This window comes from Mercenaria mercenaria, chromosome 12 (genome assembly GCF_021730395.1).
Source record: "Mercenaria mercenaria strain notata chromosome 12, MADL_Memer_1, whole genome shotgun sequence".
In the NCBI taxonomy this organism is placed as follows: domain Eukaryota; kingdom Metazoa; phylum Mollusca; class Bivalvia; order Venerida; family Veneridae; genus Mercenaria; species Mercenaria mercenaria.
In genome coordinates, this window is record NC_069372.1 from 19,034,658 (window position 1) to 19,323,015 (window position 288,358).

Below are 288,358 nucleotides of genomic sequence, written 5' to 3' on the forward strand. Positions count from 1 at the left end.
GATTTTCTATTCTTAGTTCTGGCAGCCCCTATGTACAACCAAGCGGAATCGTTTGAACAACTTTGATAGAGGACCACTCAAGAAACATCCAGGCCAAGTTTAAAAAAATCATTCAGTGGTTTTAAAGGAGACGTCGTTCAAACACAATTGTTGACGTAGGACCAACGACGTGACGGACGAACGGACAGACAAGCGGACGGAATGAGGGCATTCCTATTGTCCCCTCCACTGTTCCACAGTTAGGGGATTATTAAATGTCCGTAATATACAGGAATGGTTGATTCTTTGTTACTTGGGTTAATATCTTTGGTAAATCACGACAAAATAACCTCACAATCATACTAATTTTATTCAATGTTTTACTAACAACGATAATGAAACAAACTATATCATAACTAAATGCATACAAAGGGTAAGCATTCAATAACAGAATTTATATGAACATTTATGCATACGTTTATAAATGTTCTTGATAAAGGTAAGTTTGAATAATTGCTGCCATTGTCTCCGAAGTTAAAGATGAAATAACCAATAAGTACAAGTAACTGACTTTGTTCTAAGTATAATGCATTTTCTAACACTTTGAAGATGTAAAACTTCAATAAAATGTGAAAATGTCTTTAAAATAAGTTTACAGTGTTTTGTAATTCATTTCTACTTTATGAAATATGTTGAAAGCTTCACAAGAACTGGAAATGTGCTGCACTAAAAACGACGAGCTATTTTTTTCTATCAAATGTGTCAAAAATGCTTACTTTTATGTGTAGAAGTATATTCCTATAAATATATTTTATAGTTATTTAGAAGCTTAATCTATAAATCCAGTACTTTACTATCTTTTTATAATATATACAATTATCGGCAAAAAAAGAATCTAAATGTATTTTTGAACAATGAGTTTTTAATATAAATCTTCCGGTTCAATCTACCAAACATTTCATCTCAAAACTGATGCAAAAAAAAACAATGTTTGTTAAGAATCAACAGTAGAAATCGACATAACCATAGATTTTATCATTAGCAGTTATGACAATATGTTCAAAAAGCATTTGGCAAATTTTATCTTATATTTACCAATTTGTTTGACAGCTTATATCTCATGAATTGTCAGACATAAAAACTAATTGTCCCCCCATACCAATTGTCTCTATACATTTTTACCATTTGCGTAAAAGTAATTTAAACAATGCAACCTTAACTCGATTGTAGAAGAAAAGTAAAAGAAACTATTTTATATCTTTTAAATATATCACGTACGTAATGGTATATATGTTTCCTATTTGTTGTCTTTTGGTTAGCTCAGATGTTCTGCATAAATTTAATTTTAGTAAGATGTAGATAAAACCAATGTCTAAGTATCACACTTTTTACAGCCTATGCGACATTATTAGAACCAAAGAATATGTCGCAGTCAAAAATTACCCTGGCTTATTGGTCCTGCTAATATAAGTTCGAGACTCGGATCAAGGAACAACGGAACTGGATATATACAAATATGCGCCTACATAATATTTTATTTATCAACGAGAAAAACTGTGGCCTTCGGCATCAATATTTCATTCCAAATGCAAATACAAAGAAATAACAAAACCGATGAATTGCAAAATGTAGATAAATGATTAAACATAAAACAATCTTCTCAATTGCCTGAAAATACACAAATATGCGCCTATATGATATTTTATTTGTCAGCGACAAACATTGTGGCCTTCGCCATCAATGTTTCATTCCAAGTGCGCATGCATTGAGCAAATTAACCGGGAAATCTAAAATTAGAAGAGAGGCCCATCCATAGTTATCATTGTCCGGAATTATGAATAGGTGATATGGGTATACACTGGACTATTGACTACTGGATACAACAACTAGTTTTCGGAAGGCGATTACAGACTAACTACAGTAAGACGACTTCGGAGGACAATACGAGACATATACATACAAAAAACAGAAACTATGGGCAGTGTGTACTTGATCCTGCAAAAAACACGGGCAACAGTGGTTGCCCTCATGAGACAAATGTCAAGGTAGCAGCGGAATGCAAAACGAGTGAAATAGTCTGTAATGAGAAGAATGTGCTCATACCCATCGTAAGACATTTCAACGGATAAATAGTCCATACAAGCAAGTTTAAAGGGGAAAAGTGGATTTCAGAGAAAGAAGAGGAGTGGTCTTCACTACTGGAGTCTTACGACGCACACATCTTGGGTACTCGCGGACTCGCGTCTGTACAAACTGGTCTTATCTTGGCCAGAAAAACCTGGACTTCGTCAAAGATAATGTAGATGAATTTAATGTAAAAGATGTTGATGGACAGCCAGGAGCATTCTGTTATTACCATGATGTTGGTCTCATAAGGAACACCACTGATGCTCGTGATTTTTGGAGCCATGAAGGAAGCTGCTGATAGTGGCATTGAGATCCCACACAGCACAAAACGTTTCCCTGGATATGACGCTGAGAATGGTGAATTTAGTGCAGAGGTTTACAGATACCACATCTTCGGTAAACATTTGGCAGAGTACATGAGGAAACTCAATGAGAAGTGAAAACTTGACAAGAAATAGTTCTCACGCTTCATCAAGAATGGACTCAGTGCTGACAATCTGGAAGGAACGAACAAAAAATGTCTTGCTGCGATCCGTGCTGATCCTGAGCCGAAGGTTAAACCACCAAAGGAGGTGAAGGTCCAGAGAAGGAACCGCGCCAAGATCGTGAAGATCGTGTCAAACAAAAGAAGACTGCCTTTTTAAAGAAGCTAGACAGATAATGAAACTCAATGAGGAGGATTAAAACTTGTACAAGAAACAGTTCTCACGCTTCATCAAGAATGGACTCAGTGCTGACAATTAGGAAGAAACGTACAAGAAATGTCGTGCTGCAATTCGTGATGATCCTGAGCCGAAGGCCAAACCACCAAAGGAGGTGAACGTCAAGAGAAGGAACCGCGCCAAAAATGACAAAGGCCAAACCTGAAGATCGTGTCAAAAAAGATGGCTGCCTTTTTGAAGAAGCTTAAGACAGATGATGAATAATGGACTTGTTTCTAATTATGCGCCGATATTAATCATATTAAAGAACGCTGAAGAGAAAAACAAATTGCCGCAGTCCAAAATTCCAAACATACCCTGGCTTATTTGTTAGGTTTGGTCCTGCTGATATGAGCTCGAGACTCGTGTCAAGGGATATGGGTCTGCAAATACACAAAAACTGTGGTCTTTGCCATCAATATTTCATTCTAAGTGCGCATGAGTCTTTTATTTGTATTTATTCATTTATTTATTTGTTTGGTTGTTTGTTTGTTTGTTTGTTTATTTATTTATTTATTTATTTATTTATTTATTTATTTATTTATTTATTTATTTATTTATTTATTTATTTATTTATTAGTTTTCTTCTCTTATTATTTTATTTATCTAAGAAACATTCCAGAATAAATAAGAAAAATAGCTTAACGATTTTTTTCATAGAACATAACTCTTATCACCCTCCATTTCCTATCTTTTCAACTTTCTTACTATATTCTTTCAATATTGTTTAAAAAAAACCCTTATGCAGACAGTTATACGTAGATTTACATTTTAGAAATATATACAGACTGCTTAACTGATATATTGTATTATTGAAATGACATAATGAACTGCAAGTTTGTGAAATAATGTGTAATTATATGTATATATGTATGTTGTTGTGGAATTAAAATCAATATAAAAACAAGGAGCTGCGTTCAATAAACGCTTGATGCACCCGGTTGCATCCTTGTCGATACAAAGCAACCTAAGTCCAAAACGAGGTCAAGGTCAAACTGAGGTCAGGTGATGTTTGGAGATGAGGAATGGTCACAGGTTACATCTGTATTAGTATCAATTCATTCTTGTAAGCGGTATTGATGCTAGACGAAACGGTCCCATTTGGTTAACCAAGAGATGGCCAATATAAAGCAACCTAAGTCCAAAATAAGGTCAAGCTCAAGGTCAAACTGAGATCAGGTGATGTCTGAAGATGAGGAATGGTCATAGGTTACATCTGCATTAGTATCAAGTCATTCTAGTAAGGAGTATTGATGCTAGACGAAACGGTCCCATTTGGTTAACCTCGTACGGACGGACGGACGAACGGATGGACGGACAGGACGATCACTATATGCTTCCCGCATCAGTAGATGCCGGGGGCATAAAAAAGAAATAAAAACTACGGGCAGTGTATACTTGACCCTGCGAAAATCACGGGCAACAGTTGTGGTCCTCATGATACCAACGAGGACTACCATTGGTGCCCGTGTTATCTGAACCATGAATGGAGCTGCTGATGGTGGTATTGAATTCCCACAAAGTACAAAACGTTTCCCTGGATAAGACGCTGAGATTGGTAAATTAAGTGTATCACTCAAAGCACAAAACGTTTCCCTGGATAAGACGCTGAGATTGGTAAATAAAGTGCAGAGGTTCACATGGACCACTTCTTCTTGTACAAGAAAGACTTCTCACGCGTCATCAAGAATGGATTCAGTGCTGACAATTTTGAAGAAATGTACAAGAAAGGTCATGCTGCAATCCTTGCCGTTTCTTTTCCAAAGGCCAACCTCCAAAGGAGGTCAAGGTAAAGAGATGGATCCGAAAGATGACAGAGGCCCAACGTGAAGATCGTGTCAAAGAAAAAAAGGCTGTCTTTATAAAGAAGCTAGACAGATGATGAAACTCAATGAGGAGGATGAAAACTTGTAAAAGAAATAATTCTCACGCTACATCAAGAATGGACTCAGTGCTGACAATTTGGAATAAACGCACAAGAAATGTCGTGCTGCAATTCGTGCTAATCCTGAGTCGAAGGCCAAACCACCAAAGGAGGTGAACGTCTAAAGAAGGAACCGCGCCAAGATGACAAATGCCCAACGTGAAGATCGTGTCAAAAAAAAGATGGCTGCCTTTATGAAGAAGCTTAAGACAGATAATGAGTAATAGACTTGTTTCTAATTATGCGCCGATATTAATCATATTAAAGAACCCTGAAGAGAAAAACAAATTGCCGCAGTCCAAAATTCCAAACTTACCCTGGCTTATTGGTTAGGTTTGGTCCTGCTGATATGAGCTCGAGACTCGGGTCAAGGGATATGGGTCTGCAAATACACAAAAACTGTGGTCTTTGCCATCAATATTTCATTCTAAGTGCGCATGAGTTGAGCTTACACATTTTCTTTTACTTGTATTTATTTATTTATTTGTTTGTTTGTTTGTTTGTTTGTTTGTTTATTTAATTGTTTTTATTCATTTATTTGTTTGTTTGTTTGTTTATTTATTTATTAGTTTTCTTCTCTTCTTTTATTATTATCTAAGAAACACTCCAGAATAAATAAGAAAAATAGCTTAACGATTTTTTTCATAGAACATAACTCTTATCACCCTCCATTTCCTATCTTTTCAACTTTCTTACTATATTCTTTCAATTTTGTTTAAAAAAAACAACAAACCCTTATGCAGACAGTTATACGAAGATTTACATTTTAGAAATATATACAGACTGCTTAATTGATATATTGTATTATTGAAATGACATAATGAACTGCAAGTTTGTGAAATAATGTGTAATTATATGTATATATGTATGTTTTTTTGTGGAATTAAAATCAATATAAAAACAAGGAGCTGCGTTCAATAAACGCTTGATGCACCCGGTTGCATCCTTGTCGATACAAAGCAACCTAAGTCCAAAACGAGGTCAAGGTCAAACTGAGGTCAGGTGATGTTTGGAGATGAGGAATGGTCACAGGTTACATCTGTATTAGTATCAATTCATTCTTGTAAGCGGTATTTATCCTAGACGAAACGGTCCCATTTGGTTAACCAAGAGATGACCCATATAAAGTACCCATAGTCCAAAATGAGGTCAAGCTCAAGGTCAAACCGATGTCAGGTGATGTATAAAGATGAGGAATGGTCACAGGTTACATCTGTATTAGTATCAATTCATTCTTGTAAGGAGTATTGATGCTAGACGAAACGGTCCCATTTGGTTAACCAAGAGATGGCCAATATAAAGCAACCTAAGTCCAAAATAAGGTCAAGCTCAAGGTCAAACTGAGATCAGGTGATGTCTGAAGATGAGGAATGGTCATAGGTTACATCTGCATTAGTATTAAGTCATTCTAGTAAGGAGTATTGATGCTAGACGAAACGGTCCCATTTGGTTAACCTCGTACGGACGGACGGACGAACGGACAGGACGATCACTATATGCCTCCCGCATCAGTAGATGCCGGGGGCATAAAAAAGAAATAAAAACTACGGGCAGTGTATATTTGACCCTGCGAAAAACACGGGCAACAGTGGTGGTCCTCATGATACCAACGTCAAGGTAGCAACGAAATGCACAGCGAGTGAAATGTTCTGTAATGACAAGAATGTGCTCTCATTCTCACCTTAAGATATTTTAAGGGACAGTAAGTCCATACAGACAAGTCCAATAGGACTACCATTGGTGCCCGTGTTATCTGAGCCATGAAGGGAGCTGCTGATGGTGACATTGATATCCCACAAAGCACAAAACGTTTTTCTGAATAAGACGCTGAGATTGGTAAATTAAGTGTATCACACAAAGCACAAAACGTTTCCCTGGATAAGACGCTGAGATTGGTAAATAAAGTGCAGAGGTTCACATGGACCACTTCTTCTTGTACAAGAAAGACTTCTCACGCGTCATCAAGAATGGATTCAGTGCTGACAATTTTGAAGAAATGTACAAGAAAGGTCATGCTGCAATCCTTGCCGATCCTTTTCCAAAGGCCAACCTCCAAAGGAGGTGAGGGTCAAGAGATGGATCCGAAAGATGACAGAGGCCCAACGTGAAGATCGTGTCAAAGAAAAAAAGGCTGCCTTTATAAAGAAGCTAGACAGATAATGAAACTCAATGAGGAGGATGAAAACCTGTAAAAAAGTAGTTCTCACGCTACATCAAGAATGGACTCAGTGCTGACAATTTGGAATAAACGCACAAGAAATGTCGTGCTGCAATTCGTGCTGATCCTGAGCCGAAGGCCAAACCACCAAAGGAGGTGAACATCAAGAGAAGGAACCACGCCAAGATGACAAAGGCCCAACGTGAAGAACTTGTCAAAAAAGATGGCTGCCTTTACGAAGAAGCTTAAGACAGATAATGAATAATAGACTTGTTTCTAATTATGCGCCGATATTAATCATATTAAAGAACCCTGAAGAGAAAAACAAATTGCCGCAGTCCAAAATTCCAAACTTACCCTGGCTTAATGGTTAGGTTTGGTCCTGCTGATATGAGCTCGAGACTCGTGTCAAGGGGTATGGGTCTGCAAATACACAAAAACTGTGGTCTTTGCCATCAATATTTCATTCCAAGTGCGCATGAGTTGAGCTAACTAGCCGGGAAATCTAAAATAAGAAGACAGGGCCATCCATGTGGTTAATTATTTAATATTGTTAGTAAATTATGAATAAGTGATATAGATTATACTATTGGATATGGTTTATATGAGGTGTATGGGATGAAGAAGAATGCCTTAACGAGACTAACTACTACAACTAGACTTCCGGAGGACGATTACATACTAACCACAATGATAGGGGATGAAAATCCCCGAAACGATAACGTCCGTATATAGTTATTCGTTTTTGTTGTTTGCATATACTGAGGCAATTTTTTCGATGTTTTCCGGTTCCGGTTTATGTACAAAACGCAGACTGGTTGTCTGCAAGAACATCCGAGCACCCCGAATCAGTCACAGAAATTCGTAAACCGCGCCAACATGATTCTTTTTACTTCTTTTATGTAATGAAAACTGTACATGCAATTGAAAAACATTTTTAAAACAGTAAGAAAGTGTAAAGGCTGTCAAGTTTCTGCGTGGAGTGCAAACAAACAATAAAATCCTAAAGCCAGTGCCAGAACGCGGTGCATGACGTCACCGTCGCGGCTTCCCGTAAATTTTGCAAAGTATGATATTCGCTATAAGAGGTATGATGACACTAAATGTAAACTGATTAGCGCGAAGTTTTATTTATTTTGAGTGTTGAACATTTCTTCGTAAGTAGATATATAAAAGATAAATCCCCATGCTAGGCAGCGTCTTAATTCATATTACGACTACAGGGGACAATACGAGATATAAACATACAGAAAACAGTAACTGAGAAAACTCACTGTTATTAAAATTTTTGCATTACCAAAACTTGTACATCCTTTCTCTGTTTTACCAAATCCTTTTGAATCTGTTATCATAGATGTAAAGAGAACAATAGTAAACTTTTTATGGCATAATAATCCTGACAAAATAAAAAAAAATGTACTAATACAAGATTATGAAAAAGGAGGTTTAAAATTAATTGATAGAGGAAGCTTTATTTATGCCATCAATTTTGAAAGCAAGTTAATAAAAAAGACTTACATCAATGGAAAACAAAGGACAATGGAAATTGTTCTATAATAATATTTTGGATAAGTTAGGCAATTCAATTTGATTTGAATGCAATCTTAGTAAAAACGATATTGAACATATATTATAATAATAATGACATTTTTAAAGCTGTATTGATTGCATGGTTCACAATAAATAGATACTATGATAAAGAAAAGAATATTGATAGCACACATCTTATATGGAATAACTCTGACATAAAATACCAGGAAAGACATTTTTATTGGAAAAACTGGTTTGAACATGGAATAAAATACATTGAACACCTTTATGATTTCAGAACTGGTAAATATAACAAATTCATTGAGTTTAAAGATATATATGGATTAAACGATAAAGATTTCTTGAAGTATAACTCTTTAATAAGTGCTATTCCTAGAGAATATAAACTGAAGGTTGACCAAAATCTGTTAACAAATGTTTGAACTCACACACTTTTAGAAAAGATCATTAAAATCACAAGTGTAAATAAATTCTTCTATAAAAATGCTTTTTAACATAAAAACTGAGCCTATTACAGCAGAAACTAAATGGAATAACAAATTTAAAACTATCAGTCTAGGATGGAAGAAATATATAAAATACAATCCACCTAACCACAATAGATACAACACTCAGAGACTTTCAATACCGTTACCTAATGCGAATTATACCAACAAACAAATACGTCCTTATTTGCAATCTTTCAACAGCAAACCTTTGTGGTTTTTGTAATATGAATGTAGAAACTAACGAACACCTCTTTTGGGAATGTCAGTGCGTACAGAATTTTTGGACAGATTTAAGCAATTTCCTATAGACAAAGAATATTACTTATATTTTAAACTTCAATGAAGTATTTTTGGCACATAATTATTATATACAAGTAAATAATTTTATAATTATTCTAGGTAAATACTTCACTTTCAGAATGAAGCTGCGAAATGTCATTCCACAATTTGAAATATACAAACAGTATGTTAAGACGAAAACTAATGTTGAAAAAGAAATAACTTTATAAAATGGGCTAAATTTATAGAGCATACAAATCCTACCGTAATGTATTTATCAATTTTCAAGAAACTTTATACTCCTATCATAGTATGGAAACGATCAACACCTTTTCTTTTATTTGTATTTATTTATTTATTTATTTATCTATTAATTAATTAATTAATTAATTAATTTATTTATTATTTAGTTTTCTTCTCTTATTTATTTCATTAATCTAAGAAACACTCCAGAATAAATGAGAAAAATAGCTTAACGATTTTTTTCATAGAACATAACTCTATCACCCTCCATTTCCTATCTTTCAACTTCCTTACTATATTCTTTCAATTTTGTTTAAAAAACCCTTATGTAGACAGCTATACGTAGTTTTACATTTTAGAAATATATACAGACTGCTTAATTGTTGTAAGACAATATCAGCAATGCAGATCTAATTTCAAAAACGTCTAAAATTCTATTTGTATAACTCAATTTTTATTTCACTCTGTTTCATTACATCTCTTACGGCTTAATAAAGCCCAAATATCAATCTATACCTAGTCTTGTGTTGAATTTTATCCATATTAGCTTCTAATGAGCATTTGGTGGTTGTCACGGGTAACATAAATATATATATACATTAAACTGAATCACGTGTAATTACTAATAAAGATAAAAATATATGTTATATTTCAAACAGGAAGCTATTCATGCGATTTTCACACAAATTTGACCTTTGATATTTGCTTCACCCTTGCCTGTTTTAGAGTTACATCTGCACTGCACTGCTGACTTTGCCTAACATACAAGCATTAAAACAAACTAACTTCAGCGAGTAATAATGTACATACTAAACAGATAAGAACAAAAGGTAACATTTTTTTTTCCACATTTTACATGACAATGAGCTTTGACCTTCAATTTTCAGGGTTGACTTTGACTGTTTGCGATAAAATTCGCATTTCTGACTTTGGCTAATATATAGATATTGCAAAAATAAAGTGAGTGAGTTTTGATAACAAACAGACTTTTAAGATAAAAACTGAATTTCAAATATGCCAATGTTTGTGATTTCTACATAAATTTAACCTTTGACCTTGAATAATAAGTTGCATCTTCATTTTTTTCTAATGAATTTCTTATTGCTGACATTGTTTGACATATATACATTTACTGACAATCACATAGGTACTGTAATTAAACAGTGAAAACAACAACAACAACAAAAAAATCAACAACAAGAAGACGTAAACTTTATCCTACCCCCTAATATTTTTTACAGGTGAGTTTTACCTTCCCTATTACAAACATAAGTGAACAAAATATAGATGGGCAGAGTTTTTACACTTAAGAAATGAGTTTTCATGGAGGATATGAAATATTGTTTCCAAAAATGTATAATCTTCGTTTGGCCTCAAATGTTGCAATGGAAGTTCGCTACCTCTCGGACCATTTTGCATATGATGTTATCTAAACATCAAATAACTGCAATAAACAATTCTTTTTCAATATTCTGTCTAAGCTTGGCATTTTCACAGTTCTGTGAAATAAAACGGAGTAATATCTAGGTCAACAAATAAACTAAAAAGAAGTCTGTTCTACACCCCAAGCATACAAAATATCATCGGTGTAACCTTCATACATTTACTTCTTAGAGTGACGAAAAGAGTTTACATATATATGTAAATATAAAAATATACAGGCCTGTTCCAAACTTTCTCAAAATCATTTAATTTTATTTGCTTTGTCATGCACTAAATGGAATATTATATTTCCGTTTTCTACCTAAAAGAACAATAATAACAAGAGAAAGCAACAACAAAAACAGAAAAAAAACGAGAAAAGAAACCACAAGAAAACAAACAAAAACAAAACAAAACAATTTAAAAAATATGTTATAAACTGTTCGAATTAGTATATCTATAATTGATGTGATGGTTAGAATTCGGGCAAATAATATTTTCTGTCATTCAGTGACCTTCTTTAGCTGGTATGGGCATATTGCGTATAAAGTTCAAGGATATTTATCATTTCCTTTGATAAAACATGATTTATTTCAAATATAGAGCATGTTTCCACCCCGTTCTATGTTCCGCTTTCAAGGAGGAACAAGTTTAAGTTACCAAGAGCTGAGGACAGCAATGCTCGACTTTTCAACAGCTTGTCAGTCGAATTAATATGGAAGTAGAAAAACTGGCACAAGTTTGTAAAAAAGCCAAAAAGAATTAAGGAACCCAGCTCATCGCAGTAGAGAAGTGTGTGAAGCTTTTATCTATTCCCAACAGTGGGTATTGAGATACCAGCTTAGATACAAAAACTATACAAAAAATGCAAATTGGAAAAGGGGTATACTTTTGTAAACATGTAAAGTAGAGTTATAAAACCTATGCATATCCTGTCAGGTCATCACAGTCAACAAGAGTATGAAGCTTCAATCTATTTCCATGAGTGGGAAAAGTGTTAAAAGCTTACATACAAAAGCTTGACCAAAAGTTGCCAAGTCGTTAAAGGAACATAATTTTGCAAAATAAAGCAAAATAGAGTTATGAAATATATGCAATGTAATTCAGTTTATCAGAGATAATAAGCATGTGTAGTCAATCCATTGCCACAAGTAGTTGCTGAGACAACAGCTTATAAACAGAAACTTAACCAATTTTGGTCGCTGACGTCGACACACGGGTGAGTCAAAGAGCTCTAGCTATTCTTCGAATAGTCGAAATTAGACTATTTCATACATCATACTTATTACTTTGCAGCACTGCTGGTTTCATCAACAGCCAAAGATGTCACTAGCTTTTATGATAACATGGGCATGACCAATTTATGTTGATGATGCATACTAATTTTCATTTCATTCGGACTGAAAATTTAGGAGGCGTTGGGTAAGTTATATTCTGATGTAGTTGTAACATTTCGAAGACCATAACAGGGTCATTACTTCAGAATAATAATATAAAAAAGGGTCAATAACATAAACATGCGCATTGGTGATTTACACCACCATGTTTTATCTCTATTGGTTTTGAACTGTAAACTGTAAGAGGAGTTATACACTGTTATGAAGTAGTTGTATTTTTGTTTATTATTTTTCCAGTCCAACCCCCCCCCCCCCCCCCCCCAAAAAAAAAAAAACAGTAAACAACTTAGGGAAATATAATTGGTGACATGAAAGTTCTCATAATATGCACACGTTCACTTCATATTGATTGCAGAAACTGTAAATTATAGAAGGAATCGAGGTCACATTTGATGTAGATGTCAAAAAAGGCTGTAACGTTTTAAACGTTATCGGAGATAGAAGTCCCCACACAATGCTCTTGGTCATTTCATGCTGATATGTACCAAGTATTTTAAGTAGGATTTAAACCGTCGGTGAAGTTGTGTACGTAAGAAATTGTAGCAGATGGAATGACAAAACTGAAGGACGAACGGAAGGAGAGTTCAAACACTATATGTCATTTTAAGCCTCCCGGGCCTTAGAGACAGGGGACATAACAATATTAAAAACAGACCTGTATCCTTTAATTCAAACACATTTTTATCTTATAGTAGTAAAAATATCAATTGAAAGATTTCAAATTTCAAATTGAAGAAAGTATTATCAATTACAGATAATTGTCAAAATTGTCCTTCAACTTTACATACACATTTGCTTGGTTTGCATTATACAGGTACGAGGTAAGAGTCACACACCATAATTTTTTTCCCAACACTGCTTTGATTTAAATCAGAACATATACGTTTCCTTTGCATTAAAACGTCATCCCGTCGCTTTCAGATCATGAAGGCAACCCCTAATTAATGACGTTTCCGTGAAAACCTCATGGAAACTGAAATTCAGCGACTTTTCGTCCGATCGATACGCTAGAATGATCTAGCGGTTTTATTAGATCTTGCTTCTTCTAACGATCGGGAAAGGCAGAAAATAGTTTTGCTTTTTCCAGTAACGTCCTTAAATCCATCACGGTTTGTTCTGAAGTCTGAAATAAAGGACATCCAATTTTATATACAAATTGTTAAGGAATTAATATAAACATTTTGAATGACTTGAGATGAAACAATTCGTATCATATATGTTGTGTAAATGTCAGCATTGCAACTCAACACGAAACTGTGTATTCCTTTACATTAGAACTGGTTCAAAGGTTTGTTATTTTATGGCTTGTAATGACAGACATATGGGTCTAGAATTAAGGTCTTATATTTTATACATATTAAGTAATATTAAACTTAAATAATCTAATTCATTATTTTTAAATTTTCTATTTTTTTTTTTTTCAAAATTAACTTAAGTGACTTTGGTGAATCTGCATATCCTCAGAACTTTAAAAAATAAACACATAAAAACTTAAATGATTAGTTGATAATTGTGTTTTGCATTCATCTTTGTTTTATAGGAAACTTTAAACACGAACTTTCTATAAAAATTGTCATTTTATATAATATTATCAGTTTAGTATTAATTATTATGTAAGCTTTAATGCTGGGTCGAATCGTGGCTCCAACCTAAAATGTTGAATTACTGCTTTCGAAAGGTAACATGTTTAATGTAAATCTATACCTTTCATTTGATTTTTTTTTATAAAAGATGTAAAGAAAATTCGTTCAAGTTAAGAAAACAGCTATATCATTTTACTAAATTTCATGATGGTTAGACCACTTGAAGAAATAACAACAAACATGTATTGCAATTTATAAATAAGTTATTTGTTCAGTTTTACATTAGTAGCTGATTTTGTATTATACAAACAATAAATAAAAATCTGACCTAAAACATTGGTGTAAAAACAATCAAAGATTGTTTTAAAAGCAGGAATATATACTCATATCAGCGTTTATGACCAAAACCACTGCATGTCTTACTGTCAACTTTTTCCTATACTGTTTTCTTTTTTTTTTCAAACCCTGAGACTCTTTATATACAATGTTCTCTAACGTGCAGGATAAACAATGGCGTGTACTTTATTAAAATATCTAAATTTAAAAAAAAACACATGAAGCCTTATATACAATATAACACTAGCATTTAACATGCACATACATAAACACTAGAATGTTACGCACGGTCTTACAGCGGTACATGTATGTTAATTGCATTTTACCAAATCATGACATATATGTTCTCGTTTGATGTTCTATAATTTTCTTTGCTTTCAAGAACATACTGAATAATCAAATGTCAAATTATAAAAATGAAATACTATGTTTCTGTTCTTCGTAATTTCATATATTGCTACAAAAACCACATATATGATTGAATTAAAGACGATTTCTACTATTTGTTGTTGTTTTTTCAATGTCACCAGTTTTTGGTATGGAATGATTAAGCAAAGACCATACCTTACGATTTATACTGAAAAGGCATTGTGGAAGGTAGGGTGTGTAACATTTTTCAGGTCAAAAACAAATCTCTGTCTGTCTTTTATCTCCTAGCATGAACATGATGAATTCTTTGCTCTATTAACTTCATATAAATGTAAATGTAACGTACAAAATAATCACTTGCCAAAAAAAAAAAAGAGCGTTTCAAAATCTATTTTTTCTCGTAATAACCGATCAGACCTGCTTCTAACTGCATCAGACCCTCGTTTCTAGCCTAAATAGATTGTCAACTGCTCTTAATGCCTCGTGCTCTTCACTTCCACTGATTTCCAGTTTTCAGGAAGATTTTCAGGCATTTTAAATTTGTCCCTAAGGACCGAATGCTTTTTTTTACAAAAATGAACTTCCATATCACTGGCAGTTCAAGAGTGTTGATTGTTGTGAGTTTCCATTTCAGATACACGTTGACAGTAAAGGACACCCGCGAGTTGTCATGCCAAAACATGTTTGCTCTATCTACATGTTGTGGGCATGTTTCGTATGATAGCTTTTTGTTTCATGCCAGTGAAAACCTGCACATCCAGCGGGTCTATGAATGTAGCATTCATGTCTGTCAGGATGCTGTTTTCTATATCGGCAATGTTTTTTTTGCCGAACGGACACTGTTCATTAAGTGCTATTAGACTTGTGCACAGATCATTAGTTATTACAATAACTGAACCTTTTGATTTTGTTTCAGATGTAAACTCTGTCAAATATTGAAATTGTTTGGTCAGAGATATAAGCTCTCCTATAAACTGATTTTCAACCATTATATACTGTTTTGAAAACTTCGTTTTATTCTTTATTCTGCAAGATATAAAATCTTTATCCACTGGATATAAACCAATTTTTGAGACAATGTATTGGGTAAGTTCTTTCCATTTTGACTTAAGCAGGCAGTTAGTTAAACTGGCTTTCTTTGGAGTGTCAGGTAACGATTAGCAATTGCCAGTGTCATTTATTGTCCTACCTCCGTATAGTGTTTACACGATTTCTTTCAGATACATACCTTGGTTAGATAGTGAATGTCGCTAACCGTTATCGATTGGCAGGTAAACGTTTGAATACATCATCTTTGTTTAGCCTATCAGAGTCCTTGTCTCTAAGAATTTGTAAAACGAAAAATAAATTACTATTTTCCTTGATCAGCTGATGGATTGAACAGGTTGCAAGAACATGCATATCTACATTCTTTATTCTAAAATGATGAACTACAGGTGATTACTTATATTTTAAGATAAGATAACTTTTATTTTAAGTCGGCAAGACAGAGCTTTTTAACCGACTATATATAACAAAGATAAACAATTAAAACATACAGTAAGCAAGCTGTAAAACAAGAGGTAGGAATATACAAAATTACGTGTAGCAGTACATCATTGAAGTTAAACCTGTGAGAGATCTGCTGCTCTTGACAAAAAGCCTAAGAACTACTTAAGATAAGCATGAAATAAAAAACTGAAAGGCAAAACTGACGCAAAAAGCTGAATAAAAAATTGCTTAACGAGAATGTCACCTCAGATCAGATCTGAAATGAACTGAGCAGCAGCTCCTTCACAGTAGCACATAAAACATAACATGAAAATAAGATGTAATAATGACACTAGCACATAGAGAACATAAATTACATGCAAGTTTTTACATAAAAAATAATAGAAAGAAAAGTGTGCATCTAAAGCAATTAAACAAAGAAACTAGCTAAAGCAGCTAAACATGGAGAACAAGGCATAGATCTATGTCAACTACACAGGAAAACAAGGTATACTAAAGGTAGCTAAAGCATACAGAGCAAGTCAAGTATTGACAGCACAATGCACGTTAACATAACGTACAGATTCTGTTATTGTAGGCTATGTATGTGACACTTTAAAAATGCCATCTGATTGAAGTCTATGTTTATAAAAATGAAAATACAAATATATAACTTACATCAAGTGATCTGTCAGTATAAAATAATTTCTTCCTATTTGAGAACAAACGTTTTGAAAAAAGAATTCTCGTTCATGAACATCTTTCTTGCTTTGTAAGTAATGTTATTGTTTAGTTTAAACATCATCAGAATGTGGGTCAAGTCAGTGGGGCCAATCAAAATGTTGTGAGTGACAATTTGACCAGAGAGAATACATCTGAAGTCATTTGTTCTCAACTCAAATTCTGTAGGGAAGTTGTATGTTAGATTATATTGGTTCAGTTAATTGATGACATAACTTGAAAATAGCGCTAAAACGGTGTTATAGCTATGCCAGTTAACAACCAGCATCTGTCAGAGTGCATATTTGAGCCGTGCCATGGGAAAACCAACATAGTGGCTTTGCGACCAGCATGGATCCAGACCAGCCTGCGCATCCGCGCAGTCTGGTCAGGATCCATGCTGTTCGCTAACAGTTTCCCAATTCCAATAGGCTTTAAAAGCGAACAGCATGGAGCCTGACCAGACTGCGCGGATGCGCAGGCTGGTCTGGATCCATGCTGGTCGCAAACCCACTATGTTGGTTTTCCCATGGCACGGCTCATTTACATTAAAATCCAAGATAATAATCTGTGTATACGTTTATCAATTCAAAATCAGTTCATCAAAATTCTTCTTTATCTTTAGTCATTTTCTGTCCATGTAAAACAGTGACTGAGCCGTGCCATGAGAAAACCAACATAGTGGGTGTGCGACCAGCATGGATCCAGACCAGCCTGCGCATCCGCGCAGTCTGGTCAGGATCCATGCTGTTCGCTAACAGTTTCTCCAATTCCAATAGGCTTTAAAAGCGAACAGCATGGAGCCTGACCAGACTGCGCGGATGCGCAGGCTGGTCTGGATCCATGCTGGTCGCACACCCACTATGTTGGTTTTCCCATGGCACGGCTCATATCATTAAAATATTATTTAATAACACTATAGAAAATTTGAAAGTATGTAAAGATACTCGTGTACATATATTTAAATTAAGCAGTTGCTCATATCCCCTGCCTCTTTTAATTAATTGTAAAGACATATCATGAGCATTTTCTTACTTTTTTTTTGATAAAAATATCGGCAAAAAGTCTCATATGTAAATAGTTATATTACACTAATGTGTAATTAAAATAGATGTACAAACAAAATGCACCAATCATTCAAACTATCTCAGTAAATCTGCAATTTATAAACAAATTTTGCATCGCGGCGAGGTACATCTTTTTCAGTGAAATTAGAATGTGTACAGTCATTAATTCGTTCCACTGTGGCATAAATGTATGTTACTTTAGACATTTGCGAATTAAGACGAAGTGGACTTTGGACACCTATGACGACCAATATTTCATCTCAACATGGTTTAATTATATTATGTGCGGTAGTAAAAACATGTTTGTAATGGTTATAATGTCCGACTTATTATGCTACCACTTTGCTGTGGTGGATATTATTGTCTGTTACACATATCGCCAAAAGTATTTGTCTTACCGTCATTACACTTTATTGAGTAAGTGTGGTCGCACCGTGTCCGCTGTCCGCGGACGGCGGACACAGTGAAACCACAAAAAGACACCTTGAGTATTTTTGCTGAGATGTACTTAAAATTCGGGTGCGCAACTCCTTAGAGGTTATCATAACGGGCAGTAGTGCCTTAAAGCGATATTGGCATACTAGTAGAGGTATTAGCCCGAGGGCTTTAGCCCTCGGGCTAATACCGGTCTGGTATGCCAATATCGCCTTAAGGCACACTAGTCCTGTTTTATAACCTTTTTATTGCATATGTTCCACTATACTATTAAAGTGAAAACGACATTAAAATAATGTCATGTTGCACAGCGTCTTTGAACGTTTATTTAATGCGCGGGAACGTCAACGTTTTCTGACGACGCTGACGTCATTTCCTTTCAAACATTTGTTTTAAATTCATGAATTTTAGTACCGTACCGTAGTAAGATAGAAGAAGAAGCTAGCAAAATTATGTATTCATACCATGTATTCTTTTGTAAAATAAATGCAAGTTGGTATATACTTGACATTCTGCCAGTGGAAGTATAAAATCTTAATGTTTTGGACAGCCGGAAGTGTGCCTGATATGAATTTTTGGCACACCCGGAAGTGTGCCTGATATCGATATCAGGCATACCAGCTCACACGAACGCCAATATCGACCTTACGCTGCTCATATACGTTTAAATTCAGTGCAATTTTATTACTATATTTAGTAACATATGCAATAGTTATAGTTATTGTTCGAGGAGTAGGTCTACATGGTGCTTACAGAGCTGTGAAGGATTTGTAAACATAGCTAGTGTATCGAGAGAGCTTTTCAAATCTCGTTATAGGTCTATAAGCACAAAGCAGACCTATAACACAATGCAGATCCGTTTCGATAATAAATGACTCACCTACATGCTCCATTGTTCAAAATAATTTAGACTGGTTTCGGAATTGTAAAACGTTCGTTTCGTCATATGTAGTTCGAAAATAAATAGATAAAGGAAGGACCACCATGACGTCCTAAACGTTACCGGGTATGTAATATAAAAAATGCCCAATTTGTTACGCAACTGTAAATAAATTTGTCGGCAATGAGGACATGACCTTTATACTGCATAAAAAAGCCCGTGCATATCTGGTAAACATTGAGATGATTACAATCTTCTTCTGAAATCGGCAATTTGTGTCGATTCAGTTGTTAAAACAAAACATTTTATGGTATCGCCAGGATTTGATTATGATGGTGTTATTTAGCAGTTTTTTTTATATCGTCTAAGAAACAAAAAAGTTTATTTATGTTCTTAGTTCCTTATAAACATTGTTGTAAAGCAAACTTATTTATATAATTAGCTTATTTAACAAGCATTGGAAGCAACTAGTTGATGAAAATTACATTTTTAGTTATTTCATTATTCTACTATTAAATTGCTCATTTTTGTAATAATCCTAGACATGAGAATATTTGACGTTACAAAGTCTAGATAAAGTTTGGAATTGGATTTTATGGGATTGAAAACGGGGTCACGGGGCTGTATCATAGAAAATGAAATATTGTTTATACTGTAGAGGCAATATTTTCTACTGGACCTTATGAAACCGGGTCAGAATGTATGCGGACATGTGGAAATAGTGTTATCTGGGATAAATCTGTGGTGTCCGATATTTTGTTAAGACAATGATTCTGACCATGTCGGCAACGATCGGGCGATAATTGTTATCTCTGGAGTGTTCAAAGCGAAAACTGTTTACGTCGGACGACGACAACGGAGATAAACTGGGCGATCACACTATCACACCTTGATACCTCGTATCAGATGCACGACTTGTAATGCTGAAGAACTGTAGAACATTTCTAATAAAGTGTAATGATGTTAGACCATAAAGTTCCGGCCACACATTAAACCGGAATCCATCTAAAAACCGGAATACACCGGAATACACTTTCTATAACCGGAATACACCTGTATTTTTTTAATTAAAGGTATTTTTGAAGGTTTTTTGATATAATTCAATCAAATATATCATAAATAATCAACATACCAAAGGAAAATACAATACGTTCACGCAAAACGATTTTATCAGAGACTGAAATTCGGCGACCGCGCGGGAAATTACCGTAACCGAAATACACCCGTATTTCTTCAACAAATGCTTTTTTTTGAAGTGGTTTATGACTGAATTCAAAAATATATATCATAAATAATTAATTTTCAAAATGAAATTAAAATACTTCTGCGCATTACGTTTTGTACATGACTGAAAATCGGCGAAGGCACTGGAAATTTGCGTATTCGTAAATGAATTTCCATGCCCTAAAATTCTTAAATAAATCGTATTTTTAGGTTTATGATAGAATTCAATCATATCTAAAATAAATAATTAATTTACAAAAGGAAATTAAAATGCGCGTAACGTTTTATACGATGTTGCAAATTTGTTGAGCGCACGGGAAATTTGCGCACTAGTGGATGGACCACAATCGCCATAATTTTGTTAGATTTTAACTTAGGTAGGTAAATTTCTTTCAAGTTTATTTTGGTTCATATTATTTCAAAATAGTCTTTTTATGCTATAATTTTATTTGTTAAACGAAATGCGAAATATGAAGAAATAATTAAATAATTTCCAATTATAAACATGGGACATGCCCTTTCCGATCATGTTATGTCCTTTCCGATCAGCGTGGTTTATGCCACTCGTATTTTGTCTATAATTCATTTGAAAATAAAAAATTGCTATTTTATAATTCATAGTTTATTTTCTTTTTTATTTGTTAAATGAAATATGAAGAAAGAATTAAATAAGTTTCAATAATAAACATGTGACATGCCCTTTCCGATCATGTTAAGCCCTTTCCGATCCGCGCGGTTTATGTCAGGACCCGTATTTTGTTTATGATTCATTTCATACCCAACTTTTTTCTTCTTAGGCGTCTTATCAAGCCTTCCGCAGCGGGGTGCGAGAACAGCCGCCGCAGAGACTTTCCGATATCAGACAGATCTGAGATTTACATTGAAATATAGAAGGATTAAATTTTGTTTCGACCATTCTTATTTCCTGTTCTGATATTTAAATTTATCACTGTTCCTACCATAAAATTCATTTTCTTATCTTTCCACTGGTGTATTTTTTATTAATGTAACACTATTTCTTCTTGCTTCCAATTTCATTTGAAACCAACCACAGTATTTCCCTATATAACCTATATAAAATGCAAGCAAAACATATTTTTCGCTTACTTTAAAGGACATTTAATACTGTTACTCCTCTGAAACATTTTTTTATATAAAATGTCACATTTTTGCGTTTGAAATGTATAACAAAAAGAAAATGTCCGAGTTATGTTCGGTTAGCTGATTAATTTAGATTCTCGGTCTTGATTGAAGTATTCCATAGTAGAGGCAAAGATATTAAAACTATTATAGCTGGAATACCATTGTAAATCTTAAGTTTTTTGGCTGTTTTAAAAATAAATGATAAAATATTGCCTTTATCCCATTTTTCGTTACATATCGTTTATTTTATGTAAAAAAAATGGTGTCAAAATTTATTATGTATTTCGGTAAAAGTCAGTCATGTGTCATTGATACAGTCAAAAAAATGTAAATTGTCTCAACCACGTATTATTGAAATATTCGATCTTAGAATATAACAGATTTAAAATGTCAAAAATTACAGTTTATAGTTTTGTAAATTGTACATCCACGCTTCACTGTGACTGATAGAATATATCGGTTGCATTTTTGTAAAAGTGAAATTAGTGTGTGCGAAATACAAATAGTATAACGTGCAGATTCAATATAGAAATTAAACAAAATCATAATTCTAAACTGTTTTTACAGGGTTTTCGCTTCCATTACTATTTATCAGAATCGGATCAGTGCATAACAGAATAAATAGCAGCTATATCAACATACATCTGTATTAATTTTACGTACATAATTTTTATGTATTACCAGATTGCTATATGATATAATGGACTAACACATAAATTTAGAACTACTGGAAGTATATATTAAACGAACTAGAAAACTATTGCCACACATGGGGATTAAAAATTAATACCGATAAAACAAAGATAATGATTTTTGAAAAAGGCCGACATACTCATCATAATTTTACATTATGTGGAAAAATATTAGAAGTTGTTGATTCATTTAAGTATCTTGGAATACATTTTTTTAAAAACGGATCGTGGTACAGAACGCAAAAAAGAATTGCACAACACTCCGCTTACGCTTTACATAATTTATTTGTGGTATTCAATCAGGTAGAATTAATGACCAGTGACAAATGTCGTCTATTCGACAGTCTAGTTGGTTCGATTCTTAATTACAACGCAGCCATATGGGGAAACCATGATTCAAAAGATATTGAATTGATACATTGTAAATTTTTACGTAAGATCTTGGGTGTTAAAAAATCGACAAATTTGGATGGATTATTTGGAGAGATAGGAAGATTTCCTATGAAAATTTATAGAAAGCTCATAATGTTAAATTACTGGATTAGAATTCTTAAATCATCAAACCCATTGATTGTCAAAATCTATGAAATGCTGGCAAATGATGCAAATAATAATATCTCATATAATAATATGAATTGGGCAAGTCAAATTAAAACAGTTTTAGATAACATAGGTCTTTCTTATGTGTGGATCAATCAAAGAACATTAGACATTTCTTATTCGCATATAAAACAACGTGTTACTGATATCTACAAGCAGTCTTGGTACGCAAATATTAATAATTCTAGTAGATTATCGTCTTATAGCTTATTTAAGCCCAATTTCGAATTAGAAAAATATTTAGAGTGTATAAAGGAAAGAAAGTATCAAATTGCTCTTTCTCAATTTCGATTATCTTCGCATAAATTGGCGATAGAAACGGGAAGGTTAAACAGCATTGATAGACAATATCGTTTATGTTATCATTGTAATATGGGTATGGTAGAAAATGAATACCATTTCTTACTAGTTTGTCCGAAATACAGAAATCTAAGAACGCGATTTTTTAATCCTTATTATTGTAGATGGCCAAACACAACCAAATTTATCAAATTATTAACATGTGAATCTAGAAAGAAAATGGTTAATGTAGCTAAATATATATATTTTGCTTTTCAGCAACGTAATTCAAGCGATGTTAATTAATGATCGTATAATATCTAGCATGTTTATCGTAGAATTTCATTATTGTTTACCATACAAACACTAGCGTCGGTTACAATACAATTCCTCATCGTTTACTATACAATTTCTAGCGTCGTTTACCATGTAATCCTTAGAATTGTTTACCGTAATCTCTAAAATTGTTTACCATACAATCTATTATATTGTTTACAGTACAATCTCTAAAATTGTTTACAGTGCAATCTTAAGCATTGTTTACCGTACAATTTCTGGAATTGTTCACAGTGCAATCTCTAATATTGTTTACTGTACAAACTCTAGAATTGGTCACACTGCAATCTCTAGTATTTTTTTGGTTTACCGTCCAATTTATAGTATCGTTTACCGTGCAGTCATAAACATTATTTACCGTATAGTCTATTAGTGTTGTTTTGCCATACACTAGCGTTGTTAAGCAAAACTACAATTTTCAATGAGACAGCTTGTTTCACAATGTTTCTTTACAATGTGAAGTTTTGTTCTTCTATGTAAATTCATGTCTTCACTACAGGTTTATTGTATTATACACATGTTAGAGGCTATAAATGTATTTATGTCATTTAATGCCAATAAAGTTATGTTATGTTATGTTATGTTATATAAAATATTCTATTGATTCGAGCGTTTAATTGTAATTATCATACAGTCGAACAAATAGTTGTCAAAACTATTCTAAGTTTAAATGTGAACAATGGCTTGACATGATATATCTTTTAACTTGATATCTTTTTATTTAAAATAGATTTTAATATTACAGTAATTTTGATTTTAAAGTAAAATATCATATAGCATGTTGGCTGTTTGGCTAATTATATATAAGGGTGTAATGTGTTTCTGATTAATAGCAAAGTGTTTAAGTACAGTAGCTGTCAGCATGACAATATGATAAAACTTCTGTTAACACAGCAGGTATCCGCGCCTGTATAAGGGTCAGCTATAAAAAGAAAAACTTCATGATGAAAAGAAATGAAAGAAAATGAACTGGATGTTTAATTAAATCATCATATTTCTATCCTAAAAATATATCCTAAAACGTTGACTTTTTCGGAAATTATTGAATACTTTTGATCAAAGAATTGCGAGTTTACACAACTGCATGCAGTGTGTGCTATCCATACGGATATATACAACCAGATGTTCTGTTGCGCAACATATCATACTTGATTAATTAAGCAAATGCAAATGCGATAGTGGTCTGATAAACCTAAAATTTTAGTACTTAAAATTATGTGACCGGTGTCTTAAATTTTTATTCTTTCTGTACTGTTACATATTGTAAATACATGTGTTTTAATTAGTCCATTTCATAGCCTGTACTCAAAAATAAACTTTCATTTAATAAAATCGAAAGAAAGCCTTGAAGCAAAATGTTATTTTAACACTAAATGTTAAAAATCGAGTTTTAAAAGCTTTTGATGAATCAAAATTTTCTTATCCGGATACCTTTACAATTTAAATGTTTTTAATTAAAATTTCAATCACATATCACTGATGAAATGATATTTTTATCATTACAATTCATACGATCATAATTACATCACAGCAATCTTTTCATAAGGTTGGTTATTATTTGAGGTGATCATGAAAATATTTTATCCTGTAAAATTCTTGCATTAATTATACGGACTCCCATTTCGTCTTTCCTTTTCTTTTATAGATGATAATAACACTGTTTATTTGTGAAAAGTAGCCTGGGTTCCAGTCGGTTGATTTTTCATGTGTTTCTGTTCTACTATTAGAAACTAAACGGGCCAGTAACAGCAACTTTCTCATACACATAAGATAGCGCGTATGTTATGACAAAGCAAAAAATATCACCGATTGAATCTCAGGCTAGATGATAAGATACGTTATGTTACAAAACGGGGAGATAAGGGGAGAAACTCGCATATCAAATTCTTCTTATCAACGGTAAATACAGGGTACTGTCCCTTGATGAAAGAAGACTTTAGTTTGACATGAAAATCGAATATTGATATTTTTTATCTTAAATTATTTTCTTATTATTTGAAGAAACAATTAAATTTTAATAATCAACATTCCGGTATCTAGCCATAGCGACGTAAGCGTAAAACATTTCCGTAAGATCGTAAAGTTATAATCTCGTATACAGAATTAACTTTTAATAAACTTCTCTCAAATATTCATTCATATTTAATCTGATTAAACATGGTTCTACAACTTACAAAAAAATGATAAAAGTGTTTAAGAGAATACTATTTATTTTTTTTTAAAAAAACGAGTGCATTTATGTTATGGAAACTTCCCGTGCGCTCGCCGAATTCAAATCTCGTATAAAATCGTTTTGCGTTATGTATTTTATTTTCCTTTTGTAAACTTATTATTTATATTACACACGAATGATTTCTGCAATAAACCCTACAAAAATACCATTTATTAATAAAATACGGGTGTATTTCGGTTATGGAAATTTCGCCGAACTTCATTCTCGTATAAAATCATTTTGTGTAAATGTATTTTATTTTCCTTTCGTATGTTAATTATTTATGATATATATTAAAATTTAATTGTTTCTTCAAATAATAAGAAAATAATTTAAGATAAAAAAATATCAATATTCGATTTTAAATGAATCATAAACAAAATACGGGTCCGACATAAACCGCGCGGATCGGAAAGGGTTTAACATGATCGGAAAGGGCATGTCACATGTTTATTATTGAAACTTATTTAAATGTTTCTTCATATTTCATTTAACAAATAAAAAAGAAAATAAACTATGAATGATAAAATAGCAATTTTTGATTTTTAAATGAATTATAGACAAAATACGAGTGGCATAAACCACGCTGATCGGAAAGGACATAACATGATCGGAAAGGGCATGTCCCATGTTTATAATTGGAAATTATTTAATTATTTCTTCATATTTCGCATTTCGTTTAACAAATAAAATTATAGCATAAAAAGACTATTTTGAAATAATATGAGCCAAAATAAACTTGAAAGAAATTTACCTACCTAAGTTAAAATCTAACAAAAGTATGGCGATTGTGGTTCATCCACGAGTGCACAAATTTCCCGTGCGCTCAACAAATTTGCAACATCGTATAAAACGTTACGCGCATTTTAATTTCCTTTTGTAAATTAATTATTTATTTTAGATATGATTGAATTCTATCATAAACCTAAAAATACGATTTATTTAAGAATTTTAGGGCATGGAAATTCATTTACGAATACGCAAATTTCCAGTGCCTTCGCCGATTTTCAGTCATGTACAAAACGTAATGCGCTGAAGTATTTTAATTTCATTTTGAAAATTAATCATTTATGATATATATTTTTGAATTCAGTCATAAACCACTTCAAAAATAGCATTTGTTGAAGAAATACGGGTGGATTTCGGTTATGGTAATTTCCCGCGCGGTCGCCGAATTTCAGTCTCTTATAAAATCGTTTTGCGTGAACGTATTGTATTTTCCTTTGGTATGTTGATTATTTATGATATATTTGATTGAATTATATCAAAAAACCTTCAAAAATAATCCGGTTATAGAAAGTGGTTTCCGGTGTATTCCGGTTTTTAGGTGGATTCCGGTTTAATGTGTGACCCTAAAGTTCTGGTGATCTGTATAAAACAAATGTCCTTTGCTGACACAAAGCCGAACAAGTTGTTATGTGAATGAGGGGAGGGAGGAGCGGGGAGGGGGGTATTTTGAATGATATTTCATTTGCAGATACACACAAGTTATGCACAAACTATTATTTTTAAGAATCAAGGAAAATTTCTGCTCTGTAGTGATCTATAAGTTTCATGAAGATCCATCAATGGATGACATTGTTCAGTAGAAATTAATGAATTTTAAAACAATTAAAGGGCAATAACTCTGCAGTTATTGAAGAGATTCTGATGAAAGATACGCATGTATCACCGTCGTACAGTGATCCATATAAATTTTGTGTTAAATTTCATGAAGATCCATCAATAAGTTACTTATTATATGAGGTTTGGTGATTCTAGCAAAACTACTTACTGAATTAAAAGCATTTTCATTTTTTACCAAATCAAGGGAAAAACTATGCTAGTACCCGAAAATAGTTATACGACTATGTGCATTTAGGTCATATGCTGGTAAATAATTTTGCAAAGCTTGGTGATTCTAGCTGAAATACTTTTTGAATCATGAGCATTTTCAGTTTTTTTCCAAACATATCAAAGGGGAAATATCTGCTTTTACTGGGTCAAGGCGGATGATATGCGTGAGCAAAGGTCATGTGCTAATTCATAATTCTGTGAAGTTTGGTTATTCTAGCTGAAATAATTTTTAAATTATACGCGTTTTCTTTTTTTTTTTCAAACAAATAAAAGGGAAAAATCTGTTTGTACATGGTCAAGAAGGAGAATTCTACGAATGAGCAAAGGGAGGTGTGCTTATTTATAAATATTTGAGGTTTGGTATTCCAGCTTAAACACTTTTTGAATCATAAGCATTTTCAATTTCGTCCAGACGGACGCACGGGCAAACGGACATCCGGACGGACAACACCAAAACAATATCCATTCACCTTCGGCAGGGGATAGTAAAACGGACCGTATCATTATTATGGGCATGTATTTTCGTCTGCACACATAACATTATTTAAATTTTGAGATGAGCCCCTTTAAATATCGATCGTGCTAGGTGTCCACAGTCCACTTAGACTTAATTCGCAAATGTCTAGTAGGAATGAGCGCATTGTAGTAAAGGCCATTTATGGCCAAAATGCCAAATAAAGGAAAAAACTCGCAAAGAATTGATTTTTTGTGTAAGTATTATACAAGATGTATGCAACAACATATAAAAAGTATAGAAAAGTATCATGATGCAAAATGTCTACTTTTGGGGTTAAAATGTTTAAAATATTAATGAAACAGCGGATTTCTGGAATCGGCTCATAACAACAGATTTATGCATCTAACGAGATCCAACTTTGGCACTACATTAGATTACTATATTGTGCAAAATATAAACTAATCAGAAATTTAGAAGAAAACAAAATGGCGTCCTAAATCCAATATGGCCGCCATAAAAACCACATTTAAACCAGAATTGTCGTCGATTTTATGTCAAATTGTCTCATATCATTGTTTTTACATATAATAAGGTGGTTATTGTTAGTAACAGTATGCAGTTTACCTAAGATGGAAAACATACTGCCAGCAGATTCAATACGGGGCAATAGTGAAGTATACAGATAAAATTGCTGAGTCATTCGGCAGTAGAAATTGTCGTAAAGCAGCGATAACTTCCTTATAATTATTAACAAAATATATGAGTTAGTCAGTATGGGTACTTTTCTTTCTTAGTAAGATCATTTCCCATATGATAATCATGGTTTTGAGGCAAAATTACATGCAAAAGTGTTTTCAGTTAATTTTCTTTCATTAAATAGGAAAATGGCACGAAAAATACGGTAGATTCAAATGGTCCTCAGCCTTTTTCTTTCATTTTTTGGATATGTAGAGCTATTTTCCTTATATTTTGCAATTATTTTTCTAAAATGACATGAAAGATCTATACTTGACATGTAGGTAGCATTTTCACAATGAAATAATAATATGACAGAATTTGTCATGGAAACATATATCATACACTACAACCTGGGGTCTCATTTTCAGCTGATTTTGCAATTTTTGTATTTGACTGAAAACATTTTGTTTGCATCAAACATAACCTCTGCTTTTCTTTTGATTTTTATTCAGCACTGATAATATTCTGCAAGAAAATGTAAGTTACAGACATTCTAAATTGGTCCTGATGTGTGCTTCAGCCATTGGAAATACTAGTATGTCAATTGTATATAGTATAAAGACGAACAGCTATTTAGTGTGTTATAACCTTATGAACGACTTTGGTTAATAACAGTCATAGCTTGATCTCAGTATCACACATTATGTTAAATACAATCGTATAGTAAAAGAGAACCAACTATTTGCTAGATCAAGTACTCATGTATTCAATGTAAAATATGTTCGAATTTGGACCAGTCAAAAACAATTTCCATTAATAGCACCAGTCAAAGCACACCTCTGCTAGGGTATAGATAAGTAGATGAATTACAATGAAGTCATTCTGTATCCACACATCAAGGATTCAACTTATAATTTATCCCAGTACCTTGAAAAAAGAGCTGTTGCAGCTACACTGTTAAGGCAGATAAATTATATAAAAAAAGACGTTTGAGACTAAAGAAGAGTTGCAGTATTGTAACTAGGTTTTGAGCGTAAAGGCCAGAGCATAGAAATTAAACCTTTACGGGATAGACGATAGCAAATACAGGTTGATCATCGGAAATCTGAGACAGAGACGTTTGGTTTGGTAATCTTTTGAGTCAGTAAGAGAATGAGGTTCAACGTTATCGGCGAAGTACAGCCAAGGCATTCGGGTCATTTTAATGCTATATTTTATAGCATATAAGCGCTGAGCATCTAGGAGTTAGGGCAATCATACCGAGTTGCAGCTTCATGTAAGAGAACACCGGCTGAACATATATGCGAAAGGACACTCGTATGTTGTCGACTCAAAGACATTGGCTAAAAGGAACTTCAAAAAAAAAAGAGTCAAACACAGTATTCCCAGCCTATAGGCGTTTGAGCTGATTATCATTTGTTGAAGGTTGTTAGTTTGAAACATTGAGTGATTCGCCTGATCCCTTAAATCATTACAGTCATGAATCATTTAGGCGAGGTAGCCAGAGAAAAAAATCATTTATAAGGTACTGTATATGGTCTCACCAGCTCTACGTTTTAACATAGGACAGTAACCATAGCGATTGGACCCATTACATTGTTCAAGATATTAAAGGCGTAAGCATTTTCCCGTATCATATAACTCGTATCCTGATATTTACATAATTATGCTATGAGGAAGTGTTGTTATGATATAGATTTCTATGCTAATCTATGCTATTGCGAATCGTACTTTAGTAAAATGTATTCAATTAATGTTTTTGTTAAAGGTTATGATACACTTAATAACTGTTCTTTTTTATTCTTTATAAAATTCACATATTCCCAATGACTGCAGCGCACATCAGGACCTATTTTAAATGTCTGTAACTTATATTTTCTTGCAGAATATTGTTAATACTGAATAAAATGAAAAAGGAAAGCAGGGATCATGCTTGATACAGAAAAAATATTTTCAGTCAAACACACAAACTGCAAAATTAGCTAAACAATGAGATCCCTATAGTGGTAGTGTATGATCTAAGTCAACATGACGCATTCTGTAGTGTTATTATCTTATTATGAAAATGCTACCAACATGTCAAGCATAGATCTATCATTTGATTTCAGCAAATATTGCAAATAAAATAAGGAAAATAGCTCTAAAGAGCAAAAAAATGAGGACTATGTGAATCCGTCATTATGCGACTACGATTATTTGACCATTTTCCTATTAAGTGTCTGTATACCTATACAAAAACTTTTTTCTCTAAGATTGTGCCAGTTTCATTTGAAATGTACAAACAACCTAAATACAAGGTTTTAGTTTATACCAACAATTTCTAAGGTTTTATTGCAATTTCAGTAACGTGTGACAACTCGTCAAATTTTGGCAAAAATAGCTATCACAACATAATTTTCAATCAGTTATCATAACTGTAGCCTACTTTTGCCCTGTTTCGTCATTTTCTACCGTGATCTGCTACACTGTCAGGACAAATTACACATTTAAACTGTAAAATATGTTCAACTGTACCTCTAAATACTAGAAATTAACAATCGTTAGGAACCCAAAATGCAGTTTTGAGAAAAAATACTGTGCATACACACAAATACATTGAAAATGTGGTCTTTTTGTGTTTATCAATATTCAAAGCAAAATTGCAATAAATTTGTCATCTTCTATCAAATTCTAGTCAAAGTAGACCTTTCCCATCCTCATCTGGCCAGATTTCAATTTTTACCAATGTACCCTTCTTTGTTACAGCACACTAAATAGCTGTTATTTGTTATTTTATATAAATTTGTCATATTTCCAATGGCTGCAGCACACATCAGGACCTACTGTAAATGTCTGTATCTTACATTCTCTTGATGAATATTGTCAGTGCTGAATAAAAATCAGAAAAATGGGGGTCATGTTTGATGCAAGAAAAATATTTTCAGTCAAACCATTTTACGGGGCCATTTTCTTATACGGGGTCTGTATTGTCTAAATGACCCTGTGGCAGCCATTTTGGAATTGAGAAGCCATCTTGAATTTGTTTAAGACTGAAGTTTGTGTGTTTTGAAATAAAATGTGTGTATCTTCTATGATGCTGGCCATTTTTCACACAGTATGAACTTTGTGAAATACTTAAGCGGTTTTCCTGTGTAACGAGAATTTAATGGCAGCCATCTTGGATTTTGGCAGCCATCTTGGATTTTTTTTAGAATAGTCATGAGCCTAATTTTTTTGTGTTATAATTGTCTACTACCATGCAAAATTTCGCTTTCTTAATAAAAATATTAACATCATAATGGGCCGATTCCAGAAATTCACAGTTTCAATTATATTTTTAAACTTTTTACCCCAAAAAATGCATTTTGCACCATGATAACATTCTATACTTTTAGTATGCTGTTACATACATATTGTATAATGCTTTCACCAAAAATCAATTCTTTGCGAGTTTTTTCCCCTTTTTTCATAAATGGCCTTTACTATTGAGAGAGACGTGGTGATACCTGTAATTTGGGAATGTGCTATCAGCATGCACCACTGAACGCACGTGGATGATTAAATGTAAAACTTAATAAACTATGATCGTTTTAATATTTGTATTAATCAAAGGTTCAGAATTTTTATTTTATGCCAAATAATGAAATACTGTATTCTATCAGTTCAATATTTTCATATCTCATCACTCACAATGTGAAAATATGAAATCTATATTTTCGCACTGTTAAAGATATAGCTCCGCCCCCTCATACATTGTGTATCAAATTTACATTAAAGTTTGCTTAAAACAGGATGAAAATTGTAGTCGCACTTTGTTCTTTATAGTATATTTCTGGATTCAAATTATTTTACTTAATGAGAATTTTATAACGTTATGCAGCAAAAAAGAAAAAAAAAGAAATAAATAAATTAAAATGGAACTTTTTTTTTTTTGGGGGGGGGGGGGGGAGAGAGAGAGAGATTTGGAGATTTATGAATCATGCTTTCATTTGTATAAATTATTAGTCCCCTACTGGTTGAAAACCAGTTTAGGGGACTATAGGATTGCACTCTTCCGGTCAATGTCGCAAATAGCATTTAAAAGTCAATATGGCCTGAACAGGGTATGTTTTGTGTCCAGTCCAGAACTTTGTCATCCATCAAACGATTACAGTAGTAATCATCATAAATTTCCACTTTATAAACAAAAACGTATCATGCGCATCACCCTAAAACCTAGCTCAGTGGTCAAGGTCATACTCGGATTTCATTTTTTCCCGTCCTGTCCATAACTTTGCCGAGTTAAATATTAACTGGCACATATATTCCTCTGAATTAGAAGGCATGCCATATGAAAAACCCAGATCCCTAGCTCAAAGGTCAAAGTCTTTTAGGAGAAATGTCAACAGGGATTTTTTCCTGTTCGGTTTCTAACCCACTAATCCATAACGTGATTTTAATATTATTTGGCCTCCCAAATGTTCACCAAGATAAGATGATGTGTCCCGCAGAACACCCATGCCCCTATCCCAAATGTCAAAATAACACTTAGACTTTTTTTCTCCTGTCTTGTTCATAACTCTGTCACTCATTAAGGGATTTTAATATTGCTTGGCACAATTGTTCCCCATGATGAGACGACGTGTTATATGCAAAACCCGGACCCCTGGCTTAAAGCTGCTTTCCACACTCTAATTCAATTTCGTTATAGAAAAAAATAATTCTACTTGTACGTGGTCTAATAATTCTGGTTTCAATAGTGAAACATTTATAATTGTTAAATTCGGCATACTTTCAAAGATTTCAATGGTAAACTACTAAGTGTCGTCGACGACACTTAACAGTTATAAGATAACCACTTTTTGGCCAACAGTAACAGAAACAGCAGTAACACCGTTTGCAAACACTAACGTTTATTGGTCGACGGAGCTTTAAAATGTGCGGCACAGGTTCTTTTTCAGGGAATATATAATACAATTCATCATATATCATTTTACAGATATTTAAAGATATTTACTGTCTTCTACCTTATGCCTTCTATGAGAATGCCGTTAGAAGTACTTTCCCCAAGATAGAACAGTGCATGTTCAAGCATTTGAAAGACAATATAAATATCTTTAAAATGGTGTACAGTAAGTGGTGTTATATTCCATGACATAGTAATAGTCTTCATTATGTTCACTAACGGCGTTTCTCCCTTGACAGCAACATACAAAATTGATTAATACACCCTATTCGTTCTCAAAGTATGCGCGTTGCCCTACATGCATTTAAAAGAAATTAACAAAACGTTTAAATTCATGTATAATAAATTGTGTCACATTCCCTGACAGTTTGTCTTTAAGCTGTTGAATATACCCCAACGAACATTTACATTGCATATAAAGCCGTATATTAGAATATTCGCAGTTAAGTACCAAATTTCTTTACCCAGAAGCCTTACTATGCGCTAGGGCAGCCATTTTGTTACTGTTTGCCAGCTAAGTGTGCGCTCTTTTGATTATCATAGTCTACTTTCAATTTCATATTCCAAAAATAGATTTCGGTACCCCGAGGAAAATAAGCGATTACAAAGTAACAAAACGGAATTTAGATGAAATAATTGCTATTTGCATAGTCTGAAACCATAAAGAAAATATAGACAAATGATAAGATTGCTTGCGATTCTATGGAAAGTAGCTTTAAAGGTCAAGATCACAATTGGAAGTCAAAAGTCAACAGAGCTTTTTTCCTGTCCGGTTCATAACTCTGCCATCCATGAAAGAATTTTAATAATTCTTAGTACAAATGTTTCCCATGGTAAGACCACGTGTCATTTGCAAAAGGCAGACCCCTAGCTCAAAGATCAAGGTCACAATTTGAGTTCAAATGTAAATAGGGTTTTTTCCTGTCCGGTCCAGAACTCGGTCATCTATCAAACGATTACAATATTACTTGGCTTAAATGTTCCCCATGATGAGACGACGTGCTATGCGTAACACCTAGAACCTTAGCTTTTAGGTCTAGGTCAAACTTGGAGATCAAAGGTCAAAAGGATTTTTTTCCTATCCGGTCTATAACTTTGTCATGCAAAACAGGATTTAAATATCAGTTGGAACAAATATTTCCCTGCATCAGACAAAGTGGCATGCGCAAATCCTGGGTCCTTATCTGAAAGATCAAGGTCACACTTGGAAATCAAATGCCAAAAGGGCTTTTTTCCTGTCCATTCTGTACCTCAACAATCTTTAAAGGGACTTTAATATTACTTGGCACAAATGATTATCTTCATGAGAGGTAGTGTCGTATGCAAAAACCAGTTCCCTAGGTCATGTGGGCAGTACAACGAAATCCTTTTAACAACTTTGAAATGAAGCAATTGACAAAGTCTGAAATAGAATTCTACCGATTGGTTCATGAAGAAATTTGTTCTTTATTTTTATCTCCGGTATGCGTTCGAAAGAATTTGAAAATTATCCGTCAAAGAATATGTGTGTGGCCTTTTATTATCACTATCGGCGAGACATATAGCTGAACATGTTGCAACAGTTATATTTACTACGTAATTATATACAGTCTCTGGCTCGCGGATTTTGCTTTTTCCTCGTTACCACCGGCACAAATATTTCCCTTGAGTGGAAAACGATGATTTTTCACAGTGAATCAATACTGAAGACTCTGAATAATCGCGATGATTTTTAAGACTACGCGATACATTATAGAAAAAGTGTCCACTTCGACACGCGACGAAAAATCTCAGCGGGTCGCGCTGAATTGCGATGGATCACGGCGAATCACCGGCAGTCGCCGCGAAATCCAGGTAAGGTCTGCAAAGTAGCATATTTACGACACTTTACAAATGATTTGTTTTCAAAATATTTGTAACCGCGTTTAATGCATATATCTTAAAATTAAGTTTATAAAGACACATTAATTAGTGACTAATTAATGTGTCTTTATAAACTGTTACTTTTATCAAATACACTATTAAGAACTTAAATGCAATTCGATTTAAAATGATAATTTTATTTTAATCATGAAAACGCAGACTATAATAGGAATTAAAATAAAGCGACCCCGTTATTTCAAATCTAGTCTTTAGAATTCCTTTAAATTGGTTTGCTACGATTGCACAATTGCACTTGGTATGTAAAAGTATTATCTTAATTATTTTCATATAAATATAGAGAACGGTCTGCGATGTTAGTTTAGCTATAATTTAACAAATTACACATTAAGAAGTGATAGAAATTATTCAGTAGTGTATCTAGACTTAACATTTAATTGAGTCCTTTATATACAAATTTAACCAATATATTATATCAAGCTAAATTTGAACACAAATAAAATATTTACACTGGTAATACATAATGTCCATATATAGCGTAAAACATACTTCAAATGTTAAACAAAAATAATATAAGAAATATTTGCATTTCATACCACGTATATCATTTTTAAACGTGATCATATATCGGCAAAAGTTGTCAGTTAACCCCTTATCTATTGACACGCGTTAAACAACATTGAAATATATCGTAATTATACATGCTTTGCATGAAGAAAATGGGAAATAACAAGTATATAGTTACAAATTGACAGTGACATATATTAGGCCAAGACAATGTGTGTAATGTCTTAACATTTTATTGAATAACTGTTGCAATATGTACAGAATTCAGTGTATTTAGTGAAATTTATATTACAGTCTTACGAATTTGCCCGAAATATCGCTCTTTTTGAGCCAGGTAACCTCAAGGACATGCATCATTAATAGATAATTATAATTATATGCATCTCCTCTGTTGCAGAGAAAAATCAGCATGATAGTAAGCATGATCAGATAATGATATTTAGATTGCTTATGATAAGGAGAAACACATTTCTCTTATATGAGTTTGCAATAGAAAATTATTTGTTTTATATACATAAGTAAAAAGAGATAAACATTTTTCTTTTTAAAAACAGTTTTATTTTCCATTTTAGTATGATAATAAAATATTATTAACAACAGCAATAAATTGAAACAAAATTTTATCTATAGAAATGATTTATAAAGATATTTTTACTATAAAACAATTGGCTAATGCATATATAAAAAAGACTTATTCTAAAGCATGAAATACATGAATAGTTAATATGTGGTAACACATTTCTTTTAAAAATGAAAATGATAAGAATTTCTGATTAGAACTTATTTCAATTGCTAAAAGGAAGAGATGTGAACTGTGTATGACATCGATATATATACATATAAAATATTACAAATTCTAAACACCCGGACCTATATGTTGCCTTTCATAAATGTTGAACATTATTTCATGGATAAACACACTAACAGAATACAAAACTGAACAAAGGCATTTCAAATTTAAAGTGCGTAAATAATTGTTAAGTCATTCATATATATTTGATGAAATAATGTAATGATATCCGTTAAAGAAAACAGGGTATAACTATAAATGCTGTTGTTTGTATGTCTTTATGTATGATTTATACATAAAATATTGCTATATCCTGAAAACCGCTAAATAAGTTTCGCGAAGCGTATTGCAATATTTTCTAATTATTCTCCAGTTAAAGGATTTAAAATGATGTACTTTATTTAGGATGAATATTTACAAACTCAATACAGTGTGTGCATTTTAAATAATTTACAAATTGAAAAATTAAGATGACTATGATAAAAATATATCTTGTCACCGTTGCAATAATTTTAAAATAATCTTTCAATCACAAAATTATTTATATATAAAAAAGTTTTGACGGGGATTTTTTATATATAAAATCTAATCTTTTTCATTTCGCTGATTGTGGTTATTGATACATACACAGAATGAAAGGCAGCCTGTACAAATAATGTGATAACATAAGATAAGAATAATTAGTATAGTTGCAGTGGTGCTGACTTTTTAATCAAGCTAATTGCTAGCAATCGTATGCCCTCAGTAAGAACCTAATTAACACCTTGGTGTGAGAAAGAAAGAGATTTTGTAATATTTTTGCTTTTCCTGGGCTTGTTCCATAGACTGATTACATTTTGTTTCTACAGTGTAAGATGGTTATTCATCTATGTTTTTGAAACTATGCTGAAAAGAGATTGACTGAATAAGTTTGCAGATGAAGTTGTAAAAACACATTTATTCAGGAATGGCCTAAATTATCCACCTGAAAACTTGTAGTATAACTGTATATTACCTGTATTTGAAGAATGATCTTCATGAAGTTTTTGTGAGTGAAAAATGTAGGACACTAGGTCGTGGTGGGTCTTTAAATATCAAAATATTATTGCTAAATTAATCTTACAACCACGTATTCGGCTAAAAGGAAAATGTAACGCCTACATGCAGCTAATATGTTTTGAAAGGAGTATCTGGCACATTAAGAAATTTTCTAGCTCATATTCGTGCAATTTTTAAAATTTGTTTTCTCATAATTTTGTTTTTCATTTCAACAAATACTTCTCTATACAAACACAAATAGTTTATGCGCCAAATTTAAGGCTTACCTTGTTATTTCATTGCACTAACAAGACAAAAAAAGACACTTTTGTATACTACATCCCATTATTTCAAAACTTTCTTTATCTTTTAGACTTTTAAAGATTATTTCATTTCGTAATATTTATGTACTGCCTTAAAATTTAGTCAATGATATTTTTTTTAATTGTGAAATGTAAATTTTGTAATAATTTTGGTTTGCTTTTGCCCAATTACTGTAAATCTAATTATTGTAACTATACATGTATCTAGCAGAATGTCACATTACATTTAAAAGCGCGTAGACTGTTAAACTATCTGCATACATATCATTATTCTAAGAGTGGTTCTTTGATATATATATATATGATTTATCTTCCCTATTCATTCATATTGATCTTTATTATCATAAGTTTTGGCATTTGACGGTTGAAACTCAATAATCTGATTTTATCCTGCTGTGTTATATTTCAATAGCTATGCATAATTGTACGTTTATGATAAAAACAGTTAAAACTTAACATATTATAAATTGTAAGACAAAGAATGCATTATTTTATATAAAGATAGTTGTTATCAAATCCTGTCAGTAGATAAATTTTATATTATTAAAACACGTATAACTGACATATGTTTGAAATTATTTTCACTTAAGATGATGATAAGCCATTTACTTTTTACTTTTTCCACTAAATAATTAATGTTAAAATTCCTGCAAGTTCGTATGCATTTTACACTATATATAGCATTTTCATCGCTATTCTCTTACCTGTAAATCGCGGCGATACACCGCAATTCACCGCGAACCACCGGCACTTCACCGCGATGCGCTGCTATATGTCTTCGCAACACACCGCAATCGATTTATTGCTTTGGTCGCGTTGGAAGCTGTAAAATATATTGCAGGGATGCATGAAAAAACGCGTATCCCCGCGGCACATAAAAGTGTCCGCGCTAGGGTGCAATCGCGGGGAAGCGCGAACTTGGATAAAAAAGGCGAGCCAGAGACTATATCCTATGTTGTTCTAGTTGCTGGGTCGTTAATGGATATTCTTTCTTTTATATGGTCATTTCACTTTTCAACTCATCAACTTTTTTGATATCTGTATTTTTAGGTTCTTCGCTGTTTCTAGTATCTGCATTTCACAAATGGTCCTAATCTGTTGGTGCATCCCGTCAACGTCTTACCCTGTGTTGTTTGTCTCCCCTGGCAACCGACCTTTTCCAAATTAGTAAGGTCTAGCAATAAAGTACTCACATACCCAGAAATCTAAGTCAATTTGCTGACTTATTGGCGAAATTGTCTCCCTTGAAAACAGCTTATCGAGTGTATCTATTAGCCAGTACCGGTCAATTTACGCCTATTGAAATATAGAAGGGAAAAAACTTTAGCACATCAAATGACATCAAAAGCATTATCTGACAATATTTATTAAGTTATTGAAGTAATATGCAATATTTGCACTTTCTTTCAATATAATTTTTAATAAAATATGATATGATCTTCTTGCATCCCTAAGTGTTTGAAATAAGTAACTATTTTTGATCCAGAGTTCTATTGATTTCTGTAGGAAATGACAGATTTTAAGCTTTCCATGGTGTTTTTAAATGATATATTCTCATATTTATACTCGTCTCACAACATTTATCAAGTTATTGAAGTAAACTAGAAAAGTTAATAATTCGTTCAATGAGTTTATCTTTAAGTTATTTTTATGCCTTCTTGCTTCCCTAAACGTTTGAATATCACTGATTTTACTAATTTGGAAAATTTTGTCCGTCTTAGTACACGTGTACTGATGACACCGGATAGACAGGTACAAGTCTCTCTGAACTAGATATCTAATTCCGTGTTTAATGTCATTACTTTGTGAGATTAAATAAAAAAAAATTGAATTACATGTTTAAATATAAAATATTTAATTTTTAATCATTTTTATACTAATTTTCTCCAACTCTACTAGAATTATTTGAGCCGTGCCATGAGAAAATCAACATAGTGGGTTTGCGACCAGCATGGATCCAGACCAGCCTGCGCATCCGCGCAGTCTGGTCAGGACCCATCCTGTTTGCTAATGTTTTCTCTAATTGCAGTAGGCTTTGAAAGCGAACAGCATAGATCCTGACCAGACTGCGCGGATGCGCAGGCTGGTCTGGATCCATGCTGGTCGCACACCCACTATGTTGGTTTTCTCATGGCGCGGCTCATTTATTGCATTAAAACGTAAGCATGAAGTTGATTAGCATATAGAACTACATGTTCATAGTTAAACTTGAATATTGTACGTGTAAAAAGAACATATGGACATTGAAAGTAATATTTAGTTTGAAACATACATTTGCAGTTTACTCTTTTTTTTCGAGTTCTCTCTTTTTCATATACTTCATTTAAAAGTAATGGGAAAATATGAAAACATATTATTCGGCTGCAGTTATTGTAATTATTGCATATCTGTACATGATAAAATAAAATCAAATATCACTTTCGCATTGTCATATAAAATGCTGACATCTCGTATTTCTGTATATTATGGTAATTTATTGGATTAGTGTCTGATTGTCTGACATGCCCCGCGGCTAGGGACAATTATTACGGCTCTTATCAAGTAATAAATTTTATAATTCATATTACCGTTCAAAATCGAAATTGACATCATTGTAAAGTAAAATGCATTTATAGGCCACGTATGCATAATATAACAAACTTTTTAAATTGAAAAGACACTTTTTTCAAGGAGACCCGAAATACAAATATATTTTGCCCTATATGAAAAATACATATTTAGAAAATACGCTGAGTACTGGGAATAACATGCTTCCCGACAATTTTGAAACAAAGAGCTAAAAAAAATTTATTTTATACTTTTTGGTTTGAAACAAATACCACAGTATCACTCAAAATCACCATTTTGAAGAAATTGCAAATATTATGCATATCAGATATATACATGTGCGTCGATTTAATTTCGTGATTGTAAAATTAAATAAAAAAAATTATTTTAAATTACATGTTTGAATAAAAATCTTTGAATTTTAAAAAGTATATCTTTTTAATTCATTAACTTTGAATTAATTATTCACATATATTTTGCCCTTAAAAGATATAATCAAAAGATTAAATACGTATCTAAAAGTAATGAAAATAACCTTCCCGACTCTCAATTTTGAAACAAATATTGATTTACAATACAAAAATAAATTTAAGAAGCGCAAAAGGCGAATTTTTAAACGAACATAGATTTCTCATTCAAGTAAACCAACAATCTGCAATTGCAGGACAATTGAAAAAACAAGAAAAAAAAAAAACATGCTTCTGCAGGCTTGTTGTATTCTTGAGAAATCATTTTGATATATACATGCTGAAGAGACGGACATTCAGTTAACCATAAGATTTGCTATTTACCTTAAAATCTGACCATGTACGTAGCACACAAATCTGATGTGTGAACTGAAGTTTGTTTAGTGGCTTAAAGGAGTGCGTCAGACGTTTACCCTTGAGTATAATTTTTGGACTTTTTTTAAGTAAAATGTTATATTTTTCTATTAAATGCAAGATCTCCATGATTACACAAATATTTTTTCTATATGCTGTTAACATGTATTCTCACTAGTGTGGTATTCTAAGTATTCATGTTTAGCCCCGCCTCTCAGCGAGCCAATGTACAGAATTAAGTAAAGAACAGGCATTGTAATGTACTGAAAACAAAAGATTGATGGAGAGAGAGAGAGTTTATTTATTTTGTTGGGTTTAACGTCGCACCGACACATTTATTGGTCATATGGCGACTTTCCAGCTTTGATAGTGGAGGAAAACCCCAGATGCCCCTCTGTGCATTACTTCATCACGAGCGGGCACCTGGGTAGAACCATCGACCTTCCGTATGCCAGCCGGATGGCTTCCTCACATGAAGAATTCAACGCCCCGAGCGAGGTTCGAACCCACATCGATGAGGGGCAAGTGATTTGAAGTCAGCGACCTGAACCACTCGGCCATGGAGGCCCCTGAGAGAGAGAGAGAGAGAGAGAGAGAGAGAGAGAGAGAGAGAGAGTAGCATTTCTTGTAACATTGCCTTTGTATACCATTAAGCAGTTCTGCAATATTGTTAAGAGTGTAATATGCCTGTATGTTAGTAAATGTGTATACAACCATCCCAGTCTGTGGTCTTAATACTTATCCCTTCATAACAAGGGTCTAGAAGGACCAGTAGATTAAACAATACTGGGTACGGGGAGACTTTTTACAGCCGCACACACGGCACTTCAAGACTCCAAAGGCTATTCTGTTTTCTTCAAAGCAAAATCATCTATTGAGAAACAAGGATCTAATGCTTTGTAAAGCTATGTAAAGCTATGCATATACCCGCCCGCTTAGCTCAGAAGGTACAGCGTCGGTCTACGGCTCTCGGGGTCGTGAGTTCGATCCTTGGGCCGGGCACATTCTCTCCGTGACTATTTGATAGATACAATGTTTCTGAAATCATTAGTCCTCCACCTCTGATTCACGTGGGGATATTTGCAGTTTCTTGCGGGGAACAGATTTGTACTGATACAGAATCCAGGAACACTGGTTAGGTTAACTGCCTGCCGTTACATGACTGAAATACTGTCGAAAAACGGCGTTTAACCCAAAACAAACAAACAATAAAAAGAACTATGTATAGCCTTATCAAAAAAGTAAAATGTTAGAATTACCTATTGACATGCAGATAGATCTATTTAATAAATTTGTAAAACCTGTAATACTGAGAAATGGGGATATGGTAATATTGAATGCATAAAAAGAGTTCAACTTTTTTGAAATATATATTAAATTTAAAGTCAAGCACACCAAACTGTTGGTGTATGGTGAAACTAATGCTGAACTATTGTCAAAAGATATCAAATGCAGCGTGGTCTATCCCCGACATGAACACACGGAATTGCAGAAATCAGACACAATATTTTCGATTACTCGGTAAATGTCATCTAACTCGACAATTTAAAAGTTCAGAGTGAATATCGGAGGTAAAGTAATAATATATATGATTTTTGTTAAAACTATTGTGTTACGTCAGAGAGTAACACTTTCTTGTAAATAAAAGTATCAGAAAGACAAACCAGCAACTATTAATAATAAAAAGAATTTAATCATGAATTTAAGAAACAATACAAGTACTTCAAAAATGTGAAAGAACCGCAAAATCCAATCTTATATGTAAAAATAGTCCAAATCCTATCCAGGTCAAATTAAAACCCAATCAGAAAAAATCTACACTGTTTCACACAGTTCAAAAGTTACATCAGTCTATCCAAAATTTATAATTCCTCTCCTCAAAGATAACTTCTGAAATCCACAAATTTTAGTAAATCCTTCAAATAATCCTTCAAAATATTAAATATTGAAACTGGTAATATTATTATTAAGAAATACCGGAAAGTTTCATTAATATCTTCAGTCTTAGTTCTTAGAATCTAATATCAGACATCAACCTATTCATTGTATTATGGAAGGTTCCAGAATTTTTGATGTTAAACTAAGAATAAAAAGAACATTCTGGAAAAACAAAGGACACTCCTTTCTAAAATTACTTGTTATCTGTTTTGTTACAGATCACAATAGAATATTCCGGACTTCAGTATAAAACGAATCATTTAACTGGGTTTTAGACAAAAAATTGCCTAAGGGACAATGACATATACATAACACCTCCCCACCTAAAGAAAAAAAACGTTTGATTAAACAATCTTTTAATTTCACGACATCATAAAAATGAGATATACATAATGCATGAAAAAGAAATACAGTCAAACCTATGTTAAAGACCACCTCTGAACAGAGATCACCTGGCTCTAAAGACCACATGTTTTGTTTACCATTTTAACATTTTCAGTGTATCTTAACCTGAGATAAAGACCACATCCCAATAAAGACCACATTTTGGCTCTCTTAAGGGTGGTCTTAATCGACAGGCTTGACTGTATATCATTTTTACAATTATAACACATTAACTAAATAACAATATTTATAACATATAGAGCCTTTGGTTCAAATTCTGGATAGGGCATCTGCTATAAATTTATCTTTGCCCTTGGTATGCTGAATGTCCAAATTATACTCTTGGGGGTAAAAGACTCATCGAAGCAATCTCTGTTTTTTTTTTTGTTTTTCATTTTGTTAAAGGAAGTGAGAGAATTGTGGTCACCGAATACAACAACAGGGTATGTGGCTGCATCTAAATACACCTCAAAGTGCGGAATAGCCAAAATAAGAGCTAGACACTCTTTTTCAATAGTAGAGTAGTTTTTCTGATGTATATTGAACTTCTTTGAGAAAAAACAGACAGGATAATTAATTCCAGAGTTGTCTTCTTGCATCAATACTTCTCCAGCACCAATATCACTAGCATCTACTGCTATCTTAGGAGGTTTTTCAAAATTGGAAGCCAAAAGAACTGGTTCACTCTTGAGTATGGCCTTCAAATTTTCAAATGATTCTAGATAAATTTTGACATTTTAGAAAGTAAATTGGTTAAAGTTTCAGCAATGGAAGAAAAAATTTGACAAATTTTACCTAAGTTAAAATCTAACAAAATTATGGTGATTGTGGTTCATCAACGAGTGCGCAAATTTCCCGTGCGCTCAACAAATTTGCAACATCGTATAAAACGTTACGCGCATTTTAATTTCCTTTTGTAAATTAATTATTTATTTTAGGTATGATTGAATTCTATCATAAACCTAAAATACGATTTATTTAAGAATTTTAGGGCATGGAAATTCATTTACGAATACGCAAATTTCCAGTGCCTTCGCCGATTTTCAATCATGTACAAAACGTAATGCGCAGAAGTATTTTAATTTCATTTTGAAAATTGATTATTTATGATATATATTTTGGAATTCAGTCATAAACCACTTCAAAAATAGCATTTGTTGTTTATGATTCATTTAAAATCGAATATTGATATTTTTTATCTTAAATTATTTTCTTATTATTTGAAGAAACAATTAAATTTTAATAATCAACATTTATGTTATGGAAACTTCCCGTGCGCTCGCCAAATTCAAATCTCATATAAAATCGTTTTGCGTTAAAGTATTTTATTTTCCTTTTGTAAACTTACTATTTATATTTTACACGAATGATTTCTACATTAAACCCTACAAAAATGCCATTTATTAATAAAATACTGGTGTATTTCGGTTATGGAAATTTCGCCGAACTTCATTCTCGTATAAAATCATTTTGCGTAAATGTATTTTATTTTCCTTTCGTATGTTAATTATTTATGATATATATTAAAATTTAATTGTTTCTTCAAATAATAATTATTGAGCTTAATTGTAGTCTAAAATGAAACCACAATTGGATAAAAATACTAACATGAAATAATTGCAATAATGTTGCATATAATACACTTTCTATAACCGGAATACACCTGTATTTTTTTAATTAAAGGTATTTTTGAAGGTTTTTTTATATAATTCAATCAAATATATCATAAATAATCAACATACCAAAGGAAAATACAATACGTTCACGCAAAACGATTTTATAAGAGATTGAAATTCGGCGACCGCGCGGGAAATTACCATAACCGAAATACACCCGTATTTCTTCAACAAATGCTATTTTTGAAGTGGTTTATGACTGAATTCAAATATATATATAATAAATAATTAATTTTCAAAATGAAATTAAGATACTTCTGCGCATTACGTTTCGTACATGATTGAAAATCGGCGAAGGCACTGGAAATTTGCGTATTCGTAAATGAATTTCCATGCCCTAAAATTCTTAAATAAATCGTATTTTTAGGTTTATGATAGAATTCAATCATCCCTAAAATAAATAATTAATTTACAAAAGGAAATTAAAATGCGCGTAACGTTTTATACGATGTTGCAAATTTGTTGAGCGCACGGGAAATTTGCGCACTCGTGGATGAACCACAATCGCCATAATTTTGTTAGATTTTAACTTAGGTAGATAAATTTCTTTCAAGTTTATTTTGGTTCAAATTATTTCAAAATAGTCTTTTTATGCTATAATTTTATTTGTTAAACGAAATGCGAAATTTGAAGAAATAATTAAATAATTTCCAATTATAAACATGGGACATGCCCTTTCCGATCATGTTATGTCCTGTCCGATCAGCGTGGTTTATGCCACTCGTATTTTGTCTATAATTCATTTGAAAATCAAAAATTGCTATTTTATCATTCATAGTTTATTTTCTTATGCCATTTAAAGATAACAATACTTGCCATTTGTCCTCAGTGGTCAATCAAGCTTTCATCTGGTAAATTCCTTTTTATGATTCCATATTAACTTTATTTCTAAAATAGCAGTGTTCTAAGACTGAACATCAAAACAAAATTTAAATTAGAAGATATCACTAATCGAAATAAATACCATTAACAGAACATATGTAACTGAATGAATATGAATATAACAATAACTTAAAATAAGAACTTCTTATTCGAAGCGTCCAATAAACCGGTAGAGCACTAATATGATACAAACGAGGGTCTTTCCAAAAGTAAAAGAAAATGTATTTGCTAATAATGTGACGAGTATTTTGCAAACATCTCGAATGCCTCATGGTTATCCCACAAATGTGTATGACAATGCAATTGAAACATACAAGAAATAATGTACAGTTGAACAGTGTTTGCTGTTAACCAACCTGCTAAATTTCTATAATGAACTTGTCCAACTTTCAGTTCGGACAGTACCATTAATTAATTGTTAAAAGCGTGCATACCAAAAAGTTACTGACTAAATAGCATATAAAGTAGATCATAATCAGACTGCACGGATGTGTAGGCTGGTCAAGATCTACACAGTTCGCAAAGGCAGAATCAGTCGTTTCAAGCATGATAAAGTTATAATTGTTCTATAGAAATGTTGAAATGTTTTCCACATCACATATATGTATTGCTAGTAAATGGTTGTAGGGTTCTGGTTAGGATAGAAGACATGTTTGTTTAGTTGATATACACTTAAGAATAACGTCTTTTTAATTTCACATTTGTTTGAACAACAGATTGTACCTCCACGCTCTAAATACACTGTAAGAAGCTGGACATGTATCTAAAACTTTCAGTACTAGTATCTCTGTTCTCTTGATTGATGCTTGTACAGCTGTAATTTCGCGCCCCGAGTAGCTGCTGCATAAAATATATAAAACACACTGGAACGTGTTTAGTATTGAACGGGTTCTGTATAAATTTGGTATAATATAAATTTATTTTATTTAAATATTCAAATACTATAACAAAGCAAACTAATAGAAAACCCAATCTCGGCTTGCTTGCGTCTGTTAATCGTTCCTTGAAACATTTAAGATACCCCTTAAATTTATCTAAACCTCATAAATATACCAGGTATAAAATCAGAACAAACACGCGTAACTTACATGATATTGGGGGATTTTAACTTGGATCCCAGCGTTATTTTTCAATTTTGTCAATAGTCTTTGTGACTTTTGAATGGCTAATTGCCTAATTGTCGATAAAGTTGCATAGTTTGTCTTTTCAAATAGCTCTTTTCATACTTCGGTGCAATATTTTTTAAAAGCGTCTTACTCGTATTACACCTCCTACTGTCCCGATCAGATCACAAAAAAGCAAAGACATTTGGAAATGTTTATTTCAAACGCAAAAATGTGGCTTTTGACTATTTCTTTGAGTTTAAGTATTTGGCTACTAGTATATGTATTTATATATTTCAAAAATTGATATTGTGTTCACATAATAAACTAATGTTTTATCTCAGGTCTGTAGATTTTGTAATGGGATAAAATGCGATATTGAATCTCGCATAGGCGAAGAGGTATTGGTCGGTGGGTGTATTCCCAAATTTGGGTATTTCTGCAAGAAAATGTTGAAAGTAACACTTAAAATGTGCAGACGGACGAGTTCTCGGTGGAGATTTAGCAAATTTCCCCCGTTCTTTTTTTTTGGACCTCTCAGAATGTGTTTACAGAATTTTTCATACTATGAATGAAATATATCTGAAATTCATAACAGATGGACATTTAAACAGTTTAGGTGCGGGAAGATGCGTCTCTATCTCGAGTAAAGATGCTCAATGTTCAAATAATATTTAGACTGCCTTTTTAGATAGAGAACTATGTGACAGTATAGTTCTGCAGTTTTTAGAGTTTTTCCCGTTGAGTCCTTTTGTAGTTGGTCACTAAATTCCCTTTAAGTTTATCTGACGGGACAGTTCGGAGACGTCTTAACAATAAGCTCTTCAACACCTCGCAGGGGACGTACTTGTAGATCTTTTTTCAACTTTTTAGCAAAAGGTTGCAAACCTGCACTTTTTATGCTTTAAACATGGTCAGTGATGTAAAAAATCAACTTACTAATGCTCTAAAGGCAAAATGCCATTATTTGTATTCATTCTTTCACATAAAGAAAATTTCCGAAAAGTCTCACTTAATAGGAAAAATAAAAAAAGTCCGATCTACCTAACCTATTTAGCATGTTTCCGGAAACAAATAAATTTTGCAGGCCTATACGTTAGTAGTGATTTATATATTTTAGATGAGCATATACCGTAGAATGACTCGATTTAAGCCTTCCAAGAAGGGAATGGTCCTCCAGCCTACCATTCTCACACCCTATAAACGATTGTACTCCACCTCTTCCGCTTGCGATTGATGAAAACAATAAACAGACACGCGAAAGGTAAGAAATCGTCTTTAAATTCATTATTTTTCATTACACTGTATGTTTATTTAAGTTTAACGATAAGTCTAACATAAATATTCTCAGTTCCAAAAGAAAGTGTGCACTTTTTAAGTTTAAATATTTCAAAAAATTCCCCGACGTTTTTGTTTCATTTTTTTCATACACTAACTCTCAGGTATAACTCAAAATCTAAAATGCACACCAATTTGTTTACGAACTGATTTAAATTTTGGTACCAAACATTACAAGTTTTCATGAAAATAACCGAGAAAAAATAACAGAAAACTAAGTGCACACTTTCTTTTGGAACTGAGTGTATGTGTATATGGTGATATAATAGATGAAACTGGCAGGTAATGTTTACAAAATGCTGCCAGAATGTTGACTGGTCACACTCATTGCATAAAAATTCACTCGACCAAGTCACGAAACTGATGAATAATACGTCAAACTGATTTGTAATCCAATAATCCGTGATGTTTTCTGAAATAAGTATGCATACTCCATAAATATTTGTAAATAAGATGTTTCATATCTGTTGCGATTTTGAATGAAATTAATTTCTATCTAGTCGGTGAAAAAACATTCACTGTATTCCGACTTTTTGATATTTGATCTGAACGCGTATTTGCGAGTGACACTGCATTCAATCTTGCGAGTACAGAAGGCGACATATGTCCTTTAAAATCGTAAATGGAATATGGAATGAAAAAATGCATACAACATTGTTTCTTTTGATCAGTTGTCATGTATATAATGTGATTAATTGTCGAACCCCTAGTGCTATGCTTGTTCTTATCCATTGGGAGATGGGGGTGGAGTGTCTGTGACTTGCTATCCTACTTAATTATATAATAAATCTAATGCTTCAGCATCGTTTACATGGAAGTATTCAGTGGTGGTTTTATACACATATTCTTTCATAAAATACAGAATTAGAAACTGAAAGTATACACAAGGTCCCTACAGTGCCATGCAAGAAATTAGCCGTCGATTCCCTATGGAAATCACGCGAAGAAATATTACCTGACGAAATATCGAAATGAGACAGGAGAGGACTATAGGTTGACCCCGTCTGCCTGTCCGTCTGCCAACAAAGTGATCCTCTGATTTTTAAAACCTATTGCACCCACAAGTATCCTGCGAATGGACGTATAAATAGAAAACGATAATGAAAACATTATCGGAACATTCGATTAAGTCCTTATAAGTAATTCAGATTTTTCTTCATGGTAAATCAGTCAACAAGATTCAAAAGAAGTACAACAATTTTGTCACGAATAGCCTAATGGTTTCACCACTACCCGATTCCCTCTTTCTCAACAATAACATAAAGATGTTACCGTTACAAATACTGTGCACAAGTACTATCCGACCAGGGACACCTGACAATGACGTCATATTGTGTTTACTTTCCAATGTTTACCTTATGTTGTACTAAATTATGATTATGTTTCTTTAACTATAATCTGCATGAAAACAGACCATATTACACCTTTAAGTGTCACTCTAAAAAGAAAAGGAAATAAAAAATGGACATTAACTACATATTGCCGATGTTTGTGTGTAAACTTCGAGAGAGGTAGGTGTAATAGTATTGAAGAAATTGCACGACCATATTTATTAGGACACATTTACCAACAGACCGAACAAACAGACTGCATGGTGACTGCTATATATACATGTACCACCTTCCTTCAAACTTTGTTGGCGGGTTATAATTACGAAAAAATACTACAGGAGCATAAGAAACACCGATATTTTATGATTAAGTCACTCTCAAATAGGCATACAATCTTTTCACGAAACTCGCAAGCACTTGTTCAGTACTTGAGCAAGCATGCATACGGTCAGGAAGTAACACCGAATCTTCTTTCATTAATGGTTATAAACAAGTTGGAGAATTTACCTTTATTTAATTTTACCAAACTAGTATTGTTTCTTTTTCCATGAAACTGGAATTTACATGCAGGTCATTCTTCAAGCAAGAAAATATGTACTTTTGACGCCGACAATGTACAATTTCTGGATAAAATCAGTGATAATTCAAGTTTTTTGCTATAATTTTACCTGTAATCAGACTAACACAGTATACACAGAAACAAATCATGTTCAGCTTCAAATAAAAAATAGATATACATAAATTCAAAGCAAACCAGTAACTTTAAAATGCTGTTTTTTTCGCTTTTTAGCTGTCAGTTTATTGTTTTGATCACTCGCAAGAGGACGAAGGGGAGTACAGTCGTTTATAGGGGTGATTCTGAACACTCAATTATTTCATAAGATCTACTCAGAAGGTCTACCGAGCATTCTGCTCGGTATTCGGAAAGCACAGAAGATAAAGCGCACCAACTTGGAGTCTGTATGAGTTTTGTGTTAAGATTTGTGAATGTTGTCTTTCTTAGAGGCAAAAACAATAAACAGATGATAGAAGAGAGTAATATTCTTTTATTGTAAAAAAAAATGATGTAAATCACACTCGAGCCAAATCGACCCTTAGTAATCTGTACTCAAAATGATTGACATTAACTATATAAATCATGTTGATATTCCAATACGTGTACATTATTAGGAGAAAAACAGTTTATCTATGTGCTTTCTTTGCAAATTTAATCCTTTCTAACATGAAATAATATGGGATTAGCTGTGTTGGCTGACATATGATGACACCTCTTGGTCACGGTGATGATGCTTCCTATAAATTAGTCCTGGCTTCCAAAACTATGAAAACTGCTTTTTTCAAATCTGGTTTTATAAGCCGACATAATAAAAGATGTATACAATATTAAAGAATCTTTAGCTACATGGAGATGTAACACGTAAGTAACTGAAAATACAAATTCTAGAGGCTTACAGTTCCGGAAAACGTTATCGAATTTGTCCTTTTAATGATGTGACCATCTTAGTGAGAATATCTAAATTTTGTTTCCGGTTGATTTTTGCAAGGTCACGTTTTCAAAGTTATCTACGGAAAAATTGAAAATACTGCATTTGTTAGGCGAAGAAAGCGTCTTTGTTGTGTGCATATGGTGCATTTATGGACAGTTTACGATAAGACTAGGAAAGGTTGGAAAGATCTTGAGCGATTTTTGACTTTATTGATGTAAATGTTGTGTCATGCCGCGTGATGGTGGAAAAACCAAGGCCGCTGGCCTTTGTAGGGAAGAAGTGTCTTTGATTGCAGAGGCTGTGAAGGACCTATTACAGGAGTACTTCGTCTCACTTGAAACGCTAATTGATGGATGTGTCAAGAAACCTGATTTTATGAAAGTAAAGTCTAATGTTCTGCGACTGGTTTACGAGAATGATAATCCGAAGCAATATCAGAAAAGGGAGAATCTTAGAATAAGTAACTTTGAACCAGACTTATCAAATGGCAGTGATCTTTGTAGTGCAGTTGTGAACTTAGTGAATCATATGGCCTCTTTGAAGCCTGTGGATCTTGCTAATCCAGAAGCCAATTATGTTGTTGATAAAGATGCTTCTCCAATTCTGGATCGCAATGACATTAGTGCTTGTCATTTCACATCACCAAAGAATGCTGCGAAGAAACAGGTGATTGTGCGTTTTGTGTCGAGGCAGCCCATACGTCTTATCTACCAACATAAGAAGAAACTTAAGAAATCACCGATGGAGAGCTACAGGAAAGTATTTATACTGGACGATATCACACCTTTACGCTTAGCTTTGAAGAGAGTTGTCTCCTCCATTCCTGGTGTTGAGAAGAGTTTTTTGAAGGATGGACATGTTCACTGCACCTTTGATGGTAGGCATTGTATTCTGTCATCTCCGGGTGACATTTTTAGTGTCTTGAAGGTGCATGTGACCCCCAATATGCTGGAACAGCTCGGATTGAAGGAGTACATGTAGAGATGAGGGGAGGATGAGCCAGTTTTCTATGAGAACAATAATGTTACCTGTTGTGTTTATAGTTCGCGTTTATCGTGTTTCACAAGTTCGCGTTTACCGTGTTTCACAAGTTCTGAATTTACTTACATAAAAACTGTATATAGTTCTTATCAGTTTAGTAGTATATCTCCGAGGCTGAAAGTTTCATCCAGATCTGCTCGCGATGTCGCGATTAATAATAAAAAAAAACGTTTGCTGTTCAACAGTGTCTAGTAGAAATTTTTCATTTGAAGAAGCAGTAACCAGTTCTACGTCAGATGATAAAATTTGTTCACGGAAAATCACTAATGATATAAACTTTCCAGGTGAAATAAATGTTGTGCAGAATAACAGCAAGACTGCTGGTGACAAAGACCTCCAAAGCTTAGTAAATGAAGAAGACGATAACTTTTTGAACATTTTTTTTATTTCAGATGATCTCAGTACCTGTAACGGTTTGCATAATGTAAATACCTGTATTGATGCTGTTTGTAATTCACCAAAAGAGTATTTTGTTTCAAATGATCTCAGTAACATTGATCATAATGTTGACTGTAATTGACCAAATGATTATTTTGTTTCAAATGATCTCAGTACTTTTGATCATACTTTAGATCATACTTACTGTATACAAGATGTAAATCATATTAATAACTTTGCATATATCAATGTAGGTGGCCTACGCTCTAAGTTAAACAATCCAGACTTCATAGAATTTTTGAATCAGTTTAGTATTATAGGATTGGCTGAGACAAAACTTGATATTTTTGATAATATATCAGTCGATGGTTTGCACAGGGAAACTTTTAAAAATAGGTCTGGTGGTATTGGTCTATTTGTCAAAAACTGTTTGATAAATCACATTACTATTTTGAAATCCAGTCACGAGAATTGTCTCTGGTTTAAACTTTGTAATAACAATATTTACTTTGGTATTGTGTACATTCCTCCTGAAGGATCATCATATAGCTCACTTGAACTTTTTGATGTGTTGGAAAATGATATATTAAACATCAAAACAAGCGATGATAATGCCTCGTTTGTATTAGCTGGCGACTTTAACGGCAGAAGTGGTTTGTTGTCTGACTTTGTTAATATCGACCGGTATATTTCTGACTTCTTATTAGATGACGCTACAAATGACAACTTATCCACAAATATTTTGTCCGATCTTGGCTTTCCTCTTGAACGTTGGTCAGAAGATAATACATTTATAAACAATTCGCCTCATTCAGTTGTGCCATAGCATTGGACTGTTTATAGCAAATGGCCGATGCGGTAAGGATAGATACATTGGCCGAAGTACTTGTAGAAATTCAAGTCTGGTAGATTATGTAATAATGTCTGCTTGTAATTTCCCACGTGTTAAAGAATTTGAAGTACATGAATTTGATCCAGTATTTTCTGATGTACACTCTTGTATCTGTTTTTCTTTTGACATTCAGCAGAATATTCCTACTGTAATTGATTGTGTAATTGTTGATAGTGATAATGATGATGTACCTGAAACTGTAAATGTTAAACCAATATGGGACAGCTCTGTCAAGAACGAATATATTGCTAGTTTTGATAAAAATGTTATTAGTCAGTTGCTGACTGAGCTTGATACTATGCTCGTTGAAAAATCTTACTCAGATGTTAGTATTAGTGGTATTACAAAAAAAGTTTCAAATATTATGTCACTGGCTGCTATCAATTGTAACCTTACTGTTAGAAGTAATCACAGGCGTAAGAAGAAGGGTGTCAATAAACCCTGGTTTGATGCAGACTGTAAAAATGCCAGAAATCAATATCATGTACATAAGAACAAATACAGAAAATCTAGATCTGTACATAGTTATAATAGTATGTTAAACAGTAGCAAAGCTTATAAAAGATTGTTGAACAATAAAATACGTCAATTTCAAGATGGTGTAAACAAGAAGTTGTACAATTCGTAGCACTGATCCTAAATCTTACTGGAGTCTTTTGAATAAGAATACAAGTGATAGAAAAGACACTATTACTAAAATATCAAGTCAGGTATTTTTTGAACATTTTGCTAAGTTAAATCAATCAGATATCAATGTAGAAAACTCTTTTGATGATATTGATTTAGATTCTATACCTAGCAAAAACGATATGTTGAATTCTCCTTTTACTATTCATGAGATAAAAAAACTATAAGTGCATTGAAAAATGGAAAGAGCCCGTCTTCTTTTGATAATATTTTTAATGAATATCTGAAATATTGCTGTAATGAACAATATATTGAGGTTATTTGTAAATTGTTTAATGTTATACTCGATGCTGGTATTTTCCCAGAAGTATGGAGTAAAGGAATTATTCTTCCAATTTATAAAAATAAGGGTAATAAGGATGACCCTGACAATTATAGGGGAATCACTATACTAAGTTGTTTTGGTAAGCTTTTTACTGCAGTCTTAAATAACAGATTAAATTGTTACTTAGAGGACAATAATCTTTTGTGTGAAGAACAAGCTGGTTTCAGAAAAGGTTATAGTACAATAGATCATATATTTTCACTGAAACTTATTGTAGATTTCTATCTTGCCAAGAAAAAAACATTGTTTTGTGCTTTTATTGATTACAAGAAAGCGTTCGATTCTGTGAATCGTACAACACTCTGGCATAAGTTGTTGTCCTGTAATATAGACGGTAAATGTTTGAAAATCATATATCAATAATATGTATTCGCTTGCTAAATCTTGTGTTAAAGTTAACAGCACTCTGTCAAATTTTTTCTCTAGTCAAACTGGTGTACGACAGGGTGAAAATTTGTCTCCTGTCCTTTTTTCTCTATTTTTAAATGATCTTACTCAATATATGTCTGTAAATTTTGAAGGTCTGTCCTCCCTGTGTAAAACTACTTTTGATTGTTTAAGTGATGATGAAGTGGAAGCTTACCTCAGATTGTTTTTACTGTTATATGCAGACGACACTGTTATACTTGCTGAAGATCACTTAGAACTACAGAATGCTTTGTATGCTATGCACCAATATTGTAAATTGTGGGGTCTACAAGTAAATGCTGGTAAGACAAAAGTTGTTGTGTTCAGCAGGTCAAAACGCAAGAGGAATCAGTATAAGTTCTATTACGATAATAGGGAACTTGATATTGTAGATGAATTTTCTTCCCTTGGTGTGAAATTCAGTTATAGTGGTAACTTTTTGAAAACTAAAAAACTTTTAGTTGATCAGACCAGAAAAGCAATGTTTGCTCTGATTGCCAAAATCCGTAAACTGAACTTGCCGTTCTCTTTACAACTGCATTTGTTTGATGCAACAGTAACGCCAATATTACTTTATGCATCGGAAGTATGGGGTTTTGAAAATATTAAGATAATTGAACAGTTTCAACTTAAGTATTGTAAATTTTTGTTTAGACTTAAATCTTCTACACCAAATGTTATGTTATATTGTGAACTGGGTATTAAACCCATAACTTTGCTTATTAAAGCAAGATTATTATGTTACTGGCGTAAGATATTGAATGCAAAGAATGACAAGATTTGTGGAATCCTGTATAGAACAATGTTAACTTTACATAATGCAGGTACCTTTAGCTCTCCATGGATTGTATATGTTAGAAATTGCTTGAACGAACTAGGATTGTCTGAATATTTCATAAATCAAAAAGTTGACAATGTATTTCATTTCAAGGCTCTAGTAAAAACAAGGTTATATGATCAGTTCTTGCAGTTCTGGAATGGCACTGTTAATGACTCTTCAAAATGCTTGGTGTACCGTATTTTTAAGCAGAAACATTGCTTTGAAGAATATCTTGATATATTACCTACAAATTTAGCCTTATCACTTTGTAAGTTTCGTACTACAAATCATAGATTACCTATTGAAAAAGGCAGGTTCTTAGGTATTGAAAGAGAACAGCGACTGTGTGGTTTTTGTTCGAATAACTGTCTCGGTGACGAATATCATTACGTTATGGAATGTCAGTTATTTGTAAATGTCAGAACTAAATATTTGGAACAGCATTATTTAAATAATCCAAATACCTACAAATTCGAGAAGCTTATGAATAGCAATGACAAACCTTCACTTATTAAACTTGCTCTGTTTTGTAAATCCATTATGTCGTGTTTTAGCTAGCTAGATGTTACACTTTGTTAAACCTTATTTCATATAACTCATTCTCCGTGTAAAACATATTTTGCCATATCCTCATAATTTTAGACTTGTTAACGCTTATTATGACTAAATCCCTGTCAATTGCTTGTACAACTATATACAGTCTATTTCTTTAGTCATTCAGAGTATTGTAAGTAGTATCCATATGTATATTCTACTTACTGTCAAATGTTACCTTTCTAGTCATTAAAGTAAATATAAGTATTTGCAACTATTGTAAAACTTAGTTATTCCGATTATGAACTTTATAACAACCAACTATATGCATTCCACATTGATGTTTTATTTGTTATGTTATACTGTTATAGTCTCATGCATGTAATATGCCATGACTAAATGAATAAACTTGAAACTTGAAGTGAATTGTTATACACATCATCAACATTAAAAGACCTTTGACTAGTTGAGGCAACAGTAAAACTTAGCTGTCAATGAATAAGTATCAATAGGAATAGAACTATTGCCATATGCTTACAATATGTGCCCTCGAGATGAATGATTAAGTTTGCCCACACGTTTCAAATAGAGCTGGTTTCATGGTAAAAGTTGATGCAGTTGATGGCAATCAACAGAGCTTGAATGCAGAGGTTTAATTTTGTTGTTAAGTTTAACAGATGTGACTCACAGACCAGTATTTCATTTTTAATTGAGAATAATTGTTACTTCAACTATAGCTTACAATGTTTATTGAAAATGCTTTCTATATTAAGCCCCGAAACTAGGCTGTCCGTTAAAGTTAATTTATAAAATAATCAATGTATTTGTGTTGTTTGACGTCTGACTGATCACAGTTAAGAATATAAAGCACGAGGCTGTTAGCCCAAATGGTTAGATATCTAAGAACCTGAACGATAAACCATGATAAATCAGGTGATAAAACACAAGAAGGCATTTTTTAATCTCGTAATCATATACTCATTAATACATGATGATTAAAGGTATGCTTGACTTCATTTATCAGAGTAGTAAAGAGCCAGATTTGAAATCATGATGTCATAATGTTTTCTTCAGGGATATAAACTAGCTATTTTTATTTAGGGGCCCAGACTATCAAAAATAACTTTTTAGCATTAGGTATAAGGGCATTTTCTCCAACAATTTAGGGGTCCAGCCCAAAATCTTGAGGCCACGGGCTACTGGCCCCCTGCTAATCCCTGTTCTTACAGGTCAGCGTTTCCGTCGTTATTTATAGCAGAACATACAGACTGAGCATGACTTCTTTTTTGTTGAAGTGACAAAACTAATCATGCCATGTTAGAATTAAATGCCAAAATAGGACATACATTTCGAGCTTGACTTATTTTTGTTGTACACTACAGTGTTTTGTCATGTTACTACATGTACACGTTTAATTTATCTACGAAAGATGCAAATCGTTCACAAGCTTTGATCTGGAATTTAAGGGGACGCATACTTTGAAATTAGAAAAAAGTGGGTGGGGTATTATAAAATTTACCTGCAAAAAAGTACACGGTTTTGGTAAATGAAATGAATACTGTTTCAACTGTTATAAGTACACAAAGGATTGCTCACTAAAATAAAAATGAGAAAAACTGAAACAAGAAAGTTATTGTTGAATTACATAAGACTTCTTGTGTACATTCGAAGTCAACAATTAAGACTTTTTGGTGCGAAAATAACAGTGCTTCACTTTGTCCAAACATTTATCAATGTCCTACAGATTCTAATTTAAAGAAAGAATGTGAAATAAGTTCACTGTCTTGCTTTTCATTTGGCATATGTGAGCTAAAACACATTATTTAGTTTGTTTACAAAGTAGTGCATAAGAAAAGATACGGTGGTCAAGGAATGCCACATTACAAAACTAAAAGAGTATATTCCCCTTAATACATTAAACATTTATCATTACAGAAGTCTAGTGGCTTACAATAAAGGCCTAGAAATGTTGCCATTATTAATTTTTAACTTGGTATTCATGAACTGCAATGCACTTAAATATCAAAACACATTCAACAAACTTTTGAAAATCTACTGTCTTAAAAATCCCTAAAATAAGGTATGAAATTTGGTTGAGAGGTCCAATCAATGTGTATATGTAGAAAAGCAACATTCTAATCTTGTTCACAAAAGTTACTAATACACAGCAGGCATGTCAATGAATGATCAAAACTGGACGAATATACAGTTATCCTCACTTTAATGTCATTTATAATTTGTCCTTGAATTCTCCACCATACTTTTCATAACTCTGTTTGCACGAGTTGCACGAGAATGCTGTCATTCACGTAAAAAAATGGGGTCAAATAAGTTGTAAATGCAATATCATGTAAACGTAGTTAATGGATTATGCAGTTCAAGATAAACTTTATCTCATAACGTAACGAACATGTATAATGTTGTAACAACAACTTTACTTACACTGATTTAAGTAGCAGTCGGTTTATAAGTGACTTTATTGATTCATTTTGTGTTTTGTTATTGTTGTCAAAAGTATAATGGAAGTGCCTCACAGCTGAAGCGGAAACCAGTTTGATGCGCAAAGTAGTCCACTGTAAGTAATATTTTTTGACAAATGTCCACAGAAATTAATAATTTTCTAATATTAAAGACGAATATCTGAATAGGATTCATTATTTGATAAGAAATTATAATCATCGACATGTTTATTTAAAAATCGTACACGTGCTGACACCTAAGTTGTCTCCCGTTGTTTATTAGAGTTACCTTTCGTCCGGCGCAGTAATACATTTGCAGTGAATCGCCGAGAAGTTGTGGGAAAATTAAAAACCATGTAAACAAACTAAAATTAACCACCTTTTCAAGATGAATTTCAAGTGATCGACATTATGCATTTAACCCGCCTGACCTGTGTAGCATCTTAGATATCTGTTCTAAGGTATTCATTGTGTAGAATGTCATGTTATGTCCTTGCAATGCTAATTCCACTCTGATTTTTTTGTTTACATTTTTTATCAATGAGAAATATGGCGTCCATCCCGAGATGAACTGACGTGGCGTTAAATTTTTACATGTTTAAGCAAAGCTGGTGTGTTAGAAAGAAAATCTCATCCCTTCAACATTATTTGGAACACTGTTATTGTAAAAAACCTGTTTTTTCCTTATACAAAAGCTTAATATTTTGTGTTGAATGTACTTTCACAAACACCTCTGATTTCCTATTACATTCATAGTACCACATCCTTATCCACAAAATACTGAATATTACAGGTGTCCATCAGTATTATATCAGTTTAGGAATATGTTTTTTATTTTCCCACCATCGATTTCTTGAATATGCACCCCTTCCGCATTGCTGTATGAACTGTGAATGTAGCAATATGCGTCCCCTTAATGGATACGGTTCTATTTTAGCATTAATATTTTCATAAACATGCATAAAACAAAAAAAAGTGGGATAATTTCAATATCATCACTTGAGCTGTCATTCCAACTCACGTACAATATCCTGTATAAAATTTGACAGGTCTGCAATGACCGGCATAACAGAAAACACCCAAAGTTTACTCATATTAGCTGATCTTATACTGATCTTATACTGTATCTCCTTTTTCGAGACATGCAACCAGGGAATGCAGTGTCACCTGCAGACCATAGGCGTGTTACAGGGCCAGTATGCCAGTATAAAGGTAAAAAGTGTACTTTATTTGCACTTCAAAAATGCATATTGAATGCATTACGACTTCGTATACGCAAGATAATACTGCATCGTGGTGGCTTGTTTACAGGACATCAAACTGAATAGAGTTGGTGCAATGGCAAGAAGTTTATTCCATAGGAAATTCATGCTTTTTGGTAAAGACTGAAAGGTGATGCGAATTTGGTAAGTTAACTTGTTGCTGGTGCAAGATAATTTGGTTGGCAGATATCTATAAGGTTACTGACTAGTTCTTTGTAAATCTGTTTTAAAGGCTGAGTCGAGACCACCGTGGCCGAGTGGTTAACGTCGCTGGCTTTGTATCACTTGCCTCTTACCGGTGTGCGTTAGAAACATCGCCTAGAGTGCAGAATTCTTTCATATGAGGGAGCTATAAATACAAAGATATCCATCAGTGCCTGTAGTAATGCTCAAAGAGATCTTAATTTTCTTACCTATCCGCCAACAAAAGCTGGAAATTCGCCAGATGTGTTATCTAATGCTTTCGGCATCACTTGCCATATTGCAGAAGCCATAGTGTTTTAAGTATCAGAATATAGCAGCGAATTTTATTAAATTGATTCTAAAAGAAGTAATTAACTCCGCTGCGTAATTTAGTATAATATTGCAGTGGTATGCGCGACTGTGGACTATACAGGACTTACAGTTATCCTGGTGATCAGGTTGTTATTGCTTAATTCTATCTTTAATTTCGTCTTGATGCTACTGTTTTAAACGTATATATGATATATGAGAGTGCTATGAGAGGTAATTGTGTTTTCATTTGGGTCTAGCAATATCTTTGCTCCATTGCACACTTTAAAGGTCTTGTTTAATCGCTATTCTGATGAACAAACTCTAAATAAGGACCATGTTAAATCAGTAAGACGATGTACAACTGACAGCATGAAAATCATTTTTCATTCACAAATACAACGCCTGTTAAAACTATTTACTATTTGTCGTCGGATTTGAAAGCATTTCAATATCCAAGCATTAGATATCTAACACAGCCGGATGATTATCAGTCTGTGGCATGACATATCGAGTATTGGTGGATATTATTTTCATATTAATCTTTATAATCTCTGATCATGTTTAAAAAATCGGCAGCGTCTTTCGCAATCGTTTTCAACTGACCGCACAAATGATACTTCACATACAGGGTGAATTTATCCAAACATTGTACGGTCAGTGCCCAGTTACGGTGGGGCGCCTAGCTTAAAAGTTGAAATGGCATATTAGACTACCAAAGAGGCACATTCATAGAAATGAAATACAATGTTATAGCATTGGGACAAATATACTATTGTCATATTAACTTGTATAATCTCTTCATATCTAAAAAAAAAACAGTAACGAATCTAAACCATTTTTAACTGGCTCTAACTAGAGAAATTTCACAAACCACATGAATTTACTTAAACACTGTAAAGTTTATGCCCAATTAGACCACTTGCCATAACTGGATACACACCTTACAGTACTGGAGAAGAGTAAAACGGAATTTTGTTGGTTTATCAAATCTTTATTATAACATTTCATATATAAATAAACAATACATGACTAGCATTTCCGTCTATCTCTCTATTTCTCTTTTCTTTCTCTCTCTCTATCATTCTTTCTTTTTTCTTTCTGAATCTCTCTTCTCGACTTTAATCTTTCCACTGCGCGGCGACGAATCTGTCCATGTAATTTATAGTCTATCACTATCACTTGTTCTTTTACTGGCGTGTCAGTTGTTCATGTCATTTCTGCTTGTTCAGCGCTCAAATGGTTCTGATTTGCTTTACACTCTGATGCTACCAGAGCATATCGTTTACTTCTAAATCTGTGCAGTTGCCTTCATGAACCGCTGCAATTGGGTTAAAGTCGCCAACTCTAAAAATATATAAGGCAGTTATATAATATATTGTTGCAACACGAAAATGCATATCGGCTAATATATCATTAGAGAGCTTTCTAAGGTTGGTTTTAAATAGCACAACCATTTCAAAAGTAAGTCATTATATCATATATGTAAAATATATCGTCTAGATTATTAAATATTTTATTTTAATTTTATTAACCAGATTACTCCAGGTTTTCTGTTCCAGCTTCACGTGTTATAAATATGAACACAACTAAATTTCTATTTAAACAAATATATTCGAAACAGAATCATTGACTGTTAAAAATAACTTACACACAATAACGTCGCTGATTTTCCATTTCCAAATGACACTTGCTATCGTACGTGTGTCCGTCCGTGGCGCAAACAAGAGTTGAATCGATATCGGTCTCGTTGTCACAGTCAAATTTCTTATCACAGTCAACGTCAAGGAACATACGCTTGCTTGGAAGGCACATGCATCCTGGCAAAGCAAAATTCATTTTATTGAAAATATGAGGCAAGTGTTGTCAAGCATATTAACGTAGACCTATGTTTGAGATAAAGACTGCATGTGTAAAGTAGATTCATGCAAGGAGACAAGTTTGACTATGTACGATTAAACATTGCATCGCGAAGTAATTCAAACATCAAATCGTTGTATATATTTGACAATATGTAGAAATCATTAATTACTTGACATTAAAACAACACAAAATTAAAACTTTGTTTACAAGATGAAAAATAAAATGAAGCTATAAACCATGTATAAATATTTTGCAATGTCTGTGACGTATGTTGGTATTAAAATTATTTTTGTTCTTACCTGCAATTAGAACAAAAGCAGCTCCATATATTATACACAACTTTTCCATTTTTAAAATATTGCTTTGTATAGGTAAGAATTGTGAAAATAGTATATATTCCTTTTTTGAAATCTATATATGCGTATAGTTAATAGTTTACTTCAATAGTCGGTGACAATAATTTTAGTTTTGAATCGTATCTAAATTGGTAGGCCATTTTATCTAGGAGAACGGTTCCAAAAACGGCAGATGCTTTATCGATTGACGTCACATTTACATCATTACCTTCGTCAATGACCCCATAAGGTACACTTTAATGACGGACATGACCCACCTCAGTGTGGAAAGCCTGGGAATATATAAGTTGGTCATCCAGGGTTTTAGGACAAAGATCAATCTCATTTTATTAATACAGTTACCTTAAAGAAATTAGGGAAGTGTCATATAACTGGATGAAATTTTGTCATAACATAAAGTATTATCTTTGCAAATCAGTAGCGACATATCTTATGTCGTGCATGATTTTTATTAATGTATATTATTATGCATAATTATGACAGACATTGGTGTCATGGCAAATATTTTAATATTTTATTGGGCAGGTTTGACATTTCTATATAAATACTTACACTACCGTCAATTTAATACCAGTTTCATATCAAGGAGGTACGAGTACTAAACATCTTTTAAAAAATCCGCTTTTCTGTTTACAAAGCTCCAATGGGATCTGCCATGCTCTACGAACGCAGTCTCTCCAAAGCGGTCCCTCACAGTAGTGTTTGTATAGATATGTAAATATTTGTCAGTTTTACAAAAATGAAACAAGTACACAGGAACACAGTAGGGCACCGCCTTTGAACGGTCGGTGACAAAAACGCCATAAGGTAAATCCGTAACGTATGCAGTGGTAACTAAAGGCAACGGATAAGGGATATTGCTCACTCTAATTTGGCATCGTTATCATATCTAATTCTTCACTTTTCAATTGGTTTTGTTGATTTTTTAACAATATACCGACAGAATTATATGCCATATGGCGACGTTCCAGCTCTTCATGGCGGACCAAAACACCAGATGTCCTTTGGAGGATTGCATTTCAGACATGGACAGGCATCTGTGTAGAACGATCGGATGCTGGATCATGCCTTCCTAACAAGAAAGAATTATACACACCAAGCGAGATTTTGATCCCACAGCGGTGAGGGGCAATTATCATTTCTTATTTCATCAGTCTTACAACTCATACTAGAACGAAATAGGCTTTGATATCATCCCCATGTTTGAAACTTGCACTGAATTTCAGAACCAGTCTGTGCAGTTAATATTCGACTACCACGTGCTTAAAAACCATTTTAATCTTTTGTACAGCAAAACGATCTTAATAGATCCTTGTCTATTTTAAAATTATATTGCTTAAGTTTTTTCTTTCTTGACGTTCAAATACTTAACAGGGCATTGGGTTGGCATATAAAATGCCAGCGAATGACAAAACCCATATTTTTAAGACCAGAAACTAATGTGTTATATTTATGGTTGTGGGACCCGAAGGTTCGGTTCTCTTTAAATCGGTTGACGTGTGCTCTCTTTAGTCTTATAACCTCATTGACGTCAATGCAAGACCTATATTTCTAAACTAGAGCATACGACTACTTGGTCTTTATCTTGAACCAAGTGTCTAATTTTAAATAATGAAGCACTAATGCGTCTGTCCTGTTACATATGTTTATGGTCTCTGAAATAATACAGAAAAGTGTTAAAGGGTTTCTAGGTCTCCCTGGTCACCGGTGACCAAAAGAAAACTTAACGAATTCTATATCCTAACGCACTTTTATACGATGTGGGGCTTGTCTGCTGAATGTATTATATTGTATTATATTACTGTTATTATTTTTGAGCCATGTACCTTAAAAGAATAACAGACACTACAAAGTTAAGCAATGGGAAAGTAATGACTTTCATAAAATCGCATCTATCTCAAGTTTTAAGATTATGTTTAACAAATTATGATGATGCATAGACAATTTAACAGCATCTGACAGTATCTGATATAAAATTTTACCATTTCTTATAAACATCCCGAGCAGACATTTTGACAACCTGTTCCGTTTTCAAACTTACAACAGGGCGGAAAGAATTATTTGTAGCTCATTTTCACATGCAAAACAGGCGGCATGTTTTATGAACTATGTCAGGATTAAAATATGTTTTGCTTGCAAATGCATTTAATTGACAAACATTTTATATTTTCAAGAGTCAAAATACAATATGTTTTTATATACATGAGCCAATGGATCCAACTGCACTATTTTCGGCTCCATTTTTATAGCTTAAACACGTACAGAGCGACAGGAACGACGAATTTTTACAGGACATCATATTTTAATCTGCAAATAAGTGTTAAGTAGACAAATATTAATTGTACACAACTACAAAAGAAAGAGAAATGGGGCAGGGGACGCTTTTGTTCGTACAGCCGTTCAAAATTGTGACATGCATATTTCACAAAGTATTTGACCTTGAGACATTGAATTGTGATTCAGCATATAAAGTAATCCGCCTGTGGTTTTATTTGGTATTTCTCCCAGAAAGACCACAGTTACGGTCATTAATTTAGTCAAAAACGTGCATAAACGGCCTAAAAGTTTGTGTTATTCAGTATGTGACGTTGTACGTCTACAGAGCGTTTTGTTTGGGATTTACCCCTCCCCTGTATTTTTCTTAATCCGAATGAGAATCTAAAAACCCTTAAGTATTTACTTTGGTTTCAACATGTGTGCATTTATATACAATTGATGTAATATTTAAAGACTTTAGGCATGCATCTTCAAAATATTCCAGTTCCATTGCAAATTGTCAACACTTGCACCATTCACAAAAGCAAATATAATGTATGTTAAAATTCAATTTTTTAACGAATGTAGCGTCCTCGATTAGAAGTTATGCTTTTAATGGCTTTGGACTGACACGAGGGTAGGTTAATACGTGACTTTTCTGGTATTTTTTCAGATATAACGTTTTATAAATATATATTCGCTAAAATCATCAATTTATCATATTCCGTATAACTAACACTAAAGGGAATAAAACATCAAGTTTTGGTTTACTGCATCTTATACACCATGAAATTCCTTGCTTCACGGAACCACGTCACAGCTTAAATTTTTTATTTCAAATAGATGAACTTTTTGTACAGTGCATATAAGGGTTTTAATTAATATGGACACACAAATGGTTTTAATCGTCCTTTTAAATATACATTAATAATGAGACATTGAATTTGATAGAAAACTGTTCCGCTTCACAAAACACCAGGACAATATGTTATACGCATGTTATGATTATACCCGTCAATATATCCGTTTCTTTTTTTAGAAGTAAATTACGATGTTCTATATTTAAACTTATTTACACTTCTTATCTTAATTTGTTCACCATTTGCGTAATAAATGCAGAACATTTAACTAGAGTGTATTCCGACCAAACATCTCTGGATTCGACATGTCGTGTTTTTCTCTTGTTTTCTTCTTTTTTTATTGTTAGTCAATGCTTCAAAAATCAAATACAACAAAACCGCTTTACATGGCATAACACGCCCGTTTGGGAGTAAAACCGGACAAGGCAGTATAAACACGGCCGGAACATACAAAGTGCAATTGCCATAAGAATCACTGATGCAAATTCATTTATTTTTAGACTTTAAGGGGTGTCATTCTTTACACATTTACTTTTATGAACTGGTGATAGAAAAAAATGACTTATCAAGTTTTCTCACAATGAGAAATTTTATTTTGGCAACTAGTCTTGTTGGTTTTAAATTCATTCTCATTTCATGTAGCTAAAAGAATAACTTATGCCACTAACTCAAAATCAACACGGTTACGTAGTCTGATAACCGTATCGTGTATACTTAGTTTAGTTAAGTTTATTGAATAAAGCTGGACCTCTTAGAGGCATCTGTCACATAAACAATAATACAACGAACACACATTTCTGACAATAACATATGAAATGATATGTTGAAATACACAATGAAATCCACAGAATAAAATGATACCAAATGTAGTCAAGAATGTAATATGACTACATACCATACATAAAGCGTAAGCCAATTAATTAAACGATATCATAAGTTTTTGCAGAATATTGCAAGTTTTAACAATGTGTTTCTATCTGTGCTATTCATTAACATAGAAAATTTAGTAGAGTTATGATGTAAAGTATTACAGTAATTTGACATTGCATCTAATGCCGTTTGTATTTCTTCGGCCGACACAGCAAAAATTACTGTGCCATCAGCATTAAGAGAATGTATAACTTAAAGTACATTTCAGCATCAGAGCCACTCAACGTATCATTCACAATGTTAGACAGCATATGCAAACCACTAAAATGTTGTGAAAGAAAATGATTTAAATCATTCAAAAATAAAGAAAACAATACGGGTGAAGAGTTTCGCCCTGACGAACACCTGCATGACTAGTAAAAAATTCGGACATCTTACTAAAAGAGTTTACTTTGACAAAAGATTGAGCTTGGAAATACATTTACCATCAACATTTTTACTAAGTAGTTTCTGCCAAAGTGCAGTTCTATTGATGCTATCGAACGCTTTTCTATAACCGATAAATGAATAATATAACCTTTTACCTTTTGACAAATATAAATCAATCAACATTTTCAGAGAAAATATATGATCGGTGGTACTATATTTTTTTCCTTAAACCAGCTTGTTCTTCACAAAGGATATTATTGCTTTCTAAAAAGCTATTGAGTCTAGAGTTAAGTACATTTGTAAAAAGTTTATATTACCCTTATTCTTATATATATATATATCTTTCTGAGTATGTTGACAGACAGACCGACAACTATTTCTTATTGAGCGGAGCGTAATAACAAAGTTTCCATAAAATGATGACTTCAACTGCAATTCTTATATGATAAATTTATTAAACGAACTGAACGAAACGAGTTAAAAAAAGTCAATGTGGAATGACACATTACCACATGTTTCCGAAACATCGAAACATTTCTTCACAGACAACGTCATTTCGATCAACGTCTTCTCTACTTGAAACAACGTTAACGATAACGTATCACTTGGGGTTACTCCGTATATGCAGCAAATACAACGTGTACGTTTTTATCGGATACTTGTGAAGTTTCTAGCTAAAATACATGTATATGGTTTTTGCCTCCATATGTTATCCGCCACTTCAGTTCTTGTTGATGTTTTCTTCATTTTTTCTTTTTCTTCGGAAGAGCAATAGTTTGCATTTACATCGCTTCTGGTACATGTTTCGTAATAAGACTGCAAACAAAGTTTACAAAATTGGAAATAACATCAAGTCTTTCGCTTAAACAGCTAATTCAAAATCTGTCTCGAAGAAATTGCTAAGTCCTGTCATAATTCCTTCTTCAATCCAGTTAGGTCAAATTCGAAATACTTCGATACCGATTATGACGAAGTAAATATGAAATCCCACCTCATGATTTCGAAGTAGGAAATTACACATTGCAAATATAGAACTAAATAAAACTATAGCGAAACGCTTTTCAAATTCCGATTGTCGTGATTACATGTTCATGTTTATTAAGCTACAGCAATTCATTATGCACCAATAATACCTATTTAATAAGTCAAATTCCGGTTATCTCAAAATATAGCTTACTATTCCTTGGAATTTGAGATACCGTGTTTCAACTGTAATAGTAGGCAGATCTTCAAAATGAAAATGCAAGACTTCTTATACTGTTATGTCGTTAAACTATTGAGTATGTTGATTATGGTAATTGATTAACATTTCTCTATCATCGGTTATAATATACTAGCATCTCATGTTGTTAGGCATATGTAAATTGGGTGTGTGCGCGTGTCCATGTGTGCTTGAAAAGGTTCTTAACACTTGCTTTTACCATTAACATGTTTTTCGCAAATAATTGACTTTGTCTGAAGAAATGTACAATAAACACGAACACTTTAAGGCAAACAGTTAAAATATCTCTTATTCAAATATTATGTCTTGGTTATAGATATAACTTTTGTTTAGCAGTTTACTAGAATCAATTACCAACCCGAGTTGTTACCTGCATGAAAAAGAAAGTTGAGTACTGTAATTGTCTTTGCTGCTTGTGTGACTGAAAATGTCGTTTGGTGCTGGTGCAGCCATATTTAACAGTTGTAATAAGCCGGGATCTATCGTGGAATTTACAAATTATCTTAGGATTAATCCGAATGAGTATAATGCGTTAATGTGGCGGGCAAAGGCCTACGGTATAGTTGGCCAACCTCAAAACGCGTTACGTGATGTAGAGCACGCTATATCAGTGAGCAGCGGTATCAAGAAAGAAATCGCCTTATGTAACAAGGTTTTGTACACCACGGGAAGCATTGAGGAGTTGGGTGTATGTGCAAGCAGGGCTGTTGATAGGTACCCAAACGAATGGACCGCTTGGAATCAACTTGGATCATATTACTCGAATAAAGGAGACGAAGAGACAGCCCGTCGTTGTTGGGTGAAAAGTTTGGATCTTGCGACAAAGTACAACGAGACGCGAGATCCGGAAATCTGTTGGGTTAATTACTCGATTGGAAATTACGACATGGAGAGGGGAGATGTTGGCTCTGCTAAGAGATATTACAAAGCTGCAGTCGAATCAAGCCCAACACATACTGTATCACACATTGGGTTATGTCGATGCAACATTTGTCAGGGTATGTTACAGGAAGCTAGAGGGAACTTTCAGACTGCAGAATCGCTTAATCCAAATCTTGCGTCTGCGACATTTCAAACAGGCAACTTCGACGAGTACCGTTCAAGGCTATTGCAGAATGCAAGTAGTAGACGTCCGTCATCATCTGCGTCACGGTTGGCCGGTGGAAGAGATAGTGGCGGAGCAGCTGGTGGGACTGGCGGCGGATCGGGTGGAGGAGGAAACGGCAGTGATGATGACGATGGTAATAAAATTAAGTTATTAGTTGTTGCAGATGATGAGGTTTCTAATGTAAATGAATTTAACATAGCCCAATGCTTTAAACGCTGATAGTTTTGTTTCTTTTAATTTTAAGAATATCTTAATAGGGTTAAACTAGAGATTGTGGGAGAAGTGAAGCGTTTTACCACAGTAAGCTCCTGCTTTTGCCCATTATGTTCTCTGTAAAGCATTTAAACTCCTGTTTATATCGTCTCCCTGTTAAATGATGAATGAATTGCTGTGAAACATACAGCTGAACAGTTCCAGATCGCGGCGTATCTGTATCACATCTGACGAACTATTGCCTAGATAAACCTTTATCAAAATAATATTATCTATATTATCATAACGCAACCGAGTAAAATGATAGCAGCCTCGGTTTGACTGTTCACAAGAGATAATGCACACCTCATTGAACATGAATATACCAAGATCTCAAAGGACTTTGAAATAAAACAAAACCGTAAGTTCAAATACGTTGATCTAAGGCCACATGCCTTGATTTCCTTATATTTCGTACATAATAAAATGAAATTTTAGCCTAATATAGTCTTCAATAAAAAAAAACTCGGATATTAACAAAAGTATTATTCCTCGTGAAAGTCAAGTATAATATGACGTCACTTCATTTTTTACCCATATAAATGTAATTCATATCACTTTAAAGCAATCTTACTGCTTGATTTTATTTAGCTTAAAATTATGCAAATAGTCACGTGACAAATACTTGAACGTGAGTACTTTACAGTTATAAAGACATAATTGAGAATATATATAATCATATGAAAATCGTACATGGAAAAGTGAATCTAAACAGTATCGGCAAGTTTTATTTGCATTCAAAACGCATTATGTTTATTGAATACTTTAACATTTCGTTTTTATTACTTCAACAAAAGGGTGTAATTTGAACGTGCAAAGTCTAAGAGGTAAATCAGTTTTTGAAAAATATCAGTTAAGGTAATTCTGCACATTCGGATCAAAAAATTTTCTACGATGTAGAATTTTAGTAAACCCTGATTTTTCAAAAAAATCAGAATATACTTAGAAATTTCAGCAAATAAAAACGATACAGTCGTATGCTTGATTTTCTGCTAAACTAATTTGAAAAATTAGGACCTCACGCAAGTTTTGTAATGGGAGTCTATGGGAAAATCACTTTTTTTAAATTTTCGCGAATAGAATTTTTTCTACAGTGTAGATTTTAATGAAACTTCTCACAGTCTTTAAAAAAACGTATGGCCTATAATATGGTGAAATAAAATGTATAGGTCCATGTGCTTGTTTTTGAGATATTTGCCCATGATTAAAGTGATCCTGACATTTTAAGCTAACTTTAAGCCACTATTTGAATCATTTAACGTCTCACATGTTTTAATATTATATTTTAACTTAAGAAAGATAGTAAAATTGCCATTGTTATAAATTTACTCACGGGTTGCCATTAGTTCATAAAATGATTCACCTTAACTTTCATATTTTGAAATATTATTGTATATCAGACCGAGGTGAATATGATACCGTTTTTTGATTTATGCTATTGTTGTATGTTTGAGTGCGTGCACAATTGACAAGTTATTACACAGCTATAATACAAAATCTCTTCCCGAATTAGTGTGTTTTCATAACTTTATCTGCAAACTTAGTATAGGTTTAAAAGCATAGATAAATAACAATACAAAGTGTGGTTTAAACGCAGTTTATTACCCCTAATGCTGCGCATACTGCTGCATTCACGCTATCAAATGTTTAGACATTAAACACAATGTCTTGGCCTATTATATGTCATGCCCGCCCGCTTAGCTTAGTAGGTAAGGGCGTTGGTCTACGGATCGCGGGGTCGCGAGTTCGATCCTCGGGCGGGGCGTATGTTCTCCGTGACTATTTGATAAACGACATTGTGTCTGAAATCATTAGTCCTCCACCTCTGATAATTCATGTGGGGAAGTTGGCAGTTACTTGCGGAGAACAGGTTTGTACTGGTACAGAATCCAGGAACACTGGTTAGGTTAACTGCCCGCCGTTACATGACTGAAATACTGTTGAAAAACGGCGTTAAACCCAAAACAAACAAACAAACCTATTATATCTCACTGTCAATTCGTAACTAGATACTCTTCATTTTTTCATGCAAATCATGTATAATTACCATTATGCAAATACAAGGATACTTGTGATCATTTTTTTTTTATTTTAACCAACTATTTCTTTCTTTAGATGTTAGCGCAGTGTGGAAGCAACTGCAGAAGGAATCCCCATGTATAAAGATGTATGGAAAACACAAATATGTCCAGTCTAAATGTGGAAAGTACTGGTACAGCAGAGATACTGCCAGGCACGGTGGAGCACAGTTCAAGAGATATGAAGATACACGTAGTACGCTGGTATTCAAAGATTCTGTAGATGCTAACTTGAGACCATTAACAGGAAAGCACGAGTCGCGTAGTGGTACCACCATCAGAAAGTCCGATATGATTGGCGTAAAAGGAAAATAGGGTTTGAATACTCAGATTTTAAGTTAGATATATAAGACTGATTCTTTATATCTTAACATTTGGGCAAATGTGTACGAAATTTGTAAGTAAATGTGTAAATACGTTTTTGTCTAATCTTCATTGATTTTATATATGCAATTTGACTATACATGTACACGGACTTCCAATATATTAATGCATATCTCAACTAGGGAACCATGGTAGACCTCTGGTATGCGAGAATGGTTGCCCGCCCGCTTAGCTAAATAGGAAGAGCGCAGATCTACGGATCGCGGGGTCGTGAGTTCGATCCTCGTGTGAGGCGTATGTTCTCTTGACGATTTGATAAAAGACGTTGTGTCCCCCACCTCTGATTCATTTGGGGAGTTTACTGCCTGCCGTTGCATAACTGAAAAGCTGTTGAAAAATGGCGTTAAACCCAGAACAAACAAAAATACATGTATGACATGATTTATGCCGTATCTATTGGCGAAAATATTCATGGAAGAAAGCAACATATGGAAATTAAAAATATGCCTTCAAGCGATCATTTTACTAAATTACAATGCCTTAAACAGAACGTATTTACTTCATGTAGTTAATATTATTGTTACGTATACAGTTTCTACTCATCAAATAATTGTTCTTACATGTATAACTGTACTTGAAAATTTAAATAATTCTAATAATGGCTTCTTTTATTTGTTATTTCTTTACCTGTATAAATATGACATTAAAAATTAAAATGCGTTCTAAAGCATATGATTTATTGTTATCTTATGCAGATTCAAAATAAAACTCTAATTGCCATTCGTTGTGTTGTTCAGCTTTTTTTTGTTGTGCATGTACAAAATATAACATATCCAAAGGTTAAATCTCACGCCATTCCAGCACCTTCATAAATGGAAAGCATTGTTCCATACCTTTTTACGATAATAAAACGCACAAAAAGATTAATCAAGCCTTTTTCGAAGAGAAAAGGAAACATGAATATGGCCTGCGTCTTATCGTTCATCCATTCTGCCGTCTGTCCGTTCGTCACACTTTATTGGCAGTTTATATACATCATGTAGTAACAGATTAAGTACCTATGGATCGGACACCAGAGACACACTCTGTCTAGATGTAAAACCTTTGCGTGAAGGGAGAATGCGCCATGATGCAAGGTACGTGCAAGTGATGGAAAAAGCACCATTAGAATTCCAATGTTTAGATAGCAGTAAAAATGACATGATTCGTTGCCGACGTTTAGGTGGAATGCGACTGAGTTAAAGGTATAGGTTTCCGTTTCGACAGTTTGATAAATACAGAATTCGGAATACTTGCAATTTAAGTTGAATTAAAAGGCCTCACCAAATTCAAAAGTGGTTCAGCGGATTTTGCTTTTTTTTCAGACTGAACACACACAAATTACTTTTTTCATTTTATTTATTTATCTTTTTTTTTTTTGCTTTGGGTCGCAGCATTTAAACTTCCAAAAAGAAATAATATCTGGTCATGTTATTTGACTTTAATCACAGCAAAAGCCTACAATGTACACACATCGACTATTTATAAATGTATCATATATGATTGCAAATAGTTACTGTCCCTCACGCAGTAAGAACTTATTAGCCCTACCAAAATATCGGACTGATACCATTGATATGATAACTACAGATTGCATTAATCTAAAATAAATTTGTAAGCGGAAACGAGTCCAAATTTAAGCATGTCATTTTTCAGTTTGTGTTTTCTTCCTGCCATAATATGCCCAAAAAACTGATGTACCTCAATACATTGCACATCAATCTAACTAGTCTTTACATGTGTTATAAGGTATGTTTTCATAATGCAACCACAAAAAGATGGCGTACCAAATCATATGTAAGAGTCCGCAGGTCTAGCAAAAGTAGTCCAAATATAATTAGTGCTAAACTTTTTATACGCCCGTTTGAAAAACGGGACGTATTATAGGAACGCCTCTGGTGGGTGGGCGGTCGGATGCACGAGCGGCGTTCACAGACTTTGTCCAGAGCATATCTTCTTCATGCATGGAGGGATTTTGATGAAACTTGGCACAATTGTTCACCATCATGAGACGGAGTGTCACGCGCAAGAATCAGGTCCCTAGGTCTAAGGTCAAGGCCACACTTAGAGGTCAAAGGATACAAGAATGAAAACTTTGTCCGGAGCATTTCTTCTTCATGCATGGGGGGATTTTGATATAACTTGGCACAAATGTTCACCACCATGAGACAGAATGTCATGCACAAGAACCAGGTCCCTAGGTCTAAGGTCAATGTCACATTTAGAGGCCAAAGGTCAGATACAAGAATTACTTTGTCCGGAGCATTTCTTCTTCATGCAAAGAGGGAATTCGATGTAACTTGGCACAATTGTACACCATCATGAGACGGAATGTCATGCGCAGATCCCTTCTTTGTAATTACTTCTCTTTGTTGTTACTATAAATAGCTTATATTGTAACTTTTTCATTACTAGTCGTAGGGAAAAATCGAGACCACTTTTCTGAAGTACAACATGTATGTTACATCCAATTTTCAGGTGTATTTTGACCTGTCTCTACCTTGTAAGGATTTTGTGTGGGCTTAGGGCTTAGATTTCTTTTTCTTTCTTTTTTGTTTGTTCTTTTTTGCTTTTTGTTTAAGTTTAACTCCCTTAGTTGTTACTATAAATAACATATATTGTAACTTTTTATAATTGACCGTAGGGAAAAACCAAGACCACTTTTCTGTGGTACAACATAGATGTTACTTTCAAATTTTAGATGTATTTTAAGGTATCACTACTTGTTAAGGAGTTTTTTTGTGGATTTAGAAAAACAAAAGAATTACAATAACTACTACACAACCACAGAATTAAAATTCCATTTGCAAATACAGGTGCTAGTGTAAAGAAATTTGCTATGACGGGCGTATATTGTGACATTCTGGCACTCTTGTTTTCCTTTCCTATAGTGCTTTTTCTCAATAGCAACGTGTTTTCTTTTACTCTACTGCGTTTCAGTATGTATGTGTAGCATTCCATCGAAATCGGCATGTTCCTATCGCATGCTAGGTAGTATGGCGGCGTAGGAATTTTATGTCTGAAAAAGGAGTAAATTCAGCGGGTTGTATTTAACGAACTGTAGTTTTCTTTTATAAAAGTTAGTTAACACCCCTTTTTCTTTTTCTAAAGTAGCGATATAGTTCTTTATAAGAATATAAGTCTTTGAAAATCTGATATGCTAGAAAATGTTGAAAACCGTTACAAAGTTAGTAGATTTTATATGAAATAAAGTACAGCCGGATTTAGTGGTGTTAAGCCTAGATTGAACTTTTGTGTACAACTTCATCTTCTTCTACGATAATGGCCTCGTTCAATTACTGATACATTTTGGCCATCCGGGGAGGTTGGGGTTAAAAAGTGAAAGACTATCAGGTTTCCGAAGCTACTCAGTCCACCTAGTACTCCCTGACAGTTGGTGATAAAAAGGTGCAAAACCTAACACCTAATAGCCCTAAATGTAAAACAAGTACATACATAATCTGTTGTACAGGAATTTAAGAGAAGTATTAGTAGGGTTAAAAACAGGCTAAAAGTATATATAGTAATTATGGTTGGAACATCGATGCAGCCAGTGCTGATTTGAATCCGAAGATTGTTTTGGCACTGACTTCACGAAATGGTAAGATGATCCACTCTACCACAGTTCTTGGGAAGAATAAGTATTTGTAGTAGTCAACTGTGGTAGAAGGTTATTTGCAGAGCTAAGTGATGGTAGTGTATAGATTGTCTTGAGACTGGAACGAGATATTGTTTAGGATCGACATTGAACAAGATTATGAACCATCTTATAAAATAAACCCAACCTACTATATATCCTTCTGTATTGGAGGGAATTCCAATTTAAATTTGTTAGGACATTTGTGACTGTGCCGAGGTCTTGCTATAAGTATTTACTACAAATCTCGCAGCTTGCCTCTGAATGTTTTCTAATTTATCTATACCTTTATGATGATAAGGATCCCAAACACTGGAACAATACTCAAAAGTTGGTCTAACAATGATGTTATAGGCAGCTGTTTTTGGTACTACTCTTAGCAGAATGTATATTACGTTTTAAGAACCAAGACTTTGACATGCTTTACTAAATATTTTGTTTATATGAGGGGACCAAGATAAATTAAATCTTACTTTTAATCCTAAGTAAGTAGCTTGACTGACAACAGACAGAGGCTGACCATGTAAGGAATAGACAGTATTCACTGGTGGTTTTCTGGACTTAGAAACATGCATGATATGACATTTGCTCACGTTAAAGGACATCTTCCATTTCTGCTCCCATAATGACAGAGTATTAAGGTCCCGTTGCAGCTGAGCTGAGTCTGCCGGTGACTTAATTGTTCTGTAGATAACACAGTCATCTGCAAAAAGGTGCACATTGGAAGACACAGAACCCGGTAGGTCATTTATATAGAGCAGAAATAGTAGAGGTCCCAGGACGGACCCCTGAGCGACGTCTGATATAACAGGAGTCAAGCCAGATTTTGCCCCATCAGTACCACCACCCTTTAATTCTGTTCTGTGTCCTAGGAAAGCTTTGATCCAGGAATGATTGTGCAGAGCCCCTGATGCTAAAATGATCTAATTTTAATAAAAGTCGGCCATGGTGAACTACATCAAATGCTTTACTAAAGTCCATGATGGCAACATCAACTTGACTTCGCTGTACCGATTTAGCTAAGTCATGAATAAAACCCACAAATTGGGTCTCGCAAGACCGCCGGGCACGAAAACCACTCTGGTTGTCTACCAGGATGTTATATTTGTCTAGGTGATCCAAGATATTACTGACTACAATGTGTTCTAATAGTTTGCAAGCTATACATGTCAATGAGACTGGTCTATAACTGGAAGCTGGAAATTGTACACTTTTTTTTAATAATTGGTGTTACATGTATAAGCGTCATGTGTCTAGCTATAGTTTGTTCTTTTTAATTGATAATATAAATGATATATTGAATAATGAGTTTTTTTCGCAACGGAAAACATTTGCAAACGTTCGAGAAAAAATAATGGCTTGAATTCAAGATAGGTCACTTCACAGATGGTCAGTCGCATCGTTAGAGATTGCTTTGATTAACCGAGACTGATACTAACAACTATAGGTGCACGAAATATATTGCAGATTAAAAAATCTGGGGGAGGCCACCAACCGGTCGGAGGGGAAACCCCCTCCCGCACCCAACCCATCGCCTTTTCATGCCTCTCCAAAAAATCCTGACTGCGCCTATAGGACAAAAAATGTCTACAGATTGGGCAGACGTAAAAGCATACAGACACTAAAAAGAAAAATGGCGCATAATGGCGGATACAAATAGTCCCCAGTTTTTTTGCTCTGTAGAGCTATTTTTCTTATTTTCTTTGCACTTTTTTTGCTAAAATCACATGACAGATCTATGCTTGACATGTAGGTAGCATTTTCATAATAAAATAACAACATGACAAAAATTTTCATGGAAACTTAGATCATACACCACCAGTATAATTTGGGGTGTCATTTCTTAGCTGATATGCAGTTAGTGTGTGTGACTGAAATTATTTTTCTTGCATCAAATATGACCCCCACTTTTCTTTTGATTTTTAGTTAGCACTGACAATATTCTTCAAGAAAATGTAGGTTACAGACATTTAAAATGGGTCCTGATGTGTGCTGCAGTCATTGGAATTAGGTCAATTTTATATAGAATAAAGAACAACAACTATTTAGTGTGTTATAACCAAGAATTTAGTGTACTAAATCCTAATTGCGATAAATACAAATAGTACTTTTCACGTTACCGAGAAGAAGAAAAAAAAATTAAAAATCAATGAAAAAAAGGCTGTTTCAAAGCAAAAAGTAGCGTTTTCATCATATGCAAGAGAAAAATTTAAAAGTGTGTCATTATTGATTTATTAAGACCACTCCTTTGAAACACTAATATATTTTCTAGCAGTAAATTGAAGTAACACACGTTTTCGCGATGTAAATTATATTTTTAAAAGTGCGTTTGATGCTATTGTCGCTTTACTAAAATAATAAAGGAAAGAAAAAAGTATTATTCTGTTATTTGCAAAGAAAATATTTAATGAAAGTGACTTGGCTACTAGGGTACGGTAACCACAGACACTTGGAAGTCAAGTCCCCCCCCCCCCCCCCCCCCCCTCCTAGTTCAATAACATTAAAGCCCCAACTTTTACTACCCTGGCAGTAAGTTTTGTAGGAGGAGCCTATCAAATATCAACGCTACTCTAGGCTGTCTGTTAGCTAAAAATAGCTCACTTTAAATGATTCACAGGCAGATGTAAACAATGGTCAGTTGAAGAAGAAATTTGAACTAGTTTGCATGTTTTGATGGTAAACAACTATTATTATCCATATTGTGCATCCATATCAGTATCAATCCTATGAAAAATTGAGTCAAGACTAGCATTCCTGATTTTTAATCTTGTTTATGTAAATTTAACAATGAAACTCAAAATCAAACATTCATTTAACTAAAATTATCATTGCTGGCTGGTCCATTAATTGAGATAACCTAGCAATAAATGTAGAAATAATAAACTTTAAGTCTTGGATGCAGAACAATACACACAAATTAGCAAGTGCTGCTGTGATAAGGACTAATAAAAATGATAAGCTATTTGAAATTATATTTATCACTGTATGTCTGTAATTAGTAGTTCCCTATTTCTTTAAAACATTTTTATGATATGGCATATAAAAATATAACTGTAGAAATGACTATGATATTCTATTTGGTTTAAAAATTCAAAATTACTTTCTGGAGAAGTTTTGCATTGCACTCTAGCTTGGTGTTAATTCCATTGATACGAAGCCTTCTGACGATCAGGTTTGTTGATAAAATTAACCACGTGGAAATTGTTTACATTCTCTGTTCCTCTAGGGTTCATGACCTCATTAGCTCCTCCCGGCAAATTCAAATTTTTGGCAGTTAGGTTTAAATAATTTTTTGAAACTATACTTCAACAATTTTTATTTTAAGAAATAAAAACACCAATTGATAAAGAATATTTCAATGTGTATTTATGCAATTTTTCATAACTTTTTATTCAGTGGTTTATTTAAAATTTTGAAAAAGGGCTCTCTGATGTGAAACATGCATAATTTATATAAAAACCTGCCCCGGCACCATCTTGTGGCTTTTATATGGCAGTTGGGGGTTTAAACTTGCACAGGGTGCCTTTTAATATTTGGAGGTTCAACATGTCCCTGTGTCAAGTTTAATCGAATGTCAGCCATTTGCATAGCACAGGTTACGACTTTATTTTATTGAAGTGTAATGTAGGAAAACTCCCAAACACGTGAAACATTGGTTTACCGTAACTAAAACTGCACCACCAATCACTTCTCCGACGCATTTCACACAATCTTCTAGCGTATTTTATTGAAATATCATGAACAATACAACACCGAATAAATATGTAGAATCAATTATACATGCTTAGACGAAAACAAATACGTTAAGCCTACAACACTTGTAAAAAATCTGCGGCCATTATTCAACGCATGGGTACCGCCGAACGCATGTGGACTAGCCTTTTAAGCTGCTTTCATATGACTTTACAACTAATATAAGTAACTTTTAATAAAATTACAACCAACAAATGCTGATTACACCCATCGATTATAAACATATGCATACTACATAGACAATACGTTAGTAACGGGCCGCATTTTTCTTCAAATCCGACCGTGAGAATATTTTTTCGTCTAAAATTATTCTTTATAATAAAGAAGATTTGACAGTTTCGTTTTGTGTTGCGAAAGTGAATGGATGTAAATTTCATTTTCAAAGTGCTGACTGATCTTCAATATCTTCAGTAAGACAGTATGCTCAATGGATGTGTAAATTCGGTTTTTGTGTCCGTTGTTGGTATTTAGCTATCGCTTTTAAGTCACTTCTACCATGAACTTGTAAAACCTTCCGCAAGAACTTTTGCGGAAGGCTCTACTGGGAAATTCATACTTTCGATAAAACGTTGGACTATATGAAATGTCAAAATCGTAAAATATTGAAGTCCGACGTTTATTTATAGAACTACCCCCTCTCCTAGTAGCAACAACCACAGGAAAGATGACTCGTGCAAACACTTGATTCAGGATTTCAAAAAAATGTGACCACAAAAAAATTGGAATGCTCGCTTTCACATTTTTAACCTACCTTATTGTAGGTATTTCAGTGACTTTAAGATGAAGACTTTTCATTTCAAAAATGATGCAGATGTGTTCATTAACATTATATCTTTCATAATAATACAATATTTTACCATATAAATTGTTTTACAAAAAACTACAGCACTTTCAACTTTTGCCTCCCATATTTTGTAGGTCACTATTTTTCATAAAAAATGGTGTAACTAATTAATTTCAGTAACAAATATTTTAATTCTTGCATTTTTCCTCAAATTCCCCTAATTTCTGAGAAACTGCTAACTCTTCGAATGATAAACAAAATCATGCTCAATACCTAAACACATAATTTGAGGAAAAATGCAAGAATTAAAATATTTGTTACTGAAATTAATTAGACACTTTCCACTTTAAAAAGCTTTGTTGACAATAGGGGTCAAGGTCATTGAAATACCTACCTTATTGTGTTGCATGTAGGGTATCTTAAATACTGTATGAGTTTTAAGACAGGAAAGTGTGCAGATTGGAAAACACTGTTTTTCAAAGTGAAAGTACCATGTATTTGAATGGGACTAAAATTTCATTTTCATTTTTAGCTCATCTGATTTTTTGAAAAAAATTGAGTTATTGTCATCGCTTGGTCGGCATTGGTGTTGCCTGGTTAAGTTTTATGTTTAGGCAGGGGTTCCATTTGACCCGGGTCCCCGGGTCCGGACCCGGGAGATTTTCAAAAGACGCTAAAAGGACCCGGCATGATAATTGCCTGTGCGTCACTCGGGACCCGGAGACATTTTCCTTTGATAATCCTTCCTCTTATCAGTCATTTCCTACAGTAAAACTATGTCCACGATAAACACGTGTATTCAAAAAACACTCGCGGTCATGCCCTCCTGCCTTTGATCTTCTGCTAAATCCCGCCCTTTATCCTGTGGATACGCCACGCTGATTTTTCTTTATCAGCAAGTTACGTCACGGCGAGTGCACATAGTGAGAATCAATGAAGTCAGTCAGGGGTGTAAAATTATTTTTCACACCACTCGCCCTGCAGGACTAGTAGCCAGTAATATCTACTCGCCCTTAGTGAACAGCCACTCGCCCTAATAATTGACACTTTTAATACTGTCACTTTTATGAAAGGAGTATTATGTACAATAGTATTATTTCCCGAAAAATATTTATTTTGAAAAGTGTCTAAAAAGTTTGGACACAATAATCATCGTCCATCCACCCGTGTTGAAAGAGATGAAAAAAAAGGTAATTATTCAGTTGATAAACTAAGTAATTGATCATGTTTGCCCTCAAGGAATTTACATTATTGTTTGACAAAAAAAAACTTTTAAATTGTTGGTCAAAAAATACATGTACAAAGATTCATTTAAAACTTATTAAAAACCGCAATGACATCACATTGCTTTATTTTAAAATCGCATTTCTATTTACTTTCACGAGGTCACGTAACCTATTCTGCCGCACTAACAGAAATCTGTTTGCCAAAAATCGTTTTACTCCATGTATTGTAATTGCTGCCGCTTTTTCATTCTTTAAGATTTTTTTATTCTGTTTTTTGTTCTTTCTGGTCAAAAGTCTGAATTTTATGCCCAGAGTATTCATCATTTATTTACTTTTAAAAAGAAATAAGTAACTAAGATCGCGCTGTTTGAATTTTTACAAATGATTATATGAAAATTCGACCGTTTTTATAGAATTTTGCCTACATTTCTGTCGATATCTTATTAAAATCATTATAGAATTCAAATAGTATTATTTCTCAAGAGGTGTTGAAAACTTGAGGCGAAAAAGTTAAAAAATGAATGCACTACGCACGATTTTTGTGTACGTGTCGATGTAAATTAGATATTTAATACGATAGGTCGCACGTGCTTGTGGAATGGAAAATTACCGGCATGACGTTTTGATATCTTTACGATTCGCGGGTAAATTCCAGTCAATCCAGGTAGCGACTGAACCATCTCAAAGTTTGTTGACGTTTTGGAGTTGTAATTTCTGAATTTTGGTAAAGGAAGGACGTAAAAAACCACTCGCCCGATCGGTCGAGTATACAGCGAGGTCCACTCGTCCTATTCAGACTTTAACTCGCCAATGCTAGCGGGCGAGTGGAATTTTACACCCCTGCGGAAGTGTTAACATTAATTGATAAAGCGTTACCGGTATTGAGCCTGCATACTGTCAAAAAAGGCGCCAATTATTAAATTATCGTAATTAAGCGACCAGCTGATTACCGAGCATGTGAAAAGTGTCCTGCAAGATTTCTTCATGCAAACTTTAAATTAGACCATTGTTTAATGATCGTACCCTAATTTCAACATGAAAATCCACAAATTTAAATGAATTTGGAAAGCAAAAATAAGTTTAGAATGTCCGTTCACGATCTAATTACACCCGATGACATATGCAATTTTTCCAAAATTCACTAAAAAACTGACTTTCAATGCAATTTTTAATGAAAAGTAGCATCATTATTTGAGGAACTATCTCTGGTTTACCTGAGTGGACCAAGTTAACTGGGCAAAAACAACATTTCAGACGACATTCCGAAAGTGTACCAGTATCCGGATAGTACGTTTTGGATACATTTTTACAGTGTGTTTTAGCACTTTTCTGCTAACAAAAAAAAAATATTGAAAAAAAAAAACCTCATCAAATTAAAATGAATTTTGATAAATATTAATTTACAATATGAGATTATATGACCTGAAACAGAAATTGTTATTATGCTGTAACATGTTCTTGGTTTTAGTTGCTATTAATTACGTAGTATTACTATATAAGAAAATACAGTCAATTGTATCGACGTGTTGTGGCAGGACTCTTGTATTTTGAAAAAGGACCCTTCAAAATTTGGACCCAAGGGTCCTGGGACTCTTGGGTTTTCAGGTCTATTGGAACCCCTGATGTTTAGGTCAACTTTTCTCCTAAACTATCAAAGCTACTGCTTAAAAACTTGCAACACTTGTTCACCATCAATAGCAGACTCTGTACAGCAAGAAACATAACTCCATCCTGCTTTTTGCAAGAATTATGGCCCCTTTTGGACTTGGAAAATATCAGATTTCTTGGTTAAGTTTTATGTTTAGGTCAAGTTTTCTCCTTAACGGTCAAAGCTATTGCTTTAAAACTTGGAGCAGTTATTCGCCATTAAAAGCTGACTCTGTACCACAAGTACCATAACTCTGCATTGCTTTTTGCAAGAATTATGGCCCTTTTTGGACTTAAAAAAATCATGGTAGGACATTATACAGAGACAAAAAAAAAATCAGATGAGCGTCTGCACCCGTAAGGCGGTGCACTTGTTTTATTGAATGGCTGCATAATCTCTCTAAAGAAACTTGGGAAATATTCCTTTCTTGTATATAAATAAGTAATATTAAAATAAATAAAATACATGTAGCAGAAAAAATGCAGTTAGCTGCTGTCCCTTTTGCACAAAAAACCTGAAAAATGTCTTATGTGTCATAATCTAGGACATGACTTTAACCCCCTATAAATCTTTATCACTAAATTTTATGGTCAAAAGCACAATTGATTTGTCAGTCAAACACATACAAGTGTCCAAAAACCTAATTTTCATCTTGTAATCAAAACTAACAAAAAAAGTGGTGGTTGTTGCTACTCCTAGTTCAATAATATTAAACTTGCACAAAGTGCCTTTTAATATTTGGACGTTTAACATGTCCCGGTGTCAAGTTTAATCAAATGACAGCCGTTTACATAGCAAATATTTCAACCTTGTTTTATTGAAGTGTAATGTAGGAAAAGTCCCAAACACATGATATATTGGTTTACCGTAATTAAAACTGCGCTACCAATCACTTCCCCGACGCATTACACAGACTCGATGAAATATTATGCACAATGCAACACTACAAAATATACAGAATCAATTATACATGCTTAGACGAAAACAAATACGTTTAACCTACGGCACTAGTAAAAAAAATCTGCGGTCATTATTTGACGTAAGGGTACCACCGAATGCATACTGACTGACCTTTGAAACTGCTTTGATATGAATGTGTAACTATATGAAAGAACTTTTAATTAAATTACTACAAATAAATGATGGTAACACATATCGGCTATATATACTAACTACATAGAGAACACGTACCATAACGGGCCGAATTATTTATAAAATCCAACCATGAGAATATTTTTCGTCTAAATTCATTCTTTATTATAAAGAATATTTGACAGTTATGTGTTTTGATGCGAAAGTGAATGAATGTAAATTTCAATTTTGAAGCGTGGAGAGAGATCTGCGGTGCTTTCAATAAGACAATGTGTTCAATGGATGTGTAAAATAGGTTTCTTTGTCAGTTGTTGGTATTTAGCTTTTGCCTGTTAGTCACTTCCATCATGAACTTGTAAAACACAGGGGGTTTTGTTCAGGGTTTCACTCTTTAAAGACCATAGTAATTCCGCTTGACTTGGTAAAAAATCAGGGCTTTTCATCCTTATATAACAGAGGCCGATATTAGGCCACTTCCCAATTGAAAATAAGGTCATTTTTTCCCAACTGTGGCAGAGGAACTTCCCAAAATGTAAAAAAAAAAAGAAAAGAATTTTTTTTTTTTTGAAATTATATTTCACAAACAGGAAGCAGAGAGCTCATTTATGATAAGGAATCCACACCATTGTGTCCTTTGTTACATACCTCTTTTGCAGAAGGGAGAAAGGCCCCGTTTCAATAAAATGCCCTTTTCTCAAAATGAGCAATTATCATGTATGAATTTCCCAATTTGAAAGGCCAGGGTCTCTTCCCAATTTCCTGATGAAAAGCCCTGAAAATATGCATTAAAGGCCTAGTGAATGTTTGTCATACGTACCTCAAAAAGTATTTTACTTAAGTGTTGTTATGAAACTATATAAGAATGTTATTTGTTATGTGAAGTTGTTCAATATTATTCTTTCTGTTTCTTTTATTTTGTGTTTTTAGCTCATCTGATTTTTTGGAAAAAAATTGATGAGTTATTGTGACATCACTTGGTCTGCGTCGACGTTGCCTGGTTAAGTTTTATGTTTAGGTCAGCTTTTCTCCTAAACTATCAAAGTTATTGTTTTAAAACTTGCAACACTTATTCAACATCAATAGCTGACTAGCTGACTCTGTACATCAAGAAACGTAACTCCATTCTGCTTTTTGCAAGAATTATGGCCCCTTTTGGAAATATCAGATTTCTTGGTTATTAATAAGTTTTATGTTTAGGACTTTAGGTCAACTTTTCTCCTTAGCGGTCAAAGCTATTGCTTTAAAACTTGGAGTAGTTATTCGCCATTAAAAGCTGACTCTGCACAGCAAGTACCATAACTCTACACTGCTTTTTGCAAGAATCATGGCTCCTTTTGGACTTAGAAAATATGGGTAGGACAATATTTCTATTATACAGAGACAAAAAAAATCAGATGAGCGTCTGCACCCACAAGCGGTGCATTTGTTTGATGATGTTTGCAGTATCCATACCCCCACCTCCATGACTCACACTCTCAACCCAAGATAACCTTATAGTGACAGGAAGTGAGGTCATCAGTGTTAATGGACACACATCTATTTAATGGATTGTGTGATTTGAATCATTTGGTCCAGGACCAAAAATCCTCAAAATGTTTTTAGGATATATATATATCAGAGTGAAATTTATTCCAAGAATTAGAAAGTATTCACACATTAGTTATTACAGATTTATACTCTCTTACTTCAGTCACTGACCATGATGCAACCTCTAACCATGGCTTTCTGATTTGTTTCTTATTCAGGTAGATGCTGTCTGTATAGTGTATGATAATGCAGGTGTGTAATATAAGCCTGGCAGTGTCGGCTGGGTATTACATTCTCCTAGGACTGTGGTGGCATGTACAGATCACTAAGAAGTACTGGAGCAGCAAACATAAGAAAACAGAGTTCACATCATCTGTAACCTTCCAGTGCTGTGCAAGGTATAATTAATGCTCTTGTGATATTATCATGTTTTATGTATGTACGCATGATGCGTTAAGTATATTTATAGTCGGCACCAGTAACGCATGTGGGTGACACCTTCAGAAGAATTTTTAACGTGGATTTCAAAGTTGAAAAGCTGGTTCTTAGATCAATGATGTTGATTTGGGTGGGTGATGTCCTAAGTTTCTATAGTCTTTGTTACCACTAGAGTCAAGATCACTGTTAGGTCAAGATCAGTGCTACTAAAGTTTGAAAATGTTTAAAAAAAAAACCACCTAGTTTATCGGTAATTGCCACGTCTTTTGTTTATAATTTATATGGGTAGTGAAAGATACAAAATTACAGAAGTTGCCCTGATTGTGTCAGGTGTAAAGCACTAATACACAGGACCCTTGTCCAAAATTTAACCTTTAGCCAGCTGTCTGCAAGTGGTTCTGCCTATGCGACCAGTGCAGACCAAGATCAGCCTGCACATCCATCATAGGTCAGGTGAGTGATACAAGGTCTTAAGGGCCCTCTTGTTTTATGCGTGACACCTGACAGCGTTCACTTTAGTCTGATCTTCAGAGGATAACCCTGATATATTATTAGCTTCTTAACCTTTAACCTGCTGCCCGCAAGTGATTCTGCCTTTGCGGCCAGTGCAGACCACATTCTGTGCAGGCTGATCTTGGTCTGCACTGTTCGCAATTCAGTCAGTAAATTTTCAGTGAACACTCCTTTGAATAATAAATGGTATTGCCCAAATTGATTGATGGACTAGTCCATTTTTGAAATTTTAACAAGGTAAAGGTTAATCATTCAAGACAAGTTTTGAATGCTTTCATTACAGAAGAATATTTCTTACTTTATTTTGAAAAATATTTAACTTAACTTTTTTGTTTCAGATGTAGAAGTGTCCCAGTAGAAGGCTTATTTAAGTTCCTCTCGAGCGTCAGTATTTGTGTCATCAGTGTTTATCAAATTAATAGTGCTCAGAACAGCTCGGAGAAGAATGAAGCCATAGGCCAGCTCACAGTGTTCAGTTTGTTTGCTCTGTCTTCAGTCTGTGATATCATATCAGATTGTTGTCAACGCATCATTTTCCCAGGCCTCGACTATCTGGTCCTAGTCATTTGCTTCAACGTTCAGTCAGTGGTGCTCTCCTATCATTCAGTCGCATCATATTCTTGGATGTCAGTCGCCGATACTTGTGCAATGTATGCTGCAACATTTGCCGCAGTAGCGTTACTTTTAGAGTTTAAATATTCTCATTATATCTGGTTCCCGTTGATTCGTTCATTCTGTACAGTGGTGCTAGGAACCTGGTTTGCTCACATGTGCGTTGTTCTGTTGAAACAGAGTGTACAATCAGAGGACTCGATCCCGACTTCTACAGAGAATAGCACTATCACCATAGCGCAAGGTGTTCATTCGTCTAACTTTACTTTTGATGGGCAGAAAGTTGAAAATTTATCGTTAGTGCCAATGTATTTTTCTTGGCACTGTCTGTTTAACATGAATCTCCTGACAATTTTGTGGGTAGTGGTATATAAACTGGCCAGTAAGAATTGCTGTGTGTGTATGCCGGACGAGGAACGAATAAATCATTTTGAGAATCGTGTACATTTTGATTACCACATGATCACACGTATGACAGATTCTGACTATGAGGAATGATTGATGAGCATGTATGATCATACTGTAGTAAGATTTCAATTAAGGAATGATTTACGAACACAAATGATCATCCGAATTAAGATTTGATTTACTAGCATGTATGATCATGCAGAAAGAAGATTTCAATTAAGGATGTATAATAATAGTTAAAGGAGCTTTTAATTAAGGAATGATTTACAAGCATTTACCCTGAATTCCCGAAAATAAGCCGGTCTCCAAAATAAGCCACCATTTCACTACATGCAAAAAGGACTCATAAATAAGCCGCACTCAAAAATAAGCCTTCCAGTTTTTAGCTCATCTGATTTTTTGAAAAAAAATTATGAGTTATTGTCATCACTTGAGCGGTTGTCGGCGTCGGCGTTGCCTGGTTAAGTTTTATGTTTAGGTCAGCTTTTCTCCTAAACTATCAAAGCTATTGCTTTGAAACTTGGAATACTTGTTCACCATCATAAGCTGACCCTGTATAGCAAGAAACATAACTCCATCTTGCTTTTTGCAAGATTTATGGCCCCTTTTGTACTTAGAAAATATCAGATTTCTTGGTTAAGTTTTATGTTAAGGTCAACTTTTCTCCTAAACTATCAAAGCTATTGCTTTGAAACTTGGAATACTTGTTCACCATCATAAGCAGACCCTGTACATCAAGAACCATAACTCCATCTTGCTTTTTGCAAGAATTATTGCCCCTTTTGGACTTAGAAAGTCAGTTTTCTTGGTTAAGTTTTATGTTTAGGTCAGCTTTTATCCTAAACTATCAAAGTTGTTGCTTTAAAACTTGCAACACTTGTTCACCATCATAAGCTGACCCTGTACAGCAAGAAACATAACTCAATCCTGCTTTTTGCAAGATTTATGGCCCCTTTTGGACTTAGAAAATATCAGATTTCTAGGTTAAGTTTTATGTTTAGGTCAACTTTTTCTCTTAAACTATCAAAGCTATTGCTTTGAAACTTGCAACACTTGTTCACCATCATAAGCTGACCCTGTATAGCAAGCAACATAACTCCATCCTGCTTTTTGCAATAATTATTGCCCCTTTTGGACTTAGAAAATCATTTTCTTGGTTGAGTATTATGTTTAAGTCGACTTTTCTCATAAACTATCAAAGCTATTGCTTTAAAACTTGCAACAGTTTTTCACCATCATAAGTGGACACTGTACATCAAGAAACATAATTCTATCCTGCTTTTTGCAAGAATGATGGCCCTTTTTAGACTTAGAAAATCGTGGTTAGGACAATATTTCTATTACACAAAAAAAATCAGATGAGCGTCAGCACCCGCAAGGCGGTGCTCTTGTTTTATCAGTAATAGTATCAATGACTTTGTTAGGACATCATATATAATAGCAAAAGTTACCAACGTGTACATAGCAGATTTATTTCTACATGTAATAGCAATAAAACATACTTTGGAATAAAAGCACTAATTTTTTAAAACCCTGGACAAAATTAAAACCTTAAAAACAAAAAAATACCTGTCTCAAACACTTCTTGTCATGTCAGTTCTACTAATTAACATGACAGGTCTTTATAACACAATGCAGTGTTTATCACGTATTGTGTAAGTTATTCTTACCCGTTGGTCGATTAAATCAAAGGTGTATTTTGTTTGTTAGGCCAGACAAAACTATTTAATGGGTAATTATCTGTTAGCATCGGGGTATTTTCATTAAGAAATTGTAACAAATTGTAACAAAACTGGTACGTCAGAAGTATAAGTAATACCGACGTCAGTGTTTTTACTACAAAGCAAAATATATGATATCCATATCTTCAGTATATTGGTACTCGAAACTACGCTGCTTTTTAAACTCTTACTGAATATATGTACTCAAAAGTTTGCCGGACTCAAAAATAAGTCGGTCTGGATAATCATGATAATAAGCCACCAAATCCTTACTAAAATTTAAAATAAGCCGTGGCTTATTTTCGGGATTTCAGGGTATTATGATCATACTGAAGTAAGATTTCAATTAAGGAATGATTTACTGGTACAAGCATGTATAATCATACTGAAAGGTTGTTTCAATTAAGGAATGATTTACCAGCATGTATAATCGTACTAAACTCAGATTTCAATTAAGGAATGATTTAAGAGCAGTTTAACATCTTTGTCATTTTGATGTAAGATACATTAGATGTATTTAGTGTGTGGAAAGTCAAAGACCTTCACACGTACTTTTGCATTTCTTTGTTTTCTGTTAAAGAAATTTGCTTTGTTTTCATTTATTTATTAAATTTTGTCATAGAGGGACATTATTTACTAATAAGATTATTTTGTACATTACCCACAATTGTTGGAACAGCGCATCTCATTGGCATTATCATGTTGTATATTTTCATCGAAGGAAAGAGGATATGACTGTATATATTGCATGTTAAATAGTAAATTCTAACACTTTTAAGATTTTCTTTTATACAAACCAAGAAGGATTTTACCGTGTATTGTCTTGTCGATAAGAACACGTTTTGCAAAATGACCTACTTTTGGCTGTTTACTCCCTCATATTTAAAACTGCATTTTATTTCTGATTAGTATCTCTTCCTAGTGTAATTTGAATGTGTTAGAATGAAAATAGATTTTAGTTTTGCTTGCTTTGTTGGCAAATAAAACAAGTTTTTTCATTCAGATGCATCGTAATTAATCACTCAGGCCTTTGTGATTAGATTACTATGCATCTGAACTCAAAACCGTGTTTTATTTGCCAACAAAGCACGCAAAACAAAAATCTATTTCCTAAAGAACATACTAGTAGCATGCCATTGTGAGTTTTATTCACACAGTATGTATTGAGAATATATTTTCAGCATTTTTCAGATTATTTTTATGAACAAATATTTTTTTAATTTACACATTGATGAAATGTTATGCTTAAAATATGATATTTGATACTCATTTTTCTGTAACTAAATTCACTTAGAAATACACATGTTTCTTTGAGTAGAACATAATTATTATTATAGAAATCTGTAGAAGCGAAAAAATGGTTGTTTGTTTTAAACTTACCATTCACAGATTAAGAATGAGGAAATGTTTTGGGTCAGTGAATTTTTTTTGGTAATATACGTTTTACTATAAAAACTATAATAAGTTGCTTTAGCTAAAGACAAACAGCATTGTGTTGCAACATGGACAAGTGTATATTTTCTAATAGCATACATGTATATATTTTTTAGCTCACCTGAACTTTGTTCAGAATGAGCCATTTGTATAAGTGGATTATCTGGCATACGTTGATTTGCATCAGTATTTGAGCCATGTCATGAGAAAACCAACATAGTGGCTTTGCGACCATCATGGATCCAGACCAGCCTGTGCATCCGCGCAGTCTGGTCAGGATCCATGATGGTCGCTAACAGTTTCTCTAATTGCAATAGGCTCTGAAAGCGAACAGCATGGATCCTGACCAGACTGCGCAGGCTGGTGGTCTGGATCCATGATGGTCGCAAACCCACTATGTTGGTTTTCTCATGGCACAGCTCATTTGTACATAAACATCCTGTCTTCTGAAACTGCTGGTCAGAATTACACCAAACTTGATCAGTAGCATCCTTACATGGACCTCTATTCAAATGGGTCAGCTTGTCCCCTTATAAAGGCTTAAGGGTCTAGGAGAGCTAAAAATAGAAAAAAAGCATGTTAACAATTTCTTCTTTTGTACCAGTCTGCCAGACAATAGGTCTTCACCAAAGTTGGTTTGTAGCATCATTGTATGGTTGTATCTCAGTTTTGTTCAGATTATTCCGCTTGGCCCATTTCAGGGGCTGCCAGAGCTGAAAATAGAAGAACCTGAAATAACTTCTTATGAGCCACTGAATGGATCTTTATTAAACTTGGTCTGTAGCTTTTTTGAAAGGTCTTCTTTCAGATCTGTTGATTTCAGAAATGGTTAAACTTTTAAATGACTTGATGGACAGTTGATGAATTCACAAAATTTGGTCTGTAGCTTCCTTATAATAGTAATAATTTAAGGTTTCGCTTGGCCCATTTAAGGAGCCACCAAAGTTTTAAAAAGAAAAACCTTGAAACAACTTCTTCACATGATCCACATGATTGATCTTCACCAAACTTGGTCTGTAGCATTTTCTTCATGGACTGTTCTCACATTTATTCAAATGGTCCCACTTGGCAGCTTGTAGGCACTGCCACAGTAAAAAATAGAAGAACCCTTAAAGAACTTAATGAACAGCTTTATGTTTATTCACCAAACTTGGTCCGAAGCTAAGTCTCAAGGTCATTGTCCTCCTCAGGTGAGCGAGTAATGCCCATTCTTTGCCTCTTGTTTAATGTATATATTTTCTACAGATTATTTATTCAAATGTGCCAACTGTGTTAAATACTGTGCTCAGCTTTAACTTGCCATGACTGTTATAGATTTCTATGTAAATTTTAAAAATATATAGACTACAAAAGCAAGAGTATTAATTTCTTATGGCTGAGTGCAAAATTATGGTAACTGTATATAGACAAAGAACAAGATACAATAGTCTTGCGCTCAGCCCTCGGAACTTTGCCTGTATGTTAAATGTTATGGTCTCAGATTCTAAATATATATCAACAATGTTGATCCAAAACCCCATAACAAAAATTTGGGACAAATTTATTTATTTTTATTTTTTTGGTAAACTATATCTTCAAGATTTCCCACACATTTCTGTCTAGTCATACATCTCAGTAGCCAGTCTTGTTATTTCAGTAAAACCATTTGAAGAAGTCAGAAACACCGTACCTGTTTCTTTTATAGGATATCTCACTTGTTTAAAAGGGTGCACTAACAGGGTTTTGACATGGCGTTTGCAGTTGCTGGTTTTAAGTGTCCTAAAAAGCCACCATATTGTTGTAAGCCATAGTGCTTTATCATATTAAATACCATTGACTAACAGTGAATAGGAACCAAAACTTTCAATGTTGGCAGAAGAAGACTTGCATACAATTAAGTAAGGTAAAAAAAAATCTTGTAAGTGCTTTAAAGGCATATCTCAGAAGTTAATGCTGTTACGATCTGTTGGATATAAAATATGATTTCAAACTAGTTAAAGATCTTTGTTGCAAAGGACTTTCCCTTGTTTTAACAGACTAAATACATTTTTATTCTTTCCTGAAAAGCTGCCATTTTACAGTTGCAGGGTTTTGGATCGACATTGTTGATATAATATTCTTAAGGCCTTACTTATTGTTTTAGAATTAGATAATAGAGACAACAGGTGTTGCAGGCCTACTTTGCGATGCGTGTCTCTTTAGCTGTGTTTGGGGTGATCTGTGCTTCCGGAAAATCTTACCCTAACATTTTATTTTTATGTCAGTTGTCAGTAAGCTTAGTTAATTAGTTTAAGATATCTACTAAGTGGAAGTCAATGTAGCCCCATTATTTTGAAGTAAGAATGTGTAATAACAGTCGAAAAAACATTGTTCTAAAATTTTGTCAATGCCAGTTTAAGATTGCTCAATTTGTTTTACAGTAGGCTCTTTGTAACTCAACTGTAATGCTTGCAGAATCCTCATCAGACTAGGTCTTGGCATCCTTGGAAGATCCTCTGTCAAGATTGTTAAGATGTTGGCACTTGATCCATTTTTAGGACAGCTGGAGCCAAAATAGAAAAACCTTTATCATGAAATGCTTGATGTATCTTCACCAAATTGGGTCAGTAGCAAATTTTGTGGACCTCTTTCAAATGTATTCAGATGGTTCCACTTGACCCCTTTTAGGTGCCACTAAGGCTGAAAATAGAAAAAAATCTTTAAACAGCTTCTCACAACTACTTGATGTATCTTTACCAAATTTGATATGTAGCATTCCTTCTAATATTGATATCTTACACATTGATTTAAATAGTTGAGTTTGACCCCTTTCAGAGGCCACTGACAGATGTAAAATCTGTTAACCTTTAGCCTGCTGGTGGCAAGTGATTCTGCTTTTGCGACCAGTGCAGACCAAGATCAGCCTGCATGGCCACGCAGGCTGATTATGGTCGGTACTGTTTGCTATTCAGTCAGTAAATTTTCAGTGAATACGCCTTTGAATAATAAGTGGTACTGCCCAAATTGAATGATGGACTAGTACATTTTAGAAATTTAGCAGGGTAAAGGTTTAATAATCAGTAGGCTAGGAAGAGGTCAGCCTTCCGCTACATTGATTTACAGCTTAAGGATTTTACGCTGATAGGGGACTTACAAGTTTACATTTCCATCATTCTATAAGAATATATTTCTGTACATGAAACATCATTTAGAATTTTATAAATTTTAAATTTTAAACATTTTTTACTCTGTTGCTTTCATGCTCTATGTCTTGTTTCTTGTATGGACATACACTAAACACTTTTTTGTTCCCTTTTACATGTATGATGCAGTATGTCATGATATTTATTCAAGGTTTAAATTAATGTAAACAGAGGGGCATTTTGCATTCTGTCTTTAATATTTATTTTTTTACTCGAGTAGAAATTGAAGTCGAGCATGTGCAAGTGATTATTTTGTCTACCCTACGGCATTTTTAATTGATGTAAAAATATTTTCATCATTTATTGATTACTTTGTATAAATGATAAGACGAGATTTGGAAGAGTTATAGAAGTGGTTACATGTATACTTGCATGTTAGTTTTAGGTTTAATGGTTTTTTTATGTTGCAAGATTTAATACATGCTATGCAGGTTCATGACTATGATGGTATGTTGTAATATGTATGCATTTTTATGCCCCCGGGATATACTGATGTGGGACGCATATAGTGATTGTCCTGTTCGTCCGTCCGTCTGTACGAGGTTAACCAAATGGGACTGTTTCGTCTAGCATCAATACCCCTAACTACAATGACTTGATACTAATGCAGATTTAACCTGTGACCATTCCTCATCTTCAGGCATCACCTGACCTTAGTTTGACCTTGACCTTGAACTTGACCTCGTTTTTGGACTTGGGTTGCTTTGTATCGACAAGGATGCCACCGGGGGCATCAAGCATTTATTGAATGCTGCTACTTGTTTTTATTTTGTACTGTTTATAAGTGGAATTGCATAATAATGTAAAATTCTCATGTGTTCAGTAGCGGCTGCATAGTATTTTTCCCTGTGTCTGAATAAATGACTACTTAATGAATTTTTAACATACTTAAAACTACATTATATATTAGTTTAACTGAAATATAAGGGCAAGTCTAAATGTATTTTCAGCACTGTGTGATAATATGAAACAAAATATACTTAGTGGACAAAGTAGAGAATTCTAAAATAATTTGTATTTTAAAAAATTGAAAGTATGTTGAAAAAGGAGTCTTGGTAGGATGTTGCATGTAATGTGCCTTGATAAGAAATGTAGGCTGGGGAACATTGATGGATATAATCTTGATATGTTGCAGGTTTAGATGAACTTCTTCTATTATACTAAGCCCACCCGCTTAACTCAATAGGGAGAGCGTCGATTGCGGGGTTGTGAGTTCAATCCCTGGGCGGGGCGTAGGTTTTCCTTAACGAAAGATAAAACACATTGTGTCTGAAATCATTCGTCCTCTGCCTCTGATTCATGTGGGGAAGTTGGCAGTTACTTGTGGAGAACAGGATTGTACTGGTACAGAATCAAGGAACACTTAATTGTTAGTTTTATTGCACACCATTACATGACTGAAATACTGTTGAAAATGGCGTTAAACCCAAAACAAACAAATCTTTAATACTGTTCAAAGAAAAAACGAAATCATGTTAATGAAATAGTTTTATTGCATGGAATATTAATTACAATACTTCTGGTTTTTGAAAATTTAATCCTTGTAAATGTATCTATTGTTCTAATGAGATCAGCATCATTTCTTTTAATTGCATTTCATGCTTACATTAGTGGTGGGTGGGGCAAAATGAATTGTGTTTCCCCTCCCCCATACTTCTGAAAGAAGATTCTCAACATACCTCCTTTATTTAAGAAATGAGCCGTGCCATGAGAAAACCAACATGGTGCATTTGCGACCAGCATGGATCCAGACCAACCTGCGCAGTCTGGTCAGCATCCATGCTGTTCGCTAACAGCTTCTCTAATTCCAATAGGCTTTGAAAGCAAACAGCATGGATCCTGACCAGACTGTGCAGATGCACAGGCTGGACTGGATCAATGCTGGTCGCAAATGCACTATGTTGGTTTTCTCATGGTGCAGCTCAAAATTTAATCCACTTTTATAAGAAAATATCTTTTTTTTTATATATATAAAATATAAAGCAAATCTTTTCATGTACAATTTCCATTAAAAGTTGCTTTAGCTTAATGATTCATTGTCACTGAAGCATGTGTTTTAAAATCGTTTTTATTATGTGATTTTTTAAATTAATTATATAACTTTTTTTTAATTCTTGTATTTGATTTTTAACCTTTAAAGTTTAAAGTTACTACTTAGTTAAATACTTACTCAAATGCTAAAAGCATGTTGAATCTATAGAATAAGAATCTCTGACATTTTACAGGGATAATCATGTTAATTTTATTAAATGAAGTTGTTCTTTTTCTTTTTTTATCTCGGTCAGTGAGTATATGATTATTGTTTTTAGTCCAATTATGTTTTCAGGGTTTGTGGTGGTCACGAATTAGGAAGCAGTAAGCAATTATACTTAACACTTCCCTTGAGAACTCCATCTACAAATTCTATAAAAAAAAATTTTTTTATCTGCTTGGTAATATATATATGAATTTTAGCTTGACAGAACAAAGAATATTGAGAGCTATTTTACATTTGCTTTGGTCCAGATTCCTAGTTAAAATTTTGATGCACTTATATCTGTTGTTATATAGTGTATTTGATTCAAACTTCAAATACCAGTAGTTTTGCATAATCAGCAAGATTATATGACACATAGTCTGTAATTGTGGTACAAATATTTTATGAATAGTCCATTTTATGGTAAGCGTCTATGTATTGGAAAAGTCTTGATCGGATAGACGCATTTTAAGCATGATTCTCGTGACGCAAAGTGATTTGAAAAACTGGGGGCTCTTCAGTTATTTATTAATTTTTGCAACAAAGCTTCCCAATGGATAAATCGGTTGAAAAGGGTTTCACGTCAATGGTTTATTGATTCGGCTTTCAATTGGACCATAAATTTGTGTGGAATGCCAGATATTGAAAACTGAAGTCCTATCTGACTGTTTAGAGTAAAAATATGGCTATAATTTTGTCAACATTTGACCGTATTCATATCTAACACTCAGATAAAACCTTCCACAGTTTTTATCAGTATGTGTATTTCTTTTTTATAAAATTCGAATAACATGAATATTATGCAAAAAATTAGAGTCCATGTCACCGCTAAAAACCTGTTTTTTAAAAAAAGCACTATCAAAAGAAAAAAAACAGGCAAAAAACCCCCCAAAAAAAACAAAAACGGAAGGGTAGTGATGACAATGAACTATCGTGTTTTATTTTTTTCTTATTTTCTTATTGTAATCATATTTGATTGTTCATTGTTTCATGCATAAAATGATAAAAGGATATCGTTAGAATTTAATTTACCGGTAGTATTTGTTTTCTCAGACAAAGCAGTATTGTGGGGCTATAAGTCACTTAAGTAATAGCTCTAGATATATCCTATTTCATTATCTAGCATTGAAATAGTCGAGAGTGTTGTCCAATCTGTCAGCTCTTGTTAAGTTGTTGAGACAGTTAGCGGCATGTAATGTTCATTATTGATTAATCAAAATTAGTTTTACTCAGTGTCAGTATTTGTTCACTGCAGGTCAGTTCTTCACTATAGCCTCCAGTTATGTCAGCATGTATTGCCACTGTCAGTATTTTGTTTTTACACTTCACTTCAGGTTCTGACAATATTTTTAGTATTTTAGACAAAGTTTCTTTTTTCGTTAAGCAAGATTAATTTCAAAACACTTAATTTTTTTTTTTTTTTTTTTCAAATAGTACTACTAAAGATTCACGAAAATACATCTTTTTGAGAACATTTATGAACACGGTGACCCTGTAGTTTACTTAGCTAATATTTCTCATAAATAAGAATCAAACACGACTGTTTTATCAGGTGCTTTAAATATATATTTAGTATATGTTTCAGTCAGTGCATTGCCTTTTTTGTATACTTTGTTTCTTTGTATACATTTTTTGCTATTACATTGTAATCTTTTGTTTTATTGTCCCTTCCTGTGTTAACTCTGTCCTTATGGTGCAATAAATATTACAAACATCAGCTCGATTATGTTTTATTCTAATATGTCTCGATTCGATTGCCACTTTAACAAAGAAGGTCAAGCTATGCATATTCTTTATTCTAACATGGCTCGATTTGATTTCCAGTTAAACAAAGGAGATCAAGCTCAGTATATTCTGCGATAAACAACGGTTGACGTGCGGACTGGTAAGAGAGCATAATGACGTCAAATTGCAGCATGACTCCCGGTTCATTCCTTCTCGGGTAAATGAAGTCCAGCATAATATTTATTAAAATATTTAAATAAGCATGTCAATGAAAACAGTCAAGGCCTTCTTGTGATTTATCATCTAATTTACCACAGTTCATAGTTCAGATGCTTCGGTATTTAACCACTCGTGCTTACACACTTGTTCAATTCCTACGCATCTGAACTCTGAACCGTGGTAAATTAGACGATAAACCACTGGAAGGTCTTGATTATTTGTTAAATAAACAACAGTTAACATGCAAACCAGTCAGAGAGCACTATGAAACCAATTATATGTATGGCGCTAAATGATTGGTCATCACACTCCTTTGTTTATACATGCCAGAACCGGAAATGGTAATATGTCTTGTGGAATAGTTCCATTAGAGCACAAATGATGGTGAATTAATCTGCACAGCTAGTAACAAACTAAGCGTATGTGTAAATTAAGACAGTTATGCTATGCATTATTTTGTTTTAAACATGTTTTTAAGTAAAATATTGGAAAATATGTTTTTAAATAAAATTATTAAAATTATTCTGCAAGGGTAGAACCTAATCGTGCTGTTTCAATATGTTTAGACCTGGTTCAGCGATATATAATTTCTTAAATTTAAACCATACTTTTACTTGTGTAATGTTACACATACTGGGCTTGACATCACAAGATTTATATTGAAAAAGACAAAATTAATAAGAGATTTATTTTACATTTTAACAGATGATCTAATATTTCTTGTTTCTGGAAAAACATAGAATAAATACTCCCAAATTAATGCACTTAATAAAATGAATAGAACAATGGCATGTATAATTGAAAAGTGTAGGGATTTGGATGGGGGAATTGTTTTGATCCTGGACTTCAAATCACCTATCCCTAATTGCTGTGAGTTTTAAACCTTGCTTTAGAAGTAGAATATTTTCATGTATTGAACCCCATCCAGCTAGCTTCAGGAAGTTTGCCTGTTTTACCCAGATGCTAGTGCCTGAAAAGTCACATAAAGGGGCACCAAAGGTCTTCTTCCACCGCCATATGTGGGAAAGTTGCTAAATGACCTAAACCTGTGCTGGTGTGACTTCAAACTAACCCAAACAAAGGGAAGTAACAATGTAGCATAAACAAGGGCCTCTGTATATCAGTTAACCTTTTATTTTGTAACTCAGTGTACTATTGTACACAGATACACATTTACAGGTAACAAAATACTCAACAATATATCACAATAGAAATTATCATTATTCGCTCCCAAACTACTTCAACAAGCCAGTCTAAAAACTAAACTTGCATTCCATATAAAATAAATTAAAACTGTAAACTTCTATTACTCTGAAATATATGTTACAGAGAATTATAACGAAAATGGGTTTAAAGTTCACACATTTTCAAAATGAGCAATCACTAATGAACTATTTGAGGATGCATTTAAGCATACTGACATGAAATCCTTGTAGCAAAGACTGACAATTTCTTTCCTGAATTTCAAAGTTGTGTCAGTCAATAAAATTAAATGCCAAACACCATAATATAAAGTCAAATTTACTGTATTCTGAAAAAAACCTAGATCCACAAATTTGTATCCCTCTCACTTTGGTTTAATAGAAATCTGATATGGACAAAATTTACATCGTTAAAAAAATTATGCCCACCTTTAAATGTAAATGCAGGAGTTCGGTACCAGTTCCAACAAAATGTACAAATCCTTCAGTTTGAATCTATGTATATGTACTCAGTTTTGATACATCAGAAACATGCATACTGTCATGCATACTGTCAAATGCTTTAAAATACTCAGATCATTATTGTATGTGTTTTAATAAAATATCAACATTATTACATTCACAGGAAAAGAGATGAAAAAATGAATCACAGATTTATATAAATCTAGACACTGACATCCTCACAATTACATGTATATTGTAAAGGCACACTACAGTGTCAACTGAATACACAAGCATCATGCACACTAAGGTCATCTGGTACTGATCAAGGGAAGTAACTTTTATGAAAAAAGGAAAAGATAATTTTGGCAGTAGAATAATGCACATTATGTAATACTTGATTAAATGTCAGCAAGAATGATCGATATTTCTTCAGGAAATCTTGTCTTGGAAAAGTTTTTTAGTGCAGTAATGCTGTTTAATGTTTACTTCTAAATTACACCTTGGTGAAAATTTATGAAAAGTGGATTGAAAACAATGACATTCCACTGTTAACCTTTAAATTACTGAATGAAAAAAATGAAATGTGAGTAAATTCTTGTCAATTTATGCTAGAGTAATTATATACATGCATGTTTTGGTCTAAAAAGTTCAAAAGTAGATAAAAACATGCAATCTCTAGTATAAAACAACGTACATGTGCACTGAAAGTTGGTAAAAATAATTTATTCATAATTGTGATTTCAATACAAAAAATAAAACATGGACGATTTGATATCAGATGAAAAATGAATGAAATAATTGCAATAACAATTTAAAAAACTAACTTAACAATCTATTCTTGATCATGTAAAAACTGTTCTTCTGATTCCTGTAATACAGCCTCTGTGCTCGCCAGTTCTACCTGTAAATACAGAAAAAGGATCATTCTTAAAAAAAAAAAAAACAGCAAAAATATATTGTAGAAATAAATATATCCTTGGTAGGTACTGGGACTTTCTGCTCAAGGGTTTGAGGTTTATGACATATCCAGCTGTGATTTCAATAAATCAAAATGTCAAAACGTTCAGTTGTATCTTGATGTTCAGAAAAAAAGCAGAAAATACTTGATTATTTGTGATTCAAATAAACAATAATATGGCAGATATATCTGAATACTTCTTTCAGTTTCTACCAAGCATTGTATTATATTAGTTCTGCAGAAATAACTTTCAACTTCTCCACACAAAAATGAAACAGAAGATAAACATGTTCTGTGGATTAGTATTCAAAAATGCTCAATGACAAGTAGCAGTAAATTCTTTAAGACCAAAATACTGCTGTCCCTTAATATTTGATAGGCATTTTAGATACCAGCTGATACTAGCTTTTGAAACATTGCTTATTCCAGCACTGACTGCTTGAGCACTCTGGGCTGAGACTTGCTTCAGCAATTCATTAGCTCCCTGGCCGCTTTTCTTATATTCTTAAGTTTGAAAAGATTGAAACCTGTTATGCTTATTCCATTGTGACTTTGAGCAACTGGTGCTTTACTGTAGTTACCAGTATTCACTAAAAGAATTTTTACCTTTGGTATGGGGTACTGTGTTGGTTCTGGAGCACTGTCCCTGTCGAAATCTTTCATGGTTCCACACTTGGCTATATCATCTACCCAGACACCCTCATACAACTGACCATGTGTGAGGTAGTAAAATTTACCCGGCCCATTCTTTTTGTCATCTCGCCATGAACCCTCATATCTGTTTTCATTTGCTGTGGGCAGAAAAAAAATACAGTCATGCATTTTTGTGTAATAACTGTATCTTTCAATAAACTCTAGTCTTTTCTACAAAATTTCTTAAGGGTGGTCAACCACATTTTAAGCAATATTTTATGACATCTTCACTTTTCCTAAATTCTGTTTTAAATATATTTCAAAAAAGTCATTATATAGAGTTAGATACCTATTAATAATAATAATAATTATATTTTTTTATTTTGTTTTATAAAATTTGTAATCACCTCCCCCCACTCCCACCATTTGATATGGAAGTGTTTAAAAAGCTGTGTATCTTTTAAAATTTCAATATGATTTCTAGCTTTACATTTGCATTTGACAGATGGGCAAAGGGAGGTAATAACAGTTTTATTTTACACATTGCATTTTTATTTCATGACAGCTAAATATATATAGCTGTCAATGCAAAACTCTTGTCAAAGTAATACATAAATTAATAATAATGTTCTTACATTCATATCATTTCTCAGGTATTTACAAATTTATACTGTTAATATGCTTAAACACATGCCCGTTTGGTAAAAATATCTCAAGTGGAGATCTAACATGTATCAAGCACTAAGTGAACATACATGAATTGTGCAAATAATCAAGATGTTAACAAATTTTCGAACAAATCCATTAGAAGACCAACTAATTAACTGCTTTCAAGGGAATGAGGGCCCAATGAAATATGCTTAAGAACTTATTTTACTAGACCACACTAGTCAAGAACAGGTTTTTAAAAGATTAGAGACGTTTTTGAAACATATTTTATTTTGACTGCTTATCACTTATTGTAACAAGAGCACCGCCTTGCGGGTGCTGACGCTCATCTGATTTTTTAGCTCACCTGTCACAAAGTGACAAGGTGAGCTTTTGTGATCGCGCGGCGTCCGTCGTCCGTGCGTGCGTCCGTAAACTTTTCCATGTGACATCTCTAGAGGTCACATTTTTCATGGGATCTTTATGAAAATGGGTCAGAATGTTCATCTTGGTAAATTCTAGGTCAAGTTCGAAACTGGGTCACGTGCCGTCAAAAACTAGGTCAGTAGGTCTAAAAATAGAAAAACCTTGTGACCTCTCTAGAGGCCATATATTTCACAAGATCTTCATGAAAATTGGTCAGAATGTTTACCTTGATGATATCTAGGTCAGGTTCGAAACTGGGTCATGTGGGGTCAAAAACTAGGTCAGTAGGTCTAAAAATAGAAAAACCTTGTGACCTCTCTAGAGGCCATATTTTTCAAGAGATCTTCATGAATATTGGTCAGAATGTTCATCTTGATGATATCTAGGTCAAGTTCGAAACTGGGTCACGTGGGGTCAAAAACTAGGTCAGTAGGTCTAAAAATAGAAAAACCCTGTGACCTCTCTAGAGGCCATATTTTTCATGAGATCTTCATGAATATTGGTCAGAATGTTCACCTTGATGATATCTAGGTCAAGTTTGAAACTGGGTCACGTGGGGTCAAAAACTAGGTCATTAGGTCTAAAAATAGAAAAACCTTGTGACCTCTCTAAAGGCCATATTTCTCAATGGATCTTCATGAAAATTGGTCAGAATGTTCAGCTTGATGATATCTAGGTCAAGTTCGAAACTGGGTCACGTGGGGGTAAAAACTAGGTCAGTAGAACTAAAAATAGAAAAACCTTGTGACCTCTCTAGAGGCCATATTTTTCATGAGATCTTCATGAATATTGGTCAGAATGTTCACCTTGATGATATCTAGGTCAAGTTTGATACTGGGTAATGTGGGATCAAAAACTAGGTCAGTAGGTCTAAAAATAGAAAAACCTTGTGACCTCTCTAGAGGCCATATTTCTCAATGGATCTTCATGAAAATTGGTCAGAATGTTCACCTTGATGATATCTAGGTCAAGTTTGAAACTGGGTCACGTGCGGTCAAAAACTAGGTCAGTAGGTCTAAAAATAGAAAAACCTTGTGACCTCTCTAGAGGCCATATTTTTCAATGGATCTTCATGAAAATTGGTCAGAATGTTAACCTTGATGATATCTAGATCAAGTTCGAAACTGGGTCACGTGGGTTTAAAAACTAGGTCAGTAGATCTAAAAATAGAAAAACCTTGTGACCTCTCTAGAGGCCATATTTTTCATGAGATCTTCATGAATATTGGTCAGAAGGTTCATCTTGATGATATCTAGGTCAGGTTTGAAACTGGGTCACGTGGGGTCAAAAACTAGGTCAGTAGCTCTAAAAATAGAAAAACCTTGTGACCTCTCTAGAGGCCATATTTCTCTATGGATCTTCATGAAAATTGGTGAGACTGTTCAGCTTGATGATATCTAGGTCAGGTTCGTAACTGGGTCATTTGCCGTCAAAAACTAGGTCAGTAGGTCGAAAAATAGAAAAACCTTGTGACCTCTCTAGAGGCCATATTTTTCACGAGATCTTCATGAAAATTGGTGAGAATGTTCACCTTGATGATATCTAGGTCAAGTTTAAAAGTGGGTCACGTGCCTTCAAAAACTAGGTCATTAGGTCAAATAATAGAAAAACCTTGTGACCTCTCTAGAGGCCATATTTTTCAATGGATCTTCATGAAAATTGGTCAGAATTTTTTATCTTGATGATATCTATGTCACATGTGCTGAAAAACTAGGTCACTTTGTCAAATGATAGAAATAACGATGTCATACTCAGTTCAACACTGGGTCATGTGGGGATAGGTGAGCGATTCAGGACCATCATGGTCCTCTTGTTTTGTATAATAGAAATATTGTCCTACCCATGATTTTCTAAGTCTAAAAAGGGCCATCACTTGCAAAAAGCAGGATAGAGTTGTGTTTCTTAATGTACAGTGTCCACTTATGATGGTGAAAAACTGTTGCAAGTTTTAAAGCAATAGCTTTGATAGTTTATGAGAAAAGTTGACAAACATAATATTCAACCAAGAAAATGATTTTTCTAAGTCCAAAAGGGGACATAAATCTTGCAAAAAGCAGGATGGAGTTATGTTTCTTGCTGTACAGGGTCAGCTTATGATGGTGAACAAGTGTTGCAAGTTTTAAAGGAATAGCTTTGATAGTTTAGGATAAAAGCTGACCTAAACATAAAACTTAACCAAGAAAACTGATTTTCTAAGTCCAAAAGGGGCAATAATTCTTGCAAAAAGCAAGATGGAGTTATGTTTCTTGATGTACAGGTTCTGCTTATGATGGTGAACAAGTATTCCAAGTTTCAAAGCAAAAGCTTTGATAGTTTAGGAGAAAAGTTGACCTAAACATAAAACTTAACCAAGAAATCTGATATTTTCTAAGTACAAAAGGGGCCATAAATCTTGCAAAAAGCAAGATGGAGTTATGTTTCTTGCTATACAGGGTCAGCTTATGATGGTGAACAAGTATTCCAAGTTTCAAAGCAATAGCTTTGATAGTTTAGGAGAAAAGCTGACCTAAACATAAAACTTAACCAGGCAACGCCGACGCAGACGCCGACAACCGCTCAAGTGATGACAATAACTCATCATTTTTTTTCAAAAAATCAGATGAGCTAAAAAAACCTGCATAATATTTCAAAAGACTTGTAGTTTCAATTCACTTTTAATTGCCAATGATAAAATACAGATAGTTTTGATATTTTTCAATTCTGAATAAGGCATAACACCGAAGATTCAAATTCAACCTGTTTTCTTTCTCCTGAAGGTAAAACCCCTTTTCCTTACACACATATATATTAAACAAAGGCACTTTTGTTGTGTTTTTTGCTGTAGTACAAACATACACATTTTATTTAAGCAAAAACCTTCTTGAAGATAAACACATTTCATAGAACCATTCATGTTGCATGCAATACTAGTATTGGTACTTGAAATAAGAAATTCCCCTGGGAAGTGATAGAAGAAATGATAAGGTCTATCCTAGCTTTATCATGTAGTCATCAGCTGATATATTATTCCACTGAATGAATAATGAACAGCTTTAACAGGACAAATTAAATTCTTTTAGAGATAACTAATTGATGATTGAAGATACCTAATGTGCTTTAAGTATCATTTTGCATGATAGCAGAGAAAATTTACAAAAGTATGATGCATGAAAGCAGAAAACTGCTAAGAAAAAATGCTTCCCCTTTGCACTGTATTTTATTATCATATGACAAATAAAGTGAAGATAATAATGATAATATTGATTTTATAGAAGGTAAAACATTTTATATAACAGTATATTAAAACACATATCTTAGTTTTCAATGCTGCATTGCCTAAACATATAATAACATTAATACAAAATGTACTTCCATAATTAAATTTTAGGCAGCAGAAGTTTCACTAGCAGTGCTTCTTTGACCAAGATAAGTTAAGTCACAGCCTTTTTAGTAATTGTGCAACTCATTAAGTTTCCCATCCATTGATAATAACTGAACTACAATGCAAAAACAAGTCAGTGAAAAGCTTACGTAATCTCAACATTCCCTGTCCATTACGCTTGTCATCGTACCACTCTCCCTCGTATATTGTTCCATCCTTGTAGTACATACGTCCCCAGCCACTTCTGTTGTCTCCGTACCACTCCCCTTCATAATACTCTTCATCAGTGTAGAAATTAGTCCCATAACCCTGCAAAACAAATAAAAGACGGTTATTTTAAAATTAATAAATAACTGCCAAATGTTCAGTACAATTTAACACATCATTAAAAGTTTTTTTAGTTTCTAATAAAAATATATTGAAAATAAAATATACGCTAATTATGCAAATCCATTCATTTAAAACAATCATAAGTCTATCATGTAGATTTTCAATGAATCAGATTTCAAATATTTAAATTAAGCACCAGATTTCTCTACCCTGAACTGTCTGTTTAACACCTTCATTATCATTACTTACTTGTGAAAAATAAGATTTACCAAAGTTTGTGCTATCAATCTGTCAAAATAATGTTTAAAAGGTAAAAAAGGAATTGAAAATAACTGTGGCTCTTGTGGGGAATGAACCAATGACCTGAAATCTTGTAAAATTACTAGTCCTGTGCCTTTGCAGTGATTCATTCAGCCAAGGATGCCTCTGATGCATAGTGGTCTACTGGTACTTATATTACCATTAATGGCAATTGAAGAGGTTTTCTGTTATGGATGGAATAGCTTAATTTCAATACAAACCCAAATATTATTCAATTTAGATTTCAACACTTTTACTGATGGAGCTAAGGTTGTTCCATATGTCCCAGCGATTGTCTAGATTTTGTTAGCTTTCAAACACTGGTTATCATAAAACAGAGAAAATTATGTAGTCTAAAGATAGACTTCTTTCTCTTTCATCCCTAAATTTCAAATAACATACCAGTATCAAATTAAGGCTGTTTGTATAAACTTAATGTAAGGAACTACAACCATGTAAGGAAAAGATAGATGAACATCAACTTGCAGAACACCTACATGTCTCATATCATTCTTCCAGCCTCCAGAGTATTCCTTCGTATAGGCTCCTTTCTTCTTTGGATCAGGCCTACTGTATGTACCAAAACCATTTCTTTTTCCTCTCTTCCAATCACCGTCATATAACGCACCAGACTCTTTCCATTTGTAGGTTCCCTTTCCTAAAATGTAGTAAACAGCTCACTGTCAAACTGAATTTGGCATTAAAATCAGAGTACCATAATGACTGACAATCTTTAACTTGGATAAAGTTTCTCCTTGTATTTCTGTATGCACATTATCCAAAAGGCAATTTTTTCAAAGGAAGTAACTACATGTTTAATATTACGCTATGTTTTAATCCCCCAAATGTTATCAAATTTTAAATAAATTTTAATATCAAAAAGAGGCTGTGGCAGTATAAAATAGATAGATAGATAGATAGATATCATGTGTCAAATGCTAATGGTTTCTAGGAGTATTTCACATAAAGTTGTGCCTGGTAAACTAAATGTGTGCCTAAAACATTAATCTAGTGGCGAGAAGTCTCAATCTGCTTAAATATCAGGCACAGTTGCTGATGCAACACTGCGCAGGTGTGGGGCTAGCAGCCCACATCAGAATCATCTCAAATGTTACCAACATAACTTGACATATTTATATCATGTGCCGAATGCTATGGTTTTAGAGGTAGTTGCCTCTGGTAAACCCGAGGACTATGAGGTGCAGCTATATAGTCATTAAAGGAGCGGGTACCAGTATCATATTTTACATCTTTGGTATGACACGGTCAGGATCTAAACCCGACCTCCCACACTCAAAGCTGACACTCTTCAATTGAGTTATTGATGTAGAATATTAAACGTCTCTCTTTTTATCAATAAGGTAAATTTAATAGGAAATGTATGTAGAGACAAGTGATGGACTTTAACAACTAAAATTTGGAGGCGCAATTACAGCTGAAACATTGTAATCTAATAAACTTTCACATTTCCTGACCTTTTACTATTACTTTTGTATGGAATCAAGAGGAAAGTAGCATGACAGCTTAAATCATTTCATTATCCAAATAATATTTCATAATATTGCTTCAAGCCAAGTTTAACCCAAGTACATCTGTACTTCTAGAACTATTACAATATCTGAAAAAATATTTTACCGTCTTTTAGGTTATTTAGCCATTCTCCAGTGTACTGATCCCCGTTTACAGAATAAACCGTGTGGCGTATGCCTTTCTTTTGTGCCTTGTAATCGTTTTCCTTCCACAATGGTTCTTTAAGTTTTGGTTCTTTCAACATCGGCATTTTTCAAATAATTTAGTAAAATCAAATATATAAAACTGATTGTTGTCTGTCTCCGACAAAACAACAAACGCTAATTCATGTTTATTTTTTTCCTTTCCCTAAAAGCAGGAAGTTGATAACGTTGCTATAGGATTCAAGGGGAGTAATCCAGATGTGTTCTTCGCGCCCTTTATTGATCGTACCTGTCATACTCAATTGGAAATTTAATATTCGGCCTAGGGTGAATTTTAATTTGAAAACAAAATCTTAAAGCAGACTGACTAGTTGACTGCAACAATGTCTGATTTATTTGTGCTTTGATGTATGATTCAGTTAAAATGAATCTTTTTTTCGCAATCCATTCAAATTAGTTGAAACCAGGAAGGTCTAATACGTATCAGTTGTTCCAGTTGAAACGCAGCATTATTTTGTATTTCGTGTAATATGAAGTTTTAACTGCTACAATTTCAATTTCGTTTGTCTCTGTCCTTTCAAGTTCAATTTTTATCCAGGTTTGAAGAACATGACCCTCCAAAGGTATTTCATATTGAAAGAAGAAGGAAAATACGGATATTTAACACTTTTCAGTGTATTTTAGTTTCATTGATATCCGTAGAAGACTGCATAATTGATGATTTTACTAGTATGCACGATAGCTTTCTAATATAAGCTTAAAATGTATCTGTCGCGGGGCTCGTGTTTCCATGGTAACGCATTTTCTCTAATTTTTAAACAACTATGTATCAAAATAGGGGTTTTCGACGGCTTCAGTGCCATTCTGTTAATGATAAACATGGAATATTTGGGTAATATTATTAGCAAAATACCAAGCACTTTACATGGTACCCTATTTTTCTTAAAGTTTAAAGTAACCATGGCAACAGAGATGTTTAAAATAGCTTATATCTTGCTTTTTGTCGTTATTTCTTATAAAAAATATTGAATAAGATTATCTTTCTAGTTGATTTAGCTTTAAAACATATAATTTCTAACGTATGTAATATTTTCGTGTTATTTGCATTTATTTAAACAAATTTCACAGCTTAGAATACTTACAGCAGTACCCCTCGTCTGGCATTTTTCATGGAAAAATCGTTAAGCATCCTGCTTTTATTCTCATAGATATTGTTAAAAATGAAAATAAAAAGCCGAAGCTGTGTTTCTTAAATAGACCAGTGTCAACGCTTTTGAATTTTACATTTAGATACATAGGTCACGGGCTTCGTTTCCATGGTAACATCAATTCAATTCAAGAAACCACAATTTTCTACTGAAATTTGAACAATTTTAGATCTTACTTTTAGTATATATGTAACAAATTATCAACAGAACCTGAAAAATAGGTATTACAAACCAAACTGCGAGATTTTTTATTTGAAAATGGCCGTAACAAGTAACTTTTCACCCAACTATATTCCAAATAACATTGGTTACCATCATCCATTTTCTTACATTCCGCATAACATTTCGATATAACTACATAAAAGAAGCAAAATATTAAATATTATTCAGAGCAAAAGACTCATTAAAAAATTTCAGCAAATAATGGTTATTTGAAAATAGTTAAAATAAAGAAAATGCACAGAATTACATACTTTTAAGATAAAAGCTATAAATTTTGCGTGGTAACTGACACGTAACGTCATGCCGTCAATGACGTCATTTTAAGACAACATTGTTTTGAAGCGTTTCTGCGGCAATTTATTCCTTATTTCTGCATTATTAAACCATAAAGCATCAGATCGAAGACAGGTTCATGATTTGTTTTCAGAAGAATGAATATACAAACACATTTAGTTTGTCGTAAACGTCGTCGTAAATCGTCACGTTAGCTTCCGGTTGGACATGCGCACATACAAATATGAAGGTAACCTACCTCCTTAAGAGAAACACTGTTGAATATTTTTGAAATGATAAAAACCTCCATAACGACGAAATCGCCATAACATATGCCGCTTTCTGGTAAGTGTGTTTTAACATAGTCGGAACGCACTTAAAGCGAAGTAGTTCCATATTAAAATATACAGGTTATTGAATTACTCCAGATAAAAGTTTCTAGTTTACTGTTTTATAATGCAAATCTTTTGATGACGTGTGTAACTTTCTAAAGTCCCCAACTTTTACCAAGAAGATTCAATAAGCAGATTCACAACATATAGATATATTTTTATGTAATTTAGGCATTACCCGTTTTCAGTCCTTTGAACAAACCATTATAAGTTTTTAAAAAAAAACACACACACTCAATTTGCAACCTACATGCATTATAATTGGCAGCCGCCCCATCCAAAATACATTTTGTCAGCTATAACTGCATAATTATATAGCCTTTAATCAGTGAAATTCAATACCACGTCGATACTTCGTGGATAGTATAAATATTGTTACTTTTGTTGCTGTTGATTCATTCAAAAGCATTTTGTAGTAACATGAACAATGCTTCTTATTCCAGATCATTTTAGATCAATACCTTTGCAGCATTCTTAGACAATGTTTGGTATGACTGTGTTGAGTTCTGTGTTCAATACTACCCGTAGCTGTACTCTTACCCTTATAATTGACATAGATAAAGATTGTATAAGAATAAACTCTTTAAAACAGTCGTACTAGTCTCAAAATGATAAGAAGGTTTTAAAGTGATTTTTTTTCCTGATAGGATTTATTCTTCTCATTGTTAGAACTTTAACTGTTGCCGATTGCAAAGTTTATATTGATCATGTTTCTACGAAATATATTTGTAGGAAGCATTATCCGTCTTTTTGTGGATTCTCTGTTACTCTGTTGTTTTTTTTTTTTATTCCTTGAATGTTAGGAACGTAGGTTTTTTAAAGTTTTTCAACCGAAATGTGGTCTCCACGACTTATTGAAGTGTCTTTCTTATTGATGTTTACTTTATTTATGTTGCCTGGCGCTAAATTGATGCATGTTATTTTGTCACTTTTTGGAATGACATCCTTTCCCTTTTTGGATTTTTAAAACGGTTATGATAACTATTAAAATAATAAAATATTCAAAAAAGCATCAATTACCTTTAAAATTACTTTACATGCATTATATTGGCCAAAACTAACTGTTCTAAGAAGAAGAACCGGTGCTTCTCAGTTAAAAGTGCCATGTGACGATTGTAAAAAGTCTCCCCATATTTGGCCTCAGTGTTGTTATATTTTCTGGTCCTTTGGGATCACGGAGAACATTCATTTTTACTATTATACAATTTCGCCTATACCGGTGCTAATGGGCGTGAGGGGTTTTGCCCCTTTCATTACCTCTCATGAACAGACTGAATCAAACCGAGCCTGTCATTATGTTGCTTGGTTGCGTTCAGTGCTTCCAAAGTATCTTTTCGCAGGTTCATGAACAGGTTTAATCAAACCGAGCCTGCAACATTTTCTTTTTTGTCGTGTTTAGCAACCTGTGAAGTTTCCACTTTTCTCTATTTTATTAATAATAGTCTGTTTTCAACTGTCTTAATGTTTGATATAAATTGTTATTCGCACTGCTGCTTCTCTAAGGGACTGCAATGCTTCGTCAGACAGAAAGGAACCACTTATTATATATATGAATTACGTCTTTATGATTCAAAGTTGATGATTCCAATTTGTTTTTCATGGTATTAAAGTCTTTTCCCCCGATGTACCTAAATAATCTATCAACCTCGTCACCTCACAGTCGTCTACCCCACGATTACCTTTCTCATTGACTGCTATAGGTTACAAATTGGTCTCAGGTAATGCTGGAAAAGCGGTAAGATATGTAGGGCATGGAATTCAATCTTAGTATAACGCTAGGTCCTGCACATTTCACGTGGTAAATCCTCAATAAAATTCCTCTTTCTACTTCAACCCCTGTAAATTATGCAAAATACCCGAGCACTTATTTGTTCACAAGCTAAACTTGAAAACCAACATCTCTAGCATAGAATACCAACATTTTGAACACTTATTATCTGAAAAGAAATATAAAATAATCAAATCTACATGAAGATCCTTTGGAGGCATAGAATGGAAATCTCGCAGAATACAAATGTGTTTTTTTAGTCTGTTTTACAGAAAAAAAACGCACTGTACGAAAACTGTTTAGCATATGAATACATGCATGAATACAGCTGCAGATGACTCTAAAATAGAATCTAATATGTTGAATTTTGCTCAACCTGGGCAAGAGGGAGTGGACGGTAGCTTGCATTTCCACTACCGTCTATGAACAGGCTCAATCAAACCGAGTTTGCGACAATTTCGTTGATGTCGTGTTGGGCGACTTGTGGTTTACCATTTTTAAAAACATTAAAAACATGAAGTAGAATGAAAATATTTGTTTAAAGCACATAACCATCGTAAAATATTGCATGTAGTGTTGTTCACTTGATGTAATATATATACTTTGATCTTACACTGACACAAACAAATGCCGTTTATATTTTCATTTAAATAAAAAGAAACAGAAAACAGGCACAAAGTTAATTTATTTCATTTTTCTGGGTTTAGAGTAACACCGACACAATTTAAATCATAAGGCGAAGTTTCCAGCTTTTGTTGGTTGGGAAAGGCCTCATTTGCCCCTCCAGGCATTGTTTCAGACATGAGTGAGCACCTGGGTAGTTCCACCGATATACCGTTAGCCAGCTTCCTTACATGAAGAATTCTACACCCAAGTGACTCTATTTTCGATTTCATGCCAGCGACGGACAAGGAACTCTAAACACCCGAAATGGCATAGATAAATCTCCAAATGCCATATCCAATGAAATAATTATTTCACAGAAAAGTTCTTTGAATGGCCTTCTACTAACCTTCTTACAAGTCAGTTATAAAATTAACATAATAACCACAACAAGATGAATTTTCTTTGATTTAGTTAAATTTCTTTGGGTACATTTGTAATTGGGTACGTTTATAACGGAAGTGTATGCGTCTATGACAACAAGAAACGCTTTAATTAAATCCCAATTTATACCTTTCACACAAAAATATGATTTTACCAGATGAGCCAAAAGCACCAGAAGTGCCAAAGATTATCCAGGTTTAAAAATGATAATTGCTGATTTTGTAAAACTCTGTGCAGATAAAATTAATGAGAAAACGAATAATGCTGTTATTCGTACTCAATCTTTTTCGAACTTGCAGAATAGTGATATTTTTTCACCAATCCTTTGATACTGGTTTTTATTATAAAAAAAAGTATTTCTTTGAAAACAGTTGTCCAGTAAATTGTAGCCAAAACATATCAGATCATGAAAGATACAAAAATAAATTGTAAAAGGTGTAGAACATTAGAGACTCTAATTACATTTATTGAATGCTTTTAAAATCTTTGTGAAATTTGTCAGATTTGTTATATCAATGTGGTCAATTCATAGGAAAAGTTATTCAAGTATTTATTACCATAAGTTTTATTTACAGTCCATCAACAAAAAAATATGGCAGTGCCCGTACGAAAAAGTACGCCCATACTTTAGGCGGAAACCGCCCAGAAAAATAAGGCGGTTTCCATCTTATGTTGCTATTAAGCATAATATCGGCCTTAGTGAGACCTTAGGGAGAATAGGGCTCGAAATATGCAAATTTTTTCCTGTTAGTAAGGCGGAAACCGCTTAAATTGGCGTAAAAATGTTTAAGCAGGAAAAAATTCTGTCTAAGGATATTCTCTGCTTAGGCAGAAAAAAATACCCAGAAAAGTTTGACCGGAATAAAATCCGCCTTATGTAAAACATAAAAAAGTACCCTTAGTATTTATCTTGAGCATGAAGCTTTTCACATTTCACTAGATTCATTTTGCTTTGCCAAATACAATTCATTAATAAGACTGTGAGCTTTAATTTTACAAATATATCAGCTGTGGATATACAAATATATCAGCTGAATAAGCATGGACATGTCATGAACTACTGATTATTAATACTGAAATTATCATTAATGTTTGGTGCCAGTGCCATACTTTTGTGATAAAATGTCTATAATTATGGCAATAATTATGATACTAACTTAGACTTCAAATCTTATTTAAATCGTTTGCTACTTTGTAAATGCTATGCATTATACATGTACTTTTGAAATGTAAGTAATTAACAAAATCTGATAGTGATTTGGTTAAAACAGAAAAGATGTTCATTAAATCCTCTACACCTTAATTTGCTATTTCTTAAGGTTTATAATAGTAAATTAATTAAATTCTAACTTATCACAAATATATAATGTAATCCTTAGTCTAGTCTACTTAACTAACAACATCCCATGTATAAATGCCTTCAGAAAATGCTTTCTCTCTAAACAGGAGCCACAACATCTGGATGTAATAAACTCACTGGACCCTTACAGTGATCCTATTTCAAATTAATTGATATACAATTACCACCTTCCGAAATTCCGCCTTATCTTAGTAAAGCCATTTTTTCTTAGTTCAAAATTTCCCCTTATTTTATCTGAGAATTCCGCCTAGTGAGAATGCACCTTTTTCTGAAAAGCATTAACCAGAATTTAAGAAAAATTCCGCCTTCCTGTTAGGCGTAATTTTTAGAATAATCCATGTCCGCCTATAGTCTGCCTTTGAATATCGATTTTAACAGGATTACGCCCTTAATACGCTTTAATTCAGAGCGGATTCCGCCTTATTTTTTCGTACGGGTGGCTACGATTACGGTACCGTAATCCTAGCCTCCGGTTCTAGGATTACGGAAGTTCCGTATTCCTAGACAACCCTATGAGGATAGGCTAGGATTACGGAAGTATTTAAGAGTCATCAAAAATATGTTAGGACATGCATAAATGATGTTGTAAACTTCTTATTTCACTTTATTAAAATAGCGATTTTTGTTGCCTGCCTTATATTGTTATCTATCTGCCATTTTGGGTTAGTATAATCTTAAACGCTATATTAATGGTGACCCGCGGAAATATTATAGAAATATGAGGGTAAAAGTGAGGTTTAAAAAATATTCTATACTTTGATTTTTTTATTTATAACCATATTGTATGTTATAAAGACCATTTGTGTTGATTTGATGACAAAAATTGCAGGTATATATGAAACAATTAGATAATTCTATCATATTTCCGCGTGCCACCATTAAGATTATACTAACCCAAAACAGCGGACCGATAGCACGAAATAATAGTGAAATAAGTTATTTTACAATGTCATTTATGCATGTCCTAACATATATTTGATGCCTCTTAAATACTTCCGTAATCCTAGCCTATCCTCATAGGGTTGTCTAGGAATACGGAACTTCCGTAATCCTAGAACCAGAGGGTAGGATTACGGTACCGTAATCGTAGCCACTGCCAAAAAATATACACATCATAAGTTTTGAATGAACTTTTTAACCGACTGTTTGAGCTGTCTTAAATTACACCCAATGTAAATGATAATGATTGATATTATATATTATGATTAGTCAAAATAATTCGACGTTCAGATTGTTTTATATTTGCGACGGGCAATCTAAACATCAAAACTTTGAAGGACCGAAATAATGGAGGATAAATCACAGTACACAGTCATGTAAAGTTATTGGTTTTATCGCTTGCGCATATCGGGGTGTAGACACGTGGTAAATGTTAATCGTGTGTAGTACAAACATAGGTTTAAATCACCAGAAAATTCGTAATTTTGGATATTTGATATTTTTTTAAATAAATCAATGAGGAATTGAATTCCCTTTCAATACATGTAAGTTTTATTTGAATTTATGGCCAATTCGTGAAATAATCGGCATTTAAACCTATAGCATGTAAAGTGTCGGCAGCGATGAAAATTTCATCGGAAATTGCTTCAATTATTTTGGTCTTTCGAGTGTTTGACGCGAGTGGGGATATTGCCCATATGAAAAAATTATCTCAATATTTCCTAAGATCGTGTCAAATTAGTTGGACTAATATTATGATGTAAATGTTTATAAGCTGCATTTTTCTTCCTTTGTATTTAATGTGATAGAAATCTAGTATTGTCTTAACCTTCTTTCTCTAAACTTCTTTTTGTTTTATAAGCCTAAATATACCTTAAAATTAACTCTCTTTTAATGCTGATATATGGTTTGTTTATTTATAAATCTGTTGCTTGCAAAATAGCTGTTAAAATGTTTATGTTTTACAATATTCAATATTAATTAATTGTTTTCTAGTATCTTGCAATATTTAATTACATATGTTGATTTGTTTTATATTTCAGCCAAGAAATCACAAAGCTAAAGTCAGTGTCTGGTAAGTAAATTGTTTCAAATGATTCTAGGCATTTAGCATTATGCGATTCAAATCTAAAGTTCTTGAAATTGAATTTTTGTTTGTTTGGAAGCATAACGTTCTAACTTTTCAAGAATTCTGAATTTTTATTTTAAAATATCAAACAAGCTGGATTTATAAACCATTTATATTAACAACATTTAACTTGCACTTTATATGTTATTATACCAATGTATAAATCATTTTTACATATTTGAATACAGGTTTCATAACTATAAACTTTAAGCAAATTCCTCTTCAAATTAATTTAACAGGCAGTAAGCAGGCAGGGTACATTTCATTAGAAATAAGAGTTTGTTTGATAATAAATATTTTTTTGTTTCAGGGCTGATTTGACTGTAGATGATCTTGACAGAATAAATGAGTCCCTAAATGCAGATCATATAAAAATGTAAGTGTTCATTATACAAGTTTCCTAACAATAAAAAGTCTTTTGATGTTGAATATAAGTGTCCATTATCATGATTATAGTTTTCTGACACAAAAGGTATCATAATGCTGTTAAAAAGTGTCCGTTATAATTTCCTGACAACAGAGAATCTCTGAATTCTAATTATAACTGTCAGTTGTAATTTCCTGAAAAGATAGGTTCTTTTAGTGCTGTTTGTAAGTGTCCATTATAATTTTCTGACAATAGAGGGTCTTTAAATGCTGTTAAACTATATGTCCGTTAAAAATTTCTGATAACAAAGGATCTAGCTGTCAGTGCTGACTTATAAGTGTCCATTATAATTTCCTGAAAACAAACCACAAAAAACTTTAAATGCTGTTTACAAGACTAAGTGTCCATTATAATTTTCTGAAAACAAAGAGTCGTTAAATGATGTTTATAAGTGTCCATCATACAGAGGTCATAGAGACATACCTAATGACACTAAAAAATTGACTCACGGCATTCTGGAATAAAAGCGACGTTCTGTTACAATGGAAACAGTAAAATTGAAACAGAGTTTGATGCATACAATAATTTACCAGTACTTTAATTACAATTTTCAGTTTCAAAATCTGAACTTTCAGTTACTAATTGTCAGATTTTGAATGTGTAAGTTGTAAGAAAAACTCATAGAAATAATTTTGGGTTGAGTTTTCTAATTAAAATGCTGCTTATCTAAAATACCATAAAAGTAAATAAGACTGACAATTATAATGGTTTGTAAGCACTTTATCATCAGAACTACAAGCGGCTGTTGTTTTGTCTTATTTTTGACCTGGACTTGAAACCTGTCGGGTGACAAAAAGTTATTCAAACATTTATTTAAATGTTTCTACAGAAGAATGTTATTTGAAGATCTACATGTCTCGGTCCAGTGGATTGAATTTAGTGTATTTATTACAATGTCAGAGGGATCATATCATGTCTTATAAATTAATATAAAATGGATTTTAACTATTCCCTTACAGAAGAAAAAGGCCTGCTGCGTACTCTTGCTGTGTACATAGAGCGTATATGATGCGTACATGATGTGTACTGAAATCAATAGTACGCAGGATATACACCACACATACACCGATAGTACGTTTGTAGTACACTTTTGACATGCAAATGAGCTCTGCCGCGTACTACTTGCTGCGTACATGCTGTGGACTACATAGTACACAGGATGTACGCTGGAGGAATTTAGTATGCGGGAAATAGTACGCAGCATGTACGCGGCACATACACTTTTCCTATGCAAATGAGCTTGCGGTGTACTACCCCTGCGGCGTACATGCTGTGTACTCCTGCAGCGTACATGCTGTGTACTCCTGCGGCGTACATGCTGTGTACTCCTGGCCCGAGTCCTGCGGCGTACATGCTGTGTACTCCTGCTGCATACATGCTGTGTACTCGTGTGGCGAAACTGCTGTGATAATGTAAATTCCTTACCCCACCAACTTTCGTATGCAAATGCTGATCATTTGGACAGAAAAAAAACAGAAAAAAGATAAGTGACATGCATCAATAAGTATTTACCCTTACCAAAATAATGTAGATTGATGTTATCAAATAAATTAGTATGCTTTTCTCCATCCACTTTTCAATGAAATAAATCAATTTTTGTAGCATGTAATTTGGTAAACATTTGAAGAAAATGGCGTAACTGCATCAAGGGGAAACAACTTTAATGCAACTAAATATAAGTGTTATGATTTATTATAGACGATGTGTGCGTAGTATGTATTATTTTGATTAAAATCCATCTGAGAACAATCTAGGACTGGAATTATATAAGCATTTATACACTTTTACGTCCGTAAAAGTAGCGCACCAAAAAATTTTGGATTGATTTTTTCCAATGGGGCGAGCGCAATTAGCCAAAAACGTTCTGAAAATATATGAGCGGCAAATCCGATGAATAACTTTTAATTTGGTGAGGCCTTAATGAGTTAACATAATGAGCATTAAAGCCTTTATAAAACATGATAGAATGGTGTTTTGCTTAAGAGTATTCAAATAACAGTGAGAGCTATTAATTCTTCTGATTGAGGCATTATTTGGTAATTATTTCATGTATTACAAAATGTAATGCAACAAAGTTCAAATAAGGCTTTTCAATTATCCAAGTTAGAAAGCTCCAGGATTAATTCAAAATGAAAAAGAATATATTTTTACACTGCATGCAAGGTGCAGCTCAGAAATCACTAAGATGTAAGCTTCACAAATGAACATTGCAAATAGTTTGGCAAATTTTCATTGTTCAGAATACCGGTAATCTGAACTATTCTATGCTATTAAGATAAAAGTTACACGGAAATCAAGTTCTTGCTTCCAAAAAAAAAAAAAAAAATGTACAAATCCTTCCTGCATGAAGTGTACTTCAGACTTTTACCTAAAAAATTCAAAGTATAAACACCAAAAGAAAATGAACAAGTCCCTCCCGCATATATGAAGTTTACTTCCGACTTTAACTTATAAAAAAAAAACTAAGTATAAATGCCAAAAGAAATTGTACAAGTCTTTCCCGCGTATATGAAGTGTACTGCACAAATTTCAAAGTATCTGCGGTGTACATGCAGTGTACTACTTTCTTGTACAAGTCCCTCCTGCGTACATGCAGTGTACTCCTTAAATTTTCAGAGTCTGTGCTGCGTACTTGAAGTGTACTAGTGACCTCCTGCGTACATGCTGTGTACTCGTCGAAATAGTACGCGGCATGTACGCGGCATGCGGTGTATGTAAAATGTACTCCTCTGGCGTACTACTGTGTTCGCGGCATATACACAGCAAATACGCAGCATGTACGCCACAGAGGCTTGCTTCTGTAAGGGTTGTGACAGGGTGATGTTTATGATGTAATTTTTTATATTATATATAATGTTTAAAATAAATATTCAAGATACATTTAACATTTAGACAATGAGATTTATGTAAAGGTAATTAGTTATAAAGCATTAGCTTCAGGCTGATAGTAATTGATAAGTCTTTGAATGTGGGTTCCATACAGGTGTTACAAATTGATGCATATAATCTATGTCTACAATACTGGACCAACTATTGAGGATAGTTATGCCTGATTAAGGTTCAAAGAAAGTAACACCTACTTATCAAGTTCTTTGAGTCTGGGAGTTCTAATAGCAGAAACCATATTGGGATGAGAATAATTAATTATGATTGATATGGGAAGCTACATGTCTATTGGCTAATATTTGTAAAAGGGTGTGTTAATACATGAAAATCTTAAGGGCTGAGGAATGAATGAAAGGGTCGTGAAGAAGGGAGAGGAAAGAGGTAGTGATAGAAGGAAGTAGTGTTAGAAGTTTGACGGAAGAATATTAGTAAATAAATGCAAAGTTACAAATGATGGACATGGATATTGGAATTAAATATTGAAAATAAATATAGTAGAACACAGAAAGCGAGTTGTATGTGTAATTCCCCAAAATGAGTAAGAACAGTCATAATAATAAAGGCGCGAATATGAGCCGGTTATACATGGTGGAGTTAATCCTAAGTAGAGATCCTTGGTGATAGTGAAGAAATATGTGGATTTTGAATTGGGAATATGGTTTCATCTTATTATAAAATGGCAAAGGACAGTAGTGAAATATATGATGTAAATTAAGTATAAGAAATTTTCTCCTAGTACAAGTTAATATAGCAAAATGCCGAGAGCAAAGATGGCAGTCAATGCTCCACAGTATCAAGATGGGCAAAATGTGAACTTTTTCTTGGAAAAATTTGAAAAGGTAGCACAAATAAATCAGTGGACTGAAGAAGAAAAATGTGTGCAATTCTGTTTGGTAATGCCTAAAAGTGCAGAACAGTGGTACTTGAATTTAACAGAAGGTGTAAAAAGGAACTTTGATGACCTTAAGGAGTCTTTTAAAAATCGTTTTGACAATGTCAGTAACCGTGCCAACTTGTACGCTAAATTCATGAACTTGAGTCAAGAAAACAACTCTGTTCAGCAGTATATCGAGAATGTGACCTCCCGTGGTAGACTTCTAAATAAAACTGAAAATGAAATAATGGACAGAATTATATATGGGATGAAGGCAGATATTAAGAAGCATGTTATCATGAAGGAGCCTAAAACTATGGGTGAATTAGTGAAATTTGCTAAGATGGCAGAAGACGTACAAGAGGTATACGATGCTAGAATACCTCTTAACCAAACACCTGAATCAAATGGGCCAACGGGGCAGGACTCAACAGGCAATCTATCTGGGCAACAAACCTACAGACAACAACAACCATGGCGGCACAACCCCTACAGAAGACAAGGATTTACTCAGAAACAGAAGAACAAGTGTATTCATTGTGGTAGGTGCAACCATTTGTCTTCTGATTGCTATTTTAGGAATGCCACTTGTCATATTTGCAAAAAGATAGGGCATACAGCAAGGGTACATCAGTTAGCTAGTAAATAGGGATACGAGCCTGTCCCACAAAATTTGGGGATGGACATAGTAGGGAAAATTTAAATAATGGCACAAATATTGGGAAAGCCTATCAAAATCAAATTGGGAATGAGAAAAATTTAGTTGATGTAAGATTGGGAAAATTTTCAGTGGCTGCTATGTTAGATAGTGGCGCCTCAATTTCATGTATTACTTTATCAATGTACAAACATGCTGGCCTTAGTAAAGAGTTCCAAATGTCGGATTCTGAAATTAAACATGCTGAAACTGTTGATGGTACGTCAATGTCCATTATTGGAAAAATTTGTGTCCCAATGACTATTTGCAGGCTTACATTAATGCAGACCTTCTTGTTTACAAGGCTAAGTACAGAAACAGTGACGGAGGGAACTGTAAAAGTGTCTGGGTTTACAGTGGTGACCTGCCAGAGGATGTGAGGAAAAACTTCCATACAAAGTACACATTCTCTGGTAAGGCCCGTAAATTCCGGCGGCCTTAGTTGTGAAGCTGGTGAAGGGAATTTTATACAGCAAATTATGCTTACCTAATTGTATTAGATAGTTTGTCAAATGATATTAAATGATATCAGCAAATCTTAACCACAGCATTAACTTTACATATGGTGTTGAATGGTCTAAATTTGGTTTGATGGAATTTTGATGTTTGTGAATGCAAATTACAAATTAAAATCTTGCAAGTACTTTGGTTTAACTTTCTGGGGGTTGGGTTGCACAAGCATTTATTATTCTTACTTGAACCTGATTTGTTTATTTATGGCTGTATAGTCAAGTTACATGCATAGTGATACCCATGTGATAATAAAAATTCTGTAGTTCAAAATGTATGTAATAATAAACATACAGAGCAAAAAGTCTGTCCGGAAAGACTTAAAAATATAAAATGATGGAGTTTAACATAAAATTGTGTCCTAGTAACACCAACAGTTTACATGTTCTTGAAGAATATTAGCTCCAAAGGAAGGGAATTAGAGGGAAACGTCTAGTTAAAGACTTTTAGTATCCAGGTTCTCTTTCAAAATTAGTAAGCTATAGATATATCCTTGGGGAAAGTATAGATTTGTCATGGTGCAATTAATATATGCTCTTGCTGTGAAGTATTTATGAGTAAAATCCAAGATGTGTACTCTGAGAAGTTTAATATGTAAGTTCACAAGGCATTCTTATGGTAGAAATCAGAAACACTGGTTGTACTGAGATTTAAATAAAACAAAAAGAAAATGAAAACAGTGTAAAAGTACATTTGATGTGTAAAATTTATGAGTAATGTGATTAGAGATAGTGACTTTAAATAGATACTCATAAAGAGGCCGAGTGGAACTTTTTGTACAGTGTGATGTGATCGTGAAATACAGACAAACGAACACTGAATACAGTGAATTCAGACAATCATTTATACAATGAATTCAGACAATCATTTTAACTGTACACTGAAATATTTTGCTGTAATTATTTGATCACTTTTATATTCTTTGTAACTTGATACTGAGGATGATAAAAAAATGTAATTAAGAATAACATTTTATCTTCATGATGATGATTATGATGAATAGTAGTATAAGGTAGACTGCTGGCAAGTTAGTCTTTGTATAAAGTTTATGCCCCCCAAAAAAAAAAAAAAAGGCATATTGTAGTTTCTTTCTTAAAATGTTTTCGAAAAGAAAGGAATTTGTTAAGCTAGCATTTATAAGTAAAATAAGAGTGCATTTTACGATTTCTTTCTTAAAATAATTTCGAATGGAAAGGAGTTTTGTGACTAATTGCACATATAATTATTAGTCATAAAAAGATATTAGATAATAAAATGATAGTGATCAATTTTCTCGAATCAATATCATTGTAATATCATCATGGTTGTTTTATATGTTGATGTGATGCATGCCACAATTTACGAAATGTTGTTTTACCATGTCCATCATACTTAAATGTCAAATATAACGAAGTATTTGATGTCTTTAAGTTTTGTAATGATGTTTATTATGTAATTTTTATATTGAGGTAATTCTTTTTATATGAAGTTGCGAGTCTTTACAATATTTCAATATTTACTGTGTTCAAAATGAAATAATTTGCGGAGCAAATTTTTAGAGAGTATGAGGATGTGTGACAGGGTGATGTTTATGATGTAATTTTTTATATTATATATAATGTTTAAAATAAATATTCAAGATACATTTAACATTTAGACAATGAGATTTATGTAAAGGTAATTAGTTATAAAGCATTAGCTTCAGGCTGATAGTAATTGATAAGTCTTTGAATGTGGGTTCCATACAGGTGTTACAAATTGATGCATATAATCTATGCATGTCTACAATACTGGACCAACTATTGAGGATAGTTATGCCTGATTAAGGTTCAAAGAAAGTAACACCTACTTATCAAGTTCTTTGAGTCTGGGAGTTCTAATAGCAGAAACCATATTGGGATGAGAATAATTAATTATGATTGATATGGGAAGCTACATGTCTATTGGCTAATATTTGTAAAAGGGTGTGTTAATACATGAAAATCTTAAGGGTTGAGGAATGAATGAAAGGGTCGTGAAGAAGGGAGAGGAAAGAGGTAGTGATAGAAGGAAGTAGTGTTAGAAGTTTGACGGAAGAATATTAGTAAATAAATGCAAAGTTACAAATGATGGACATGGATATTGGAATTAAATATTGAAAATAAATATAGTAGAACACAGAAAGCGAGTTGTATGTGTTAATTCCCCAAAATGAGTAAGAACAGTCATAATAATAAAGGCGCGAATATGAGCCGGTTATACTATTTTGAAAATACAAATCTGAAAATTGTATAAATTGCCTGTCTTTTCAGGGTTCTAGCAGACATATTTCACCTAGATGACCACAAATCAAGTCTGAAGACTGGTATAGTTATGGATCTGTACTACTATACACTACAGTTTGCGAGAGAAAACAGATTCTCTAAAGAACAGACTTCAGCTTTCTTTTCCATTGTGAAGAAAACACATGAAGTTTGCATAGGTATTTTTCTATATATTATAAAATTATTAGTTTTTAAACAAGCTTAACTTACCAGTTGCATTATGGATATTGATATGACGTGGATGCATAACGACCCTTTGCAGTTTCCATGTAATTATGTTTTATTGTTAGGCAGTTTGGCTTTCTTGGAAATAAGTATAGCTCATTTTGCACATCATACTCCATAAAACCGGAGAATATGCCAAAATGGCATACCGAGAACACGTACTTTAATGATTGTCATAATTAAGTGGTATGTTACCTTAAAACTACATTGAATGTGTTGTTAGTGGATTGTACTAACAACTTCAGTTAAAAGGGGCATTTGATTATATATGTTATCTTTGTTTAAGACAATTTCCTATGGCTGTTTTTTTTTCTTCATATTTTCAGAGACACCATTTGGGAATCTAGATGAGACATTTTCATACTTCAAAGAGTTGGTATTGTGTCATGCTGTAAATGTAAGTACATTGTGACTCAGTCCCTTCAAACCTGATGTAATGTAGTTTAACCTTTACCCTGCTAAGTGTCTAAAATGGACTGGTCCATCATTCAATTTGGGTGGCACCACATTATTCAAAGGGGTGTTCACTGAAAATTTACTGACTGAATAGCAAACACAGTGCAAATCATGATCAGCCTGCACGGACGTGCATGGTTATGTTTGTGACTATGAAGAACAAAATTTCAAAGATGATCGTACAGATACGTTTGAAGAGGCAGAATAAAGATTTATCCTGATATGTCTGGCTTTATTATGTGCTTTCATGGCTAATGTATTAAATGCTACTTTCAGGTTAATAAATGTACTCTTCTTTCAAATGCAGCAGTCTTCAGCAAAACTGCTTTTGGCCAAGCCCCATCATACATGACCTTTTCAGCAGCAAACCTGACAAATATTTAGGATCACCTGATCAAAATCCGATTGTTTACAACCTGAAAAAGATTTTGCTACAAGTTGCATTTTATCCTTAGTTTAGGATAGGTAACTCTTAGAGTCCTATATTTTTTCTTGTATATTTCAGCGACCACCCCACAGTATAGAACTGTTTACGGCAGATCAAGTTAGACTTATCACAGAATACACAGTGAATTCGTACTTCAGACATTTCAAAATGTACAAATATGCTTTCACACCTATGGTAAGAATATTATGTACCTGTTTTAACATAATTGCTTTATTTTGGCTCAAATTTTGGATATTAAGTATGCATATACATGTACTATAATATGTGTGTCTAATTTTAGTAACAATTCGTCTGTCACTTACCATTCTTATCATTGTGTTGATGATATATTTTCTGATTCATAAAAATTAAATTACATGTACCTTCCATTTTCTTTGTTTATTAATTTCACTTCATTTTAATTCTGAACAAGTTTGTTACTTAAATTGTCATTTTTGAGGATGGTTTTAAAATCATGCCAGACTCAGTAGTAAATAACTAAATGCATGAAATGTGCATAATGTTGTTGTCATTAAAGCACTGTTAGAAATGACACGCCCTTGATGTAAAATTTAAAAACTTGAAAAACTTTCAGCAAAAGTAGATGCAGTTATGAAAATATAGATATTATTGACATTGAATATTTCTCTGATACATGCAAGCAAAAAATTTAGCAGAATGAATAACCATAACTTTATTATGTATAATTTCAGGTGAGGCTAGATCTATCTATCAATTACATTGGTATTCCACCCACACCTGCACCTTCAGAAGGTAAATATGTCCATACATTTCTGTGTTAAAACCATTGTGAATTACTTCTCAAAAACCATACTCTGGCAATCCAGTTTTTGTTTCTGTTGAATTTAGTAATTTGCGACCCAAGATTTTCTCAACTGTATCTTTCAGGTAAATGTTTTTGTGTCTTTTAATGTGAGCAACAGTATAACTGACAACTTCCCCTGAGCAAACAGTAACTGACAACTTCCCCTGAGCAAACAGTAACTGCCAACTTCCCCTGAGCAAACAGTAACTTACAACTTCCCCACATCATCAAGAAGTGTAGGATGCATGACCTTCATGCACATCATCTTCAGTCATGGAGAACATTATAAATTCTGCCTTGTCTTTGGCCATGTGGTCTATCTGTAGTCAGTTTACCCAGCAGGATAAAATGTTTTATAGAAATTTAATGAAAATGAACTGATGGTATCGGACTATCAGTGCATAATTATTATTAAATCCTCTTTACTGATAATATAATGTGGTGAAACGTTGCTCACTCAAGCATTGATTGTCCTCCCATTTTTAACTTCATTTGCTACAGGAAAAAGTAGCTGGGGCTTCAGACAGCTGTAGCAGGGGGAAATCCCCTCCCCAGACCCTTTAATTACACTTCTGATCCCCTTGCGGCCACAAGTGATCAACGTTTTGCTGTAGCAGTAATTGCTGTACAATGTTTTAAATAGCAATTTATTCAATTCTGTCAGAGACAGAAAGGAAATCTCCAGATGGCAAACTTAGAGCAAGTCCAATGGTATCTGTAGACGAGACTCCTCGGCAATTAACTGCTGATGATGATATCTGGGATCTTGGTAATAAACTGCACATGCATTATGTGAAATCTGCAGTTTGATTTACCATGGTGTTTTGCAACATTTTTCATTCAATTCTGGTGGATTTTTTTAAATCAGAATAAACACTGCAACTTAAAATTTTTGGTTAAAGAATTTTGAATAGCTTAATTTTATTTCCTTTACTCAGACTTAAATGTATAAATTTGCATGGCATGATGTGTATTTGCACTTTATGAAATATGAATATTTTTCTCAATTTTTATTTTTTACTTCGTAGTACATTTTTGATGTGAATAAATGCATTAAAGCTTTTTCCTTTCAGACCTATCAAACAAGCAAATTTGATAGACACCAGTGACATATAGCAACATTTTCTCGGATAAATGCACTTCGCACCTTCTAGAAAATAAAAATATCTTTCTGTTAAAAAAAACCCAACACTTTTCATATGAGAATTTTGTGAACTTTAGAAATATTTTCAGTGTCTGAGTTTCAGTGGAAACTTGATCAAAGATGTGACACATAATGGGTCACTTATTTTTTAAAAAAAGTACATATCACTAAGGAAATATTGTAGACAATAAAAGACCCCAAAGGTGACAATAAAAAAGAAAAGATTTTGCTTGTATACTTGTAATTGAATATTTATTTTTGTAGCTGACGAGGGTGAAGGAGAACCGGCTGTAGACGAGACTACAGCTGAGGGCGAGGGAGAACAAGCAGAGACTGAGAAAACACCAGAACCAGGTAAACTTTACAACCGTGTGTTAGACTGTTAGTCAGTTCAGCGAAATTTTATCTCTTGCAAATGTTTCTGATCAGTAGAAGTAACTGATATTCAAATTGAGGTTCTAGGTTAAGAAATTAAAGGTTTATCAGTAAAACTAGGACATTGAGGACTTGTTTGTCATGTTCAGTCCAACTGTGGTTCAAAGAGATTTGAGATGAAATTTGTTTCTTATTAGCTCATCTGATTTTTTTTTCCACGAGTTATTGTCAAAGCATCGGCTTTGGCGTTGCCTGGTTAAGTTTTATGTTTAGGTCACTTTTTCTCCTCAACAATCAAAGCTATTGCTTTGAAACTTGCAACACTTGTTCTCCATCAAAAGCTGACTCTGTACAGCAAGAAACATAACCCATCCTCCTGCTTTTTGCAAGAATTATGGCCCCTTTTGGACCTAGAAAATCAGATTTCTTGGTTAAGTTTTGTGTTTAGGTCAGCTTTTCTCCTAAACTATCAAAGCTATCACTTTTTCTCCTCAAAAATCAAAGCTATTGCTTTGAAACTTGCAACACTTGTTCTCCATCAAAAGCTGACTCTGTACAGCAAGAAACATAACTCCATCCTGCTTTTTGCAAGAATTATGGCCCCTTTTGGACTTAGAAAATATCAGATTTCTTAGTTAAGTTTTGCATTTAGGTCAACTTTTCTCCTTATGCTTTAAAACTTGGAGCAGTTATTTTGCCATTAAAAGCTGACTCTGCACAGCAGGTACCATAATGCTACATTGTTTTTTTGCAAGAATTATGGCCCCTTTTGGACTTAGAAAATCACGGGTAGGACAATATTTCTATTATACAGAGACAAAAAAATCAGATGGGAGTCTGCAGATGCAAAGCGGTGCTCTTGTCTCTGAGTTTTCACCATAAGCATAATGTATTTTCATTTTGTACATGTTTTATTGTATTCCTTGAAAGATGCGAAAGTTGAATTCTTTCATGTTTATTGGGCAGACACAGATGATTTATGGAAATTTGCAGGTTCTGCCCTTGTTTTAGAAATAATGATCAAAGGGATTTGTTCCTTTCTCCATATTCAGACTAATGTCACAATAAAAACTTACTTGTCCAAGTGACTTTAAACCACACAATGCTAAATAAAGATTAATTGCTGTATTTGTTCATAATTGAACTTTCTTTTCATATAAATGTCTTCCAATATGCTTTCACTGCTTTTGAAATTTCTGCTTAAAATTTAATGGTATGTAGAGCAAAAATATGTAAAAAAAAGTGTTTTTGAACAATTACAGAGGAATCAGCTGCCAGGAAGGAACTTCGGGGAATGATCCAAACATATTTATCCGAGGAGATTAAAAAGATGAAAGTGTCTATGGATGATCAATTAAAAACAACAGAAGAATTATTAAGCAAAAAGTTAGATGTTGCTGAAGGTGGAGGAGCTAAAAAAGGTGGCAGAAATTCAGCAAAAGGAACCAAGAAGAAATAATTGCCACTTTCATAACAAACTTTTTTTCCCCTGTTATTGTGATATTGTGTATATATCTGTAAAGAATATTAACATTTTTGAAATATTGTTTTAATGAAAGTGAATAAATTAAAGAAACATAAGTCTGTTAACATATTTGTAGCGTGTCAAGTGTACAGTATCTTACACCCTTCATTGCTCGAAAGTATGCTGTAGGAATATTGGTTTATAATAACACTACCCTGATCTCTGAGATTTTTATTAACAAATTTAAACATTTATACATAATGTCCAAGCATTGTCTTGAATAGAGTTGTCATTCCTGGCCTCACATTTATCTCTATCAACATCTACGAAATAGTATGTCTGTGTCACATATGTCGAACATTCCGGTTATAATTCAAACATCACATAAAATACATGGAGAGAAAACAAAATGACTGATTGTTTGGATGGATTCCGTGACTGACCAGGTGCAGAAAACCAAACATTCTTAACTGCCCATCTGTTAATTTGTTTTCTATGAACAGTGTAGTGGGAAGTAGACTAGTTGAGGCAGCACAGGAGTGAAAATGTATGAGCCACGCCATGAGAAAACCAACATAGTGGCTTTGCAACCAGCATGGATCCAGACCAGCCTGCGCATGCCCGCAGTCTGGTCTGGATCCATGCTGTTCACTAACGGTTTCTCTAATTGCAATAGGCTATGAAAGCAAACAGCATGGATCCATGGATACAAAGTTTTGTTTAAACGGAGCTTCTGGGTTCAGAATTGACCCCCCCCCCCCCACCCCATGTCTATAAGTATGATACGGACCGCTTTCAACTGATGAGTGATATTTTACTTATTGCCCTTAGGGTTTGTGTGAAGGGGGGTAGAAACAACTGAATTTTTTATTTTTACAGGTTTCATTTATCTCTCTTTATGAGTGAACAAAATCATAAAGAGGTTGTTTAAGTATAAGTTTGAACAAGATCGGACGAAATATTCTCTACAGAGACCCCAAGACAACTGTTGGCAGATGCAAACATCAAAGCTATAACTCCAAATATCTCTTGGTAGGCATAATCGATATATTGTTTTTCATTTGCGGCACAGAATTCAAGCAGCAGATATTTTTTTTTTATTATTTTAACTATTCTAACACATCCTGCTACATCAAAGGTGCAAGTACCAGTATGCTATAACTGCATAAAATACCAGAAATAAGAACAAAGCCGAACTCCAATTTAGTAAAATAATGTAATATTTTATTGAACAAACTTAACAAAATCGCCATGGCAATGATAAGACTGAATTTGAGTGAAAAATATGAGAAACATCCAATTATACAGTAATTACTTGGTGACTGGTATATACTCTTTCTAGCTAATTTATCAAAATGATCTACAGAAAAGAAATTAGATACCAAAAATGCCTGAACAGTGAAGTTTCAAACTAGTTCTGTAACATATTCTGTATCTGCAACAAACAGATATGGCCTCTACTGTGCCTCAGAAAGTTGTAGCCACTTTTTGAGAGAAACTGCCAAACTGAAGCCGAATTGCTGAAATTTGGCCAGATTTTAATAAAATTCAAAAATCTGTAGCCAGTTCTTTGAATTTGTAGCATTTGGCTACATTCACAAATGGCAGTGGAGGCCCTGTTTGCTGCATTTTAAATTGATTACCAATACATTCTCATAATAATCATGCTAGAATAATACAGTATTACAGTAAATGCAATGTAAATATTACTAATGTATAATATATGTTTCAGTATTATGTACACTGTCTAATGACAATTGCAAGTAAAAGAGATACATTAAAAACAAACGTCAGATAACAAATGCTTATATACAAAATGTAGCAAGAATTTCATTAATACAACATAAGTAAATTTGAACTACAAGTATTTTCTATAATGTGCAAATTGATCTAACCCCGAATTTTCAAAGTTATGCATGAACTGAGAAAATTCAGCCTATAAAAAAGATAGATTGTGCTTGATTTTCTATTAGACTGACTTAAAAAGTTTGGAACTTAAGCCCTGAAGTTTTCAAAATGGGAGTCTATGGGAAAACTCACAATTCTGGTGACTGATGATTTTCATTTACAGTAAAAATCCAAAAATGTAGATTTTAATGAAACTTTATACATGTGTGAAGTTGTGCTTATTTCCGAAATATTAGCCCATGATTACAGAGATGTGCAAATGCCAAGCTAATTTCATATCTAATCTGGAATCATTTCATGTCAAAGTTTTTTGTTCTAACATTTAATTTTCAGAAAGATAGAAAACACTGCCCATTTTATCAATCAACATTCTAGGTTTGATTTATACTTCCATATGTTGGAGCCCGGCTTTATTCTATGCTTTACAGGTAAATTATGTTATGCCATCAATTTCATTTTTTAGCATGGTCTGCACTGTTCACTATTCAGTCAGTAAATTTTCAGTGAACACCCCTTTGAATAATATGTGGTATGGCCCAAACTGAACAATGGACAAGTCTATTTTAGAAATTTAACAGAACTATCTTACTGGATTAAGTACTTGAATAATGGTCAATAAATAACTTTTTAAATAACCATAGTATAGGAGAGATCACCGTGACGTCACACATTAACACCTGTTTATCTGGTGGTGGGCTAAACAAATGTTTTTACATTGTGTATGGGATCGGAATTTTTAGTAACTTTTTCGCTAATTTATGGATTTTAGAAATTCAAGAAGTTTTGAAATGCTTACGATTTTCGTATTTTCTTATTTAAATATCTTTTTAAAACGAAAAACCATTTTAAATGACATATGATTTTAATAGCGGCGTAACAATGCTCCAAAGTTTTAGAAAAAACACTGTAAGTTAAGTGTTCATAATTAATCCATTTTATTTCGAAATAATAATTAAAAGTAATCAATAAATTACTTGTTTTAATATATCCTTTCCATTGATCAAAAAATTACTGATATCATTTGTGTTTTAAGCTGTTAGAAAAACATCACTGTTTACAAAAAAACATGGACGATCGGCGTCTGCCCACCCGACCTTTGTCTTATCAGTTCTAAAAATACGACTGATTTGTATACAAACAGATCTCTCCTATACAGAATAGTTTCAATGATGCTACATTACTCTTTTAATTGCCAAAAATGACAACACGTCCGCAGTCATTCAACATATTCCTGAACAACAAAACAGACTCCTGAACAACAAAACAGATGCCTCTCTTTAATAATGATATGAATATCAAATCTTTTATCAGCTGATAATGCAATCTTTTAATTGACTGGATAAAAGTGAAATCTCTGCAGGTCATAAGAGTTTCTGTCTTTTGGCTGGGTTTTCAACAGAGCTATCGGAAAATGTCTCTGTAGGAATGTTTTGTTGCTGTACTGTTGAGTTTACCACATCCCTTATTCCGTCTTTCTAGAAATGAAAGTGTAACATGATAAACATTAGAGTTATATTCTCCCACAATCAGGAATATTTTAAATCTGAAATTTAGACCTAGACTTTAAAATGATGAACTTTCTTTTTTTCTCTCTGTCAATATTAAATTAACAATTTGCTACAGACAACTCTACACAAATTCAGCATGGTAAGTTTGCTAGAACCAATGTTACAGGAACATTTTTTTTTGTTCCTAAGTCTAAATCAACAAGAGGGTCATGATGACCCTGAATCGCTTACCTGAGTAATATGAGCCACATGACTAAAATGGCAACTGATGCTAAAATATTAGAAAGTAGGTCACATTCATGGTCACTGAAAGTCAGTTTTAAGATCGGTGTGCAAAACTGTACATGTCATCCAAATTATAAGACTGTACCTTAAAAAACAAGAAAGTAGGTCAGCAGGTCAAGGTCATAGTCAAGTGACCCCTAATTGCTTGGGGTCATCAGGTAATTATAATTAAACAGTCTAAGAAATATGATCTGATAATTTTTGAAGTATTTAGTCCTATATAACTCATATAACAAGTGACCCCCCAGGGCGGGGCCTCTTTTCACCCCAGGGGCATAATTTGAACAGTCTTCGTAGAGGACCATTAGATGATGCCACATCCTAAGTATTTAGGCTCTATGCCTTGCAGTTTTGGACAAGAAGATTTTTAAAGTTTTTTCCTATTTAAGTCTATGTAAAACTTGTGACCCCCGGGGTGAGGCCTTTTTCATCCAAGGGGCACAATTTTAACATTCTTCATAGAGGACCATTAGATGATGTAACATGCCAAATATCAAGGCTCTATGCCTTGCGGTTTCAGGCAAGAAGATTTTTAAAAAATTTCCTTTTGGTTGCCATGGCAAACTGAGTTCTGCATGGAATTCAATTCTTTGAACAATTTTGAAAGGGGGCCACCCAAGGATCATTCCTGTGAAGTTTGGTGTAATTCTGCCCAATGGTTTTCAAGTAGAAAATCTTTTTAGAAAATGTTGACGGACGACTGATGACAGACGACAGACACTGAGTGGTCTCAAAAGCTCACCGTGAGCCTTTGGCTCAGGTGAGCTAAAAATTGATGAATACCAACCTTGTATTTTTTTTTTTTAAACTAAAATCATTATAAGAGGACTTGTCAATTTGTCATACAAAACACGGCTTATATAAGACCATGGAATACTGCAGTTTCTGTGAATTGACCTAGTGGCCTAGTTTTAGACATCAGGTAACCTTGTTTCAAATTCATCTTAGATTTCAAAGAGACAAATGATCAGACAAAAATGATGATAAAGTAGAAAAATTGGCCACTAGTGTGTTAACAAGGTGTTTATAAGAACTGACATAGTTTCTTGACCTAATGGTTACCCAGCCAAGTTTCAAACTTAACAAAGATTTCATACAGACAAATGTTCTGTTTTATGAAGATCAGGTAAAAAATTTGGTCTCCATAGTGTTAATAAAGTTTTTTTTCTATTATTTGACCTAATGACCTAGTTTCCCACTCGAGATTTCTTAGAGGCAAACATTCTAATTTTCATGAAGATTGGACTACAACAGATCACCTTGAGCACTTCGTGCTCAGATGAGGTAAAAAGGGGGCACAATTCATGAATGACTGATGGCAGAGCTATGAGGCTTTGTGTCATATGAAGAGAGCAACAATGAGGAACATTATTTTTAAAGTTTGAAGTAAATCCAACAACAAAATAATGGAGTTAAGTGAAAATGCATCAAACTTTTAACAAGGAATATAAACACACACTACACAAGGGCGAGTAGGAAAGCTCTCCTTATATTTTAACTAGATTGTGTCCATAGGACACGGATACCCCCACATATTGTGCCATCCTCTATATAGCAAAAACTATCAAAGGGCCATAACTACATTAAAAATATTCACAGAAAAAAAATCTTTTTTGCACAACAAGCTTGTTCATCTATGAAAGTTTGAAGCAAATCAGGCTCATAGTGTGGGTGGAGTTGGACATACAAAACTTTTCTTTATATTCCATATAGCAAAAACTATCAAAGGGCGATAACTGTGGTAAAAATAGTCTTAAGAAAAAAATCTAAATGTGTGGAGGCATAAAAAGATATGAAGCTGACAAAAAACTCCTCCAGTTTTCTTTTTGTCTCATTGTACAATCTTTGACAAACATGACTGAAAGTAGAGTTCTGAAAAGGTGTCAAACAAATGTTTACTTACTGTTATCTGATAATGAACCTTTGTCTGTGGTCTACATGGAGATTTGTACAACCAAGCAAGTCTTCTGTCTCTCTCATACTCCAGTATAACCCTTGTTGTACATGCATGACCCCAACTCTCTCCTAAACAGGGAACCAGGTGTGACCCTTTGTCAGATCCTTGGTGAACTCTTGTTGTCATCTGATTGGTCACTACAACCTAACAATTGAATAACTGCTATATTGAGCTTTACGCTTTCAACGATGCAATACAAGTGTATCAGTTGTTCTCGATATTCTAAAGAAGATGGACTTCAACTATTTATCAAGGACTGTCAAGGTTATCTGCGTGTACATTTCAAAGATGACACTAAACCAAAAGTACACAACAGAGACCTTTCACTGTTGTCTTTTAAAATCGCCTTCCTCCAAATAAATATGCAAACATTATCAAGAAAATATGCGAAAATTCGAAGAACTATCACTGTCAAATAGTAGTAGTTTGACTCACTGCTATATTATGTTTTCTGGCAATTCCTGTCAATGTTTGTGCAAGGCTGGTAAGAATACGTGTTCTCAACGACAGGTCCTCAAAGTCGTGCCGGAAATGAAAAGCTATACTGTCTATTACCACAAGTTTTATCTGTAACGATGAAAATGGTATTCAAGTTAAGAAGATAAACAAAATTTTAGCAACTGTTCTCAAGAATAAAAGGATTTGTCTGTTTGTTTTGGGTTTAACGCAGTTTTTCAACAGTATTTCAGTTATGTAATGGCGGGCAGTTAACCTAGTGTTCCCTGATTCTGTACCAGTACAAACCTGTCCTCCACAAAGAACTGCCAATTACCCCACAAGAATGAAAGGTGGAGGACAAATCATTTCAGACACAATGCACGTTATCAAATCGTCATAGAGAACATACCCCTCACCCAGGGATCGGACTCACGACCCCGCAATCCATTGATCTGCCTTCTCCCTACTGAGCTAAGTGGGCCGGCAAAAAGAAGAAGCAAGTTTTATCCTGAGCCAGTTATAGTTATAGAATTTGGTTTGGATCTAAAGTAGTATCTAAGCAAGTAGCTATTAATGACATGAATAAGGGGTCTGTCAGCTATATATGTTATATTGTCTCATTATTGGGAACATTTGTGCAAAGTAAGATTAAAATCTGTAGATGGATGGCACAGTTATTGAGAAAACTAGAAATGATGCCCCCACTACATGACAAAGGACACAAATTTTTTCCTAGGTCAGGGGCCATAACTCCTACACGACTGAATGAATCCGGACGCGAAACCCCAGGTGCACAACCGCAAATGCTGACCAACATTCCTTTAAACTTTGGTGACTCTAGGTCAAATACTTTTGGAGCTACGCGCGACACAACATTAAAATGACCAATTTTTAACTAAGTCAGGGGCCATAACTCCTACATGACTGAATGAATCCGGACGCGAAACCCTAGGTGCACAACTGCACATGCTGACCAACATTCCTGTAAACTTTGGTGACTCTAGGTCAAATACTTTTGGAGCTACGCGCGACACAACATTAAAATGATCAATTTTTAACTAAGTCAGGGGCCATAACTCCTACACGACTGAGTGAATCGGGACGCGAAACCCCAGGTGCACAACTGCACATGCTGACCAACATTCCTGTAAACTTTGGTGACTCTAGGTCAAATACTTTTGGAGCTACGCGCGACACAACATTAAAATGACCAATTTTTTACTAAGTCAGGGGCCATAACTCAGTGTTCACGAAAGACCCTGAATATTCACAGGACAGTCGGTCTGGTAAACATGATTTTTTTACAGGACCGGATAATATTTTACCAGACTGAATTCTTTTTAATAAATTTGGTATCTGATCTTTAAAACTGATATTTATACATAGTTTATATAGACAGCATTACACGAATCTACATCCTTTTAGTTTATTTCCACATATTAATTGAAACAGATTTCAGACATTAAGTTTTCAGGCTGTAAAAAGTCTCCCTGTACTTGGATTCAGTGTTGTTATATTTTCTGGTCCTTTTGGACCATGGAGTCCATTCAACATATGTGTAATAGATTTAGAGTCCCGCTTAAGCCGTTGCTAGGGGGCGTGAGAGATGTTTCACATTTCATTACCTCTCGCGAACAGACTCAGTCAAAACGAGTCTGCTGTTATTCTTCTTGGTTGCATTCTTTGCTTCCAAAGGATCTTTTTACAGATTTTATTCATATTCATTTACTATATCATCGCTGTCTTTTCCCCCCACAAGTCTATTGTTTGCACCGAGTCACGTTGATGTTGACATATAAAGAGAAAGATGACCTCGGAATTTCTGGAAATTCCCGTCTGGTTACCGCGTAAATAAATCGAGTACCATCCACGATCAGTAAGCATCCAATGATAATGCGCGTTCTTAGAATTGTCGTGACGTCGTGAGGGGTTTCTACTGGTTCTATTTTAAGTACCAATGAAACAATTGCTTACTAAAATATAATTTGACATCAATTTCTCGGGATTCCATGTTACAATTTAATGATGAAAGTCAAACTTTCGCGAAATCGCGGAGGACTTTCTTCTTGTTTTATCATATTGACCTGCAATTTTTATCGGACACTCGGTCTTGTGAACTTGATATATCACGCCGGACCGGATCAAAATTTACCGGAAATGTCCGACGGTCCGATGGCTTTCGCGACCTCTGCATAACTACTACACAACTGAATGAATCTGGACGCAAAACCCCAGGTGCACAACTACACATGCTGACCAACATTCCTGTAAAGTTTTGTGACTCTAGGTCAAATACTTTCGGGGGTAGGCGCGACACAACATTACAAGAGCTGTCACAGGAGACAGCGCGCTCCACTATTTCGATGCTGGATAGTGAAACTGGGCATATCTGAGGAAACTAGAGCTGTCACTGGAGTGTTTAATGACTCCAATTGTGGATGAAGATATTGCACAATAGCCTGAGTCTATGTCAAAGATATCAACTTAAAGTAATAAGAGAGGTAAAGATAAAATGTATCAAAACACTATATAAGTATATCCTAAGCAAAAAGGGGCATAATTCATTAAATATTGGTGCCAGAGTTATGCAGCTTGTGTCATATAGTGTGGGTGATGATGTTGAATCAAATCCATTCAGTAATAACAGAGACAGGGTGAAAGTGCATCAAAACTTTAACCTAAAATTCTTAGTAAAAAGGGGGAATAATAAATGAAAAATTGATGCCAGAGTTATGCACCTTGCATCATATGGTGTGGGTGATGATGTTGAACAACCATTTAAAGTCTGAATCAAATCCATTCAGTAATATCAGAGACAGAGTGAAAATGCATCAAAACTTTAACCTAAAATTCTAAGTAAAAAGGGGAAATAATTCATGAAAAATTGGTCCCAGAGTTATGCACCTTGTGTCATATGATACAAGGTGCATAATGTAATGATGGTAATGATGTTGAACAATTGTTTAAGTTTGAATCAGATCCATTCAGTAATAACAGAGATAGAGTGAAAGTGCATAAAACTTTAACCTGAAATTCTAAGTAAAAAGGGGAATAATTCATGAAAAAATGGTGCCAGAGTTATGCACCTTGTGTCATATGATGTGGGTGATGATGTTGAACAACTATTTAAGTTTGAATCAAATCCATTCAGTAATAACAGAGATAGAGTGAAAGTGCATCAAAACTTTAACCTGAAAATCTAAGTGAAAAGGGGGGATAATTCATGAAATATTGGTGCCAGAGTTATGGCCCTTATGTCAGATGATGTGGATGATGATGATGAGGAATAAGTATTTCAAGTTTGAATCAAATCCATCAAGTAATTACACAGAGATAAGTTGAAAAAAGAGAAAGTGCACCAAAACTTTAACCAAGGTGGGGACGTGGAAAGACGCCGACGCTTACGCTGGGGCGAGTAGGATAGCTCTCCTTATACTTCGTATAGTCGAGCTAAAAATGACCAATTTTTACAAAGTCAGGGGCCATAACTCCTACACAACTGAATGAATCCGGACGTGAAACCCCAGGTGCACAACTACACATGCTGACCAACATTCCTGTAAAGTTTTGTGACTCTACGTCAAATACTTTTGGAGCTACGCGCGACACAACATTCTCGGAAGGACGGATGGATGGAGGACGGACAAGGGCAAATCTATATGCCACCCCCCAAAAGTGGGGGCATAAAAAACCCAAACACTTGACCTTTGCACTAGGAGTATGGGAGTTGCATATGACAATGCCCTTTTCATGGACTCACCTTTGCCGAGTAATATTAAAATTCCTTGCCGGTTGGATGAGTTATGAAGCAGTCAGAAAAAAATCCTGCTGACCTTTGACCTCCAAGTTTGACCCTGACCCTTAAGTAAGGGGTCTTGGAGTTGCTCAAGACACTTTTGCTCATTATGGGGAACACCTGTGCCAAGTAACATTAAAATCCCTTGAAGGTTTCAACCAGTACAGGACTAATTAAAGAACCTAAGAACAATGGCCCGTATCTTGGATTTATGAATGTGTTGGATTTTGTTCTTTCTTGTAAGAGATTATTTTCCCCTCCTGGATCGAATAAAATTTGATACAAGAAGAAAATAACCTTTTTGTTTTGGTGCAATAAATCTGGAAGAAGGTTGATTGCAGCTAACAACTGAGTGTTGTCGTGACACTTGTATACATGAATTCCTGCCAGTAACTTTTCCACAGTCATAGCTGATACTTTTGCCTGTATATCTGAAAATTAACACAGTTCACTGCAAGTACCGTATTTTCCCTAAGTCTTGGGACACCCTTAATCTTGGGACACCCCTAAAATCTGGAAAAATAATTATTTTTCTTGTCCCTAATTTTTTGGACATGTATTTTCTCATCGTATTTTTCGTCCCTAAGTGTTAGGACTATGGTTGTGTACCGATTCAAAATGTAACTCAAATACCGTTATTATACATTGTATGGTGTTGTATCGATCAAATAAATATAAGAACCAAAGAATATTTTTTGTAACATTTTCTGGTTGTGTTTTTAGTTGATATTCCTTGACAGTTAAGTGTTTTTTACCATACCAGTTAAGTATTGTATATTTTTTGCTGCAGCCAGGAAGTCCGTTTTCCATTGGTTATTTATTTTAATTTACCACTGACTGGAATTAACCCACGAATTGTACAGATATCAAAACGCCATGCCAGTAATTTTCCATTCCATGAGCACGTGCGACGTAACGTAATGTCTAATTTACATCGCCGTTACTTTTGTTTATCGACACGTATACAAAAAACACGCATCATGCATTAATTTTTTAATATTATCGCTTTAAATTTTCAACACTGATTGAGAAGTAATATAGTTTGAATTCTATAAAAATTTTAAAAAGATATCGACAGAAATGTAGGCAAAATTGTATAAAAACAGGCAAATTTTCATAAAATTACTTGCAAAATTTCAGACTGCGTGATCCTAAATACTTATTTCTTTCTAAAAGTAAATAGATGATACATACCATGGGCATAAAAGTTAGACTTTTGACGAGAAATTACAAAAAAAAAAAAAAACAGAATAGAAAAATCTTAAATAACGAAAAAGCGGCAGCAATTTAAAAATATGGAGTAAAACAATTTTTGGCAAACAGATTTCTGTTAGTGCGGCAGAATAGGTTACGTGACCTAGTGAACATAAATAATAAATGCGGTTTAAAAAAACAAAAACAATAATGACGTCGTTGCGGTTTTTTAATAAGTTTTGAATTAATCTTTATACATGTATTTTTTGACACGACACTTTATAAGATATTCTTCTCAAACCATTATGTAATTTCCTTGAGGGCAAATAGGTTACAGAGGTAGGATAACCGCTATTATAGTTTGACATGCTTACTTGTCAGTTTATACGGGATATTGCACATTCGCTTTAACTTTTTTTATTGATTTTAAATTAAACAAAGAACTATAAGTACATATTTATTTTTATAGCTCTGTGCTTTAAAGAACCGAGGCGGTACGATCAAACAGTGATGTGCCACATGTTGCAAAAACATGACATAATGCCATGAAAATCACGGGAAACTATACCGCTTTGATCTCCACATCAAATGTCATGATACCGACCACACTTATTTTAGCTCTTTGAGGGGGTGTTAACTGATGATGAAAACAAGGTCAATGACTTAGTTTATCAACAGAATAATTACCGATAATCGTTAACGTTTTTTTCCCCGCTTTCAACATGGGTTGGTGGGAGATGTTACCTGATGACGATTATTGTGTCCATATTTTTGGGACACTTTTTAAAATAATTATTTTTCGGGAAATAAGTCTTGGGACAGTGAAAAAAATAATTATTTTATGCTGTCCCAACACTTGGGGAAAATACGGTAACTTCTCTACTGCCAATGCCATCATTGTTGCTTTTATATCTGTAATTAATACAGACACCATTTACACAGTTTCCTACAATTAACTTACCTATTGTCATAGCTGCCACAGCTGACACTATATTCTGTTTATCTGACACAATTTAGGTCATATGGCGTCTTTTCTAGCTTTTTGATAGTGGAGAAGAACCAAGTAATGTTTCATCACAGAAGTACTCCTGGGTAGAACCAAGAACCTTCAATAAGTAAGCAAGATAGCTTCCTCACATGAATTCTACATCCCAAGCAAGGTTTCAAACTCTTGTTCGTAAGGGGCAAGTGATTCAGTCAGCGACCTTAACCACTGTGCCACAGAGGCCCCTTACCTTTATTTCAACCATTGCCTGTTGTTAAAAAAATCACATATCCAAAGACAGGTGTGTATTCAAATACCATGAAAAATGCTTACAAATTAGCAGTAATTGTAGCTTTGTTGTACCTTTGTCATTTTCACCACTGGCAATAAACTGACAATGTCTGACAGTAGCTGTGACAAGGTCAGTAACTCTGTCAAGGATAAATCCTCCCTCGGTGTCCATGTAGATCACTTCTCCCTCTAAACCACCAAACACTGCAGGTATCTGTACATCACATGACAACTGTAAACTGAAAATATCATAAGTAAATTGAGCTGCGCCATGAGAAAACCAACATAGTGAGTTTGCAACAAGCATGGATCCAGACCAGCCTGCACATCCGCACAGTCTGGTCAGGATCCATGCTGTTTGCTTTCAAAGCCTATTGCAATGAGAAACCATTAGCGAACAGCATGGATCTTAACAAGACTGCGCGGATGCGCAGGCTGGTCTGGATCCATGCTGGTCACAAACACACTATGTTGGTTTTCTCATGGTGCGGCTCAGTTAAAAATCGACCTGTGACAATTTCTAAATGTAATAGAATTAAGTAACTGAATCTCACTCAACAAGTTGACATCACAATGTCATATGCCCCATCATGCAGCTACACTCCAAATATTTAAAGATTGTTTGGAATATAGTAAAAGAATTTAGCCTATGAAATACAGCATGTCGCAACAGCAAGTACTGAATCTAGTAAAAGAAATTTGACTAGTAGTGTCTTGTGAGAAAAACAAAGCATGTTACTACAGCAAGGGTTAAACTAGACGGTGTGTTTTTGAGGTGAAACAAATGCATGTCCCCCAATGATAATGCAGTTTTCTTGTTTGTTTTTGTTTTAAAAAAACAGAATGGAAGTAGATGTTAACTTAGATAAAATGATACTGAAAATTTCGAATGGGGCTATGTTAATGACCTTATGTATATAGTCATGAAAATATTCCTCCATAAAATATATTGTATGCAAAACTAGGCTTGCTACTGATCATTTTTGTCATTTCAACCAAATCCCACCAGTAGTATAGGCGTAGTTTTGGCAAATTTTATTCAAAAATTAAGTTTTATTCAGAAATTAAGTTTAAGGCGACTAATACTCCACAAAAAATGATATGAGCAAGATGTATCAATAATATACTCAAGTAGGCTTCATACTGATCACTCCTTTTCGCTTTTCAGTCAGTAAATTTTAAGTGAACAACCCTTTGAATAAGAAATGGTATGGCTCAAACTGAATGATGGGCCAGCCCATTTTAGAAATTTAGCAGGCTAAGGATTAAACAATTGTAAATATCTAAGTAAACACTACTCAGTGACATCACTATAGCTTTATGCAACATTTAAATAATAACTGGTGCTCTAATCATTAGAAATCGGAATATATTACAGTTTGTATCTTGGGTCTCAATCTTGCAACTGTGCAGCTATTTACTGATGTTTCATGTAACATTTAGTTAAGTCTTACCACAGCTGTGTTTTACCAACACCAGGAACACCACAAATCTCGGTTAACATTCCATTACGTATTCCGCCACCAAGGGCAACATCCAGCTTCTCCGAGAAAGTCATGATTGCTGCAGTCGATTCTTCTTCCTTGAAGATCTGCAAGGCACTCCTGGGACTGCATGATTTACGGTTCTCTACTACTTGCAGTATATTTTCACAATCATGAATATTCAGTCCTATATCTGAAATTTAACCATTGTTATTTTTAAATTTTATGTTTTTCTGGCATTAAAGCTACCTGCCTACAGTTTGGGTGAATTTATTCAACATTTTCATTTTCAAAAGGTTTGGCTTAGAATGTATATAATATGACACTAAAAAGTGTGGGTTAGTCCCTTTAACACAATTTGCCCATTAACAAAGTATTAAAGGTAAATCAGGAATGAGTAACATGAAGAAACAATGACGACTTGTAAACATTCCATTCTATTCAAATCATCAGTCTTTCAAAAATACCTATCTCAATCATATTTTCACTACATAAACTTAGAAGTTATCTCTTTGCAGTGACTTTGATTAAACAAGGTGGGTTTTTAAATGACAGATGCTATCAAACCAGTATCTTTTTTTTTATTTAACAACCTATTCAAATCACCATTACATATACAAACACTTAACAGGAAAATGGCACAAGTTTTTTAAAATGGAAGTAAAATAATGGCACGCTCGAACAGTTCCACGTTTTTATGCTCTTCAGAGCTATTTTCCTATTTTCATTGCAATTTTTTGCAGAAATCTCATCACAGATCTATGTTTGACTTTTATGTAGCATTTTCATAATGAAACTAGAGAGTGCATGTCTCCCACAACTGCCTAATCATCTAAATAGTAAGTCAGTCTTTATATTGTTTACTCACTACTAATATATGAAGAGTAAACAGGCTGATTTTGGGTAATTCAAGGGTACAATTCTGAAATGACTCGGGCTGTATGTCTAGTTAATAAACGTGGCTGAGGAGTTATGGTCAAAATCATTTGGTTCAAGTTTGGTGAAGATCAGATGAGAACTGTTTGATTTAGAGCGCGGACAAGAGTAAAAAGGCCAATCTTCGGTAATTCAAGGGCCACAATTCCGAAGTGCCTGGGCTGATTTGGCTAGTTATCGATCTTGGCCAAGGACTTATGGTCAAACACATTTTGTTCAAGTTTGGCGAGATCGGATGTTCAACTAAGAGTATGGACACACACACACACACAGAGGAGTAAATCAATATGTCTCCCACACCACTGTGTGGTGGAAGACATAATAATAGCATCACAGAATTTGTCATGGAAACTTAGGTCATACACCATCATTACAATTTAGGGTCTCATATTTTACTGTGTATTTGTTTGACTGAAAATATTTTTCTTGCACCAAATTTGCACCCCCCCTCCCCCCAACCCCCACTTTTCTTTTCATTTTTGTTCAACACTGATAAAATTCTTCAAGAATTTGTAAAATACAGACATCTGAAATAGGTTCTAGTGTGTGCTTCAGCTATTTGAAGTTTCTCAATTTTACCCAGAATAAAGAGCAGCTTAGCTATATTTACTAGAATTTTAGTGTGGTCAAACCTTTACTCAACTGGTCAGCACCTCTTTTACTGAGATCACACACAGTTCGATATCCCCCTGTATGAAGTCTGGTCTTGTATATAGGGGCTAGTGGCAATGTTGCTATCTCTCTCTTTTCCATTTAATCATCTCTCTGAAACAGAGTAAGGTGTGTTCATAATAAAAAACTAGAATGTGTCTGTAGGACACAGGGTGTGCCCCCCACTGGTACATTTGTCACAAATAAGTGGCAATAATTCAAATGTTTGCAGTCTTAATGGGGTATAGCCTCAACAAACATTTTATGAAAAGGATTCATTATTCTAGGCGCTATACTTTTTGAGCTATGAGCATCACAAACAAAAAATCCACTATTTTGGCTATTTCAAGGGCCATAACTCTGTAATAAGAGCTAAGGTTCTCAAGAAGAATGCTAAGTGTGCAAGGTCACATCACGATAAAGACTCCAGCAAGGTTTCCTGAATTTACATCAAATACTTTTTCAGCTAGATATATAATTAGGTGAAAAAGTGCATTTTTTTACTATTTCAGGGGCCATAACTTTAAAAAAAGGGGTGGAGCTAGACAAAAAATTAGAGGTGTGCAAGTTTATATCATGATAAAGACTTATGCGAGTTTTCAACCATTTATATTAAATACTTTTTGAGCTAGGTGTGTCACAAGGTGAAAATGTACATTTTTGACTATTTCAGGGGCCATAACTCTAAAAATAGGGGGCGGACCCAAATGAAAAATAGGAGGTGCACAAGTTCATATCATGATTAAGACTCATGCAAGGTTTCATGAATCTATATCAAATACTTTTTGAGCTAGGCATGTCACAAGGTGAAAATGTGTATTTTTGACTACTTCAGGGGCCATAACTCTGAAATTGGGGGCAGACCCAAATGAAAAATAGGAGGTGCACATGTTCATATCATGATTAAGACTCATGCAAGGTTTCATGAATCTATATCAAATACGTTTTGAGCTAGGCATGTCACAAGGTGAAAATGTGTATTTTTGACTATTTCAGGGGCCATAACTCTGAAAATAGGGGGTGGAGCCAGATGAAAAATAGTAGGTGCACAAGTTCATATCATGATTAAGACTCATGCAAGGTTTCATGAATCTATATCAAATACTTTTTGAACTAGGCATGTCACAAGGTGAAAATGTGCATTTTTGACTATTTCAGGGGCCATAACTCTGAAAATAGAGGGCGGAGCCAGATGAAAAATAGGAGGTGCGCAAGTTCATATCATGATTAAGACTCATGCAAGGTTTCATGAATCTATATCAAATACTTTTTGAGCTAGGCGTTTCACAAGGTCAAAATGTGCATTTTTGACTATTTCAGGGGCCATAACTCTGAAAATAGGCGATGGAGCCAGACGAAAAATAGGAGGTGCGCAAGTTCATATCATGATAAAGACTCGTGCAAGGTTTCATCAATTTATATCAAATATTTTTCGAGCTAGGCGCGTCACGAACTTCGGACGGACAGACGGACAGACCAGTGTTCCCACTCAGATTTTTTTTCAGGGGTAAACTTACCCCCTGGGTACAAAAACTGGGGGTAAAACACAAATTTTGGGGGTATGAAATTTGCCGTGAAGCCAAACGCCGAAAGCTTCGACTGCAACATGGCACAAGACCACAGTTACTTGCCCACAATAAGAAAGTGCTTACTCGGAAAATAGTTCCTCTGTTTGATGGTGAATATTGGTGAAAAATTGAATGAAAGACATGCACTAAAAAGCATAATTTAAGAGAGGAGATGTGAAATAATAGTTAGATGTGAATTTTGATAGGATTAAATTGTCTGAATATGCAAAACCGGTCACTTGAAGAAGACAGATTTTGCCTGTTTGCAGCCGTCAAAAGACTATTTACCATAGGCGTATGATTTGGGTAAACATACTGAAAAAAGGAGCTGGTCAACCCATAATTTCTTGTGGCTGGAATTTTTTCTCTTGGATAGTTCTATTCAGTGCAGGTAATTTTTTTTTGATTGGAATGCAGACAAAATTGCAATATTGTACATTGTCTATATAGAACATATAGTAAAAATAACTGTGGTCTTTGGCCACATTCTTGCAGATGAGAGTGTTTCCGGGGACCCGGATGTAGATCGGTAACCGTTTAATTAATAAGTGTACATTCATTTACCAATGCGTTAAAAGATACAAACCGTCTACATTTTTTGACGTCAGAGCTGTAAGCCAATCGAAATAAAACCTTGTCAATATTCTAGAGATGCGATATCTTGTACATAAGTCTTATAGAACTTTGTCCATATGAAATCTATGAAAAAAGTCTGAAACCGGATATCTTAACAACTATAGTTCAAATCATAGAAAACCTGGTCAACACTCAATTAATCCCAATGTGACTCAAGTTATCTCCCCTGACAGTCCTTTGACATGAGTCACAAGCAACAGCTATTTAAAATGGTGTAATTGAGGCATTTCAGTCTTTCAGATATGATTGTTAGCAGATTGATTATTTAATGGCTATAAAAGAGAAATATTTCTGAAGAGCATTTTTATTTTTGTGCTTGTTTCTGTGTAATACGCTGTATGTCATGTCAGGTGAGTACAAGGATCTAACATTTAACTACAACATCTGAAAATAAACGGTTGGGGAAAGATTTATTTACATCACGATCTCTATTATCATGTGCTTGTTCCTTCTTGGACACCCAGGATAAAGATTGGTGGGCAAATCGAGCAGGACTTTATACTGTGCTAAATGCCTATGTTCATGCATATATTTAATAGCTGTTTTTCTATTGGCTCTCGTGCAGAACATGCTAAAGAACTTTTCTGTTCATGATATTAGCTGTTTTACCTATAACAAATCAAACTATTTCTTTCGTTCTGAAGCTTATAATTAGTGTTCGGATGTTAATCCTTTATGATTATGCGTGCTCTTAAACAAGCCCGAGTTGGACCTAATATCAGACTGAAATGAAATAAAAGTGATAATTACGACATAAGTTGGACTACCGGTAACACTCAATAAGCCACATTCCTACCAGATTTTAGACTGTTAGAATGATTTTCTGTTGAACCAGAGGACAAATTTGTATCTGGGTCTCTTCCTGGGCTGAAAAACTAAGTTGCTAGGTTAACTCAGTGAAAACCTCGATTATTCCACTGTACTTTTAACTATTATTACTATATCGCAGTGTCAGCATCGCGAAAACATATATCAAAAAGACAACATGCTATAACGGCAATTGTGTTTGTACCGTCAGTGCAAACATTCTCATAATTATGCACTTCACATAATGAAAATTTTGTATGCATTAACATCAAATAGGGCTATAACAAACAGCAGTATCAGTTACATTTTTGTATAATTTGTAAACAGCATCACTTCCAAGAGCTGTCAAAATTTCCCGCCAAATAATTTTTCCCGTTTTTACTTACGTCACTGGGATATGTGCACAGGCACCAGTCAGAAATGAAAACAAACGGGGATGGAACAAAGAGAATTTAGTAATAAAATAGAGGATTTTAAACAATTTTTGACTGAATTTTGTGAAGAATTTAAAGAAAAATGTGAATCAGATGATTCTGTTCCGCTGCGGTGGACCAATCCGCGAATTACACCGCAAGAATTGGAGGGAGAATGCTTGGAATGGTGTCGTGACTTCCTGTCAACAAGGTAAAATGAGTGGGTGGGGTAAGCCTTTATCACAAGATATCTTTCACTGTCATTCTTGCCGACAGATTACAGTACTGATCAGCGGTTTGTGGAATGAGACCTATAAAAAATCTAAGATATTTTGACAGCACTGCTGAAATTTGATATTGCTAAAAGTGAGGAAGTCCCCTGGTTAAATTTGGCAGTGGATTAAGTGTCCGATACCGGACCTCTAGACCAGTAGTCGGACCTCTAGACAACCTGTACAGGGCGTACAATGCACACAGAAAATACATCATTCATCTGTATTGAAGCAGAATTCGAGTCGCCCATTTTTTTATCCACATGCTCTAATTACAGCAAATTTGGATTGTTGACAATTTGCATCGTGTCAAAATGAGTTTAATTTACATGCCGATGGCATAATTTAAGCTCCCTCTACTTAAGGTACTTGAGATAAGTCGTTGACACTCTATGATAAATTGTCAACATGTGCAAGCGCAAAAACAATGTTTTGTAAACAAATTGTTGACTTAAACCAAGCAGTCAAATGGCAAATGTATGCTACTCAATTATATATTATATGTCCGCAATTGTAAATGAAAGACTTGTAAGCAACTTGTTTAAAGATATTTAGAACGTAAAACTGCAGTTGCAAACTGACTTTCATCGATCAATTTTCTACAATTTACTTTTCATATTTATTGGAATGCGATACTGTTCATGTTATTTTGATGATAAACCCTTTTATCTTATTTTTATGCATGATATAGCACCAAAAACGATGTTATAAAAAATTGGCTGGTAAGACTTGGAGCTTCAGCTGAAGTTTTTGAAAACAGCATTGGATTGAAGCAATACTCGTTGCACGGGAAATGATATAACTAAGAAAATGAATGGTCACATCAATAGTTTTTATTTATAAACAAGATTTTTGTTTCTAAATTTGTATGGTTTGTAACTTTCTACCCAACTTCTTTATCCTGTACCCACATTCACTGAAGTATGTGGGTACATGTACCCACTTTTCAAAAAGTTGAAGGGAATGCTAACCCCCACTATGATTCAGTATCTATTTTATATTGGAGTTGTAAAGTAATTTTTCATTTCAATGAAAGAAAATAAGATGATTATGATTTGTAATTTACTAAAACGTGACGGTGCTCTGGGTTGTCACTAATGTGGTCTGATTGTCCCCAATATGTTGTTAGGCGAGCTGGTTTTGAAAGCTTTAGGCAGGCTAAGCACACTCACCATATTCTCTCAGACAGTTGAAACAGTGTTTTTGACCTTTTTAACTCACACTTCTGATGATGTGCTGTCGTCTTATACCTTCTATCAATATATTTGACAATTTTTGTCAATATTTTTTAGCGTTTCTTGCACGGATACACAGGCTCGCTGCTGGTTAAACCCAAAAGGGCAGTTGAGTAGTCTCAGTAGATAGATAAAAAGTCTTTGTATATAAAAACCAAAGTATCAGATTGATTAAAAAAATATGATTCAGAAGCACTTGTTAAATCCAAATTGCTTTTTGTGAAAATGACCATGGTATAATTTCTTTGATCCTGCCTATCTTTCTAATTAAATCATTAATCAGTTGCCATTTTTTTATGTTCGATTGACATTCTTGGAACAATACCTAAAAGCTGCATTGCTGCAAAACATTTCAGTAGTAAAATTAACAGATATTTAAACCTATTTCGATGAAAATGAAAGCTAGACAGCATGTATTTTCCAGAAAAGAAAGTGATTAGTTTTAATTGTCACTGTGACACATGACTTTTTCTCACATATCAGAGATTAACCATTTTGCTGATATTTTTCGTTTTGTTATATGATTGGAATTGCATAAAATTTCAGGGTCTTTGGAGTGAGGTGCACTGTTACTGAAACTAGAATGAAAACAGTTTCTGCTTAATAACTTTAGTTTGGATTGATATATTGAAATTAAAAAACTTGGCCTATAAATAACATACAATAAAAACCGAGATTAGGATTGCATATGCCTTTGGGTCATTTGGGTCAAGTTCGAGGTCAGCATAACTTAATTGATGTGCATATATATGTATTGATTGTTTCTATAAATACAATGTACATTCTGATTGTTCTTTATTTCAATAAGTGTTTATGAGTAATATATTGCAGTGATTTACTAGATGTGCAGGAGAAGTATGAAAACTTGAATATATCTTTACTTCTGGAAACATGAAAATCAATCATCAACTTTTATTGACTCATTGGATGACAATTTTTATAACTTTTTCACAAACCACCTTGTGTGGGTTGGTTTCTTTGAAATCAACTGCTTTTGAAAGATATACCTCCTGCAAATACTGTAAGCTGTTCAAGTGCCTTACCACTTGTAGCACGCAACTGAGCAGTTCCTTACTCATTGCCAACAACATAATTATTTGTAAGGAGGAAACATCTAACAGATGTTGATTCAAACACACAAACACCTGCTCGCAAATAAGATTCTCTACATGGTCTCCACAAGCCTCCACAAATATAGCCAATTTTTGAACCCGGAAAAGAATGATAGCCAAAATGTAGACTTTCTTCTACATATTTTAATTACATGGCCTTGCAAACACATCACTATATGCATGTAATCTGTGTTAGCCATATGAGCCACGCCATGAGAAAACCAACATAGTGCAATTGCGACCAGCATCCGCGCATCCTGGTCAGGTTCGCTTTTAAAGCCTATTGCATTTGGAGGAACAGATAGCGAACAGCATGGATCCTGACCAGACTGCGCGGATTCACAGGCTGGTCTGGGTCCATGCTTGTCGCAAATGCACTATGTTGGTTTTCTCATTGCACGGCTTAATTATGTTTACATGCTTGGTGGTGTCTCTTTTAGATGTCCATAGAAAGGGGCATTATACCAGAGTCATCGTCATACTACTCTCAGTATTATCCCTTACCCTGCTAAATTTCTGTAATGAACTTGTCCATCTTTCAGTTTGGACAGAACCATTAACTGTTAAGAGGGATGCCTACCAAAAAGATACAGACTGAATGGCAAACAATGCAGATCTTGATCAGACTGCATGGATGTGCAGGCTGATCATGATCTACACTGGTTGCAAAGGCAGAATCAATCATGTCCAACATAATAAGGGGTATTCTGTTCTGTATTATAGATCTGCATAACGTGAAAAGAATAGGAACAGTTCTGAAATTTAGTCACAGCTGTGATAGATTCTTTGTAAATACAAAAACTAATGCTTGGGCCTCGCAACCTGAAATAATACAGAATATCAGCTGCTATAAACCAGTGCACTCATCTGTATTCTGCATCTGAGTTATAAAGACAAGTTTATGTTTTTCCTGCAGAGTTAAATAAATTTATATCTCTAAATAAATGCACCCCTTGGGGGGCTGTATGCATTAGCTATAAATCAAACTTTTAATGAATGAATTTTTTTTTTTTACTGAAATAACAAAAATAGTGCCAAAATTCAGTTCAGCAGTGTTGTTACCACCAACAAAGAATAAAAAGCAGTAATTTCTTATCCCCCCATCCCTCCCCCACCACTCCCCTTCTAAGAAGAGGGAATATATTGGTTTGATCTGTCTGTCAGTCGGTTGGTCTGTCAGTGGATAGACCATTCGGTTTCTGATCAATAACTAATAAATGTTTGTTCATGCAATGGCCAAACTTCATGGGATGATTACCTTTGGTCAGTGAATAACCATTTTTTAGGGATTTACATGTCAAAGGTCAAGGTCACAGTGACCTCGAGACTGGAAATTGTTTCCGTGCTGGAACTTGAGAACCATTTGTCTGTGGCTAGTGGATGACCTGTAATGTGCTGGGGGTCAGTATGTGAAATGTCAAGGTCACAAGAACATCAAGACTGGAAACAGTTTGCTTATTAGCTAGAGAACAATTTGGCATAATTATAGTCCACAAACTTCAAAAGGTGATTGCCTGTGATCAGTAGATTGCCCCTTTTAAATTGTGTTTGGCAGGGTTGTGGTCTGTTAGGTCAAAGGTCAAGGTCATAATGATCTAAGGATTGAAAAATGGGAAATACCTCATTGATGGCTTACGTGTTATAACTCCTATAGCTGCATTTTTATAAAACAGAAAGTTTAGTGGGGTGGCAGTTATACATATGGGGGAATATGGTAGAAGTTATATAACACATGCCCTGTAATTTGGATTACTGACAAAGTTAAATGCAGCATGTTAATTTTAAAGCATGCATGCAGTTTAGAATGAAGCATGCATTTCTGTTTGTGATCTGAAAGGTCTTCAGAATCAGGTGTTAACTTAGTGCTAAATGCTACCAGATTCTTCTAACATGTATCAAACAACCCAGTTATGGATCAGACCTGCAACCTCGTCCATTAATTCTTTAAATTTTGGGTTATATGAAATCTTGTATAAAAAATGAGTCACAATTGATAATTGATAATTAACAAATATAAAACTTGTAAGGAATCCTAATTACTGATATACTGTTTATCAAGCATTAATAAGCAATTTATTACACTGGTTGCTTGTATTTTGAATATCTTCAAATAAGCATTATGCCAACTGGTATTGACAGAAGTTGGAAGTGTGGTAATAATTTCCGAGAGAAATGTTATTGTTTAGAAGCTGTGGTGTAACATTTGGCAGTGAAGCTAATCTGGCTTCGTTTTTCTCATTACTTTGTTTCGGTTCCAATTAATTAACGGTAATTGATGGATACCACAGAACCAGCAGCTGGCAGCAGACTTAATTACTTTTTGTCAGGTATCATTTTATTCTGTTAAAAAAGGAACCTGAGATTTTTGTGTACTTTGAAAATACAGTGTTAGTAAGGTGATTTTCTTATTTCTATAACAAATGAGTGAAGTTTTTGTAAGCTTATTTCCTATTTATTCTCCCTTAGCCTGCTAAATTTCTGTAATGAACTTGTCCATCCTTCGATTTGGACAGTAGCATTAACTGTTAAAAGGGGTGCTTACCAAAAATATACTGACTGAATAGCAAACAGTGCAGGTCATGATCAGACTGCACAAAGATCATTTCTAGCCCAAATCTAGAGGTCAGTGCCTTTAAATACATATAGTTTATGACTTTGGATTAAAGTTTCAGATTGATACCAGAACCCTTCTGTTAGTTGAGGGTTCACCTGTAAGAGTTGGCTTACTCAGAAAATCTAGTTTTGAAGTTATTATCACTTACATGATCTTACATTAATACAGGTAGATGTAGTTTTTTTGCTGGATTAGTTCCATTTTTTACAGTGTGATAAGTGATGTAGGAAGGTAAAACATAAAGAGGTTAATAACCCATCATTGATAGCATACAGCTTATCTTGGGAAATCTCTGGCCTGTTTCCTGCCTAGATGCTTGCAAAGTTAAGGCCTTAAAAAATAAAGACGAGGAAACTAAATAGGTGTTCAACTATTGAAGTGATACAAAATTCATAAAAATTATATAGACCAATGTTTCATCTGAAATAGAATGTGCATGAAAATGCTTTTTAGCTTGTATGACTTTAAAAAAAAAAAAAACTACGAGGTATTATCCTCACTTGATCGTCAGCGTTGGGTTAAAATATTTGTTTAGGTCCACCTTTACTCAAAAACTGTAAGAGCTACAGCTTTGAAACTTAGCATGATCTTAGAATGAAGCATGATCTTATGTCCATGAGACAGTAAATGTACAGACAGTGAAATTTTGTGTAATGTGTAATTTTAAATTGACGTAGTATGCCTAAGTTTTCTGGTCTGTAGAGGCCTGATTTAGATAGAGATTAGACTCAACATGCTTGCACACAGGGCTTACGAGTGTTCCTCATGGTTTTGATAATGCTGGATTTTATCTGTAAGCTTGTGATTTTGTAAATACACAGGTTATCTCAGACTAAAATGTTACATGCTTTTTATCGTTTTTGTAATAATAGTTTGTTTTTGAGAGATATTTTCTACTTCCAGTGATTTTAAGCTCGTCTATACGAAGTATAAGGAGAGCTATCCTACTCGACCCGGCGTCGGCGTCTTTTCGCGTCCCCACCTTGGTTAAAGATTTTTTTACACTTTCTCTTTTTTCAACTTACCTCTGTAATTACTTGATGATTTGATTCAGACTTGAAATAGTTATTCCTCATCATCATCAACATCATCTGGCATAAGGGCCATAACTCTGGCACCAATATTTTATGATTTATCCCCCCTTTTCACTTAGATTTTCAGGTTAAAGTTTTGATGCACTTTCACTCTATCTCTGTTATTACTGAATGGATTTAATTCAAACTTAAAATAGTTGTTCAACATCATCACCCACATTATATGACACAAGGTGAATAACGCTGGCACCAATTTTTCATGAGTTATTCCCCCTTTTTACTTAGAATTTCAGGTTAAAGTTTTGATGCACTTTCACTCTATCACTGTTATTACTGAATGGATTTGATTCAAACTTAAAATAATTGTTCAACATTATCACCCACACCATATGACACAAGGTGCATAACTCTGGCACAAATTTTTCATGAATTATTCCCCCTTTTTACTTAGAATTTCAGGTTAAAGTTTTGATGCACTTTCACTCTATATCTTGTTATTACTGAATGGATCTGATTCAAACTTAAAATAATTGTTCAGCATTATCAGCCACATCATATGACACAAGGTGCATAACTCTGGCACAAATGTTTCATGAGTAATATTATGCCCCCTTTTACTTAGAATTTCAGGTTAATTTTGATGTATTTTCACTATATTTCAGTTATATAAAATGCATTTGATTCAAACTTGAAGTAGATGTTCCACATAATCGCCCACATCATATGACACAAAATGCATAACTCTTGCACCAATATTTAATGAATTATGCCCCCTTTTTGCATAGAATATAGTGTTTTGATACACTTTATCTTTACCTCTCTTATTACTTAATATTTTTGACACAGACTCAGGCTATTGTGCAATATCTTCAACCACAACTGAAGTCATTAAACACTCCAGAGACAGCTCCAGTTTCCTCAGATGTGCCCAGTTTCACTATCAAGCATCGAAATAGTCGAGCACGCTGTCTCCTGTGACAGCTCTTGTTTTGGCCGTTTTTAGGCTGAAATTCCGCCCAATTCCCCTGTTCAAAAAGTGTGTTGTTTTCCCCTATTCTGAAAAAAAATCCCCTCCAAAACAATCTTTTTTTCTTACATATCCCAACCAACAAAACCCTTTCTAGATGTACATGATAATGTGCAATTTTCCCCTCCTTAGAAGCGAAGCCACCATTTCCCCAGAACTTAAAGAAAACCCCACTGACTTCCTTATTTTTGGGCAGAATATGTAACTGTAAAGACAGATACTTTCTCGATGTTATGCGTGTGCCATTTCTAAAATGCTAATTGCCAGGAAGTTAAAGTCAGCTATAAAATGCTGTTTGCCATTTGCTGTTAGAATTTTTTGCTCTTTGTTTGACTATAAAAAGAATGTTGACTTATTGTATGCATTTTGAGAAATGTGTGCGAAATGAAAATATAGCATAATATTATGTTTTGAGAACGAAGACTATGACCGAAAAATGAATTATGCAAAAATATAAAAGATTTCTCATATTATCTGTTAAAATCACTTTAATATCATGTATACAACAAAGTATTTCTAGCTCAACAAGGAGAGTGCATAGATAATGATCGTGGGTTCGAGACTTCGTTCCCAGGGTATGGCATATGAACTTCTCCATGATGATTTGATAATAGACATTGCGTCAAGTGTTTTTTCATCCTCATAATATGGAATCATAAGGAGAAGTTGGCAGCTACTTGCGAGGGAAAAGCTAGTACTGGTAGAGAATCAAGAAACACTGGTTAGGTTAACTGACCACCGTTACATGATTGAAACACTGTTGAAAAAACAGCGCTAAACCCCAAAATGAACAAACAAACAAACTATTTGAATTAAAGACATATTAGACAGTTTTTTATATGTATATAGGCGAAAATTTTCCTATGGACAGAGTTTCTTTAAACTTGGTGTACTGATTGAAAGTCAATTTTAAAACAGAAATATGTATAAAAAAAAACTTGAATTATCTGGCCTTGAAAATAATGCAATATTTGTATTACTTGTACTGTGTTTTTAAAATTCAGCTCACTATTTCTGTTTTTAGACTTGGTTTCTACACTATTTCTCTTCCTTTTCAAAACAAAAGTTAAAGTCGAGTCAGGTCGTAACAATTTTCAGATCTGACACATGGTTTCAGACAGGATGTCCTTGATAGCATTGTGAAAACAAAGTTAGTATCTTAACACTGAAACAGTAGTCATTCAGATGTTTTACAACCAGAAAATAATATTAAAAAAAAACACCAGAAAGGTTGATTCAGAATTTTTATAAAAATAACACTAAGGCACATAGTCATACGGTGAAGTAATGAAGTCATACCTTCTGATATTTTCATGATTACTAACAGATAATGGTTCAACTAATCAAAATGATGAAATATTGTTGTTCCACAGTCACTAAAAGATAATACCATGCATAAAAAACAACTTCTGTAATCATTGTAACTGGGACGGTTTTCATACATCAAAAGTACTAATTAGCAAAATTTTTAATTGTATGTCATTACTAGAATGCTATTTTTATTAGCTCATCTGATTTTTAAAAAAAAATCTGATGAGGTATTGTCGTCACTTGATCGTCTGTGTCGGCGTTGGCGTTGGTTAAATTTTTTGTTTAGGTCCGCCTTTTCTCATAAACCATAAGAGCTACAGCTTGGAAACTTTGCACACTTTTTTGTCATCGTTAGGTGACTGTGTAGGCCAAGAACCATAACTCTGATTTGCATTTTGTGAGAATTATGGCACTTTTTGTACTTAGAAAATTTGAGTTTCTTGGTTAAATTTTTTGTTTAGGTCCATCTTTTCTCAAAAACTATAGCAGCTACAGCTTTGAAACTTTGCACACTTGTGTATCATCATTAGTTGACTGTGTATGCCAAGAACCATAACTCTAACCTGCATTTTGTCAGAATTATGGCCCTTTTTGTACTTAGAAATTCTGAACTATAACTCTTTCCTTACATACAACTCTAACCTGCATTTTGTCAGAATTATGGCCCTTTTTGTACTTAGAAATTCTGAACTATAACTCTTTCCTTACATACTGACCAGCACTTGCAGGCGAGCAATGGCACCCGTAGGCAGTGCTTTTGTTAGCAATTGCATCTGATTCAAAGCTGCTTTTATATTTTTATGCCCCCGAAGGGAGGCATATAGTTTTTGAACCGTCTGTCTGTCTGTCGGTCTGTCTGTCTGTCGGTCTGTCCGCAATTTTCGTGTCCGGTCCATATCTTTGTCATCGATGGATGGATTTTCAAATAACTTGGCATGAATGTGTACCACAGTAAGACGACGTGTCACACGCAAGACCCAGGTCCGTAGCTCAAAGGTCAAGGTCACACTTAGACGTTAAAGGATAGTGCATTGATGGGCGTGTCCGGTCCATATCTTTGTCATCGATGGATGGATTTTCAAATAACTTGGCATGAATGTGTACCACAGTAAGACGACGTGTCACACGCAAGACCCAGGTCCGTAGCTCAAAGGTCAAGGTCACACTTAGACGTTAAAGATCATTTTTCATGATAGTGCATTGATGGGCATGTCCGGTCCATATCTTTGTCATTCATGCATGGATTTTAAAATAACTATGCATGAATGTGTGACACAGTAAGACGATGTGTCACGCACAAGACCCAGCTCCATAGGTCAAAGGTCCTAAACTCTAACTCTATCGGCCATAACTATTCATTCAAAGTGCCATCGGGGGCATGTGTCATCCTACGGAGACAGCTATTGTTTTAACTAAAATTTTCAATTAAAGGGTTTTCTGTTTCAGAGGATGTCCAATAGGTTTCTCAGCTTTGATTGCACATGAGGTATATGAACGTGTGGCCAGTGAGAGCCTGGAAAATTTCTATATAGAGGATGATAAAAATGAAGTTGAGAGAATAGATGCAAATCAAGGTGAAAATGGGGAGGAAATAGACAATAAAGACACAGATGATGAAAAAACAGGTACTTGTTATATTGGTTGATATGCTCTTAGACTATTTGTCCATTGAAGAAAAAGTAGAGCCATTGCACTCGCCTTGCTGCCATTGGTTAAAGTTTTTGATAATGTCAGATATCTCCGTTACATCAAAGCTATTGCTTGAACCTTAAAATAGTTATTTACTATTAAAGTCTACACCAGGAGAAATAATCCGCATAACTCTGATTTGAATTTTGACAGAGTTATGCCCATTTTTAACTTAGAATTTTTTGGTTAAAGTTTGTGAAAAGTCAAATATCTCTGTTGCTATCTGAGCTTTTGAATTGAAACTTAAAATAGTTATTAACTATCAAAGTCTACACCAGCCCAGGAGAAACAGTCCCTATAACTCTGATTTGAATTTTGACAGAGTTATGACCCTTTTTAGCTCACCAGAGCACGAAGTGCTCAACGTGAGCTATTGTGACCGGTCATTGTCTGTCATACGTCATCTGTCAACATTTGCCTTGTGAACACTCTAGAGGCCACAGTTGTGACCCAATATTTATGAAACTTGGTCAGAATGTTTGTCTTGATGATCTCTAGGTCATATTCGAAACTTGGTCATGTGGGTTCAAAAACTAGGTCAGTAGGCCAGATCAAAGGAAAAGCCTGTAAACACTAGAGGCCACAGCTGTGACCCAATATTTATGAAACTTTGTAAGAATGTTTGTCTTGATCTATAGGTCAAATCTAGATCAGTAGGCCAGATCAAAGGAAAAGCTTGTGAACACTCTAGAAGCAACAGTTGTGACTCAATCTTTATGAAACTTGGTCAGAACGTTTGTCTTGATGATATCTAGGTCCAAACTGGGTCAAGTGGGGTCAAAAACTACGTCACTAGGCCAGATCAAAGGAAAACCTTGTTAACACTGTAGAGACCACAATTTAACTTTGAAACTCTTGAGAATTAGTCAAAATGTTTGTCTTGATGATCTGTAGGTCAAGTTCGAATCTGGGTCATGTTGGTTCAAAAACTAGGTCACTCTGTCAAATCAGGAAAAGCTTGTGAACACTCTAAAGGCCACAGTTGTGACCCAATGTTTATGAAACTTGGTCAGAATGTTTGTCTTGATGATCTCTAGGTCGAGTTTGAATCTGGGTCAATCTTTATGAAACTTGGTCAGAATGTTTGCCTATGATCTCTAGGTCAAGTTCGAATCTGGGTCATGTGGGGTCAAAAACTAGGTCACCCAGTCAAATCGAAGGAAAAGTTTGTGAACACTCTAGAAGCAACAGTTGTGACTCAGTCTTTATGAAACTTGGTCAGAATGTTTGTCTTGATGATTTCTAGGTCATGTTCAAAACTGGGTCATGTGGGGTCAAAAATTACACTCTAGAGGCCACAGTTTAAGTTTGAAACTCCTGAGAAGTGGTCAGAATGTTTGTCTTGATGACCTCTAGGTCATGTGGGTCAAAATCTAGGTCACCCGGTCAAATCAAAGGAAAAACTTGTTAACACTCTAGAGGCCACAGTTGTGACCCTATCTTCATGAATTTTGGTCAGAATGTTTGTCTTTATGATCTCTAGGCCAAGTTTGAAACTGGGTGTCAAAAACTAGGCCAGTAGGCCAGATCAACTCAGGTGAGCGATATAGGGCCATCATGACCCTCTTGTAAGAGTCAGCGTAAATAATTAGTACAAAAAAGCTGAGGTCTGTGTGTGTTTTATTTGTGCATTTTATGGCATGGATTGTATTTGGACAGATTGAATGTAAAAACTGTCATTACTGAAAACAGGAATGGATATGCATACATGTGTATGCATTATGTAATGTCCATTTTTAGATGGAAAAAGTTTTTTTCAGATAGAAGTTTCAAAGTATAATACATTGCCAGTTGAAGAACCTAAGAAAAAGTATAAAAGCATTTCCAAGATTAGCACTTGTAAAACTTATGTAAAATTTTTGTATTAGTATTATTAAAATTTTTCTTCTAAATTGAAATGGTTTGATCAAGGCAAACAATGATGAAATGTTCAGATCAAAATCATAATTATACATGTAAATATGATATACAGTCAAACTTTGTTTGCTCAAACCTGCCTGCTTAGCTCGATAGGGAGACTGTAGATCTACGGATCGCAGGGTCATGAGTTAGATCCTCGGGCGGGGCGTATGTTCTCTGTGGCCATTTGATAAAGGGCATTGTGTCTGAAATCATTTGTCCACCACCTCTGATTCATGTGGGGAAGTTGGCAGTTACTTGCAGAGAACAGGTTTGTGCTGGTACAGAATCAAGGAACACTAGTAATGTTAACTGCCCGTTGTTACATGACTGAAATACTGATGAAACACAACGTTAAACCAAAACAAACAAACATTGTTTGCTCAAACTCGGACATTTAAAAAAACCTACCTTCACTCGAACTCATTATCAGGTCGTGGCAAAACTCGAACTGCCGATAGCTCAAACAAATTTTGACAGTCCTGTCAAGTTTAAGCGAACAGAGTTAGACTGTATTAAATTGAGGAAGGAGCCAAAGAAACACATAGGCCTGAGTGAAAATGTTCATGAGCGAACTTGTGAGGGAATGATTCAACAGTTAAGTAGTACAATGTGATACTGTAATTATTTTACGTCGTATATGATGACGAAAAAAAATTGTATCAACCTATTCGAATGTCTGGTTTTCTTAACGCATCTTCACATATCAAGGGCAAATCCAAGTGCTTCATTTTCTATATTTATGCACTCAGAACACTTTCACTCAACCTGCAAGTTGTTGCACATTTGTTTTCAATAATGTAAATGTTATCTTTATTTTCAGTCAATGTGAGGATTAATCAGCCATTGAAAAGTGACATGTTTGTCGTATGTATTAAATATTTTTCGAATATCATATATTTTCAGAATACTGTGCCGAGAAACTGCATGATCATGTTATCAGTATATTAGAGACCGTTTGTCGGAAATGGCAGGCAGACTTTCCAGAGATTCAGATAGATGGCAAATTACCCGTTGTATCCTTCTGTTGCATCAAAAATACTCGGAGAAAGATGGAAGACAAACATGTGATTATTCCAGACCTGAATGCTCTCTTCGGTTTAAAGGTTTGTTAAAAATGACTTCAGTATGTAATAAAGAGGAACATTAACTTCTCAAATGAATCTCTCAGAGTTTGTACAAGGTTTTGTCCCTTTGGAAAAATGTCTGCCTGGTATCATCAGAATTCAAAATCCCTGTCCAAAAACTTAATGACTTATATTTTAAATTTGTAGGTTGTTGTCTACATGAAATCACTATCAAATTATATTTAAGGATTAAGTCACACTGGAGGTCATAGGTCAAATAGCTTAAATTTGTGTCCGCTCTGTATCTTCTTAATCATTAGAAAGATTTTCATTAAAAAGCATAATTTATTAGCCTCAACAGTCAACAAGGAAACATACACATTACATAACCCCAGGGTCACACTTGGAGGTCAAAGGTCAAATAGCTTTAATTTGTTTATGCTTCATATCTTCATAACCATTGGAAAGATTTTCATAAAACTTTTTTACCACATCAAGGAGACATGTAGAGTGCACAACCCAGTTCTTAAAGTCCAAGGTCACACTTGGAGGTTAAAGGTCAAATTATGAAATAGCTTGAATTTGTGTACACTTCATATCTTCTTAACCATTGGAAAGATTTTCATAAAGCTTAACATAGCTTCCTGTGTTAACCTCATCAAGGAGACATGCAGAGTGCACAGCCCAGGTCATAAAGTCTAAGGTTACACTCAGAGGTCAAAGGTCAAATAGCTTGTCTTGAATTTGTGTACGCTTCACATCTTCTTAACCATTTGAAAACTAGCATCAAATTTTAACCTCAACAAAATGAAATGCAGAGTGCACATCCAAGGTCATTTGGTCCTAGATCAAGGTCATACTTGGAGGTCAGAGATCAAATAACTTAAATTTATGTATGCTCCATGCTTGTATCTTCTTAATTATTGCAGAGATTTTCGTGAAACCAGCACCAGTGGTCAGCCTTATCAAAACAACATGTAGAGTGCACAGCAAGGTCACTAGGATCAAGGTCAAGGTCACACTCAAAGGTTAAAGGTCATGATCACAATATTTTACTTTCCTTGTATCAGACAGTGTCTTGGGGGGTATGAATCACTCTTGGCGATCTAACGATGGTTTATCATATTTTTGATCAAGTGTTGGAATTGTTCAGAACTTTAACATATAGTCTTTCAGACGTATTTATGTTCACTGAGTGCTTGTTACATGTTAGGTATTTTTAAAACTACATTTTCCTTTGTTGGTGAAAGATAAGAGAAAATAAAATTCATTAAGTATGACTTTGCGTAAAATATTGTATTGTTGTGCACAATGTATATTGCAGGGTCACCCTCCTCAGAGTTTCTATGGTGTGTTTGATGGCCATGCTGGTATAGAGGCCACTTATTGTATTGTTGTACACAATGTATATTGCAGGGTCACCCTCCTCAGAGTTTCTACGGTGTGTTTGATGGTCATGCTGGTATAGAGGCCACTTATTGTATTGTTGTACACAATGTATATTGCAGGGTCACCCTCTGCAGAATTTCTACGGTGTGTTTGATGGCCATGCTGGTATAGAGGCTGCTTATTGTATTGTTGAACACAATGTTTATTGCAGGGCTACCCTCCGCAGAGTTTCTACGGTGTGTTTGATGGCCATGCTGGTATAGAGGCCACTTATTGTATTGTTGTACACAATGTATATTGCAAGGTCACCCTCCTCAGAGTTCCTATGGTGTGTTTGATCGCCATGCTGGTATAGAGGCCACTTATTGTATTGTTGTACACAATGTATATTGCAGGGTCACCCTCCACAGAGTTTCTACGGTGTGTTTGATGGTCATGCTGGTATAGAGGCCACTTATTGTATTGTTGTACACAATGTATATTGCAGGGTCACCCCCTGCAGAGTTTCTACGGTGTGTTTGATGGCCATGCTGGTATAGAGGCCACTTATTGTATTGTTGTACACAATGTATATTGCAGGGTCACCCTCCACAGAGTTTCTACGGTGTGTTTGATGGCCATGCTGGTATAGAGGCCACTTATTGTATTGTTGTACACAATGTATATTGCAGGGTCACCCTCCTCAGAGTTCCTATGGTGTGTTTGATGGCCATGCTGGTATAGAGGCCACTTATTGTATTGTTGTACACAATGTATATTGCAGGGTCACCCCCTGCAGAGTTTCTACGGTGTGTTTGATGGCCATGCTGGTATAGAGGCCGCTTATTGTATTGTTGTACACAATGTATATTGCAGGGTCACCCCCTGCAGAGTTTCTACGGTGTGTTTGATGGCCATGCTGGTATAGAGGCCACTTATTGTATTGTTGTACACAATGTATATTGCAAGGTCACCCTCCTCAGAGTTTCTACGGTGTGTTTGATGGTCATGCTGGTATAGAGGCCACTTATTGTATTGTTGTACACAATGTATATTGCAGGGTCACCCCCTGCAGAGTTTCTACGGTGTGTTTGATGGCCATGCTGGTATAGAGGCCGCTTATTGTATTGTTGTACACAATGTATATTGCAGGGTCACCCTCTGCAGAATTTCTACGGTGTGTTTGATGGCCATGCTGGTATAGAGGCTGCTTATTGTATTGTTGAACACAGTGTTTATTGCAGGGCTACCCTCCGCAGAGTTTCTACGGTGTGTTTGATGGCCATGCTGGTATAGAGGCCACTTATTGTATTGTTGTACACAATGTATATTGCAAGGTCACCCTCCTCAGAGTTTCTACGGTGTGTTTGATGGCCATGCTGGTATAGAGGCCACTTATTGTATTGTTGTACACAATGTATATTGCAGGGTCACCCCCTGCAGAGTTTCTACGGTGTGTTTGATGGTCATGCTGGTATAGAGGCCACTTATTGTATTGTTGTACACAATGTATATTGCAAGGTCACCCTCCACAGAGTTTCTACGGTGTGTTTGATGGCCATGCTGGTATAGAGGCCACTTATTGTATTGTTGTACACAATGTATATTGCAGGGTCACCCTCCTCAGAGTTTCTACGGTGTGTTTGATGGCCATGCTGGTATAGAGGCCACTTATTGTATTGTTGTACACAATGTATATTGCAAGGTCACCCTCCTCAGAGTTTCTACGGTGTGTTTGATGGCCATGCTGGTATAGAGGCCACTTATTGTATTGTTGTACACAATGTATATTGCAGGGTCACCCCCTGCAGAGTTTCTACGGTGTGTTTGATGGCCATGCTGGTATAGAGGCCACTTATTGTATTGTTGTACACAATGTATATTGCAGGGTCACCCTCCACAGAGTTCCTATGGTGTGTTTGATGGCCATGCTGGTATAGAGGCCGCTTATTGTATTGTTGTACACAATGTATATTGCAGGGTCACCCCCTGCAGAGTTTCTACGGTGTGTTTGATGGTCATGCTGGTATAGAGGCCACTTATTGTATTGTTGTACACAATGTATATTGCAGGGTCACCCTTCGCAGAGTTTCTACGGTGTGTTTGATGGTCATGCTGGTATAGAGGCCACTTATTGTATTGTTGTACACAATGTATATTGCAGGGTCACCCTCCTCAGAGTTTCTACGGTGTGTTTGATGGTCATGCTGGTATAGAGGCCGCTCTTTTTGCAGCCAAACATATACACGGTAACCTTGTACACCACTGTGACCTTGACAAGGATCCCGTAGAGGCCTGTAAAGCTAGTTTTAAAGTTACAGATGAACAATACATTCCAAAAGCAAAAAAAGTGGTAAGGAGTAATGTTTGTACATCTTATTATGTTAATCATATTTAACCCTTTCCCTGCTAAATTTCTATAATGAACTTGTCCATCTTTCAATTTGGACAGTACTATTAACTGCCAAAAGGGGTGCTTACCAAAAAGATACTGACTGAATGGCAAACAGTGCAGATCATGATCAGACTGCATGGATGTGCAGGCTGATCATGATCTACACTGGTCGCTTAGGCAGAATCGGTCTTGCTAGCATGATAAGGGTTAGTGTGAACATGAAGGGTTGCAATAATACCAACATTCCTAATTACTACGACTGCATCAAATTCTACTAGACCATTTAACTTTTATAAAGTCTCTCTTAGGTAGAGTGCCTGCTTTGAGTACGGGAGGTCGTGGGTTCACTCTCTGGCCATGTCATACCAAAAATGAGAAAAATGACGCAGCTTCCTCGCTTGGTGCTCAGCATTATCAGACTTTTTTGCAGGGTTTGGATATACAATAAAAAGTCCTTGAATTTTACCCAAAAGTCCTTAGAAAACAATTCTAACAACCATTTATTATGGGAATATAAACTTCAAAAAGAAATTGAAAAAAAGAAAAAAACAAGGTTGAAAGTAAATAATGGTATTTCTTTATTTATCAATCTTGGTATACACTGGTAGCATTTATGTCTGTAAACACATTCTGTAGCTGCTTATATGTAGTGCAATTTCAATTTTGGCACTGTTTTTTGAAAATAGTTGATAAATAGTTATTCAAAGTAAGATTTCAAAATTAGGTTTCTTAAAAAGTAGTCATTGAAAAAGTAAAAATAGTAATTGGAAATTCCTTTAAAAGTATTTGAATTTTGTCTAAAATTTCATCTTGGTTGTTTGTTGTTTGGTCTAGCTTCCTGCATTGTAATTAAAGACTGAAACTTACTTTTGAGCATAATTTTAGGAGAAATTGTCATAGTTCAAGATGATGGGGGAGGGGGGTGGTATTGTCATGGCTTTTACTGGAAAACGCAACCCATGGCAGTACTGGCAAAATGTCAGTTATTCTAACAGTATACTGTAAAATCATTAATATTCATGGGGGACTAATTTTTGTGGATTTCATGGTTAAGTCAATCGACGAAATTTAATCCCAATGAACAAGTAAAATTCCCATTCATTTTATGTTGTGAAGATGTAATCCACGAATTCATATCCCCACGAAATTGCCGTTTTGACCAAAACCATGAAATTTCATGCCCACAAAATTAAATGATTTTACTGTAGTTAAGTAACATCTAATTTGCTATTCAAATAACCATGTATTGCACATTACTTAACTTTGTGAAAATACATTTTTAGAAATGGCGGAGTGGTTGTACAGCAGTTACAGCCCTTGTTAGAGGCAACAAATTATACCTCAGTTGGCTTGGAGACTCACAGGCTTCTTTAGTAAAAAATGGCAAAGTAGTTACCAGGATGGAGCCGCATAAACCAGACAGACAGGTAACCATGAAGTGACGGAATTCTTTTTAGTATAAAACATCAATACTTAACCAGATTTGTGTAAACCATTCTGACCCTCTGCTCATAGGGGTCAGCAAAACTAAAGATAGGAGAACGTTTAAATGACCACCAAACCAGTTCAGCATATAACTTGTCATTCTAAATTTACCAGATTCTATTAAGAGACCAATATATTAAAAGACCACTTTTTTGGCTATCCCTTATAAAGACTCTACTGTATAATATTTCAGGATGAACGAGATAGGATTGAGGGTCTAGGTGGACTTGTGGTGTTGATGGGAGATTTATGGCGGGTCGGAGGAAACCTTGCAGTATCAAGAGCTATAGGTACACATTGTGTTCTCGATTATAACCTAGGGACTGAAATTCATACTCTTTATTCACAAAAAGAACAGTTGAACATCTGTCGCTCGAATGGGATCGTCAAGATTTGTTTGAGTTATTGGTTGTTCAAGCCATCTAACAATATACATTACTGTGAAATCATTTTCGCGCTAGAACCGATGCGCGAATTTAAGACAGTACTATTATTTTTTAATTTTATTTTTTATTTATAAATTGAAAATGCGCGAAATAAAGCCCGCACGAAACAGTCCTTTTTTACGTTTGCGCAAATTTCATGCAAGCGAATTTTAATGATTTCACAGTATGTAGTGATATTGCCATGACCTGACAGTGAGTGCAAGCAAAGGGTTGTGTTAGAATTATAAAATTTTGAGCGTACGAAGTTCGACTGTATGTGAAAAATTTGTATGGGCCTAATGAAATCTCTTCTTACTTATTCAAAAAGTACTGTAAAAAAGCTGGATCATTGTGACGTTTCTGACTAGTTTTAGAACACATGAGCCGTGCCATGAGAAAACCAACATAGTGGCTTTGCAACCAGCATGGATCCAGACCAGCCTGCGCATCCGCGCAGTCTGGTCAGGATCCATGCTGTTCGCTTTCAAAGCCTATTGGAATTAGAGAAACTGTTAGCAAACAGCATGGATCCTGACCAGACTGCGCGGATGGGCAGGCTGGTCTGGATCCATGCTGGTCGCAAAGCCACTATATTGGTTTTCTCATGGCACGGCTCACATAATGAAAACACTTAAGGGTTCCAATACAGCTTCAGTTATATAAGAAATCTTTCTGGAATGGATTGTGTAACACTGGTTTTACTTAGTAAATCTATTTTTAGTAAAACTACGTTTATATTTTCAAGTAAAGAACTGGTGTGAGGAACCGCTGTTTTCATTTAAAGCTTCAATATTTGATACCTCACCTGAGCAAAAAGTGCTCAGGTGAGCTATTGTCAGTGATCGCTGACTGTCTGTCATCTGTCAGTTCGTCCGCACTTCTCTTCAAACAACATCTTCTCTGAAACTGTTTGATGGAAGTTGATAAAACTTGGCTTGGATGTTACTTGGGTGGTCCTCTTCTTTTTCAAATGGTTCCGCTTGGTTGCACATAAGGGCAGCCAGAGCTAAAAATAGATAAGTCTTCAAATGACATTTCCTCCTAAACTGCTGGTTCTGTCTTGAAAACAATTCACACAAATGGTCCATATATAACCCTCTACCAAGTTTGTTCAGATTATTCTGTTTCATCAAAAAACATGGCCACCATGGGGCTTGGTCACTTTTCCCCTGTGTGTGTTTATTGGAAACTATTCAAATTTTCTTGTGTGAAATTTTAAATTTAAAGATAATTTCACACAAATGGTCCTTGTGTGAGCTCCTACCAATGCAGTTCAGGTCCTTTCATTTTGTCAAAAAATATGGTCGCCAGGAGGCTTTGCCACTTAGCCCCATATGTATATATTGGAAACTTTTAAAATCTTCTTGTCAGAACAGCATGCCCAATTTTAACATCATTTGACACAAACGTTTCTTGGGTGACCCTTTCTGAAGTTTGTACAAATTATTCTGTTTAGTCAGAAACATGGCAGGCAGGGGTGTGGTCACTCTTTCCTGTATGTATGTAGTGTAAACTTTAAATATCTTCTTGTTTGATATTGTCATATCACATCATTCCCCCAATGTCTCACCTCCCCCCTCCACCCAACAGCCTCAATCCCCACCCCGCAAACACACACATACACATTACCTGCCCATTACCTGATATTTATTTAGGAGAAACTTCTAAACATTTTCAGGAAACACAGGAACCATTTCAAAATAATTTCACAGACATTTTCCTTGTATAAACATCTACCAGATCTGTTCAATTGAGCAGCGTTACTCGGGTGAGCGATCTAGGGCCATCATGGCTCTCTTGTTTGAATGAATGATTATGAGAGAATATTTTACTTATTTTAAAAATAAAATGTTTATATTAAACTACATGAAAGAGGACAAAATAAATATTAAGTAATTTTTATGAAAAAAAAAGTAGATATACGACATTTTAAATGACACTGTTGTCATGGTTACTAAGAATTTTGAAATTTGGGAAATTGCAATGTAAAGAGTTTAATATTCTGCTGATACTTAAACCCTTATACTCTGTTCTGGTCATAGAGAAAAAATTTATGCTACAGAATTCGAAGCCATAGGAAAACTCTTGTATTAAAACTTGCTTTGAAACAGCTGAAAATGTGTAACTGTGGAAAACCATCATGTATACACAAAATATAGATTTCAAGCTTTTACTAGAAAGTGAATACATACATTAATAAAATTATCAACTTGTCAGACTTCTACTGATAAGTGTGACCTAAATAACCAAAAAAATGTTAAGTGTCCATATTTTCCTTCTAATTTTAATATAATAAAATATTGTTACAAGGTCATGACATTTCTGCTTTAAAAATGGATGAAATGTTTACTGAAACAGACATAGACAAGTAAACAAAACTTTTTAGCTGCCGAAATAGTTTTGTATTTATTAACACAAAGCACTATAAATGGTTTCATTCTGATAAATTTGAAACAGTTGTAGTGACAAGGTATACTGCATCCTTAAATATAAAAATATAATACTAATACACAATGTACCTGGAATTGGAATGTTACTTAATGATATTAAAGATTAATTTGCCATAAAGTCAGTATTTGTTAATGACAGTAGTTACATTTTAAAGCAGGGAGAGATGGTCTTATTGCCTGTATTTTTATTATGTTTTGTTATCCAGCTTTTATCAGCCTTTGTGTTTTATTCTTAAATAGAAATGTTTTAAATACTCCAAAATGTTTCAGGTGATGTTGGATATAAACCTTTCATCTCGAGTGATGCAGAAGTCCTGGAAATTGAGCTTGACGGGACAGAAGAGTACATGGTTTTAGCGTGTGATGGATTATGGGATGTTGTTACGGAGGAAGAACTTCCGCAACTTGTCTTTAACTTCCTTCTCGAGAGCAATAACGATAGACACGGGGTAGCTAAGTACTTAGTGCAGTATGCCAAAGATAGAGAGTCAATGGACAATATATCAGTGATAGTAGTATTCTTCAGGGACACTGTTACCGAGCCAGTCGCCGATGCTGGTTTCTTTAACTTTCTGGCTGGTGATTCTCAGGGGTCTAACGGATCAGGGGGAAACAGTGATAGTAATTCAGGGGGAGATAATTCTAATGCCAGTAACAGAAGGGGAGGAAACTCTAATGGACTACAACAACAAAGGGACTTATCTGGTGGGAATATAAGCGGCCAGCAGAGGTTGTTTGTTTTTTCACCAGAAGACGAGGAAGGATGGAACGGACAGTTTGATACCTCAGGAAACAATGTTGCCGAGGAAGATAGCGAATCTAGTGATACGCATGACAACGAAGCATATCATAAAGATATTAGCGGCCTTAGACCATTGAACCTCACCAATCCAGAGATTATGGTAGATATTAGTACGGACGGTGTGTGGGATAGGGATAATAATGCTCAAAGTAAACAACGTAGTGGAGATGTGTTTACAGAAACAGTAGAACATAAAGATACAAATCAGGTAAAATCTCCGTATAAAGAAGAAGACTTGGATTCTTACGGTGTATTTAATACAAGACTTGTTGATGGACCAATTGATCTGTCGATAATAGATGACCAAAACTCCTCTTACTTGCTCAAGGATATTGCAGATTCGGTGTACAATAACACAACAGGTAGGAAACTTGAGAATAGTTACCAGGGTAAAAATAATGAGAACTATATTAAGTTACCAGAACTCCATCATGGTGAACAAGAACTATCTGCACGCCATAATCGGAAAAAAGTTAAAAAAGTAAAGTCTGAAGGTGTAAGAACAAGGAGAGATCCTAGAAAGAAAGGTCAAGCTAGTTCGCCTGTCTGCTGGGCATTTACTGGAAAGAATCAGGCCAGTGTACAAAATCACCGTCTAAATATGGCAGCAAAGGCAAACAAGGGAAGCCACCCCACGCCAGGGGAGTTAAATCTTGCTAACAAAGCACCACCAAGACTTGCCGACAAATCTACACACAAATTTGCTCAAGTTTATTCATCAACTGAAAATGTGCATGAAATCGCTAACATGACTCTGTCACATGGTAAGCTGGAAAGTTTGCCACCTCCACGACCAAAAATTTCTTCCAACAGTTTGTCAAATTTGTCAGGTTTCACAGTGTTTGGTAGCAAGGCTAGTTTACAAACGGAGTCGCAGAAGTTCCAGACAACTCTGCGTACAAGAAAGCCATTAAAACCAATTACAAGTGTTGTATATGAAACACCACCAACACCATTTGTTAGCAATAAGTTGCACTGGGCCAGGCAACATTAGTTTGTTTATTGATTAAGTATATCCGAATGTGATACTATCCAGATAATGTTACGTTTATATACCATAAATGTAGGATAAAAATTCTCCCAGATTTGTACATTTTTAGCTCGACTATTCAAAGAATAGTCTAGCTGTTCTACTCATCCTGGCGTCGGTGTCTGTGTCGGCATCACACCTTGGTTAAAGTTTTGCATGCAAGTACATATGGCTATCATTTAAAGGCACATAACTTTGAAACTTATATTTTCTTTTTCTAGGTCAATTACCAACCTCACTGGGTCAAGTGCCATAATTCTGACATGTATTTTGGGCAAATTATGCCCTCTTTTTGGACTTAGAAAATTCTGGTTAAAGTTTTACATGCAAATTACTATCTGCAAAACTAATGCAGATATTGAATTGAAACTTCACATGTGCCTTCGGGGTTATAAAACTAGTGGATTGCATCAAGTCCCATAACTCTGACATGTATTTTGGTAAATTATGCCCCCTTTTGGACTTCTGGTTAAAGTTTTGCATGCAAGTTACTATCTCCAAAACTAATGCAGATACTGGATTGAAACTCTTTAGATATTTTAACATTAGTGTAATATTCCTGCTTCTGGGACAACAATTCGAATAGTCGAGCACTGGCTGTCTTACGGACAGCTCTTGTTATCGTCAATGCTTATATTGCATATACTATCCAAATTGCTGTTTTCTGTGCAAAGTTAGTTAACTCAGATTGAAGACATTTGAATATAGAAATGTCATCCAGTTCCTATGTTTTAAGTGAAGTTGTTTAAGTGAAGTTGTTAGTTTATTAGGGTAAAAATCAGAAAGAGTGGTAGGTCAGGTGACTATCAGTACATACTGATGGTGCCGAAAACGGAGATCAATCCATATATTTATTAACTTGATTATTTGTTTCTGAAATTGGGTCATTAAGAGGTTGATAAACATCTGCAGTGTGCCTTCTGATCCTAATACCACATCTAGTGCAATAACGGCTTGAAGGCTTTATCCCACAAGCTGTTGTGAAACAAGGTGTTCCATTTGTGGCTAAAAGGTGCACCTCAATCGTTTATTGACCTTTTTAGTATGTTGCTATATTACGTGTACGTCGGAACACGCTGACGTTTGTAATTTTAAATTAAATTTGTTACTATATATCGTTTAATGTATACTAAGTATAGGTTATATATTCATGACTGAAATGTTATTAAGCATAATCTATTGTCCATAATATATTATTTACAGAGTACAATTACATGTTTTTAATCTGATAGGAAGTTTCAACATAGTTAAAGAGATAAAATTGGACAACTAATCCAGTGTAGAAACAGCCGAAAAGTTTACATTCGTTACATCTCAACTTACTTGTAATTTTCTGTTTTGAGAGTTCAGAAAATCCCTCTGTTTTGATTCTAGAAAGCTTTAAAACAAAAATTTAGTGTGTGCCATGAAATACCTGTGATTATTTTAAATGTTTGTGTTAAGATGCTTTTTGATTCAATGGATATCTGTTCTTTGGTATTTAAGAAATTTCCTAGGTAGGTACCTACGAGCGTATGTTAAATATACACGAACGTTGTTTTTAGCTCACCTGTCACAAAGTGACAAGGTGAGCTTTTGTGATCGCGCGGCATCCGTCGTCCGTCCGTCCGTGCGTGCGTGCGTGCGTCCGTAAACTTTTGCTTGTGACCACTCTAGAGGTCACATTTTTCATGGGATCTTTATGAAAATTGGTCAGAATGTTCACCTTGATGATATCTAGGTCAGGTTCGAAACTGGGTCATGTGCCATCAAAAACTAGGTCAGTAGGTCTAAAAATAGAAAAACCTTGTGACCTCTCTAGAGGCCATATATTTCACAAGATCTTCATGAAAATTGGTCAGAATGTTCACCTTAATGATATCTAGGTCAAGTTCGTAACCGGGTCACGTGGGGTCAAAAACTAGGTCAGTAGATCTAAAAATAGAAAGACCTTGTGACCTCTCTAGAGGCCATATTTTTCATAAGATCTTCATGAGTATTGGTCAGAATGTTCACCTTGATGATATCTAGGTCAAGTTTGATACTGGGTCATGTTGGATCAAAAACTAGATCAGTAGGTCTAAAAATAGAAAAACCTTGTGACCTCTCTAGAGGCCATATTTTTCAATGGATCTTCAGGAAAATTGGTCAGAATGTTTACCTTGATGATATCTAGATCAGGTTCGAAACTGGGTCACGTGGGGTTAAAAACTAGGTCAGTAGATCTAAAAATAGAAACACCTTGTGACCTCTCTAGAGGCCATATTTTTCATGAGATCTTCATGAATATTGGTCAGAATGTTTACCTTGATGATATCTAGGTCAGGTTCGAAACTGGGTCACGTGGGGTCAAAAACTAGGTCAGTAGGTCTAAAAATAGAAAAACCTTGTGACCTCTCTAGAGGCCATATTTCTCAATGGATCTTCATGAAAACTGGTGAGAATGTTCAGCTTGATGATATCTAGGTCAGGTTCGTAACTGGGTCATGTGCGGTCAAAAAATAGGTCAGTAGGTTGGAAAATAGAAAAACCTTGTGACCTCTCTAGAGGCCATATTTTTCACGAGATCTTCATGAAAATTGGTGAGAATGTTCACCTTGATGATATCTAGGTCAAGTTTAAAAGTGGGTCACGTGCCTTCAAAAACTAGGTCATTAGGTCAAATAATAGAAAAAGCTTGTGACCTCTCTAGAGGCCATATTTTTCAATGGATCTTCATGAAAATTGGTCAGAATTTTTTATCTTGATGATATCTAGGTCACATGTGCTCAAAAACTAGGTCACTTTGTCAAATAATAGAAATAACGACGTCATACTCAGTTCAACACTGGGTCATGTGGGGATAGGTGAGCGATTCAGGACCATCATGGTCCTCTTGTTTAATAATGTTTGACTTAATGTAAAGTTTGAGAAAGTGTTCCGTGATTTTGAATATTCCAGAACCAGGCAAAATATTTTTGTCAGGGCTTAACTTACAGCAGTTGGCTAGACAGTGTAAAATGCTTTTGTAAGTTTCTGAGTAAAGTTAAAGGCTTTCATAATGAAAGATAATAGTCGTAAGGACACAATGTAGCTCACTTGTAGAAGGTTAACAGTTATCCAGTCAGTTAACCTTTAGCCTGCTAAATTTCTAAATGGACTGGTCCATCATTCAATTTGAGCAGTACCATTTATTATTCAAAGGGGTTTTCACTGAAAATTTACTGACTGAATAGCAAACAGCGCAGACCATGATCAGCCTGCACATCTTGATCTGCGCTGGTCGCAAAGGCAGAATCACTTGCCGACAGCAGGCTAAAGGTTAAGACGTGAGGTACAGGGATACATCTTGCCGGTTATTTATTTAACATAGGCTGAAAATTTTTGATACATGGAAAATGTTCCATTCTTAGAACTGTAATTAGTAACTTATACGAGTTTCACCTCATTTTTTAAGCAGAGTAATAAAATATCAGCCTCTTGCTGTTTTTGAATCACTTTGGCCAGTAAATGTAACATATACATGTAGTTTTGTTTAAACAAATAGACATGTTACTATGTTTATTAAAAGATATGCTGAATCTGCTAGCAAGTAGACGTTACTTAGATATTTTTTTTGTGCAAGCCGAAATTCTTTTTGTGTGGGGGGAGGGGACACTTAGATTTGAGATTTGAATCAAAGTTATTTCTGTATCAAGTATGGAATACATGGTATCCAATACAGAAACATATTGAAATATGGCACAAATGTGAATTGATGATTTGAGGGGAAAAATAAAAATTTAGTTTAGAATTAGATATTTATATAGTGCTGTGTGCTTTATGTATTTGTACTTTTTTATTTGCATGCTTTTAATGTTTATTTTATTTATTGTTATCTCAGTAACTAACTTTCAGAGTGATTGGTCTCTTTTGAAAACCTTGACTTTTAATTCTAGACTATTCTTATGTTATTGATTTTATAGGCCAAGTGTAAATTATTTTGTTAGTTTTAAGTTTGCATGTCCATATATTTTAATTATGACATGTTTGTATTTGTAATGGACCCCTTTAATGGAGAGGTGGTATATTTTTTTGCTCGTGCCACTCATAAGAACCATTTGGTTTCCATTTAGTAACTGCGGCATTCATTGGACATATATGTTGCACAATGTGTACTTTAAATCTTCCATAAAAAATGGGAGATTGTCGAAATCGCACACTGATAATCTGTAATTTTGCTGTGTTTGCCATTACTGGTCCACTTCCTTATAATAGAATATAAATCAGCGCCAGTATTCACCACAGCTGTAAGTCAGAGCTTAAGGTCAATAATTTAGACTAAGTGTTGTTATATTTTCTGGTCCTTTTGTTTGGATTATGGAGTTCATTCAATACATGTGTAATAGAGTTCCACTTAAGCCAGTGCTAGCGGACATGAGGGGTTACCTGTCATGAACAGACTCAGTCAAACAGAGTCTGCTATTATTCTGCTTGGTTGCATTCTATGCTTCCAAAGGATCCTGCAGAATTGATTAATTCTTGAAAAATGCTGAATTATTTCGTTTGCTATGTAATTGTTGAATTGGCACAAAGTATGAAATTTTGCATGCCCGTACATTATCCAGCTACATGAAGTTTTAGTGGTATTAATTTATTATAAAACAAAAGTCAAGTCAGGCAGAATTAACTGAGTTTTTTTTTTCAACAATCAGAAGCCATGATCTTATTTTTAGACTAGAGGTAATGAGCAATGACCCTGATTATCAGAAAATTTAAATTATGATGATGACATAATTGAAGTTATGATGGTATTTGAAGTTATGTCATAAGTTATGTCAAAAATATTTTGCCTATTTTGGATTATGGTATCCGATCCACAAATAAGCAAGTTCTGTATAACTGTGCTATTGAAATATATCAGATATGGTAAACTCCTATAATTTTGGTATCATTTGAAAGTGTATTGTCTACCGAAAAAGAAAAAAATATAAATTACATTAAAAAAATATGTTACAAAATTTTCATTTTTTTACTTGATTGTTTTCAGTGATATTTCAACAGAAATCCAGTTATTACAGGGTAAAATTTATCATTTTGCAGTCAAAAACATGACTGTAAGGATTCATGTATATTATTTATGGTCATCTTATTTACTAATTCTTGTTCAGCAGATACATCTCTTTCAAAAGATACCAAAATAACATGGGGTCACCAGGCATCAAAAATGTTACCTATTTGTGGATCGGATACCTTAAGTTTAATAAAGTGTTGGTCCATTTTGGTGTTCATTTGATTTGTACAGGAATGTTGTTAAAGTCTTAAAATTGTTCTTAAATAAATTTTGTTTTGTTTATGTTAATCTATTAAAAGATCTTCATATGCCAACATTAAGTTAACTTAATAAATAAGTGCTCTCTTGTTAATACTTAGAACTTTATGTACCAAGGCCCTTTATCCAGAATATATTCCATATAAATTGCCAGTATAATTCATGCCAGATTTTTGTTTTATCGTAGTTCTTCTTAACCATCTATGTCTGGTTAATGTACATGTTAAAAAGTACATAATTTTGCCATATTTGAAAGGTAGAGTTGTCTCCCTTCCCTTGGTAAACTTTGAAAAAAGGCATGAAGTGAGGTGTTTAGTTCAATATATATTGTTAACTCATCTGATTTTTTAAAAAAAAATGATGAGTTATTGTCATCACTTGATCGGCGTCGGCGTTGCCTGGTTAAGTTTTATGTTTAGGTCAGCTTTTCTCCTAAACTATCAAAGTTATTGCTTTGAAACTTGCAATAGTTGTTCACCATCAATAGCTGACCCTGTACAGCAAGAAACATAACTCCATCTTGCTTTTTGCAAGAATTATGGCCCCTTTTGGACTTAGAAAAAATCAGATTTCTTGGTTAAGTTTTATGTTTAGGTCAGCTTTTCTCATAAACTATCAAAGCTATTGCTTTGAAACTTGCAATAGTTGTTCACCATCATAAGCTGACTCTGTACATCAAGAAATATAACTCCATCCTGCTTTTTGCAAGAATTATGGTCCTTTTTGGACTTAGAAAATCATGGGTAGGACAATTTTTCTATTATACAAAAAAATCAGATGAGCATCAGCACCCGCACGGCGGTGCTCTTGTTAACTATTGTAATATTGTATTATGTGCTAGTCTTCTTTCTACTAGTCTTTTGTTGTGTTTTTTTTTATTTCGAGGACTATCCATTACTCTTTTTCTGATGTAATCAGAGCAAAAATCTTAGAGTGTATTTCTAAACAATTCACATCATAGTAATAAATTGGGTGTACATTAACTTACTACCCAAATTAAAAGAATTAATGAAAATGATATGAACATGTATGTTCAAGTGATGCACATACCATTATGCATTTGTAAGCACAGGCTATGTGCTATAAAGTATAAGTTAAAAGTTCGAGGCGAAAATGACACTAAGTTTGTAGTAATACACATTTTAACAGGTTAAAAGTTTAAGGATATACAGCTAGTGTCCATCATGGTGATAGATGTGAGTGGTGTAAGTTATTGATATGAGCCATGCCATGGGAAAACCAACATAGTGGGTTTGCGATTAGCATGGATCCAGACCAGCCTGCGCATCCGCGCAGTCTGGTCAGGATCCATGCTGTTCGCTTTTAAAGCCTACTGCAATTAGAGAAACCGTTAGTGACCAGCATGGATCCTGACCAGACTGCGCGGATGCGCAGGCTGGTCTGGATCCATGCTGGTCGCAAATCCACTATGTTGGTTTTCCCATGGCACGGCTCAATTATGTGTGCTGTATGTTGTGCTAGATGTTGGAAATTCTTAACATGGGTAACTTCATTTTCACAGGCGAGATTATACATGGTAAAGGAGGTGTTTATAATAATATTGTATTAGTATATTACATAATAAGTTTTGATAGAAGTAATCTTATATATGTTATTGTATGTATATAAGTGTTTTGTAATTTTTATTTAACAGAAATTGTAGTCTTGGATTAAATGTAAAATTGAAATGGCATGTAAACAGTGGCTAAGTGTTTATGTAAGTATTTTTTTAATAGTACATAAAACGTGATGGCATTTCCACAGAAAAACTCGTATACATGTGAAGAGTGTTTGAAGTGATATGCTCTCTCCTGTATGTCTTTGCACGCACAGCAAGTTTCTCTGAATGGATATTTTTACTTTGATACTTTGTTAAATACGAAGGTCATCCGAAATCTGTTTCACATGTTACGTATGCAATCCAGATATTTGTGAGTATTCCTGACAACTGTTTGAAGTATAATCACAGGTGTGTGTGTTGTACAGTGTCTATCCTACTAATCTCTTAGTGCTATACATACATACACTACACATCTGAACTTGTATTTTTGAGTATATGCTGATGGAATGGGGTATAGGTGTTGGGGTGGGGAGGGGGGCGAGTGTTATGCTTACATTAGACATCCAAAAGTGTACTTTTTATTACACCCTGGTGGGATGAGGGTGGGTTATGCATACATTAGACGTCCAAAAGTGTATTTTTAGTACACCCTGGTGGGATGAGGGTGGTTATGCATACTTTAGACATCCAAAAGTGTATTTTTAGTACACCCTGGTGGGATGAGGGTGGTTTATGCGTACATTAGACGTCCAAAAGTGTATTTTTAGCTCGACTATTCGAAGAATAGTCTAGCTATTCTACTCACCCTGGCGTCGGCGTCGGCGTCACACCTTGGTTAAGTTTTTGCATGCAAGTACATACAGCTATCATTTAAAGGCATATAGCTTTGAAACTTATTTTTTCTTTTTCTAGGTCAATTACCAACCTCACTGGGTCAAGTTCCATAACTCTAACATGTATTTTGAGCAAATTATGCCCCCTTTTGGACTTAGAAAATTCTGGTTAAAGTTTTACATGCAAGTTACTATCTCCAAAACTAATGCAGATATTGAATTGAAACTTCACATGTGTCTTCGGGGTTATAAAACTAGTTGATAGCACCAAGTCCCATAACTCTGACCTTCCTTTTGGCCAAATTATGCCCCCTTTTGTACTTAGAAAATTTTGGTTAAAGTTTTGCGTGCAAGTACATACAGCTATTACTAAAAGGCATATAGATTTGAAACTTATTTTTTCTTTTTCTAGATCAATTACCTACCTCACTGGGTCAAGTCCCATAACTCTGACATGTATTTTGGCCAAATTATGCCCCCTTTTGGACTTAGAAAATTCTGGTTAAAGTTTTGCATGCAAGTACATACAGCTATTACTAAAAGGCATATTGATTTGAAACTTATTTTTTCTTTTTCTAGATCAATTACCTACCTCACTGGGTCAAGTCCCATAACTCTGACATGTATTTTGAGCAAATTATGCCCCCTTTTGGACTTAGAAAATCCTGGTTAAAGTTTTGCGTGCAAGTACATACAGCTATTACTAAAAGGCATATTGATTTGAAACTTATTTTTTCTTTTTCTAGATCAATTACCTACCTCACTGGGTCAAGTCCCATAACTCTGACATGTATTTTGAGCAAATTATGCCCCCTTTTGGATTTAGAAAATTCTGGTTAAAGTTTTACATGCAAGTTACTATCTCCAAAACTAATGCAGATATTAAATTGAAACTTCACATGTGTCTTCGGGGTTATAAAACTAGTTGATAGAATCAAGTCCCATAACTCTGACATGTATTTTGGGCAAATTATGCCCCTTTTTGGACTTAGAAAATCCTGGTTAAAGTTTTGCGTGCAAGTACATACAGCTATTACCAAAAGGCATATAGCTTTGAAACTTATTTATTCTTTTTCTAGGTCAGTTACCAACCTCACTGGGTCAAGTTCCATAACTCTTAACATGTATTTTGAGCAAATTATGCCCCCTTTTGGACTTAGAAAATTCTGGTTAAAGTTTTACATGCAAGTTACTATCTCCAAAACTAATGCAGATATGGAATTGAAACTTAACATGTTTCTTCGGGGTTATTAAACTAGTTGATAGCATCAAGTCCCATAACTCTGATATGCATTTTGGTCAAATTATGTCCCGTTTCGAACTTAAAACTCTTTTGATATTTAACATTTTGGATAATAACTTCCTGCTTCTGTGACAATATTTCGAATAGTCGAGCTTGGCTGTCTTACGGACAGCTCTTGTTTAGTACACCCTGGTGGGATGAGGGTGGTTTATGCATACATTAGACGTCCAAAAGTGTATTTTTAGCTCACCTGAGTACGAAGTGCTCGAAGATGAGCTTTTGTGATCGCCCTCTATATATAACTTACAGAGCATGTATGTATTTACAAAGACTTATATCTTGTAGAATTTGTTGATTTTACTTATACTTAAATTGTTAGTATATATTAGAATTGAAATTAACTTAAACTTACATTATTTAGTGGAATTAATAGAATTTCAGTGAAATAAACTAATATACTGATCATTAATTTTCAAGCATTAGCCATTGTTATTTGCTGTAAATATGCTTCGCAAAAACAGGATGTCAGCGCTTTACATCTTAAAACAATCTAACAATGTGTTCAAAAACATTAAAGATATACACACAATAAAATGGAAATACAGGATAACCTGTCAATGAAGCCACTGAGAAAATATGAAAGATTTTATTTAATGGGAAAAAAAGTATCAGCCATTGTAGAGAGGTGTTTGCTCTTGAGAGTGTCCCTTAACAGAGGTTTGAACTTATGGCAGCAGTTACCTCCACTAACATTGTATTACTGTAAGGGGAGATCACTGCACATAACATTGACAAAGGTTACAAGTATCCTGTATTTTCATCAGCTTTGAATTTAGCGCCAGCATTGACGTGTAGTAAGTAGAGCTTAAGCAAAGTATTTGCTAATATTTTTAGTTGCATATGGAGTTAACACGGGTCACAATTGTTGTACAGATATTAATGCCTTTTCTTTCCAGATATACAGTGAAACATGTGAAAATGTAACATGTTTGAAATTGTTCAGAGGCAACTTGTTTTGTTTTGATATAGCTTAAGACTTTTAAAATGTTTTTATAATATAAATACTGAATACTTGCCCGTCATCGGTGTGGGTTCAAGCCTCACTTGGGGCATAGAATTCTTCTTGTGAGGAAGCCATCCAGCTGGCTTACGGAAGATTGGTGGTTCTACCATGGTGCCTGCTTTTAATGAAATAATGCACAGTTTAGATAGACTGATACACACTTTAATGTATTGCAGGACTGTTTCATAATTTTTGATATAAAGATAGGTATTTTAGTTGGTTGTTTTGAAGGGTGTAAGCTCTTTTTAATGGCATTACACGTTTAGGAAAGATTGAACAAGGTTTCAGTGAAAGTTTAATTAACATGAGTTGAGTATAGTCTGTTTCAAATGAGACAGCTAAACATTGAATTGGACTAGAGTTTTGCGCATGTAGGGTGAGTTTCACTGTATTGGTCTTAGATATAATATATCGTATTTAATCATTTATCAATGAAGAAACCTGTCATTTCTACTCAAAATACACACTAATCACTGTGTTAAGATTCCTATACTTTTGTTAATAAAATGACAATCTTATATTGTGTTAGGTGTTCTGTTAGTCCATCTCCGTCAGCCACAGTAGACTATAAGGATCTTACATACTTGCCCGAGGTAAGACCCTCCCCCCTCCACCCCCACAAAAAAAAAAAAAAATTGGGATGGGGGGTGGGGGGCACTAAGAGTTGCCCTTGTCCGTCCGTCCATCCATCCCATTTTGTGTCGTTCACCTCTCAAAAAGTATTTGACCCAGAGTCCTCAAACCTCACGGGATTGTTATTCAGCATGTCAGTGAAGCAGTGCACGGGGGGTTTTAATTTTGATCTCATACAGACAGAACAGACTCATGGCCCTTGACTTAGTAAAAAAAGGCATAAAAAGGACCTAAGTACAGTGACTATGGACACCCATCTAGTTTCCAACTGGAGTGTCAGTGGGAAATGAGAAACTGTGTGCTAGCTTTGAGTTAATTGTCCAAGAGGGTGTCATGTAGACACATGGAATTTGCCTTGGAGATGGGAATTTTATTATTGTTTCATGTAGCCTTTGGGAATTGTCTAAGAGTGTTCTTGTAGGGTTTGGGAATTTGACTTAGAGGGTTTAATGTAGCCTTTAGGAATTTGTCTAAGAAGGTTCCATGTAGTCTTGGGGTATTTCATGTAACCTTTGGGTATTGTCTGCTAGGGATTTATGGCCGTACTTAAAGATTTCTTGGCCCCATGTGGTTCTGGGACGATCTGTGTGTGAAAAGAATTGGAACCACTGCCTTACCCTTGCATGATCGCAAGAGGCGACTAATAGGGTCTTAACACTTGGTTTTGCAGTAACTCTGTGATTCCAGCAGGTATGCAAATTTTGATTCCATACCTCATGTTTTTATTTCGATGTAAATGAGATGTGGAACCAAAATTTGTAGTCGTGTTTGGCGCCATATAACCTATACTGTGTTGGTGCGCCGTAAAACCCAAATAAATAAAGATTTCTTGACGTGAATTTTATCATACATTCCAAAACCGATGGTATTTTGGGTTTGAAAGGTTTTCAGTGAGTATTTAGAAATGATCTTGTTATGACGAGGATTGGGCGTCAGTGGTTCAAGGTCGCTGGCTGAATCACTTGCCCCTCACAGATATGGGTTCAAACCGCATCGGGTGTAGAATTGTTCATGTGAGGACGCCATCCAGCTGACTTACGGAAGGCTGCTGGTTCTAACTAGGCGTCTGTCCTTGTCTGTAACAATCAGAGGTCCCCATTAGTCAGAAATGTACCTGAAACTCGTTATGTAGCATCGTGACATGGACCTCTCTGTAGTTTATTCCAGTGGTTCCGTTTAACCCTTTTAGGGGTTGCTAGGGCTAAAGATAGAAAAAAAATTATAAGGAACTGTCATGAACCACTTGATTGATTGTAACTTTGCCTGCAGCATCCTTTTATGGATCATTCTCCAGAGGTTAATTCAAGTATGATTTGGCTCGGCCCATTTTAAGGTCCACCAGAGTTAGATACAGAATTTCAAAACAATTTTTAGGCAACTTCTTGTCAACCATTTGATGGATCTTACCAAACTTAGCCTGTAGAATCATTTTATAGATTTCTCAATATTTCTTCAAATGGTTCTGCTTGGCCCCTTGTACGGACCAACAGAGCTAAAACTGAAAGTGGGAGTAAAATAATGCCATTACATAATTTTGATATTATCCCAGTGTAATACAGTACAGGAGACGTTGGGCGAAATTACTTTGTCTATAATAGTAAAGAAAGAAGAAATTTCGATGTTTTAGAAGGAAAAGCATAAATATGATAAAAAGAATATAACATCTGTTGGATCTATTGAACTGGTTGAACAAAATTGATAAAATGCTCGGCAGAGCCTCGCACTATATTATCTTATTCAATTCGTTCAATAGATCAATATGAAGAGACACTCTTGTTATATCCTCTATGTATAGACTTTTCTAAAGTTTATCAAATGATTGCGCTTGGTCCATATTAGGGGCTGCCAGAGCTAAAAATAGGACTACTCATGAACCAGTGATGGATCTTCACCTTACTTGGTCTTTGGCATACTTGTTTGAATCTCTATCTCTGGTTTGTTGAAATTATTGTGTTACTAAAGCTAAAAATAGAGAAAAAAGCTTTAAACGTGTAATGAAGCAGGTGACTGATCTTTAACTGTCTCTCGTGAGATTATGTCCCTCATTTATCACTATTTACTGACATGTTAACTTTTTTAATGGACGTGGTGTGAAATTTCCACTTTTCATATGTTTCATAAACACAATTTTACTACATTTTCTCTTTTATTCATTACATCACAGATAAAAGTCAAAGTCGTTGGAGTTACCGTTCTTGTCTTTAACGGGTTTTTCTGTATCAATCGTACTTGAAACAAATTTTGCGCCTTTATCGTTTCTTTCAGTCTCTTTAAATTTCTCTGCAAAATAAGCTTTCATCTGTTTTTGTACTGCGTTCAACTCATTTTGAGTCATAGAAATTGGCGCCAAAAAGTAAGGCCGTCTGCTGTCACGGTCAGACATGTGATCTGTGGTTTCAACACTGTTGTTCGTTCTGTCGCGAACTCCAAACACAAGATCTCTTAGTTTAGATGCTTTCTTTGACTCTTTATAAAACTTGTTTAATTCACTGAAATAAAAATAAAAACACTTTGCTTTAGTAGAACATCACACAGGGATAAAAAATCTAATCCGAAGTCCAATATCCCTCATCGAAATAAAACCGGAAGGTGTAAATGTAAGCCATGCCAAACTGTCAAGTAGATTTGCAAGAAGTGAATTCGTATCAATTGTAGCAAATGAAAAACATCAATCGACCCATTTACATTGGGGTTATATTTCCACAGAAAGTATTTGTCCAGCGGCCGTCGGGATAGCAAAGTTATTCGGAGTGAAACAAATTATTCACTGAAAAAAAAAAAAAAAAAAAAAAAACGCATATGCACAACTCAGAAAGACTATTCAAGTACTGAAGATTTATAAGATTTTCTTCACAGTTAATTTTGTTATGTATATGGGTTTTCTTTAAAATAATCAAAGGTCGTATGTGATATTTATCGATTTATTTACCTGTGCAGAACCCTTACCTAGATCTAGTTTCTTTCTTACTGTTATGCCGTCTGATCATATCAAGTCCCTGCTTGGCTGATATCACCAAGTCTTCATTTATACAATTTTCTGGAAATCATAGAAATGCTCACAGTAATTCGGGTGTAATGCATTAACAACATAAACATCCGGTAATTATTACATACTCGTTTCTATTCCCCGTTAAGTTACACTAGTACCGGAAACGTCAACATTTTTCCATACACTGACGCCTGAATTTTATATCGGGTGCGTGGCGTCATTCAGTGTGTGTTGTTGCACTATTTTTTCTATTAAGTTTAGTATTGTCAATCGTATTCAGGCTATTGAACATATTTATGATAACTACATAATATTTATACGTGTAGATGTGTATGTAATAAAAAGGTTATTGTCTTTGCATCGTAAAATATGCACTCGTTCTTCTGCGGAAGAATATTGCGCTCCTAAAGTCGCGCAATATTTCCGCTGAAGAACTCGTGCATATCGTTCCCGATACAAAGCTAATAACCTATAAATATGACATGGTGTAATTGACTTGCAGAAAACTGAATGGTAATTATACGTAGCGTAGTTATTTTTCAATGAAATGACAGAAAAAGAAATTTAATAACTTTTAAAGAGGCGTGCCTTTAGCTGAACACTTTATTTCTAAAAACAAAACATATTTTAAAATAAATAATAAGTTTATATTTTAAAGTACACTTAAAACCCTCTGTTTCACATCCAGTTTTACAGATTTCACAGACTATTCAAGTGTTCTGATAGAAAATTGACAAAATTCCATTGAATCATTTTATAAGTACTTTTAACATAAACTAGAGGCATTCCCATAGGCGTCTGTATCTACATTTTTGTAAATTACAACGTTTTTCGAAAGTTATTCATTTGTACGACCATGTCTAAAGTAAGAAACACATACAGCTATTTTTAACCCTTAGCCTGCTGGCGGCAAGTGATTCTGCCTTTGCGACCAGTGCAGACCAAGATCAGCCTGCACATCCGTGCAGTCTGATCATGGTCTACACTGTTCGCTTTTCAGTCAGTAAATTTTTAGTAAACACCCCTTCAAATGATAAATGGTACTGCCCAAATTGGAAGATGGACCAGTCCATAATAGAAATTTAGCATGGTAAGGGTTAATATATATATAAGAAGAAACGCGTTCAACTACTGATACTTTACGAATCTTACGGATTTATACATAGTGTGAACTGTGCTTCTCCTTTACCCTGCTAAATTTCTATAATGAACTTGTCCATCTTTCAATTTGGACAGTACCATTATCTGTTAAAAGGGGTGTTACCAAAACAATACTGACTGAATGGCGAACAGTGCAGATCTTGATCAGACTGAACGGATGTGCAGGCTGATCTTGGTCAAGGCAGAATCACTTGCCGCCAGCAGGCTAAGTGTTAAAATTGATTTGAATTTTAATGGTTTATCAATTTACTCACTAGACACTTCTTTTGTTGGCATAAGTGACAGCAGATGATCACGTGACTTTGCGGAAAGCAGACGACGTTTTTGCAAACTCGTGACACTTGATTCACGAGGCGGGTGGTTTTCCATATAGTTTTCTCTTTTCCGTCTGCAACGATATTTAATTATTAAATCTACATCAAATAATATCCATTGACGTTTTCTATGACTATATACAACCAGTTCATGTTTATTCAGAATGCTATTGTCATTTGAATGTTTCTTTATACCTTTGAGAAAACGAAATTACGAAATATTTCCAGAGAGTAACTGCCGAGCACGGGTAATGTTTTCTTTATAACTGAGCTTGAATTGAAACAGCAATTTCAGAATTGTAGAAAGAACACCTGAAAAAAGCTTCCATTTCGGACATCTTCCTCTGCTCCAAAAAGTTGTCTGCAACATCAGGCATATTTACAGTAAGTTTCAGTTTGGACGTCGGATTGATACCTGTTTGTAAAACGTTATAAATTGAAGACGTGTCTATCTCACATTTTGTTTTTTTACTTTTTTACTCTCCATGTATGTATTTTTTCTGCAGTGTGTTTTATTATGTTATAAGAAAATAAAATATAACAGAATCAAAACAAATTAGACTTTGTTTATGTTAAATGCTGGGCATACCAGGTGTCTCAACAAAGCACTAAGGCTCCAGAAGGCTTTAAATTTTACGTCAAAGACAGATAAATCAGCTGTCCAAATAGAAAATATGCATGATTCAATGGTTAGAAACCACTACTTTCAATATTGCATAATGAAACCATATAAGGGGAGGTTAACAAAATGATGGATTTAGTAGTACTTTCTGCAATGTTTATAAAATATCCAAAACTTATGACAAATATAATTATAATGAAACATTAATTGAAAATAGGATTTAACAAGAAAATAATATATTTCACGTTCAAAACTAAAAATGTTGCAGCCATATTTTTAAACAAAGTTGGGCCTCCGTGGCCGAGTGGTTAAGGTCGCTGACTTCAAATCACTTGCCCATCACCGATCTGGGTACGAGCCTCACTCGAGGCGTTGAATTCAACATGTGAGGAAGGCATCCAGCTGGCTTACGGAAAGTCGGTGGTTCTACCCAGGTGCCCGCGCGAGATGAAATAATGCACGGAGGGGCACCTGGGGGTCTTCCTCCACTATCAAAGCTGGAAAGTCGCCATATGGCCTATAATAGTGTCGGTGCGACATTACACCCAACAAAATAATTTAAAACAAAGGTATTATGAGCCTTTAAAACTGACAGAATTTTCATATTCTGCCAAAGCTAATAGAGTCAAACTGAAACAAGTAAGTAACGCAATATACTGGGCTAGATCTATTATGTACGTTTAGACTTTTGCGATATTATAAATCTCAAAATGAGATATTTTACCTTTACAAATGATATCGTTTTCATGCTTAGACCGTATGATGGTGTCGCAGTCGTGAGGAAATGTCTTCATTTTCGTTTCCTTCTTGTCTCTTGATTTTCTTCCTTTTTCTTTATTCTTTTTCTTTGGGCAAGGGTTAGCTACAACTGTAAGTATTCTATCGGTTACATCGCTTCGCTCTCGTCTAATATGATTTTCGCGAGAGTGTGTACTCAGTGACAGGTCATCAACAAAATATGTAGCAATTTTATATTGCAAGCTAATCTGTTTTTCCAAACACGTGGTTTTTATAGAAATCGTGGATTTTCTATAATTTCTGACATTTCTTTCATGTCAATAATTTTTCAGCTTGAACATCCAATGTCAACTAGTAGAAGCTTTCGCTCTGATTGGTGGTTACCTAAATAGGTAATCATCATCATCATCATCATCATCATCATCATCTTCCTCCCCTTCATCATCATCATTATTATCATCATCATATTGACCATCATCATCATCATCATCATCATCATCATCATCATGCAGTAATCGCCTCACACTAGAACAGTATACTCTCGACTAAGAATCGACCATTTTTCTTCTCCAATGTATATGTAATTATACGTGTGTGTATTATAGTGTTGGTGTGCTTTTGCGATATGTAAACTTCTTTCCTATATGTGCCGTGCCATGGGAAAATCAACAGAGTGGCTTTGCGACCAGCATGGATCCAGACCAGCCTGCGCATCCGCGCAGTCTGGTCAGGATTCATGCTGTTCGCTTTCAAAGTCTATTGCCATTAGAGAAACTGCGGCGAACAGCATGGATCCTGACCAGACTGCGCGGATGCGCAGGCTGGTCTGGATCCATGCTGGTCGCAAAACCACTATGTTGGTTTTCTCATGGCGCGGCTCATATGTTTTTTTTGTCAGTAGTTCTAAAACAACGAAGGACTGAATTACAAACACGATTTAGAATAAATCAGATCAACACCTAAATTCTTTTTACAAAGAGAAATAATAGAAATTTGTATGACATGCTAAGATTTTAAAGAAAAGCCCTTAAAACTTTTTTTAAAAAAACAGAGATGCGCATAAAATACGCATTTTTACGTTTTTAAATGCATGGTGTATATACCGTAATACATTGTTTATAATCACATATATTGTTCATATTTCTAGGGAAACTATGTAGTAAAGGGCAAAATGAACACGAAACATATGAGCTGTGGGAAAGCCCATATTTAACATTTACAAAAGAATATGACATTTGTGATTATATGCAGTTATGGATCATTTTGAAATAGGAAAAGTACACGTCAACATGCAGTTATAAAAACAAAATATACAGCGAAGAATATTCCATACAACAAACAACAACAAGAAGTTCATTTTGTAAAAATCGTGAATAGTGTGGGCTTGAAACATAATGTTCCATAACATATACTTACCAAATTGTCTTGCAACAAGAGAAGAAGTCTTATTCAACGCTGGTAGTCTTGCACTTGACGACCCTGAAGAAATGCATTTTTCTTATCCAATTTCTTCGATTTAAAAATGTTAGATTACTCTGCAATTATTAATTTTATTTACGCATTTTATTTATCTTAGGAATATGTTTTGTAGAATTAATGTTATCAATACACGTAATTCGCGTTTGGAAGAGTAATTTTGAAAATACAGAATTTACCTTTACGTCAAATAACCTTTGAAAACTATATTTATACTTTTTCGCTTAATAACTGACTAAGAATCTACCATTTTAAAAACCGCCAATAGGCGCGGAAAAAGTACCTTTCATGCGGGTAAAGCGATCATTCCATCATATTTATTCTTTGTACATTTAAGAAGCACAAAATCTACCGTCAACTACAATTGACGCAGCAACTTGACGTAGTCTAGGTTACGACGTTACAATGACGTTATATATATGACGTCAACTAATCCACTAGAGAAGTGGAGATTATTTGTGATATACACACAGTTTCTATTCCTTTTAAGAATGTACGAGCGCTTTTTGATTTCAGGATATATATTTGAAAAATGTTTCATGGAATATTGATTGCTTTCTAACAATAGGTTTGCCAAAAATTAATGCTAAATAATTAAAATATGGCCAATAATGTACCATATAACCAAATAGATTCTACATTTTTGCGAAAGAATTTTTTTCACTCTTATTTTTGACTGGCATTTTCCTAAAATTGACGTAAGATTTACAATGGGGTTCAAATATCTGATTAAAGTAGATTAGGTTTGGTTTTGATATTTTCCTGACTGATACATATAATGATAAGCTATAATTGAAATAAAAGTTTTCAAGACAGCACTTTATATTATCTAGAAAATATAAATTAAAACAAAAAGAACAAACAATATCAAAATTCACCAGTTTTTAACAGTTTTTTTTTCTTAATAAATCTCTTAGATGCATGGTGACCTCAGCTTTTTTCTTTCTGTTTTGAAGCATTTTTGTGTGTCATTAAAGCTGCTAAGTATTTTGAAAATCCTTACGTCAGTTTTGTTTTGTAGATGTAAATACATGATTTCCATAGAAAATAAAGTGGGTGGGGTAATAATTATTATTATGTCAACATGTTATAAGAATAAGGTCAGTAATTCGGTTGAAAAATGTGCTTCCGTGGTGTATCGAAAGAAGTCCATAATAAATAGATCCTAATTTTCCCATTTTTTGTGCAAATTCGTGTAGAACGAGTGCTTTAATCACCATTTTTCACTACTAGAATACATTCTGCATGAAATGAGACAGTTTTCATGTTCATACACCCCACATGGCAAGTTTTGCAGATCGAAACCGGAAGTAGGTGTTTATTGCGCGGACGAGAGCAAATATGCGCCATTTTTAGGGTAGCAGACCACAACTGACTGGCATTTCACTAGGAACTACATAACCCCCTATTTTCTTTTCATTTTTTCGTTAATTTGTGATAGAACTTTCATGAAAAATAGGTGTAGGAAAAAGTGATGTTCTCTAAAGATACGTAAAGACGACCTGAATTTGTCGTTTTTTATATGAAACAAAGAAGGATTTGAATTACTGACCTTTAACCCTATAATGAAAGAGATTTGTTAGTGACATTTATGCTTATATAATACTGACATCGCCTTTTATGCATATTAATATGTAAGATCTGAAATCCCTATAGCATTAATTAATTAAGTAGGGTATTATATGTTTTATAAAGTACCGCAATTTTTTTTTTAATTTTACAAAATTTCAGCCGGAAATGTTTAAACAGTGGGTGAAAAAAAGCCCTGTAAAATTAAAACGAGTTCGGTGACCTGTGTTTTTTCTTCTCTTGTTTGTCTTAGAAACTAACGATGTTCTTCAAGCTCACAGAGTATGAAAAAAAATTAACGTAAGAAAAAAATTGTTCCTACATCCTTAAGGAATGTTCAAAACTTACTTACCAGATCCGGAACTAATATGTTTCCTGAACGACATCCAATTATGCGCTTTTATATAAAAATTGTTTATTATGTATCGTAAATTAGGTTATTTTCGTATGTTTTACTTGTACCATCTTACATATCTGATATTTTAACATTTTCCAGCAGTGAAAATTATGGCCTTAGATCAGTTGTACATAATGATATTTACCTAAATATCGCTCAAATTATACGAAAAGGTCATTTGGCTATACTATACAGTAGTGTTTAAGTATGGAATATCATTCCACAGAATGTCCGTTTGTGGATTCACTTACTTCTTTCAAAAACAAATATAAAAAAATATCTCTTAGGATCTGAATAAGCTGCAACTTTCTCTTTTATTTGTGTGGGTGACTGTTTATCTGAGTGATTTGACCTTTTTTCAGATTGATATGCATATATATTTTTTTTTCTAATTAAATGGAGTATTTTGTCAAGAGTGAATATTGTATTTAAATGGTTTTCACGTAAATTCCATCTTTTCTATTATAATTAGATAATCAGTTTTTATCTTTATTTTACGTTGAACTATTGTATTTTTATTTTACAGAAGGCCACATTGAAACTTAAGATATTTAATATGTTCTAGAAATGTCTTTATGTGTAATCTTCCTTAAATAAATTTATTATTATTATTATTATTATTATTATTATTATTATTATTCCTTGAGCGTAAACAAAAGAAAACACGAGGAAGACGACCAAAATTCTGACATATGCCTTCTATTTTTTATCCGGGCAACATGGAGGGACAAGTACTGTCCCTTGGTTCAAGTAAATCGTGTATATACGTTGCCTAAAGGTCTAGTATATTTATATTACAGATTGCTCTTTATTTCATATGAAATCCACTTGCTTGGTAACGTTATTTTGACATTTTCTAGTATATAAGATAATCAGACACTTAATTCCCATAAAGAACTATATCGGCTGTATCGCTATTTGGAAAAAAAGAAGAAAAAATTGTGTGTGGTAAACTATTTTATAGGAAAGTTGCTTTTCATTAATTACAACCCTTTTTCTCCTCATTCGAGCAAGCAAATGGTATAAGCGTGCAAGTTTCTATACAATACTAAAGTTAAAGGTAAATTTTATTTACCGTCACTTTGTGAAACAATGAAGCTCTGTAGAGCTTTTGAGCACCCCTATTTTAAGAACAGTTAAAACCATTTACACCTTACCGCCAGCAATTTGCTGGTAACCGTTTACAGTTGGGTCGACTTAGGCAATCGTGATGAAGTACCTTGCCCAAGGACACACTGCGATTGGAGAAGCCAGGAATCGAACCCGGGGCCTTCACCTCTGTAGGAAAGCGTCCTAGCCCTCTCGACCAGTGCGTCCACTAGTAAAAGAAAACGCGATGCTGTTTAGAGTGTGCACGAGGAAGGGGATAAAGATTGGGACTATCTATATTCGGACTACTTGTGATAGACCTGCGTAGGCTTACATTTGATTTAGTAGTGATCAGTCTCGGGATAGTTCGGAATGTGCTTCCGCAGGTAATTCAAGCAGTGTTTTGCGGCTATTATCTTGCGTGACTATCTCGCCTCGGTAGCAGTGTCACACCCTGTTTGACTCCCTTCGGATATCGCTCCTCTTGGAGTTGTATTCGAAGGAAGTTTTTGTATATAGTTTCAGTGGAGCTATATTCTCCGTGCTAAATTGGATCTTTATACACGGAAAACGTGTAGCCCTGTTTCGCATCTCTTCATGCAACATAGACCGCGTAGTTGCTATTTCATTTCAGATATTGCAATTAATTTCTAAAAAGCGACTTGAAATATAAGACAGTCCGGATCAGCATTCAATCTGTGAAGTTGACTATGGGATTGGCTATCGGCATTTACATTTATAAAGTGAAAAACTAATGCCGAGATTGCAATGTCGAGCTCGGTCATCGGAATTCAATTTTATATAGCAAAACAAAAGCAGTTTGGACAACAACGACAGCGATCCGGGTTCGATTCCCGAACCCGGATCGATTCACGGTTGTGGCTAATAACCCGACTAGTGTTCAGTGCTGTGTGATTTACTTTACTTGGTACTGTTTTCAACAGTATCGGTCTAGACTGGATGCTGGGGAAATAAATATGAAGCATGCCGTGGGCTTGGCTGGAAATAAGTTGTTCCATTAATTCCAGGTGGGGCCTTTCGTCGACTACCCGTGTTAAGTAGCGCCCCTGGGGCGTTATATACATTTCGCACCAAGGGTGCGTTTATTTCTGTATCAAATTACAAAAAAAAATCTAAAATTTTGAAAAAGAATTAGCTATGTTGTTTTATACTGCCAAAAAATGTCAAGTAAGTATTTACGCTAGTTATTTAACATAAATTGTTAAATCCAACAACAAAGTAAATCCGTTGCCACTTTCAGTTGAGTAAATACGGCAGTAAGACATTGACCTGGTCAATCCTGTAAGTATTCCAAGGTCAAGGAGTTTGATTGAACAGCATGAAATATTACATCAGCTTTCTATTGTAATATTACATCAGGTTTCTAGGTCAGCTGCTCAGTCAAGTGTAACTTACCAAATTAAAGAGTTCCTTCTCAAGAAGGAACAATAAATGAATGCTACAATGCACAGAACATTTCGCTTATATATAAATCCATGCGTCAAGGTCATCATTGGTCATGTTAAAAAATCATCTTGATACAGTCTAACACTAATTGTTCCTTCTCAAGAGAAGGAACACTTATGGTGAACATGTCACACTTGACTGAGCATGTAATGGATACAAGGGTATCGTCAAAGGAATCCGATTTCCCGTAGGGCGCCGCCATCTTGTACTCGTGCATATTCATTATAAATAACCCCTAGCCCAGTATGAGTTTACGCATAATCAATCTTTATTTCAGTCTTTAGTGCAATACAACTACCTAAAATAACAGAACAACAAGGCACAATAATAAAGTTTAAATCATGTAACTCCTCAATTGAACATATCATAGCAAAGAATCGAGATTAATGAAATGAATATGCATCATCTAAAAATAGACACCCACCAAAAAATTTACGTAATGAAATTTTCCCTGGTCACGTGATTTTTTTTAGCTTCTAACGTTTCAGACTTGCAAGTGCTTTCTTTTTTACTCTTCCTGATTTGATTTTCGACTCGTAAATGCATGTATGAAATTTCATGGGCCAAATTTCTTTGTGTTAAGTGTGCAGGTACTCGCTGGTGTAGTCGCGTGATGAAAACATCCGGAATTGAAATACAGACTGCAAGACAAATGCTTCCAAATAGCATAATATGTACTGCACTTGCTTATATAAAAAAACAACAACTTTGGATTATGATAAAACTGTTAATACTTAGATTAGTTCTTATATAGTTAAGTTTGCACCAAAAATGACAGAACATATTTTTCTCATTGTACTATTAAACATTTGTAACATTATGCTAAAACAATATCCCTTAAAAGAATATTTTATATACGCTAGAAGGAACATTTTGGTAAGCTGAATCTTGTTCTAAGGCTAGGGTCAGCTCCGTCACGACATTGTCTCTAAGACTAAAATTTTCACATTTACACGGAATGACGAACAAGTTAAAGAGTTCAAGGTGTCGGTAAAATTGATCGCGTCATCGTAAATGTATCATCGCGTGTTTGGCCATTGGGCAGTTCTTCCAAAGAAGGTAACTATGTCATTCATGTGTAAGCACATTACCAAGCTGTTTCAATACGGGTTTCCACACATACAGAACTTAAGTATGTCATAGGACACTTTGCATATTTGTCTTGATATTTATTCTTCTTTGAGACTACAAATGATTTGCACAAACTTTAGTGACTGTGTAGTTTCTATTGACCAGCTTGTGTAAAAATATTTCACATATGATGTCTAAAATCTAATTCAAGGGTCATAACTCGGCCACTATTTGCCAAGTAACATTTCTATGCAGTATAGGGAGTCATCATCGGATTTGCACATGCTTGCGTTCACATACAGCTCCGTTTATACCTCTCTCCAGGAGGTTTATGATGAACTATATCCGCAGTGAGCAGTAATGGGTGTTACATAGCAGTCCAAAATATTAACTCATTGGAATTGACTCTTTCATCAGTCTAATCACTAACTTAATAAAGATATCCAGGACCATCTTTCACTAAACTATATTATCTTTAAATATTTACTTTAAATGTAGAAGTTCCTCATCTTATGTATTTAAACATTACTAATATATAAATATAAATATATAAATAAATTGTGTATAAAATGTCGTGCAGTAAGAGGTTTTTGTTAAATCACCTCCAGTTTTTTTTGTGGTAATACACATTTAATTACCGTGTTTATATATACATGTCTTAAGTTTATTTTAAACCTCCTGCATAATAATATGGGCATTTATCAGTGGAGAGGATAGCAGTATCATGTACAAACCCAAATCAATTTATACATGGCAAAAGTCTGTAGCAAACAATGACGATTTTCATTTTGATCTTTTTCATACGTATAGGTTACACGTCATTTATTGACATTTTATTGAAATAAAATTTCGCAGTAGTATCGAAATGCAGCGAAGCGAAATTACTGACATATATGTAGTAACTGATTTAAATGAACTAGCAATATATGAAACTGTCTGGTTGATGACTGGATGTCTATAAAGTCTCATATGCTTTGTAAAAAGTTATACGGTATATGATTTGATGAGTAAGATAACGACTAGGAGCTAAGTTTATGGTAAAGACCCTGATCAAAATCAGTTATTAAATGGTCCAGAGAAGAGATCGCATAATTAAACTAGTCTTGTTTAGTTTTCTTTACACATATATACCTACAAGAACATTATACATTGTTACAAGATGCTTTTTGGAATAGTTGATTATTTAGTGTTCTTTTGCACTATTGGAATATCCTTTGCAATTGGAGTTTTCTTTGCAGTGTTGGAGAGGAAAAGAAACACCCCTGTGCACTATTTTCTTGCGGGCAGGAACTCGAGAACATGGCCTGTTGCACTGTCATTTATTGTTACATTTCAATCATCTTTAATGATTCTCGGGTATCCCGCGGAAGGATATGCATATGGCATCGGAATTGCATACAATGTGCTCGGTACTAGTGCCGCTTTCATTTTCAGTGCGTTTTTTATTGTACCAGTCTTCCATCCGTTGAAATTAACCAGCGTTAACGAGTACTTCCGTTTAAGATATGGAAACAACCGTGTCCGGTATATGACACTAGTCGCTGGAATAATATTCAGTTTGTTCTACATGGCAACAGTGATGGTTGGGAGCTGCGTTGCCCTCGACGTCGTTCTAGGAATTCCGTTCTGGGGGACAATTCTTATCTATACAATTGTTACAACTATATATACCGCAATTGGTGGAATAAAAGCAGTGATTTGGACAGATGTGTTTCAGCTTGTAGTCATGGTAACTGGGATGATTGGAGTCCTAGTAAAATCAACCACCGGGGCAGGAGGAGTAGACCGCGTGTTTGAGTATGCAAAAGACAGGCTGGGTTCAACGACCTTTAGATTTGATCCAACAATACGTTACCAGGTTTGGAATTCCACATTCGGACTCTTTAGTGCCTTTCTATACTTCACACTAATGCAGCCAACGATGCAACGCATTTACTCGACACGAACTGTAACAAGCGCTCGTAATCTGTATTTATATCAACACCGTTTTATTGTGCCTTTCAGCTGATGGCAGCTTTTGAAGGTGTGACTATATTTGCATATTATGTGGCGAAACGATGTGACATATTTGATGCGGGAATTGTTGATAACATCAATGCAATATTACCTTTTGTTGTTCTGGATTTATTTCAAAATTTACCCGGATTAGCGGGATTGTTCACAGCTTCACTGTCAAGCGCGGCTCTCAGTACCATGTCTTCCTGCCTCAGCAGCTTGTCTGCAGTAACATATGAAGACATCATAAAAGTCAAATTTCCAGATATGCACGCATATAAAGCCACAAAACTATCAAAAATGATTGTTTTAATGTATGGACTTATAGCCTTAGCACTTGCATTTGCAGTGTCATTTATTCCAGGATCCGTTGTTGCTATATTTGTAACTTTTATGGGATGTTTTGACGGGCCATTAGTAGCAACCTATTTATTGTCTGTGATGTATCGTAAAGCAACTACAAACGGTGTTATAATAGATATATGTTATAATACAATATGTGCGTCTGTGATCGTATTTTGGCTGAACATTGGGAGCCGCTTTTCAGGCATGCCGCCGTATCCATACCTGCCCCCAGGTCCAACTGATCAGTGCAGCTCGTACCTAGATCCCGCTTTCCTTAATGGTTCAACTTCTGCCGTTTATCCTGCTACTAATAACATAACACTGGTCTCAGTAACACAACATCTTCCAACATTAACAACAACAACAACAGCACATTCGTCAGATCAAGATGTTAGCAACCTCTCCGCACTCTCCGCACTAGAGAAGATATACAGCATTTCGTACCAAGTTTTCTCCCTTGTAGGCATGTTGACCTCCCTCATAATAGGACTATTAGTAAGTTTATGTACAAGTCCACCCAAGCAGATTGATCAGCGATGTTTGTTTTCGTTTAGAAAACACATTCTAGAGGAAATATGTGAACACAAGTCTTCAACTGATTTCGACGATAAGGATGAAACTGATTCAGAGGAAGTGACAAAAATCATGGCAAAAGATGAAGAATTTTGAACATTATCAAAGACTGATAATTTCTTTTAATCAAATATATAATTCTATATAAATGTATTATTAATAAGACATTAAATCAATATATTTTGATGCCCTAAACATTTTTATCACCATACTTACATCAGTTTAAGATATGTTCATGTCTATACTGAAATACGTTGATTTATAGAAAAAATATTTGTAAAATATTATTTAGTAATTTGAGATTTACAAACATTTATTTTGTCTATTTAACGTTGAAGAGTATTTTCTTTTTGTTTTAATACAAGATTAAGTATAAGTTATACCTAATTTTACAGGTTTCCGGTGTAATATCTGAAGACCTCTCTTCAATATCTGTAAATTCCACTGATAAGGAGTTGAGCATGTACGTCTTTTCTGGGTAGACCGGATATGTCTGAGATTTGTTTTAATGAAAATGCGTTTTAGATGAATGGTCTGTTTTTTTTCTCATTCTACTGAAATGAAAACGAAACCCGCAAACAAAAAAATTAATAAAACGGATTATTTTCTTTTAAGCATAATTTTTATTGTAATATAGTGTATATGACACTGAAAAATGAAGTTAGATATTGGTAAAACGCAAGAAGAATGCAAATTTTCTGTATTATTTTAAAAGCGTCGCAACGATTTACTACCTTCTAGACAATATTTTTGGTAATTTATTAGAATATCTATAATTCTTATCTTATGTCAATAAGTTATTACCACTAGTGACTTTCAGAGTACTCACTTTTTACTGAGTTTCGAGAGAAATTATTTTTAGCCTAAAATGTGTGGGTAAGTCCCTTTAACATCACCACTCCAATGCAACAAACAGAAGAAAATCACACAAGGTTTTGAAGATTCCTGTCTTTTCAGATTTCATAAGCACACTTTGTTACCCTGGTAATGTCAGAAAAGTTATCTACACTTCGGCTTGGCCAATAAGCTAAACATTTAGTATAAAAATATGAATGAAATTATGTAGTAAAAATATGAAAGTCTGGAGAAAGATAGCAGTTGCATTAACAGGATAAAATATTTATTGCTAAAGTAAACTTGATCCCTATCAATGTTGTGCTGAAATTTGAAAACACCTTGCTTATAATAAACATATTTATTTTTCAGCTTTATCTTTATAAAGGAAAACATTGACATCGCAAATATTTCTCAAGAGAACGTTGACTATCAAGGCTGTGTCTGGTTAATCTAGAACAAGTATATATTGTTCCGACTGCGTGACTACTCCTCCGAAAACATTTTTTTTTTTTTGGTAGGTTTATCCAGGTCTGGTGGAATCTGAATTAAAGTGCAATATAAACAAACAAAATTAATATCAGGAAATTACCAATTACTCACTCATTCTGAACTAAATGTGTTTCATTCTATTTGCATGGTAATTGGGATAAAAAAATATTACATTTTACAAATTATTTTCTGCAGACATACAATATGCAAGCCTTGAATGATTCACAACTGTTTCACAGTAAGATAAATTCTTCCTTATCTAATCAAATTATTATTATTATTATTATTATTAGGGGAACAAATCGGATATTATTAAAGATATATTATAATAATGTTAATATTTAACGTTTGTATTCACAGTTTTCTTTATATTTATCGCATATTCTAAATAATAATAATTTTACAATGAATACACGAGTCTGCCGGGCCACCAGGTCGCCAACTTTAGGAAGATAGTCAGATTTGTTCATTCTGTTTTTTTTTGGTCAGATCACATCAAGAGAAATTAAGCGTTCTAAATACAGAAATGCTTTTATCAAATTACATTCTGTATTCATAGTTCACTTAAATCATGTAGAAATTGGAGATGATCTTCGGAAACATATTGGACTTTTTGCATTACTTTAACAATCCTTCCTGCAGCTCAACGACACTGGTTTTCAGCTTGCAAATACAATTGCAATTGCTCGCACAGAAAGCAAGGTAAAAACTTCTCAATCGGATTCGATGGCTTCGGTCTTTTTCGTTGTTTCTAAACAAAAAATCGACCCGTCGAGGCGGGTCGGAATAAGTGAGTCAAAATCCCGGGCTGCTGATTGGATGTTTTGACTTGTTAAACTATAAATATTCAAAGATAAATAAGCGAAAAACTGTCGAGACCTTTGGAAAATATAAACTGTCAGAAGAGAGAGGAATGTCGGATTCAGCTGTTTACAGATAAAAGTGTAAAAATGCTGATGAAGGTTTGGGTAATCTTGTGCTACGTTTATATTGTATTTGGGGATAATGAGGAACAAACGTGTTACTCAAGGTTTGATTACGACGAAAAAATGCTTACTAAATTAGTGAAACTTGAAGACAAAATAAAGAAGATGGAAAAGCTTATCAAAAAGCGGATAAATTTTGAAAATGCACTTGATGATAGGTAACCTAACTTCATAACATTGCATCTTAGTAGAATCATTTTTAATAATCCCATTTGAAGTATAGTTTTGTAACTAGATAAAATATAACTTGGAGTCAGTGAAAATTAAATCTGCAAAATAAATGACACTTTTATGGCACTTTACTTCGAAAAAGATATGTCTAAAAACTGAAAAAACTGCGACCCCTAGAAACAAATGTCGTGTAAATATGCGAAATTCAAAAAGTAACATTCATATTGTATAAGACCAATGGTGTCTTCATGATTTCGCACCGTGAAATCGTGAAGTATAAAATCATGAACTTCACGATTTCACACTTCAAAACTTCACAACTTTTAAAAACTTCACTAAACGTGAAATTATAAATTATGAAATCATGCTCTTGACTATTTCCCACTTCACAACTTTTTCTAAAATTTCACAAACCGTGAATCCGCGGAGCTTGAAATCCTGAAGTATGAAATGATGAACTTCACAGTTTAACATTTTCAAGAATTCACGATTTTTCAAAAAATTCAATAAACGTTAAATCATGAAGTATATGAAATGACGAACTTCACGATTTCACACTTAACGACTTCACAATTTTATTAAAATTTGATAAAACCTAAAATAAAGAATTGCACGACTTCATGACATTTTTCAAACTTCATAAAACGTGAAAAATTGAAGTTTGAAATCGTGACGCATCAAATCACGAACATGAATTCTGGAAGTATGAATACTATTGTTAGATAAATGTATGCTATTATAGAATAAAACTGTGATTTATGCAATATAGAATAGTGATATACATACGAAAGACTGGCGGTGTCTTCATGTTTTCATACTTCACAGCTTAAAACTTGAAACTTGATATTGTGAAATACGAAATAATGAACTTTACGAATTCACACTTTACGACTTAACAATTTTTATATTATTTCAATTAACGTGAAATCTTGAAGTTTGATCGAAATCGTGAAGTATGATATCATGAACTGCACGAGAAAAACGTGAAATCTTGGAGTGATAACATGATTAAAGTTATATAATACGACCTACCACAAGAACATTTCATTATGCAATATAAATATTATATGTAGGGCATATATAGAACATTACAGAATAGAATATGATTGAAATTATCGAATATATATTTCTTTTAAAAGATACAATTAATATTTTAAATAGTACCACGTATCACAAAAAGTTGACAGATATATGATATTATAGAATAAAAAACATGGATACGCTGAAACATAACAAATATTACTTATTGGTTTTAAAACGTTTGACACCCATAGAAACCATAACCCCATGAAATAAATCAGCACTTTTACATGTTTGTAAATTTTATTTTTAGGGACTGTCGCATTCACAGTTACTGATCCAGCTAATGTCCCTACTTCCGGTTCTTTGACATTTGCTTCGGTTATAACGAACGATGGAGGTGCTTTCGACTCATCTACAGGGACATTTATTTGCCCTATCAGCGGAATGTATTACTTCAGCCTGCATCTCGTGACTGCAACTGTACAAACTTTTATGGAAATGGGATGTTATATAACAAAAAATGGGTTAAATAAAGTACGCGTTTATACAAAATGGCCAGGAAGTGGGTATACGAGGAACATAATATATGGTGTGTCCAACGCTGTATATCTGAAACTTGCAAAGGGCGACGTTGTTACTGTGGCAGACTGTAATCAGTATGCAGGAGCAAAACTGAAGTCTTGGTCATCATTTAGTGGACATTTAGTCAAGCCGAGTATGTAAATGGACGCAACGTAGAGACACAAATCATCTGTATACAAAGGTTGAAAAATGTAGACTTCTGATGATATATGTAAGACAGTGATTAAGCCTTACACATACAAGTGTATTAAACAATGATATCAAGGGGTAGGGGTTAATTCTTACGATGTTAGGTGTATATTTTATGTAATGTTCAGTGTAGGGATACATAATGAATTTATTCCTCAAATTACAGCGATAATCCTGACAAAGGTGTACAGATACAAAATATTCGACTGTTGATCCAAGTTGTATCTAAAAGCTACAAACAGTTAAAACTGGTTTTCTGGTATTGATGGTACAGAGGAAGATGTCAAACACACGACAGCTTTATTTTGGCAGCTTATGCCCCCCTGCTAGAACTAACTCAGCCAGTTGGACAGTTTCTTTACAGAATAGTTAAGTGAAAAGTTATCAGTTTTATAGCTGCATGATGATGATGTACTTATATCAGATCACTTATGTAACAGCCAGTTACATATAGACGGATTTACAACGCTATTGGTTGCCGTGATGTTTTACCGGATGTTTTGGTTTTAATGCGCATGCACTCTTTACGTGTAGCAAAAAGACCGCCCAACAATAAGTAAACCTACATAAAAGCATCATTATGTTATGAATTGTTTTGCCACAATAAAGAAGATTTGGATCACACAATTTATTGTACTGAATGCCATGATTAAAGATAGATATGTTATTAATTATATCTTACCTGAAAATCCGACTTTATTCACATTTTCGTTAGAAAAGAACAACCATTCCTAAGTCTAGATCCACTCACAAAACAAATGTAAAACTTGTGCCTTACATTTGAAATGTTATATTTTCTTTCATTTTCTCTGTCAAAGGAGTTTTCTTCTTCAAACTTCAAATAGCTGTTGCATTTATTTTTCTCCGACTTGAATGACATCTTTTATAAATGCTTAGGGGAGGCAGCTCTTTAAGTGATATACGGGAAATTATTTCGTAACTATTATGCAACTGACATGATAAAACATAGGTCGCCTTGGTGATCAAGACCTTTGTTTGTAATTTCGAGAATGTCGCTTAATTAGACCGGATCATAAAAGTTATAGAAACATATAAGATGTCTTTGATGTTACTTACTTTAATGTCTTTCGGTCATCAATGCCATAATTAGTACGCACTCGGATTAATATATCACGTGGCGGAGATGTTTTGTAAATCAAAGATAAACATATCACACAATATCTAAAATTTTAAATAAAATCTATAAGAATATCGTTTGGAACTTTGATGGACATTTCCTTTTTAAAACAATGTTTATATAGATATAAAATATCTGAATTCGTAAGTTCTGGATCGATCAAGTATTCAAGCCGCTGCCTCCCACATTTCAGTCGATTATTTACTCTTCGAGCCAATTATTGCCTCATGTCGGGCAGCTTCAAAATATTAACCTCTAAGTATTACAATGTATATACTTTACTGTAAATAGTAACAAACTGCTATTACGACCGCTTTTGACGGATCCATAATGGCGCAGTGTGCTTCACGCGCCATAACACCCCGTGTACGCAAGTAATACGACAGCGGTTGGATAAGGTAATCGACGGTTGACGGCAAAAGCGATAGACATCGGAGTAGGTAATAAATTACATATTTTAAAATATACCGGTATAATGAATCGTAAGATGTGAAACTTAGAACCAGTTTTATAATACCAACCTGTGACCTCACATTGGCGTCTTTATTTTTGTAATATTACCACGTACCAAGTTATATGGATTTTGACTCCGGGATTAGACAATTTGCTCGTAATTTGTCGATATATTTTAAATCTGAGAACACTTGTGGCGTTCTGTTCACAAAAGGAGACCAGTTTCATATGAATTAATCATTACCCTACCCATGGCAGCTGTATTTGACTACCGTTAATTAAGTATGAACCCTATATCGCGTACTTTCTGAGAGTGGGGCATGTTAGTATGGATAAGACTACGGCGGTCATTGATAAGTACGAAAGCAAATGTTAAAAAGAGTTGATAAGTACGTCAGCGGTTCACATTATATAATGTTCAAGTGCATTTTAATCAGTTTGATGGTTGCAGGACTCTTTATGGCTATATTAACACGCCCTTCACGTCAGCTATCCTGTAAAAAGGATTTAGTAAACTAGTCTATGATAAAACGTGCTGAAAAACTAGAAAGAACTACCTCATTTTCTTATTGAATATCTTACTCTTAAGGCATGTTTCAACATAGTGGTATTTTGTACCAGTAATTTCTCGATTTATTTGTCTGTAATGTTGGTATTTTGAAATACTTACTAGGAAAGCAATACAGTTCAATAAGGACTTCTTAGATTCTTAAAAATACATGTGTCTAATCTGTGCAACTATAAAACCTAGCCGGGCATTTGAGAACGCCCTTCTCAAACTTGACGCTGTGAAATGCCAAACTGATAAAAAATGAATTGAAACATATTATTCAATAAGTAATGCATTTGTGACCTACGAGGTTGTCAGGTTTACTTTGAAACTGATAACTTATAACATTTTTTTTTTCGAATATTTTTTATCGAACCCCGCCCCCCCCCCCCCCCCCCCCCCCCAAAAAAAAAACAAAAAAACACAACAAAAATTAAGGGTCGGGGCAAATTTTTAGTCTACGTCGGGAAACCTGAAACACCTTAGTTTTAAAATAAAAATCAAGGAATTCTTAACTAATACGTGTAGATCTAATATTCTAATATATATTTTATTTGTGATTTGATAAACTGTTCCCGTAGAATAACATTAGTGTTTTCATCTACATGTGGATTTTTTTTTTGATCTCTGCACTACATAGAGAATAAACATTTTTGACCTTAATTGGGAAGTTTTGTGGACTTCATCGATTTATACTAAAGTTAAGTATATTTGTTTACTTAAACTTCAACAGACAACTTATAATACTTCGAAAAGGAATTTAAAATGGACTTAATGTACAGAAATGAGATACTGATAACCTTATCCAGCCTTGCTGATAACCGTATCCAAATATTTTGAAGGCCGCCGTAGTCTTATCCATACTAACATAGCCCGCTCTCAGAAAGAACGCGATATAGGGTTCATACTTCATTAACGGTAGTCAAATACAGCTGCCATTGATAGGGTAATGATTAATTTATACGGAACTGGTCTCCTTTTGTGAACAGAACGCCACAAGTGTTCTCAGATTTAATATATATCAACAAATTACGAGCAAATTGTCTAATCCCGTAGTCAAAATCCAAATAACTTTGTCAAACGTGGTAATATTACAAAAATAAAGACGCCAATGTTGGTATCATAAAACCGGTTCTAAGTTTCACATCTTACGATACATTATATATTTTAAAATATGTAATTTATTACCTACCCCGATGTCTATCGCTTTTGCCGTCAACCGTCGATTACCTTATCCAACCGCTGTCGTATTACTTGCTTACACGGAGTGCATAATCATAATGGCCCCGGGTAACCGAAACGTCTGCGCAGTCTGACGTCGATGTATTAACCTCTTCAATAATGGGAATTACAGGTATGGAATTACATATAGACTAGAGTACGTTTGATATTAGGGATGGTTGACGGAGATCTAGTCGTAAGTGATAGCACTTCTTAACATATGTTATTTATGAGTAGACTATGTGATATTTAATTTCAAATTGTTAAAAACTGTATACAGAAAAACTTCTCTTCGTGTCGATGGTGGAAACACATTAGCAGTGTAAACTTTTTAAAAACATATCTAAAGTGGAAGGTTATTGTAGATGTATATTTCTATAAATCTCATTGATTGATTTCTACGAAGTGCAGAGCTGGTGTATGACACTGTACACTGTATGGTAACGAAACAGGTAGTCGTATGATTGGATCTGTCCAATATAGCCTCTCGAAACAAACAAACAATCCAAAAAAGAAAAAATGGATCATAATCTTAGTTTTTTCAAATTTAGTACCCAACTTTGGTCAGTAACCCTGGTAATGTCCAAAGAAGCAATTGCTGCATTGGCATGGTGACCTGAATGGTATTTACCATAAATATATCTTCAGCGTTCAATTTCGTAATAGATGTTTCAAAGTTTTGGAAAAATCAAAATATGTCGACTTCAAGGTATTTAATCGGATTTCGGTCAACTTTATCAAAGTAATGGATTTGTTCGAAACTTTAACAAATGATCATTTACACCTATTTGTGTTCACTGATTACATGTTAGATTTTCACTGTAGGAAATAGTTTGAAATTTGTGCTTCCTATGCTGGTCGCCCAACCATGAAAGAGTTTTTTTAGCATAAAATATATTTGATTATTAGATGAGTACCTATAAATAGTAACAAATTTGTGCTGAAAATACTCCCATTATCGCATTGCGTCATGCATTATCACATTGTCATAATAAGCCCCGGGGCCATTATCGATAATGGCCCTGGCGTTAGCGCGGGACATTAACGTCCGTAAACAGAAATGACGTCATGGCGTTTCATGGAGGTAAAACAGCGAATATTTCCGTTTTATTTTATCATCTTGAGCGTAACATCGTGTATTCTTCGTGAAATAACGTATTTTTTTTATCCCTAAATTATGCAATAATCAAGAAAGTACAATTATCCAGGTATTTGATTTTATACAGTAAATAGACTCTTATACAAATAATATAGAAACTCAAAAGCTGAAATTTATTGTGCCAGAAGATTCAAGTACCCATAAAAATGACACAAAAAAACCCCATTTCTTACTATATTATAGGTAAACATGTAATAAACAGGTAATTACATGGGGGAGCGGTGCCTTTGAGTGATAACGGCCCTGGAAGAAGATAATAGCCCTCGGGCTATTATCACCTTGTCAGGGCCATTATCACTCAAAGGCACCGCTCTCCCATTTATTAACCTATACTTAACATAATTGCGCTAACAAATTATATTTATCGAAAACTTTTGTATTATATCTGTCAAAGATTTGCATCGACAACTGTATATTTAGCCCCAAATTCCTTAAAATGTTTAAGTTTGAAATATTATTATGACCTTCTTTTGCCTATCTTGGTTGTGGTTGCACCAATATAAATGCATGTAATTGAATCGAAAGTTACACCCTGTTTTCAAACATAAAGTTTGGTTCAGGTTGTTGAAATACGCTATTGTATATATCACAACCAAATGTAAGACTAGAAATTGTACTGAAATTTATAGAGAAATACTTTAAATAGAATGGGAGGGAGAGAAGTAGCAACACTTCATAAAAATGATCAAACATACTGTTCTTAAAGGGATCTTAATATACGAAAACTGAAAAAAGTCATAAAAGGTTTCTTCAATGTGATTGATCACCTTAAATGGATGTCAATGCTCTTCGTAATAATCTCTAGTATACAAATATGCATAAATTACGATATGTACAAAGCATCTTAAGATTCAAAAGAACACAAAACGAAAAGTGTAGCACAAACATGAATGTAACGGTTTGCACAACAGTTGATGACCTTTTTCTCTTTGTATGTTGCAGTTTGAGCTATTTTTTCAGCTGCTAATGTTAAGATGTTAATGCTTTTTTCGGGATCCGGACATTTGCCCCCCAGGACATTTGCCCCCCAATGAAAAAGTGGACTGCTGGACATTTGCCCCCCAGTTGAAATGATAGATAGGACATTTGCCCCCCAGTGCTTATTTCTGAAATGGACATTTGCCCCCCAATATTTTTGTCCCCCTGTGACTTTTTAGGAACTTCGTACAAGATATTCATCATATTTTAGGGTACAATATCTTTGTTTTATACAATTTTGTAGTAGATAATAGCCAAATTAACAAGTTTGAGTGTTAAAAACATTGCACTAATTAAGAAATTATAACGCTGTTATGAGCACTTTTATTACTCAATAATATGCTATTATTTACCTTAACACCTAAAAGTAATTAACATATTTATCAAATTATTATTAATAAAACAGTATTTTTTTTTACTGAAAATTGCCTTTTAGAGTAATTTTGATAATAAAACAACAAAAAATACAGTTATATATACTGGCATATTGGACAAAAATATTGGGGGGCAAATGTCCATTCCAAAAATAAGCCATGGGGGGCAAATGTCCTATCTGCCATTTCAACTGGGGGGCAAATGTCCAGCAGATCATTTTTTCATTGGGGGGCAAATGTCCTGGGGGGCAAATGTCCTACAATCGCTTTTTTCATATTTATCATGGAAAAAATAAGCGTTTAGTGGCACATGTTCAAATACGTAATGAGCTTACCAAGCACTTATTGTTAGATTATTATAATTGTTTATGCTTTTAAAAAGAGATGTATACTAACAGAGATGATGAATATAAGAGTATTAATCAATCTCAAGAATTCTACACGTACAGCGAAGTTTCGAACCCACAGCGGTAGAAAGCAAGTGCTCCGAATTAGGCGACTTAAGAGGTCCCTTCTCCTGACGGTATCTTTAAATAAATTTTTCAAGTTTACTTTTAGACGGCATTCATATATTAGTCTTAGACTTTTGTTCATTAGGCCTAATTTTGAATATCGGCCTAATTATTATCATTATTATTATTGTTATTAATATTAGTAGTAGTAATAACTTTATTCAAAGTATTTAAAGAGGATAACGTATTGTCTATAGTCAATTTAAGATGTGGACCTCTAAACACTATGATTTTAATTTTACAGCGTTACATAGACGGTGAAATACACGAATTTAAATAACGTATTTTATTTTTGAACAAACTAATCCTTAGTGGCTTGAAAAATATCGTTTAAACAGTACGCAGTACTATAAAATAAACTTAATGTCCTGGCAATATCTAAAAGTATGTACAAGTGGTTGAAAAAAAAAGTTATTTGTAATCTGCGCACCAAAACCTTAGATGTCGTGAAGGAGATGGGATACTTTTATGTATGGGTGTAGTCTTGACTTCGCCTACACGCACTTAAGGAACAAATAACAATGGTCAAGTAAATAAAGTGGTCTCCTTTCTGATCCATGATATCAAACTCTACACCAGATTGTTTTTTAGTTTGTTTAATAAGTAGGGGGTTCTACTTAAATTATTATAGATACATTTCGTCAGCTCGTATGTTCATTGTCGTAACTTTTCAGGGGAGACAAAAAAATCTTTTTCGTGTCACAGAAATGAAAGGCTCTGAAATATTTCTTGCGCACGTGTTAAGTTAAAATAACATTATTAATTACGCTTTTTGTGACGCACCTCAGGTTTCTAGTATCTTTAATATTCATACATACACGATAATTTAATGAAAAATTGAAGAAATATCCCTTTAACGAGATTGAAGCTTCTACGTATCAAGAGTTCAATAACTACAAATATGAAAATCAATTTATTGGAGTATGGTTATTGTGTTCGATGTTAATATCATTTCTTCTCTCGTATGCTGATCCGATTCCTGTCAGAAACTAAAAACGATATACAACGTTTTAGAAGTACAAACATTTATACGAATTTGACACATGACTATTTTGCTGCTTTCTGATTGGATAGGATAGTCAATACTTTCACAGAATTTACAACATTAAAACTAAATTCGAAACAGCTGAAGACGAGTTTTCGCAAAGATGAGTATACGGGGTATTTCGACGCCAATCGACGACTTGTTTACGTCAACAGCAATATTTGAAATGCCTTACCGACAGATTTTGAAATTTACAGAAACTGAGAGGACTTATCTGGTAACTATGCCTTTCAAATTCTAATATGATTCACTCATACATAAGATAACTTGTTAGGTAAACGAGTGACAAAAATGATTTAGTCAAATTGAGCACTTTCCTTAGACACATACTATCTAAGACAGGTATTACTTGTATGGAACGACTCTTCTTTTGCAGGATAGCGCAAAATACAGAAGACTAGCTTCTAGACTATGATATATCATTTTACATTTTTATTATTGAATGTAGGCCTAGTGAACTGAGCCAGTCTATATCCTATGTCTAATATCATATGATATTTCTGGAAAAATCTCTAAAAATAGACTGACTTTTGTCTCTGTGTCTGTTGAACCGAACATATATGATACGTAATGGATACTAAGTTGCATTAAGTTAAAGCACTGGCCTCCAGATCGTTGGAAAACAACAACAGCAAAGAAGATATCTGGAAATTAATGCTATATTTCTTTGAAACTTGATTACTGAAAGACTTTGTATGCTGCTACGGAAACACATAAGAATTAGTGGTTTTTATTACTTCTTATGATGATAATCGAAAAGAGTTTGTAACGCTTTACTCGAGGTAAACTGCCTTGATTATAAATATCTATAATTAACGCGCGTTAAATACTAAATCCGACGTAGCGCTATTGGCCGCGGCGGTCCGGCTTCGATTCCCGAAGTGGCCATATTTTTTTCTTGGTTTAGCATTTTTAAAATAGTTAGGAAACAAAAACTCATATTCTAATGTTCATAATATGACCAAACTTCATTTTGAAAGAAAGATATTTTTTAGCCAAAGTCTGGAGGTCAGTGCCTTTAATATAAAGAATAACCGGAACATTTGAAACATCCCACAGTTTTGCACATTTTAGAGTACGTTGTATGTGCTACAAGATATATCAGTTGTAGATTAAGTATTAGCTGAAATAACATTAACAAACATTATTTGTTGATATAATAATAATACAGTGTAAAAATGTTTAAAAGTTTTTGTGCAATTTTTTACTTAATTATCAATACTTATGGAAGTGATATGGAGCCTAAATGTTATTCAAGATTTGATTATGACGAAAAAATGCTCCTGAAACTACTTAGAATTGAAGATCAAATAAAAAAGTTTGAGGATCATTTAAAAGAAATGAAAGAAACACTGAACGCAGAGAAATCTAACCGCATGGAATCATTTGCAAATGAGATGGGCGAATTCAGAGAGAGAAATCTAGAAGAAGTCCAAAGGCAACAGAACTTGACTGAAAAGTTTAATGAATCACTAAACAGGACAGAGACGACACTGAACGAGTCCTTACAACACCAAGAAAGCCTGATCAAAGAGGTTATAGACAATGTTAATAAAACAATGGAAACATACGAGAAATTTATAAAAGGTATATCATATTTTAGTTTAATCATTTTTTATTGCATATCTTCATTACATACATAATATACACATATCCAAAACAAACGTATGAAAATAGCAAATGGGTTGGACTTTAAGTTGCACCAACATTATAAGCAGCCCTTTCCACTGCGTCTAATAATTTGTAGATTAAACTAATGGCGGTTTTTATAATTTAAAGAAATGAAGAAAAACACCTAAAAAAATGTTTCAATGACACAAACGAAAAGAAAAGAAAAAATGGAACAAAAAAGAATAAACTATGGCTATACAAAAACTATGGTTGTACTTCTGTTACAATGCCACCGACCGTCCCACCCCCGCCCCCTCGTTGCTCGATCCCTTGTTGAACTAGATACTACATGTATTCTGTGACCAGGAAGCGCTATAATTATACTCGTTAATGGAATCGGCCTGTATTTCTTTATATATACCTGTACGTCATTAAAGACCTTTTCATTTTGTGAGTCAGTCAGATTATCCGCACCAAAAAGAAGTTTGCGTGGGCTTAATGGATGGAAAGAGCGAGTACTTTGAAAGAGTTGCAGTCTTGCATTTCGGAACCGGGTACATTTGAAAAAGAAACGTTGTGTATCTTCAATTACATTTCCACATGCGCAAATAGGATCATCTCTGAGATGGTTTGTAAAAAGGTCAAACTTAAGTTGCTGCACCTATTTCTCATGCGTGCGTGATGAACAGAATGTAATCTTTCTCCGTATAAAAAGTGTTTAGGTACGTTTGGTGGTTTGAACATATTTTTTAACTGGGATTTGAAAGAAGCAAGCGTCGGTGATTCACGGATACTATTATCGAGTTCATTCCATAGATTCAGTGATGACGGGATGATAGATTTAGAGTACATTTTAAAAAGTCTTGATAGCGTGACAAAGTCAGAATTGTTTCTTAAGTTATATGGAGTCGAATCTTCAACAGAATTGGGAAAAAGTTCCCTCAGGTATTCTGGCAAAAGACCATGCTTATATTTGTAAATCAGATTCAGTTTTTGATTTTTTCTACGATCTGACAAGGAGACCCAACCTATTTCTTGTGTAAGACGTTCTATTGATACGGAACTCGTGAGACCTGTCACTATTCTGGCAGCTTCATATTGGATTTTGTCCAGAAAGTTTTTTTGCAACTGTCCCAAACAATTGATGCGTATTCAATAAGAGGTCTTAAGTAAGCTATATAAATTTGATTAAGTGTAACGCGTTTCAGCTTGTATTTTAATTGACGCATAGATCCGAGCACTTTCGATGCTGATGTCAAAATATTATTGATATGGTCATGTCATTTGCCATCTTGGATGAAAGTAATTCCTAAATGTTTGTGATGGTCGACAAAACTAAGCGGTGTATTTTCAAAAATAAGGGATGGTTTCATGGAATTAGATAGCTTCTGTTTTAGCTGGGTTAAACTTAATCAGCCATTGCCTTTCCCAGGAAGAAAGTGTTTCGAGGTGAGAATTTAACATTTCTTCCATGAGAGGAAGGTCGTTGGTAGAAACTGCAAGGGAGCTGTCGTTAGCAAATAGACGAGAAGTACTTATAAGTGACTCAGCAATATCATTAACGGAAACTAAAACTTGTAAGGAACCAAGCACTGATCCTTGAGGAACCCCAGCATTCACATATTTTGTATATCATATACATGTAGCAGTAAAATGTATTCGAGATACAAACACGTGAAAATGCTTGCAACAATACACTTATATATTTGACTATCCTTACGTATCAAACTCATAACTTTTGATCTATAGTTTGTTATATCCATTAACACTTATTTAAAAATTTTGTATTAAGAAATATGTGCAAGCTCTACATAGGAGAAATTTTGCGGCTTAAAGGGACTGGCCTCCAGATCGTTCGACAACAAAAAATATTTTTGTTTAAATATCTGGAAATAAATGCTATATTTCTTAAGAAGGCTTTAAAACTTAATTACTGACAAACTAAATGTTACGGAAACCCATGAGAATTTGCTGCTTTTTAATACTTTTTACGATGAAAATCGAAAAGCGTTTTCAGGTAAACTGTCTCGATTATAAATATCTATATTTTGAAGTCATAATTCATTAATTCCGCAGTAGCGCAATTGGTTACGCCGACGGAAAAATGTCTTTATTGTCGCGGTTGTCCGGGGTTCGATTCCCGACGCGGTCATCTTTTTTTCTTGATTTGGAATTTTTAAAATATTTTAGAAACTAAATCTCATATTCTAATGTTCATAATATGACCAAACTTTAATTTGAAAGAAAGATTATTTTTATCCAAATCTGGAGTTCAGTGCTTTTAAGAACAGCAATATTCCTCCGCTAATGAATAACGCATTTGCTTTGTAATAATTTTTATTACAACTGCGGCTGCAAATGAATCATTTCATTGCCCAGCATTATATTCGTGAGTTAAAACTTGAAACAATAAGTTAAACGTACATTGTATTAAATATTGACTCTTTTATTATTACTGGATTATGGAATGCAACAAGCCTATCTTTCCATATTATATACCTATATAAATTCTGTACAAAAATCGGCTTGTATTTCACACTTACATATAAAGAGGCAGAAAAAAATCCGTATTGTACCTTTTAAATTCCGTACTGTATCTTCCGTATTGTATGCTGCCGGACTACTTTCATTAATATGCATGACCTGACACAGTTCTATATATATAGCGCACATACAAACTTCACTTAGTTCCATTTTAATATCGATAAGTTCAGCAACAAAACAACAAACAAAAAGTTAGAGGTATATAATAAAAGCGTCATTATAACAGTAGCTAGATCTGGGATGTTGTATTTGGTTCTCGTGGATTTTGCGCGCCTCGTGAAATCCGTTCTGGCAAAAATCCACTCGAGCTGAATACAACATCCCAGATCGTGCTACTGTTATAATAACCCTATTTTATTATTTTTTATGCGTTTTGTACTAAAATAACGTTAACCATGTTCATTTTGTGTTATAACATCTTCAGAATCCCTTGGGAATCGTTGGTACTCTCGCATTACCGGGCTCGGGCATCAACCAATCCCTCGGGATTCTACACATGTTATAACACGAAAAAAACATGCGTTATCCCTAGAGTAGAGCAAGTTGAAGAGAGGTATAAATTTCATTTAATAACTTGTGGTTTTTGCTTTGTAAAACAACTTATATATCAATTTCTCCTCTTTTTTTTGGAAGAAATGCTGAACGCAGAGAAAACTAAGCGCACGGAAGCATTTGCAACTGAGATGGAAGAATTCAGGGAGAGAAATCTAGAAGAAATCCAGCGGCAACGTAAATTGACTAAAAGGATCCGTGCATCACAAAAAAGGGCCAACACGACAATGAGCGAGTCCCTCAAACATCAACAAAATATGGTCAAAGAAGTTATAGACAAAGTCAATGAAAGATTGGATACTTACAAGAAATTTACAAAAGGTTTGTTCGTAACGATATAATACTTCCATTTTATCTAAATGAAAAAATAACCGGATATATTGTTTATTTACATGAGTACATTTTAAGTTGCGGTAGTTACTAAATTGTCTTTTATATCCAACGTGTTTCCCAACATAATATGAAATAAGGTGCTACCTAAAAGGCAGAGCTCCCTTGAAAAATCCCTAGTGCCCCATATTTTTTTAAGAAGTGATGTTATTGCAATGGGTGCAAATATCTGGAATTACGGATCCCCGATCCGTTTTAGGAAGTTTATATTCTATTATCACAATTATTTGTATTAATGATAATCCATAATTTCTGAATGCAATTTAAGTTTGTTAAGTCTTAGACTGCATTAAGATTAAACTCGCATGTGAAAACTCGATAAATATTCTAAACAAAAGAAAGTACGGTATAGATTTGCATCTGCACCAAGATGAAGAAAAAAACAACAACACGTATTTGAATAATTTCAGTTATTAATGTTAAAACGTACAGTATCAATAATTTTACATAAATTATCATCATAGAACCAGTCACTAATAATAACTGCTTTAAATTGAAAAGCTTGGCTTGTGAAAGTTTTAAACCTAACAGAATCTCGTTAGGTCTATAGCCTAATTTAAGAAATTGTGTCTCTCTTTGAGTGAATGTTTGGTAATGAGGACATGATGTAAATATTTTACGTTCATTTTGGAAGGGAGAATGGGACCAACTTTAGGCCAAAAATACTGCTATGGTAGACGCCTGGTATGGGAGAATGACAAACACCCATTTACATGTACATGGCTTGTTTTAAATTTGAAAGACAAACCATCTTTTAAAGGTTATGATCAGAATTTTACTCAGAGAAAACACTGTTTGCCTAAATTCTCGAAAATCAGTGTTTAAGTTACTGAACTGCTTAACATCTAGGGCTTTTTTAAAGGTTAATCTTTTAGCTCTATAGGGTAGGGATGGTAGTAGGAAACATTTTGATGTTTATTCTCATTTGTACAGCCAGCACTTTGTTTCAAACTCTGGTCAGTGATTTCTAAGATATTGGATGCAATATATGTGAAAGAGGAGAAGAGCAATATGTGAATTTTCAAGTTCCACGCCTGTTAATTTTGACCTTAAAACATTTTTTAAAGTTATATGTACTTTACAGGCAGTACATTGGAACCTGTAATCGAAACAAAACGCTGATTAAATTTTCACATGAATGACTTTTGTTACAATAGTTTCAAATTTTATGATAAATAAAATAAAAAAAAAAACTAGTGAATAAAAAAGAAAAGAAAAAAGAAAGTGCTAGTGGGGATCGAACTCCCGACCTTTTGATTCTGAAGCGGATACGTGAACCTTTAGCCACAGTGGAACTAAGACGCCATAAGTTACAAACATATGTATATATAATAGCTTTCAGTTACTACAGCGCGACGAAAATCGTTTTACATTGAAATTGATGTAATACAGATTTTTTTTTCTACGTAGAAAATATATTTGGCGCTAATTTCTTATTATCAAACACTCTTCTACATTGTTATTCAGTAAGCAAGACGCTTTTATCATCCGTAAACAGCAAGCGTCTACTGACTCCGTTTATTACTATGCGCATACGATTCCAAATCAAAGCATTGTAAACACTGGAGGACGGATTGTCTTGAAATGTATTGACAGGTCCGACATCAGCAGCGTCACTTTTCTGTTGGGACCGTTAAACTAAAATATGTCTTTTTCGTTTTTTTTTTTTTTTTTTTTTACAACAGTAATAATTTCCTTGCCAAATTTCTATGTTCATTGTGAATTTAATGACTAAATATGAACAATGCAGACTATCGTGATCAGACTGCACAGATGTGCATGTAGACACATACATTATTAAAAAACATCATACATTGTGTAATGACTATTGGGCCAATATACATCAAACTATGATAACATAGGGAACTGAACTGAAACACATTTTTAAGGTCACAGAGACGATCAGATTTTCAAGTAATACACATATAACTGATTACCGTGTTACAGATTAAAATCATCGTAGACTGTAGATCTAATAGCCAAATCATTTGAGCATGAAATATTTTGTTTTTGCTCTAAAAATAGTAACAACTTTTACAGATTTACCTAGAGCTAAGTAATATCGTATTCGGCAATATAATAAATTCCTTTCTCAATACATTTTCAAGTATCATAAGTCATTGGAAAACTATTTTACTTCTTTTGATTATAAAAAAAACATCTATCAAAGTCCTACAAGTCTATTTCACTCCTTTGTGGTGATTAAAAATAATGAATAGCCTAGCTTTTACTTCCCTTAAATTCTGAGTTATTAGTACAGCTAATTTATTTGCGAATTCCATTGATGTAAAATCGTCAATGAAAAATCCATCATCCAACGATAAGAACACTGTCTCGTATATAAAGCGTGTTTAGTTTATTGGTCAGCGGGTAAATCGTCTGCTCTCATACTACACTAATCGTCTGCATTCAATTAAAGCGCGCAGTGAAGCGTGGTAATTTCAGTTGTTCTATGTGCTGCCATTTGGGAACTATTTTCTTTCGGCGGAGTGTGAAATACATGTATATGGTGGTTATCAAAAAATCGATTAAGCCGAAATTCGTATATATTTTATTGTTGTTCCACTGGACGGAATTGTCTTCGACAATCCGTCCAAAAAGACAACGAATTTTCAGCTCGGAGGTATACACGATATCTGTTTCTTTTTCACACATCTAACCGTAATGCGACGCTGTCGGCGCCGCTTCGTGCCGCCGATAGCTCTGCTGTTAAATGAAAGTGTAAAGTTAACTTTAAGGAAGTTTAGTTGTTGAGTCAAATTAGAATATGCGTTAAAGGGCCGTTATATGATTACGTCTCGCCACGGAACGCACATATATCAAAAGTGTCATAACAGTGTTCGCGCTATCTTTGTTAACCGCAGATTGTGTTAGAATGTCGATTAAGTATGTGACCGAAAAGAGGACAATGCATTACTTAGCTAATGTTTAAGACTCACCTATGATTTATTTTGTTTTAGATGAAGATGTTGTCTTCACAGTTACCGGCCCTGATGATGGACGTACTGCTGGTTCACTAACTTTCAAAAATGTAATTACGAATGAAGGAGACGGCTACGACATATCTACGGGAATCTTCACGTGTCCTACCCGAGGACTCTACTACTTTAGCCTGCATCTTATGAAGCGTTACGGTAGTTATCAAGACCAAGTAGGATGTTACATAAAAATGAATGGAACAGAAACCGTGAGGGCACATTTCAACCCAGAGGATTATGACGGTGGAGATGGATACGGAAGCTATGACGTATCTACTTCTGTCTATGTAAGGCTTGAAGTGGGTAGCCTAGTCATGGTGGCAGGTTGCTATGGCTATAGAGGGGCATCCAGTTCCATCGAACCGTGGTCGTCGTTTAGTGGACATTTGATCAGGTCATATTTTTAAAGCAAAACAAGGTGGAATAATGACTATAGCTTAAAAAAGAATTCTAACATGGCTCAATTTGACTTCCCGTTAAACAAAGAAGGAAATCAAACTCTGTATATTCTGCGATAAACAACGGTTGACGCGCGGACCGGTAAGAGAGCTTAATGGCGTCTATTATGACGTCAAATTGCCGCATGACGTCCGATACATTACTCCTCGGGTAAATGAAGTCCAGCATAATATTTGTTGAAATATGTCAATGAGCATGCCAGAATGAAAACAATAAAGGTCTTCTTGTGATTTATCGTCTACTTTACGACGGTTTATCGTTCAGAAAAAGGAATAGAGAAATCAAGAGGATGACATCCTGAGACCACAACGGGAGCAAGAACACAGACCTTGTGATTGAATTTCGTTATCGAATAACCTCATGATATTTCGAAAAAAGAAACATGAAATTTGTGCTGAAATGTTTATATTTAAACTTATGCTGTTCTATGACAGTGATCTTTACTCAAAGAAATCACACTAAAAGAAACTACATCATACATATATAATAACGTAGACATTTGCAACGACACAACATTCATTTTGTTCAGCTGAGTATACAAATGTACCTATGTATGAAGACGCATTGTATAATGCCAAACTTTATAGTGCTCACTAGAATATCATGCCGTAGACACGTGCCTTGATACCCCACCCAGTCACATTATATTGACCCCAGGATGACCAATTCTGGTTCTATCCTTTTACTGCTAAGCACCTAGCGACGAAGCAACACTTAAGTATTATTTTACACGCACTGCACTCGAAGCGGGGTCTCTACTATTAGGCTAGACGTTAAGTGATTTTTCGTACTGTATAATTAAACACCTTCTTATTTGTATTTGTTTTTAAACGTAAATAGTCATGTAAATATGCCCTGACAACACAATCAAAAGTAAGGAATTTCCCAAAACATATTTATTTTGCTGACATTGGTTCTTTTTATCAAAGCAGAAAATGCAATGAAATTTCAACCCCCTCTATCAGTACTGCAGACAGTAATTACTAGACAGCAGTAGAAAGTATGTCGTTAGAGAAAGCGCTTAAACCTTTGAAACTTGGTATCTCGAATTCCAAGGGATCGAGAGTCTTACTTCGAAATAACCGAAGTTTGACTTAAAATGATATTTTGTGTACATGTTTTCGGGATGGGACTTGTGAATGTCTTAGAGGTAGCCGGAGTTTTGAGATATCGTGCTTCATCTATAATATGACTTCACATTCATGCATACTTTAAGGTTTTGTTTTAGAAAGGCCGTGGTAATTAAGCGTAGCTGTTTCTGTTTGGAATTTGTCCATAGTGCACACACAAGTCTGAAATGTTCGATCTATATCTGAAGTATGTATGCTTACTGTTATCAGTGGACACTAAAACTTACCATGTAAATAAACAGCATTTCAAAAATGATATGAATTCAGTTTCTTCTTATGCCCCGAAGGTGGGCATATTAAAATCACACTGTCCGTCCGTCCGTGAGTCCGTGCGTCCTCGCGTGCATCCGTGTAAATTTTTGTCCGTGCTGTAACTCTGCCACACATAAAGAAATTAATAAAAATCTTGGCATCCATGTTTACCAAAATGAGACGATGTGTCATGCGAAAGACCAAACTCCCTAGCCCCGAGGTCAAGGTCACACTTAGAGGTCAAAGGTTAACAGGGTCTGTTTAGTGTTCGTTCCATAAATCTGCCTTCTTAGAAGGGATTTTGAATTATTTGGCATAAATATTTACCATAATAAGACGATGTGTCATGCGCAAGACCCAGACCCCTATCTCCAAAGTCAAGGTCACACTAAGAAGTTAAAGGTTAACAGGGTCTGTTTCGTGCCCTGTTTATAACTCTGCCGTTCATCAAGGGTTTTTGAATTACATGGAATAAATGCTCCCCATAATGAGACGGCGTGTCAGGCGCAAGACTCAGACCCCTAGCTCCAAGGTCGAAGTCACACTTAGAAGTCAAAGGTTAACAGGGTCTGTTTCTTCTCCGGTCAATAACTCTGCCTTTCATAATGGGGTTTTAAAATAACATGGCACAAACGTTCCCAATAATGAGTTGATGGGTCATGCACAAGTCCTAGACCCCTAGCTCCAAGGTCAAGGTCCTTTTGAGAACATATTTTTTGTCGTCAAAAATGATTCATATCTAAACTATTCTGGCACATTTTGCAAAGAAAACTGTAGCATTCTTGGGCATGCTTCGCGGGCGTTTGCCACTATAGTGACAGCTTTTGTTTCTGTTTGTTCTTGATTAGACAAAAAATAAACAACATACATATATTACGGTAGATTTCATTGCATTTCCTGTATACGCCGGTCATGTGATGCAGCCTATGCCGATTAACATGCAAGTAAGCAAGACTTATCTACAATTTCCCTAAATGTTTGAATCGTTGGTGTTTCTAGAATATGGAAACTTGTAACAACTTAAACGCTTAGGCACATGACGTGTTTTGACCTAATTTGCTCGGAATAGTCATTAAATTTCAACCGATAATGGCACACACTATACCTTTAAAGGAATGCTGTGTTAGTCAAGATAAACATGGTCGTGCATTAATGCAGCTGATTGCAAGTCCTTTATGAAGCTGGTAAAGCTGTAGACGGCAGTACAGTATAACATTGTCGAAAATGGTAAAAAATGTAAACTTTTTTCTTACCATTTTACTAAATCTGCTTATTAAGTTTCCATGGTGTTTCAAAAGAAAAAAAAATCGACGTCTGTTTTACTTTGACTTGGAATTTGGCGCTGAACCAGGTAACACAACTTGTTTTCGGTTAAATAAAGCGCAGGGCGATAACATCAGGAACCATAATATAATAAAAATCAAGTCGCGCCGAAGGGACGCTACTCTAACCGAACGTTGTGGATAACATGACGGATGTTACTCCTTTAGATTTTTAGTATACTCGAGTTTGAGAGTAACTTTTAAAAGTCGAGATTATGGACACTTTGGATCAAATTTGTAAAGGTCGTAAGCTCCGTCAATACATAAAGGCCGGATAAGGCCGTAAAATCTGCATTAACGTTCCCTATCTCCTGTGATTTTTTGCAATGATGAAAAGAACGTTAACAACAGAAAAACAAAATTCGGTTGAGAAAGTAAATCTACTACCGATTTGAAAGACAACCAGGTATGAGAAAGTAAATCTACTACCGATTTGAAAGACAACCAGGTATGAGAAAGTAAATCTACTACCGATTTGAAAGACAACCAGGTATGAGAAAGTAAACCTACTACAGATTTGAAAGACGAACAGGTATGAGAAAGTAAACCTACTACAGATTTGAAAGACGAACAGGTATTTAAATTATATACGGTTAGTGCTAAATTCTAGATAAGCTCAGTTGTTTTAAGCTTGTCTTCACTGAAACAGATTAATTTATCGGGAGATTTTAAATAGATGGGAGATAAATCCTCCGGGTATGTTGGTTTGGTCTACCACCCTACTTTTATCTATGTCATATAGCAGACATCATCAATATAACCTCGCGGTGTCGTTCTTTCTGCGGTGGATTTCGAAGAGCCAGGTCACGCTTTTATTAGCCCTCACTGTAACTGATTTACAAGTTTTGGTATAAATTTGTGTTAAAAAACTCTGTCCCAAATTTGCCGCGGATGCGAAGGCGATCATGGACTCTTCTTAAACAAAACTCGTGGACTGGCCTGACCGAGGACTGGGATTCGAGGGCACTGTAATTGACTTTCATAAACTTTAATAATATTTTAGCAGCTATTATCCGTGGTATGATCTTGTTCTTCAAAACCGACATTCGGGAGATAGGCACTCCAAATGAAACACTTTGTATTTTTACTTTCGAAACCTAAGTTTTGATTTATAACTTAACCGAACCAAACCCCTACAATGGTCGACGGATAAGCAGCTTTACCTTTAACCCTTACCCTGCTAAATTTCAGTAATGAACTTACCCATCTTTAAATTTATATAGTACCATTATCTATTAAAAGGGGTGTTTACCAAAAATACTGACTAAATGGCGAACAATACAGATCTTGATCAGACTGCACGTAAGTAGCTATATATTTGTTATTTTAGTCGATAATTTATGCATTGTTATCTTAATTATTGCCCTGTTTATAAAATTGTACATGATTAAAAGTACTAAAATGATAAAGCTAAGTTTAATACATAGACTTATTAGATCGATTAGTATCTAAACCTCCAAATTTTGCTAGCCCGAAAGTGAAATTCTCTTCCCGTGATATCAGGCTAATGCATACATTAAAATACGACATTAAGCTGCAATGGGTGTGTTAATAGTTTAGTCGGCAATAGGGCCATCAGACTTACAAGCAGGAGTTGCTGGTTCTAGCCAGCATAAATCCATCAAGGAAATATATAGTGGGTTCTTTTGGCATGTATCAGATCTCATATTGAACAGAAAACATTAATTTACGGTTCGACGATGGAAATTAATCTTCATTATTGTAAATATAAATATTACATCCTTTACTTAATCCCCCATCAAATTACTGGTACCCATTTTAATCTGGGTCGACTGAGTTAGAAGTAGCAAAGTGTCTTGATCAAAAACGCAGAATCAATCGTATCCAGGATGATAAGGGTTAATAGTTTTAAACGGGCATTCAGATGAATGCCTATCTACGCTGTACAACTGGTAATAGAAACTGTAGACATACACTTTCAAAAATTCGGTTGTGTAATCATTTTGAATAATTTACAAAGTAAACATGTGAGAATTTGCCAGATCCTGTTTTTACTTTCATTTCCAAGAATTACCCGGTGTTATTTACTTCAAATCTTTTTAAAAAGAAACCAGTGTGGTGTTCAGAATGTTCCTAGGTCCGTACATCTAAAATACCTCTAATTTCATATTTAAATCCTGCTGGTTCCCGATATATCTTTCTGCTTAGAATATAAAACTAGTCCCAGCAGAAACATGTTGGCACCAGCTACGTTATCTAGTTCCTTTCTGTACTTATTTAACGGTAACGCTTAAAATGATAATTATTCGACATCCCCTTACGGAGAACAAGAAAGCATTCATTGGCAGACCCATCGGATGTCCTCTCTAAAATCTCGCACGTATACGTTTCCTACGGGCTGTAGTTACACACAAAACAAGTTTTGATGACTTTATTGAAGTAAGGAATGAAATATTGTTTTGCAAAATAATATATTGCAAGAAGAGGAAGAATGGTGCTCAAAAGTCATAAGTCTTGAGTAATTTTAGAATTAACTCCCTTTTTGTACTCAATTTTTGACAGGTTTTCCGTTTTAGGCAATAACTTTAAATCCTTCGAAAGGAATGTAATGTAGCTTGATATAACTATAATTACATGGCAATGAAATAATTTTTCTTAACTAAGTTTAGAGTTATCCATCTTTTTGTACAGCAGTGCACAATAACGATAACTCTATCTTGAAATAATTTTATATCTCTCTCTTCTTTGTAGTTGTTATTGTGCACCGCATAAAGTTTCTGTGTCCGACATGAATGAATCTGACATTCATAATTATAGATTATAGGCCTATATATGTTTTTCAACAATTGCTTTATAAAAGTACGTTATTTTGCCATGTTGACCAACAATAAATTAACAACAGAAAGCACGATATTCCGCTAAATACTGACTGAATTTCGAACAGTGCAGCTCTTGATCAGACTGCACAGGTCTCAAAAAACAGATAAGGGTCAAAAGTTTTAAACGGGTATTCAGATGAATGCGTATCTACGATGTACAAACGGTCTCTTGCATACAACAAAGAAACTATAGACCTAGACTTGTAACTCACAATTTAAAAGTTCAATTGCGTAATCATTTTGAATAATTTACAAAGTAAACATGTGAGAATGTGCCAGATCCTATTCTTACTCTCATTTTTTTTCAATTTCCAAGAATTATCCGGAGTTATTTACGAAGAAAAAAAAAACGAAATTTCTTGCCAGGTTATATATTATACATATGCCAAAATTCCAGAAACCATCTGCAGTATCCGTGATTAAAATTGTGCGTGTGCCAGTTGAAAACATCATTTACTTTTCAAATTTAACAATACTGAAAGGGATGTTAAAAATGTGCTATCTTAGATCTTAAAGTTCAGCTGGTGACCGTTTACGTTACACGACTAACCGAGATATTTGTATTTTTTTTCATTTTTCCTTTTAAAATAACTTATGAGTGATAATTTATTTTTTTTATAATTTTTGATTTTTGAAAGTGAAAAAACAATCTGTTTACTGAATCTCATTAAGAAATGATTTTTTTTCGGACTTCATGCAAAATATACAATAGAATCGGATCGGAAAATCCACGATTCAGGTTTTATTTTGCATGATCTCCCCAAAAAATTAATTCATTTCTTTCAACAGAGTTATAATATAAGTTGCACACAATTTGTTGCATTTAACATTAAAATCAGCTTCCCGGCTATCCTGTTCACCACACGGAACAATATGCGACGTCATCTACGGAAAGTTCTCCATGATTACACGCGGGTGTTGTCAAAACAGCGGCCCGTAATCACTATGCAGCGTTATCGTAACTTTGGCGTCTTTCCTTTAGCTATACAAATTAAACGACAGAATTTTCAATGGGAAATAATAGGGCGAATGTAAATATAAGGAAATAAGAACAACAAGAATTTGGAAATGTCAATATTTTTACATTGTTTAACATCTTCTAAACCTCAGGATAGACTAAGAAAAAAATCAGTAAATAAAAAAGATAGGGTGGTGTGCTTGATTTTTTTTTTTGCTAGACTGATTTCAAAAATAAGAGCCTCAAGCAAGTTTTCATAATAGGATTACTAGTAGATCTATATGGAAAAAGAAAACAAAATTTTCATAACATTTTCGCGAATGGATTTTTTTCTCCAATTCAGATCTAGATTCTAATGAAACTTCTCACAGTCGTAAATAATCATACGACCTTGGTTTTGAGGTATTTGCCCATGATCAAAGTGATCCACACATTTCAAGCTGGTTTTAAGCCATTATTTTGAATTATTTAACGTGTCACATGTATCAATGTAATATCTTATCTTTAGAAAGATAGTAACGATGTCATTGTAATAAATTTACTCACGGGTTGCCATTAATTCATAAAGTGATTTTCATTTCCTTACGCCGAACCCAGGCTTTATTCTACGTTATCCGGATAAATGACGTTACGCCATCACTTCCGGTTTACCAAGCGTGCAGAACTACCTTAACTATTGCTTTATGAGATTTATTTTCGCAAAAATATCAGGTTCTTTATTAATTTACAAAAATGAATTAGATAAACCTATACAGTTCCCGAAATGCCTTTTACATCCCTTAACAGATAAAACAAAACTGGATTAGACAAAACGGGATCAAGATTCACTTTTTTCGGACATTTCCTTGACTTTTACAAAACAGCTAAATAAAACAAACGTTTCTTTAAGTCTCTGTGTTAGTTATTAGAAAAAACAAAAGTTAAAAGTAGTTGATCAGATTTTGGTCGAGTAACGGAAAAGTATCTACGTCCCGGTGTAGGGTTATACGGTTAAGGAAGATGGATAGATTTGCCTGAGAATTGCAACTTCCGGTCATTTTCACTTATGTGTGCTCACTAAGTGCTTAATAGAAGAAAACTTTCTCTGGAGGCATTTTTAAAATTTGATTTCCCTATCCTAGTCGCTCAGTCAAGACAAAATGGCTCTATGAATCTTATGTCTTTCGAGGCGTATGAATCAAGAAACATTTTGAACACCCCAGTAGTTTCCTATTCATCTGAATGATAAACTTTACATTACCGCCAGTTATTCATTGAATGCAAACGGCCGTTACAACAGCAGAAAAAAGATGTTGGCGAATATTTGTATCGTTGTGATATTGTGTTACGTTCGTATCGCCAGTGGGGATATTGGAGAGCCCAAATGCTACTCGAAGTTTGATTATGACGAAAAAATGTTGCTGAAATTATTGAAAATTGAGGATAAAGTTCAGAAATTCGAAGAATTTATTAATGAGTTGAAGGCAAACCACGAAAAGGAAAAGGTCGAACGAGGAAAATTATTTGATTCTGAAATTGAGACATTCAGAGAGAGAAACGCTGAAGAAGTGAAGAAACAACAAAACTTTACGGCAGAAGTTCTTGGAATTCTGGACGATGCTAAGACTAAACTGGATGACGCTCTTCAAGAAAAGAAATCAGCACAGAAAGGTAAAACCTTTGTACGGGTATATGAGACTGTTTAAACTTCCCTGAAACGTAACCATTATGACAACGTTTGCTATATTTAATCATTTTTAACAGGAATCTAATAGTCGTTAAAATTTTGCATGTGAAACCTCATGTTCGATATGCGTAGTACCATTTATCGAAATGTGCGTTTTAGGTGATAAATGTACGATTGAAATGGGTTTGAAATTGGTAAATTGAAATAGATATTGACCATGGTTCTTATAGTAAACCTAGAGGTAGGGTATAACATGTACATTGGCATTTTTTTCTGGTCTGGTGCCAGTGCCGGTGTTACTTCAATACGAGTCTTTTTCCTTTTCATTCCAATGAATTTCAGTATCTTTATGGTACAGGATTGTTTGAATTGAGCAATGTGGTATTATTAAAGTACCTTTTGTAAACACGCGTAACTGAGCGAAGTTCAGTTAAGTGGCACAACCTTTCGTTCTGAGAAAAAAATAAGGGGCAATTTCAATTAAGATCAATTTATTCTGTGCCTGTTCATGTAAAACTCCGCATGATTATGTCACAAATATATATAATAAAAATTCTTATGTGTTTCAGGTGACATCGTAGCATTTACGGTGACGTCCCCTTCGAACGGTGCTGCTTCCAGTTCCCTGACTTTCACTACTGTTGTAACTAACGAAGGAAAATCGTATGATACATCAACAGGCAGGTTCACGTGTTCCATCAACGGACTTTACTATTTTAGTTTACACATCATCAAAAAGAGGTCCTCCAGCGTTGACCAGTCTGGATGTTATATTAATCTGAACGGATCTAGTAAAGTGAGAGCATACATTGATCCTCAGGATGGGTCCAGTGGGGCGGACGCTGGCAGTTACGGGGTTTCCAACTCGGTGTATCTGAAACTGAAAGCTGGAGATGTCATAACGGTAGAAAATTGCGGTGGAGGCGCAGCAAATGCTGTGGAATCGTGGTCGTCTTTCAGTGGCTATTTAGAAAGACCAGAAATTTAACTTTGCCAGTTGTCGAAGATGCTTCCAATGCCAAGCTCTTTCCCTAATCTACAGCCATACAAACGTTATAAATAGTGCTTGTAAATATATGGCAACACGATTAATGTTATAACAGGCTAAATATCGGCTACATTTTGTGTATCTCACATTGTTTAAATAATATTCATTGACATATTTGTATCTGTTCCAAAATTACAAAAATGTAAACGTAGAGAGTTGAATAGGAAGCTCTAAACTTTTTGCGAAAGTCTCGCACTGTATCTTATATTAACCTTTCTAGTCCTTGGATATAATATATTTGATCATGCTGTTTTGAAGCGACTGGATTCATCTTTCATGCAAATGAGTCTGACATGAAGGTAGATTCAAGGCTGTGGATCCGTCATGGCAATCGGCAATTTCCGTCCGTTTATTTATTCTCCGTATGCGATTTCGGCATTCTCCGGTTGTTATGAAAAATATTTTTTTATTTTGGCCGAAGAATGCCGAAATCGCCTACTGAGGATACGTAATCGCACGGAAATTGCCGATTGTCATTACGTAACCACACGGAAATCCCGATTGTCATTACGTAATCGCACGGAAATTGTCGATTGTCATTACGTAACCACACGGAAATCCTGATTGTCCGACAACAACTTTGGATTATGATAAAACTGTTAATACTTAGATTAATTCTTATATAGTTAAGTTTGCACCAAAAATGACAGAACATATTTTTCTCATTGTACTATTAAACATTTGTAACATTATGCTAAAACAATATCCCTTAAAAGAATATTTTATATACGCTAGAAGGAACCTTTTGGTAAGCTAAATCTTGTCCTAAGGCTAGGGTCAGCTCCGTCACGACATTGTCTCTAAGACTAAAATTTTCACATTTACACGGAATGACGAACAAGTTAAAGAGTTCAAGGTGTCGGTAAAATTGATCGCGTCATCGTAAATGTATCATCGCGTGTTTGGCCATTGGGCAGTTCTTCCAAAGAAGGTAACTATGTCATTCATGTGTAAGCACATTACCAAGCTGTTTCAATACGGGTTTCCACACATACAGAACTTAAGTATGTCATAGGACACGTACGTCCCCACTTTGCATATTTGTCTTGATATTTATTCTTCTTTGAAACTACAAATGATTTGCACAAACTTTAGTGACTGTGTCTTTTCTAACGACCAGCTTGTGTAAAAATATTTCACATATGATGTCTAAAATCTAATTCAAGGGTCATAACTCGGCCACTATTTGCCAAGTAACATTTCTATGCAGTATAGGGAGTCATCATCGGATTTGCACATGCTTGCGTTCACATACAGCTCCGTATATACCTCTCTCCAGGAGGTTTATGATGAACTATATCCGCAGTGAGCAGTAATGGGTGTTACATAGCAGTCCAAAATATTAACTCATTGGAATTGACTCTTTCATCAGTCTAATCACTAACTTAATAAAGATATCCAGGACCATCTTTCACTAAACTATATTATCTTTAAATATTTACTTTAAATGTAGAAGTTCCTCATCTTATGTATTTAAACATTACTAATATATAAATATAAATATATAAATAAATTGTGTATAAAATGTCGTGCAGTAAGAGTTTTTTGTTAAATCACCTCCAGTTTTTTTTGTGGTAATACACATTTAATTACCGTGTTTATATATACATGTCTTAAGTTTATTTTAAACCTCCTGCATAATAATATGGGCATTTATCAGTGGAGAGGATAGCAGTATCATGTACAAACCCAAATCAATTTATACATGGCAAAAGTCTGTAGCAAACAATGACGATTTTCATTTTGATCTTTTTCATACGTATAGGTTACACGTCATTTATTGACATTTTATTGAAATTAAATTTCGCAGTAGTATCGAAATGCAGCGAAGCGAAATTACTGACTTATATATGTAGTAACTGATTTAAATGAACTAGCAATATATGAAACTGTATGGTTGATGACTGGATGTCTATAAAGTCTCATATGCTTTGTAAAAAATTATACGGTATATGATTTGATGAGTAAGATAACGACTAGGAGCTAAGTTTATGGTAAAGACCCTGATCAAAATCAGTTATTAAATGGTCCAGAGAAGAGATCGCATAATTAAACTAGTCTTGTTTAGTTTTCTTTACACATATATACCTACAAGAACATTATACATTGTTACAAGATGCTTTTTGGAATAGTTGATTATTTAGTGTTCTTTTGCACTATTGGAATATCCTTTGCAATTGGAGTTTTCTTTGCAGTGTTGGAGAGGAAAAGAAACACCCCTGTGCACTATTTTCTTGCGGGCAGGAACTCGAGAACATGGCCTGTTGCACTGTCATTTATTGTTACATTTCAATCATCTTTAATGATTCTCGGGTATCCCGCGGAAGGATATGCATATGGCATCGGAATTGCATACAATGTGCTCGGTACTAGTGCCGCTTTCATTTTCAGTGCGTTTTTTATTGTACCAGTCTTCCATCCGTTGAAATTAACCAGCGTTAACGAGTACTTCCGTTTAAGATACGGAAACAACCGTGTCCGGTATATGACACTAGTCGCTGGAATAATATTCAGTTTGTTCTACATGGCAACAGTGATGGTTGGGACCTGCGTTGCCCTCGACGTCGTTCTAGGAATTCCGTTCTGGGGGACAATTCTTATCTATACAATTGTTACAACTACATATACCGCAATTGGAGGAATAAAAGCAGTGATTTGGACAGATGTGTTTCAGCTTGTAGTCATGGTAACCGGGATGATTGCGGTCCTAGTGAAATCAACCACCGGGGCTGGAGGAGTAGACCGCGTGTTTGAGTATGCAAAAGACAGGCTGGGTTCAACGAGCTTTAGATTTGATCCAACAATACGTTACCAGGTTTGGAATTCCACATTCGGACTCTTTAGTGCCTTTCTATACTTCACACTATTGCAGCCAGCGATGCAACGCATTTACTCGACACCAACTGTAACAAGCGCTCGTAATCTGTATTTTATATCAACACCGTTTTATTGTGCCTTTCAGCTGATGGCAGCTTTTGAAGGTGTGACTATATTTGCATATTATGTGGCGAAACGATGTGACATATTTGATGCGGGAATTGTTGATAACATCAATGCAATATTACCTTTTGCTGTTCTGGATTTATTTCAAAATTTACCCGGATTAGCGGGATTGTTCACAGCTTCACTTTCAAGCGCCGCTCTCAGTACTATGTCTTCCTGCCTCAGCAGCCTGTCTGCAGTAACATATGAAGACATCATAAAAGTCAAATTTTCAGATATGCACGCATATAAAGCCACAAAGCTATCAAAAATGATTGTTTTAATGTATGGACTTATAGCCTTAGCACTTGCATTTGCAGTGTCATTTATTCCAGGATCCGTTGTTGCTATATTTGTAAGTTTTATGGGATGTTTTGACGGGCCATTAGTAGCAACCTATTTATTGTCCGTGATGTATCGTAAAGCAACTACCAACGGTGTTATAATAGGAGCAATATGTGGGTCTGTGATCGCATTTTGGCTGAACATTGGGAGCCGCTTTTCAGGCATGCCGCCGTATCCATACCTTCCCCCAGGTCCAACTGATCAGTGCAACTCGTACCTAGAATCCGCTTTCCTAAATGGTTCAACTTCTGCCGTTTATCCTGCTACTAATAACATAACACTGGTCTCTGTAACACAACATCTTCCAACATTAACAACAACAACAACAACAACAACAACAACAACAGCACATTCGCCAGATCAAGATGATAGCAACCTCTCCGCACTAGAGAAGATCTACAGCATTTCGTACCAAGTCTACTCCCTTGTAGGCATGTTGACCTCCCTCATAATAGGACTTTTAGTAAGTTTATGTACAACTCCACCCAAGCAGATTGATCAGCGATGTTTGTTTTCGATTAGAAAACACATTCAAGAGGAAATATGTGGACACAAATCTTCAACTGATTTCGACGATAAAGATGAAGCTGATTCAGAGGAAGTAACAAAATTCATGACAAAAGATGAAGAATTTTGAACATTATCAAAGACTGACAATTTCTTTTAATCAAATATATAATTCAATATAAATGTATTGTTAATAAGACAATAAATCAATATATTTTGATGCCCTAAACATTTTTATCACCATACTTACATCAGTATAAGATATGTTGATGTCTATACTGGAATACGTTGATTTTTAGAACAAATATTTGTAAAATATTATTTAGTAATTTGAGATTTACAAACATTTATTTTGTCTATTTAACGTTGCAGAGTATTTTCTTTTTGTTCTAATACAAGATTAAGTATAAGTTATACCTAATTTTACAGGTTTCCGATGTAATATCTGAAGACCTCTCTTCAATATCTGTAAATTCCACTGATAAGGAGTTGAGCATGTACGTCTTTTCTGGGTAGACCGGATCTGTCTGAGATTTTTTTTAATGAAAATGCGTTTTAGATGAATGGTCTGTTTTTTTCTCGTTCTACTGAAATGAAAACGAAACCCGCAAACAAAAAAATTAATAAAACGGATTATTTTCTCTTAAGCATATTTTTTATTGTAAAATAGTGTTACACAGTATATGACACTGAAAAATGAAGTTAGATACTGGTAATTAAAACGCAAGAAGAATGCAAATTTTCTGTATTATTTTAAAAGCGTTGCAACGATTTACTACCTTCTGGACAATATTTTTGGTAATTTATTAGAATATCTATAATTCTTATCTTATGTCAATAAGTTATTACCACTAGTGACTTTCAGAGTACTCACTTTTTACGGAGTTTCGAGAGAAATTATTTTTAGCCTAAAATGTGTGGGTAAGTCCCTTTAACATCACCACTCCAATGCAACAAACAGAAGAAAATCACACAAGGTTTTGAAGATTCCTGTCTTTTCAGATTTCATAAGCACACTTTGTTACCCTGGTAATGTCAGAAAAGTTATCTACACTTCGGCTTGGCCAATAAGCTAAACATTTAGTATAAAAATATGAATGAAATTATGTAGTAAAAATATGAAAGTCTGGAGAAAGATAGCAGTTGCATTAACAGGATAAAATATTTATTGCTAAAGTAAACTTGATCCCTATCAATGTTGTGCTAAAATTTGAAAACTCCTCACTTATAATAAACATATTTATTTTTCAGCTTTATCTTTATAAAGGAAAACATTGACATCGCAAATATTTATCAAGAGAACGTTGACTATCAAGGCTGTGTCTGGTTAATCTAGAACAAGTATATATTGTTCCGACTGCGTGACTACTCCTCCGAAAATATTTTTTTTTTTGTTAGGTTTATCCAGGTCTGGTGGAATCTGAATTAAAGTGCAGTATAAACAAACAAAATTAATATCAGGAAATTACCAATTACTCACTCATTCTGAACTAAATGTGTTTCATTCTATTTGCATGGTAATTGGGATAAAAAAATAAGATTACTTTTTACAAATTATTTTCTGCAGACATACAATATGCAAGTATTCACAACTGTTTCACAGTAAGATAATTCTTCCTTATTTAATCAAATTATTATCATTATTATTATTATTATTAGGGGAACAAATCGGAAATTATAAAAGATATATTATAATAATGTTAATATTTAACGTTTGTATTCACAGTTTTCTTTATATTTATCGCATATTCTAAATAATAATAATTTTACAATGAATACACGAGTCTGCCGGGCCACCAGGTCGCCAACTTTAGGAAGATAGTCAGACTTGTTCATTCTGTTGTTTTTTTTCGTCAGATCACATCAAGAAAAATTAAGCGTTCTAAATACAGAAATGCTTTTATCAAATTACATTCTGTATTCATAGTTCACTAAAATCATGTAGAAATTGGAGATGATTTTCGGAAACATATTAGACTTTTTGCATTACTTTAACGTTCCTTCCTGCAGCTCAACGACACTGGTTTTCAGCTTGCAAATACAATTGCAATTGCTCGCACAGAAAGCAAGGTAAAAACTTCTCAATCGGATTCGATGACTTCGGTCTTTTCCGTTGTTTCTTAACAAAAATCGACCCGTTGAGGCGGGCCGGAATAAGTGAGTCAAAATACCTGGCTGCTAACTGGATGTTTAGACTTGTTAAACTATAAATATTCAAAGATAGATAAGTGAAAAACGTTCGAGACCTCTAGAAAATATAAACTGTCAGAAGACAGAGGAATGTAAGAATCAGCTGTTAACAGAAAAAGGGGTAAAAATGCTGATGAAAGTTTGGGTAATCTTGTGCTACGTTTATATTGTATTTGGGGATAATGAGGAACAAACATGTTACTCAAGGTTTGATTACGACGAAAAAATGCTTACTAAATTAGTGAAACTTGAAGACAAAATAAAGAAGATGGAAAAGCTTATCAAAAAGCGGATTAATTTTGAAAATGCACTTGATGGTAGGTAACCTAAGTTTATATCACAAAATTTATGCATTGCATCTCGGTAGAATTATTTTTTCATAATCCCATTTGAAGTATAGTTTCTGTAACTAGAAAAGAAATAACTTGGAGTCAGTAAAAATGAAATCTGCAAAATAATTGACACTTTTATGGCACTTTACTTTGAAAAATATATGTCTAAAAGATTCAAAAACTGCGACCCTAGAAACCAATGGCGTGTAAATAGGCAAAATTCAGCCAGTAACATTCTTTTTGTGGTGTATATATGAAAGACCAATGGTGTCTTAATGATTTCGCACCGTGAAATCATGAAGTTTAAACTTCACAATTTTTGAGAACTTCACAAAACGTAAAATAGTTAATTATGAAATCATGCTTTTCACGATGGCCACTTCACAACTGTTTTTACGATTTCACAAACCGTGAACTCGCGGAGCTTGAAATCTTGGAAGTATGAAATGATGAACTAAACAGTTTTACACTTCACGAATTCACGCTTGATTTTTTTTTAAAAAAAATCATAAAACGTGAATTCGTGAAGTTTGAAGTCGTGAAGTATGAAGTCATGAAGAGCACGATTTCACACTGTGGCATCAAATCATGAACTTCACGATTACACTAAATGACTTTACCATTTCTAAAACTTTATAAAACATGACCTCTGGAAGTATGAATGTTATTTTTAGGCAAATGTATATCATTGTAGAATAAAATGTTTAATCGTGCAATATCAAATAGTGATATATATACGATTTCACACTTCACAACTTAAAACGTTAAATTGTGAAGTACGAAATCATGAACTTCACAAAATACACACTTCACAACTTAACAATTTTATAAAAAAATATTTTGGAGTCTGAAATCGTGAACTATGATATCATGAACTGCACGAGAAAAACGTGAAACCGTTGAGTGATAATATGATTAAATCTTATAATACGACATATCACAAGAATATTTCATTAGGCAACATAGATATTATTTGTAGGGCATATATAGAACATTACAGAATAGAATAGAATTGAAATTATCGAATAAATGTTTCTTTTAAAAGATACAATCAATGTTTTATAAGATTATATTAATATTACCACTTATTACATACTCAATTATAAACTCCTTTAAGTTGCAATGGAACCTGAAACGTCAATATTTTTCCATATTGACGTTCAAATTTCATATCGGGTGCCTGACGTCTTTTGTGACGTCAGTTTCATGCGTGTCGTCGCGTTTAAAAGTTCTTTATTGACAATATTTTCAATATTTATCAAGTTAAAAAACAAATTAATATAAGTAATATGATGATTATATGGGTAGTATGTGTATGTAATAAAACGATTATTAGATTTGCAGCGAGAAATATGCACTCGTTCTTTCGCGGAAGAACATTGCGCTCCTAAAGTTGCGCAATATTTCCGCTGTAGAACTCGTGCATATTTCTCGGTACAAATCTAATAAACTCTAAGTATCACAAACAGTGGACAAATACATGATATTATAGAATAAAAATATTGAGCTTTGCAATATAAATACAGTGAAACACAACATGTATATTACTTATGGAATTTTACAACGTTTGACACCGCATAGAAAACATAACCCCATGAAATAAATCAGCACTTTTACTTAATGTATGTAAATTTTGTTTTTAGGGACTGTCGCATTCACAGTAACTGGTCCTGCTAATGTACCAACTTCCGGTTCTCTAACATTCGCTACAGTAGTAACGAACGAAGGAAGTGCTTTTGACTCATCTACAGGGAAATTCATTTGCCCTGTCAGCGGAATGTATTACTTCAGCCTGCATCTCGTGACTGCAAATGAATATGAGTCAGTGCAAATGGGATGTTATATAACAAAAAAATGGATTAAATAAAGTACGCGTTTATTCAGAATCGCCAGGAAGTGGGCCATTCTATGGTGCGTCAAACGCAGTATATCTGAAACTTGCCAAGGGGGACGTTGTTACTATGGCTGACTGTAATCAGAATGCAGGAGCAAAACTGAAGTCTTGGTCATCATTTAGTGGACATTTAGTCAGACCGAGTATGTAAATGGAAGCAACGTAAAGCCACAAGTCATCTGTATACAAAGGTTGAAAAATGTAGACTTCTGGTAATATATGTAAGACAGTGATTAAGCCTTACACATACAAGTGTATTAAACAATGATATCAAAGGTGTGGGGGTTTAATTCTTACGATGTTAGGGGTATATTCTATGTAATGTTCAGTATATAGATACATAATGAATCTATTCCTAAAATTACAACGGTACTCCTCTATTAAAGGTCAAGGTCAGAGGGGCCTGAACATTGAAAACCATTTCCGATCAATAACTTGAGAACCACTTCACCCAGAATGTTGAAACTTCATAGGATGATTGGTCATGCAAAGTAGATGGCCCCTTTTGATTTTGGGGGTCACTCATTGAAGGTCAAGGTCGCAGGGGCCTGAACATGGAAAACCGTTTCCGGTCAGTAACTTGAGAATCACTTAACCCAGAATGTAGAATCTTCATAGGATGATTGGTCATGCAGAGTAAATGATCACTATCTATTTTGGGGTCAATCTGTTAAAGGTCAAGGTCACAGGGACCTGAACATGGAAACCGTTTCCGATCAATAACTTGATAACTACTTGATCCAGAATATTGAAACTTCATAGGATGATTGGACATGCAGAGTAAATGACCCCAATTGATTTTGGGGTCACTCTATTAAAGGTCAAGGTCACAGAAGCCTGAACATGGAAACCAGTTTCCGGTCAGTAACATAAGAACCACTTGACCCAGAATAATGAAACTTCATAGGATGATTGGTCATGCAAAGTAGAAGACTTCTATCGATTTTGGGGTCACTCTGTTAAAGGTCAAGGTCGCAGGGGCCTGAACATGGAAAACCATTTCCGATCAATAACTTGAGAACCACTCGACCCAGAATGTTGAAACTTCATATGATGATTAGACATACAGAGTAGATGACCTCTATTGATTTTGGGGTCAGTCTATTAAAGGTCAAGGTTACAGCGGACAGAAAATTGATATACATTTCTGGTCAATAACTTGAGAACCATTTGACCTAGAACCTTCAAACTTCATAGGGTACTATGACTTACAGAGTAGATGCATGGCCACTATTGTTTGTGAGGTCACTCCATCAAAGGTCAAGGTCACAGGGGGTTGAACATAGAAAACTCTTTCCAATCAATAACTTGAGAACCACTTGACCCAGAATGTTGAAACTTAATAGGACATGCAGAGTAGATGATCCCTATTTATTTTGGGGTCACTTAATCAAAGGTCAAGGTCATAGGAGCCTGAACAATAACTTGAGAACCACTAAGCCCAGAATGTTGAAACTTAGTGGGATGACTGGACATGCCAAGTAGATGATCCCCGTTGCATCCAACCATCAGTGTCTCTTTGACTTTCGCTCTTGTCCCCTATTGACTTCTTGCCTATACGACCATGCATTGGGGGAGACGTGCGCTTTTTTACAAAAGCATCTTCTAGTTCCATCGTGACGAAACTAGACGTATAATGACCAATATTAAAATCCCAAGATTTGGTGAATGTGGCCGTGACCGTGACTGATTGTTAAAATGAAATACCTAATATATGTAGCTCTCGAACATAATCTTGAGTAAACTATCGTCTAGTACTTGGTAAATGTTAATGATATTATATTTTCTTTTTATGGTATCCGTGAATTAAAAAACTAAAGATCATAGAAATGAAATACATGTGTTTATGCATGTGCATTAAAGCACATGAAAGTGCCGACTTTACTCTGACGTCATCAGCGATTCTCCTGTTTATTTCCGGTTTTCAAAAATGTTCATTCTTTATGTCTGTTCGCTGTAACCGAGGGTTTTCCATTGAATTTCGTACTTTGGGACTAGAAAAAATGTTCCTTATAACCGAGTGTTCCTTATAACCGAGTTCCCTATAACCGAGGATTTTTACATTGAATAAAGTAGGAATTAGATCGAGGAATTGAAAACTGTTCCTTATAACCGAGTGTTCCTTATATCCGAAATCCTTATAAGTGAGGTTTACTGTACTATTTTCCTTTCGGTTTTTGGAGCACCGTAGGTGGCTACGCGCTACGGCGTATGTGTTCACATTATATACGAGCATCGTGCCAATTTTGTGGAGGCTCTCGCGGGAAGGCCGCGGAGATTATAAGGAAATCATGAAATTTCAGTACAGTTGCCTGGCAGTCTCCGCAAGCTTTCCACGGAAATCGTACGACGCCCGTACAACTTCCGTGCAGAGGCTGCGCGGATAAGATACGGTGACGGTGCTGGAGGTGGCCAATATATATAACCATCTGAAAAACGTTTTGCCCATATCAAGGCAGGCCGCCGAACGGCAATGATGCGGCCGCTGTAGATAAGCCGCGCTGATTGCTCAATATCCGTGCGATTTCACGGGTACTGTAGCAGCAGCAGCAGCAGTAGTAGTAGTAGTAGTAGTAGTAGTACAGTAGTAGTAGCAGTAGTAGCAGCAGTAGGAGCAGCAGGACCAGCAGCAGCAGCAGCAGTGGCAGCAGCAGCAGCAGCGGTAGTAGTAGTAGTAGCAGCAGCAGTACTAGTAGTAGTAGTAGTAGTAGTAGTAGTAGTAGGAGCAGTAGTAGCAGCAGCAGCAGTAGCAGCAGCAGTAGCAGTAGTAGTAGTAGTAGTAGCTAGTAGTAGTATCAGTAGTAGCAGCAGTAGGAGCAGCAGGATCACCACCAGCAGCAGCAGCAGCTGCAGCAGCAGTAGTAGTGGTAATAATAAAAGTAACTTTATTCAAAGTATTTAAAGAGTATAACGTATTGTCTTTAATCAGTTTAAGATGTAGTCCTCTAAACACAATGGTTTATATATTTCACATCATTACATAGACGGTGAAATGAAATGCATAAACGTTTTTGTAAACAAATTCATACTTTGATATAGCGGTTTGACAAATATAGTTTCTGATCCATGATATCAAACTCTACACCATATTGTTTTTTAGTTGGTTTAATAAGTAGGGGGTTCTTCATAAATTATTACAGATACACTTCGTCAGCTTGTATGTTCATTGTTACTTTTCAGAGGTTTCGTGTCAAAGAAATGAAAGGATCCAAAATATTTCTTGCGCACGTGTTCAGTTAAAAGAACATGATTGATTACTCTTTTCGTGATACACTTCAGGTTTCTAGTATCTTCAATATTCGCACATATACGATAATTTAAAGAAAAAAATGAAGAAATATCCCTTTAACGAGATTTTAGCAGAATTTCTACGTATCAAAAGTTCAATAACTACGAATATGAAAATCAATTTATTGGAGTATGGCAATTGTGTTCGATGTTAAAATCATCTCTTCTCTCGTATGCTGATCCGATTCCATTTTGAAGTACAAACATTTATACATATTTGTCACATGACAATTTTGCTGCTTTCAGGTTGGATAGGATACTCAACATTTTCGCAGAATTTGCAACATTAAAACTAAATTCGAAACAGCTGAAGACGAGTTTTAGCAAAGATAAATATACGGGGTATTTCGACGCCAATCGACGTCTTGTTTACTTTGAAATGTCTCACCGACAGATTTTGAAATTTACAGAAACTGAGTGGACTTGTCTGGTAACTATGCCTTTCAAATGCTAATATGATTCACTCATACATAAGATAACTTGTTAGGTAAACGAGTGACAAAAATGATTTAGTCAAATAGAGCACTTTCCTTAGACACATACGTATCTAAGACAGATGTTACTTGTATGGTACGACTCTTCAATAAAAACATTTGCAAACTCAAGATTTTGCAGGATAGAGCAAGATACAGTAGACTAGCTTCTAGACTATGATATATCATTTTACATTTTTATTATTGAAGGTAAGCCTAGTGAACTGAGCCAGTCTATATCTTATGTCAAATATCATATGATATTTCTGTGAAAATCTCTAGAATAGACTGGCTTTTGTCTCTATGAAATGTAATTAGACAAAAAAGGGGGAAAATGTAAAAATATATTTATTATCAGTCTAGTGGCTAGTCTAAATATACAGAGGATGCTCCAATTCCACAAAATCTAGTGCTCCGTAATGTCCGAAATAAATGAGAAAACGCGTTTTACTCTCAGTTACATGCAGAACGTGATTCATTTTAGTATATAGTTCTAATTTAGTTGTATTTTCATTTTGCTACGACGACGAAAAGTCGTTTTTGTCACATGTTGACGTAATGTCTGTTGAACCGAACATATCATTTATTATACGTTATAGATACTAAGTTGCAGTAAGTTAAAGGCAGAAAATATCTGGAAATTAAGGTTTAGGATTATATCATCAAAACAGAGAAATATTTGATAAACAACATCTTTACCAATATTTTACCAGACCAATACATGTTCTGCCGTACTGTCCAGTACGACGGATACTTAAAGTATTCTGAAAACGTTGTCTCCCTTAAAAAATAAATGCCATTTGTAAAGAAATAAAAATAACAATTGCTGAAAACTGTGTTCCACCTAGTTATGTGAAATTTCAACACTAGTATGCTATTGCAAATGCATCAAAACGAACATATGTAACAGTTCCTTGAAAATGGTGAGTTTTTAAAAGCGTTTAACTGTCCGGAAGCGGGGCCCCTTTAGGTAGTCCCTTTCCGGAATTCAATGTTTATATCAGTATACTGACACTTGTTTCGTAGAGTAATATACATGTTTTACACGCTGTTCAACTTTCATGTGAAACAACTCTTTCTTTATATGATTTGATGTTGTTTGATTTTTTTCTCAAAACGTAAGGCTAAGCGTTAAGTAGTGCTTTATTTCTTTGAAACTTAATTACTGAAAGACTATATGTATGCTGCTACGGAAACACATGAGAATTAATTGTTTTTACTACTTTTTTATGATGATAAACGAAAAGCGTTTGTAACGCTTTACTTGAGGTAAACTGTCTCGATTATAAATAGAGGATATTTGTTTGTTTTGAGTGAATAGGGCCTATGGAATATATCTCACTGAGATGTGAGAAAATTTCAAATATTTTCACGAGCGTGTAGCGCGAGTGAATATATGAACATTTTCTCACTTTGAGGTGAGATATATTCCATATTCACGAACACAGACAACTTTTCTATTTATTTTATGCTTAATTGTGTTGAGATACGCATTTGCAACAAATTTTAATCTTAGCGCGCGGGAAACAGACGCGCGTAAACGAACATGACGTCAGATGTGTTGTGACGTTATTTAGACGCGCACGACATAAAGTTCCATTTTATATTACTTCTTGCTGCATAACGTTATGAAATTCACATTAAGTAACATAATTTGAATCGAGAAATATAGATCTACTATCAAAAACAAAGTGCTACTACAATTTTGATCCTTATTTATGGAAATAATTTAAAATTCATACTCAATGTAGATCTACAAGTAGAAATCTAGATCGGCAAAGCTATATCTATAGTGAGTGATATACAGTGAGTGGTATGGATTATATCTATCTCACTGATAAAACTCAGTATTTCATCAGTTAGCATAAAATAAATATCTATAATTAACGCGCGTTAAACACTAAATCCGACGTAGCGCTATTGGCCGCGGCGGTCCGGGTTCGATTCCCAACGCGGTCATATTATTTCTTTCTTTGGCATTTTAAAAATAGTTTAAAAACAAAATCTCATATTCATAATATGACCAAACTTCATTTTGAAAGAAAGATCATTGTTAGCCAAAGTCTGGAGGTCAGGGCCTTTAATATAGGCTAAAGAAGAACCGGAACATTTGAAACATCCCACAGTTTTGCACATTTTAGAGCACATTGTTTGTGCAAAAAGATATATCACTTGTAGGTTTATAATATTAGTACTAGCTTAAATAACATTATTTGTTAAACATACAGTGTAAAAATGTTTAAAAGATTTTGTGCACTTTTTTACTTAATTATCAATACTTATGGAAGTGATATGGAGCCCAAATGTTACTCAAGATTTGATTATGACGAAAAAATGCTCCTGAAACTACTGAAAATTGAAGATCAAATAAAAAAGTTTGAGGATCATTTAAAAGAAATGAAAGAAACACTGAACACAGAGAAATCTAACCGCATGGAATCATTCGCAAATGAGATGGGCGAATTCAGAGAGAGAAATCTAGAAGAAGTCCAAAGGCAACAGAACCTGACTAAAAAGTTTAATGAATCACTAAACAGGACAGAGACGACACTGAACGAGTCCTTACAACACCAAGAAAGCCTGATCAAAGTGGTTATAGACAATGTCAATAAAACAATGGAAACATACGAGAAACTTGTAAAAGGTATATATTTTTTTTATCATATACATGTAGCAGTAAAACATATGCGAGATACAAACACGTGAAAATGCCTGCAACAATACTCTTCTATATTTGACTATCCTTACGTATCAAACTCCTAACTTTTGATCTATAGTTTGTTATATTTATTAATATTTATTTAAATTTTGTATTAAGAAATATGTGTAAGCTCTACAGAGGAGAAATTTTGCGACTTAAAGGGACTGGCCTCCAGATCGTTCGACAACAAAAAATATTTTTGTTTAAATATCTGGAAGTAAATGCTATATTTCTTAAGAAGGCTTTAAAACTGAATTACTGACAAACTAAATATTACGGAAACACATGAGAATTTGCTGTTTTTACTAAATCGAAAAGCGTTTGTAACGCTTTACTCCAGGTAAACTGTCTCGATTATAAATATCTATATTTTGAAGTCATAATTCATTAATTCCGCTATAATAGCGCTACTGGTTACGACGACAGAAAAATGTTTTTATTGTCGCGGTTGTCCGGGGTTCGATTCCCGACGCGGTCATCTTATTTTTTTCTTGATTTGGAATTTTTAAAATATTTTAGAAACTGAAATTCGTATTCTAGTGTTCATAATATGACGAAACTTTAATTTGAAAGAAAGATTATTTTTATCCAAATCTGGAGTTCAGTGCCTTTAAGAACGGCAATATTCCTCCGCTAATGAATGACGCATTTGCTTTGTAATAATTTTTATTAAAGCTGCGGCTGCAACTGAATCATTTCAATGCCCAGCATTATATGCGTGACTTAAAACTTAAAACAATAAATTAAACGTATAATATAAAAACTCGAAACAATAAGTTAAACTTACATTGTATTAAATATTGACTCTTTTATTTTTACTGGATTATGGAATGCAACAAGCCTGTCGTTCCATATAAATCAGTCATTCTAGCATAAAACAGTTGTTCTTGTCCCTTTTCGGGGATATTTTAACAGAGAGAAAACGTGTATTTACAGGGAGATTCTCGCGCTCACGTGCTATTAAAACACTTTTGTATATGTGCCCTCATGAGATCCGTTCTGGCAAAAATCCACTTGAGCCGAATACAACATCCCAGATCGAGCTACTCTTACAATAACCATATTTTATTATCTTTGTGCGTTTTGTACTAAAATAGTGTTAACGCATGCTCATTTTGTGTTATAACATCAGAACCCCTTGGGAATCGTTGGTACTCTCGCCCTACCGGGCTCGGACACATGTTATAACACGAAAAAAAGAAAGAAAAAAGAAAGGCGTTATCCATAGCTAGAGTAGAGTAAGTTGAAGAGAGGTATAAATTCCATTTAATAACTTGTGGTTGTAATGCTGTCTGCTTTATAAAAAAACACTTATATATCAATTTCTTCTCTTTTTTGGAAGAAATGCTGAACACAGAGAAAACTAAGCGCACGGAAACATTTGCAACTGAGATGGACGAATTCAGGGAGAGAAATCTAGAAGAAATCCAGCGGCAACGGAACTTGACTAAAAGGATCCGTGCATCACAAAAAAGGGTCAACACGACAATGAGCGAGTCCATCAAACATCAACAAAATCTGGTCAAAGAAGTTATAGACAAAGTCAACGAAAGAATGGATACTTACAAGAAATTTACAAAAGGTTTGCCCATAATAATAAAATACTTTCATGCTATCTAAATGAAAAATAACCGAAAAAATTATATGTTAGAAATTTTGTGTATGAACATTATTCTCATGTACCGGACTCAAGTTTCTTTACAAAAATATAGGTTATTAGAAAGATTATATTTGTATCGAAAAATATGTACAAGTTCTGCAGCGGAGAAATTTGGCGACTGCAATATTGAAAGTTCAACGTTAATGACCTCTTTTAAGCCTGATGATACATACATATCTAAATGATGCCACAAATGACGTCACACACCTCGGTGTCTCTGAAACGAATGTAAACTAACCATAAATGATATAGATTTTCAATTTTTAAAATACATGCCTATAGTTACTGAATTGTATTTGTATCCAACTTATTATGCCGGTTTAACATATTAGATAAAAACTGAAGGAAATTTGATTGTTGATCGTAGGGAAAATGAATGTTTCTTCCTTATATAACATCTGCAGAATCCCAAGAGACTGGTTGGTGTCAGGGCCCCGCAACGCTATTCTGGCATGAAACGTGTAGAATAGCCAAATTAAATGAACATTATGTCCATAAGTCCAAACTCGTTTTTATTATGAGTTATAGGGCCGTAATATGTTTACGGTTCGCCGTGGAACGCGCACATATAAAAAGTGTCATAACAGCATACGCGCTCTCCTTGTTAACACACATTTGTTAAAACACCCTTGAAAACTACAATAATTCCAGTTTTATGTTAAATGTCTTTACGTGTGTGAATAATGAATGGACATGCATACAATGCATTACTCTCTTGTTGAAATACCCACTGAAAACTACAATAACCTCAGATTATGTTAGAATGTCTATAAGTATATATTCTAAGGTAAGTGAGCGATAAGCGGACAATGCATTGCTTAGCTTATGGTAAAGGCTCACAGGTCTATGATTTATTTTGTTTTAGATGTTGTCTTCACAGTTACCGGCCCTGATGGACATTCTTCTTATTCACTAATATTCAAGAATGTTATTACGAATGAAGGAGACGGCTACGACATATCTACGGGAATCTTCACGTGTCCTATCCGAGGACTCTACTACTTTAGTCTGCATCTTGTGCAGCGTTCCAGTGGTTATCCAGACCAAGTAGGATGTTACATAAAAGTTAATGGAACAGAAACCGCGAGGGCACATATCAACCCAGAGGTTGATGACAGTACAGATGAATACGGAAGCTTTGGCGTGTCTACCTCTGTCTATGTAAGGCTTGAAGTGGGTAGCCTAGTCACGGTGGCAGGTTGCTACACAAAGAATCGATGGCTACCTATCGCCATGGAATCGTGGTCGTCGTTTAGTGGACATTTGATCAGGCCATATTTTTAAAGCAAAACAAGGTGGATTAATGATGATGCAAAATTATAACTAAATATAAATAATTTAAAAAAGAAAGATAGTAATCATAAGGATGCGACCAGTGTAGATCATGATCAGCTTGCACATCCGTGTAGAGACTATTTCACACGTCTTTGGTATGACACGGCCAGGGATCGAACCCACGACCTTCAGCACTCGAAGACGTTTAGAGTCAAAGCAGTATTGCAATGACTTGCACAGTAATTATGCGTAACTGACCAGAGGGACAGAGTGAGATAAAGGCCCCGGAACTGATAGAGAGAAACAGACATGTCCGGCTAACCTGGCCTAGCCCTTTGCGAATATAGACAGTCTGGTCTATATTGCAATGACTTGCACAGTAATTATGCGTAACAGACCAGAGGGACAGAGTGAGATAAAGCCCCCGGAACTGATAGAGAGAAACAGACATGTCCGGCTAACTTGGCCTAGCCCTTTGCGAATATATGCAGTCTGGTTCTTTAACGTGCCCGGTGTATAGCACAGATACACGCGAAGTCGTCTTTCCTGTGAAGAACCAGTACAGACCTCTAAGTTAGTTGAAGACACTCAAGAACATCTCAGACATTTCAAGTGCCTGGACCGGGATTCGAACCCCGGACCTCTGGATTGACAGTCAAGCGTGTTACCACTGGACCACCGGCCCACCCTTTATTAAGGGATTCTTCAAAACATAGTTATTTTACTGACATTGGTTCTTTTTATTAAAGCAGAAAATAAAGAAATTTCACCCCCGCTATCAGTTATGCAGACAGTGATCACGAGAAAGCAGTAGAAAAGTATTTCGTTGGACAAAGCGCTTATATGAACAATAAAACTAAATAGGTAATCAAACAGCACTTCCGGATTGTCGGATAATGGCGGAAAGAAAAAATCCTGAATTTTTCCCAGTTAAAGTGGCATTTTCATGTTTCATATAAAGCCAGTTCCTGTTTTTATTTCATTGTGGACTTATACTGGACATTGTGGTAGCTTTTGCAAGGAGTGTTTTGCATTTATATAAATGTAAACAAGCCTTATTACGCGTGTGCTCGTACCCACACTTTAGCTGTCAGTTTGGAACATACAAATGTATTCCATTATGTTGACCTGTCAGACAAGAAATCTCTCTTAGAAGATTCATGATCCCTACTGTTCTTGATGTTTTTATGGTTTATAGGTCATTTAAAACATAAGGCTAGTAATTCTTTTTTAAATAGGCCTGGCTATGTGTTACGGCTCTCTTTATATAGAACATTTAATACTGTACAGCCTATAACAGTTAAAACTCGGTATCTCAAATTCCACGGGATCAGTCGTTTACTTCGATATAACCGAAATTCGACATGAAATTATATTTTTGTAGTGTTTTCGGGACGGGACTTGTAAATGATTTTGAGGTAGCCGGAAATCTGATATAAGCGAGTTTGAGATATCTAATAACCAAGTTTCAGCTGTAATATGACCACATCCATGCATACTTTAAGGTTTCGTTTTATAAATGCTGTGGTACTGGAACATAGCTATTTCTGTCGGGAATTTTTCTTTGATTCATGCACGTGTCTGAAATACTTGATCTATATCTAAAATATGTATGCTTACTGTTGTCAATGGACACTAAGTCTTACCATGTAAATAAACAGCATTCCAAAGAAGATATGAATTCAGTTTCTTTCTCTCTTTGTTCTTGAATAGACAAAAATTAAACATCATACATGGTAGACTTCATTGCATCACCAGTTTACGGCAGTCATGTGATACGGCCTTATACGCCGATTTAAAATAGAGAAAGCAAGACCTATCTAAAGTTTCAGTAAATGTCGCTTTCGAACTGAATACAAATTACTTTCTGAACCTTTGATAATTATTGTAGAATGTTGGAAACTTGTAACAACTTAAAACTCTTAGGCACACGGCGTGTTTTTGCCTAATTTGCTCTAAATAGTCCTTGAATTTCAACCCGTTATTGGCACACACTTTACCTTTAAAGGAATACTGTGATAGTCAAGATGAACATACTCGTGCAATGCAGCTAATGATAGATCCTTTATGAAGCTGGTAAATCTGTAGACGGCAGTGCAGTATATCATTGTCGGAAATGGTAAAAGATTGTAAGCATTAATTTTTCTTACCATTTGGCTAAATCTACTTTTGTGTCCATGGTGTTTAAAAAAATCGAGGTTCGTTTTACAATTACTTTGAATTTGGCACTGAACCAGGTAATAATCTTGTTTCCGGTTTATAAATGCACCCGGCGATAAAATCATCAACCATAATATAATAAAAATTAAACCACGCCGCAGAGACGCCAATGTAACCGAACGAATGGTGGATGTCACTCCTTAGATTTTTAGTATACTCGAGTTTGTGTGTAATTTTTTAAAAGTTGAGATTATGAAAACTTTGGATCATATTCGTAAATGCCGTAAGCTCCGTCAATACAAAAAGGCCGGATAATCTGCATTAACGTTCCCGACCTCGTGCTCCTGTGGTTTTTACCATGTTGAATGTGTTTTTTGCCATGATGAAAACAACGTTAATGTTCAACAGAAAGCACGAAATTACGTTGAGAAAGTAAACCTATCACAGATTTAAAAGACGACCAGGTTATTAAATTGTATACGGTTAGTGCTAAATTCTAGATAAGCCCAGTTGTTTAAAGATTTTATCGGGAGACTTTAAATAGATGGGAGACGTCATATAGCAGACGTCAACAAAATAACCTCGCGGTGTCGTTCTTTCTGGGGTGGATTTCGAAGAGCCAGGTCTCGCTTTTATAAGCCCTCACAAAAAATCCTAACAGTTTTAAACTTAATTACAAATTTTGATGTAGATTTATGTTAAAATATTTGATCTAATAAAGGATTGATTACACTCTGTCTCAATTTGCCGCGGATGCGAAGACGATCATGGACTCTGTACTATATCTGAGTTATATGGATTGTCCTGACCGAGGACTGAGATTGGAGGGCATTGTCATTGTCTTTGATTAACTTTATCAGACATTATTCGTGGTATGATCTTGTTCTTAAAAATCGTCATTAGTGAGACAAGCACTCAAATGAAACACTTTGCATTTTTTTCTTTCGAAAATAAAGTTTAATTCATAATTTAACCGAACCTAACCCCATACAATGGTCAAGGGATAAAAAGATTTACATTTAATCCTTACCCCGCTAAATTTCAATAATGAACTTGTCCATCTTTCAACTTGGACTTTCGGGATCATTGATTTCAACTCATTTAGATTTGAAGATTGAATACTGCTTAAGCCGGTGCTAGGGGGCGTGGGCAGTGTTGCATTTTCCATTACTGCTCATGAACAGACTCAATCAAACCGAGTCTGCAATTTTCACTGTTCGCCTTGTTCTCGATGCTTCCGAGGGATCTACTTTTCAGATTTTATTTACCATTAAGTGTTATGTGTCCAGCATGATAAGGGTTAACATTTTTAAAGGGGTATTCAGATGAATGCCTATCTACGCTGTACAAACGGTCTCTCGTATACCCCATATACCCCATAGAAACTTGTAACACTAACATTGTGTAATCATTTTGAATCATTTACGCAGTAAACATGTAAGAGTGTGCCAGATCCTATTTTTACTTTCATTTTTTTACTTTCCAAGAATTATCCGGTTTTATTAACGAAGAAAAGTAAAGAATCTCTTGCCTGGTTTTAGTTATACGCATGCCAAGTTCTATTAACTATCTGCAGTATCCGGGATGAAAATTGTGCGCGTGCCAACTGAAAAACTCTAATTTAAAAACACTCAAAGGGATGTTAAAAATGTATTATCTTAAGTTTAAAGCTCAGCTGGTGACCATTTACATTTACCATAAACATTTTCACGATTAACCGAGATATTTGTAGTTGTTTCATTTTTTAAAGAAAAGTATCTTATGCGTGATTTTCTATTGTTTTTGATTTTTCTAAAGTGGAAAAATAATTTGTTGACTGAAGTTAAAAAATAAGATCAACAAGAACTTGGTAATGTCAATATTTCTTACATTGTCTGTTTAACATCCGTTTAACTCGATGTTTAGCTTTTACAAGATTTTTTTTTTAAATAACAGGTTCTTTTCTCATAAATAAATTAGATAAACCTGTACAGTTTATATCACATAACAGATAAAACAAAACTGGACTAGGCAAAACAGGATACATTTTTTCCGGATATTTCCAAATAGCTAAATAAAACAAAAGATTCTTTATTAAGTCTCTGTGTTATTTATTAGAAAAAAATAAAGTTAAAGTAGTTGATCAGATTTTGGTCGAGTAACGGATAAGTATCTACGTCCCTGTATAGGGTTGATGGATAGATTTGCTTAAGAATTGCCACTTCCGGTCATTTACACTTACGTGTGCACTCACTCAAACCGCTTGATGGGAGTAAAATTCTTGGAGGCATTCTTAAAATTTGATTTCACTATCCTAGTTGCTCAATCAAGACAAAGTGCCTCTATCAATCTAATACCTGTTGAGACATATGAATCAAGAAACATTTTGAACACCCCAACAATTTCCTATTCATCTGAATGATAAACGTTACATTACCGCCAGCCATTCATTGAATGCAGAACAGCAGAAACAGATGTTGGCGAATATTTGTATCGTTGTGATATTGTGTTACGTTCGTATCGCCAATGGGGATATTGGAGAGCCCAAGTGCTACTCTAAGTTTGATTATGACGAAAAAATGTTGCTGAAATTATTGAAAATTGAAGATAAAGTTCAGAAATTCGAAGAATTTATTAATGAGTTGAAGTCAAACCACGAAAAGGAAAAAGTCGAACGGGAAAAGTTATTTGATTCTGAAATTGAGGCATTCAGAGAGAGAAACGCTGAAGAAGTGAAGAAACAACAAAACTTTACTGCAGAAGTTCTTGGAATTCTGGACGATGCAAAGACTAAACTGGAGGAAGCTCTTGAAGAAAAGAAATCAGCACAGAAAGGTAAAATCTTTGTACGGGTATATTCGACTGTTAAAACGTCCCTGAAACGTAACCATTCGACTGCGTTTCATATAATTAATCATTTTAAACAAGAATCTAATAGCCATTAAAATTTTGCACGTGAAATGGTAGATAAATTAATACATGTTCGATATGCGTAGTACCCATTTACCGAAATGTGCGTTTTAGGTGAGAAATTTGCGATTGAAATGGGTTAATATATTTTCCCGTTCATGACCATGGTTCTTATAGCATACTTAGATGTAGGGTATAACATGTACATTGGCAATTTTGCTGGTATGGTGCCAGTGTCGATGTTAGCTCAATATGAGTCTTTTTTCCCCTTCATTATAATGAATTTCAGTATGTTTATGGTACAGGATTGTTTGAATTGATCAATGATGTTTTTGTGAACATGCGTAACTGAGCGAAGTTCAGTTAAGTGGCACAACCTTTCGTTCTGAGAAAAAATATTTTTTAAGGTGAAATTTCAATTAAGATCAATTTATTCTGTGTCTGTTCATGTAAAACTAAGTATTATTCTGTATCTAATATATCCAATAATGTTCTTATGTGTTTCAGGTGACATCGTAGCATTTACGGTGACGACCCCTTCGAACGGTGCTGCTTCCAACTCCCTGGCTTTCACTACTGTTGTAACTAACGAAGGGAACTCGTATGATACATCAACAGGCAGGTTCACGTGTTCAATCAACGGACTTTACTATTTTAGTTTACACCTCATCAAAAAGAGGTCCTCCAGCGTTGACTCGTCTGGATGTTTTATTTATCTGAACGGATTTGGTAAAGTGAGAGCATTTATTGATCCCCAGGATGGGTCGAGTGGGGCGGACGCTGGCAGTTACGGGGTTTCCAACTCAGTGTATCTCAAACTGAAAGTTGGAGATGTCATAACGGTAGAAAATTGCAATGGAGGCGCAGCAGCTTTGGAACCATGGTCATCTTTCAGTGGCTATTTAGAAAGACCAGAAATTTAACTTTGCCAATTGCCGAAGATGCTTCCAATGCCAAGGTCTTCCATTTAAACCATACCCCTATGTTACAGCCATATAAACGTTATAAACGTTGCTTGTAAAATATATGAAAACACGATTAATGTTACAACAGGCTAAATATTGGCTACATCTTGTGTATCTCACGTTGCTTTAAATAATTATTTATTGACATGTTTGCGTCTGTTACAAAAATACAAATATAAACGTGGAGAGTTGAATAGGAAGTTCTAAGCTTTTTGCGAAAGTCTAGCACTGTATCTTACATTAACCTTTCTAGTCCTTGGATATAATATATTTGATCATGTTGTTTTGAAGCGACTGGATTCATCTTTCATGCAAATGAGTCTGACATGAAGGTAGATTCAAGGTTGTGGATCCGTCATGGCAATCGGCAATTTCCGTTCGTTTACGTATTCTCCTGTTGCGATTTTGGCATTCTCTGGTAATAATGCAACGTTTTTCTAGTTTGGCCGAAGGATGCTGAAATCGCCTAATGAGGACACGTAACCGCACGGATATTGCCGATTGTCATAACATAATCGCACGGAAATGGTCGATTGTCATTATGTAACGACACGGAAATTGCCTAGTGTCATTACGTAATCGCACGGAAATTGTCTATTGTCAATACGTAATCGCACAGAAATTGCCTATTGTCATTTCGTAAACGCACAGAAATTGCCGATTGTCAATACGTAATCGCACAGAAATTGCCGATTGTCATTACGTATCCGTAATATCATTGAATCACCATACTGTTTGTTATATCTTCAGAATGACACAGACGCAAATGGAAATACATCGACATGCATGAAGTTCACAAATTAATATATTCTATAACATTGATCCTCCCTGATGGCAAATTCCAGACAAGTGGTTAAACTGCTATCAAATGAGTTGAATGTTTTTTTTCTTCCTATTTTGTCGTAGTTATCATTTATGTAACGTTTCTGTGCAGTGTTTTGTTCTGTAATTTTACTTTTAGTTAAGAAGAAAAAATATGTACGTGCTGACAAATTTGGAATTGTGGGATTGCACAGAGATATCGATTTTCAGTTGCAGATCCTATTAGTGAGCGATATTCATATCTATACAATTCTCCCATATGTGAAATATGGCTTTTTAAAATTTGACCCATACAAAAAATCTGCTTTTAGTTCTTTGTTAAAGCGAAATCGTTTGCAAATAAAAGTCATATGTAACTATATCAATACCCAAATAAGGTCGAAACATACGTGTATCTCTGGTCTCTTTGCCAAAGATATAAGATATGTAGGCAGGCAAGGTTTTCCATGTTACTGTTAAACCAAGGAAATGTCTGCTTGTACTGAATTTTACAAGTTTCACATACTGGTAATACTAGTGTGTGAAATTATATTCTGACAGCACCAGTGCGGGCAAATTGTAATTGGATCCCCTCTCTAAATGACCAGGGGACCATACGCCGCCTTTTATGAAATTGGACTGCAGCGTATCGTTGAAGGTTTCATGTACATCACCGAATGAACACATCTGCGGATGTCTCTTAATTGCATTTTATTAGTGTGACATGTTCAAATGCTGATTTCTGCACAGGGCTAGTGGATGTGGGTGGAAACATATATTTCCAATGCTGTCACTGAACAGGCTCAATCAATACGAACCTGCAATTTTACTTGAAGTTTTCATTTGCCACAATTTTGAACTATAAACAACCACATCCTTTTGAAATAAATTTGCACATTATTGAATTATAAATAACACAGACTTCTTTTTGTAATAGATTCAAGCTGTAACAATACATGTACAGATCAAAATGATCCAGATACAAATACACCACAATAAATCACTATTGTGATGACCTGTGGTCCCATAACCCTACAGCGGACAGGAATTTTACTGCTATGGTGATAAGATTTATTGGTTCACAAGTAAGCAGGGGCCCTAGTAGTTTCTACTAGGAAAACTGGGCAAAAAGAACATACTGCATTGCTGGTTTATCGCAATCAAAGTGTGGGGAAGATGTCTGCGTGTGTTTGTTTGTGTGTGTGCGTGTGTGCGTTGGTGTGTGTGTGGGGGGGGGGGGGGGGGGGTTGGTGGTAGGAGGAGGGGGTTAAGGGCTTGTTCAATATAATATATGGCAATTTACGCACTAATTTGCAGTATTAAGGGAAGATATACGTACTCCTAAATGGACAGACTGCCCAGGGCCCAGGGGCGTAGCTAATCCAGAATATATTTGCATGGCTGACTTGCTAGGAAGGTCAAGGGGCGGTGGATGCTCCAACGGAAACTATTATTTGCTGATCCTGGTCTACAATGCCTATGCGGAGGAACGCAAGTGTTGGTTACTAGATCTCATTGAATTATCTCTAAACATAATCTGAAAGAGTATTGATGAACTAGTATGTTTAACTCCCATAAATCAAATCCTTTCTTCAGAATAAATATGGATGTGACTCTTCAAATCAAATCTGAGTTAACAATATTGATTAAAAATGCTTAACATCTGTAAATTTGGATGTTAAAAATAGAATGTATGTGTTAAGTGATTTAGTCCAGATACCAGTATGAAAAATTTGGTGTTGCAGACCAATCATGTACTTTCATGACGAAGGGGAACATTCAAAGACAGAAAAATGTTGAGCCTACATGTGCCCAGAATTGCATATACCAAGTGCCAGGTAGGTAAATCTGTCAACGCAAATGATCAATGATATCTGCGAGTTGTTTCCCTTCATATACTCTCAACATAAAACTGTTCCTCCAGATGATAAAAACGACCAGCCATTTAGCAAAAATAGCCATTATTGAATGGTTATTAAAACAGTAGCTCGATCTGGGATGCTGTATTCGGCTCGAGTGGATTTTTGCTAGATCGGATCTCACGAGTCAAATTATTGTGTCTACACATGTTTTCGATACATGTAATATTGATATTACTGATATTCTTCATGTACTGCATATAATTTAGATTTTAGAATTATCTAGTATAAAAAGGTAAGATACTTTTCTCTTCGGATATGATTAAGTGAGCTAAAAAAAAAAACAGTTTTCAAAATTGATACAGCTATCGAACTCTAGACAAATACCTGCACATACAGTATATAGAACGGTTCGTCTGCTGCCTCGCTGTAAGACAAAAGTTAGAAATCAAACATATATGCAATGTTTCATATGCTATTTCAGAAAAAAATATCTCGTGCGCTCGACAAATTATTTCGGACGCACGACAACTTATCTCGAGCGCAGCACGACATCTTATCTCAAGCGCCCGATATCTTATCTCATGCACACGACACATTATATCTTAAAACATGTGTCTCTAAAACATACCACCATATAAAAAGACATATAATGCATTTTTCAACTTATAAAAAGGGTTTCGTTTTTGTTCAGAACCAATGTTCATTTACATATGACGGGCGGCACGACGCGCTATATTAATGTCACATGAGCTAAACAGGACTATTAATTTGAAATTTCTCTGAATTGTATAGGCCATAAAAGGCTTAAGTGAACCTTGTCCTTTGTCATACGTATAGATTATACATCATTTATTGACCTTTTATTGAAATTAAATTTCGCAGTAACGAAATGCAGCGAAGCGAAATTACTGACTTGTATATGTAGTAACTGATTTAAATGAACTAGCAATATATGAAACTGTCTGATTGATGACTGGATGTCTATAAAGTCTCATATGCTTTGTAAAAAATTATACGGTATATGATTTGATGAGTAAGATAACGACTAGGAGCTAAGTTTACGGTTAATACACTGATCAAAATCAGTAATTAAATGGCCCAGAGAAGAGATCGCGTAATTAAACTATTCTTGTTTAGTTATCTTTACACATATATACATGCAAAAGCCAGTCTGGGTTCAACAAGCTTTAGATTTGATCCAACAACACGATACCAGATTTGCTCGTTTACTCGACACCAACTGTAACAAGCGCTCGTAATCTGTATTTTATATCAACACCATTTTATTGTGCCTGTCAGTTGATGGCAGCATTTGAAGGTGTGACTATATTTGCCTCGAAGCGATGTGACATATTTGATGCGGGCATTGTTGATAACATCAATGCAATATTACCTTTTGCTGTTCTGGATAAAGTTCAAAATTTACCCGGATTAGCGGGATTGTTCACAGCTTCACTATCAAGCGCTTCTCTCAGTACAATGTCTTCTTGCCTCAGCAGCCTGTCTGCAGTAACATGAAAACGTTATAAAAGTCAAATTTCCAGATATACAGGCATATAAAGCCACAAAACTTTCCAATATAATTGTGTTAGTGTATGGACTAATTGCCTTAGGACTTGCATTTGCCGTTTCATTTATTCCAGGATCCGTTGTTGCTATATTTTTAAGTTTCATGGGATGCTTTGATGGGCCATTAGTGGCAACGTTGTCCATTGTCCATGATGTATCGTAAAGCAACTACCAACGGCGTTATAACCGGAACAATATGTAGGTCTGTGGTCGCATTTTGGATGAACTTTGGGAGCCACTTTTCAGGCATGCCGCCCTATCCATACCTACCCCCAGGTCCAACTGACTAGTGTAGCTCATACCTAGAACCCGCATTCGAAATGGTTCAACTTCCTCCGTTCATCTTGCTACTAATAACATAACACTGTCTTCCTTAACACAACATTTCCTGACATTTACAACAACAACAACATCAGCAGCAGCACATTCGTCAGATCAAGATGTTAGCAACCTCTCCGCACTCTCCGCACTAGAGAATATCTACAGCATTTCGTACCAAGTTTTCTCCCTTGTAGGCATGTTGACCTCCCTCATAATAGGACTATTAGTAAGTTTGTGTACAACTCCGCCCAAGCAGATTGATCAGCGATGTTTGTTTTCATTTAGAAAACACATTCTGGAGGAAATATGTGAACAAAAGTCTTCAACTGATTTCGACGATAAGGATGAAACGGAATCGGAGGAAGTGACGAAATTCATGACAAAAGATGAAGAATTTTGAACATTATCAAAGACTGACAATTATTTTTAATCAAATATATAATTCTATATAAATGTATTGTTAATAAGACAATATCTCAATACATTTTGATGCCTGAAACATTTTTATCACCATAATTATATCAGTATAAGTTATGCAGTTACCGATGCTGGCATACGTTAATTTTTAGAACAAATATTTGTAAAATATTATAATTATTACATAGGGTTATTTGAAATATTTTTTATTTTAAAACAATAAATTAAGTTTACTAGTTTACAGGTTTCCAGTGTAATATCTAACGACCTCCCATCGATGTAAATTCTACTGATCAGGATTCGTGTATGTACTTCTTTTCTGGGTAGACCGGGCCTGTCTGAGATTTTCTTTGAATGACAATGCGATTTAGATGAATGGTCTGTTTATTTTCCCATTTTATTGGCCAAATATATTCTGAATGTAAATACTTAGCGATAGACCGAAGAAGACTGCAGCTGAAAAAATACCTATTTCGAAAATTTAGACATAGACTTTACTTTTTCAAATGTAAATATATAGCAGACTTGTGTGTGGAAATTTGTTAGCATTATGAAGAAATATTGATAATACTGCAAATAAGAACTCAACCCTATGGAAGTGATGCTTTATTGTGGATAGTTTCTAATAAACCGTAAGCAGGTTTTAGAAAAAAATGAAAACAGTTTTCCAGTGATTAATAAGAGGTTGATAATTATACGGCTTTAGGCGGAAACGAGAATCTGCCGAGTTACCGCAGACACAGTTATCCACATCCCTGAATTAAACAGAAACGTTGACCTCATAGCGACGCGTGTACTAGTAATATTTTTCTTGCATACCGCATCATTCAACTGAAAGAATAAAATGAAATAAAATGGATGATTTTCTTTTAAGCATAATTTTAATTGTAATGTAGTTGTATATGACACTGAAAAATGAAAAAGTGGGTGAAAATAAAAGTTAGATATTGGTAAAAACGCAAGAAGAATGAAAATTTTCTGCATTATTTCAAAAGCGTTGCAACGGTTTACTACCTTCTGCACAAAATTTTTGGTTATTTATTAGAATATCTTGCAAAAATCTTATGTCAATAAGTTATTACCACTAGTCAATTTCAAAGTACTCACTTTTTATAGATGTTTGAGAGAAATTATTTTTCGCCTATAATGTGCGGGTTAATTCCTTTAACATCACCGCCCCCACGCAACAAACAGAAGAATATCAGATGCAGTTTTGAAGATTTCCTGTCTTTTCAGATTTCATAAACACACGTTGTTACTCTGGTAATGTCAAAAAAGTTATCTACACTTCGGCTTTAGCGAATAAGCTAAACATTTAGTATAAAAATATGAATGCAATGATGTAGTGAAAATATGAAAGTCTGGAGAAAGATAGCAGCTGTATTAGCAGGATGAAATATTTATTGCTAAAGTAAACTTGATCACTATCTATGTTGTACTGAAATTTGAAAACTCCTCACTTAAAATAAACATACTCATTTTCCTGCTTTATCTTCATAACATAGAAATTGACTTCGCAAATATTTCCCAAGTGAAAATTGACTATCAAATCTTTCAGTACGTTAGGCTGTGTTGGATTAATCTAGAACAAGTATTTATTGTTCCGACTACGTGACTACTCCTCTGAAACAGTTTTTTTGGTAGAAGGTTATCCGGGTTTGGTGGAATCTAAATGAAAGCGCTGTTTAAGCAAACAAAATTATATTATCAAGAAATCACCAATTACTCACTCATTTTGAACTAAATATGTTTCATTCTATTGGCATGATAAATTGGATAATAAAATAAGATTTTTTTTCTTTACAAATTATTTTCTGCAGACATAAAATATGCAGTATACAACCATTTTACAGTAAGATAAGTTCTTCCTGCTATAATCAAATTAATATAACCATTACTCTTCTTCGTCTTCTTCTTATTATTATTATAAATGGAACTAATGCTTTGAAATATCGAAACAAGATTTCGTTCACTTGAAAGAGGTGGTTTTTGTACTTTACTGAGTTTTAACTTTTGTATCCACAGTTTTCTTTACATTTATCCTATATTCTAAATGAATCTTATATTTAGCGTATATTCTAATTTAAATCATTATTTTACAATAAATATACGTGTCTGCAGGGCCGCCAGGCTACTAACTTCAGGCAGCTAGTCCGCCAACTTCAGTAAGATAGTCAGATTTGTTCATCCTGCATTTTTCATTGGTCAGATCACACCAAAAATATATCTTCTAAATACATAATTGTTTTTGTTCAAATCACATTCTGTATTCATGTTCACTGAAATTATGTAGAAATTGGAGAGGATTTTTGGAAACATAGTGAAGGTTTGAATTACTCTAAAATTTCTTTTTATTGCTATTTGTTTTCACAAAATTCATGATGTCTTCTTCAAAAGATAAAGAGTCGAGTCAAAAGACTGTAAAACATAATTATGAACAAGTCAAAGACGGAGGATTCAAAAGTAGCAAAGATGATATTCTTTCAGGCAGCTCAACCACACTGGTTTTCAGCTTGCAAATGCCATTGCAATTGCTCGCACAGAAAACAAGGTAAAAACTTCTCAATGGGATTCGATGACTTCGGTCTTTTTCGTTGTTTCTAAACAAAAGTCGACCCGTCGAGGCGGGTCGGAATAAGTGAGTCAAAATTTTGAAAATCCCTGGTTGCTGATTGGATGTTTAGACTAGTTAAACTAAAAATATTCAAAGATAAAAAAGCGAAAAACTGTCGAGACCTTTGGAAAATATAAACTGTCAGAAGAGAGAGGAATGTCGGATTCAGCTGTTTACAGATAAAAGTGTAAAAATGCTGATGAAAGGTTTGGCAATCTTGTGCTATGTTTATATTGTATTTGGGGATAATGAGGGACAAACGTGTTATTCAAGGTTTGATTACGACGAAAAAATGCTTACTAAATTAGTGAAACTTGAAGACAAAATAAAGAAGAAGGAAAAGCTTATCAAAAAGCGGATAAATTTTGAAAATGCACTTGATGGTATGTAACCTAACTTTATTACACAAAATTTATGCATTGCATCTCAGTAGAATTACTAGTATTCTTCATAATCCCATTTGAAGTATGGTTTTACAACTAGTTAAGATATAACTTGGAGTCAGTAAAATGAAATCTGAAAAATAAATGACACTTTAATGACTCTTTACTTCGAAATACTTGTATACGTCTAAACTATTACTATGACCCCTAGAAGCCAATGTTGTGTAAATCCGCTTCATGAAGTAACATATGTTGTACACATACTCAGTATATGAAAGACCAATGGTGTCTTAAAGATTTCGCATCGTGAAATCATGAAGTTAATACTTCGCAATTTTTAAAAACTTCAGAAAAAGTAAAAGCGAAAATTATGAAATCATGCTCTTAACGTTTCACATTTCGAGATTAAAAAAAAACAAAAAAAATCACTAATAATGTGAACTCGTAAAGTTTGAAGTTGTAAAGTAGGAAGTCATGAAGAACACGCTTTCACACTATGGCATCAAATCATGAACTTCACGATTACACTAAATGACTTTATGATTTCTAAAACTTTATAAAACATGAACTCTCTGAAAGTATGAATGTTATTTTTAGAAAGGTATATAACATTATAGAATGAAATGTTTAATCGTGCAATATTGAATAGTGATTTCACACTTCACAACTTAAAACGTGAAGTTGTGAAGTACGAAATCACGAGCTTCACGAATGCAAACTTCACAACATAACAATTTTAGAAAAACAAATATTGTGGAGTCTGAAATGGTGAATTATGATATCATGAACTGCACGAGAAATACGTGAAATCGTTGAGTGATAATATGATTAAATTTTTATAATACGATATATCACAAGAATATTTCATTATACTACATAATTATTTGCAGGACATGTAGAACATTAAAGAACCTAGAATATCATTGAAATTGTCGAATAAACATTCACCAGATCTATTTCTTTTAAAAGATACAATTTATATTTTACAAGATGATAATTAAATATTACCACTTATTACATACTCATTTAAAAACTCCGTTAAGTTTCAGGGGAACCTTCAAAGAACCTGAAAGATCAATATTTTTCCATATTGATCAACGTTCAAATTTCGACCGGGTGTGTGACGTCATTTGTGACGTCAGTTTCATGTATGCTTTCGCGTTGAAAAGTTCTTAAACGACGATATTTTCAATTTTATACAGGCTTAATAATAAATTTGAATCATTTATATAATAATTTTACGTGAAGATGCGTATGCAACAAAAGATTATTTGCATCAAGAAATATGCACTCGTTCTTTCGCGGAATAATATTGCGCTACAAAAGTCGCGCAATATTTTCGCTGCAGAACTCATGCATATTTCTCGTTAAAAATCTAATAACCTATAAATATTGACGTTCAAATTTCATATCAGGTGCGTGACGTCATCTGTGACGTCGCGTTTGAAAGTTCTTGATGATACTTTCAAATTTATCAAGTTAAAAAACAAAATAATATCAGTTAGAAATCAATATGATAATTATGCGGGTAGTATGTGTATGTAATAAAAAGATTATTAGATTTGCATCGAGAAATGTGCACTCGTTCTTTCGCGGAAGAATATTGCGCTGCTAAAGTCGCGCATTATTTCCGCTGAAGAACCTGTGCATATTTCTCGATACAGATCTAATAACCACTACGTATCACAAACAGTGGAAAAAACATGATATTACAGAATAACAAATATTGAACTTTGCAATATAAATACATTGAAACACAACATATATATTACTTGTGGAATTTTACAACGTTTTACGCTACATAGAAACCATAACCCCTTGAAATGAATGAGTGTAATTTTTATTTTTAGGGACTGTCGCATTCACAGTTACTGATCCTGCTAATGTCCCTACTTCGGGTTCTCTAACATTCGCTAAAGTAGTTACGAACGAAGACAAGGCTTTCGACTCAACTACAGGGAAATTCATTAGCCCTTTCAGCGGAATGTATTACTTCAGCCTGCATCCCGTGGCTGAAACTACAAATAACCTTAGTCATAACCTTAGGCAAATGGGATGTTATATAACAAAAAATGGGTTGAATAAAGTACGCGTTTATTCAGAAACGCCAGGAAGTGGGGAACTTTGGAAGTAAATAATCTATGGTGTGTCTAACGCAGTATATCTGAAACTTGCAAAAGGTGACGTTGTTACCGTGGCAGACTGTAATAAAGGATCAAATCTGAAGTCTTGGTCATCATTTAGTGGACATTTAGTCAGACCGAGTATGTAAAAGGACGCAATGTAGAGGAAAAAGTAAGCTTTTACAGAGTTTGAAAGTTGTAGACTTTTGGTGATATATAAAGACAGTGATTAAGCCTGCCATACAGACGTGTATTAAGCAATGATATCAAAGGTATAGGTTTATAATTGACGATGTTAGGTGAATATTTTATGTAAGGTTTAGTATATGGATACATAATGAATTTATTCCTCATATTACAGCTGTACGCCTGACAAAGGTATACAAATCCAAATTATTTAAATGTTGATCTAAGTTGTATCCAATAGCAGCAAACAGTTATAACGTGTCTTCTGGTTTTGATGGTACAGTGGAAGATATCAAACACACGTTATAGACGGATTTACAACGCTGTTGGTTGCCAATATGTTTTATCGGATATTTTGGTTTTAATGCGCATGTGTTCTTTACGTGTAGCAAAAAAAAAAAAAAAAAAAAAAGAACCAACAGTTTTGGGTGTTCACTGAAAACACGTAGAGTTGATCATTGCCTCATGTCGGACAGCTTCAAAATATTAACTTCTAATTATTACAATGTATATATCTTATTATAAATAGTAACAAACGGCCTTTACGATCGCTGTTGGCGGATCTATAATGGCGCAGGGTGTCTCGCGCGCAATAATCCTGGTAACTGAAACGCGCACTCTGGCGTCGATGTATTTACCTTTTATTATATTTTTAAATAGTAACAAACGGCCTTTACGATCGCTGTTGACGGATCTATAATTGCGCAGTGTGCCTCATGCGCAATAATCCGGGTAACTGAAACGCGCACGCTGGCGTCGATGTATTTACCTTTTATTATAAATAGTAACAAACGGCCTTTACGATCGTTGTTGACGGATCTATAATGGCGCAAGGTGCTTCGCGCACAATAATCCGGGTAACTGAAACGCGCACTCTGGCGTCGATGTATTTACCTTTTATTATAAATAGTAACAAACGGCTTTAACGACCGCTGTTGACGGATCTATAATGGCGCAGTGTGCCTCATGCGCAATAATCCGAGTAACTGAAACGCGCACTCTGGCGTCGATGTATTTACCTTTTATTATGAATAGTAACAAACGGCTTTTACGACCGCTGTTGACGGATCTATAATGGCGCAGTGTGCCTCACGCGCAATAATCCGAGTAACTGAAACGCGCACTCTGGCGTCGATGTATTTACCTTTTATTATGAATAGTAACAAACGGCTTTTACGACCGCTGTTGACGGATCTATAATGGCGCAGTGTGCCTCACGCGCAATAATCCGAGTAACTGAAACGCGCACTCTGGCGTCGATGTATTTACCTTTTATTATGAATAGTAACAAACGGCCTTTACGATCGCTGTTGACGGATCTATAATGGCGCAAGGTGCTTCGCGCGCAATAATCCGGGTAACTGAAACGCGCACTCTGGCGTCGATGTATTTACCTTTTATTATAAATAGTAACAAACGGCTTTTACGACCGCTGTTGACGGATCTATAATGGCGCAGTGTGCCTCATGCGCAATAATCCGAGTAACTGAAACGCGCACTCTGGCGTCGATGTATTTACCTTTTATATGAATAGTAACAAACGGCTTTTACGACCGCTGTTGACGGATCTATAATGGCGCAGTGTGCCTCACGCGCAATAATCCGAGTAACTGAAACGCGCACTCTGGCGCCGATGTATTTACCTTTTATTTATTTCTATTCAAGTAATGTGAATTAAATATATACCAGAGTGCGGACATTTATGTTTGATACAAGGAATGGTTGTCTAGTCGAAAGTGATAGCACTTCTTAACATGTATTACATATGAGTAGATTATGAGACATTTAATTTTAAATTGTTAAAAACTCCTCTTCGTGTCGATTGTGTAAATACTATATAGCCTCTTAAAACAAACACACAAACAAGCAGAAAAAAAATAAGAAAGTTGATCATCATCTGAGTTCTTGAAGAGGTTAACATTGTACTACATCTTTGTACTACAGAGTTGGTATCCAATTCTGGTCAGTAACTCTGGTAATTTCCAAAGATATAATCCCTGAAATGGCACGGTGATCTGAATGGTATTTACGATAAATAGGTATTCAGTGTTCAATTTCGTAACAGATGTTTCAAAAGTTTTGTTTTTCTTGTTAGTGAAATCAATGTATTTCGACTACAAGGTATTCAATCGGATTTTGGTCAGCTTAATGGATTTGTCCGAAACTTTAACAACTGATCATTTTACACTTATTTGTGTTCACGGATTACATGATAGATTTTGGAGGTAAACAATGCTGCAGGAATCTCTTTTTCAAGTCAATTTCGGTATTTAAGATACCTGCATACATATAAAAACTTAACCAAAATTTGTTAAGTCAAAAAATAATATCACAGTTATAAAACCTTTCATGACATGTCAGATCATCACGTGGACCAGTAAGATGCGGACATACAAAAAAGCCACGAAAATGATAAATTGATAGGTGCATTGCTTTGTGAAACAACAAACCTGTGCATTGTATAGCATAATTGTAGAGAAGCTTCAATCCATTCCCAGCATTGGCTACTACAAAATATTATCAAACGTGCAAAAGAGAGGTTAAAGTATTTTTGGAATTTGTGTAGATGGTTTGCTTTGAAACTCGTAGGGTGGCGGCGAACAACAGTATTTGTATAAGGGACATATTTTTCAGCATCCGCGATATCTCTTCCTAAAAAGCACCTGACAAATGTGGTCGACAAACGAACATTAAAATAACTTGTTTTAGATCAAATAATCTTTGTGATAGTAGACTGGCTGTGATCAAGACAAGACTTTAAAAAAAGAAAATAAAAACAAATAACTGAGACATCGAGCACCGGCCTGACACTCAAAATTTCTTTTTACACGGGAAGTCATCATCGGAAACGATGAAGTTTTTTATGGAACCGTTTTTATGATAGTTTTCAGCTCTTCTAATGAAACAATGATAGAGAATTGAGGATAATGGCAATAATGAAAATAACTATACCAAATATCACATACAAGTCTAAAAATGTCATTTTCTGCTAATGGTCAAAAAGCACTAAAGGGTATGCTCCGAAACACATTCAAACGTTGAGCAACGTTTCAAGAGCTTCGTTATTGTGGTGAAACTGTTTAATCTTTATTTTAGGTGTTTGATAAAATGTATAAAATACATCTAAGCTCCTTTGTATACTAGAGGCGCATTGTAATTTATGAGTTTCTGTCTTACTTCGGCTACCATAGTTGTTTCTTTGCATATTGTTTATGTATTCTTTAGCCGGATGAATCTGAAATAAAATCTTCTTTTTTTTCTCCTTTTCTACTTCTTCTTCTTCAGCTTTTTCTACTTCTTTGAAGTGATCTCTATAATCCTTTCAATTGGAACCAGTGTGGTGTTCAGAATGTTCCTAGGTCCGTACATATAAATTACCTCTAATTTCATATTTAAATCCTGCTGGTTAATTTCATATTTAGCCTAAAATCCTGCTAGTACCCGTCATACCTTTCTGCTTAGAATATGAAACTAGTCCCAGTAGGAACATGTTGGCACCAGCTTCGTTCTCTAGTTCATTTCTGTCTTTATTTAACGGCAACGCCTAATATAATAATTGTTCGACATCCTCGCCGTTGTACTCTTACGGAGAACAAATATAACAGGCTTTCTAAAACCTCGCACGTATACTTTTCCTACGGGCTGTATTTACAAGCAATTTATACCCCACAAAACAAGTTATGATGGCTTTATTGTAAGGAATGAAATGAGCCGCGCCATGAGAAAACCAACATAGTGGCTTTGCGACCAGCATGGATCCAGACCAGCCGGCGCATCAGTGCAGTCTGGTCAGGATCCATGCTGTTCGCTTTCAAATCCTATTGCAATTAGAGAAACCGTTAGTGAGCAGCATGGATCCTGACCAGACTGGCGAATGCGCAGGCTGGTCTGGATCCATGCTGGCCGCAAAGCCAAAATGTTTGTTTTCTCGTGGCGCGGCTCAAATATTGAATTGCACAATAATACATTGCAATAAGAGGAAGAATTGTGCTCAAGAGTCATAACTCTAAGTAATTTTAGAATTACCTCTCTTTTTTGACAGGTTTCCCGTCTTAGGCAATAACTTTATATCCTTCGAAGAATGTAATGTATAGTTTGATTTAATTAAAAAATTATATGGCAATGAAATAATTTTCCTTAAATAAGTTTCGAGTTATCCACATTTTTGTACAGCAGTGTACACTAACGATAACTCTATCTTTAAATTTATTTTATATCTATCTCTTCTTTTTACTTGGAATTGTGTATCTCATAAAGTTTCTGTGTCCAACATGGATAAATCTGACATTCATAATTATAAATAATTAAAAGCCTATATATGTTTTTCAACAATTGCTTTATGAAAGCACGTTCTTTTGCCATGTTGACTAACACCATTAACAACAGAAAGCACGTTATTCCGCTAAATACTGACTGAATTGCGAACAGTGCAGATCTTGATCAGACTGCACAGGTTGCAAAGGCAGATAAGGGTTAAAAGTTTTAAACGGGTATTCAGATGAATGCATACCTACGATGTACAAACGGTCTCTTGCATACAACAAAGAAACTATAGACCTAGACTTGTAACTCACAATTTAAAAGTTCGATTGTGTAATCATTTTGAATAATTTACAAAGTAAACATGTGAGAATGTGCCAGATCCTATTCTTACTCTCATTTTTTTCAATTTCCAAGAATTATCCGGAGTTATTTACGAAGAAGAAAGAAAGGAAATTTCTTGCCAGGTTATATATTATACATATGCCAAAATTCCAGAAACCATCTGTAGTATCCGTGATTACAATTGTGCACGTGCCAATTGAAAACATCATTTACTTTTCAAATTTAACAACCCTGAAAGGGATGTTAAAAATGTGCTGTCTTAGATCTTAAAGATCAGCTGGTGACCGTTTACGTTACACGACTAATCGAGATATTTGTATTTTTTTTTTCATTTTTCTTTTTAAATCAACTTATGAGTAATAATGTTTTTTTAATATAATTTTTGATTTTTGAAAGTGGAAAAACAATCTGTTTTCTGAATCTAATTAAGAAATGACTTTTTTCGGAGTTCATGCAAATATACAATAGAATAGGATCGGAAAATACACAAATCAGGTTTATTTTGCATGATCTCACCAAAAAATTAATTCATTTCTTTTAACAGAGTTATAATATAAATTGCACACACTTTGTTGCATTTAACATTAAAATCAGCTTCCCGTCTATTCTGTTCACCAGACGGAACAATATGCGACGTCATCTACGGAAAGTTCTCCATGACTTCACGCGGGTGTCGTCAAAACAGCGGCCCGTAATCACTAAGCAGCGTTATCGTAACTTTGGCGTCTTTCCTTTAGCGATACAAATTAAACGACAGAATTTTCAATGGGAAATAATAGGGCGAATGTAAATATAAGGAAATTAGAACAACAAGAATTTGGAAATGTCAATATTTTTACATTGTTTAACATCTTCTAAACCTCAGGATAGACTAAGAAAAAATTCAGTAAATAAAAACAGATAGGCTCGTGTGCTTGATTTGTTTGCTAGACTGATAACAAAAATTAGACCCTCAAGTAAGTTTTCATAATGGGATTACTTGTAGATCTATATGGAATAAATCAACAAAATTTTCATAACATTTTGGATTTTTTCTTCAATTTAGATCTAGATTTTAATGAAACTTCTCACAGTCGTAAATAATCATATGACCTAAATATTGTGAAATAAACTCTATAGGTACGTGTGCTTGTTTTTGAGATATTTGCCCATGATCAAAGTGATCTACAGTTTTCAAGCTGGGATTAAGTCATTATTTTGAATTATTTAGCGTATAACATGTATTAATATAATATTTAACTTTAGAAAGATAGTAACGTTGCCACTGTAATAAATTTACTCACGGGTCGCCATTAATTCATGAAGTGATTTTCATTTCTTTACGCCATTACGAACTTATAGTAACATCGCTAAACCGATAAAGCGGGACAGCTTTACCTAATTCTATCATAAAAATCAATAAAACCAATAATCCAGTATCACTGCTATCGGACGCGTTCGTCGATTTCCGTACGAATTTTGTTTTGTGGAAAATATCACATTTTGTCTTTTATATTTGAAAAAGTCATTTTTTGTCCCGCTTTCTACAGAGTCTATATGAACTGAGGTTGGTCTATTTAAAGTCAAAAAGGTCCAAACAAATATTAAAACATTTTTAAAAAGATTATTCATAATATCCAGAAAAAAACACTTTAATTTGTGGTATACCGAATTTTTAATTTCAAAATATTATCCCTTTTCTATTTAAGTTTAAGTAATTTTATCCTTCTTTGTTTATATAGGCAAGTTTATCGATTTTCCGATAGATCGATGTTACTAAAAGTTCGTTATGCGAACCCAGGCTTTATTCTACGTTATCCGGATAAATGACGTTACGCCATCACTTCGTAACATGCAGAACTATCTCTGGAGGCATTTTAAAAATTTGATTTCCCTATGCTAGTCGCTCAGTCAAGACAAAATGGCTCTATGAATCTTATGTCTTCTGAGGCGTATGAATCATGGAACATTTTGAACACCCCAGTAGTTTCCTATTCATCTGAATGATAAACTTTACATTACCTCCAGTTATTCATTGAATGCAAACGGTCGTTGAAACAGCAGAAAAAGATGTTGGCGAATATCTGTATCGTTGTGATATTGTGTTACGTTCGTATCGCCAATGGGGATATTGGAGAGCCCAAATTCTACTCGAAGTTTGATTATGACGAAAAAATGTTGATGAAATTATTGAAAATTGAGGATAAAGTTCAGAAATTCGAAGAATTTATTAATGAGTTGAAGGCAAACCACGAAAAGGAAAAGGTCGAACGAGGAAAATTATTTGATTCTGAAATTGAGACATTCAGAGAGAGAACCGCTGAAGAAGTTAAGAAACAACAGAACTTTACGGAAGAAGTTCTGGGAATTCTGGACGATGCAAAGACTAAACTGGATGACGCTCTTGAAGAAAAGAAATCAGCACAGAAAGGTAAAATCTTTGTATGGGTATATGGGGCTGTTTAACCTTCCCTGAAACGTAACCATTTTGACGGCGTTTGCTATAATTAATCATATTTAACAAGAATCTAATAGGCATTAAAATTTTGCACGTGAAACTACATGTTTGATATGCGTAGTACTATTTATCGAAATGTGCGTTTTAGGTGAGAAATGTGCGATTGAAATGGGTATTAAGTATATTTTCCCGTTCATGATCATGGTTCTTATAGTACACCTAGAGGTTGGGTATAACATGTACATTGGCATTTTTTCTGGTCTGGTGCCAGTGCCGGTGTTAGCTCAGTATGAGTCTTTTTCATCTTGATTCCAATGTATTTCAGTATCTTTATGGTACAGGATAGTTTGAATTGAGCAATGTTGTATTATTAAAGTACCTTTTGTAAACACGCATAACTGAGCGAAGTTCAGTTAAGTGGCACAACTTTTGTTCTGAGAAAAAGATAAGGTGCAATTTCAATTAAGATCAATTTATTCTGTGCCTGTTCATGTAAAACTCCGCATGATTATGTCACAAATATATATAATAAAAATTCTTATGTGTTTCAGGTGACATCGTAGCATTTACGGTGACGTCCCCTTCGAACGGTGCTGCTACCAACTCCCTGGCTTTCACTACTGTTGTAACTAACGAAGGGAACTCGTATGATACATCAACAGGCAGGTTCACGTGTTCAATCAACGGACTTTACTATTTTAGTTTACACATCATCAAAAAGAGGTCCTCCAGCGTTGACGCGTCTGGATGTTATATTAATCTGAACGGATCTAGTAAAGTGAGAGCATACATTGATCCTCAGGATGGATCCAGTGGGGCGGACGCTGGCAGTTACGGGGTTTCCAACTCGGTGTATCTGAAACTGAAAGCTGGAGATGTCATAACTATAGAAAATTGCGGTGGAGGCGCAGCAGATGCTGTGGAATCATGGTCATCTTTCAGTGGCTATTTAGACAGACCACAAATTTAACTTTGCCAGTTGTCGAAGATGCTTCCAATGCCAAGCTCTTTCCCTAAGCTACAGCCATACAAACGTTATAAATAGTGCTTGTAAATATATGGCAACACGATTAATGTTATAACAGGCTAAATATCGGCTACATTTTGTGTATCTCACATTGGTTAAATAATATTTATTGACATATTTGCATCAGTTTCAAAATTACAAAAATGTAAACGTAGAGAGTTGAATAGGAAGCTCTAAACGTTGTGCGAAAATCTCGCACTGTATCTTACATTAACCTTTCTAGTCCTTGGATATAATATATTTGATCATGTTGCTTTGAACCGACTGGATTCATCTTTCATGCAAATGAGTCTGACATGAAAGTAGATTCAAGGCTGTGGATCCGTCATGGCAATCGGCAATTTCCGTTCGTTTACGTATTCTCCGTATGCGATTTCGGCATTCTCCGGTTGTTATGAAAAATATTTTTCTATTTTGGCCGAAGAATGCCGAAATTGCCTACTGAGGATACGTAATCGCACGGAAATTGCCGATTGTCATTACGTAACCACGCGGAAATCCCGATTATCATTACGTAATTGCACGGAATTTGTCGATTGTCATTACGTAACCACACGGAAATCCTGATTGTCATTACGTAATCGCACGGAAATTGTCGATTGTCATTTTGTAACCGCACGGAAATTGCCGATTGTCATTACGGGGAAATATATTTCAATTGAAGATCGAAATTCATTTTATCGAATCACCATGCTGTTTGTTATATCTTCAGAATGACACAGACACAAATAGAAATACTGTCGACATGCATGATGTTCACAAACTGATATATTCTATAACATTGATCCTCCCTGAATCTTTTACAAAATGACAAAATTCCAGACATGTGCTTAAACTGCTATCAAATGAGTTGAATGTTGTTGTTTTTTTCAATTTTATCGTACTTTTCATGATGTTATCATTTACGTTACGTGTCAGTGCAGTGTTTTGTTCTCTAATTTTGTATTGAATTAAGAAGAAAAACAGATGTACGTGCCAACAAATTCGGATTTGTGGGTTTTCACCGAGATATCGAGTTTCAGTTGCAGATTCCTAATAGTGAGCGATATACATACTTATACAATATGTGAAATATGGCTTTTTAAAATTTGACCCACATATTAATGAAGTCATACTTATAATAAAAAACATCTTCGTTTGTTTTTTATTGAAGCAAAATCGTTCACATATAAAAGCCATATCTAAAAATATCAATGCCCAAATAAAAGCAAAACATGTGTGTGTCTCTCTGGTCTCTTTGCCAAAGATATTTAAGCTACAGTCACACATACAGATATGTCAGTGAGTTGAGGTACGGTGCGGATAAGATTGGTCTGTGTTAGGGGCGGACACGGATAAGTACGAAGCAGTACGTCTTAGTACGGGAAAAATGGTGAGAACTTGTGACGGGGAACAAAAAATAAAGGACGGGAATAAGTGCTACGTTGAACTACGTTTTACTGCGCCTGGCAACTTGCCCAGCGCGTGGACGGGTCTGCGGTGAACTACGTTAAACTACGCTGAAATACGGGCAGCCTCGGATAACTACGTTCAGCTACGGACCAATACGGCAAGGTACGTTTCAGTACGGATAACTACGTTTTAGTACTTTTAACTACGGACGAATAAGTTTCCACCAAGTTGGACTAAAGTAGAGCTCAACTGGCTACGGATCGCTCAAACGTTTGTGCATGTTCAAGTGTTGGAGAAACTTGCAAGGTTGGGATAAGTCTGACCAAGTGTTGGTACGGATTGATACGGATTACTACTTTGAGGTACGGCTCAGGTACGGATCGATACGGATTACTACGTTTCTATTTGTAGCTAGAAGTAGCTATTGTATGTGTGACTGGGGTATTAGGTAGGCAAAGTTTTCCCAGTCACTGTAACACCCAGGAAATGTCTGTTTTTTTTTACTGAAGTTTACAATTCTTACATACTGGTAATACTAGTACTGACAACATTGTAACTGGATCCCCTCTGTAAATTTTAGATTGTTTAGTTCTACCCTTCTTTCCCTTTTTAAGGCAAGTTCAGTTTATAACCCGAGGACCATACGCCGCTTTTTTATGGAATTGCACTGCAACTTGTATAATTGAATCATGTACATCGCAGTATGAACACATCTGTGGATGCCTTTTAATTGTATTTTAGCATTGTAACATGTGCAAATGTTGATTTCTGCTCAGGGCTAGAGGATATGAGTGGTAACATGTATTTCCAGTGGTGTCAGTGAACAGACTCAATCAATCCGAATCTGCAACATTTTCATTTTTGCCGTGTTAGGCGACCTGTTGATGTTTCACTTTTACTACGTTTTGTTTTTCTTGCTTGCGTGAACGGGACGTGGCCATATATTTGTTATTTTGGTCGATAATTTATGTATTATTATCTAAATTAATGCCCTGTTAAAAAATTGTACATGATTAAAAATACTAAAATGATATAGCTAAGTTCAATACATAGCCTTATTAGACCAATTAGTATCTAAACTTACAAATTTCGCTAGCTCGAAAGAGACATTCTCTTCCCGTCATATCAGGTTAATGTATACATTAACCTTTAGCCTGCTGTAGGCAGATGATTCTCCCTTTGCGACCAGTGTAGACCAAGATCCGTGCAGGCTGATCATGGTCTGCACTGTTCGCTATTCATTCAGTAAATTTTGAGTGAACACCCCTTTGGTACGACATTAGGGAGGTAGGTTACCTTTATATTTGTATGTGCGCATGTCCAACCGGAAGCTAACGTGACGATTTACGACGACGTTTACGACAAACTAAATGTGTTTGTGTATTCATTCTTCTGAAAACAAATCATAAACTTGTCTTCGATCTGATGCTTTATGGTTTAATAATGCAGAAATAATGAATAAATTGCCGCAGAAACGCTTCAAAACAATGTTGCATTAAAATGACGTCATTGACGTCATGACGTTACGTGTCAGTTACCGCGCAAAATTAATAGCTTTTATCTTAAAAGTACGTAAATCTGTACATTTTCTTTATTTTAACTATTTTCAAATAACCATTATTTGCTGAAATATTTTTTATGAGTCTTTTGCTCTGAATAATAATCAATATTTTGCTTCTTTTATGTAGTTATATTGAAATGTTATGCCGAATGTAAGAAAATGGATGATGGCAACCAATGTTATTTGGAATATAGTTGGATGAAAGGTTACTTGTTACGGCCATTTTCAAATAAAAAGTCTAGCAGTTTGATTTGTAATACCTATTTTTCAGGTTCCATTGATAATTTGTTACTTACATACTAAAACTAATATATAAAATTGTTCAAATTTCAGTAGAAAATTGTGGTTTCTTGAATTGAATTGATGTTACATTTGGAAACGAAGCCCGTGACCTATGTATCTAAATGTAAAATTCAAAAGCGTTGACACTGGTCTATTTAAGAAACACAGCTTCGGCTTTTTATTTTCATTTCAACAATATCCATGAGAATAATAGCAGCACGCTGAACGATTTTTCCATGAAAAATGGCAGACGAGGGGTATTGCTGTACGTATTCTAAGCTGTGAAATTTGTTTGAATAAATGCAAATAACACGAAAATGTAACCTACGTTAGAAATAATATGTTTTAAAGCTACATCAACTAGAAAGATAATCTTATTCAATATTTTTTTTAAGAAATTACGACAAACAGCAAGATATAAGCTATTTTAAACATCTCTGTTGCCATGGTTACTTTAAAATTTAAGAAAAATCGGGTACCATGTAAAGTGCTTGATATTTTGCTAATAATATTACCCAAATATTTCATGTTGGTCATTAACAGAATGGCACTGTAGCCGTCGAAAACCCCTATTTTTATACATAGTTGTTTAAAAATGAGAGAAAATGCGTTATCATGGAAACACGAGCCCCGCGACATATACATTTTAAGCTTATATTAGAAAGATAACGTGCATACCAGTAAAATTATCAATTATGCAGACTTCTACGGATATCAGTGAAACTAAAATACACTGAAAAGTGTTAAATATCCGTATTTTCCTTCTTCTTTCAATATGAAATACCTTTGGAGGGTCATGTTCTTCAAACCTGGATAAAAATTGAACTTGAAGGGACAGAGACAAACGAAATTGAGATTGTAGCAGTTAAAACTTCATATTACACGAAATACAAAAACATGCTGCGGTTCAACTAATTTGAATTTACCCTTGTAACCAGGTATCCTACCTCCTTAAGCTGTTATGTAAGTTGTTTTCTATCCACCAGGTAATGGGTGTGTTAATTGTTTAGTCGACACTAGGACACTAGGACAAGCAGGAGTTGCTGGTTCGAGCCACTGTAAATCCATCAAGGCAATATATATTGGTTCTTATGGCATATTTCAGATCTCACATTGAACAGAAAACATTTTCGGTTCGGCGATGGAAATTAATCATCGTAATTTTAAATATAAATATAACATACTTTACTTAATCCCCCATCAATTTACTGGTACCCATTTTAATAAGGGTCGACTGATGCAGAAGTGGTAAAGTTCCTTGATAAAAATACACAAAACAGTGGCTCCATTAGGCATATCACCTCGAAACATTTTGATTCGAATGCAAGCAAAATTAACTACCCGATCCTCCGACATAAGCTTTACAAAATCAAACTATAAAGTAAGAAAGTCCAGAATGAATAGATTTGAAATTTCCTGTCGTCTGCGCATTTTGCATACAGTAAGACTATGCTGCTGATAGCGTTGAAATCTAAACCTAAAGTAAGATATTCACAGAAACCGCATATTACCATTGCTGGTTTGTTAGCTTTTCCAGAATGTATTTGCATGGTCGACTTGCTAGGAAGGTCAGGAATGCAGCATGTTTTGGACACAAAAGTACGTTTTGAAAACACCATTTCCGAAAATTATAATTATGCTGACCTTGGTACAAGTGTTGTGTACTAGACTGAATTCACTGTAAACTTAATCTGAAAGAGTATTGATGAACTGGTATGTATAGCTCCTATAAATCAAATAATTTCTTTAGAATAAATATAGATGTGACTCTTCAAATCGAATCTGAGTTAACACTATTGATTAAAAATGCTTTACATCTGTAAATGTGGATGTTAAAAATAGAATGTATGTGTTCATTGATTTAGTCCAGTTACCAGAATGAAAAATTTGGTGTTGCAGACCAGTCATGTACCTTCACGACATAGTGGGACAGTCAATGACAGAAAAATGTTAAAGGCAAAATGCTGAGCTTACATGTGCCCAGAATTGCATCTTACTGTTTTGTCTTTTCTTAAAGGTATATATACCAAGTGCAAGGTAGGTAAGTCTGTCAACGCAAATGATCAATAATATCTGCGAGTTGTTTCCCTTCAAATACTCTCAACATAAAATTGTCCCTTTAATACTTCTGCTCCAAAATGATAAAAATGACTAGCCATTTAGCCAAAAAAGCCATTTTTGATGTTTAAATACAATAGGGTTATTATAACAGTAGCTCGATCTGGGATGCTGTATTTGGCTCGAGTGTATTTTTGCTAGATCGGATCTCACGAGGCGCGCAAGTCAAATGTAAAAAATTATTGTGTCTGCACATGTTTTCCATACATGCATTGACTTTTTCTTGTATTATTGATATTGCTGATATTGTTCACGGATTATACATGATTTAGATCTTAAAACTATCTAGTGGAAATAGGTAAGAAATTTGTATCTTCGGATATAAGTGAGCTAAAAACACTTTTCAAAATTAATACAGGTATCTAACTCTAGACAAATACCTGCACACACAGTACATAGATCGGTTCGTCTGCTGTCTCGCTGCAAAGATTAAAGTTGGAAATCAAACAACTTCGATTTTTCATTCTTTGAATGAAAGTTTGATGTAATTTAGCATATATGCAATGTTTCATATGCTATTTCAGAAAAAAAATCTCGATCGACATCTTATCTCGAGCGCTCGAAATCTTCGCGAGAACGACATCTTATCTCAAGCGCTCGATATATTATCTCGTGCGCACGACACATTTTGTCTAAAATAATGTGTCTCTAAAACATACCACCATATAAAAAGACATATACAGTACAACCTCTCCAGAGCAGCCCTCTCTTAAGCAAAAACCTTTCTATAACAACATCAAAATTTCCCTAAGCTGAAATAAGCTATCAAATTTACCTCTCCAGAACAACAACCTCTACATAACAGTCAATATTTGTATCTCCCAAAGGGTATTGCTCTACAGAGGTTGCACTGTAATGCATTTGTAACTTATAAAAAGGGTTTCGTTTTTGTTCAGAACCAATGTTCATCTACATATGACGGGCGGCACGACGCGCGACATTAATGTCAGATGAGCTAAACAGGACTATTAAAATTTGAAATTTTTCTAAATTGTGTAGGCCATATAAGGCTTAAGTGGACCTTGTCCTTTGTCATACGTATAGGTTATACATCATTTATTGACCTTTTATTGAAATTAAATTTCGCAGTAACGACATGCAGCGAAGCGAAATTACTGACTTACATATGTAGTAACTGATTTAAATGAACTAGCAATATATGAAACTGTCTGGTTGATGACTGATGTCTATAAAGTCTCATATGCTTTGTAAAAAATTATACGGTATATGATTTGATGAGTAAGATAACGACTAGGAGCTAAGTTTATGGTAAAGACCCTGATCAAAATCAGTTATTAAATGGTCCAGAGAAGAGATCGCGTAATCAACTAGTCTTGTTCAGTTTTCTTTACACATATGTACCTACAAGAAAGTTATACATTGTTACAAGATGCTTTTTGGAGCAGTTGATTATTTAGAGTTCTTTTGCACTATTGAAATATCCTTTGCAATTGGAGTTTTCTTTGCAGTGTTGGAGATATGCAGATATGCATGCATATAAAGCCACAAAACTATCAAAAATGATTGTTTTAATGTATGGACTTATAGCCTTAATACTTGCATTTGCCGTTTCATTTATTCCAGGATCCGTTGTTGCTTGCTATATTCGTAAGTTTTATGGGATGATTTGACGGGCCATTAGTCGCAACCTATTTGTTGTCCGTGATGTACCGCAAAGCAACTACTAAAGGTGTTAAAACCGGAGCAACATGTGGGTCTGTGGTCGCATTTTGGCTGAACATTGGGATCCGCTTTTCAGGCATGCCGACGTCTCCATACTTGCCCCCAGGTCCATCTGACTAGTGCAGCTCGTACCTAGAACCCGCTTTCCTAAATGGTTCAACTTCTGCCGTTTATCCTGCTACTAATAACATAATACTGACCTCCGCAACACAACATTTGTGGCAGGAATGACTTTTTCTAGCCTTATCTTACACATATATCCTAATATAATACTGTTTAAAACAACAATTTGCAGGTGGTATTCTGAACCTTGTAATAGTCTTAATATTACTGAAACACTGTTAAGTTAAATAAGCTTGTGCACTTTCAAATGTAATTTTGCTTATAATTTTATTATAGATATTAGTGCAATTTGCTAATTACAGTATTCGTTCTACTTAAATTTCTACAACCTTATTTTGGGTAATATGTTTACACTATCATGTACTTGCTATATTTATGATATTGAAATCACTCAGGTGTAACTTTAGCATACAGTCATGTAAGGGTTGATACAAATGTTTACATAAGCTTGACCATTCTTTATGTATTGTTAATGCTACAGGTAATAATTTCACATCTATGAATTTATTGAACACTCCATGTGTACTGTAATTTTCTGCATGGGTTTTTCATGCGTTTTATCAATGCTAGGGTATATAAGCCCTGATTTCGGCAGTCTCTGTGCTAGTGTTCACAGACTCTCGACAGGTAACTTCTACCTTTAGTCAGAGCCTAGCCATTTCCCCACTTACTGTCTTTGGGTATATTTTTCCTTTTGGACCGGGATCTAAATTTAAAGACAAAATTATTTAAAATTATGTTAGCTTTGTTAGGTATAGGACTTTAATTTCTGTAGGTTGTAATTATGGCTTAGTTGTTTTGAACATTGTGAACTGAAAATGTATAAACTGTTACTGATGTATTTTGTCTATGATGTAAAACGAGCCATGTGATAATAATAAAATACATCTTGAACCCGGTAAACCGCTTTTGTGTTCCTTGTAGTTTAGTGAATTTCAAAATCTAACAGAGTAACCTGGGCATAGTAGTAAATACTGCTACATTGTGGTGGCTCGTCCTCTCTGTCTGATTAAAACTCAAATATTAAAAAGTTTAGTATGGCTACACCACGAAGGTCACATAAGTGGTGGATACCTGTTGAAAGTAAAAAGAAAACTGTTTCTTTTCAACGTGAAAATACACCTGATGACTCTTTCATGCAATTGCCAAATAAATTAGCCAGCAAAGGTCAATATATGGTGTCTATAGCTAATTATCCATTGAAGGCTGACAGTGGAATTCATAATTTTAGTACACCTCTACACTCAACAATAAGTGAGACAGACAACACAAAGCCACATGTACACAGTTCCCCAATGCATTCAAGCATAGGTCATGATGACACGTACACATTTGATAATACACACTCTATTGAAAGGGCACGGTATTTATCTCCAAAGAGAACACACACCCCACAAGAAAGTAAAGAAGCATCACAAACTTCATTAATACAAGGCAGTCAAAGCTCTACTTCTCAGTTAGGAAATAACCCGGATACTGGCGCCGCGTATAATAACCGGGGTTCAGTTATGCAAAGTGAGGTGTACTCACAAAATACTTATAATGCCCAATACCAGGGTCAAAATTTAATTGACTTAAGTTTTGAGGAGTTCAAAGGTTCACTGACAGGGCCTACAGTGTTACAGAAACCACTTGATAATAGGGAGACAGGGTACCAGGGGCCTACTAAAAGTTACTATAATACAGGAAAGGCCGCACAAACGGGCCTACAAGTAAATAGGCAGGGACCAACTCAAGATGGTTTGAAATTAGAGAGTCAGGGATTAAACCAGTCTAATCTACAATTAAATAGTCAGGGACAATCTCAAAATGGTTTAAGTTTAAACAATCAGGGGCCATCTCAAAACAATTATGATTCTAATCAAATACCAGCCCAACACACATTAAGCAATTATGCTTCAACATATGACGAGTCATTGACTAAGCAGAGGTCATCTCAAACGCCACACGCTTATGACATGGGTACACGACCAAAATATTTTGACAACACAGTTTTAACTGGTCAAAACAATTTTACACATGGGCAAAATTCAAGCTTTGCAAATACAATGAACCAGTCAACTTTACATAACCATACAATAACTATCAGGTGCAAAATTCCATATGCTACTAGAGGGTTTTACGTTCGTATATCAAAGATTAAATGCATTATTCAGGTCAAAACTAGACGCACATAACCAAAGGATGCTTTATCCTAGTTCAAGTGATGATTTCAATCAAACTTACACAGCATATAATCAAAACAAAAACCTCGTCGATCCATACACACAGGGGCCATCTCAAAATGACATGTGTATAAGATCATCCGACCAACACAATCCTAATCCAGCTTACAGCCATGAAGTACCTTGCCATGGATATACTTACACTTACAATGAGGGACCGTCTCAAACGTTAAGGCACTCTGATGAAACCTATACCCACATTACCAACAGCCATAACGTAAACAAACAAATACATAGCCAAATGCCTTCCGGTGTACAACAGGACACCATACATTCCTCTCACTCGGACAAAAGGCAGCATTATTTGCCTGTTCCTGACACAAATATAAGCAGACCTTACTCTATGAGCAATCAAAATGTTCCTTCATCTTCACTATACGGAGACAACATGCCGCATTCCTTTCAATATCAACGACAAGGCTGGCCTGTCACATCTACATATCAAAACAAACACAAGGCTAAAGAACCAGATAAATTTGATGGTCAAACCACTGAATGGAATGATTATATCATACACTTTGAAAATGTTGCAAATTGGAATAACTGGAGTGACCACGAAAAAGCACAACAACTTATGATGAGCCTACGGGGGTCAGCTCAAAAGTTACTTAGTGATTTGAACCCAACTCAAATGAATAACTACAGTTATCTGTTGACTGTCCTACGTCGTAGGTTTAGCCCTGTTGAGCGCGAAACCGCTTATCGCTGTGAGTTTAGGAATATGAAACAGTATAAATCTGAAAGTGCTGCTGAATTCGGTTATTCTTTGCAAAAACTATGTCTCAAAGCTTACCCTTCTGTTCAATCAGAGGCAAGAGAAATTTACATTATTGATCAATTCATTAATGGCCTCATTAAACCAGAAGTAAGGAGTCATGTACAATACAGACACCCAAACACAATAGACGCAGCAATCGCCCTTGCAGTAGAATTTGAAGCTTTTGAAAGTTCACAAAGCATCCTTAGGAAGCCTAGATTTGAAGTAGAACAAACTAACGTTTGCAATACTATCTCAAGCAAAGGTAAAGAATCTGTTACCTTAGATGATATTGCTTCTCTTCTAAAATCTTTAAATGAGAAACTGACAGTAGGAAATAGAAGTAGGTCAAATAGCAGGGAACGAACAACTAGCATAGAATGTTACAAATGTCACGCAAAAGGTCACATAGCCTCCAAATGTCCAACAAACCATTCGGAAAACTAACTGAGGCTGGCCTTGCGCCCAGAAGTTCAGCCTGTGATAAAACCACAGAAATAGGGCAACATAACATTATCTTGAACAGTATAACTAAACGAACTTGTCTCTATACTAAAATCATTTTCAATGATTTTTGTTCCAAAGTCTAGATTGATTCTGGCTCAGCTGCAAGTATACTCTCAAGTAAACTAGCCAAGAAAATTGGAATCCAAAATAAGCACTTACAAAAGGTATCACATACCTTAACCGCAGCAAATGGGGGTGATCTTAAGGTATTTGGGAAAATAAATTTGAGCTTTGATTTAGACAATGAGGTGTTCTCCTATGACTTCCTTGTGGCTGAACTTGAAGATGACCTTCCAGCTTTGTTAGGTGGTGACTTCCTTGAAGATTTTGATGTTAACTTGAAGTTTGGCAAAGCTTGTATGATCATAGGCAAACACAAGATTAATCTCTATAGACAAGAAAGCAACAAACTAGCACGAATTCGGCTTGAAAATACAATAAAAATTCCAGCAGAATCTGAAATTACAGTAAATGCTAAAATAGATGGTACATTTTTTGACTCACAAGGTGTGGTTGAGCCTTACAAAGTGATGCTAAGAAAGGGCTTACTAATGGCAAAAACTCTTGTTTCGGCTGATCAAACAAACATACCAGTATCATTAATAAACCTGACAGATCAAAATGTTAAGGTTGACAAAAGTTTGACAATAGGTAGCATTCAGTCCGTTAGCTCTGTTAGCGAAATTCACGATAAGTACATAGCAGACAGCCAACCTTGCCAGCTTCCAAGTCACTTGCAACCTTTGCTTGACGAAGCTTCAGATAACTTAAACTATGATCAATTAGAACAGTTGAAAAGCACTCTTTATGAGTTCAGAGATATTTTCACGGATGACAGTGGTCATATTACACAAACTGATATAGTAGAACATCATATTGATGTAGGTGATTCTAAACCAATAAAAAATACCACCAAGGCGAGTGCCTTTATCTCAGAAACAAGTAATTGAAGAAGAAGTACAGAAAATGTTAGACCAGGATATAATTGAACCTAGTTCAAGTGCCTGGGCAGCACCCGTTGTACTCATTAAGAAACGTGACAATTCTATTCGTTTCTGTCTAGATTATAGAAAATTAAATTCTGTCACAAAGAAAGATGCTTATCCTCTTCCAAAAATCAATGATGCTCTTGATTCACTCTCAGGGTCCAGATATTTTTGCACACTAGATTTAGCCTCTGGTTACTGGCAAATCAAAATGGACTCTGCCAGTAAACCTTTAACAGCATTTAGTACACATGTCGGTCATTTTCATTTCAAGGTCATGCCTTTTGGTTTATCAAACTCCCCCGCTACCTTTGAACGGTTGATCGAATGAATTAGTGCTTAGAGGTATGCAATGGAAACAATGTCTATGTTACTTAGATGACATAATTTGTTTTGGTCCAGATTTTGAAACAACACTCGAAAATTTAAGACAAGTTTTCATACGTTTTCGGGCAGCAAATCTGAAGCTGAAACCCAAGAAATGTCATCTTTTCAAGAAACAAGTACAATATCTCGGCCACATTGTGTCTGAAGAAGGTATAGCTTGTAATCCAGACAAGATAAAAGACATCAAAAATTGGCCACCGCCCAGTAACAAATCTGAACTCAAAAGTTTCCTTGGCCTTGCCTCTTATTATAGGAAATTTATTCCTGGGTATTCTCAGTTAACTTTCCCTCTCAATGAACTTACTCAGAAAAAGAGAAAATTTAAATGGACAGAAAGTTGCCAAGCAAATTTTGAGAAATTAAAAGAAAAGTTAACAGAACCGCCAATACTAAGTTTTCCAAAGGAAAATGACTTGTTTATTTTGGATACTGATGGTTGCAATACAGGCATTGGCTGCGTCTTATCACAACAACAGAACGGTGAAGAAAAAGTAATTTCATATGCTAGCAAATCTCTGAGTAAATCTCAGCAGAAATACTGTACAACCTTTATTGAGCTTTTGGCAGTAGTTACATTTGTTAAACACTTTAGGCACTACCTCTGGGGCAGAAAGTTCTTAGTAAGGACTGACCACGCTTCACTCTTATGGCTTAAGAATTTCAAAGAGCCCGAAGGTATGCTGGCCCGTTGGCTTTCAGTCTTAGACACGTATGACTATACTGTGCAGTATCGTAAAGGTAGCTTACACCTTAATGCAGATGTCCTATCTAGGATCCCTAGTAAAAGGAAATGCTGCAAAAGGTCAGACTGCCCAGACTGTGGCATCACATTCACCAGTGATACTCATTGGTCTTACAATAGTTCACAACAACATGGTCCAGATTTAGTTTGTGCACTAAGTACACAAGAAACAGGCAATGCTTTGTCTCATTCTGAGACTCACACCATCAAGCAAGAACATGCCATGTATAATGAAAATTCAATCCAGCTTAACATGGTGGACATTGAACAGCAAGATATACACACAAATCAAATGCCTGTGCTGAATTCAAATTGGCTTAATACTTACTCAGGAGAGGAACTCCTTAATATGCAATCAAATGATCCAAGCATAGGACCAATTATAAAATTCAAACAGGATTCTGGTACAAAACCACATAAAACAGAAATCAATCAGTATAACAATAATGTTAGGAGTTTATGGAGTCTTTGGGAGTCCCTTGTTGTCAAGAATGGTCTGTTATGGCGGGAACACGAAAACCAAAGTTTGCGCTTTATTCTGCCTGAAAAATTAAGGTCTGAAATATTTCAACAGCTACACAGTAACAGAACTGCTGGTCATTTAGGTCGTGACAGGACAATGGCTTCAATAAAGAAAAGGTTTTATTGGCCTGGTTTCACAAACGACATAAAAAGATGGGTTCAGTCATGTGAAACCTGTGCAAGAAGGAAACCTGGTCCAGGCTGTGGCAAATCTGACCTACAACAAGACATTTCTTACCAACCCCTTGACCGTATAGCCCTTGATATCTTAGGTCCTTTACCTTGTACTTCAGATGGAAACCTTTATATTTTAGTAGTCAGTGATTACTTTACCAAATTCACAGAGGCTTATGCACTAAAGGACCACACGGCCCTCACTGTTGCAGATAAGCTTGTTACCGAATTCATCTGTAGATATGGCATACCCTCCATTATACACAGCGATCAAGGCCCAGAATTTGAGTCTATTCTATTTAAAGAAATGTGCCGACTTTTGGGTATTGAAAAAACAAGAACAATTCCGTATAATCCTAGATCTGATGGCCTTTCCGAAAGAAATATAAGAACTATTCAAATGATGCTAGCAATGTTTGTTAATGAAAATAGAAATGATTGGGATGACCATCTTCCTTTCATAACAATGGCCTACAGATCAAGCGTCCATGATAGTACAAAATGTTTGCCCAATTTGCTTATGTTCGGCAGAGAAAATACAATGCTGGTAGACATAATGTATGGAAATCCTCCGAACAGTCCAAATATTCCTTGTCCGTCTCAGTATGTACAATGGTTGAGAAAATCCATGTGCATTACACACCAAAAGGTTGCAGAGCACCTTAATACTGCTGCTTCACGACAGAAACGTTCATACACCAAAGGCCTAAAACCAAGGTCTTTTGATCAAGGCAGTTTAGTATGGAGATGGTATCCTCCAACAGCCAACGCTAAGTTAGGTCTGGGTTGGGTAGGTCCTTATAAAGTGCTGAGAAAGGGTACCTCAGTAACCTATCAGATAGAACACCAAGTCTCTCATAAAATACTGATAGTACACGTCGACCACTTAAAACTGTATTGTGGCCGTGAATTTAGGGAAGAGACAAGCTCTCAACTGCAAGACGTTACTACTGAATTGCCTTCACAGTCTGTTCCCAGTCCTTTAATTGATGAAGGGGAAGGGAATTGTGAGAATGATAGTTCTAACTATGAAATACCCACTACCCCCTATCACACCAGGGTGGGGCGTAAAGTCAAACCTAAAGTGATATTTTCACCGAGTTAATACTTTCATTAACCTAGACATTATGTAGTTGATTAATGATTGTTACAATTAAGGTTCGCTATCAGTTGTAAATAATTATTAAAACTCAAACAGTGAGTTTGTTGTTCGTTAAAATAACTTAGACCTAGCATAGTAAGTTATTCTTACTGATTCTTTGTAACGCTGTAAATAGTCTTGTGTGAAATATATTATAATAATGTACAATGTGTCTGATAAACAAACAGAATATTATATGAATCAAAGTTATATGCGTAAAATGTTTGTGTGTATAAAAATTTTGTATAAGACAATTACATGTATATCTATAATTAAATATAAAATTATATACAAGTTCAAAGGAATAATTGCCATGCTTTATTGAAACTTTAAATAAATAATAAAAATATAAATATCTTGTAAATAATCTGAATGCAATTTTGTCCTTAAGATCGTACATTGAAAGGAGATTGTTTCTCCTGTTCAACTTTCTAGTATAATATTGTTTAAAGGGAGACCATATATGGTGTAAAGGGAGACCATATATGGTGTATTTCTTTCTTGGACAATGGAAAAATAATTATATTGATATGTATTTGAAAATAGATTATTACAAAAGTATTGTAACTGTGTTTTGTCGAACAATGTTTAAAAATTATTAAGCATTTGACTCATTAATGTTTTGTAATATATAAATATATATATTCACATAAAAACGTTCCGAGTCTATTGAACATTATTTTGATTTGTAAAATAAATGAATATTAAATTTGCACACGAAAAGGGTTCAAGATGTAGTTAAACATCTAAAATTACTTTATCTGGTCATAAAAAGTCATTCTAGACCTATTGTATTATGCTTTGTGCATATTTATTTTAGAAATATTTTTCCATATTTAAGTTGGTGGAAATGGCTAGCTGAACTTTATTTATTTTAAAACTTTGCATAAACCCTCTTATTTAATTTTGTTTCAACAGTTTATTGCATTAAGCAATTACTTCCAGTAGCAACTGTTAAATAATTTTACAAGGATGTTTATATCGTTGAATTTCGTTCTTTATAAGTAAACTTTACAAGGATAGTATTATTGATAACATTTATACAGTGCTTACACAAAGGAACAGACGTGTTCCTACGGTTTCGCACTTGTGATGTTTATTTCAAGTCCTAGAAATTCTATTTCTGTGATGGGGTTTATCCTGGAAAATTTGTATTGTCCGGGCCAGGATGTATTGTTTGGTTATAACTGAACTGTTTTCTTGATATGGGCCATTCTTTTATTAATTTTGTTTAACCTTATTTACTGTGAAGACACAATTTTATTCTTGGTGTCATTGTAAAATACGGACAAATTTTAAAATAATGAAAGTAGTGTTGAAAAAGGACTAACTGTACTTATCAGCATGCTATTCATTTAATTTTTCCTGTTCATAAGCGATGGGGGTTATCCTGGAAACTAAAATTGTCCAGGCTAGGATATTTGACAATGACAGTTTGAATTAATGTTTTATCCATCTATCAATCATTCAATCAATCAAGCAGTCAATCAATCAATCAACCAACCAATCAATCAATCAATCAATCAATCTCTCTGTTAAACCGCTGTAAATCATTTAACAACTTACTATCAGTCAAGTAAAACATGCATGTCCATTTTCCATACATTACGGGTCGGTCGTTCTTAGCCATTATAGCAACACTACTTTAATGTTGCCTTTATATTATTTCAGTATGGCTGAATTACAGGAACTTTTGGGTGATAACCAGGAAATAGAAGATTTTGTAAAACAAGAAAGGCCTATTTGGCCTAATAATCCTACTTCATGTCCTGTAGAAGCATGTGGTGCACACAAATATGCAAGTTTCCAATGCTTCTTCCGGCACTGGAATCAAGTACATCTTCCAACGAAAACATCGTACACTTGCCCTGTTTGCGCACGCAAACTTTGGCGTAAGGATTATGCCGCAAGGCATCTAAGTAAGAAACATAATTTTGGCCCCCCACATCACTTTCAAACTGAGGAAGAATCAAACCAGAATTACATCAACCCTAATGGAGTTCTTCCGTACCGGGTTGACCACCGAGAGAGACTGGCAACAAAGCGCCGCCAAACATCTACACCCGGAGAGGCACTTGTGACCCCGAAGGCTGACTGCCGAGACGAAGTTATACAATTCGACAATTATGGGAAGACTATTGGAAAGAAATATAAAACAAAATGAACATTTGAATTAATACAGAATAATGTGATTTAACTAGGTTTTAGGTTGTTATAGATGTTCTAAAAGTTTAATTATGTATTAAAGATGACATTTCGTAGCAAATTATTCTCATAGAGGACATGTTTTCAAGTTAACAAAATATAGTTAAAAATTTTGCTGTCAATCTAAAGTTTTATGTTTCAATGAGTAATTATGTCTAAATATATCAAATTTGTCTGGAAGTTTATTCAAATTTTTAAAATTTAGTACTCGGTGAAATTTCTGTTAAAATTCATATTCCTAAGCTGATGTTTAATGAGTATTGTTTTGGTAATAACAGCTCGTGTTCTTAACTTTAAAATTTTGGTTTGTTTATTCTGTATCTAATAAAGGCTATCTCACTTACTATGTCGAATAATCTTCATGCAGTTCTGTAGTACAATGTTGTATTTCCATTTCATGGTAAAGTTTTGTTGTTGTTTCCTTTTTAAGAAAAAGCAAGTCTACTGTTTTGATTACTGTGCAACTTATGTTAAAACTGTAGATCTTACTTTATACGATTTCCATGAACTGATTAAGTTATGCGCGTGTGGACTGGCCGTACCGCTAACGAAATCAGTTTCTGCCTTTTGTTGTTAGATGTAGCATTATTTTGATACTGTATAAAAAAAAATATACTTATAAAATTTTCTAACAAGCTCTATGTGTAACTTCAATTACTGAATCAATATTTTATTATATTGTCAACCATACTTTTGTTTCTTTAGAAAATATTAGCTACTAATGTTCAACATTCAATATTGTTTAACTAAAATTTTGCAGTTTCGAGTAAAAAATTACATCTAATTTGTTTACATTCCTGCCTTTTTGCAACATTTATCGCAAAATCTGTGATTTTGTTCTTTTAGGGAAGGTGGAGTGTGGCAGGAATGACTTTTTCTAGCCTTATCTTACACATATATCCTAATATATACTGTTTAAAACAACAATTTGCAGGTGGTATTCTGAACCTTGTAATAGTCTTAATATTACTGAAACACTGTTAAGTTAAATAAGCTTGTGCACTTTCAAATGTAATTTTGCTTATAATATTATTATAGATATTAGTGCAATTTGCTAATTACAGTATTCGTTCTACTTAAATTTCTACAACCTTATTTTGGGTAATATGTTTACACTATCATGTACTTGCTATATTTATGATATTGAAATCACTCAGGTGTAACTTTAGCATACAGTCATGTAAGGGTTGATACAAATGTTTACATAAGCTTGACCATTCTTTATGTATTGTTAATGCTACAGGTAATAATTTCACATCTATGAATTTATTGAACACTCCATGTGTACTGTAATTTTCTGCATGGGTTTTTCATGCGTTTTATCAATGCTAGGGTATATAAGCCCTGATTTTGGCAGTCTCTGTGCTAGTGTTCACAGACTCTCGACAGGTAACTTCTACCTTTAGTCAGAGCCTAGCCATTTCCCCACTTACTGTCTTTGGGTATATTTTTCCATTTGGACCGGGATCTAAATTTAAAGACAAAATTATTTAAAATTATGTTAGCTTTGTTAGGTATAGGACTTTAATTTCTGTAGGTTGTAATTATGGCTTAGTTGTTTTGAACATTGTGAACTGAAAATGTATAAACTGTTACTGATGTATTTTGTCTATGATGTAAAACGAGCCATGTGATAATAATAAAATACATCTTGAACCCGGTAAACCGCTTTTGTGTTCCTTGTAGTTTAGTGAATTTCAAAATCTAACAGAGTAACCTGGGCATAGTAGTAAATACTGCTACACATTTCCTGACATTAACAGCAACAACAACAACAAGAGCAACAGCAGTAGCAGCAGCACATTCGTCAGATCAAGATGTTAAGAACCTTAAAATAAAATGAAATAAAACGGCTTTTTTTCTTTTAAGCATAATCTTTATTGTAATATAGTATACATGACACTGAAAAATGAAAAAGTGGATGAAAATAAAAGTAAGATATTGGTTAAAACGCAAGAAGAATGTAAATTTTCTGCATTATTTCAAAAGCGTTGTAACGATTTACTACCTTTTGCACAATATATTTGGTTATTTATTAGA

The 288,358-nt window shown here is 34.6% G+C and overlaps 14 protein-coding genes and 1 pseudogene across 19 annotated transcripts; 12 read left to right on the forward strand and 3 right to left on the reverse strand.

The window, feature by feature from the left end:
* Positions 1-1,826: 1,826 nt before the first annotated feature.
* Positions 1,827-2,767, forward strand: LOC128547508 (60S ribosomal protein L5-like; annotated as a pseudogene).
* A 66,318-nt stretch (positions 2,768-69,085) lies between these two features.
* Positions 69,086-73,275, forward strand: LOC123534524 (uncharacterized). Its single transcript, XM_045316810.2, has 2 exons — positions 69,086-69,969; positions 72,204-73,275. The coding sequence occupies exons 1-2, from the start codon at positions 69,156-69,158 to the stop codon at positions 72,479-72,481; spliced, it is 1,092 nt and encodes a 363-aa protein (XP_045172745.2). The 5' UTR covers positions 69,086-69,155; the 3' UTR covers positions 72,482-73,275.
* A 4,915-nt stretch (positions 73,276-78,190) lies between these two features.
* Positions 78,191-91,662, forward strand: LOC123534874 (uncharacterized). 2 transcript variants are annotated; one of them, XM_045317331.2, is made up of 3 exons: positions 78,191-78,381; positions 86,415-86,594; positions 87,486-91,662. In XM_045317331.2, exons 2-3 carry the CDS (start codon positions 86,437-86,439, stop codon positions 88,255-88,257), a joined length of 930 nt encoding a protein of 309 aa, XP_045173266.2. In that variant the 5' UTR covers positions 78,191-78,381; positions 86,415-86,436; the 3' UTR covers positions 88,258-91,662. The 2 variants fall into 2 exon arrangements, with proteins under 2 accessions (XP_045173266.2, XP_045173267.2); XM_045317332.2 differs by having other exon boundaries at positions 78,244-78,344.
* Positions 91,663-99,781: 8,119 nt separating this feature from the next.
* Positions 99,782-108,879, reverse strand: LOC123533715 (MORN repeat-containing protein 3-like). The gene is made up of 5 exons (XM_045315514.2): positions 108,601-108,879; positions 107,463-107,623; positions 106,485-106,644; positions 101,874-102,058; positions 99,782-101,210 (listed from the first exon to the last, which is right to left on the reverse strand). Exons 1-5 carry the CDS (start codon positions 108,743-108,745, stop codon positions 101,142-101,144), a joined length of 720 nt encoding a protein of 239 aa, XP_045171449.2. The 5' UTR covers positions 108,746-108,879; the 3' UTR covers positions 99,782-101,141.
* A 2-nt stretch (positions 108,880-108,881) lies between these two features.
* Positions 108,882-129,686, forward strand: LOC123533153 (cilia- and flagella-associated protein 119-like). Of its 3 annotated transcripts, none has more exons than XM_053519349.1 (10): positions 108,882-108,965; positions 116,891-116,922; positions 117,287-117,352; positions 124,641-124,810; positions 125,204-125,274; positions 125,839-125,955; positions 126,474-126,534; positions 127,251-127,355; positions 127,995-128,084; positions 129,368-129,686. In XM_053519349.1, the coding sequence occupies exons 1-10, from the start codon at positions 108,897-108,899 to the stop codon at positions 129,562-129,564; spliced, it is 978 nt and encodes a 325-aa protein (XP_053375324.1). In that variant the 5' UTR covers positions 108,882-108,896; the 3' UTR covers positions 129,565-129,686. The 3 variants fall into 3 exon arrangements, with proteins under 3 accessions (XP_053375324.1, XP_053375326.1, XP_053375325.1); XM_053519350.1 differs by lacking the exon at positions 108,882-108,965 and adding an exon at positions 113,611-113,743; XM_053519351.1 differs by lacking the exon at positions 127,251-127,355.
* A 1,086-nt stretch (positions 129,687-130,772) lies between these two features.
* LOC123535191 (DNA repair protein RAD51 homolog 3-like) lies at positions 130,773-148,373 on the reverse strand. 3 transcript variants are annotated; one of them, XM_045317754.2, is made up of 8 exons: positions 148,319-148,373; positions 144,985-145,117; positions 143,387-143,609; positions 142,005-142,171; positions 139,760-139,893; positions 135,664-135,795; positions 135,175-135,372; positions 130,773-132,953 (listed from the first exon to the last, which is right to left on the reverse strand). In XM_045317754.2, exons 2-8 carry the CDS (start codon positions 145,103-145,105, stop codon positions 132,840-132,842), a joined length of 1,089 nt encoding a protein of 362 aa, XP_045173689.2. In that variant the 5' UTR covers positions 145,106-145,117; positions 148,319-148,373; the 3' UTR covers positions 130,773-132,839. The 3 variants fall into 3 exon arrangements, with proteins under 3 accessions (XP_045173689.2, XP_045173684.2, XP_045173687.2); XM_045317749.2 differs by having other exon boundaries at positions 141,975-142,171; XM_045317752.2 differs by lacking the exon at positions 148,319-148,373 and adding an exon at positions 148,220-148,288 and having other exon boundaries at positions 141,975-142,171.
* A 47-nt stretch (positions 148,374-148,420) lies between these two features.
* LOC123534385 (protein phosphatase 1F-like) lies at positions 148,421-182,129 on the forward strand. Its single transcript, XM_045316612.2, has 7 exons — positions 148,421-148,638; positions 158,479-158,657; positions 161,527-161,726; positions 165,220-165,408; positions 166,734-166,877; positions 167,129-167,225; positions 170,081-182,129. Exons 1-7 carry the CDS (start codon positions 148,451-148,453, stop codon positions 171,604-171,606), a joined length of 2,523 nt encoding a protein of 840 aa, XP_045172547.2. The 5' UTR covers positions 148,421-148,450; the 3' UTR covers positions 171,607-182,129.
* A 2,228-nt stretch (positions 182,130-184,357) lies between these two features.
* Positions 184,358-189,940, reverse strand: LOC123534905 (uncharacterized). Its single transcript, XM_045317373.2, has 7 exons — positions 189,828-189,940; positions 189,485-189,547; positions 188,055-188,198; positions 187,021-187,123; positions 186,649-186,782; positions 185,191-185,281; positions 184,358-184,733 (listed from the first exon to the last, which is right to left on the reverse strand). The coding sequence occupies exons 1-7, from the start codon at positions 189,832-189,834 to the stop codon at positions 184,403-184,405; spliced, it is 873 nt and encodes a 290-aa protein (XP_045173308.2). The 5' UTR covers positions 189,835-189,940; the 3' UTR covers positions 184,358-184,402.
* Positions 189,941-196,296: 6,356 nt separating this feature from the next.
* On the forward strand, positions 196,297-198,146 carry LOC123533156 (sodium-coupled monocarboxylate transporter 2-like). Its single transcript, XM_045314792.2, has 2 exons — positions 196,297-196,995; positions 197,142-198,146. Exons 1-2 carry the CDS (start codon positions 196,297-196,299, stop codon positions 198,144-198,146), a joined length of 1,704 nt encoding a protein of 567 aa, XP_045170727.2.
* A 12,735-nt stretch (positions 198,147-210,881) lies between these two features.
* LOC123533158 (uncharacterized) lies at positions 210,882-218,513 on the forward strand. Its single transcript, XM_053518828.1, has 3 exons — positions 210,882-211,344; positions 214,546-214,785; positions 217,815-218,513. The coding sequence occupies exons 1-3, from the start codon at positions 210,936-210,938 to the stop codon at positions 218,237-218,239; spliced, it is 1,074 nt and encodes a 357-aa protein (XP_053374803.1). The 5' UTR covers positions 210,882-210,935; the 3' UTR covers positions 218,240-218,513.
* Positions 218,514-226,047: 7,534 nt separating this feature from the next.
* LOC128547246 (complement C1q-like protein 2) lies at positions 226,048-229,035 on the forward strand. Its single transcript, XM_053519352.1, has 2 exons — positions 226,048-226,443; positions 227,029-229,035. Exons 1-2 carry the CDS (start codon positions 226,083-226,085, stop codon positions 227,445-227,447), a joined length of 780 nt encoding a protein of 259 aa, XP_053375327.1. The 5' UTR covers positions 226,048-226,082; the 3' UTR covers positions 227,448-229,035.
* Positions 229,036-229,623: 588 nt separating this feature from the next.
* Positions 229,624-231,471, forward strand: LOC123533160 (sodium-dependent multivitamin transporter-like). Its single transcript, XM_045314796.2, has one exon. The coding sequence runs from the start codon at positions 229,624-229,626 to the stop codon at positions 231,469-231,471; it is 1,848 nt and encodes a 615-aa protein (XP_045170731.2).
* A 10,205-nt stretch (positions 231,472-241,676) lies between these two features.
* LOC123533159 (uncharacterized) lies at positions 241,677-252,351 on the forward strand. The gene is made up of 5 exons (XM_053520464.1): positions 241,677-242,162; positions 243,562-243,801; positions 244,745-245,155; positions 249,685-250,128; positions 250,711-252,351. Exons 1-5 carry the CDS (start codon positions 241,754-241,756, stop codon positions 251,124-251,126), a joined length of 1,920 nt encoding a protein of 639 aa, XP_053376439.1. The 5' UTR covers positions 241,677-241,753; the 3' UTR covers positions 251,127-252,351.
* A 6,381-nt stretch (positions 252,352-258,732) lies between these two features.
* Positions 258,733-262,061, forward strand: LOC123533614 (uncharacterized). The gene is made up of 2 exons (XM_045315329.2): positions 258,733-259,135; positions 260,986-262,061. The coding sequence occupies exons 1-2, from the start codon at positions 258,946-258,948 to the stop codon at positions 261,267-261,269; spliced, it is 474 nt and encodes a 157-aa protein (XP_045171264.2). The 5' UTR covers positions 258,733-258,945; the 3' UTR covers positions 261,270-262,061.
* A 5,997-nt stretch (positions 262,062-268,058) lies between these two features.
* Positions 268,059-270,362, forward strand: LOC123534818 (complement C1q-like protein 2). Its single transcript, XM_045317250.2, has 2 exons — positions 268,059-268,459; positions 269,038-270,362. The coding sequence occupies exons 1-2, from the start codon at positions 268,099-268,101 to the stop codon at positions 269,454-269,456; spliced, it is 780 nt and encodes a 259-aa protein (XP_045173185.2). The 5' UTR covers positions 268,059-268,098; the 3' UTR covers positions 269,457-270,362.
* Positions 270,363-288,358: the final 17,996 nt, after the last annotated feature.

Coding starts and splice junctions, on each gene's coding strand:
- LOC123534524 (XM_045316810.2), top strand. CDS start 69,156: ATGTCGTTTGGTGCTGGTGCAGCCATATTTAACAGTTGTAATAAGCCG. Junction 69,970..72,203: donor CGGCAGTGATGATGACGATG/GTAATAAAATTA, acceptor TTCTTTCTTTAG/ATGTTAGCGCAGTGTGGAAG.
- LOC123534874 (XM_045317331.2), top strand. CDS start 86,437: ATGATAATGCAGGTGTGTAATATAAGCCTGGCAGTGTCGGCTGGGTAT. Junction 86,595..87,485: donor ACCTTCCAGTGCTGTGCAAG/GTATAATTAATG, acceptor TTTTTGTTTCAG/ATGTAGAAGTGTCCCAGTAG.
- LOC123533715 (XM_045315514.2), bottom strand. CDS start 108,745: ATGCCGATGTTGAAAGAACCAAAACTTAAAGAACCATTGTGGAAGGAA. Junction 107,624..108,600: donor GCTAAATAACCTAAAAGACG/GTAAAATATTTT, acceptor ACTACATTTTAG/GAAAGGGAACCTACAAATGG. Junction 106,645..107,462: donor GGAAGAATGATATGAGACAT/GTAGGTGTTCTG, acceptor TTTGTTTTGCAG/GGTTATGGGACTAATTTCTA.
- LOC123533153 (XM_053519349.1), top strand. CDS start 108,897: ATGTGTTCTTCGCGCCCTTTATTGATCGTACCTGTCATACTCAATTGG. Junction 116,923..117,286: donor AAAGCTAAAGTCAGTGTCTG/GTAAGTAAATTG, acceptor TTTTTGTTTCAG/GGCTGATTTGACTGTAGATG. Junction 117,353..124,640: donor AATGCAGATCATATAAAAAT/GTAAGTGTTCAT, acceptor CTGTCTTTTCAG/GGTTCTAGCAGACATATTTC.
- LOC123535191 (XM_045317749.2), bottom strand. CDS start 145,105: ATGGAAAAGAGAGAGATAGCAACATTGCCACTAGCCCCTATATACAAG. Junction 143,610..144,984: donor TGCTGACCAGTTGAGTAAAG/GTTTGACCACAC, acceptor GTTAAATTTCAG/ATATAGGACTGAATATTCAT. Junction 139,894..141,974: donor GCTACAATTACTGCTAATTT/GTAAGCATTTTT, acceptor GTTAATTTTCAG/ATATACAGGCAAAAGTATCA.
- LOC123534385 (XM_045316612.2), top strand. CDS start 148,451: ATGGAACAAAGAGAATTTAGTAATAAAATAGAGGATTTTAAACAATTT. Junction 165,409..166,733: donor TTCCAAAAGCAAAAAAAGTG/GTAAGGAGTAAT, acceptor ATACATTTTTAG/AAATGGCGGAGTGGTTGTAC. Junction 166,878..167,128: donor CGCATAAACCAGACAGACAG/GTAACCATGAAG, acceptor ATAATATTTCAG/GATGAACGAGATAGGATTGA.
- LOC123534905 (XM_045317373.2), bottom strand. Junction 187,124..188,054: donor AAACGATATCATTTGTAAAG/GTAAAATATCTC, acceptor TTTTACAAACAG/GTATCAATCCGACGTCCAAA. Junction 186,783..187,020: donor GAAATGGAAGCTTTTTTCAG/GTGTTCTTTCTA, acceptor ATATCGTTGCAG/ACGGAAAAGAGAAAACTATA.
- LOC123533156 (XM_045314792.2), top strand. CDS start 196,297: ATGCTTTTTGGAATAGTTGATTATTTAGTGTTCTTTTGCACTATTGGA. Junction 196,996..197,141: donor ATCCAACAATACGTTACCAG/GTTTGGAATTCC, acceptor TGTGCCTTTCAG/CTGATGGCAGCTTTTGAAGG.
- LOC123533158 (XM_053518828.1), top strand. CDS start 210,936: ATGTTTAAAAGTTTTTGTGCAATTTTTTACTTAATTATCAATACTTAT. Junction 211,345..214,545: donor ATACGAGAAATTTATAAAAG/GTATATCATATT, acceptor TTTTTTTGGAAG/AAATGCTGAACGCAGAGAAA. Junction 214,786..217,814: donor TTACAAGAAATTTACAAAAG/GTTTGTTCGTAA, acceptor ATTTTGTTTTAG/ATGAAGATGTTGTCTTCACA.
- LOC128547246 (XM_053519352.1), top strand. CDS start 226,083: ATGTTGGCGAATATTTGTATCGTTGTGATATTGTGTTACGTTCGTATC. Junction 226,444..227,028: donor AAAGAAATCAGCACAGAAAG/GTAAAACCTTTG, acceptor TATGTGTTTCAG/GTGACATCGTAGCATTTACG.
- LOC123533160 (XM_045314796.2), top strand. CDS start 229,624: ATGCTTTTTGGAATAGTTGATTATTTAGTGTTCTTTTGCACTATTGGA.
- LOC123533159 (XM_053520464.1), top strand. CDS start 241,754: ATGTTTAAAAGATTTTGTGCACTTTTTTACTTAATTATCAATACTTAT. Junction 242,163..243,561: donor ATACGAGAAACTTGTAAAAG/GTATATATTTTT, acceptor CTTTTTTGGAAG/AAATGCTGAACACAGAGAAA. Junction 243,802..244,744: donor TTACAAGAAATTTACAAAAG/GTTTGCCCATAA, acceptor ATTTTGTTTTAG/ATGTTGTCTTCACAGTTACC.
- LOC123533614 (XM_045315329.2), top strand. CDS start 258,946: ATGCTGATGAAAGGTTTGGCAATCTTGTGCTATGTTTATATTGTATTT. Junction 259,136..260,985: donor TTTTGAAAATGCACTTGATG/GTATGTAACCTA, acceptor TTTTATTTTTAG/GGACTGTCGCATTCACAGTT.
- LOC123534818 (XM_045317250.2), top strand. CDS start 268,099: ATGTTGGCGAATATCTGTATCGTTGTGATATTGTGTTACGTTCGTATC. Junction 268,460..269,037: donor AAAGAAATCAGCACAGAAAG/GTAAAATCTTTG, acceptor TATGTGTTTCAG/GTGACATCGTAGCATTTACG.